Source organism: Macaca nemestrina, chromosome 8 (genome assembly GCF_043159975.1).
Source record: "Macaca nemestrina isolate mMacNem1 chromosome 8, mMacNem.hap1, whole genome shotgun sequence".
Lineage (NCBI taxonomy): Eukaryota > Metazoa > Chordata > Mammalia > Primates > Cercopithecidae > Macaca > Macaca nemestrina.
Window position 1 is genome coordinate 50,846,800 of NC_092132.1, and position 288,358 is coordinate 51,135,157.

A 288,358-nucleotide genomic window follows, 5' to 3' on the forward strand; every position below is an offset into this window, starting at 1 on the left:
TCGGCCCAGACAGCTTTGTTGAGCCTGGTATCAATGCGCACATCTGGAACTCTCATATCCTTCATGGCAAATTTCTGGATCTCTTTGAGTGGAGGGGCATGCTTCTTTTTTTCTTTCTTTTTTTTTGAGACGGAGTCTCGCTCTGTCGCCTAGGCTGGAGTGCAGTGGCCCGATCTCAGCTCACTGCAACCTCTGCCTCCTGGGTTCAAGCGATTCTCCTGCTTCAGCCTCCCGAGTAGCTGGGATTACAGGCCCTCAGCACTACGCCCGGCTAATTTTTGTATTTTTAGTAGAGACGGGTTTTCACCATGTTGGCCAGGCTGGTCTCGAACTCCTGACCTTCTGATCCGCCTGCCTCAGCCTCCCAAAGTGTTGGGATTATAGGCGTGAGCCACCGCGCCCGGCCGAGGGGCACGCTTCTTGAAGTCCACTCCATGGATGTGTTTGTGAATGCTGATGGTGTATTCTCGGGTCACCACCTCGTTGATGGCAGACCTGCCCTTTTTCTTCTTGCCACCCTTCTTTGCAGGAGCCATTCTGCCAGGTCCAAACTGGAAAGGAAGGCAACAAAAGTTTTTTGAAAAGTTATTTATACAACTTTTCTCTACTCCTCGGTTCTTATTTACCCGTAAAAATTCTATTTTTGCTGGGTGCGGTTGGCTCACACATCTAATTCCAGCACTTTGGGATGTCAAAGCGGGTGGATCATGAGGTCAGGAGATTGAGACCATCCTGGCTAACACGGTGAAACCTCCTCTCTACTGAAAATACAAAAAATTAGCCAGGCATGGTGGTGGGCACTGTCTGAGGTCAGGAGTTCAAGATCAGCCTGGCTAAAATTGAAACCCCATCTCTACTAAAAATACAAAAATTAGCTGGGCATGGTAGTGCACGACTGTAGTCCCAGCTACTCAAGAGGCTGAGTCAGGAAAATTGCTTCAACCAGGGAGGCAGAGGGTGCATTGAGCACCCTCATTGCTCAGGTGGTGGGTGCACCAAAACCTCAGAAATCACCACTAAAGAACTTTTCCATGCAACCAAACACCACCTGTTCCCTCAAAACTATTGAAATAAAAATAAAAATAAAAATGTAAAAACAAAAGGGTATCAAAGCTAAGAAAATCAGACTGTAAAATGACAACAATAAAAGCACTATATAGTACATTGGTTAAGGCAGAGCTTAGGGGAAAATTCATATACATAAATACATATAGTAATAAATAAAAATATGAATAAAAATAAACATCAGTGGTAGAAATTAGAAAGAGAACAGCATATAAGCCTAAACACAGAAGAAGGGGTGGGGCAGGGTAGCTCACGCCTATAATTGCAGCACTTTGGGAGGCTGAGGCAGGAGGATTGCTTGAAGCCAAGAGTTTGAGACCAGCCTGGGCAACAAAGCAAGACCCTGTTTCTAAAGAAAAAAAAAGCAAGAATCAGAAAACAGAAAAATATTAGAAACAACAAATATCAATGCAAAAACAAATAATAAAAGATAAACTATAGCTAGCTAATAGAGGAAACTGGATGGCTGAGGAAGGATGTGGATAGGAGATTTACTTTAGAAACTCATTTATTATTAAATATTTCAGACATACCAGAAGGTACAAACAATAATGTAAGGCATGCTTGTGAAATGAACACTAACCTAAATAATAAAACATTACCAAGGCATGTGAAGCCTTTCTGTTCTTCTCCATTACATCTCCCTCCAGTTCACCACTACCTTGAAATTTTAGTCATTCCAATGCATAACTTTATAATTTCATGACATATGTACACTCCTAAACATTTATATTCTTTCCCACGTTAATTATATAAATGTTATTTTACATTATATATTTTTTATTTCTTTTTCTAAGAGATGGGTGTCCCCACTGGCTGCCAACTCCTGGGCTTAAGAGATTCTCCTGTCTCAGCTTCCCCGAGAAGTTGGGACCACAGGAACACGCCACCGCACCCGGCTTGCGATGAGGTGTGTTAAAGTTGTTTTGTTTAGGTTTTTGTCTTTTTTTTTTTCCTTTTTGTGAAGAACGGGGACTCGCTATATTGCCAGTTCTCCAGCTCCTGGGCTCAAGCGATCCTCCCGCCTCATCCTCCCTAAGTGCTGGGATTACAGGCGTGAGCCAACGCGCCCGCTAACCCTGTTTTTTGGGATTTTTCATGCGAGTAAATATAGTACTAGTTCATTCTTCGTACCTGCTATATACTATTATATAAATACGCCACTGTTTAGTTATTACTTCTGTCAATGGCACTTATGTTTCCTGTTCTTTTGCAACTTACGAAGTTTGCTATGAATATTCTTGTATTTGTAGATACGTGGGCGAGAATTTTCCTAGAAGAGGGGTAGGCACGTGTAATTTTACAAGCTATTTCCTAGTTGCTCTGCTAAGGGTTTGTGCCATTTAGACTACCAAACCGCCGTGTTTATCTCGTTACTCAAAAGCTCAACACCCGACACGAGAGGCTTACTTTTCACTCTGCCTCCTGTTTTATTGTTCCTGGTACTTCACGTTATACAATTCCTCGATTTTTATTTCAATTACTCCTCACAATCAGCCTGTGGGTTAAGTACGATTTTTCACATTTTACAGATAAGAAAACAAAGAATCTCTTCATTTGTTGAGACAACAGTTTTTCTTCTATTTAAATCAATGTCTTACTTTTCAACCTCGCTCACTGTTATCTTTTTGCTCCCAGCGCTGGAAAAAGTGGGACATCCCCTTCGGTGGGTGTACGGGGTTGGTATCCAAAGTTGGCAGCTTTCCCTCCCCTTCCTCCACCCTCTCCAAAACCCCGTCTCCGCGCTTCGCCACCCGGGGACAGCTGTGGCTCTGTAAAGCGGCGGAACGACAGGGTTTGAACCACTGGAGACCCCGTAGTTTCCATCTCGCTTCCCTCTGCCCCCCTCTGCGTCTGGGGGCGCCCTCCGCCGCGCTGGAAAAGGCGGGGCCGGCAACTTTGGGCAACAAGATGCGTTGGGATAGGCCGAGGTTTGCGGCGCTAGTGCTCTGGTCACCGGAAGTGCCGCTGTTTCTCCCTCTCCTGAGCCGCTGTGGCCGAGGCTGGAGCGCTGCCCCGGAAGTTCTCCCCCCTGTTCCCCGCCCGCGGCAAACATGGCGGTGGACTCGGCGATGGAGCTGCTATTTTTAGATACTTTTAAACACCCGAGCGCTGAGGTAAGGCTTGGCGACTTGATTCTGACGCTGCTTCTCGACTTGGGACCTTTACAAAAAAACCGTTGGGCGTCCTCGACTTTTCCCTCTGCAGATTACTTCTTTAATTTCTCGCTTACACACAGACACCCTCCCCCGAGCGGTGTGAGCATCGCGTCTGAGGGAGGGCTGCAGCAGCCTCTTCATTTCCTTGCTTTAACTTGGACCTTCCGTGTCTTTGGTCGAGTTGGCTTTTCTGCTTGCATGGCTTTATTTTTTGTTTTTCCTATCAGGTTTGGGCCGTGAGAAGGATCAGGGTTCTCAGGTTTACCTCAGATGGCATTTGGGAGGGGTCTTGATTTGACAGTAGTGTTTGACAGTAGTGCCGGAGTCTGAGCAGCTTACGTTGGCTTCGTGGTTTCCGAATCACGATGTTTCTAAACCCTTTCTCTTTGGCTCCTTTTCTGTCGGGAGTTATGTTCCCCAGTTGTGACACTCATTCGGTTTAGGATTACGGTGCTCTCTAATTTGGCCTGAAACTTTAATACTTGTCTCTCGGAAAGATTTCACACATTAGGAATGAGATGCATTCACGGAGAATACTTGCGAAGAGGGGAGCATTGAGAGAAGTATAGTTAAACTCATCAGCAGACATGTCTTTTGAGGGCGGGGGCGGAATGTTGTGGAGTAATATTTCTGTACAAAATTATTTGAACGCCCCTGAATGTACAATTGACCCAGCAATATGTAAATTAAACATAGCTGGTTAACTAAAGATTCCTGAAAGCAGACCAAAAATGAACTCGAATGAAGTCTACGGAGAAATTGTTCCCCCCCCCCCAAAAAAAAAGTGGACTTCACATTTCTCTGTCTTAATGTAAGCTTAATCAATTTACAGAACTGTTCTTTCTTTGGATATTATTTTTTTCCTTTTATTTGTGTCAAGTGTGTTCTTGTATCAAGCTTTTTGAGGATACATATAATTTCTTTTCTTCTCAGTTGTATCTCCAGTGCCTCTGTTAGCAAAACGTAGGTGCTCAATAAATATTTGAATGGAAAATGTTTAAAATGTTCTTTCTTTTGCAAGATAGTAATGATAGTGGGTAGTGGTTGTATCATAATGCTTTACCTGGCAAAATAGAAAGTTGACAGCTGTGATCTAATTTAACGAATGGTTTATAGGTTTATAAAAGTCAAAATTTGGAGAACTTCGAGTTAGCATTTCTTACTGACAATTAATTTATGGTCTCACATTTCATGTGGGTCAGTGTCAGTTAGCACTGTTTGTTCAATGACTATATCTCTCTGACATTCCAGCCAAGATTTAGAAAACCCTCAATGGAGACAGTAGTTGGATCAGATCAAACTTATCATGTGTATAGAAATAGAGGACAGTTAAATTTGAAGGAGCCTGGCGCAGTGGCTCATGCCTGTAATCTCAGCGTTTTGGGAGGCGGAAGCAGAAGGATTGTTTGAGTCCAGGAGTTTGAGACCACCCTGGGCAACATAGTGGAACCCCTGTCTCTACAAAAGAAAATTAACTAGCTGTGGTGGCTTGATGCTGTTGCCCCAACTACTCAGAAGGCTGAAGTGGAAGGATCACTTGAGCCTGGGAGGTCGAGGCTGCCGTGAGCTAAGATCACACCACTGTGCTCCAGCCGGAGCAACAGAGTGAGACCCTGTTTCGAAAGAAAGAAAGAGAAAGAGAAAGAGAAAAAAAAGAGAAAGACGCATATGATGAATTAGTTTAGTACTATTCTAGTTTAGGAAAATTGGCCTTCATTAGTTTATCATATATTTAATCTATTCTTTTATTCATTCTTAGGTAAACATTGAGTACCTTGAGCGCATAGGGCAGATGGTAAATGCCTTCTTCTGGGGTGATTGGGGAAGGCTTAGTAGAGATCACATTTGAATCAAGTCTTGAAGGAGGAAGTAGGGGTTTGTGGGTGATATGAAATATTGAAATGTTTGTTTTCAAGAAGTTATAACCCAGTGTTGGAGATTAGATCCACAAAATTGTGATTTGAGTTAGAATGTGATGATCGCATAAAGAAACACAGTGTGAATTCATTGGGGTTTATCATCTTTGTTTACAAAATGCCCATCAGTAGCTGACATATTAGAACTAGCTGTCTTTGTGGGTATAAATAAAGGATACATGATTTCAGAGGAGGCAGAGATAACTTTTCATTTGAGAGTATCAGGAAAGACTTCATCAAGGTGTTTGGCTTATGAACTTGGTCTTTGGTGAAAGGGGCAATATTTCACGGTTGTAGTTAGGAAAGGAGGGCATTCTACTGGAGTAGTCAGTCATCTGTTAGGATATGCTTGAAGTAGCAGTGTGAAGTGGCACCCAAGGCAGTTCAGAGACAGATCATGGAGCTCCTTGAATGCTCAACAAAAAATTACGGACTTCAGGCCAGGCGCGTTGGCTCAAGCTTGTAATCCTAGCACTTTGGGAGGCTGAGGCGGGTGGATTGCCTGACGTCAGGAGTTTGAGACCAGCCTGGGTAACACGGTGATACCCGTCTCTACTAAAATACAAAAAATTAGCCGGGCATGGCGGTGTGCGTCTGTAGTCCCAGCTACTCAGGAGGCTGAGGCAGGAGAATTGCTAGAACCCGGGAGATGGAGGTTGCTGTGAGCCAAGATCGCGCCACTGCACTCCAGCCTGCACGACAGAGCAAGACTCTGTCTCTTAAAAAAAAAAAAAAAAAAAGGACTTTTTTTTGTAGGAAATGGGTAGTTTTTGAGCAGGCAAATCATACAATTAGTAAGATACATTGGGTAGATTACTTGATCAATAATGCTTAAAATGGTTCAGAGAAAATAGACGTAAGGTGACAAAATCAGGGAGAAAAAGTGAGATGTTATGAAAACCTGAGTTAGCCAATGGGCAGCAATCATTGTTTAAAATTTATTGAATGCCTAATTTGTGCCAGACACAGTGGGCTTTGATAACTTAGGTAAATCATCTCTGGTCCTTCCATCAGTTTTTCTTCTTTTTTTTTTTTTTTTGAGACTAGGTCTTGCTCTGTCACCCAAACTGGAGTGCAGTGCTGCGATCACGGCTTACTGCAATTTCTGCCACCGGGGCTCAATCGATCCTTCCATCTCTGCCTCCCGAGTAGCTGGGACTACAGTTGTGCACCAACACGCCTGGCTAATTTTTTAGTTTTTTTGTGGAGGTGGTGTTTTGCCATGTTGCCCAGGCTGGTCTTGAATTCCTGAGCTCAAGCGATTCTCCCACCTCAGCCTCCCAAAGTGCAAAGATTACAGGCGTGAGCCACTGCAGGGCCCACGCTGAGTTTTCAAAGGTAGTCATCTATATTTTGTAGATAAGGAAACTGAGCTTGAGAGATTAGGTGACTTTACTAAAATAACATAGCTAGATTAAGATCCACCATCACACATTTTTCTGGCTCTAAATCAGTGCTATGCTATGTCCCAGTGGAACTACATAGGAGAGGATTTATACATGTTTTGGATATATACAGATTTCGAGTATAGAATTGACAGGATGGCAACTGATTGTGTGAAGGAGATAGGGTGGTTAAAAATGGTAGAATTCTAGTTTTAGAGACAGGAGAACTAGTGGGACTAATGATGGTAAGAGTGTGGAAGTGAGTTTGATGGGAATGGGATAATTAGCCAGATTACTTTGCCCCATAGGAAGCTGAGAATCTGTTTAACAATTATTTATGAAAAACACTTTTGGAGGTGAGGGTATGGCTTTAGGAGGGGCAATACAAGTCAGAACAAAACCCATTGCCCTTGATTTCAAAGGAATTTGTAATACGGTAGAGAAGAGACATTTATTAGTTTCACACAGGGAGTCCTTATTGCCAGCTACCATTAACAGCTCTTTTTTTGGTATTGTACTTATTTTACCAATAATTTCCTCTTCCCCACGTAAAGAACTGATACACATTTATAAGGCCAATCTACTGAGTTCAGAAGACAAGCAGTTAAACTTATTAAAAGACAATTTCATTGTGAGGGAATAGTGTTCCTGTGAATGAAAAAACACTTAACATTACAAATCAAGAATGCAAGATAAGCCAGGTGTCGTGACATGTGTGCCTGTAGCCCCAGCCTGAGAGGCTGAAGTGGGAGGATCGCTTGAGCCCAGGAGTTGGAGGACAGCCTGGGCAACATAGCAAACGCGGTGGCTCATGCCTGTAATCCCAGCAATTTGGGAGGCCGAGGTGGGTGGATTACAAGGTCAGGAGATCGAGACCATCCTGGCTAACCTGGTGAATTCCTGTCTCTACTAAAAATACAAAAAAATTGGCTGGGTGTGGTGGCACGCCCCTGTAGTCCTAGCTCCTTGGGAGGCTGAGGCAGAAGAATGGCGTGAACCTGGGAGATGGGGCTTGCAGTGAGCCTAGATTGCGCCACTGCACTCCAGCCTGGGCGACAGGGCGAGACTGTGTCTCAAAAATAAAGTAAAATAAAATAAAAAAGCAAAATATCTCTCCAATGTTAGCATATACAATATTAGAAAAAATTGTTTAAGTTAAAATCAGATTTAAGCAAGATTATTTGATAAACAAGTATATGAGTGGAAAGCTATTGTATTTGTATATTCCTGTTGATAAATGAATTAATTTCCTTTCTGTATGTCTCCCTATTGTAATCAGCTTTTTCTTTGTATTTTGTAGCTGTAATTCACAACTGTCTTTATATTAACGTTTTTCCAAATCCTCTAGTGATTATTATACTTAAATGTATACACCCATTGCCCACGTTAATATTACAATACTGTAATACTGTTTTGTGGTTTCTTTTTTCACCTAACAATGTGTTGTACGTCTTTGTGAATCAAGAAGTAGTATACTTATATAATATTTTTAAAGTAAGCTTATTTTTAAAAATTTTCTCTTTTTTTTTTTGACTAGGTAATACATGTATGAGGTACAAATACAAAAGGTACAAAAGGGTATATGGTAAAAAGTAAGTCTCTCTCCTCACTGTCCCCTAACCATCTTGTTTCTCTCCTTAGATATTCTATATAATACTCTTTTTAATTGGCTGTGTAATATTCTTTAAGTGGTAATGCTATATGTATTTTTTGAAACAGGGTCTTGCTGTGTTGCCCAGGTTGGAGTGCAGTGGTGTGCTTATGGCTTACTACAACTTCTTCCTGGGCTTAAGTGATCCTCCTGCCTCAGCCTCCTGATTAGCTAGGACTATAGGTGCACACCACCATGCCCGTCTAGTTTTTAAAGTTTTTTTTTTGTGGAGATGGGGTGTTACTGTGTTGCCAGGCTGGTCTTGTACTCTTGGCCTCAGGTGATCCTCCTGTCTCGGCCTCCCAAAGTGCTAGGATGTTAATGCTACTATTTATATATATTCTCATACATTTGATAATATACATATATTTCATACATCTCATACATCTCATACATATATTTAGGTTTCTGACTTTACAGTGGTGTGTAATATTCTTGAAGCTAAATTGTTTTATACATTTTTAGTTAATTTTTAAATATTACTTTCAAGTGTGGAAGTGCTGGGTTAAAATAGAGTCCTAGGAGAGTAGGTCAGTATTAGAAAGTCCTGTATTTTAGAGGTCATTTAAAAATGACTGTAGGAAACCAATTAGGAACTCATCTGCAGAAATGGAAAAGGAAGTGGTAGCAGTAGATGTGACAGCTAAAGGAGAGGGTAGAAAGAGAAGATAATTGCAGGGATAGAAGAATAAGGAAGGGAAACAGTTATGCTGTGACCTTTAAACATGCAGGTAAATGACTCCTTCCAAAGATAATTGTGGCTCAGAGTTGTGGAATCTGACCAGTCTTCATATTCCTGTTACATTCCTGATCATGAACCTTCCATGATTTCCCATTGTCAACCTGTTTTCCTAGGCTTTGTTTTTATTTCTCTGAAAACACAATTCAATAACCATTAATCAAGTGCCTATTAAAAATTCGTTTATTAAATGAATATGCTAGGCACTATGAATATGCAGTAAACTAAGACATAGGTCTGTCTTCTTTAAACACATAGTCTAATGGGAGAGATAAGAGGCAGTTACAATTCAGCTAGATAAAGGACTTTAGGCACTAGGAGGAGAGGCACCTATCTAGATTTGATCTGGCTCAGCTTTCAAGAGAAAGTTTACTTGTACAAGGAGTTGGGGCAGAGGGATGTGATGGATTTCGAGCAGAGAGAACATCATGAGTGAGGGCATGAAAATGATAAAAAGCATGATAGGCTAGGGATGTAAGTTTGGAGTGATAAAGAAGCCAGTCTTGTTTTAAGACCTAGGAATTTTGCTTGGCGGCAGTAAGGATCAGGGGAGTGGTACATGTATAGTTTAGAAAGACCATACTTCAATAGGAGAATGGGTTGATGGGAGACAAGAAAGAAGCACAGGATGCAAAGTCATAAGAATGATATACTAGACTTTGGGGACTCGGAGAGGGAAGGTTGGGATGGGGGTGAGGGATAAAGACTACATATTGGGTACAGTGCACACTGCTTGGGAGACAGGTACACTAAAATCTCAGAAATCACCATTAAAGAACTTATCCATGTAAACAACCACCTGTATCCTAAAAACTATTGAAATAAAAATTTAAGAAACAAAACTTAAAAAAGAAGCACAAAATCAGTTAGGTTCCTATTGCTGTAATTCATATTGGAGTGGTGTAGTATATGGAACTAAAGGAGTGACAGCCAGAATGGAGGAGAGCTTTAATCAATAGGATTTGGTGTTTGAATAGATAGATGATATAGATGAGAGAGGATGAGAAGTCCAGGATGATAATGTCTTGGGCAATATGTGGATGGTGATGCCATCACTGATGTAGGAGAAATTCAGTTTGGATTTGTTGAGTTTAGTGCACGAGGGACATTGAAATGGAGAGGCCGAGTGGGCAGTTGGATATAGTAGCCTGGGGCTCAGGATAGAGGTCCTAGTTGGAGATACAGGTTTGGAATTGTCTTCTGACTGTGGATGAAAATCTTGGTTTTGTAATTCTGTTGGTTGTCCTTAGCTACTCTTCTCTGCTTTCCTCCCCTATTTTGCTATTCTGCCCTCTAGCTATGATGAACTATATTTGCAATTTCTTTCTTTCCTTTTTTTTTTTTTGACAGAATCTCGCTTTGTTGCTTAGGATGGGGTGCAGTGGTGCTATCACGACTCACTGCAGCCTCAACCTCCTGGGCATAAGTGATCCTCCCACCTCAGTCTCCTGAGTAGCTGGGACTACAGGCATGTGCTACCATGCCCAACTGATTTTTAAACTTTTTATAGACACAGCATCTTCCTATATTGCCCAGACTAATCTTCTCGAACCCTGCCCTCAAGTGATCCTCCTGCCCCAACCTCCAAAGTGTTGGGATTAAAGGTGTGAGCCATGGCTCCTGGCCTGCACTTTTGTGAACCTTCCAAGTTCTTATTTGCATTCCTTTTGTGCATGCTTTCTCCTTGTTTGCCTACAACCTGGGCTGGGGACCTAAATACCCCTCTGAATTTTCATAGCGTCCTTTGTGAGTCTGTATCATGGCAATTCACTTGTCTACCACAATAGATTGTCTGTTCGATAATGGCAGAGATTGTGTCTTGTCTTTGTAGCCTCAGAACTAGCATACTTTGGAACATAGTCGACATTTAATACATATTTAGAAATAAATATTTAATAGAACTGGTAGCAACAAATACAGAAACTCTTTTATATACAAATAAAATAGATTTTGAATGGCTATTTGTAAATCCTTAAATTCATTGTTGTTAAGCATGATATTTTTTATGGAGAGACTCAGTCTTTCTAGATGCAAATAATGTGAGCCATTCTTCTCATGATGAACTTTGACCACTAGGTAATGACAATTGACTGAAGTACTAGGAAAAGTTGACATAAAATTGTCCAAAAACAATGTGAAAACTCTCTTTTTAATTATTGAAAATAAGAATTATATTTGCCTAATCCTGTGTCAAATGATAGAGGTAAGTGTATACTAGATATAATTTATGCTGTTTCTTTTTTTGTTTGTTTTTCTTTTTTCCCCAGAGATGGAGTCTTACTTTGTCACCCAGGCTGGAGTGCAGTGAGGCAATCATATCATAACTCAACTGTAGCCTCAAACTCCTGGGCTCAAGTGATCCTCCTACCTCAACCTCCTGAGTAGTTAGGGCTACAGGCATGCACCTCTACTTCTATTTTTTTTTTTATAATAAACTCTTAGTTTGTGATTTATTTTTTTAAATTTTAGGAGGGGTTTATTTCAACTATTCAGTACCTAAATGCTTTCCCTGATCCCTTGATATTGGTTGGTATATAAGTTTAACAAAGTAAGCTGATCTATGTACAGATTTACAGTTTCTTATCTATAATTCAGAAACTCAAAAATGGCAAAAAAACACCTCCACCAAAAACAAAAAAACCCTGCCCTGAATTCATTTGGCCATATGCAGTCTAATCTGAACTGATATGGTGCTTGTTATAATCTTTATTTAGTGTGAATGTTGATACGTGTGGCTGCAGAAATATTGGTGTTTTGATTACAGGGTGCTGCTGCAGAAGCCACTGGGGGGTCTAAAGTAATATGCAGTATTTGGATTATATTATCTTTCTAGAAATCTAAAAGTCAGGATTCTAAAAGGCATTTGGCTCCAGAGATTTCAGATAAGGGACTCTGGGTCTGTATTAGTCTAAGCAAAACATCAGCAGGGAGGTAAATGCATGGCAGAAAATGTTATGCAAATCGAGAAACTTAAGTAGGTCCATCTTACCAGCTATTTATACAACACTGTAAATAATATAATATATTTAATGAGATTTAATGATATGGAATATTAAGGTTATATGTGACATTGTGAATGAATAAAATTTGAATAGAGAAACTGTTTTACAGAATGTTCCGCACCCTTCCCCCTCCGGCCTTTTTTTTGTTACAGCAAAGTTCTCATATAGATGTGGTTCGTTTTCCATGTGTGGTTTATATCAATGAAGTCCGAGTCATACCCCCAGGAGTAAGAGCCCATAGCGGTCTGCCAGACAATAGAGCATATGGGTAAGTCAACTCTCTTTTTAAAAGCATTTTTTGGTAAAAGATTTCTTAGAAACATATTCTTAAATGCAAAAATGTAAGGGAATATTTTACAAGTAATAAAATCCTGAAACTATTCAGTTATGGTTATGCTGCATTGTAATTAGGTCTATATTTTCTGTATAATGCATATATCATCTTAAACCTGAAAACAGTAATTATTTGACCTGTGTACTAGGTAAGATTTTTCTTTATTCATTTTTTTTTAACTGATGGTGTTAGGTTTACATTTTCTAAAATATTCTGGGATGGTATAACCAGGTAGATGAAGTATTTTTAACCTGATTTTTCTCTTGAAAATAAGTGGGAATTAGTTGAAATATTTACAAGTGTATTTTACTATTATTACCGTTATTGCTACCTTTTTTTTTTTTGAGATGGAGTTTTGCTCTTGTTGTCCCGTCTGGAATGCAATGGCGTGATCTTGGCTGACTGCACCCTCTGCCTCCCGGGTTCAAACGAGTCTCCTGCCTCAGCCTCCTGAGTAGCTGGGATTACCCCGCTACCATACCTGGCTAATTTTTTGTATTTTTAGTAGAAACGGGGTTTCACAATATTGGTCAGACTGGTCTGACCTAGCACTTTGGGACTGGTAATCCCAGCACTTTGGGAGGCCGAGGTGGGAGGATCACCTGAGGTCGGGAATTCGAAACTAGCCTGGCTAACATGGAGAAACCCTGTCTCTACTAAAAATACAAAATTAGCCAGACATGGTGGTACATGCCTGTAATTCCAGCTACTCGGGAGGCTGAGGCAGGAGAATTGCTTGAATGTGGGAGGTGTAGGTTGTGGTGAACTCAGATTGTGTCATTACACTCCAGCCTGGGCAACAAGATGAAACTGTGTGTCAAAAAAAAAAGAGTTAAACTAGCTACTTTGTGTTAAACTAGCTACTCTTTAAAAGAGTTAAACTAACTACTACGTGTTATGGGACAGATTCAAAGTTAAGGGCTTGTTTCTTCATAATTGTGGAAAATAGTTCATTGTTTGTAGAAATAGGTATAAAGTCTTCATAGGTGCCATTCAAAAATTAAAAGATACACAACAAGAAAAATCTTTAATGTTTATAGTGGAGGATCATTATAATTGACTCATATATTTTTTTCCATGTTTAAGAAAATTGACTCATGTTTTCCTATATGTTTCTTCCTGATTTTCCTATAAAGGGAGCTTTGTGTAGAATGAGAAAGATTGGATAATGATAGTATATCCAACAGTCTTCTCTAATTGTACTGCTTTTGGCCAAAGAAAGTTTGTCATTTATTGCTCCATAACAAAGTATAGCAAATTTAGCAGCTTAAAACTTCACATTTATTATCTCACATTGTTTCTGAGGGTCAGGATTCTGGGAGTTGCTTAGCTGGCTCAGGTTCTTTTGTGAAATTGTAGTCAAGATATAGACTGGGGCTGAAGAATTTGCTTGGTAGCTCACTCACGGGGCTGCTGGCAGGAGGCTTCACTTCTTTGCCAGGAGATCCTCTCCATGGGCTTGTTCATGTCATGACGCGGCTTCTTCCAGAGTGAGTGATCTAAGAGTGAGAGAGCATGCCCAAGAAAGAAGCCACAGGCAGTGTGTTTTATAACTTAACATCAGAAGGTGACGTATTATCATCTTTACCATATTCTGTAGGTTACATATTCTGCTGCTACAGTGTGGGAGGGGCCTACATAGGGTGTACACCCTACCACATAGGGTGTGAATACCAGGAAGCAAGTGTCATTGGGGCCATCTTAGAGGCTGGCTACCATAGCAGACAAGTTGGATTTCAGCAATTAGCTGCCATTGGTAGGATTATTTGTTTCATTTTCTGTTACCCTAATCCTCTTCCTTTTTCTTAGCTGGAGATGTGTGGTTTTTCATGTTGTAATAACTCTAAACATAAAGTATCAGAAACAAATTTATACATGAATAGTATGCTATGGAACAGTAAAATAAAGTATTAATGCAATAAAACAAATGTAAGAGTGAGGCCCGGGCATGGTGGCTTATGCCTGTAATCCTAGCACTATGGGAGGCTGAGGCAGGTAGATCATTTGATGTCACTAGTTTGAGACCAGCCTAGTCAACATGGTGAAACCATGTCTCTATTAAAAACACAAAAATTAGCCAGCTATGGTGGTGCGCACCTGTAATCCCAGCTACTCAGGAGGCTGAGATAGGAGAATCGTCAGAACCTGGGGGGTGGAGGTTGCAGTGATCTGAGATCGCAACACTGCACTCCAGTCTGGGCAACAGAGCAAGACTCCATCTTAAAAAAAAGAAAGAAAAAAGAGCCAGGAAGACCAGAATCTGAAAGTTGAAAGCAGTGTTAGAGATCAAGTAATATTTGTGGGCATACTTTATAATAGTGTTTTTTCTCATTATAAAATTTAGAAATGCTTAGATAAAATTAAAATCCCTTTAATCTCTTTATTCTGGTAGGGTGGGTGGCTCAGGCCGCTAATCCCAGCACTTTGGGAGGCCGAGGCAGGAGGATCACTTGAGACCAAGAGTTTGGAGACCTCATCTCTACAAAAAATTTAAAAATTAGTTGGGCGTGGTGGCTCATGTCTGTAGTCCTCACTACTTGGGAGTCTGAGGTGGGAGGATTGCTTGAACCCAGGAGTTCAAAGTTGCAGTGAGCTGTGATTGTGCCATTGCCCTCCAGCTTGGGTGACAAAGCAAGACTGTGTTTCAAAAAAAAAAAAAAAGTAATAATAATAATTTTAATTCCTCTGTTCCAAGAGTATCTTAACATTTGATGTATATTTTTAATGTGTGTTTGTGTGTGTGTGTGTGTTCATACATATATATATGTATGCTTGTATATCTATTTTATTATTACTTTTTGCAAATATGATACTTTACATGAGGTTAGGTTTTTTAGAGTCGCCGAGTTGTAAGATGACTGTTTAGTGCAGTCAGATTTCCTTTGATTCTTTAAATCGTTTTTCAGTGACCAGGACCTGAGCCTTTGGGGTCTCAAAAGTAAAGAAAGAGTTTGTATTTTAGCTCTTTTTCCTTTTCTGGAGATACTGAAGTCCAGGGTCTAGTTTAAAGAAGGGCCAAGAGGGATCAGGTGCAGTGGCTCATGCCTGTAATCCCAGCACTTTGGGAGGGTGAGATGGGTGGATCAGCCGAGGTCAGGAGTTCGAGACCAACCTGGGCAACATGGTAAAACCCCATCTCTATTAAAAATACAAAAATCAGCCGGACCTGAAGGCACGTGTCTGTAGTCTCAGCTACTTGGGTTGCTGAGGTAGGAGGAGCGCTTGAACCTGAGAGGCGGAGGTTGTGGTGAGCCGAGATCGTACCACTGCACCCCAGCCTAGGTGACAAGAGCAAGAATCCTCTCAAAAAAAAAAAGAAAGAAAAGAAAAAGTAGTAAAGAAGGGTAAGAGGAAGAGACTAGAGTTGTTGGGCGCTTGTGATTGAATTTGGGTAAGGCAAATGTATGTTGTTATTTTGCTGTTACTTTTTAGTGTTTTATGTATTCCTTTATTTCATTTATAAGATATCAGGAGTACTTTTACATCATTAAATATTATTTGATTTTATGATTTCTAATAGCTACATAGTCTAATGAATGACTATACTATAAATATATTTGATTAGTCTCCTATGTGGGGATCATTAGATGGTTTTTAGTTTTCAAATTACAAGTAATAGTATGATGAATATCCTCTTGAAAAAATCTGTTCAAATATCAAGGTTTTCTGTAGAAACGCTTTCTAGAAAAAAGTACATCAAGTGGTGTGTCTTTGTCCATTTTGTGTTACTTTAACAGACTACCACAGACTGGATAATTTATAAAGAAATTTTTATCTCAAAGTTCTGGAGACTGGGAAGGCCAGTATCAAGGTGCCAGCAATCTGGCAAGAACGTTCTTGCAGCTTCATCTCATGGTGGAAGGCAAGAGCCAGAGAGCCCAAGAGAGCAAAAGGGAGCAGAACTTGTTTTGTTAACAAGCATACTGTCACAGTAACTAATCCACTCCCCAGATAACAGCATTCATTCATTCATGAGGGCAGAGTCCTCATGACCTAGTTGCCTCTTGTTAGGCTTGCCTCCCAACACTGTTGCATTGGGGATTAAATTTCCAGTACATGGAATTTGTGGGATACTTTCAAATAGTAGCTTGATGTGAACATTTTCTTAGTCTACTGAATTTTATTGCCACGTTGCTTTTCAGAACGATTATGCCTGTTTGTGTTTCTACCAGAAGTGCATACAGGAAACTCTTTGATAGTACTCTAGACATTATAGTTACTAACATTTGGATTTTTATATAAGTGAACAAGAATAAAGCATATGGTGTTCAAAGTCAAGATTTTAGTTGAATTTGAGGAATTTCAACCAAGGGTGCTATGGTATAATATCTTTTACATAAAGGGTAGCAAGATTTTAGTCTAATGCAAATTAAATAAGCTCTGATATTAACCAAATCTATTTTTAGAAACCCTGAAATATTTTTGTAAATTGCTGCTGTACAAATATCAATTGGCTTTAAGTCACAACTTAGGGCTCTGATGCTAACATTACTATTATAGTCTTGTATTAATGTGGATTAAGTTGAAATTGTAATTATACAACTGGAAGTTAGCTAATCCCTGATTCTTTTGTTAATGAAAGGTCACAGGCATGGTGCAGCAGCTTGTGCCTGAATCCCAGCACTTTGGGAGGCTGACGTGGGAGGATCACTTGAGTTTAGGAGCTTGATTCGAGACCAGCCTGGGCAACATAGTAATACCTTGTCTCTACTTAAAAAAAAAAAAAAATTAGAGCAGTGTAGTGGCATATACCTGTAGTCCCAGCTACTTGGGAGGCTGAAGCAGGAGGATTGTTTGAGTCTGGGAGCTGGAGGTTACAGTGAGCTATAGTCACACCACTGCACTCCAGCCTGGCAAGAAAGCAAGACTGTCTCTAAAAGGAAGGGGAGGCCAGACACAGTGGCTCACGCCTATAATCCCAGCACTTTGGGAGGCCGAGGCGGGTGAGTCACCTCAGGTCAGGAGTTTGAGACCAGCCTGGCTAACATGGCGAAACCCCATCTCTACTAAAAGTACAAAAAAATCAGCTGGGCGTGGTGGTGCGTGCCTGTAATCCCAGCTGTTCAGGAAGCTGAGGCAGGAGAATTGCTTGAACCCAAGAGCAGAGGTTGCCATGAGCCGAGATCGTGAAATCGTGCCTGCCATTGCACTGCAGCTTGGGTAACAAGAGCGAAACACTGTAACTCCGTCTCAAAAAAAAATAGGAATAGTGATAGCATGCAAAATATACTTGATTAAAATTTGATATTCAATAATACTTAAAAGGAGCTGTTGGCTACTTGAGATTGGATGTAAATAAAATTACATACAATATCATAGTTAACTATATTTTTGTTATTTAAATCTTAGGAATATCATATTCTAATTCTAGAATTGCTCTTAACTTTGTACTTACTGTGTTATTTGTTTTAATTTAGGAAGTATTTGTTACAAAGGCTGATGTTTCAACTTTGTTTCATTCACAGAGAGACATCTCCGCATACATTTCAATTAGACTTATTCTTCAACAATGTAAGCAAACCAAGTGCCCCTGTTTTCGATAGGTTGGGAAGGTATGTACCTGCTAGATAATTTCACCAGAACTCATGAGTTAGTAAGCAACACCTTTTAATTGATTCTTTAGATAGAAGAAAAGGATGTATCTGCTGGTAGACCCAAGAACACAGGGTTTAATTGTGTCAAGGCTGTAGTAAAGAAATGTCGAACTCCTAAGGAGATGTTGAGTTTATAAAGTAAAAATTTAAATGTGTGAAACAGACATTGTTTGTTAACTTGTTACTCATGCATGCCTTTCTTATATACATGATACTTTCACACATGATAGTAACCTTCTAATTTGGAAAATATTTTTGATTCTAATATAGACACATTGAGAACTAATATTTTATATGTGTCTTTCACATCACACTACTGTGCAATTTACAATTCCATAGCCACATTTTGTAAAATGAAACTTTTGTAAGTAGATAACCCCTTTTTTGATTATTTAGTACGTGCTACGTAGTTTTTTTTCAGGTTAGGTATTATTAAACCTGTTGTTATGATGTCTGCAAACAAATGGGTTTAGTTAGAACTCATAAAATAAAAAAAAATTAAAGGCAGCTTAAAAATGAGAAAATGTCTATTCCTGTCAGGAATTAACAGTTTCTTAGACATCACTCATTCTGTTATTGATCCTTCTCATTTATTATTAAATTATGTTAATAATTTAACTCTTTTTTTAAGTGAAGGGAAACCTTAGATAATTTGAAGCAGGTAATTTTTAGTATTTGGAGGTGTTTTTATGTCAGTACCTACTTAATAAAAACAGGTGCTTTTCTTAAATTTTGGTTGTAGTCTACATTTTTGTATGACTGTAATGCAAAGTGGTTCTTTACTCTGGCTGTACATTAGAATTACCTGGTGTGCTTTTAAAAATTTACTGATGTCCATACTAACCCCAAAGCAATTAATTCAGAATCTGGGATTGATTTATTTTTTTCTTTATCACATTTTGGGGGGCAGTACATTAACCTCAAACTTTGGTTTATTGAATCAAAACAAAAATCTAGCATTTGATTATATTAAAATATTTGAATCTAGAAAGACATCTTTGTGAACTGTGATGTTCAGTGTTTGAGCTTACATATTTATTTCTACTCTGTTGACAGCCTGGAATATGATGAGAATACTTCCATCATCTTTAGACCTAACTCAAAGGTAATTATGGAAGTCAGTTTTCAACTTGTCATTACTATTTGCTCTCAACTCCATTTAAAGTTTTTGATCCATATAAATCAGTGTTGCAGAATGTCATCTCTTATCTGATTCTTCTAGCGTCTAGACACTATTTTATAATGCAGTAAAGACGTCGTAATGTTTTTTACCTATAAAGCTCTTTCTTCCTCTTTCGAGTCAAGAAGAGGCCAGCATTTGTGCTTTACCATCTTTCATTTAGATAGGCAAGTTCAGAAGATGACAGGCAGGCAAATTGTTATTAGACACTACTGTGCCTTAATTAAAGTTTCTTTTAAAAGTACGTATTTCATATTTTTCCTTTCCTATAAAATGTATGCCTTTTTTCTTCATATGCCAGATGCCATGCTGGAAGCATTTAGTGGCAGATTTGGAATGCAAACATAATTATGACCTGGTATGGTGCTACTCAGCTTGCTGTTTGGTTTTGGGGGGGTTGGGTATTAAATCATTTGTATCCTGTTTAGACTGCAAATTGTCTTTGTTATCTGTTTATCTTCCTTCCAGTGGGATTTCTGTTCAGTCTGTCAATCCTTGACTGGTCTTCGAACCCTTCTTCTGGTCCACAGTTTCCCTGTATAGTCTAACAAAGAAATATTAATTTCTTTTTTTCCTTATTGTGCCTCCAGAAGGGGCCCTGGTAACACTTATAACTTCATCTTTACCCAACATGGTGGGGTGGAAACAGAACTCTGAAGTCAGGGCCTTTGGTTTCTATTGCAGGCTCTTCTTCACGTGCTCTGGTTTTCTTATTTCCTAAAAGGGAATGACAATATCTGTCTCTTAATTATGAAGATCTAGCTATTAATGTAGGTAAACTCTAAAAAGCATAAAGTTATTTTTATCTTATAGGGAAATACTGAAGGTTAATGGCATTGGCAAAAGTCTTTAATCTTTTTAGGAGAAAGTTTGTTTGCAAAAACCATTTGTATAATGCCTCTGGGTTCCCTTACTTTTTTTTTTTTTTGAGACCGAGTCTTGCTCTGTCGCCCAGGCTAGAGTGTGCAGTGGTGTGATCTTGGCTCACTGCAACCTCCACCTTCTGGGTTCAAGCAATTCTCTGCCTCAGTCTCCCGATTATCTGGGATTACAAGTGCCTTCCACCAGGCCCGGCTAATTTTTGTAATTTTAGTAGGCACGGGGTTTCACCGTCTTGGTCAGGCTGGTCTTCAACTCCTGACCTTGTGATCCACCCACCTCAGCCTCCCAAAGTGCTGAGATTACAGGCATGAGCCACTGCACCTGGCCAGTTCACTTACTTTTTAACGTACAATGTGGGTACATAAAATATACCTGCATGTATGAATTTGGCTTATGAGAAGAATGCTATGCAGTTTTATGGACTTTATCATTCTTGAGACTGAGCATCATTTGTGCTTTTGGTCCCTTCTACCACCCCTGTACCTATTGGGGTTTAATTTATTAATTAGCAATAACTCCTACTTAATTTTATTCTTATTTCTTTTCTCCTGGATTGGAGTCTGGTTATACTTTTGAACAAGGTTGACGTAAAGCATAGGACTGGGAGATACAATCTTAGGACAGGTGTGGGTGTAGTTATGGTAACTCTGGAGAGTCACATTAAAAGCTGTGCCTGGGTGAATTTCACTTTGTGTTGACTTTGCATTTTCAGCATACTTTTAAAGACTTTAGTTGAACCACAATCTAATTTGATATCAGCTAACTTCTAGCATTTTAAAACATGACTTTGAAAGATTTTTTTTTTCCCTCCCTAAAAATCAGGTGAATACTGATGGTCTGGTGCTAAGAGGCTGGTATAACTGTTTGACACTGGCAATATATGGATCAGTGGATAGAGTGATAAGCCATGACAGAGACTCTCCACCACCACCACCTCCACCTCCACCACCTCCCCAGCCACAACCAAGTTTGAAAAGGAATCCAAAACATGGTGAGAATTTTAAATTTGCTTTTGCAAGTGAAACTTATATCCGTGGTGTAAAAAAAAAAATGATTCGAAGAGTGCTTTTCTACCTTTTGTTCTTGTTTTGTTTTATTTTTTGAGAGGGAGAGAGGAAGAAGAGAGGGGGAAAGTGGGGAGAGGGAGAGAGGAGGTGAGAGGGAGAAGCAGAGGGGCAGAGGGGGAGAGAGGGAGGAAGAGGGGGTGATAGGAGGAAGAGAAGGAAAGAAGAGGAGGCAAGAGAGAGAAGGGGAGGGAGAGAGAGGGAGGGAAAGTGAGGGACTGGCGGGAGAGAGTGAGCAAGCACACCTCTTTCACCTTTTGAACCTTGCTTAAGACTTGACAAGATAGCTATCTGTTAGTCTCCCATTCTTGTCTATAAGAGTTTCTTTTTACGTTGAAGTGGCGACATTTTATTTTCTTCCTCTGTTTTCCTAGAGAGCTTTTAAAACTGACCCAAGGGAATTTTTTCCCATTTAAAATATCTTAATGACAATGCAATCCAGTGACTATTCATGGTTTACTATTAAAATTATTTGTAAATGAATTGAAAAATAGGCAGGGAGTTTGTGTATTCCCGGAGTACTTATATAAATGACATTTTTTTTCAAGAGTGCATATAAAATTTGATTAGGTATATACATCTTAACTAATGTAGATTTCTTCCACTTTTGAGAACCTTTTGCTCCTTAACTAGAAACAAGAAAAATAAGAACTTCAGTGGCTTTCTTTCAGAAGGTAGGCAGCTGGACTCATGTTTCTTAGAATCTCTTCTCACTCCAGTGTTAATTACTATGAGAAGTTGACCACAAGGCTGGGTGCAGTGGCTCATGGCTGTAATCCTAGCACTTTGGGAGGCTGAAGTGGGAGGATTGCTTGGGGTCAGGAATTCAAGACCAGCCTGGCCAACATGGCGAGACCCTATGTCTATTAAAAAAAAAAGCAGTTGACACAGTGAGATTCATAGCCAGCTGCAGTGGTATGCATCTGTGGTCCCAGCTACTCAAGAGGCTGAGGCAAAAGGATCGATTGAGCCCAGGAGTTCGAGTCCATTCTGGGCAACATAGTGAGACTCCCATCTGTAGAAATAAATAAATAGGCTGGGCATGGTGGCTTATGCTTGTAATCTTCACACTTTGGGAGGCTGAGATGGGAGGATTGCTTGAACCTATAGGAGTGTGAGACCAGCCTGGGCAACATAGGGAGAACCTGCCCCTATGAAAAAAAACAAAAGAAAGAATTAGCTGGGCATGATGGCATGTGCCTGCGGTCCAGCTACTCTGGAGGCCGAGGTGGGAGGACCCCTTGAGCCTGGGAAGTTGAGACTGCAATGAGTCATGATTGTGCCACTGTACTCCAGCCTAGGCAACAGAGCAAATCCCTGTCTCAAAAACAAAAACTAAAACCCACACACAAGATGAATAAATAAAAGGAGTTTCAAGAATGCATTTTGAAATTGTAATTAAAGTCACAAAGGAATAATATTTTGCTTTATAATTAGCATTTTTGTGACTATAAATGACCTTTGTTTCTCTGAATCCTGATATAGTAATGTGGTGTGAGCTCTTTTTTTTCTGATGGTGGTCATATACTGTACTTTTCTTACATCTTACCTGCTAAGCATAGCTACTCTTTCAGTTTTCTTTTTCTTTTAGTCCTTCATTTTTCTGTGCTTGTTTTTTTTTTTTTTTTTTTTTTACCAAACTGTGAGCTCCTTGTGGATAGAAAGTATGTTTTACATATATTTGTGTTTTCAGTCTTATCATAGTGTCTGACGTATGTAGTGGTTACTCTAAAAATTTGTTCAATTTACTGATTTGTTTTAAAATTGACACTTAAGTACATATATACATGTGTTTTTAACTTTTTATTTAAATTTTTTTTTAATTTCGTTTTTTTGTTTTTAGAAACAGGATTTTGTTCTGTCTTCCAGGCTGGAGTGCAGTGGCCTGATCATAGCTCAATATAACCTCGTAATCCTGGACTCAAGCAGTCCTTCCACCCCACCCTGTGGAGTAGCTAGGACTACAGACGTGTGCCACCCTCCGTCCCAATTCATTTTTTTGTAGAGATTGGGTCTCACTATGTTGCCCAAGTTGGTCTCAAACACCTAGCCTCGAGTGATCCTCCCAACGCAGCCCTTCAAAGTGCTGGGTTGATAGGTGTGAGCCACCACACCTGGCCCCTTAACTTTTTACTTTGAGATAATTATAGATTGACTGGAGGTTGCAAAGAAATATACAGGGAAGTCCTGTACACTCTTTAACCTCCCCCAGTGATAACATCTTTTATAAATATAGTATAATATCAAAACCAGAAAACTGGTGTTGGTGAATCTGTGGAGCTTATTCAGATTTCACTAGTTAGACATGCACTTGTTTGTGTACGTGTAACTCTGCATTTTTACGTCATGTGTACAGCCTTGCATAACCAACACCATGATCAAAATACTTAACTGGGCTGGGTGCCGTGGCTCACGCTTGTAATCCCAGCACTTTGGGAGGCTGAGGAGGGCGGATGACTTGAGGTCAGGAGTTTGAGACCAGCCTGGTCAACATGGTGAAACCCCATCTCTGCTAAAAATACAAAAATTTGCTGGGCGTGGTGGTGCATACCTGTAGTCCCAGCTACTTGGGAGGCTAAGGCAGGAGAATCACTTGAACCCTGGTGGTGGAGGCTGCAGTGAGCCGAGATCGTGCCATTGCACTCCAGCCTGGGCAACAGAGCAAGACTCCATCTCAAAACAAAACAAAACAAAAAAACAAAGAAAACCCCAAACTTCACTACACCATTGCCCCAAGATTGCCTATTACCCCGTTATAGCCATATTCATCCCACCCATCGCTAGCCTTTGGCAGCCACTGGTCTGTTCACCATCTCTATAGTTATATTATTTTACACATTTTACATCAATGGAATCGTGCAGTATCTTTGTGAGATTTACTTTTTTCATTCAGCATAATTTCATTGAAGTTCAACTTATTATATATGAATAGTTTGTTCTTTTTTATTGCTGAGTGGTATTACACAGTATAGATGTACCAAAATTTATTTAACTGCTCCCCTGTTGAAGGACATTTGGGTAGTCTCTATTTTTTGGCTATCACAAATAAAGCTGAACATTCCCATATTTTTTTTGCATGAAAATAAAAGCTTGGGATTATGTCCAAGCCTAAGAGTGTATACATTATATTTTGGTATGTGAGAAGTCAGAAATTCTAATGTTACCAGTATAGATTAATTAGCAAAATTTCTGTTAAGATGCCAGGAAGGAAGAGTTTATCATCAGTTAATTCTTAAGATAGAAGTCTCAAATGATGAAAAGTATTTTTTCAGTATGTGGGAAGTCAGAAATTCTAATGTTGTTAATATAGATTAATTAGCAAAATTTCTAAGACACCAGGAAGAAAAAGTTTATTATCAGTTATTTCTGAACATGAAAATCTCAAGTGATGAAAGGTATTTTTTCACCCATTCATTTCCTTATACTTTAACATGGTTATCTTTGTTCTACTTGGGGATTGATTTGTTCTAGGTCTATCTGTGTATACCTAAATCTGTGCATACTCAAGTCCTGAAATTGGCCTTGAGGAACCTGCATATACAGAAAGTCAGCCCTTTATATATATGCAGATTTTGCATCCTCAAATACCATATTTTAGATCTCTGTTTGCTTTAAAAAAAATCACATGTAACTGGTTTGAAACACAGTTCAAAGCCATGTTGTTTGGGGGCCATCTGTAATTTGAAAGTTCTTTTTCTGTCTCCCATAAAACACTAGCTGATGGGGAGAAAGAAGATCAGTTTAATGGAAGCCCTCCAAGACCGCAGCCAAGGGGACCAAGAACTCCTCCAGGACCCCCTCCACCTGATGATGATGAAGATGATCCTGTGCCTCTGCCAGGTATAAATAAAACCAGTGCTAAGGTTTTCCCCCCTAGTTAATAGTACGTTTTTGTTTTTGTTTTGAGATGGTCTCACTCTGTCGCCCAGGCTGAAGTACAGTGGCTCACTGCAGTCTTGGCCACCTGGGCTTAAGTGATCCTCTCACCTTAGCCTCCTAATAGCTGGGACTACAGGTGTGCATCACCACGCCTTGCTAATTTTTAAAATATATGTGGAGATGGGGTCTCACTATTTTGCCCAGGCTGGAACTCCTGAGCTAAAGTGATCCATCTGCCTTAGCTTCACAAGGTGTTAGGATTATAGGCATAAGCCACTGTGCCTGGCTAATAGTGCTTTTTGATTAAAGAAAAGAAATTAGGTGCTAGTAATCAAATCTTGATGCAGTCTCTCCCCATGCTGTGCAGTATTTCCTTGTGTTTTTCTTTTTCTTTTTTCTTTTTTTTTTTTTGAGACAGGTTTTTGCTCTGTGACCCAGGCTAGGGTGCAGTGGTGCCATCCCAGCTCACTCCAGCCTTGACTTCCCGGGTTCAAGAAATGCTCCCACCTCACTACTCTGCTGTAGTGACATGTACAAAAGAGTGCCAGTTAAAAAGCAGTAGTAGTGGGCTGGGTGTGGTGGCTCATGCCTGTAATCCTAGCACTTTGGAAGGCTGACGCAGGAGGACCTCTTGGGCCCAGGAGTGTGAGACCAGCCTGGGCAACATACGGAGACCATTTCTCTATTAAAAATAAAAGTAAAATAAAATAAAAATAGGCCGAGCGTGGTGGCTCACACCTGTAATCCCAGCACTTTGGGAGGCCGAGGTGGGTGGATTACTTGAAGTCAGGAGTTCAAGACCAGCCTGGCCAACATGGTGAAACCCCATCTCTATTAAAAATACAAAAATTAGCCAGGTGTAGTGGCACACACCTGTAATCCCAGCTACTTGGGAGACTGAGGCAGGAGAATTGCTTGAGCCCAGGAGGCAGAGGTTGCAGTGAGCTGAGGTCATGCCACTACACTCCAGCCTGGCCGACAGAGTGAGACTCAATAAAATAAAATAAAAATAAGTAGTATGTATTGGAAAAGATAAAAATCTGTATAGCTGCTTAAAAGCTAAAAACAAAAGGAATGGCTTAATAGTATACTTTATTATTGCTCATTGTAGAAGTTGTACAATGTATACTCAATATTTTTGAAATGGTGAGTAATTCTTTTTTTTTTAGGGTGTTTATAAGCTACATCATCCAAAATATCATTAAGTAGTTGCCATATCCAGTCTTACTGCCTTGTGTCATTTAAACCATTAAAATAATCTGTACCTTCATATACACCATGGAATACTACGCAGCCATAAAAAAGGATGAGTTCATGTCCTTTGTAGGGACATGGATGAAGCTGGAAACCATCATTCTCAGCAAACTATTGCAAAAACAAAAAGCCAAACACTGTATGTTCTCACTCATAGGTGGGAATTGAACAGTGAGAACACTTGGACACAGGAAGGGGAACATCATACACCGGGGCCTGTTGTGGGGTGGGGGGAGCGGGGAGGGATAGCATTAGGAGATATACCTAATGTAAATGACAAGTTAATGGGTGCAGCACACCAGCATGGCACATGTGTACATATGTAACAAACCTGCACGTTGTGCACATGTACTCTAGAACTTAAAAGTATAATAATAAAAAAAATCTGTTCCTTAAATCTCAATTTTTCAGTGTCTGGTGACAAGGAAGAGGATGCTCCTCATAGAGAAGATTACTTTGAGCCCATTTCTCCTGATCGGAATTCTGTTCCCCAGGAAGGGCAATATTCTGATGAAGGAGAAGTAGAAGAGGAACAACAAGAAGAAGGAGAAGATGATGAAGATGATGTGGATGTAGAGGAAGAAGAGGATGAGGATGAGGATGATCGACATACAGTAGACAGTATCCCTGAGGAGGAAGAGGAAGATGAAGAGGAAGAAGGTGAAGAGGATGAAGAAGGTGAAGGTGGGTTATGTTAGCTAGGACTTTGGGGTTTATGTACTAGAAACTAACTCGATGCAGCTTTGAAAAATGCAAAAGAATTTCTAGCAAAGATAAATGGGTTCCAAGAAACCCACGGGTCAGAATGTAGCTAGGCCTCAAGGCATGACTAGAAATGAGATTTCCCTCTCTCCTCTGCTTTGTGTGTTTACTTTAATCTCCCCTGTTTAACCAACTAGCCTAAACTGCCTGACTGTATCTCAGTTTTCTGTTTGACTTGCTACAATATGAGTTTCCCCTTGACAGCATCAGCTTTTGCCAGGAAAACAGGGTCATGTAGCAAATACATGTTGGTTAGGGATTTGGTGGCTGTTTTCAGAGTAAGGAGTTGTAAAGCTAGGTGGAATTCCTAAAGATGTCTACCACTTAGATTTTTTAGCAAATGCTACAATCTTTTTAACAATTCAAGGGAAAAATCTCAGTTGCACAAGTACATGTGGCAGTATGATACAGTCCTTTAATTAGGCTTTATTTTTCCTTTGAAAGCAAAAAGTGAAAGATATTCAAGCTAACTGGCTCCTAATTTGCCCAAGAAATGGCATGTAATGTTAAAGCATTTATGCAAAATAACAGATAATCTGCCTTGGCTATTTTCTGCAGATAGTGAAAATGAGTGTCATTTGAGAATCACAAGGGCTCTTTTACAAAGTAACAACTAGATTATCATGTGATACTTTTTTTTTAGCTTTTCCCATTCCCAGATTATCAAATAATTCTTTTTAGATTTACTGTATTTGGCAAAAGAGTTAAATTTTAGGCAGGCAGTTTTCTTTCTTTTTTTTTGATACAGTGTCTCATTCCGTCAGACCCAGACTGGAGCACAGTGATGCGATCTTGGTTCACAGCAACCTTCACCTCCAGGGTTCAAGTGATTCATCCCTCAGCCTTCCGAGTAGCTGGGCTTACAGGCGCCCGCCACTATGCTCGGGTTATTTTTGTATTTTTAGTAGAGACTGGGGTTTCACCATGTTGGCTAGGCTGGTCTCGGACTCCTGACCTCAAGTGATCTGCCCGCCTTGGCCTCCCAAAGTGCTGGGATTACAGGCATGAGCCACTGTGCCCAGCCATATTTTAAATTAACAAATTTTCCATCAAAATATAATGGAGATCTACAAAACTGTGTGATAGGTAAATGCAGAGAAATAAAAATTCAGGAATGTGAAATTAATGTTATAAAAAGAATCTACAATGGTTTTGCTGAAAATATTTGGTTTAACCTTATGATATTAGTTCTTATTTAACTTTAATATAACCAATTTTTTTTGTCTTAAAAATAATCTCTCAAGAGGACAAGCATAATTTCTTTCCTCCTGAGATATTTTTGTTACTTTGAGGCATTTCTAATTTTATTTCTGTGAGGAAAAAGTATCTGTTACAGAGTTAGTTGTAAAACTGAACAGATACGGAGGAATTTGCTTAAAATGTTTGTTCAGTTTTCAGGTCTCACCCTTTTCAGGAAGAAAGAAAGTTTGTCCATAATTATTTTATTAGAAATTATAAAATGTTATAAAATTGTGGATAAGATGTTGGGGCAGAAGTTCGTTTTGTTGAGGAAATAATTTTTAATGTTTTATTAAAACTTTTGATCAATCAGAATTTATGCGTTAGATAAAGATGATGTAATACTTAAATATTATTCATACTAATTTTCAGGGGATGATGGTTATGAACAAATTTCCAGTGATGAAGATGGAATTGCTGACTTGGAACGTGAAACGTTTAAGTATCCAAACTTTGATGTTGAATACACTGCTGAAGACTTAGCTTCAGTTCCTCCTATGACATATGATCCATATGACAGGGAGCTTGTACCACTCTTATACTTCAGTTGTCCATACAAGACTACTTTTGAAATTGAAATCAGTAGAATGAAGGATCAAGGTCCAGATAAAGAAAATTCAGGGGCAATCGAAGCCTCAGTGAAGTTAACAGAACTCTTAGATTTGTATAGAGAAGACAGAGGTGCAAAATGGGTAACAGCTTTAGAAGAAATTCCAAGTTTAATAATAAAAGGGTTAAGCTATTTGCAATTGAAAAACACAAAACAAGACTCCCTTGGCCAGTTGGTAGACTGGACCATGCAAGCTTTAAATTTACAAGTAGCGCTTCGCCAACCTATTGCCTTAAATGTTCGACAGCTCAAAGCTGGGACCAAATTAGTGACCTCACTAGCAGAATGTGGGGCTCAAGGAGTTACGGAACTGCTACAAGCAGGAGTGATCAATGGATTATTTGAGCTTCTGTTTGCTGATCATGTATCATCTTCTCTTAAGTTAAATGCTTTTAAAGCTTTGGACAGTGTCATTAGTATGACAGAAGGAATGGAAGCTTTTTTAAGAGGTAGGCAAAATGAAAAAAGTGGTTATCAAAAGCTTCTGGAACTCATACTTTTAGATCAGACTGTGAGGGTTGTTACTGCTGGTTCAGCTATTCTCCAAAAATGCCATTTCTATGAAATCTTGTCAGAGATTAAAAAACTTGGTGACCATTTAGCAGAGAAGACATCATCTGTTCCTAACCACAGTGAACCTGATCACGACACAGATGCTGGACTTGAGAGAACAAACCCAGAATATGAAAATGAGGTGGAAGCTTCTATGGATATGGATCTTTTGGAATCCTCAAATATAAGTGAAGTGGAAATAGAAAGGCTTATTAACCTCCTAGAAGAAGTTTTTCATTTAATGGAAACTGCCCCTCATACAATGATCCAACCTCCTGTTAAGTCTTTCCCAACGATGGCACGAATTACTGGACCTCCAGAGAGGGATGATCCATACCCTGTTCTCTTTAGGTAAGACATGTTTGTCTTTTGGGAAATAAATGTCACAAATCATTGGAGACAATTTTATGTGGTTGATTTTGCTGTTTATCTGATTGTAGGTAACTTATTTATGTGTAAGGATACTTGATATTTCAAAACAGTTATTCAGTAGTAATAACTGAGAAGTATGTTACTGTGGGTGAGCTTATATTGTGTTAGTTCTTTTTTTTTTTTTTTTTTTTTTTTTGTATTTTTAGCAGAGACGGGGTTTCACAATATTGGTCAGGCTGGTCTCAAACTCCTGACCTCATGGTCCGCCCGCCTCGGCGTGTGCCACCACGCCCAGCTAAGTTTTTTTTTTTTTTTTTTTTTTTTTTTTTTTTTTGTATTTTTAGTAGAGACGGGGTTTCACCATATTGGTCAGGCTGGTCTCGATCTCCTGACCTCATGATCTCCCAAAGTGCTGGGATTACAGGCATGAGCCACTGCGCCCGGCCTGTGTTAGTTCTTAAAGCAAAATTGGGAACTTAGTGAAAGAGTTTAATAATTAACAATGATGCTTGTATAAGCATGTCTATGAGCAAGAATAAATGAGAAACTGCTGACTTGCTTCTGGGAAGGTGGTACAAAGGGATGGTGTAGGAAGGAGAGCTTTTCTATGTGGACCTGTCTGTACTTATTACTCTTAATACATTGTAAGTTAAAATTATATTTTACTAACTTAATTTTATTGTCCTGGTTAAAGATGTCTTTAAGGTTCTGTTACTACTTGTTTTTGCCGTCTACCTCTCTTGTTATCTGTTGATACAGTTTTGCCATTGTTAGGACCACTATCCATAGTAGATTTTTTATTTTGTTTTGAGACTTTCTTTCTTCCCATTTGCCTGTAAATAATTTCCTAACATAAAAATGGAAAAATGGCATTTGAGTTATTTTATTACTTATTTTTGTGATTAATATTTTCATTGATTTGAAGCATAGTGCATTACCAGGAGATGGGATATGTGTCCACTCTAAAACCTCCACTTATCCAAATTCCTGTTTTTAGCTGAAACTGTCAGACCTTGTCTTAGTTTGCGTTCCCTAAAAGGATAACTTGAGTCGAAGTCTTAGGTGCAGGTTCTTTGTTTGAAAGATTATCCTACAAAGCAGAAATGCATGAAGAGAGTAAGATAAGAAGAGGAGAAAAACCAGTAAAGGAAGTGTTATTATGCTTATTATTGCTGTGGACAGCTGGGGCTCATCCTGCTGGGGACCCTCTGAAGAACTGGTTAAAGTGTATCTCCTGCTTATCCTCCTAAAACATTCAGCCTGGGGCATTTATCTACCAACTCTCCCCTTTGATTCAAGGATGCCCACAAGAAACTTTAACTCTTATGCTTCTGAGCTGTTCTTGCTTGTGGTTTGAGCACCCTTTAATGGCTTTGGGAGAAACCTTGAGGAAGAAAGGTAGAGAGGCCCAAAGTGAACACTCGAGGCTGGATACTGGCAACCCTCACAGATTGTGTACTGGGAAATCAGTGGGGCAGTGATGGGAGGTTGGGGAGCAGTAATATGTAAGAGGTGGGCAGAGTATGCATTTAGGCAGGACACTTAGAAGGAATAGAAAGACAAAATGACAAGTAGGAGAGAATAGAAACCCAGGAAGCAAATAGTTTTGGGAACCAGTGAATGGTTTGTTGTGATACTGTGCAGAGGTTCAGAAAAGATAAGGATAGGAAATCATGTATTTTGTAACATAGATTGCAACTGGGGCTATGGCAAAAGTAGTTTGATGTAGCAGTGGGAGAGGAAGTGTGGATGAAAAGCCATTGGCCAATAAGGATTTGAAACAGTGTAGGCCACTGTTTTAAGAAATTTGGATGGATCACCTGAGGTCAGGAGTTCGAGACCAGCCTGGCCAACATGGCAAAACCCCATCTCTACTAAAAATAAAAAACTAGAGCTGGGTGTGGTGGCTCATGCCTGTAATCCCAGCACTTTGGGAGGCTGAGGCAGGCAGATTAGCTAAGGTCAGGAGTTCAAGACCAGCCTGGCCAACATGGTAAACCCCGTTTCTACTGAAAATACAATCATTAGCCGGGTGTGGTGGTGGGTGCTTGTAATCCCAGCTACCCGGGAGACTGAGGCAGGAGAATCATTTGAACCTGGAGGTTAGAGCATGCGGTGAGCCAAGATCTGGCCACTGCACTCTAGCCTAGGCTACAGAGTGAGACTCTGTCTCAAAAAAAAAAAACCACAAAAACAAAAACAAAACAGGCCGAGCACGGTGGCTCACACCTGTAATCCCAGCACTTTGGGAGGCCGAGGCAGGTGGATCACCTGAAGTTGAGAGTTCAAGACCAGCTTGAGCAGCATGGAGAAACGCCATCTCTACTAAAGATACAAAATCAGTGGGGCATGGTGGCTCATGGGTGTAATCCCAGCTACTTGGGAGGCTGAGGCAGAGAATTGCTTGAACCTGGGAGGCAGAGGTTGCGGTGAGCTGAGATCGCACCATTGCACTCCAGCCTGAGCAACAAGAGTGAAACTCTGTCTCAGAAAAAAAAAAAAAAGTAACAAAAAAGACACACGCACACAAATTAGCCAGGCTTGGTGGAACGTGCCTGTAAACCCAGCTACTTGGGAGACTGAGGCAGGAGAATCCTTTGAATCTGGGAGGTTGGAGGTTCTGGTGAGCCGAGATCGGGCCACTGCACTCCAGCCTGGGCAACAGAGTGAGATGCTGTCTCAAAAAAAGAAAACAAAAACTAGCCAGGCATGGTGGCGCACGCCTGTAATCCCAGCTAACTCAGGAGGCTGAGGCAGGAGAATCGCTTGAACCCAGGAGGCAGTGGTTGCAGTGAGCCGAGATTGTGCCACTGTACTCCTGCTTGGGCGACAAGAGCGAAACTCCATCTCAAAAAAAAGACATTTGGCCAGCCTAGGCAACATAGGGAGATCTCATCTCTACAGAAAATAAAAAATTAAAAAAAAAATTAACTGGGAATAGTAGCGTGCACTTGTGGTCCCAGCTGCTCAGGACCGTGAGGTGGGAGGATTGCTTGAGCCTGAGAGGTTAAGGGTGCATTGAGCTGTGGTTGTGCCACTGCACTCCAGTCTGGGCAGCAGAGTGAGACTGTGTCTCAAAACAAGAAATTTGGCTAAGAGAAAAAGTGAGAAACAAGGCAGCAGCTAGAAGGAGATGTTGGGGTCAAAAAGGAAGGTTTTTGCACTCCAGTTCGGGCAGCAGAGTGAGACCGTGTCTCAGAACAAGAAATTCGGCTAAAAGGAAAAGTAAGAAACAAGGCAGCAGCTAGAGGGAGATGTTGGGGTCAAAAAGGAGAAGCTTGAGCATATTTGTAGGCTGGGAATAATGACTCATTTACAAAGTCAGTGGAGAGGGAGATGTTTATGATGTAGGAGTAAACAATAACAATTGCTGGAGCAAGGCTTGGTGGGAGATGAGGACAAGAGTACTAGTGTAGGAGTTTGGTTTTGGGCAGGAGAAAGGAAGTCTTCTAAGTATGCAAATATAGATACATTTGTAGTCTTGGAGATTGTAGAGAAATTTAGATACTTCTTACTAACAACTTTATTTTTAGTAGAATAGGTGATGCTTTCAGTCACTGAGAAGAAGCTAGTTATTAAATACTTACTAAGTGTTTTTTTCCCCACCATATGGAGGAGGTACATTTGGGTATCAGACAAGAGGAAATAAAGGGCCCAGAATCGTTGTGCTAAGGAATTTGAATTTTATTTTTAGAATATGGAAAGGTATTGAATATTTTGGAGTAGCAGATCTGATGTGATCAGAGTAATATTCTCAGATGTTGCAAGATGTATTGCAATGGAAAAGAAATTAGAGTTGTTAGGAAAATAAGATAGTCTGAGGTTTCTAGGTGCTAGGTTTTAGGTACTTTGCCCTTAACAGGTAATGGAAAGGCAAATATTGTACTTATATTGACAGAGATTGTGAGATAGCCGTTGTATTGTATAATAGTACTGGCACTTGGCAACAGGACCTAGTAGGCGAAGGAAAGTGAGAAGGAGCTAGAGATTTCTAGCCAGGGTAGCAATTGGAGCTGTGGTTTTATTGACAGAAACTGGTGAATTAGGAAGGAGAGTGAATTTTGAAAGGGAAAATAATTGTACTTTGGAGGGTCTTTTTTTTGAAGTGTTGGCGAGGACTGTTGTCCTATGTCAGGTCCCCAAGAGCACCAAGATTCTCTAGGAGGACTCACAAAACTCAGCATATAATACTCAGCAAAGGAAAAAGGTACATGGGAGGAAGTCTGGGAAAACCAGGTGCAAGCTTCCAGAATCCTTTCACAGTGGAGTCACATAGTGCCTGCCTAATTCTCCCAGCAACAGGTTGTGACAACATGTGTGAAGTGTTGCCTGTTGAGGAATTCTTTAGAAACTCGGCACCCAGGCTTTTTTATTTTTTATTTTTAAATAGCAACGATGACATGTTTTGATACATGTATACATTGTGGAATAATTATATCAAGCTAATTGGCATGCAAATTTTTTTTATTGTGAGTAGTCAGGTGGGCACTCACTGCCTATCTTCTACCAGAATTCCAGACTCCTAGAAGGAATGCAGGTGTTCAGCATAACCATATTGTTTGCATAAATAATTTAGGCACAAGGAACCATTCTTATCAGTTAGGGGCACAGGAACCCTCTCGAAATCTAAGTTCCCAGAAGTTAGCCAGTGGCCAACCTTGCAAGCAGACCTCTAAGGATGTGCAGTCTGAGGCCTGCTATTTTAACCATTCTCCGAATGGTCCATAAGGAGAATGTTCTTAGAGCATAGTAATTCTGGAGTTTTGTCTTCTTGAGGGTTCTGTTTGCCTTTGTAGTAAGCAGTTACTGGTGAGTATTTATTGTTGTGAAGTAGAAGCCTGGGTTTAAATAGTAATAGGACTGAAGAGGCAGTTTCAGCTTTTGAGAAAATTAAGTTCTGGCCTGTCATTTACTTTTTAGTTGTATTTTGACAGGGGTTTATGAAAGCTATTGTGTTGCCATTTGCAGTGACTAAAATGGAAGAGAATGAGTCAGAATTATAAATAATTTTTATTCTTTTTAACATTCAGAAAAAATGATATCTTACTAATTAAAAATTAAGTTTTCATTAAGCTGGTTCTATCTTGTAGTCAAGAGATATTTTGACAGATTTTTAACCCATTTTTGAGTATATGAACAAATACAATGTTTTGGTTCTTTTTTCTTTAAAGTCTGGTTAAGTTTCATTTTTTAAAAGTTGAGGAATGAGATCATGTCCTTTGCAGGGACATAGATTAATTTGGAAGCCGTTATCCTCAGCAAACTAATGCAGGAACAGAAAACCAAATACTTCATGTTCTCACTTATAAGTAGGAGCTGAACAGTGAGAACACATGGACACAAAAAGGGCAGCAACACACACTGGGCTCTGTTAAGGGGGAACAGGGGATTGGGGGAGAACATCAGGAAAAGTAGCTAATACATGCTGGACTTCATACCTAGGTGATGGGTTGATAGGTGTAGCAAACCACCATGGCACATGTTTACCTGTGTAACAAGCCTGCACATTCTGTACACGTACTCCAGAACCAAAAAATTAAAAAGAAAAGAGAGATAAAATTTGGAAAAGAGTTTAGGGAGGATGAGGCAAAAGGATCACTTGAGTCCAGAGAATCACTTAAGGCCAGGAGTTTGAGTCCAGCCTGGGCAACATAGCTAGATCTCGTCTCATAAAAAAATTAAAGGGTTTACATCTGGCATGGCCTATAGGCAAGGAAGAAAATCCATACAGATAAGGATGCCCAAAGAAGTTGTCAGTAGCATTTGTGTCTATTTTGAAGTGTTGAGTAAATTCGGTCTTTTCCCCTTAGGACTATGTATGCTAAAGAATAATTCTTAGATTTGATAAAAGAGTGCTATGTGTGGTAATACTAATACTTAAATGTTAAAAATTGATAATTTGAAAGTTTTTTCCCTGGAGATACTAATTCAGATCTACTGTAGTAAATCTGAGTATACTATATTTTTCTATAGTATAGTCATCCCTCACTGTCTGTGAAATTATTCTCAGACCTCCCTTGGAAACCAAAATCCAAGGATGCTCCAGTCTCTGATATAAAATATAAAATGATGTAGTATTTGCATATAACCTATGCATATCCTCTTGTATACTTGAAGTCATGTCTAGGTTACTTATAATACATAGTACAATATAAATGCTCTGTAAATGGTTGTTATACTACTGTTGTGTAGGGAATGATGTAAAGAGAGAAGTCTGTACACGGTCAGTACTGATACATTTTTTTTCTTTTCGAGTCTTGCTCTTTCACCTAGCCCAGGCTGGAGTGCAGTGGCATGGTCTTGGCTTTCTGCAGTCTCAACCTCTTGGGCTTAAGCAATCCTCCCACCTCAGCCTCCCCAGTAGCTGAGACTACAGAAATGTGCCACCACGCCTGGCTAATTTTTGTATTTTTTGTAGAGACAGGGTTTTGCCATGTTGCCCAGTCTGGTCTTGAGCTCCTGGCCTCAAGTGATCTGCCTGCTTCAGCTCCCAAAGTGCTTGGGATTGTAAGTGTGAGCAACTGCACCTGGCGCCAGATGCACTTTTAAAAAATGTTTTCAATTTGCAGTTGGCTTAATCCACAAATGCAGATGCGGAGTGCTGACTGTGTATATACTGTATTTTTCCTAGATGCACGAATTTGCATATACCGATATGCCATGAATAAAGTGGGACCATGGTGAAAAAGGAGCATTTGATAAGTATCCTGGAAAGAAGGCCCAAAATTTAAAGGAAAAACTTGTCAATAATTATTTATTTAATGTCTGTTGAGTGCTAACTAGGACAAAGCCTCACAGAACATTCACTTTTGTTTGGCCTCATCTAGAGAAGACTTGCCAGTCACATTATGTTTTCAGTTAAAGCAGTGTATTACTAAGGATAAGGATTATGGTCATTACAATTTTTTATCGGTGTCTTGTCTGAATATAGAATAAACGAAGAGTGCTTTGCACTGACTTGACATATATCAATTAACTCTTCCGCAGATATCTTCACAGTCATCACTTCTTGGAGTTGGTTACCTTGCTTCTGTCAATTCCAGTAACAAGTGCTCACCCTGGTGTGCTGCAAGCCACAAAAGATGTTTTGAAGTTTCTTGCACAGTCGCAGAAGGGTCTTCTTTTTTTTATGTCGGAATATGAAGCAACAAATTTATTGATCCGAGCTCTGTGTCACCTTTATGATCAAGATGAGGAGGAAGGTCTCCAGTCTGATGGTGTTATTGATGATGCATTTGCCTTGTGGCTACAGGACTCAACACAGACATTGCAATGTATTACAGAACTGTTCAGCCATTTTCAGCGTTGTACAGCCAGTGAAGAAACTGACCATTCGGATCTCTTGGGAACCCTGCACAATCTTTATTTGATTACTTTTAATCCTGTGGGAAGATCAGCTGTTGGCCATGTTTTTAGTCTGGAGAAAAATCTCCAAAGTCTTATTACTTTAATGGAGTACTATTCCAAAGAAGCCTTAGGGTAATTTCCTACTTACTCCTTAAATTTTCTGTGATGTTAGAAAATCAGATTAACTAATGGTCTAGTTTCTTAAAAGAAAGTGTTGTTTTGAGAGGGAAAAAACTATAGTTTTGATGTAACGTATAACTTGTTAATTAAAGGTTAGAGTGACAGAAATCTCTAAAATAAAAGATGTGGCTATAAAGTAATAACAATGGACTCTTTAGCACCTTCCTTCAGTTAACCCATGGTGTTAAAGATTGCAACTGTAGTACCCTCTGCTGTTTTATGTAGAGGGGAATTCTAAGGCACAGGAATATGTACCTTAAGGTATATATTCCTTTTATTCCTCTTACACTCTCTTGCTGGCTCCTGTCCTTGCATTCTAAACCATGCTCTGGATTCAGAATTGCTTTGACTAGGTGGGTAAATTGAGAATTATAATGGTTTGAAGAGCCTTCTTGGTAGGGCAGAGGGTTTTAGTGTATGAGAAGAGAGACGTGCCTTATTTCTGGTTCATGTCGCACAAGGCAAATGGCATCCAGATAACTGCCCTCACGGTGAGGACTTGGTATATAATTCCTTGAGTGATGGATCTTTTGTGGGGTGCTTACAAAAAGCAAACAGCAGTGACTTCCATGCCTAGCTATATCTTAACAGGTTTATAGTGGAATACTGAGTATTGAAGGCAGGTAATCATACTCCTTCCTATTTATCCAGATTGGACAAATATTTTGAAGGAGACTAATGAAGTATACTTCCTAATCTTTCATTGCTAATGAAGTATACTTGTTAATATTTCATTGTTTTTTGATCTTATTTCTTAATAGAATTTTACTTTCCATAGTGATATGTATGCTTTTTTATATACTTTTAAGTAATGGTTTCAAGTGCATTGGATATGAACTGTAAAATCTGATTTCTTGTCTTCAGTCATGTTTTATTGTAAATTTCTTTGATCTCTTTAAAGCCAAGTAGAAGAAAATATTTTAAAAATTGTTCCTAAAAAATTGTTTTTGTATCCAAAACTTAAAAACCTTATTTTGTTTCAGTGATTCCAAATCTAAGAAGTCAGTAGCTTATAATTATGCATGTATACTTATTTTGGTGGTGGTTCAGTCTTCCAGTGATGTTCAAATGCTAGAACAACATGCAGCATCTCTCTTGAAGCTTTGTAAAGCAGATGAAAATAATGCTAAATTGCAAGGTATGGTATCTAAGTTATTTTAAGCATTTGTAATATGTGAAGGAACAAACCTTTGAATATCTGTGATTAGTCCTTCATCATGTTTTGATAATATACATAGTAATACTGTTTTTAACTTCCTGAAATTACTTTTTATGAAGATAGTTTTTACAAACTAAAGATTGATAAAATGTTTTAGTATATAAACAAAGTAGTTTTTACAACTACCTTTTCTGGAAAGTCATGAAAATTGGTAGTTTGTTGAAATTTCTTATCAAAATGGAAGAGGTAGTTTAAAGACAAACTCAAGGCCAGGTATGGTGGCTCATGCCTGTAATCCCAGGACTTTGGGAGGCCAAGGCAGGTGGATCACCTGAGGTCAGGAGTTCAAGACCAGCGTGGCCAACATGGTGAAACCCCATCTCTACTAAGAATACAAAAATTAGCTGGGCGTGGTGGCACACGCCTGTGGTTCCAGCTACTCGGGAGGCTGAGGCAAGAGAATTGCTTGAACCTGGGAGGCGGAGGTTGCAGTGAACTGAGATCACACCACTGCACTCCAGCCTGGGCAACAGAGCAAGACTCCATCTCAAAAAAAAAAAAAAAAAAGACTCAAGTTCAGTTTTTGGGTATAGTTTTCCTCTGTGTGTTTTGCTGTGTATGTATTTCTACATAAAACACAAACTGCAACTTAGAAATCTAATTGTGGAGTAACACATTTGTGCTATCCTCAGAAGTAAAGAATAGTAAATATGACTATTATTTTTTTAAGTATATAAATGTATATTGAATGACATTTATGGGAAACCTTATGTGGGCAGCCTTGAAAAGTTTAATATACCTAATAATAAGTTTTAAATTATTTTATTTTGGTTCCTCATTTTCTGACCTTATCAAGTAGAAAATTTGATAACATTGAGTAAATACTGTAAAAAAGGTTTAAAATAGCATGTGGCCTCTTCTTTTCTTTTTAATCCTAAATTTTACTTGTGATATCTCCAGTAAAAGTTGGATAGTAAATTCAACTTCCCATTCTGGGAATAGCTTTTTTCCTTGAAGAATGCATTTATAAAAGGAGGGCACGGGCACACAGTGTCTTCAAAGGTATTATTAGTGCTTTAGTACTTTTTCAGGGTGTTGGGTATTCTGGTATTTGTTTTATTATTATTTCTTGTATCTTTGAGCAATATATTCTATATATGAGAAAGAGTTAATTTTAAAATGCATGGGGAAAATTGTGTACAGCTGTAATTCTTGTGGAGGAGTGTAGAACCAAGGAAAGACCTGGCTACTATTTTCTATTTCCTATATGGCATCTGGAACTGGTATTTCACTTTTTACATTAGAGTGCTTTTCTAGAAACATTTTTTGGTGATAGAATATAGGAGTTATGGCATAGCTTCTGGGAGAGTTTTGAGTTTGTTTGCAGTAAATGGTAGATTTTATTTGTGTTTATTCTATAAACAAAGTTTGCTGTCATTCTTTTGGGGTGATAGTAATTTTATAAGGGCAAATTTGGAAGTTGACAAAATTAAAACTTCCTCTTAGAGGAAAAGGCACTCAGCAAAATATCTCCCCTTGGGTTTGATTCCTTTAGAAATTAATAAATTTTGTTTATACTTTTTTTGGGTGGGTGTGAGAGGCAGTGGCAAAGATAGGTGAATAAACACTATGTTACATTAATTTATAAGCAGTCTATTTTGTATATATATACATTTTTTTGAGACAGAGTCTCGCTCTGTCACCAGGCTGGAGTGCAGTGGCGTGATCTCGGCTCACTGCAACTTCCTCCTCCCAGGTTCAAGCGATTCTCCTGCCTCAGCGTCCCTAGTATCTGGGACCACAGGTGCGTGCCGCCACGCCCAGCTAATTTTTGTATTTTTAGTAGGGACTAAAGTAGGGATGGGGTTTCACCATGCTGGCCAGAATGATCTCAATCTCTTGATCCTGTGATCCACCTGCCTCAGCCTCCCAAAGTGCTGGGATTATAGGCGTGAGCCACCATGCCCGACCCTATTTTGTAATTTTTTAATGTTGTAAATTGTAAAAATTAATTTTAATTATATAGACTATTTAAGCATTTAAACATCTAAATTTGCAGAAATCAGATAACTAAGAGTAGGCACTTCTTTCATTTTAAAACTAAATTGTTTAAGCCGGGCGCGGTGGCTCGTGCTTGTAATTCCAACAGTTTGGGAGGCTGAGGTAGGTGGATCACTTGAACCCAGGAGTTTGAGACCAGTCTGGGCAACATGGTGAAACCCCATCTCTACAAAAAGTACAAAAATTAGCCAGGTGTGGTGATGCACACCTGTAGTCCTAGCTACTTTGGAGGTTAAGGCAGGAGGATTGATTGAGTCCAGGAGGGTGAGACTGCAGTGAGCCATGATCACACTGCTGCACTTCAGCCTGGGCAACAGAATGAAAAACTTGTCTAAAGAATTAGATACAAGTTGTAATCCCAGCACTTTGGGAGGCCAAGGCGGGCGGATCATGAGGTCAGAAGTTCGAGACTAGCCTGGCCAACATGGTGAATGAAACCCCATCTCTGCTAAAAATACAAAAATTAGCCCGGTGTGGTGGCAGGTGCCTGTAATCCCAGATACTCGGGAGGCTGAGGCAGGAAAATTGCTTGCAACCAGAAGGCAGAGGTTGCAGTGAGCCCAGATTGCGCCACTGCACTCCAGCCTGGGCAACAAGAGTGAAACTCTGTCTCAAAAAAAAAAAAAAAAAAAAAAAAAAGAAAAAGAATTAAGTACAAGTCCATCCCTGTATGAAATTTAGATGATTGAAATCAACATGGACCTAATAATGTTTTTCTTTGGAAGAAATACTTTCCTTGTTATAAAGCCTTCTATTTTTAAATATTATAAATTATTATTTTTCTTTTTAAGAACTTGGCAAGTGGCTTGAACCTCTGAAAAACCTTAGATTTGAAATTAACTGCATCCCAAACTTAATTGAGTATGTTAAGCAGGTAAGTGTAAAACTTAAAAGTGCTTTGACTTTTTGAAACTGTGTGGTAGTATATGGTGATACTGCATTGAATCACTTGTGTAGATAATGTAGACATTGTTAAGTGTCCTTGACTGATTTATTAGACTTTGTAGGTACAGATTGGTATATGCATATAGATGGATGTGTGATTATATGCATATGTGAATACACGTGCACATAACCCTGTGTACTGTACTACTTTTCACTACTGGATTCTGTCCTATTTTTTCCCTCTGAAATGGAAATAGTATCACCTACAATCTTGATGACATTTATAAGTGTTTTAAATGCTGTAGTCACGTAACATATAACTGTTTCAGCTAAACGTTATTTCTGAAAAAGAATTTCACTCAAAATATTTACGTAAAAATTGATAGGGCCCATTCCAGATAATTGCAGTGGAGGCTGGTTCTCTTTGTTAATTTGGGATAGTTAAATCTGCAGTTGAGATAATTCATAACAGTTAAAATTCATAAAACTCATAATGCAGTTTTAAAATTTTACATTCAAAATTTTCATCTCTGTTCCTTAGTTGAATCATTGTGTAGCATAGCAAGGAAAGTTAAAAGCACTCATATATGCATAAAACGTTTCAAGTTAGAAGAGCAGAACGGATCTTAAATTCTCTCTCTCATTTAGCAGGTGAAATCTGTGCATGTGTGTGCACATGCATGCATATACATGTGTGTTTGTGTGTGTGTGTATGAGAGAGAGTATGTAAGCCATCTTGGTTTTGGAATTGCAGTGTATATTATTAAAATAATTTTCGTATATTTAATTTGTTGCTGTTGGGACCCACAGCAAAGTGTTGTTGGGGTTTATCTGCTTCAGATTTTTCTTTACTGATTTCTCTGTCTTTGTCTTCTTGTACTCCAACTCTCCTAAGAGTACTTTTACTTCCTGTGGTGCCGTCATATTCTTCCGTGTTCTTAATCTGAACCTCAAATGACATCTAGAACTTTTCATTACATTTTCTTTTATTCAGGAGAAGTACAATTAATATCCTGTAAATTTAGATGGTCAGGTATTCTGGGTACTTGTGCATGGTTGAGTGAATATTAACAAGATGTTCAATAAATGGCGATGGTTTGAGTAAAACTGTTTAATCAGTAAGAAATTTAGATGTAGAAATGTGAATTACATGCTGCAGTTAAGAGTTGATTTTTAGGCCGGGCGCGGTGGCTCACGCCTGTAATCCCAGCACTTTGGGAGGCCGAGGCGGGCGGATCACAAGGTCAGGAGATCGAGACCACGGTGAAACCCCGTCTCTACTAAAAATACAAAAAATTAGCCGGGCGCGGTTGTGGGCGCCTGTAGTCCCAGCTACTCGGGAGGCTGAGGCAGGAGAATGGCGTGAACCCGGGAGGCGGAGCTTGCAGTGAGCCGAGATCGCGCCACTGCACTCCAGCCTGGGCTGGGCGACAGAGCGAGACTCCGTCTCAAAAAAAAAAAAAAAAAAAAAAAAAAAGAGTTGATTTTTATGTAAACCTTCATCCCATTAATTATGATTATCATAAGTGGCTCTCATCCCAACATGGACTATAAAAAGTTGATGCAAGACTGAAACTTCACTCTATGTCTTCCTGCTGCTTTATGTAATTTGTGGAATTATAAGGAAAAGGATTAGAATAAAAGAAAAGCTAAATTGAGATAGTAACCTTTTTTTTTTTTTTTTTGGTCTAGACTCTACTATGAGCTAAGAGATAGTAATGTTTTTTGAATGTTATTTCTTCCAAGGTTTTTTGTTTGTTTGTTTTTATTTTTGTTTTTGTTTTTGAGATGATGTCTTGCTCTGTCACCCAGGCTGGAGTGCAGTGGCTCAATCTCGGCTCACTGTAGCTTCCACCTTTCAGCTTCAAGCAATTCTCCTGCCTCAGCCTCCCGAGTAGCTGGGATTACAGGCGCGTGCTACCACGCCTGGCTAATTTTTGTATTTTTAGTAGAGACGAGGTTTCACCATGTTGGCCAGGCTATTCTCAAACTCCCAACCTCAGGTGATCCACCCGTCTCAGCCTCCCAAAGTGCTGGGATTACAGGCATGAGCCACCACACCCAGCCCCAAGTTTTTAAACGATTGATAATACTGTTCTGTGAAAGCTAAGAAAACTGAAACCTAACTATTTGTTACCTAGAAACATAGCATAGGCAGGTGCTAAGGACATAGGCAATTGTATTTGTTTTTCCTTTAACCTGTGCCCCACCTGGCTACAGTATATTAGACTCCCCTGGTATCTGCATTTAAAAAAATGCATGCCATGTAGGCCAAAAACATTCCCTGCTGCTTCCTCACTTTTGAAGGAAGTTGAGTACTCACAGGGCTTTTTGTTTTTATTTTTTTAGAGACAAGGTTTCACTCTGTTGCCCAGGCTGGAGTGCAATGGCATGATCACGGTTTACTCTACTCTTGACCTTCCAGGCTAAAGTGATCCCTTCCACCTCAGCCTCCTGAGTAGCTGGGACAATAGGCATGCACCACTACCCCTGGATGATTTTTTAATATTTTGTAGAGGCAGGGTGTCACTGTGTTGCCCAGGCTGGTCTCGAACTCCTGGGCTCAAGCAATCCTTCCATCTCACCCTGTCAGAGTGCTGGGATTACAGGTGTGAGCCACTGCACTCAGCCTCCACAGGACTTTTTAAATATAGTTATTGCTTCATTTTTGGCAGAGAAGATGTATGAAAAGAGTATATAGAAAGTAGCCATTGTAAACTCTTAATACAGGGAGTTTCATACATTTCTTTATGTTATCTTTGTTCTAGTTGGTTCTTTTCAATGAACTTGTGCATTACAGTTCTTTTTATTTACATAATATTGCATATAGTACAACATGTGCCAGAGATCAAATAATCTTGATAAATTAACTCTAGGGCCTTATTCATGTTTTAAATTTACTTAATAAATATAAAATATTGTATGTTCTTAACTTGAAGCTCATATTTTTAAGTAATTCCTTGTCTGGAATTTTCTGTTGATCTCATGGGTACTAAGAAATGTAATATTCTGTTCATTTTTATTTTTAAAGAATATTGATAACTTGATGACCCCAGAAGGAGTTGGCCTTACCACTGCCTTACGTGTTCTCTGTAATGTTGCATGCCCACCACCTCCTGTTGAAGGTAATGTGGCTACTGTATTTTAAAAACTATGATTCTTAAGCCTAGAATAAATATCATTTATTAAATATTTAGTTTAATAATTATTAAACATCAGATAAATATCATTTTAATTAAATATAAGTAAATATTTATCATAATCATTTATTATAAATGTAATAAAATCATTTATCATAAATATTAAATATTTAGTTTAATAATAATTCTTAATCAGTTATTAACATATATGTAATTAGTTTTGTTTCTTTTCCTTATCCTATATAAAGGTCAACAGAAAGATCTGAAATGGAATCTTGCCGTTATTCAGCTTTTTTCTGCTGAAGGAATGGACACGTTTATTCGAGTTCTGCAAAAATTGAACAGTATTCTGACTCAGCCTTGGAGGCTCCATGTCAACATGGGGACTACCCTTCACAGAGTTACTACTATTTCAATGGCTCGCTGCACACTCACTCTTCTTAAAACTATGTTAACAGAACTCCTGAGAGGTGGATCCTTTGAGTTTAAGGACATGCGTGTTCCTTCAGCGCTTGTTACTTTACATATGCTCCTGTGCTCTATCCCCCTCTCAGGTCGTTTGGATAGTGATGAACAGAAAATTCAGAATGATATCATTGATATTTTACTGACTTTTACACAAGGAGTTAATGAAAAACTCACAATCTCAGAAGAGACTCTGGCCAATAATACTTGGTCTTTAATGTTAAAAGAAGTTCTTTCTTCAATCTTGAAGGTTCCTGAAGGATTTTTTTCTGGACTCATACTCCTTTCAGAGCTGCTGCCTCTTCCATTGCCCATGCAAACAACTCAGGTATCACTTCCATATAACATGCATCTTATAAATGACTGCAGTAACACTTTTTAAAAAGCCAGTGATTTTGTTAAAAAACAAAAACCCTCATCTCCCTTCCTCCCAAAAAGACATAAAATAACCGGATGAGGGGGAGATAAAACTGCAACAAGTTGGTCATTGAGGAAATATGGGGGTAACATTTTAAATAAATTTTTGTTAAAGTGAGTTTTATTATGCTGTTATGTATGTTTGTACTTACATATTTCTGTTATTTTACATCCTTTTCCCCCTCCTTACCATGTGTTAGAATTTGCCAATAACTAGGTTGCTTCACCAATGGACTCTACTCAACTAACTGCTAACCTGAGAACAATAAGATTTTTTAGACTCATTGAATTCAAGCAAATGTTTAACTGTATAATAGAAGATTAAATGTTTTAAGCATGCAGTAAAAATGTTCTTTTCATAACATTTCTTCCTGAACAGTTTTTGTGACTATAAATAAATATTAAAAAATCTACGTACACACACATTATACTTTTTTAACAGGTTATTGAGCCACATGATATATCAGTGGCACTCAACACCCGAAAATTGTGGAGCATGCACCTTCATGTTCAAGCAAAGTTGCTCCAAGAAATAGTTCGCTCTTTCTCTGGCACAACCTGCCAGCCCATTCAACATATGTTACGGCGTATTTGTGTTCAATTGTGTGACCTTGCCTCACCAACTGCACTTCTGATTATGAGAACTGTGTTGGATTTGATTGTAGAAGACTTGCAAAGGTATTTTCATTTTGCATTAAAAATTTTTTCCTCAAGTTATTTTTGACACATGTATTTTTTCCCTTACAATTTGGAAACTAGGGTTTATAATGCCCAGATAACATATATACATGTAAATATACACATATTCCTACATATGCACACATATGTATATATGAATAGTTAACAGACTTTTAAAATGAGAAAGCTTTATTTCATCATTTCATGTGGACGATATCTTGAAGGTCTTGATTTGGGGTTTTCAAATGGTAAATCCTAAAGAAGTATTCTGATTTAAGAAAATATATTATTGGAAACCTGAATTTATAAAATTTTTGCAGTCATTGTAAAATTCCAGAGAATTTGTCATTATACCCAAGGAATTAAATGTTTTATGCAAAATTTGTGTAAGTTGATGTGTATTGAGAAATAAATATTAAACAATGCCTTAAGATCAAGAACTTTGTTTACTAAATGTATTGATTTTATTTCAGCACTTCAGAAGATAAAGAAAAACAGTATACTAGCCAAACCACCAGGTTGCTTGCTCTTCTTGATGCTCTGGCTTCAAACAAAGCTTGTAAATTAGCTATTTTGCATCTAATTAATGGAACTATTAAAGGTGATGAAAGATACGCAGAGATATTCCAGGATCTTTTAGCTTTGGTGCGGTCTCCTGGAGACAGTGTTATTCGCCAACAGTGTGTTGAATATGTCACATCCATTTTGCAGTCTCTCTGTGATCAGGTATTTATAGTTATTTTATAAAGTTTCTGTGTGTGTGTGTGTATTTAAGCATCTTATGTAAATTTTGGCCGTGAATGAACAGCTCTCACCTATGTTTTATTATTCCTGCTATTGTTCATGGGTTTCTCTGAAGAGCTTTTTTCTTTCCTTTATAAGATCATAACCTTGGGTAATTGCTTTATGTGCCACTGTTTCGGTATTTTTTAGGGTCTAATTCATTTTCCTTCCAATTACATTACACAGGTCATTCTTTTTTTTGAGATGGAGTCTCATTCTGTCGCCCAGGCTGGAGTGCAATGGTGCGATCTCAGCTCACTGCAGCCTCTGCCCCTCCAGGTTCAAGTGATTCTCCTGCCTCAGCCTCCCGAGTAGCTGGGATTACAGGCACATACCACCATGCCTGGCTAATTTTTGTATTTTTAGTAGAGACAGGGTTTCACCATGTTTGTCGGGCTGGTCTTGAACTCCTGATCTCAGGTGATCCATCTGCCTCAGCCTCCCAAAGTGCTGGGATTACAGACGAGAGCCACCATGCCTGGCTACGCCAAGTCATTCTTAAATTTCATAGCTTGATTGAATTAATGTGTTCTCTTGTTAGGGCAACATTTGAAGGCTACTACACTTTTAGTGTGTTTCAGACTACTTTGCTTATAGATGTTGGCTAACAGTAGTACTATTTTTTCCCTGTTGTCTATATTATTGACTTGTCTATATTATTTATAGTTTCATGGGTTAATGAGAATTGTTTTAACTTTTTTTTTTTTTTTTTTTGAGACGGAGTCTCGCTCTGTCACCCAGGGAGTGCAGTGGCGCGATCTCGGCTCACTGCAAGCTCCGCCTCCCGGGTTTACACCATTCTCCTGCCTCAGCCTCCCGAGTAGATGGAATACAGGCGCCCGCCACCACGCCCAGCTAGTTTTTTGTATTTTTTTTTTTTTTTAGTGGAGACGAGGTTTCACCGTGTTAGCCAGGATGGTCTCGATCTCCTGACCTCGTGATCTGCCCGTCTTGGCCTCCCAGAGTGCTGGGATTACAGGCTTGAGCCACTGCGCCTGGCCTGTTTTAACTTTTAAAGCCCATTATGATTGAGATCTTTGGAGATTTCTATGCCTAATACCGTTTTAGCTTGTCAGAATGCTCTTGCTAAGTGGTCATCAAATGTGATTTTTTATTTCAGGCAGAATAGAGTCCCACGTTGGAAGACTATTTTTCTAGCTTAACAGATTCTCAGTTTGGTTACCTTTAAGACCCAGGTCAAGAAAGAACTTTTTTGTGTGCGTGTGTGTGACTTGTTTTCACAAAGAAGGGGACCTGGTAGAAAGGGTATTCTAAGTGCTTGTACCTCAAAGTGTCCACTTGATTGGTATTTCTTATGTAATCCACTTTGGGTTGCATGACTACATTGAACAGTGCTATGGCATCCTAGCTGCCTTGGTCACACGAATCTCATTGATGGCCTCACTTTGCCATGTTTTCCTTCTGATTCAAGCCTTGTTTTATAGTTTTAAGCCAAGTTGAATATGAGTTTGCAGTATGTTGAAGTAATTAAAGATGATAAAACATAATCCAAAATGCTCTTGTAAAATTCAGTTTACTTTTGGCTGGGCATGGTGGCTCACGCCTGTAATCCCAGCACTTTGGGAGGCCGAGGTGGGTGGATTACAAGGTCAGGAGTTTGAGACCAGTCTGGCCAATATGGTGAAACCCCATCTCTACTACAAAAAAACTAGCTGGGCGTGGTGGCGCGCATCTGTAGTCCCAGCTTGAACCCAGGAGGCGGAGGTTACAATGAGCCAAGATTGCGCCACTGCACTCCTGGGCAATAGAGGGAGACTTCATCTCAAAAAAAAATTCAGTTTACTTCTATAAAGAGTAGTGAGAGTTTTTAGAGTTATCATTAGCTAAACTTGCTTAGCATTGGAAAACTTGAATTTAGAAGTATATACATATATATAAAAAGTAGAGGGAACTATTTGATTGAAAGACTGTGGTTAAATGTTCATCTCCTCTATCCATCCAACTTTCTGATATTTTAAATTGTAGGGGGCTTTTTTTGTTTTTTTGTTTGCTTGTTTTTGAGATGGAGTCTGGTTCTGTTGTCCAGACTGGAGTGCAGTGGCACGATCTTGGCTCAATGCAACCTCCGTCTCCTGGGTTCAAGTGATTCTCTTGCCTCAGCTTCCCAGTAGCTGGGATTGCATGCATGCACCACCATGCTTGGCTAATTTTTGTATTTTTGGTAGAGAAGGGTGTTTCACCATGTTGGCCAGGCTCGTCTTGAACTCCTTGCCTCAAGTAATCCACTTGCCTTGGCCTCCGAAAGTACAGGGATTACAGGTGTGAACCACTGTGCCGAGCCTTAAATTGCAGTATTAATGTATACTAAACTTTATTTCTGGCCAGGTGTGGTAGCTCATGCCTGTAATCCTAGCACTTAGGGAGGCTGAGGCAGGTGAATCACCTGAGGTCGGGAGTTCGAGACCAGCCTGACCAACATGGAGAAACCCTGTCTCTACTAAAAATACAAAATTAGCTGGGTGTGGCACCGCATGCCTGTAATCCCAGCTACTTGGGAGGCTGAGGCAGGAGAATTGCCTGAACCTTGGAGGCAGAGGTTGCGGTGAGCCGAGATTGTGCTATTGCGCTCCAGCCTGGGCAACAAGAGTGAAACTCCGTCTCAAAAAAAAAAAAAAAAGCTTTATTTCTCTGAAAAGTTTCTTTATAAACCAAAAAAGATACAAATGAATAAATAATACAGTACGTTAATTATTTTAGTACAAAATACTTTTTACCTTTAACCTTTTGAAAACAGAAACTATATTTACTGCAATACCGAAAGAAAAAAAATTTTTAAAGATGTCGTTTAAAAGTAAATCAAAATATTTAAATATTTATTCCTTTAGGTGTATATCCTTGTATTAACTTTTTTAAAAGGGAAAAGTAATTTCATTATTCTTTTTTTTTTTTTTTTGAGATGGAGTCTCGCTCTGTGGCCCAGGCTGGAGTGCAGTGGCTGGATCTCAGCTCACTGCAAGCTCCGCCTCCTGGGTTCATGCCCTTCTCCTGCCTCAGCCTCCCGAGTAGCTGGGACTACAGGCGCCCGCCACCTCGCCCGGCTAGTTTTTTGTATTTTTTAGTAGAGACGGGGTTTCACCATGTTAGCCAGGATGGTCTCGATCTCCTGACCTCGTGATCCACCCGTTTTGGCCTCCCAAAGTGCTGGGATTACAGGCTTGAGCCACTGCGCCCGGCAATTTCATTATTCTTAATGTGTTTAAGTATATGTTTGGTATGGAACAGTAGCAACAATATTTTAATGAGATAGTTACTGAATATTAATTGCTATGTATTTCTCAAAAGTGCTAAGTGATGGTGATAATCATTTAAAAAATTGATTTTTTTCCCCTTGCTCCCCACAGGACATTGCACTTATTTTACCAAGCTCTTCTGAAGGTTCTATTTCTGAACTGGAGCAGCTCTCCAACTCTCTACCAAATAAAGAATTGATGGCCTCAATCTGTGACTGTCTGTTGGCTACGCTGGCTAACTCTGAGAGCAGTTACAACTGTTTACTGACGTGTGTCAGAACAATGATGTTTCTTGCAGAGCATGATTATGGATTATTTCATTTAAAAAGGTAATGATTTGTCTAATTTAATATACTCTTAGATTTAATTTTTTCATTCTGTCACTGCCCACCCACCCCACATTAATTCATACCTATTGTAGAAAGTTGAAGAAATGATTTCTTTCATGGGAGAAATTTTGTGTGTATGGAAAAGATTAATTAGCAATGAAAGGTCATGCTAATAATAGAATCTTTGGGATTAAAGATAATAAAATGAATAGATACACAAATTACTGTGGGCATGGTACGGTATTTGGAAGGAAATCTCACTGTTCCAGGGATGGTAATTCATGCCTTAAGGTCTTTGTTTCGTTGTTGTATCCTCAGAGGTGATGGATGCTAGAGGGATTTTATAGACCTTAAAGCTAAAATGCAGATTCTGTGTACAGTTCCTCAGTATCCATGGGGAATTGGATACCAAAATCTATAGATGCCCAAGTCCCTTATGTAAAACGGTACAGTATTTCTCTTATATACTTGAAATCACCTTAGGTTACTTATAATACAGTGTGAATGTTATGTAAATAATTTACGTAAATAATTTGCTCTATCTTAAAATTTGTATTATTTTTTATTCATATTGTTGTTTATTTATTTATAATATTTTCATTCCATGGTTGGTGGAATCTGTGGATGCAGAATCCATGGGTATGGAGAGCTGACCATATTTTGTTTTCTAGAGGAGTGGCTGGGACAAAATTAATCTGAACTTACATAAATAGCTGAGCATGGTGGCTCATATCTATAATTTCAGCACTTCAAGAGACTGAGGTGGGAGAATCGCTTGAGCCTGGTAGTTCGAGACTAGCCTGGGCAACATAGGGAGACCTATCTCTATAAAAAAAATTTACAAAATTGGTTGGGCATGGTGGCACACACCTGTAGTCCCAACTACTTGGGAAGCTGAGGTGGGAGGATTGCTTGAGCCTGGGAGGTCAAGGCTGCAGTGAGCATGCCACTGCATTCTAGTCGGGGCAACAGAGCGAGACCTTGTCTCAAAAAAAAAGAAAAAGAAATGATATAAACCTCAGACTGCTCACTGTCAAGTATAATTTCTACTCTACTCTAATTTTTCTGTCCATGCCCTGATGTTTTTCTTTGCTAGGAGAAGGAAGAGGGAAGATACCTGGCTAGTACTTAGATTTATTAAACTACATGGGATTATGAGATAGTAAGGATGAGGAAACATACTTTTGCCTCTTTCTCATTAATTCTTGTAGCACTGGTTGAAAACTTACATTGCAGGTACTGTGTTTGGTGCTGGCTCTTCCTTTCTCCATCTCCTTGTCCTGACATACCTGTGTCTTCTGTATTTGCTCTCAGTTGATGGCACCTGCTTCACATCCATTCCTCATGCTCTGCCCCCATCCAATCTCTCACCAAAGCCTTTAACCTTTTTCCTATTGCCTAGATACTTACTCCATGTCCTTTGAAACTCACCTCATACACTGCACTTCCACAAAAGCCAAAAAGCTTTCCTAGTTGGGTTAGGTACTCCCACAAATTTTCTTCGTATACCTGTGCTGTTGTATTATTTATGATTTTGTTGGGTTTCCTAGACTTAATGTTTCTGGTCCTTTTTTCTTATCTGTAACCTTGTCCTAAGTCCTCTTAACCTATTCCCTTTTTCCCTTTTAACCTTTATCTCTCTGCTAAGCTCCAAGTAACCCATTAATCTACTTGATATTTCTACTTGACTATCTAATGGCATCTCATTAAGTCCTGTGGATTATTTCTCCAAAATACATCCTGAATCTGATCCCTCTTCTCTACCTCTGTAGCTATTACTTTTATCCAGGCCACTATCATTTCTAGCATAGCCCATTGCAGTAGCCTCCTAATTGGTATCCTTGCTTCCACCATTTGGCTTTCTAAAATTCATTCTCTCAGAAGCCAGAGTAATCTTTTAAAACTTAAAACACGATTTCTGCTGAAATCCTTCTAATGGTTTCCTATTGTACCTCAATTAAAATGCAAACTCTCTATAATGATCTGTAAGGCTTTATAAAGTCTGGCCCTGAGTCGTCTTATAGCCCTTTTATCCTCACTTTTTGTTCACTTGTCAGGCTTATTCCTATCTCCAGGCTTGTTTGTTTTGTCCTAAAACGTTTTTCCCCTAGATTCTTTGATGACTTATTTTATCACTTCATTCTGGTATCTGTATGAATATATTTCCTGTCTAAATAGCCTGCCCTTTATGTCCCTGCTCATATTTTCCACTGCATTATATGGATTTATACATCACATTATATGGATTCATTTCTTGTTTGCTTGTCTCCCTCACTAGAATATAAGCTACATTGACCACACTCCCCAGCACCTAGAAACCTGGTACCTAGTAGGCACTATGAAGGAATGAAAATACACACTAGATTCGTCTAGTCCACAGACATTTATTGAATGCCTTCTTTGGACCAGGCACTGATTTTAGGTACTGGGAATTCAGTTAAAAAAAAAAAAAAAATCCATGCCGCCTTGGTGCTTTCACTCTACTGTGGGTTGACAGACAATAAATAAGTAAATAAAATACATAGTATGTTACAGAAAAAACATAGAATACGGAAGAAGGATAGTAAGGATCAGAGGTGAGGATGGCAGTTGCCATTTGAAATATGGGAACTTCATCAGGGAGCCCCTTGCACTTGCTAAAAAGGTGACCCTTGAACAAAGATGAAGACCTGAAAGAGGTGAGGAACAAAACATGCTAATATCCTGGAGAGAACAGTTGCAAAAAGCATGTCCTCATATGTCTGAGAAACAATTTAAAACAATAAATGTGTTAATTTATATATGTTTTTGAGGAAGTGAATTAATACTAATATTTGGTGGGTTTTTTTGTCTGTCTCTTTGTTTTGAGATAGGTTCTAATGCTGTTACCCAGGCTGGAGTGTAGTGGCGTGATCTCAGCTCACTGCAGCCTCCGCTTCCTGGGCTCAAGCACTTCTCCTGATCCTCCTTCATTTGCATGAAAAAGACATTTCATGCAAGTTAAAAAAGTTAAAAAAAGACAAAGAAGGGTATTATATAATAATAGAAGGCCTTGCCCAATGGGAAAATAATATAATCCTAAACATATATGCACCTAACACTGGGCTTTGAAATTTATAAAACAATTAATAATAGACCTAAGAAATAAGATAGACAGCAACGCAATAATAGTGGGGGGGACCTTAATACTCCACTGAAAGCATTAGAGAGGTCATCAAGACAGAAAGTCAACAAAGAAACAATAGATTTGAATTATACCTGGAACAAATGGACTTAACAGATAGATACAGAACATTCCATCCAAAAACCACAGAATATACATTCTACTGAATAGTGTGTGGAAATTTTATGCACTACCTCAGCCTTCCAAGTACTACTACAGGCACAAGCCACCATGCCTGGCTAATTTTTGTATTTTTTGTAGAGCCAGGGTTTCAACTGGTGCCCAGGCTGGTCGTGAACTCCTGGGCTCAAGTGATCCACCTGTCTCTGCCTTCCAAAGTGCTGGGATTATAGGCGTGAGCCACCACACCTGGCCCATACTAATACTTTAACTTTGATCCAGTACCAGAAGTGAATTCTAGCATTTTCCCTTTCTTGATTATTTTATTCTCTAACAGTGAGAAATTCAGCTCTCATTATCTATATTTGCTTATTTGTTTAGCCCTAGTTTACAAATGAAGTAGCAGTCTCAAACTCATTACTAAACCATACTCCTGTGGGAAACAAATTGAGCAACAGGAGTACAGTGTTTGTATATGGTTCTTTTTGTCTGTAGCCTTTGTATATCCAGTCAAAAAGCTGTTTTTCAAAGTTATTTATGTCAGCTTCTTTCTTCTCTGTCTCTTTCAGTTTCGTTATATGGTTCATTTGTAATACAGTTGGATTCATTGGTCATAGTCTGCATTCTTTTTTTTTTTTTTTTTTTTTTTTTTTGAGATGGAGTCTTGCACTGTCACCTGGGCTGGAGTGCAATCGTGCCATCTCGGCTCACTGCAACCTCCGCCTCCCGTGTTCAAGTGATTCTCCTGCCTCAGCCTCCTGAGTAGCTGGGATTACAGGTGCCCGCCACCACACCCAGCTAATTTTTTGTATTTTTTTTTCTTTTAGTAGAGACAGGGTTTCAGTGTGTTGGCCAGGCTGGTCTCGAACTCCTGACCTCGTGATCCGCCTGCCTCAGCCTCCCAAAGTGCTGGGATTACAGGCATTACAGATATAAAAAAATTATATCTAGTCAAATTTATATTTTATGGTGTACAGTTCTATGTGTTTTGACAGATGCTTAGAGTCATATAATTTGTTCTTATTGGTGACTAATTTTCTAGCAATCTGGATTGTTTTCAAATTTTGGTGGTTATGAATAAAGCTTTGCATACAGGTTTTTGTGTGAATCTCAGTTTTCATTTCTCTTGGGTAGACACTTAGGAGTGGGGTTACTGGGTTGTAAGATAGGTGTATGTTTAACCTTAAAAGAAACTACCAAACTGTTTTCCAAAGGAGAGATACCATTTTTCATTCCCACCAGCAGGGTATTAGAGCTCCAGTTGCTCCTCATCCTCACCAGAAGTTGGTATTGCAAGTTTTAAAATGTTAGGCATTCTAATAGGGCCCTAGTTTTTGATAGACCATGGAAGTAGGACTCACTTAAAGATTGTGTGTAGTGGTTAGTAATTGGTATAGTTCGATTTTGAACCCATGCTTTTTCCATTAACATTTTTATTTTTGAATTTAATCTATTTCTCTTTGTTGTCGCCCAGGCTGTAGTGCAGTGGCGCAATCTCGGCTCACTGCAACCTCCGTCTTCTGGGTTCAAGCAATTCTCCTGCCTCAGCCTCCACAGTAGCTGGGATTACAGGAATGCACCACCACACCTGGCTAATTTTTTGTATTTTTAGTAGAGACGGAGTTTTACTGTGTTAGCCAGTAACACAGTAGGTTGGGATCTCCTAACCTCGTGATCTTCCCGCCTTGGACTCCCAAAGTGCTGGGATTACAGGTGTGAGCCACCGTGCCCGGTCAAAAGGTTTATAAATAGGGAACTGGCAAGTTTTCTGTGTTAAGTTTTTCTTTTTTTTTGAGATGAAGCCTCGCTCTGTCCTTCAAGCTGGAGTGCAGTGGCATGATTTTGGCTCACTGCAACTTCTGCCTCCCAGTCATTTAAGTGATTCTTCTGCCTCAGCCTCCCCTGAGTAGCTGGGATTGCAGGCATGTGCCACCACTCCCTGTTAATTTTTGTATTTTTGTTTTTTTTAATAGACACCAGGTTTCACTATGTTGGCCAGGCTGCTCTGAAACTCCTGACCTCAAGTGATCACACCCTTCGGCCTCCCAAAGCACCGGGATTACAGGCATGAGCCACCACACCCAGCCTCTTGTGTTAAATTTTATAAATGTATTATTTGGGGGAAATTTTTTTTTTTTAAGAACTTGAAGCTTAGCTTTAAAAGGAGTTGGTAACTATTGATGCTTCTTTGTTATATTTGTGTACAAAGACACACCAAAGTACTTCTTAACATTTTAAAAAATGATGGAGTAAGTTTTATTCTGTCTGAACCGAGTTCATTTCTCATACCAGTTTTATACGCTCATATTTTAAGATAATATCTTCTCTTTATTTTCTTTATTTACAGTTCTTTAAGGAAAAACAGTAGTGCTCTGCATAGTTTACTGAAACGAGTGGTCAGCACATTTAGTAAGGACACAGGAGAGCTTGCATCTTCATTTTTAGAATTTATGAGACAAATTCTTAACTCTGACACAATTGTAAGTATGTGTGTGTTTGTGTATATATGTATGTATGTATTTGGTGTTTCTTAAATTTGAAATCTTTGGCTAGGTACGGTGGCTCACACCTGTAATCTCAGCACGTTGGTGGGCTGAGGTGGGAGGATCTCTTGGGGCCAGGAGTTTGAGACCAGCCTGGGCAAAATAGTGAGACCCTGTCTTGAAAAAAAGAGAAATACTTTGCCATAAGTTAAATCACTTTATATATCAAATATCCAACGTAAAAAAGATCACTTTAGTTCATTTTATTTTATTTTATTTTAGATGGAGTCTTGCTCTGTCACCCAGACTGGAGTGCAGTAGCGTGATCTCGGCTTCCTGCAACCTCCACATACTGGGTTCAAGTGATTCTCCTGCCTCAGCCTCCTGAGTAGCTGGGATTACAGACACCCACCACCATGCCTAGCTAATTTTCTGTACTCTTTCAGTAGAGATGGGATTTCACCACATTGACCAGTCTGGTTTTGGACTCCCGATCTTAGGTGATCTGCCCACCTCGGCCTCCCAAAGTGCTGGGATTACAGGCATGAGCTACCGCACCTGGCCAAGTGCGTTCATTTTAAAATAATTCTTAGATGAGTGTGGTTGCGCATGCCTCTAATCCCATCACTTTGGGAGGCTGTGGTAGGAGGATTGCTTGAGCCCAAAAGTTTGAGGTCAACCTGTACAACACAGCAAAACTCTGTCTCTAGAAACAACAAAAATTAGCCAGATGTGGTGTGTCTACCAGTAGTCCCATCTATTTGAGAGACTGAGATTGGAGGATAGCTTGAGCCCAGGAGTTGGAGGCTGAAGTTAGCTATGATTGTGTCACTGCAGTCTAGTCTGGGTGACAGAGCAAGACACTGTCTCAAAAAAAAAAAAAAAAAAAAAAATTTATGACTTTGAGTTACCTTGCTAGGGCAACTCAGAATAATGAAATTTTGTTAGTCTCTTAGTTATTTAATTTTTGTTACTTAATTTACTGATTGTTTTGGATGTTGTGATTTTGGGGTAACTGTAAAGTTGATTATGCTTTAGTATTTTTGGTCTATCATACAAACATGAATTAAAGATTATTGTCTCCACTCTAAAATATTATTGTTAAAATAAAGATTTCTCTTATTAATATTTTCCAAAGTCATGGTATATTATGAGCACAATTCCAGAAGCCATTAATATGCCTGCCCTACTTAGTTTGGTGGCATGTGCCTCTGGCTGCTCAGGAGGCGGGGTCGGGGAAATCACTTGAACCTATGAATTCAAGGTTGCAGTGAGCTATGATTGTGCCAGTGTACTTCAGCCTGGGTGAAAGAGTGAGACACTCTCTCTCTGTTTTTTTTCTGAGATGAGGTCTCCATCTGACGCCCAGGCTGGAGTGCAGTAGCATGATCATGGCTCACTGCAGCCTTGACTTCCTTAGGCTCAGGTGATCCTTCCACCTCAGCCTCTTGAGTAGCTGGGACTTTAGATGTGCACCATCACACCTAGCTAATTTTTGTATTTTTAGTAGAGATGGGATTTTGCCATGTTGCCCAGCCTGGTCTTGAGCTCCTGGGCTCAAGCAATCCACCTGCCTCAGCCTCCAAAAGTGCTGGGATTACAGGCATGAGCCACCATGCCTGGCCAACACTGTTTCTTAAAATAAGAAAAACAGGCTGGGCACGGTGGCTCACGCCTGTAATCTTAGCACTTTGGGAGGCCAAGGTAGGTGTGGATCACTTGAGGTCAGGAGTTCAAAAGCAGCCTGGCCGACATGGTGAAACCTCGTCTCTACTAAAAATACAAAAAATTAGCTGGGCTTGGGGGTGGACGTCTGTAATCCCAGCTGCTTGGGAGGCTGAAACAGGTGAATCGTTCGAACCCAGGAGGCAGAGGTTGCAGTGAGCTGAGATTGCGCTGTTGCACTCCAGCCTGGGCAACAGTGTGTGACTCCATCTCAAAAAAAAAAAAAGAAAGAGAGAGAGAGAAAGAAAGAAAGATGGAAAGAAAGGAAGAAAGAAAGAAAGAAAAGAAAAGAAAGAAAGGCAGACAGGTTAGGCAAGGTGGCTCACACTTGTAATCTCAGCATTTTGGGAGGTTGAGGTGGGAAGATTGCTTGAGCCCAGGATTTGAGATCAGCCTAGGTAACATAGTGAGACCCCATCTGTATGAAAAATTTTAAAATTAGCTGGGCATGGTGGCACGTGCTTGTAGTCAGTCCCAGGTACTTGGGAGGATGAGATGAAAGGATCACTTGAACCTGAAGAGGTCGAGGCTGCGGTGAACTATGATTGTGCCACTGCACTGCAGCCTGGGTGACATAGTGAGACCCTGTCTCGACAACAAAAAAACAAGGTTAAAGATTTTATACAATGTTTAGGTAGGCATACGGCTCTCTACCATAAGTGTATGTGACAATATGGATGGTTTTCCTATCATGAAGCAAGATTTATTTTCCTAGAAGGATTTTCTGGTATTGAAATGTTATCACTCCAGAATTCACTTTATTATGTAGCATACTTTTTTTTTTTTTTTTTTTTTTTTTTGAGACGGAGTCTCGCTCTGCCGCCCAGGCTGGAGTGCAGTGGCCGGATCTCAGCTCACTGCAAGCTCCGCCTCCCGGGTTCATGCCATTCTCCTGCCTCAGCCTCCCGAGTAGCTGGGACTATAGGCGCCCGCCACCTCGCCCGGCTAGTTTTTTGTATTTTTTAGTAGAGACGGGGTTTCACCGTGTCAGCCAGGATGGTCTCGATCTCCTGACCTCGTGATCCGCCCGTCTCGGCCTCCCAAAGTGCTGGGATTACAGGCTTGAGCCACCGCGCCCGGCCTGTAGCATACTTTTAAAGCAGAAAATATTAACTTTTCTATGTGACAGAATATAGTCTTAAATATGATAGTTCTTTAGTTAAATATGATAGTTCTTTACTTGTCTGTGTTATCTTCAGAAAGATAATTTCAGGTTTCATCAGTTCTTTGTTATAGCAAGCATTTTATTAATTCTTGAGCATCAATCAGTGTGTCACATGTCCTGCAACTGCCAGTGTATTTGCCATTGGGTATTTTGTTGAAAAATCTTGATGCCAGTAAAATATATGTTTACCAATTTAAATATTTTGTGAGTCTTACTCAAAGAAAGCATACTTCACCTTTGATCTAAATCATTCTTAAAACTAGCCATTTGTACTGATGTAAAAATCAAAACATTGAAAGAAAGATTGCAGCATATGGCTTAGATAATATGAGTAAGTGTGGATGCATCTTTGTAAATTTCTCTGCTCTCAAATTTAACTTATGTGTGACATTTACAGGGATGTTGTGGAGATGATAATGGTCTCATGGAAGTAGAGGGAGCTCATCCATCTCGGACGATGAGTATTAATGCTGCAGAGTTAAAACAGCTTCTACAAAGCAAAGAAGAAAGTCCAGAAAATTTGTTCCTTGAACTAGAGAAGCTTGTTTTGGTAAAAAAGAAAAACAAAAACAGCATTCCTAAGGCTTATTTTCCTCTCAGTTTGACTAGTACAAATATTTCATAGTGACATTTTTTAAAATAGTGAACCTTTAGTTGGGTATTTATACCATTTCAGATAACTCTTTGAATTAACAATTTGAAGTGAAGTCCTCCATCCTGTTATGAATTTTAAGGAGTACATGAAGACAGTAGTTTTTGAATTGTCTGTTCTTTGGATGCAGGGTACCCTCTTGCTGCTGTTGTTTAGAAATAAAATGACAAGTGTTTTGGTGTTTGTTTTATTTTAATATGTTTAATGTTAATAATTTCTGGACAGTGTTCCAGATTTCTTAGTAATAAAACATACAGCCTTTTCTACTAAAGAGTCGGTAGGTTTACAGATATAAGTTTTACCTGCACCTTCTTATTCTGCTTTTTTTTGTATATAGGAACATTCAAAAGATGATGACAATCTGGATTCTTTGTTGGACAATGTAGTTGGACTTAAGCAGATGCTGGAGTCATCAGGTGACCCTTTACCTCTCAGTGACCAGGATGTAGAACCAGTACTTTCAGCTCCAGAATCTCTTCAGAATTTGTTTAACAATAGGTAAAATAAACAATGTTTTATAATTGAGTAGATGTTGGTTTTATAATGGCTATAGGCTAGGGAGGGCCAGCAAACTTTTTTTTTTCTATAAAGGGCCAAATAGTAAGAATTCTAGGCTTTGCAGGCCACATATAGCCTCTGTTGTGTATTCTTCTGTAGTTTTTTTTTTTTTTAATTTATACAAATCATGCTAGCTTGCAGGCTGTACAGAAACAAGCTAGCAGATAAAATCAGGGCTTTGTTTTATTTTACTGAAAGGTCAAAACTTGTTACAGCAGAATTAGTTTTCAAGTTATTTGTTTTTAAGGATACTTAGTTTTTAATTGCCGTTTGGAGTTTCTTTTTTAGGTGCTACTTTTAATACTTCAGAAAGTAATAATTTTAATTGTACCTTCCACAGATTTTACTTGAAGATAAGCTAAAAGACTGGGCGTGTTGGCTCACGATATAATCCCAGCACTTTGGAAGGCTGAGGCAGGAAGATAGCTTGAGCTCAGGAGTTTGAGACTAGCCTGGGCAACATGGAGACCCTATCTCTACAAAAAAATTTTTAAAAATTAGCTGGGTGTGGTGGTGCACACCTGTGGTCCCAGCTACTAGGGAGGCTAAGGTGGGAGGATCACTTGAGCCCAGGAGATCACGACTGCAGTGAGCTGTGATTGTGCCACTGCACTTCAGCTGGGTAACAGAGCAAGACCCTGTCTCAAAAAAAAAAAAAAAAAAAAAAAAGGGTTAGGCGCGGTGGCTTACGCTTGTAATCCCAGCACTTTGGGACTTTGGGAGGCCAAGGCGGGCAGATCATGAGGTCGGGAGATCGAGATGATCCTGGCTAACACAGTGAAACCCTGTCTCTACTAAAAATACAAAAAATTAGCCTAGAGTGGTGGCGGGTACCTGTAGTCTCAGCTACTCAGGAGGCTGAGGTAGGAGAATGGCGTGAACCTGGGAGGCGGAGCTTGCAGGGAGCCGAGATTGCACCACTGCACTCCAGCCTGGGTGACAGAGTGAGACTCCGTCAAAAAAAAAAAAAAAAAAATTTGAAATTTGATTTTGGAATTCTGCTTTTCACCAGATACTTTTCTTGTTCCAGGACTGCCTATGTGCTTGCTGATGTCATGGATGATCAGTTGAAATCTATGTGGTTCACTCCATTTCAGGCTGAAGAGATTGATACAGATCTGGATTTGGTATATAAATTATTTTATTACTAAATATTTAGAAAAATTTTAGTTTTTTCTGTTTCTTTGTATATTGTTAGCATTATAGTAGTTTCTATATTTTATGGCTGTTAAAATCTACTTGGAGGCCAGTTCTACATTATTTTTATGCCACTTGCCCACTTTATGGCATCCAGAAAGTTTTTTCTGCTTCTTTTTTGCTTCTTTCTAGTTAGTGATCTGTATTTTGAGGTTGCGACTTTTTTGTTTATTTTTTATTTTTATTTTTATTTTTTTGAGACAATCTCATTCTGTCACCCAGGCTGGAGTGCGGTGGTGCGATCTCAGCTCACTGCAACCTCTGCCTCCTGGGTTCAAGCAATTCTCCTGCCTCAGCCTCCTGAGTAGCTGGGATTACAGGCGTGTGCCATCACACCTGGCTAATTTTTTTGTATTTTTAGTAGAGATGGGGTTTCACCATGTTGGTCAGGCTGGTTTCAAACTCCTGACCTTGTGATCCGCCTGCCTTGGCCTCCTAGAGTGCTGAGATTACAGGTGTGAGCCACCACACCCAGCCAAAAAAAATTTTTTTTTTACTAAAGTCTCACTATGTTACCCAGGTTGGTCTCAAACTCCTAGCCTCAAACAATCCTCTCTCTTTGGCCTCCCAAAGTGATGGGATTACAGGCATGAACCAGATTACAATCATTTGGCCAGAGAATGTGACTTACTAAGGGAAAAATCACACTTTTTCATAAGTTCTATGAAGCACTTTGTTTTCTTACATTGACAGGGTATAGAATAGAGAAAAGTATCCCACAAAACAACAGTTTATTCTTGCATTTGGGTTTAAGATGAGGAACGGTTGTGCTATGGTGTGGCTCTCAGTTTGGAAATTTGTAAAGAGTATATTTGTTATGATATAGTATGAATGGGAATTGACATTCTTAAACATAATGCTGAATAGGTAACAGTATAATTAACTACTTAAAATTTAATACAGTCTGTTTTATGCTTCTCAGAGATGTCGTAGGGAGAATTATTTTAGCCACATCTTAATATACTGCATATTGTTCCTTTATCAAAGAAACATACTGGTGTTCATCATGTACAATAAAACTAAAAGAATGATGTGCTTCACATTTGTATTCAGTGTGTTGAGAGCTGCTTTTCCTTTTTTAAAAAAACCACATACAATTCAATTAGAAGTGCATTAAAATTAATTTCTTTTTAGTGCAAGCTGTTCAGTGATTCTTTAAAACTGTCCTTTCCAGTAGAATTTTATGCAAGAATGCAAATATTTTGTAGTCTGCCCTGTCCAAAACAGTAGCCTCATGTGCATGTTGTACAGTGGAAATGTGGATGACTAGGGAACTGAATTTTATTTTGATTTAATTTTGATTAATTTAAATTTAGATAGGCACATGTGGTTAGTGGCTACCATGTTGGGCAGCACAGGTATAAAATATTTGTTAAAAGTTACTAATTTCATAACTTTAAGTTGAATCACAACTGTCTTGTGATGATAATTGTAACCCTCTGGATTAGAGAAATTTTAGGTATCTTACATTTGATAAATTTGAATAAAACCTAAGTAAACTGAATGTTGATTTCCCTGAAAGTAAACTTAGATGGGAACCTCGTTAAATGCATAGAGCTTTTGGGAATCTGGCATAGAATTTTTTTGTGACAGAAATGTTGACTATATAAGACTGGCAGAGTATGTTATTTTCAGATTCTTTTTTTGGAAAAGTTCAGGAGATAGTACAGTGTTAATTTATATAAACAAATACTGAGTTTCCTGCTCAGGCATCAAAAGTCTCCTAGATTAATAGCCCTGCTTTGAAGAATGCCACACACAAAAAAAGTAGCATTACTATGACGTGTGTGTGTGTTTTTAAACTACCAATGCCATTTGCTTTTTAAAAAGATGAGGGAAAGAGGTAGATCTTTAATTTATTTCTTATGAGAGGCAAATATAATTTATAGGTAATAAGAATTTCTGTAGTCAAATATTATGCCAATAATTACATTTAATATATATTTTGTTTCATTATTATGACTGCAGGTAAAGGTCGACTTAATTGAACTCTCTGAAAAATGCTGTAGTGACTTTGATTTGCACTCAGAATTAGAGCGCTCATTTTTGTCAGAACCATCATCTCCAGGAAGAACCAAGACTACTAAAGGATTCAAACTTGGGAAGCACAAGCATGAGACCTTTATAACTTCAAGGTAAAATTTATTCCACTGAAGAGCTCAATTTTGGTCATATAAACTTATGTATTTTAGTGTATTTTAAGATAGACACATGCGGCCGAGCATGGTGGCTCACGCCTGTAATCCCAGCACTTTGGGAGGCTGAGGCGGTTGGACCACGAGGTCAGGAGATTGAGACCATCCTGGCTAACACGTTGAAACCCCGTCTCTACTAAAAATACAAAAAAAAAAATTAGCTGGTTGTGGTAGTGGGCACCTGTAGTTCCAGCTGCTCAGGAGGCTGAGGCAGGAGAATGGCGTGAACCCAGGAGGTGGAGCTTGCAGTGAGCTGAGATTGTGCCACTACACTCCAGCCTGGGTGACAGAGCAAGATTCTGTCTCCAAAAAAAAAAAAAAAGATACGCACGTGCTGTTAAACTGGAAAGGAAGTTAACATAACATTCGAATCATGAACATTGTTTGGATTTTTTTATTTAAACATAATTTGGCCAGTATATACCCAGTACATTTGTTATATTGTTTTTTTACAAGACTTTGGAAGGTTTGAATAAGAAGTAAACTGGATTATTTTAAAACATTGTTATTCATAACAATGAAATGTGAGTACCTTTCTTAGCTAGTTTGTTGTATTATCCCAGAAGTGTGATAGATCCTTGCAAAGTTAACAGAATTGGAGTACAAAAAAATTGAAATATAATTTTGAGTATTATAAAGATTGTTTTTGCAGAAATCTGAAAGAAAAATGTTTTATGGTATGTTTTTGTTTTAATAGTGGAAAATCTGAATACATCGAACCTGCCAAACGAGCTCATGTTGTGCCACCACCAAGAGGAAGGGGCAGGGGAGGATTTGGACAGGGTATACGACCTCATGATATTTTTCGTCAGAGAAAACAGAACACAAGTAGACCACCATCTATGCATGTGGATGACTTTGTTGCTGCTGAAAGTAAAGAAGTGGTTCCTCAAGATGGAATACCCCCACCAAAACGGCCACTCAAAGTTTCACAGAAGATTTCATCCCGTGGTGGGTTTTCAGGCAATAGAGGAGGACGGGGTGCTTTCCACAGTCAGAATAGGTTTTTCACACCACCTGCTTCAAAAGGTAACTAATTAGTATGTATTCTCTAATGGGTTAGAATATTGGAATGTTAAAATATTGAATGAAAGTGATTTAGATGGAAGAGATTCAGATAAACTGTTTTCCTGTTGCTACAGTTGAGCCACCTCTGGACTAGTGGTACTGTTTGCAGAGTACTCTATTGGACAGAAGAAAGAAACTTTTTTTTTCAATGAACCTTTCATACATTGTACTTCTAAGAATGAATTTAGAAGTCTTGGCTAATTATTTTCCCTTTTTTTTTTTTTTTTTTCCTGAGACATGAGTCTTGCTCTGTCGCCCAGGCTGGGGTGCAGTGGTGTGATCTCATCTCACTACCAACTCTGCCTCCCTGGTTCAAATGATTCTCCTGCTTCAGTCTCCCAAGTATCTGGGACTACAGGCATGCCCCACCGTGCCCAACTAATTTTTGTATTTTTAGTAGAGACGGGGTTTTGTCATGTTTGCCAGGCTAGTCTCAAACTCCTGACCTCAAGTGATCCACCCACCTTGGCTTCCCAAAGTGCTGAGATTACAGGTGTGAGCTACCGTGCTTGGCCTTATTTTCCTTTTTACATTGAGAATTATACATTTTCTGAGTAATACCCTTACATTATTTTCACAATTATACTTAACAGTTTTCTTAAGATTGTTCTGTGCAGTTCACCATTGATCTGCCTAATCTGCTTGCTTTCTTATGCTACATTTAGTTTGTTTGAAATTATTACAGGATTTTTTTTTTTTTTTGAAACAGAGTTTCGCTCTTATTGCCCAGGCTGGAGTGCAGTGGCACAATCTCAGCTCACTGCAACCTCTGCTTCTTGGGTTCAAGCGATTCTCCTGCTTCAACTTCCTGAGTACGCATGTGCCAGCACACCCGGCTAATTTTTATATTATTAGTAGAGATGGAATTTCACCATGTTGGCCAGGCTGGTCTCGAACTCCTGATCTCAGGTGATCCACCCGCCTTGGCCTCCCAAAGTGCAGGGATTACAGGCATGAGCCACTGCACCTGGCCTTACAAGATTTTAGAAACTAGGGATACTTACAGAAATTATACTTTAGTAGTGGATTGATAACCATATTTTCATACCTGCTGAGTTAGGAGGGTGAGAGTGAAAGAGAATCTGTGTTTATATTAATAACAAACACTTAGATTAGGTGTGTCAGGAACTTTTATAAGCATTTTACATATTATAACCTCACGTCAACCCCATTTGGCAAGTTCTCTTAGTACCCCTAATTTGCGGAAGAGAAAATTGTCAGTCAGCTGACCAGGGCACATAAATACAAGTGGCAGAACCAGTATTTGATCCCTGGCAGTTTGGCTCTAGAGTCTCTGCTCTTAACCACTGTGATGCTGCCACTATATATATAGTACAGTCAATTTACAAAATTTCAGTTTCTTTTCCATTCTTTTGAAGATTAAGAAAAATCTGTCATTTAAAAGAATCCAACTGAAGTTGTGAAAAAAGTGATTTTGATTGTGCTGTTTGTGTTTAGGAAACTACAGTCGTCGGGAAGGAACAAGAGGCTCCAGTTGGAGTGCTCAGAATACTCCTCGAGGAAATTACAATGAAAGTCGTGGAGGCCAGAGCAATTTTAACAGAGGCCCTCTTCCACCATTACGACCCCTTAGTTCTACAGGTATACATCCTTGCTACTTGATATTGCTGAGAGAAGGGAAGTGAATTCTTCCTTTTTAAATTGTTGATATATACAGAGGGGGCTAGGGGTGCTAAACTCCCCATCCCCTTGCCCCACGCAGTCAAAAATCTAAGTATAACTTTTGACTTCCCCAGAACCTAACTACTGATAGTATGCTGTTGACTGGCAGCCTTACAGATAACATAAACAGTTGATTGACACATATTTTATATATTATATATTATATAATGTATTACAATTAAATAAGCTGGAGAAAAGAAAATGTTATTAAGAAAATCTTAAGGAAAAGAAAATACATTTACTATTAAGTGGAAGTGGATCTTCGTAAAGGTCATCACATTCCATAGGCTGAGGAAGAGGAGGAGAGGTCTTACTTTCTTAGGAGTAGCAGAGGTGAAAGAAAATCCACATATAACTGGACCCAGGCAGTTGAAACCCATGTTGTTCAAGGGTCAGCTGTACTCTCATTCTGGGAGAGAATATTTTAGAGTATAGACTTAAAGTTCTAACATTTATATCCTTGAATAAATGCCCAATATACATCTTCTATAAAAATAATCAAGTTTTTAGTTTCTGAACTGTTTGTATAATCTGAACAGTTTCATGGTGCTGTGCTCTTATTTTTATGTTTCAGTAATGAAAGTCAATGCTTAAGGTACCTTTCTGACCACAAAGTATTTTAATAACAGAGATACCTTTATATAGCATATTTTTTTTTGCTTATTGTCTTAGGCGTGTAAGCACATAACTTTTTTTTTTTTAAAACATTACCATATCTAGTCCAGAATGTTGCTCATCAGAAGTAGCTTTTGGTTTCAAATGCACATTTAAAAAAAATAACAAGTTTTATTTGGGATATAATTCTTATATACCATATAGTTTACCTGTTTAAAATGTATAATTCAACAATCTTCACCCCGTTCACAGTGCTTGCCCATGAGTTTTAAAAGAGAAAAGAGTAATTCTTGGTTTGAGCTCAGTGACGTAGATTAGTATTTACATGCTTGGAAAAGAAAGGACGTTGGAACTAAAAACTGTATTTTTTCTTTTACAGGTTACCGCCCAAGTCCTCGGGACCGTGCTTCTAGAGGTCGTGGGGGACTTGGACCTTCCTGGGCTAGTGCAAATAGCGGCAGTGGAGGCTCAAGAGGAAAGTTTGTTAGTGGAGGAAGTGGTAGAGGTCGTCACGTACGCTCCTTTACACGATAAGAATCCTTTTGGGAACATCTTAACTGTATATGAACATTTTGTGAGGACAATAAAAATAAGACATTGAAGGACCAATTTAGACTTAGCAGTTATCTGGAGACATCTGAGAGAATATTTTTATCTGAAGAAAGCAGATTTTGTTTGATACCTAACAAGATTTCAATAAAAATCCAAACTTTGTATGTACGTTTCTATATATTTTCCCTTTTTTTGTATGACTATTTATTTAGAAAATTTCTAGGTAGAAAAACTGAATGACGTTTTGTATTTTTCTTGCCTATAGCACAGATGTTCTCAAACTTTCTCAGCTCATGACACTATTTAGTGCCTCAGTACTTTTTTCACAGCATACCTGGTCCAAAAGAATTATCTAATACTTGTGTTTATTAAGCAGTTAGGTACAACGGCTTAATAAGAATGTACATCATCACCACTAGTAACTGTGGACACTGCATGTCTCAAACCTTGGAATCAGTGTCATTTTCTTTTCCTCTCTGCTTCTTGCACAGTACTTTTTATCAAACTGCTGAAAACCCAGTTTTGTAAAGATATGTTGTTATAGAAAGGAATATAATGCTATTTAATGTTGAAAATGTAAACTACCTCGAAGTAGTAGTTTATGTTATGTCCAACAGGTGTTGCTATGTTTTTCTCAAAAATTTAAAAATATTGTGTGGCACCCATGTTAATTTGCTAAGGTGCCCTGGTACACAGTTTGGGAACCATGGCTGTACCAAAAGAAACAAAATACTCCTCTCCTTTGTATTAGAAATCTGAACTTTGCATTTCAGCTTTGGACCTACTGACACTATTTTATTATACAAATTATTTAAAGCTTAAAATAAGGAATGTCCTAATACTCTTATTTTGGGAATCAGAAACATCTAATAAAAGCTGAACTTTATATATATAGAAATAAAGCTTACAACTTTGAGAAAGTAGCCATATTTTCCCCAAGATAATGTCTTAACACACTGAGTCTATGTAAGTGGCATAAAATACAGAGTTCTCTTAATCAGAAAAGGAGTGTATGAGTCTCATCCATCCTTTTATCAATCTGTTTTGGGGAATTATTTGTGACTGAATACAATCTTCATGAAGAAAACACCTTGAAGCAAAGCTTAGCTGTAAAGAATCAGATGTTTAGGTGAAAGGTTATGGCAATCTTTTCATAACTAGTGGCCTTGAAAAACCCAAGTGTCTTGAGCTGCTATAAGAAAATACCATAGACTGGGTGGCTTAAACAATAGAAATTTATTTCTCACAGTTCTGGAGGCTTGGAAGCCCAAGATCAGGGTGTCAGCATGGTTGGGTTCCAGTGAGGGCCCTCTTCCTGGCTTGTATGCAGCTACCTTTTTAAGTGCTCACATAGTCTTTCCTTGGTGCTTGCTTAAAGAGAGAGAGAGCTCTTGTGTCTTTTTCTTCTTATAAAGGCACTATTCCCATCATGAACATCTCATCCTCATGATCTAATCTAAATCACAGTACCTCCCAAAGGTCCCACCCTTTCTAGTACTACCACATTGGGGGTTAGGAGTTCAACATATGAATTTGGGGAAACACAACACTCAGCTCATTGTGTCAAGATAACTTAAATCCCCTTTGATCCTTAAACCTAATAGGCTCATTTTCCCCAAAGATATAGTTTACACATTAGGTAAAGTTCGAAATTTGCCCCAATATCTGACACAAATACATGTAAAAAATAGTTAATTTTTCTTAAGTAACTATCTTTCTAAAGTTACTTTCTTAAGTAACTTTCTAAATAAGAACATGGCCATATATAGAAACGTAATTTCTTGGTTTGTTTTTTAGCATTAAGCGGGATATAATCTTTGAGAAATATCAGAAAGCTGTTTTTGCTGTTTAAGTTAATACCCAGTAATTCAGACCAATGAAGGTAATAAATTATTAGTGTAGAAACAAATTAATGCCAGGCAAATTTAAAATGTCTTGAGTGACTACAAGTCCCAGATAAATGAGAAGGGAAGGAATCCACCATGTTGAGCAGCCCTTACATGCAAAAATCACTTAGTCCTTGTAACAATCCAGCATAGGTGGTATTATCTAATTTTACAGATGGAAAAAGCTGAAGAGCTTGACTCAAGCATGGTAGAAACAGGATTTAAAATCAGGTTGGGTGGTTCATGCCTGTAATCCCAGCACTTTGGGAGGCTAAGGCAAGAGGATCACTTAAACCCAGGAGTTTGAGACTAGCCCTGGCAATATAGTGAGACCCTGCCACTACAGAAAATTTAAAAATTAGCTGAGTGAGGCCAGGCATGGTGGCTCATGCCTGTAATCCCACCACTTTGGGAGGCCTAGGCGGGCAGATCACCTGAGGTTGGGAGTTTGAGATCAGCCTTACCAACATAGTGAAACCCTGTCTCTACTAAAAATACAAAAATTAGCTGGACACGGTGGCATGCACCTGTAATCCCAGCTACTCAGGAGGCTGAGTCAGGAGAATTGCTTGAACCCAGGAAGTGGAGGTTGCAGTGAGCAGAGATCGAGCCACTACACTCCAGCTTGGGGTACAGAGCAAGACTCTGTCTCAAAAAATGATAATAATAAATTAGCTAGGTGTGGTGGTGCATGCCTGTAGTGTCAGCTACTTGGGAGACTGAGGCAGGAGGATCACTTAAGCCCAGGAGGTCAAGGCTGCAGTGAGCCATGATTGCGCCACTGTACTCCAGTCTGAATGACAGGGTGGGAAAAAAAAATCAGATTGGAGCAGGGCACAGTAGTGGGGCACCTGTGATCCCAGCTACTCAGGAGGCTGAGGTGGGAGGATTGCTTAGGCCCAGGAGTTCAAGTTCATCCTGGGCAACAAGAGCAAGACTCCCATCTCTAAGAAATAATAACAAAATCAGGTTGGCTAGCTCCTAATTCCTTACCTCTCCATCTTGGAGAAGAAGCTACTTTTCAGGTTAAGTGTGTTAGAGATCAAAATTAGTAATTCATCCTAAGGCAATGGAGTTTCAGAGACCCAACACTGTATTTTAGTTATTTCAGAAGTGAGCCTCAAACAAGACATTTCAGGGAAAGTGTTTGTTTGTTTGTTTGAAACAGAGTCTCACTCTGTCACCTAGGCTGGGGTGCAGTGGTGCTTTCCTGGCTCACTGCAACCTCTGCCTCCTGGGTTCACATGATTCTCCTGCCTCAGCCTCCCGAGTAGCTGGCATTACAGGCACCCACCACCATGCCCAGCTAATTTTTGTATTTTTAGTACAGACTGGGTTTCACCATGTTAGCCAGGCTGGTCTTGAACTCTTGACCTCAAGTGATCCACCTGCCTCTGCCTCCCAAAGTGCTGGGATTACAGGCATGAACCACTACATCCGGCCTATTTCAGGGAAAGTTTTGAGTGGCATTTAGAAATTAATGAAAGATGCAGAATTCCTTTGAGGACAAGTTTAATCTGTAGAAAAGGAGTTGATAGAATGATTTGTGTTTATTTCCTAAGAAGAAAAAAGAAATACTATGAAATATTGTTATCCTTTATTTAAAAAGAATGTTGCAGGTAGTATTCTGTGTGAAGGAGTAGTAGGCACAGTTAGATTAGCTTTATTGCTTTTTTAAAAAGTAATTGCAAAAACCTGCAGGATGAGAATGTAGGAACTAAAGTATGTCTCCTACGCATCTTCTGTGTTCCATATACCCTAGTACAGTGTGGGGAATATAAGGGTGACTAAGATGTATTTTTTGCCCTCAGGAAACTCACAATCTAATAAAGGAAACAATTATGTAAACATCTTTTTTTTTTTTTTTTTGAGACGGAGTCTCGCTCTCACCCAGGCTGGAGTGTAGCGGTGTGATCTCGGCTCACTGCAACCTTCACCTCCTGGGTTCAAGCGATTCTTCTGCCTCAGCCTCCTGAGTAGCTGGGACTACAGGTGGGTGCCACCGGGCCCGGCTAATTTTTTCTATTTTTAGTAGAGACGGGAGTTTCATCATGTTAGCCAGGATGGTCTCGATCTCCTGACCTTGTGATCTGCCCTCCTCAGCCTCTCAAAGTGCTGCGATTACAGGCATGAGCCACCATGCCTGGCCACATCATTTTTTAAAACAAAAGTTAATGAGATCTTAAGTGTATGCAGTGTATATGGAACAATTCATAATTCTTGAATAATCCAATCATTACATTTCCAACTGATTTTATTGTGGGTTTTTAAAAGTAACTATTTTTAAAATAGTATTTTAAGAAAAGGTAATCTTGGCATCACAATTGTATAAAATCTTTTTGGAATTGCTTTTGTATGAAGACTAGTTTTTGGGGGACTTTTTTTGTTTTGTTTTGTTTTTTTGAGATGGAATCTCACTCTGTCACCCAGGCTGGAGTGCAGTGGCCTGATCTCGGCTCACTGCAACCTCTGCCTTTCAGGTTCAAGTGATTCTTGTGCCTCAGCCTCCCAAGTAACTGGGACTACACTACAGGCACAAGCCACCATGACTGGCTAGTTTTTTGTATTTTTAGTAGAGACAAGGTTTTGCCATGTTGGCCAGGCTGGTTTCGAACTCTTGAGCTCAAGTGATCTGCCCTCCTCGGCCTCCTAAAGTGCTAGGATTTCAAGCGTGAGCCACTGTGCCTGGCCTAAAGACTAGTTAAGCAGAAAAGATTATCTATGCAATTTTAATTTTTATTATTTTAAATTCATAGGACAGTTAGGAGTTAATGAGTAGGATCTTTTAAGGGTCATATAACTTCATAATCTAGAGAAGGGGTTGCAAACTAAAGTACTAGCAATACACATTATTGTATTAACCAATCTCCAGAACTCATTTTTTTTTTTTTGAGACAGAGTCTTGCTCTGTTGTCCCGGCTGGAGTGCATGGGCATGATCTTGACTCACTGCAACCTCCACCTCCCGGGTTCAAGTGATTCTCCTTCCTCAGCCTCCTGAGTAGCTGCAATTACAGGAGCACGCCACCAGGCCCGGCTAAGTTTTGTATTTTCAGTAGAGATGAGTTTTCACCATGTTGACCAGGCTGGTCTCGAATTCCTGCTCAAACTCCTGACCTCAAGTGATCTACCACCTCGGCCTCCCACAGTGCTGGGATTACAGGCGTGAGCCACTGTGCCCGACCAGAACTTTTTCATCTTTCAAAACTGAAATTCTATACCCATTAAACAACTCTCACTTCCCTGTCCTCCCAGCCCCTGGCAACCGCCATTCTCCTTTTCTGTCTATAAATTTGAGTACTCTAAATACCACATGTAAGTAGAACCGTATAAATTTGTCTTTTGCGGCTGGCTTTTTTCACTCAGCATAATATCCTCAAGGTTTATTCATGTTGTAGCCTGTGTCAGAATTTTTTTAAAAGACTGAATAATATTCCATTACATGGATATGCCACATTTTGTTTATTCATCACTGGTTGATGGACATATGCGTTGCTTCCACATTTTGGCTACTGTGAATAATGCTGCTATGAACATGAGTGTACAAATATCTTTTCAAGACCCTACTTAGAATTTTGGGGGGTATATATCCAGAAGTGGAATTGCCTAATGATATGGTAATTCTGTTATTTTTAATTTTTGAGGAACCATCATACTGCTTTCCACAGCAGCTGCACCATTTTACATTCCCATCAGCAGTGCAAAGGGGTTCCAATTTCTCCACATCCTTGCCAATGCTTGTTATTTTCTGTTTTGTTTTGGTTTTCATAATAGCTCTCTTAATGGTTGTGCTTCTGACTTTTAGGGAGAAGCCAAAAATCTGGATTACTGTGTAATCAGTTTTCAAATATGCAATTAATTCAATTTAAAAATTAAAAACATTTTGTGAGCAAAACAAAAAATTATGCAGGACAAAATGTGCCCACAGAGTTTCAACCTGAAGAATTTGATGATAGCGTCTGTTTTAGAAATCACAATGGAATTTCTATAAAGAGTTATTTTTATTTGGGAAGGTGAAATTTACCAGGTATATTTGTGATAGGACATGATGTTGTGGAGAAGTTCTTTGTGACCAAAAAGCCTGGTTTTGAGAACCAGTTCTCTGCTCTACTAACTAGCTGTGCAACTTTCAATCACTCCTCTTATCCCAAATTTCTTTTCCTTTCTTTCTTTCTTTCTTTCTTTTTTTTTTTTTTTTTTTTTGAGACAGAGTATCGTTCTGTCACCCAGCCTGGAATGCATTGGCACAATCTTGGCTCACTGCAACCTCCCCCTCCTGGGTACAAATGATTCTCCTGCCTCAGCCTCCCGAGTAGCTGGGATTACAGGTGCTCACCACCATGCCCGGCTAAATTTTATATTTTTAGTAGAGACGGGGTTTCACCATGTTGGTCAGGCTGGTCTTGACCTCCTGACCTCAAGTGATCCATCTGCCTTGGCCTCCCGAAGTGCTGGGATTACAGGCATGAGCCACCGCTCCTGGCCTATCCTAAATTTCTTTATCTGCTCTCCCTACATCAGTAGGTTATGGGGATTAAATAAGATTTGTATTTGATTTTTTTTTTTACATGTAGAGCATTATTACTTTAAATTAGATCCTCCACTACCTACACAAAAATATACTTAATATGCCTTACTTGCTAAGTTATTTCTGAAGCCAGAAATTAGTGCCTGCTTGATAAATAAGTGGAAATTATGTAAGTAGAATTATACTAATGTTTAATAGCTCTACTGAACAATATTGATGTGGTTTTAGGGAGACTATTAGTTTGGGGACACTTTTACAATGGTTTTTTGGACATAGATTCTAAGTGAGGATAGTCCAGTTTCTGTCTAAGCAGAATTTCCAGGATACTCAGGGCATATGGTAATATTTTTTAAATGTAAGGAGGTGGTAATTACAGGGAACAGTGAGTAGTCTACTTTGGCCAGTGTAGGAATGTAGGGACAGTGTAGAGGGGATGGAGGGGAAGGTATATTTGGAGACTGGGGTCAAATTATCAAAGGTCTTATTTGCTATGCTAAGCCTTAGGGAGTAACTGAACTTTTTAAATGTGAGTGGCATTTTCAGATTTGGTACACTTTTATGAGCTTCTATCAGTCAGTCACTATGAAAAATGTTTTCATGTAACTCCCAATCAGAAGTATTCTTTTAAAAAGGGAACTGGTAGGGGCACTGGCTGACGCCTGTAAATCCCACCACTTTGGGAGGCCGAGGCAGGAGGACCACTTGAGCCCAGGAGTCAGAGACCAGCCTGGGCAACATAGTGAGACCCCTATCTCTTCAAAAAAAAAAGTAAAAATAGCCCAGGTGTGGTGGTGCACATCTGTAGTCCCAGCTACTCAGGAGGCTGCGGTGGGAGGGTTGCTTGGGCCTGGAAGGTCAAGGCTGCAGTAAACTGTGATTGTGCCACTCCACTCCAGCCTGGGTGACACAGCAAGACCTTGTATCAAAAACTAAATAAATAAAAATTGAAAAAATACAAAGATTAAAAGATAATTACTTTGGTGCAGCAGAGAGGAAGGATTAGAGAGGGAAGAGCCTGAAGGCAGACCAATAAAGAAGTTACAGCAAAGTTCTTTATGAGCAATTCTCAAAGAGCAGTCCCTAGACCAGCAGCTCAGCATCACCTGCGGATTTGTTAGAAATGCATATTCCTCCAGCCTGGGCAACATAGCAAGATCCTATCTTTACAAAATATATATTAAAAAATTAACCAGGTGTAGTGGCATGTGCCTGTAGTCCCAGCTACTGGAGAGGCTGAGGCAAGAGGAGTCCTTGAACTCAGTAAGCTATGATCATGTGACACTGCACTTGAACCTGGGCAACATAGGGAGACCTTGTCTCAAAAAAAAAAAAAAGAATATTCTTAAACACGACCCCAGGTCCAAGAGGGGAGGGGCTGACAATGTGTGTGTGCTTTAACAAGTCCTGGAAACAATTCTGTTAAAGTTTGATGCACCCTAAGGTTTCAGAACCACTGATCTATATCAATGGTTTTCTTTTCTTTTTTCACTTTCTTTTTTTTTTTTTTTTTGTTGTTGTTGTTGTTGAGACGGAGTCTCGCTGTGTCGCTAGGCTGGAATGCGGTGGCGTGATCTCGGCTCCCTGCAACTTCTGCCTCCCGAATTCAAGTGATTCTCCTGTCTCAGCCTCCTAAGTAGCTGGGACTACAGGCGCCTGCCAACATGCCCAGCTAATTTTTCTATTTTTAGTAGAGATGGGGTCTCACCGTGTTAGCCAGGATGGTCTCAATCTCTTGACCTCGTGATCCGCCCACCTCGGCCTCCCAAAGTGCTGTGATTACAAGTCAATGGTTTTAAAATTTAGGAATCATCTGGGGAGGTCTTTAAAAATGCAAGTTTTGGGGGCCTACAAATCTCTCTTTAAAAAGCTTCTCAGGAGATTCTAATAATTCTTCTAAGGAGATTCACTGTTTGGATACAGTGACCTAAATGAAAGTAATGTCCTCAGCTAGGATAGTGGTAATGGAAATGAAGGGATTACATAGAACAGATATTTGTCAGATACTGTAATACTGCTAGAATTATATTAGGCCATGATGGCATAAAACTCAATAAAGCAGTTACTGTTCTGAAAGAACTTTCTAGTGGGAGAAGAGAGGGGCAGGTGCTTGGGAGCAGAATGAGGAAAACGTAGGTAGCATTTTGGAACAGCAGAATTGAAGTTCAAACGTCTGGAGGTTTCCGGATGTGGTAAGTAGTGTCACAGGCTCCAAATGGATCACAGAGGGTGAAGATGAAGATGAAATGACAACTAGATTTGGCAGTTTGGAAGATTTTATAACCTTTGTGATGGCAACTTTATTGGAATGAGAATTTGAAGGTAAGGTAAGCAGAATCCGTAATGCTATTTGTTGGCATGACTGAGAAATGAAAGTATAGGTGATGGGTACTTTTTCAATTTGATGGCGAACTGAAGAGAGATTGCTAAAAACTATATGTATCAAAGCCATCTGCTCCTCAACTGTTTACATATAATGATTGACTTTGAATATGTGGCCTTAGACTGTATCTGCAGAGTCTAGTTATGTTTTTTGGGCTTCCACACTTTTGACTACAGACTTCTTTGAAATTCCATTTCTTATTATTGTGTTCTAAGTTCTTATGTCTAATTTCACATCTGAGATGTTCTGTCGCCAGGCTGGAGTGCAGTGGCACAACCTCGGCTCACTGCAACCTCTGCCTCCCGGGTTCAAGCGATTCTCCTGTCTCAGCCTCCTGAGTAGCTGGGATTACAGGTGCCCGCCACCATGTCTGGCTAATTTTTGTATTTTTAGTAGGGACGAAGTTTCACCATGTTGACCAGGCTGGTCTCAAACTCCTGACCTCAGATGATGCACCTGCCTCGGCCTCCCAAAGTGCTGGGAGCCACTGCGCCCAGCCACATATTCTTGAGTTTAAAATGGAATAAGGTTTTGAGGTATTCATTTAAAAAAAAAAAAGCCGAATTACATGATTTTCATTTTAAAGCAATAGACAAAACAAAAATATTAGTTAAATAAAAATTCTTAAACTTTTTTTCAAGTTAATAAATCTCAACAAGTTATTTGAGTTGACAAACTGTGTAGTATTCCCCACGGAAAGTCTCTTGGTTTGCTAAGAGATACTTTGGACATATTTTGGTAAAGCTTTGGTCCTCTTTAAGTCTGCAGCTGCTTTCAGTTTCCTCTAGGAAGGATGCTTTTAGATGTTCTGGTAATCCTGGAATGGTAGAATTGCTACTTACTCTGATGAAACATTTCACCTGGCCCTTCCAGAACAAGTTAGGGTCCTCTGGAATCACTGTTCTCTTTAAGCTACATAAGGAATCAAAAATAATTCACCTGAAAGCCCAAGTCATATAAAATAAATATTATCCACAACTGCTCTATTACCATGTGAAACTTATTAATTTATTTTTTTACTGAAGCGAAGTCTCACTATGTTGCTCAGGCTGGTCCTGAACTCAAGCTATCCTACTGCCTCAGCCTGCCAAGTAGCTGGGATTACAGGCACGCACAAGCACACCCAGCTACCATGTGAAACTTTAAAAAACTGTTCAATAATTTTCCCTCCAAAACTTATTTGGATGAAAAAGTAAGAAATTAGTAACGAATAGAGCTAGGTACTAATCCTGCCTTTGCCATTCATTAACTTCTGTGTGATATGAACAAATCACTAGTGGGCATTATTTTCTCATATTCTGAAACATGAAATAGAAGTAGGAATGTGTGTAGTGGGGGAGGTGAATATGAATCAAAAGAGAAATGTACTACAGATACTTATTATAAAGTAAAAAATAACAGTCCAAAATTGATCAAGTGTAATGGCTAGGAGACAAGTGGGATCACAACTGAAAAAGAAGGGTAATCAGACTAAAAGGAGGTGTCCAAATTATTTTTCTCCTCCCCACTCCTCCCACCCCAGCTATAATGTTGATGCTGCTTAACCAATTAACTAACATTACCAATAAGTAATAACCAATTAATGTGTTAGTTCAACATTAAAAGTCTCTGTAACTAACACATTAATGTGTTATTACAACCAATAAGTAATAACCAATTAATGTGTTAGTTACAGAGACTTTTACCTCCAATATTTGTTACTGTTAACCCCAAGGCACACTATAATGTCCTTATAAAAATGTTTAGGGTGATATACTTGGCATTTAATGATTGAAGAAGGAAATGAAATGAATACCAATATATTGGTGTATACCAATATATTCATTTCCAAAGATATATGTATCCACATAATTGGACAAAGACTGATTTTTTCTTTTGAGACAGGGTTTCATTCATGTTGCCCAGGCTGGTTTTGGACTCCTAGACTCAAGCATTTCTCCCCACTCGGCCTCCCAAAGTGCTAGCATTACAGGCATGAGCTGCCACACCTAGGCCTAAATTGCATTTTATTAGTTTCCTTTAGAGATAATCCAAAATCAGACTATACACTTCTGCAGAAAAGTACTTTTGAACTACACATTATGGTGTCCCTTGCATTACCAAGTACTTCATGTTTAGTATTTGTTGAATAACGGAAATCTTGTTTTTTAAACTTCTTTTTCTTTTTTTTTTTGAGATGGAGTCTCGCTCTGTTGCCCAGGTTGGAGAGTGCAATGGCACGATCTTGCCTCACTGCAACCTCCGCCTCCTGGGTTCAAGCAATTCTTCTGCCTCAGCCTGCCCGGTATCTGGGATTACAGGCACCTACCACCATGCTCAGCTAATTTTTGTATTTTTAGTAGAGACAGGGTTTCACCATGTTCACCAGGCTAGTCTTGAACTCCTGACCTCAAGTGATCTGTCCGCCTTGGCCTCCCAAACTGCTGGGATTACAGGCGTGAGCCACCATGCCTGGTCTTTTTAAACTTTTTACTTGAACTAATGTTTGACTTGCAGAACACTTGCAAAAACAGAACAGAGAGTTCATGTGTACACTTCTTATAGCTTTCTTTCTTTTCTTAAGAGGCAGTGTCTCACTATGTTGCCCAGGCTGGTCTTTTCTCAAACTCCTGGCCTCAAGCAATCCTCCTGCCTTGGCCTCCAAATAAATATAAACAAATATTTATTGAGTGCAGTCTGTAAGACTAGTACTGTTCTGGCTGGGCGCAGTGGCTCACGCCTGTAATCTCAGCACTTTGGGAGGCTGAGGTGGGTGGATCATGAGGTCAGGAGTTTGAGACCAGCCTGGCCAATATGGTGAAACCCCGTCTCTACCAAAAATACAAAAAAATTAGCCGGGCATGGAGGTTCATGCCTGTAGTCCTAGCTGCTCGGGAGGCTGAGGCAGAAGAATCACTTTAACCCAGGAGGCAGAGGTTGCAGTGAGTCAAGATCATGCCACTGCACTCCAGTTGGGTGACAGAGTGAGACTCCGTCTCAAAAAACAAAACAAAACAAAGCAAAAAAGACTAGTACTGTTCTAAACACATGGGTACAGCAGAGAATAAAGCAAAGATCTTGCCCTCATGTAGCTTATATTCTGAGAGTAGTTGAAAAACAATAAACAAGTAAGTGTATGTTAGGGAATGGAAAGTGTGATGAAAATCTATAAAACAGGGTAAGGGAGATAGAAGATGAGACAAGAGAGTAACACACTGTCAGATAAGGCCCTTTGACTACTTGATATGTGAGTAATGATCTGAAGTGAACAAGCAAACCAGACGCAAATCTGCAAGAGGAATGTCCCGGCTACCTTTAGCCAATCTGTTTTAGATTTTCTGAACTTCCCAGATGATATTAAGGTAGGCTGCAGACACTACGAGAGCTAGCTTGTTTTCTGGTTACCCTTACTCTTTACGTGTCCCAGTCCAAAGACGAGGGGGATGCAGTTTACCAAGGTGCCCAACCTTGGTAGGTCCCCATTTCAAATTCTTGTAACCCTGGCTCCGGGAGCTGCCAAAAGCACAACTCAACCTATGAGGTGCTCTTTATGACTGGAAAAAGTCCCCAGGATAAAAGCTCCTTAAGGAGCACATTCTTCTTTTTCTTTTGAAACAGGGTCTCTCTCTGCCACCCAGGCTGGAGTGCAGTGGCGCCATCTCAGTTCACTGCAGCCTCCACCTCCCAGGTTCAAGCGATTCTCCCGCTTTAGTCTGCTGAGTAGCTGGGACTACAGGCGCGCCCCACCAAAACCAGCTATATTTTTAGTAGAGACCGGGTTTCACCATGTTGGCCTGGCTAGTCTCGAACTCCTGACCTCAAGTGATCCGCCCCCCTCGGCCTCCCAAAATTCTGGGATTACAGGCTTGAGCCACCGCTCCCAGCCTCAAATTACTCTTTTAAATAGCTGTACCTATTTACACTCCTACCAGCAGCCCAAGAGTTCTCACTGTTTCACATCTTCATTTCACCCTTGATATTTTTTAGCTTTTACTTTTTGTCAAACTGTTGGATAAAACTCAGTAAACAACCTTTAGCCATTCTCTATCCTTTCAGATTAGCCTTTCTAATACAATTTTTCAGGGATAGCTGACTGTGTCATCGCCTAGCACTTAGAAGGTGCTAAGCAAATACTCATTGAATGATGTAACTTTCCTATTTAATATCCTTTAATGCTTTTCCAAGTCCGGGGGCGGCTTCCCTTTTCTGAGAGCCTAATAATCAAGTATTCATTTCTATATTCCCAGAACCTAACAAAGTTTGAAAATTATCCTGCAGGCAACACTAGGTCAATGTTTTTTCGGATTAATTAATAACCAATAGGATATCGTATACCTCTGCGATGCACGCATTTCTATTATCGCACACACCGAATCATACCTTATTTATTACTTATCCACGCAGATGGTGAGATCTGTAGCCTCGGCATCTACACTGTGTCTGAAAGTAGGCACGAAACCGGTATTTTTTTAATTGAACCGTAAACTTGAATCAAACTTGGAAGCCTTTAAAGGGAAACGCAAAGGTACATGCGCAGTGATGCAATAGGGTCGTCCAATCAGAGTAGGGCAGGACTGGACAGTGCAGCGGCTAGGTAGTGCGCACGCGCACCGGGCTCGTCCGCGATTGGCTTCGCCGAGGCGGGAGCCTTGAGCTTCTCCGGTGGCGAGGGGACCGCTGGTTACCAGAAGTGCTTCTTTGCAGGGCCAGTGGTTTCTGTCAGATTTTCGCCGGTGCGTCCTGGAGGGGGAAGCTCGGGAGGCCGCGACAGCCTGTAGGCTCGTGCGGGACAAAGCAGGGAGTGGCGCCGGGGCAGGCCTCCGAGGGAGGAGGGAGGGAAGGAGGCAGGAGCGACCGAAGTGGCCTCCTGCGGGCCTGCAACTTTGGTCTGAAGTGCGAGGGACGCCCTGGCTGCTGGCCCCGGGGGGCTAGGAGCGAAGGGCGGGTGGTGGGGGTGTAGAGGTGTGCGTTTGTGTGCGAGGGATGGTTCTGGGCTGTGGCCCCTGGGGCCGCCCCTGCTGTCGCTTTGCTCAGGCTTCTGTGGCGTTTGGGTCTCTCCCTCACTCCTGTACTGGGAAGCCCCTTCCCCAGCAACAGGGGGTGAAGGCTCCGCGAACGCCCTGGAGAGTGTCGGTACGCCTTCTTTAGGGACTTTTACCTCCTCGCTGGTCAGGTTTTTCTTGTATTTCCTTAAAATCTTTTAATCGATTACCTTATGAAAGATTTTCTAGGTAGGTACAGATGCTTCTCGACTTACTACGGAGTTGAAAATATCCTAAGTCGAAAATGGATTTAAAACAGCTAACCTACTGAGTATTAAAGCTTGGCCTAGCCTAGTTTTGTTATCAAAAAAATTAATTTTCAGCGGTTTATTTTAGATTTGGGAGTACATGTGCAGGTTTGTTGCATCGGTATATTACGTGGTGCTGAGGTTTGGATACGATTGATCCTGTCACCCAGGTAGTGAGCATAGTACCCAATAGTTTTTGAACCCTTGCTCCTCCTTTCCTCCCCCTTCTAGTTGTCGCCACTGTCTATTATTGCCATCTTTATGTTCATGAATGCCCAGTGTTTAGCTCCCATTTATAAGTGAGAACATGCAATATTTGATTTTCTGTTTCTGCTTTAATTCGCTTTGGGTAATAGCCTCCAGCTGCACCCATGTTGCTGTAAAGGACATGATTTCATGCCTACCTTAAACATACTCAGAACACTTACCTTAATCTACAGTTGGGCAAAATCATGACCACAGACAGTTATGTGGTTACTTGCACAGTTTCTACTAAATGCTTATGGCTTTCTTAAAAGTTGAAGAATTCTAAGTGAAACCGTCCTAAATTAGGAACCATCTGTATAGCCGGAGTCTCAAAGGAGCAACTTAAGGCATGAAGTGAGATAATTACTACTTAATGTAGTTGGAAGTCGAAAAGCAGAAACAGCAGGGAAAGACTGTTGCTGGTTCTTGGTAGAGTTGGTTTACTTACATTCATGCATCCCAGACGTTTGATGGTTGCACATACCTCTCTTTAAAGCCCAGACGAACCCAAAGATTCTGGATTCTGGTCATTGTCCTGTATGTTGAACTACCCCTTTTCTATCTCCCCCACAGGACCTTCGTCATTTCTATTCTCCAATAATACTAATTATAGATAGTAATATTACAGATAACATTGAGTGCTTATGTGTCAAGTTTTGTTTTAAGTGCTTTACATATTTCATTTAATCCTCCCAACAGTCTGGTGTGTAAGTATGATTATGGTACCCCCTCTTAAAGATGAGGAAACTGAGACACATGGAGCCTAAGTAAACTGTGCAAGACCATTGGGAAGTGTCAGTATTTATATTCAGGCATTTGCTTTCAAAGTTGTGTTCTTATTTACCACAGTGTAGTGCCAAGTACTTGTGGCTATCTGGTGTATTGCAGTTGTCAGCCTGGCCTTACCATTTTACTTGGAAGGACTGAAGCTAATAGGTGTTACAGAAGTTGTAGCATCACATCAGGGCTACCAAATGGCTTTATTTCTAGGACCTGGGAAAAGGGCTCAGACAGCACTAATTAATTAATTAATTTATTATGGACAGGACAACATGAACATACAGAACTAGTTTAAAAAGCTATAAGGGTGCGGTACTCTTTTGGGGGGAAATGTACTGATTTCTGCATTTTACTTTGAAATGCATCAACAAATTAAATGTCTTGATGGGTGCCTAAGGTCATATGTAAATAGCACAGTTTGGATTCTAGCCAGGCAGCCTGGCTGGCTCCAGAGTCAGTCTGTTTTCTTAATCACTGCTCTGTGATGATGCTTGTATGCTTGCATTATCATTTTTATTAGTTTACAAAATAGGAAGGTTGAAAAATCAGAAATCATGTATTAGATGTAGAAGGGTTTAGGGTAGTAATTCTTCACATTTAGTGTTGAAAGAAATTTTAGCATCTAGTTCATTCTTTATTTTATAAATGAGAAAATTGGTGTCTAGAGAGTTAAATAGCTTCCCCAAAGTTAAGCATCCCTGAAATAGCAGAATCTGAACTACTCTGGTTTCCTTCATTTCTACTGTTGATGTTTCTAACTACTGTATTTTTTTAAGTGTTCCTTTTGAAAAAGTGTCAGAATTTTCACAGTATTAAAGGGGAGTCTGATTAATGTAGAGAACAGAATGATGTGGACATCATATTTTTATTAATGCTATCTAGAATTTATTAGTTTAAGAAGGCTCATTATCTTATTTCAGTTGAACTATAGTCACAAAATCTTTAGTTTTAAATTTCAGCTTCTATTGTTCTATTTCATTTGACCATTAAGTAACTGAGTCTAAATGCAAGGCCTAACATCCATGTCCTCTTGTGACAGTTGCCATTAATCAATTTCAAACTTGTGTCAATTATATATTTAGAGACCTGTAGTATTCTGCTTACCCATTATAAAAAGGAAATTAGTTTAATGAAGTTATTTTGGCATGACTTGTTTGGCCAGAATTTGTATTTACTTCTGGCATTGGCAAATACTGCTTCTAAAGCAGTCAAAAACCATCTGTTTCATAATTTGCTCTAAGATTAAAGATTATACTAATAGAGATCTATTTTGTTGTTGAATAAGAAATGGAAGAGAGTGACCTCTACTACTCATTCCTCAAACTATGTAAAGGCTGGTTATATATCAAATATTTACATGTTTCATCATTTTAACATTGATGAAATTAGGAAATGTCTAACCATCAATGATAGTGTATCATAGTTTAATTGGCTACACTTTTTTTCTTGGATACATAAAATAATGGTACATCTTACAACTAAAAAAATTTTTATTTTTAAAATATTTACTTTTAAACATTTCTTTTATATGGACTAACAACCAAGAGTATATCTTACAATTGATGGCATTTTAGATTTGATGAAATATGGTAATTTAAAAAATCTAATTCATGATACTTTTCCCTATTACAAAGGTAATATTTTCATTGTAAAAAATTTGAAATATACAGAAAATAACTCAGAATAGAATAAAAATTACTGGTTATTCTAACCAGACCTAGAAATAATTATGGTTAATATTGTGGCATGTGTTTTTCTAGTTTTTAAAAAACAATTGTATATTTTAATATATGACATATATATCTACTTTATAGCAGTATAATTTACAGTGTGCAGTTAGATGTGTACATTTTGATGTTTTGATATACAGATGTATATATACTCCTGTAACCACACTACAATCTTATATAGATTATTTCTGTCACTTCAAACAAGTTCTCTCATGCTCGTTTGCTTTCTAGTCTTTTAAATGCACATATACGCGTTATCCTTTTTCTTTTTCTTTTCTTTTTAAAAATTAGAATGAGACTGGACATGTTTTGTCGCCATTTTTCCTTTGATTTATCAAAAAGTATTTCTCATGTCATTAAACATTTTTTTAAAGTGTTGTTCCCTGCCCCCTCCCCGCCCCAATTAATGGTATCGTTCACATAACAAATACTGAACTCCTTCTGCGTATTTGGTACTGGCAATATAGTGATGAATTGTATGTAAGATTTCATGCCTGAGTTAATAGCTCAGGGGGAATGATAGGGCAAATTTCATTGCAGTATGAAAAGTGCTTGGGTAGTGCATATGCAGAAAGGTCCTCCAGTCCAGTCTTTGGGAGGAGATGAAGAGGGCTCATGGTTAAGACTTCTAGAGGATAAGGTAGAATTAATCAGGCAAAGAAAAGTCGGAAAAAGCATTCCCAACATTATATAAGAGAAAGTTTGTTCAAAGCCTAGAGAAAAAGAGAACATGGCTAGCTTGGGGAATAGTACTGACTCAATTTTGGTGGTATATGAAGACAGTGTGTTCTGTTGTGTGGGTGTACCATAATTTATCTTGTACTTCATTATAGACATTCTTTTTCCTTTTTCCCCCTACTGTAATTAATACTAGCAGGATTATTGTTTTTTCTTTCTTTGTTTTCTTTGAGACAGAGTCTCGCTCTGTCACCCAGGCTGGAGTACAGTGGTGCAATCTCGGCTCACTGCAACCTCTGCCTCCCAGGTTCAAGCGATGCTCATGCTTCAGCCTTCTGAGTAGCTGAGATAACAGGCATGTACCACCACACTTGGCTAATTTTTTTTTTTAGACGAAGTTTCGCTCTAGTTGCCCAGGCTGGAGTGCAATGGCGCTATCTCAGCTCACCACAACCTCTACCTCCTGGGTTCAAGTGATTCTCCTGCCTCAGCCTCCCGAGTAGCTGGGATTACAGGCACTCACCACCACGCCTGGCTAATTTTGTATTTTTAATAGAAACAGGGTTTCTCCATGTTGGTCAGTTGGTCTTGAACTCCTCACCTCACGTGATCTGCTCAGCTTAGCCTCCCAAAGTACTGGGATTACAGGTGTGAGCCACTGCACGCGGCCTCAAATTTTTATATTTTTAGTAGAGACGGGGTTTCGCCATGTTGGCCTGACTGGTCTCAAACTCCCGACCTCAGGTGATCCACCTGCCTTGGCCTCCTGAAGTGCTGGGATTACACTCGAGCCACTGTGTCCTGCCCAGCTGATTATTCTTATATATGGTTACTTAGTATTATCTCTGATAGTTCCTTAGGTTAAGTTGCCAGAATTGGAATTTCTGGGTGAAACAGATAACGTTGGTAGTCATGTTCATCCTTGCTGATGGCTTATGTTAAATAGTGTTTTGTGGTATTGTTTTGAATTGGAGTACTTGCTACTATCCATTGCAGAAACATGATGTATGTATGTAATGTCCTTGTTTTCTATCTGTTCCCCTATCCAGTCCTCATAGAAATAAGATTGAGCAAAAGTTGGGAAACCTGGTTCTAGTCTCTTGATTTATATTTTTAAAAATTCCACTGTTTTCAAATGAAATAGGATAGTAAAAACAAATTGAATTATAAAAATATCTTTTAAATTATCAGATTTCATTCATTCAAAATATTTGTTAGTGATGGTAATGTATCTGTCACTGTTGCCAGACACATTATAGTGATTACTGGTGGAGAAAACAAGCATGAGATTGCTACCCTCATGTGGTTTATGGATTAGTGGAATAGAAAAAAAGCAACATGTTTGATATTTGTATGTGAATTGTATTTCCTTATATTTTGAAATTTTTATTTAAATTGCTTTAAAGAAGATACCATGATTATACTTAAATTTTTGATAAATTGACATATACTTAAATTTACACCATTTGTATTAGTCTGTTCTCACACTGCTAATAAAAACATACTTGAGACTGGGTAATTTAAGGAAAGAGGTTTAATGGACTCACAGTTCCACATGACTGGGGAGGCCTCACAATTATGGCAGAAGGCAAAGGAGAAGCAAGCCACATCTTACATGGGAGCAGGCAAGAGAGTCTGTGCAGGGGAACTCCCATTTATAAAATCATAGGATCCCGTGAGACTTACTCACTACCATGAGAATAGGCCCTGGCCTTGACGTGGGGATTATTACAGTTCAAGGTGAGATTGGGGTAGGGTTACAGCCAAACCATATCACCGTTCAATTTAAATCTTAAATTATTTTCAATAGCCCTTGATGAAAACTAAAATCTTACTAGCTATTGAACTTGTTTTCTTTTTCTTTAGAACAAAAAAAAACAAGAGATGGGCTCTTTTGGGCTCAAGCGATCCTCCCACTTTGGCCTCCCAAGATGCTGGGATTAAGGATGTGGGCCACTTTGCCCAGCCTGAAGTTGTTTTCTCAGGCTTATTCTCTTATGTTTTATTTTTGTTTTTTTCAGTTGAAGTCTTGCCGCTATGTTGCCCAGACTGGTTTTGAACTCCTGACCTCAAGGGATCCCCTCACCTCAGCCTCCCGAGTAGCTGAGACTACAGGCATGCACCACCAAGCTCCTCTTATCTTTTTTCTTTTAATTTTTATTTTTAATAGAGACAAAGCTCCTAGGTTCAAGGGATCTTCCCGCCTCATCCTCCTGCCTCATCCTCCCAAAGTGCTGGGATTACATGCATGAGACACCACGTCGGCCCCTTTTACCTTTTTACATATGTCATGGCTGTATTACCACACCAAACTTGAGTCTACCTGCCTGGCACAGCAAAGCTGTCTGCAGACATTGGGATTTGCAGCAAGAGAAAGTGAGACATTTATTGCAGGGTGCCAAGCGAGGAGAAGTGGGCAACTAATGGTTAAGACTCAAACTCTGTGATGGCTTACATGCAAGCATTTTTAAAGATGGAGAGGCAGAGGTTACAGGCAAAGTCATAAATCAGTGCATCATTGATTTGGCCTAAAAAGGCGAGACATCTTGAAGTGGGGGCTTACGAGTCATAGGTGTATTAAAAGATTCTCTGATTTGGGATTGGTTAAGGAAGTGAAGCTTTGTCTAAAAACTTGGGGTCAGCAGAAAGGAATGTTGAGCTCTGGCCTGTGGGTATGACTTCCTCCAGGCCTCTGAATAAGAAATTTAGAAAAAAGAATAGCAGAGTTCAGTCCTCTTTCCCCTAATGTGAGGTGTGTGTGTCAGTAGACACATTTGGTGGGGGTCTGGATTTCTGAAAAACAACTCAAGGACATATGTTAAGATGTTACCTTTAGTTTCTATAGGGAACCAAACGTTTTGTTACTCTAACTTCCCTCACCATTATTTTAAGCTATTACCTTCTTGCTAATCATATTGCTCATATACTTCTCAGGGCTAGCTAGGTGCCTGGAATTTCCTTTGAAGGAACTGAAGATTTTCCTTTGTTTCTATGCTTGGGGGGCCAGGCATGCCCCTAAGAGGGGTTCCTGCTGCATCTCAGTTGTAGTTTTGAGCTATTTTTATATTTGGGGGTGATTGTAATTAGATTCATAGATAGTTACTGTTTTGGGTATTTTTCAGGTCACCACTGCTGAATATGAGACGATCTGCAGCGCCAAGTCAGTTGCAGGGAAATTCCTTCAAAAAACCAAAATTTATACCTCCAGGAAGAAGTAATCCAGGTCTGAATGAAGAGATTACAAAACTGAATCCAGATATAAAACTATTTGAGGTAAGACAAAACAGGGCTTATAATATAGATAATATAGAAAAGCATGTATGTTTTTTTTTTTGTTTTTTTTTTTTAAGCTCCGCCTCCCGGGTTTACGCTATTCTCCTGCCTCAGCCTCCCGAGTAGCTGGGACTACAGGCGCCCGCCACCTCGCCCGGCTAGTTTTTTTTTTGTATTTTTTAGTAGAGATGGGGTTTCACCATGTTAGCCAGGATGGTCTCGATCTCCTGACCTCGTGATCCGCCCGTCTCGGCCTCCCAAAGTGCTGGGATTACAGGCTTGAGCCACGGCGCCCAGCCGAAAAGCATGTATGTTTAAGAAAATGCCATTTAAAGAGTTAACAGTATTTTCTGCCTGTTGGAATTTTCAGTATCTCTGAACACATCTTCTGAAAACCTTGGAAATGAAGATTACATAATTTTTTTTTAAAAGGAATAACAGGATGGGCACAGTGGCTCATGCCTGTAATCCCAGCACCTTGGGAGGCAGAGGCAGGAGGATCACTTGAGCTAAGGACGTCAAGACCTGCCTGGGTAACATAGTGAGACGCCGTCTCTACAAAAAATAAAAATTTAGCGGGGTGTGGTGGTGTGCACCTGGAGTATCAGCTACTCAGGAGGCTGAGGTGGAAGGATCACTTGAGCCTGGGAGGTCAAGGCTGCAGTGAGCTGTGATTGTGCCACTGCACTGCAGCCTGGACAACACAGCAAGACCCTGTCTCATTCAATCAGTCAGTGGAATAACATGTACTTGGGTCTATAAAATAAACTTTTGGTGATGGTAAGTACCTCTTTGAGGGAAGGGGTGGAGATTCTAATCGGTGTTCTTTTTAAAGTTAGTACATAAGTAAGTGAAAACTTCTTTAAGGTGATTTAAAGAGAAAAGACACATAATGATTTGTATCACTATTCCAAACATTTGTTCTCATTTTTATCTATAAAAAGTGAATACTGGCTGGGTGCGGTGGCTCACGCCTGTAATCGCAGCACTTTGGGAGGCCAAGACAGGCAGCTCATCTGAGGTCAGGAGTTTGAGACCAGCCTGGTTAACATGGTGAAACTCCGTCTCTACTAAAAATACAAAAACTAGCCGGGCATGGTGGTGCACGCCTGTAATCCCAGCTACTCCAGAGGCTGAGGCAGGAGAATTGCTGGAACCCAGGAGGTGGAGGTTACAGTGAGCTGAGATCATGCCACTGTACTCCAACCTGGGTGACAGAGCAAGATTCCATCCTCCCTTAAAAAAAAAAAGAGTGAATACTGGAAGCAGTTTTAATGTGTCTCATTTACTATTAAGAAAAAGGATTGTTTTGGTCTTAGGTCTAAGATCAAAGGTGTTAGTATATATGAGAGGTATATAAAGTATAAAGAAGGCGTATAAAATGGAGAATTCACGCTACCTACTACTCTGCAATTCCCTGATCCTTTTATGCTATAGGGATTAAAGTCTATTAATTTTTTCCCTCTTCTTTTTTATTGTGGTTAAGCATATATAACGTAAAATTTGCTATCTTACCATTTTTAAGTGTACAATTAAGTGGCATTAATAACTTTCACACTGTTGTGTAACCATCACCACAATCTGTTTCCAAAACTTTTTCATTACCCCAAACAGAAACTCTGTACCCATTAAACATTAACTCCCTGTTCTCTCCACTCAGCTCCTGGTAGCCACTATTGTACTTTCTGTCTCTATAAATCTGACTGCCCTAAGTACCTCATGGAAGTGGAATCATACAATATTTGTCCTTTTGTGTCTGGCTTATTTCCATTAGCGTAATGTTTTCAAGGTTCATCCATGTTGTAGCGTGTATCAGAACTTAAATTTGTTTGTGTGGTTGAATAATCATTATGTGGTTTTACCACATTTTGTTTATCCATCCATTAATCTATCTGATGCATGCTTGGGCAGTTTCTACCTTTTGGCTATGGTGAATAATGCTGCTGTGAACATTGGCATCCAAGTTTCTGTTTGTGTTCCTGTTTTAGTTCTTTTGGGTTATAACTAGAAATGAATTTGCTAGGTAATGTGGTAATTCTGTGTTTAGCTGTCTGATGAACCATCAAACAGTTTTTCATAGCTGTACCATTTTACATCTCCACCAGGAATGTGTGATGGTTGTAGTATCTACATCCCCAGGAGTACTTGTTATTTTCCATTTAAAAAATTGTTTTATTATTGGCATCTCAGTAGGTGCGAAGTGGTATTTCACTGTGGTTCTGATTTGTAGTTCCTTAATTACTAGTGGTGCTGAGCATCTTTTCATGTGCTTATTGGCCATTTATATATCTTTGGAAAAATGTCTATTTAAGGCCTTTGCCTGGTTTTTAATGGTATCTTTTTTTGTTGAAAAAACCTTCTAATTTTTGACTCTGCTTTTTTTGGTCTGTATGTGTTTGTTTCATCCTATATTTCTTTACCAAGTAGATTGTTTAGCACTTACCAATGTAAAAATTCTGGCACACTGTAAGGAGAAAACATAGGCTTTTTTTTCTTAATAAGGTTTTTCTTTCTTTCCTTTTTAAAATACAGCTTTATTTAGGTATTGATAGAGTTTGGATATTTGTCCCTTCAGAATCTCATGTTGAAATATGACCTCCAGTGTTTGAGGTTGTCCTAATGGGAGATATTTGGGTCATACGGGATGGTTCCTTCATAAATGGCTTTGTGTTGTTTTCATGGTAATGAGTGAGTTCTCGCTGAGCTCACATGATACAAAAGAGTGTGGCATCTCCCCACTCCCTCTCTTGCTCTCCCTCTTGCCATTGAGACACAGGTTCCCCCCACTTTTTTTTTTTTTGAGACAGAGTCTCACGCTGTTGCCCAGGCTGGAGTGCAGTGGCCGGCCACCACGCCCGGCTAGTTTTTTGTATTTTTTAGTAGAGATGGGGTTTCACCGTGTTAGCCAGGATGGTCTCGATCTCCTGACCTCGTGATCCGCCCGTCTCGGCCTCTCAGAATGCTGGGATTACAGGCGTGAGCCACTGCGCCCGGCCTTCAGGTTCCCCCTTTACCTTCTACCCTGATTATAAGCTTCTGGAGGCCCTCATCAGAAGCAGAAGCTGGCACCATGCTTCCTGTACAGCCTGCAGAACTGTGAGCCAAAATAAACCTCTTTTCTTTATAAATTACCCAGCCTCAGATATTCCTTTATAGCAATGCAAACTGACTAATACAGATATAACTTAAATACCATACTTACTACAACTCAGTGGTTTCTAGTATATTCACAGAATTGTGCAACCATCTCCACAGTCAATTTTAGAACATTTTCATGACACCAAAAGAAACTTTTTATCAGTAATTTATTTCTTATTGCCGAAATATCAGTTTTCTCTTACCACTGAAACAAATTACCACAAATCTAATGGCTTAAAACAACACAAATGAATTATCTTATAGTTCTGTAGGTCAAAAGTTCAACACAGATCTAAGATCAAGGTGATGGCAAGGGGCCTACATTCATTTCTGGAGATTTTAGAGGAAATCTGTTCCCTAGCCTTTTCCAGCTTCTGCAGATCACCACATTCCTTGGCTCGTGGCGCCCTTCTTCCTTTTTCACAGTCAGGGAAGCATGTTTGAGTTCTCATGTTTTCTTCTCTTTGGTTTTCTGCAGCTGGAACTCATTTGATTAGGTTAGGCCCAACTGCGTAATCCAGGATCATCTCTCCATTTCAAGGTCCTGGTCCTTAATCACATCTGCAAAGTCCTTTTTACCACATAACAATACATTCACAGATTCTGGGGATTAGGGCGTGGACATCTTTGGGAGCCATTATTCTGCCTACCACACTGAATAATCTTGTTTTAATATACCACATTTTATTCATTCTTTAGTTAATGGTCATTTGGGTTGTTTCCACTTTTTAGCAATTATGAATAATGCTCATGAACGTTTGTGTATAAATTTTTGTGTGGATATGTGTTTTCATTTCTCCCTCCTTCCCCCCTTCCCCCCTTCCCCCCTTCCTTCCTTCCTTCCTTCCTTCCTTCCTTCCTTCCTTCCTTCCTTCCTTCCTTCCTTCCTTCCTTCCTTCCTTCCTTCCCTCCCTCCTCTTCCTCTCCTCTCCCTCTCCTCTCCCTCTCCTCTCCCTGTCCTTTCCCTCTCCTCTCCCTGTCCTCTCCCCTCCTTTCTATAGGGTCTTGCCCTGTTGCCTAGGCTGGGGTGCGGTGGCACCATCATGGCTCACTGCAGCCTCCACCTACTAGGCTCAAGTGATCCTCCCACCTCTGTCTCCCTTAGTAGCTGGGACCACAGGCATGTGCCATCATACCTGGCTAATTTTCAATTTTTTTATAGAGATGGGTTCTGCCTTTGTTGCCCAGGCTGGTCTCTAAGTCCTGAACTCAAGCAGTCCTCTCCTCAGCCTCCCAAAGTGTTGGGATTACAGACGTGAGCCACCATACTTGGCCATGTTTTCATTTCTCTTGAGTGTACTCCTAGGAGTAGAATTGCTGGATCATATGATAATTCTATGTTTAACCTCTTAATGAACTGACAGACTCTTTTCCAAGCTGACTGCACCATTCATTCTTACCATCAGTATATGAAGGTTTTAATTTTTCCAAATCCCTACCAACACTTACTATCTTTTTGATGACGGCCATACTAGTGAGTGAAGTAGTACCTCACTGTAGTTTTGCTTTGCATTTCTCTGATAGCTGATATGGAGCACTTTTATGTGTCCTTATTACCCATTTGTGTATCTCTTTGGAGAACTCTCTTTTTTTTTTTTTTTAAGGCGAAGTCTCGCTCTCTCGCCCACACTAGAGCCCAGCCAATATTTATTTATTTATTCATTTATTATTTTTGAGATGGAGTCTTGCTCTGTCACTCAGGCTGGAGTGCAGTGGCACGATCCTGGCTCACTGCAACCTCTGCCTCCTGGGTTCAAGCGGTTCTCCTGTTTCGGCCTCTGGAGTAGCTGGGACTAAAGGCGCCCGCTGCCACACCTGTATCTACTGAAAATACAAAAATTGCCACCCAATTTTTGTATTTTCAGTAGAGTTGGGGTTTCACTATGTTGGCCAGGCTGGTCATGAACTCCTGATCTCAGGTTATCCGCCTGCCTTGGTGTCCCAAAGTGTTGGAATTCCAGGCGTGAGCCACCATGCCCAGCCAAGATTTGTTTTTTGATGTAGCGTCTGAGGACTAATTCCAGACAAAAACTCTGATTTACTCTTTTTTCTTTTAATTCTATAAATAAATTAAACATTTTAATTTTTAAAACTGAAGTGGGCATTTTTGAAGTTATACAGCAATTTTAAGCAAGGTAACATGAGAAGCCTAAAAGTATTAGGCTTAGCAGTCAACTCTGCCATCTTTTTACTTTGTCTGTTACATTCTAAACTTTTTGTACTTAAATTATTTCTTATCTTAGATTGAATTAACCTATAGTGAGAAAGTATTGCTTTGGTGACTTCAGTGGTTTTTACTTGATTGGTCTGATAAATACAAAATCTGGGACAAATTGAACATCAAAGAAATATACTAATGGATTATAACCCATTGAATAATATAGGAGTTGGAATCCATACTAATATATGAAAATAAATGAATAAATAAATAAATGAAGAGTAAGCTTCTCCTTATAGTGGAATGCTGAAGCATAGAAATGGAAGTAATGATGGTGTTAGAGAGTCTCAGTGGATGCTGAAACTAGTGGGTAAATGTTCAATGAGGAAATAGGATATTTGAATATACTCAAGTATCTCCTCACAACATACTTTAAAAAATGACAAAGGGAAAAATACTTTGGCGGACACCACCTTAATCAGCGATCAAAGTTAATACCCCTAGTAATGGAACAAACTGATATTATGTGCCTCCTAATATGATGAACTATTGTATTCTTGCCCCAAATTCACCATCTGAAACTAATCATAGGGAAACATCAGAGAAATCCAGATTGAGGGATATTCAGCAAAATAACTGGCCTGTAATTTTGAAATTTCAAGACCAGAAACGATAAATAAAGTTAGAGATTAAAGGAAACTAAAGGAACGTAGTGACTAGATGTAATGTGTGATCTAGGATTGGATCCTGATTTGGGGAAAAATCTATAACAGACATTATTGGGATAAGTGACCAAATTTGAACATAGACTGCGGATTAGATACTAGTATTATACCAGTATTAAATGATCAATTTTGGTAATTTTTCTGTGATTATGGAAGAGAGTCTTTGGAAACACACCTTGAAGTATTTAGAGGCAAGGGAGCATAGTGTCTGCAGTTTACTCTCACGTGTGTGTGTACACATATACACAGAAAGAGCGAAGGGGGAGAGAGGGAAATGGAAGAAAATGTAAACAAGTGGTTAATGTGGGTAAAGGTGTATGGGAATACTATTTTTGGAATGTTTCCATGAATTTGAGATTATGTCAAAATAAAATGTTGCAAAAAAGAAAATTCATGACCTTCATTAGTTGACTTACTTTAAAATCTGATCAGATATAAAAAATAAAAAAAAGATTTTATCAGATAGGTTTTTTTTGGAATGTGTGTTTACTAGCCATGAAGTTTATTAAGATGAGTATTTATAATAACATGACAACTTTGCCTGTTGTGAGTTTCTATTATTTTTAAAAAATTCTGTCTACTGTGGTAGATAGAAAAAATGGCCCTTTAAACATGTTCATGTCCTAATCATTGGAATCTGTGTTACCTTACATGGCAAAAGAGACTTTGCTGATGTGATTAATGTTAAGGACCTTGAGATGGGGAGGTTACCCTGGATGATCTGAGTGGGCCCAATATAATCATAAGGGTCCTTGGAAGTGGAAGAGGGAGAGGGAAGAGGATCAGAGAAAGAGATGGTGATTAGGGAAGCAGGGGCAGAGAGATGTAACATAGCTGACTTTGAATATGGAGGAAGAGGGCTAAGTCAAAGAATTTGGGTGGCTTCTAGAATTTTAAAAGACAAGGAAATATATTCTCTTCTGGAGCCTCCAGAAAGGAATGCAGCCTTGGTGATAACTTTGATTTTAATGCAGTAAGACCTAAGCCTGAGTTCTAACTTACGAAACTATAAAATGATAAATTTGTGTTGTTCTGTGCCACCAAATTTTTGGTAATTTGAGACAGCAGCAATAGAAAACCCATACATATACAAAAAAAGAGAAAATAGCATATAATGAACTTCCTTGTCCATATTACCTGACTTCAACAATTGAAAATGCATGACTGATCTTTTTTTTTATTTTTATTTTTTGAGACAGGGTCTGGCTCTATTGCCCAGGCTAAAGTACAGTAGTGTGATCTCAGCTCGCTGCAACCTTGGCCTCCTGGCCTCAAGCCATCCTCCCACCTCAGCTTTCAAAGTAGCTGGGACTACAGGAACACCTCACCGTGCCTGGCTAATTGTTGTATTTTTTGTAGAGAGTGAGTTTCACTATGTTGCCTAGGCTGGTCTCAAACTCCTGTGCTCAAGGAATCTGCTTGCCTTGGCCTCCCCAAGTGCTGGGATTACAGGTGTGAGCCACCACACTTGGCCGTGACTGATCTTGTTTCATCTGTTTTTTTTTTGTTGAGACAGAGTCTCGCTCTGTCGCCCAGACTGGAGTGCAGTGGCACGATCTCGGCTCACTGCAGGCTCTGCCTCCCGGGTTCACGCCATTCTCCTGCCTCAGCCTCTAGAGTAGCTGGGACTACAGGCACCCGCCATCACGCCCAGCTAATTTTTTGTATTTGTAGTAGAGATGGGGTTTCACCGTGTTAGCCAGGTTGGTCTCGATCTCCTGACCTCGTGATCCACCCCCCTCGGCCTCCCAAAGTGCTGGGATTACAGGCGTGAGCCACTGCGCCCGGCCTAATTTTTTATTTTTTTGAGACAGGGTCTTGTTCTGTCACCCAGGCTGGAGTACACTGGTGCATTCTTGGCTCACTGAAATCTCTGTCTCCTGGGTTCAAGTGATTCTCCTGCCTCAGCCTCCTGAGCAGCTGGGATTATAGGCGTGCACCACTGTGTCTGGCTAATTTTTGTATTTTTAGTAGAGATGGGGTTTCACCATGTTGGCCGGGCTGGTCTTGAACTCCCGACCTTAAGTGATACGCCCACCTCGGCCTCCCAAAGTGTTGGGATTACAGGCGTGAGCCCCTGCGCCCGCCCGGCCTCTTGTTTCATCTTTATTTTTCCACTCCAGCTCGAGTCCCTCCCTACTTATTTTGATGCAAATTCCAGGAATATGTTTTCATTTGTAAATTTTTAGAATATGTCTCTAAAATATAAGAGCTTTTTAAGGCCGGCTGCAGTGTCTCACCCCTGTAATCTTAGCACTTTGGGAAGCCTAGGCAGGAAGATCGCTTAAGGCCAGGAGTTCAAGGCCAGCCTGGGCAACATAGTGAGACCCCATCTCTACAAAAAGTAAAAAACATTAGCTGGGTATGGTGGCACATGCTTGTAGTTCCAGCTACTAGGGAGGCTGAGGTGGAAGGGTCCCTTGGGCCCAGGAGTTGAGAAGGCTGCAATGATCTATGGTTGTGCCACTGCACTCTTCAGCCTGGGTACCAGACTGAGACCCCATCTCTTAAAAAAAGGGGTAGGGGCTCGTTAACAAAACCCAACATAGTGACATTACCATTATCTCACCTAAAAATATTTGAGTATTGATTTTAGTATTGAGAAATTTAACAAGAAAAAGAGTATTTTACTATGAGAATGGCATGTTATGATTTAGAAACTTCTGATATGTTGTTTAAAATACACTATAAGCATAATTTTTCATTCTGTCATATCTTTCAGTTTTTAGTAGCGTAATTTAAAATAGTTCTAAAAACAAGCAATAAAAATTAGACTTTATAATTAATTAATTATTATTTTTTTTGAGATGGAGTCTTGCTCTGTCTCCCAGGCTAGAATGCAGTGGTACAATCTTGGCTCATTGCAACCTCCGCCTCCTGAGTTCAAGTGATTCTCCTGCCTCAATTTCCCGAGTAGCTGGGATAACAGGCACTTGCTATGACGCCAGGCTAATTTTTATATTTTTAGTAGACAGTGTTTCACCATGTTGGCCAGGCTGATCTCAAACTCCTGACCTCAAGTGATTCACCCGCCTCGGCTTCCCAAAGTGCTGGGATTACAGGCGTGACCCACCATGTCCAGCAGATATTAATTTATTTTTAAATATCTAGTTCTAATTTTTTTTAATATATATATGTATGTATATATATGTATGTATGTAACTGGTAGCTCGTATTTTAAATTAGAATCTTTTATGTAAAAATACAGAAAATACAGAAAATTAGGTTTGATTTCTGATTTAAATATATATTTGTTTCTTTTAGGGTGCTGCAAATAATAACACCTTTCTCCCATCACAAAGGGATCCTAGAATATGCAGTTTAAATCTGCCTAATGAAGAAAGTACTAGAGAAATTAATTACACAGATAATTGCAGTGGAAAATACTGTTTTGAAGCACCTACACTGGCAACATTAGATCCACCTCATACAGGTAAGACTGCTTTTTATTGATAAGGTTTATGCTTAACCAATAGTATTATAGTATTCTTTAAATGATGATTTAAGAATGAATATGTTATATTAGAAAATTGTTGATGTCATACCACTAGATTGTTGGTAGTTCAGGTTTTTTGTTTTCGTAATTTATCTTTAGTGATTGGATTAATAACTGTGTGATTGAAGTGGACTTTATAGTAGATGTATGCTTAAGACTGTTTATTATAAGCTTGGTCAAATGTGATCTTTTCCTCAGGCACCAAGATTGTGTTTAAAGATAGTATTAAAAAATTTTTTTTCTAAAAAACACGTTAATAGGACTAAAATTGGAGAGTTGAACTTGAAATTAGTTAATTGTTAACTCATTAGAGTCTGGAGTACTTCAAATAAGAGTTGAATTATTAACACACATACTTGCATGAAAAGCAAGCATTTAACAAATGCTCCATCCCTATATTGCTGAACTGAGTTAAAATAATGATTATGGTTCTTTTTGTATCTGTGAGAGATCACTATTTGTTAGATAACTAAAAAAAATAATAAAGATGGTTCATAGATGTTTATTTGGTCTTGTGAAAGCCATCATTGGACTGTGTTTTTCCAAATTACATTTTATTCATATTTTGGTTGAATGAACAGATTCAGCCAGCTGGCCCCATCTGTTGGGCTACAGAATAGTAACTGCCATCCTTTTGGTACCAGTGCAAATCAACAAAGTGCCCTAAGCACTTAACCATTTTGAAGGAAGTTCTTGGACTTTCTGATGATTAATGAATTTTACCGTGAATGGGTTTGTATCTTGTTGGGACAGAAAGGAATTCTGTATTTACCTAACTGACCACTATATTGGTGCCATTTATGTGCTCCTCATAACTTTTCAAAAGCTGTAACTAGTGTCAGAACAAGGTGGAGAAAGACTTACGTTGAGAAATAGGGTCGAGAAAGCTGCTCCTAGGAAGATCCCTAGGAACAGCTCTGGGCATGGCAGTTTAGCTGCTGCTTTGTGTTACTGACTTGCTCTCCCTTCTTTCCTCCCTGTTTTCCCCACTTATTCTTTCCTTGCTTCTATCCTTGTTAGGTGGCTATTCTGTTTTCCCAGGTTTTCTTTTCTACTTTAAGCCCGAGGTAGATAATGATCCATGTATGCCCAGTTCTTTTCTAATTTCTTCATCAGAAAATGACATTTAGACTCTGGAATATAATACCTTTTATATTACTAATCTTGGGCTTTATTTGTGTTCTACTGTAGTTTCTCATTCTCTTCCCTGCTAAATTTGAGAAGGGAGTTAAGAGTTAAGATAAAATAAAGAGGGAGTTAATTTACTCGACTCCTAATCCCTTAATCCTTTCTCTGATTAGTACATTTAGTGAACTGGGGAACCTGTGCCAACTTCCTGATACCCTCCTATTTCTTGTTCAGAGAGAGGTTAAATTGGGGAAAAGAGCTTTGTTTGAAATGTTTTGTTCTCTATGGTGGATTGTTGGAGAGGGATGTAGTATATAGAAAAGCATAGAGATGAGAGACCTGTTTAGTATCTACTCACCCTTTCACATCTTTTTCATTCTAGATCTAATCCACCTTGAAATGAACTACAAATCTGTATGTCCCAGTTCAATAAAATGTCTTTTTCCCCATCACCTTTTTATTTTGAAATATGCCTACATACTCTCAAGTTGAAAGAATGATCCAATTAACATCCTAAACTCACCAGTTACTGACATTTTTCCTCATTTGTGTGCTTTCTTTCTCTCTGTGTAGATGCACTCCCCTCAACCTTTTGAAAATAAGTTGCATATATCATGCCACTTAACCTCTAGCCACTTAAGCATGTATTTCTTGAAATAAATGTTTTCTCCTGCATAACCACACATTGTTATTATACCAAACAGGATTAATAGTAATTCATAATATTTAGTTCATTGTTAATATCATTTTTGCTTAAGCTAGTTTGAGTTTGGTTTCTCTTTCAACTGAAAGAGCCCTGATAAATACATTTTCACTTTCTTGAATTCACTGGACACTTTGAGTCTCTTCATAATGCTATGTGTTTGCAGATAATATTCTTTGTGTGAAAATGAAGATGTAGGTCTACCACTAATGACTGCCCCCAAAGCTTAGGGAATGTGATTTCTTTGGGGTTTGTGGTAGAATGGCCATAGGGCCCACTTCTATCTTTTTTGATCCAAGCTCCACAGGTCTTTCTTTTCATGAACAATCTAGTTTTTGAGCCTGGGCTTTCAAAAACCAAATTCTGGGAGAGGGGAAATGTAGTGGCTTGAATTGTGTCTCCTAAAGATATATGTTAAAGTCCTAAGCCTTGGCACCTATGAATGTGACCTCATTTGGAAATAGGGTCTTTGCAGATATAATCAGGATAAAGTCATACTGGGTTAAGGTAGATCCTAAATTTAATGACTGGTGTCCTCATGAAGAAAGAGATAGAAACACGGAGGGAAAAAGGCCATGTGATGATGGAGGCAGAGATTGGAATAACCACCCCTGATTGCTGGCAACCACCAGAGGCTAGAAAGAAGCAAAGAAATATTCTCTCTTAGAACTTTCAGAGAGAGCATGGCCCTGCTGACACCTTGATTTTGGACTTCTGGTTTCCAGACTGTGAGAAAATAAATTCTGTTGTTTAAAACCACCCAGTTTGTTACAGGAGTCTCTGAAATGAATACAGGAAGCCCCAGATCTCTTGGATATTCAGAGCTATATAGTTTCTTTAGAAGAAGAGAAAGTTTTTTTATTCTTTCTGATTCTTTCTCATTCTGAAGAACTATGAGAGGAGACTATGCCATCTTCTGTTACCCGTTTACCTGAATCTCCTTCACAAAACTGTGACATACAAAGGCAGGAATGTTCTTTTGTTAAGGTTTTAAATCAAACTGCATGGATTCAAAAACATTTTGTGACTGAATGAAGAGATCCTGAGAAACTTATAGTTTTCTGTAGTTGAGTCCCTTGGCTGTCTTTGGCTTCACAGTGCTTCAGGGAAGTCAAGTAGCCACAAAGAGGCTATTGGAACATTATAGTTTAATGTTCCAATACAATAAATAACATTTATGTTGTTTTATAACATAAAATTCACCATTTTAATCATTTTAAAGTATACAATTAAGTGGCATTTAGCGTATTTACAGTGTTGTACAACTGTCAATTCTATCCAGTTCCAGAACATTTTTCTCTAAAAAGAAACCCCAGATCAATTAAACAGTCACTCTCCTTTATTTGCTTTCTGTCTCTATGGATATACCTATTCTGGATATACTATGTAAAGAGAATCATACAAGGTGTAATCCATTGTGACTTTTTTTTTTTTTAAAAAAGGTAATGCATGCACATGGTAAAAAAACTTAGAAGGCATTAAGAATATAGTAAAAAGTCAGCTGGGTGTGGTGGCTCACACCTGTAATCCCGGCACTTTGGGAGGCTGAGGCAGGAGGATGACCTGAGGTCAGGAGTTTGAGACCAGCCTGGCCAACATGGTGAAACCATACAAAATTAGCTAGGTGTGGTGGTGCAGGCCTGTAATCCCAGCTACTCGGGAGGCTGAGGCCGGAGAATTACTTGAACCCAGGAGACAGAGGTTGCAGTGAGCCGAGATTGCACCATTGCACTCCAGCCTGGGCAAAAAAGAGCAACACTCCATCTCAGACAAACAAACAAAAAAAGAATATAGTAAAAAGTCTCCCTTCTCTGTTACCTAGCTATCTACTTCCCTTCCCCAGAGGTAACCAGTTACTAGTTTTTTCTATGTCTTTTTTAAAGTATTCTACATATTTGGAAACATATGTGTATATATATATTTTTTTCTCCTCCTAAATAATTGTTCACTAGCTTCCTTGCTCTATACATTGTGTTTTTACTGCAACAGTATATCACTGAAATCTTTTTGTCAATACATTTAGAACTACCTTATTTATTTATTTGGGATGGAGTCTTGTTCTGTCACCCAGGCTGGAGTGCAGTGGCATGATCTCGGCTCACTGCAACCTCCACCTCCGGGTTCAAGTGATTCTTCTGCCTCGACCTCCTGAGTAGCTGGGATTACAGGTATCTGCCACCATACTTGGCTAATTTTTTTGTACTTTTAGTAGAGACAGGGGTTCACCATGTTGGCCAGGCTGGTTTTGAACTCCTGACCTCAAGTGATCTGCCCACCTCAGCCTCCCAAAATGCTAGGATTACAGGCGTGAGCCACTGCACCCGGCCAGAACTATCTTATTTTTAAAACTAATTCCATTGTGTGGATGTGCCAAATGTACTTAACCGATGTCTTAATAATGGATATTTAGTTTGTTTGGGATCTTTTGTTATTACGAACAAAGCTACAATAAATATCTATATAATATATACATATAGGAGACTATATTCATAAATACCTTGGAGTAGGATACTCATCACAAGGTATGTGCCTTTACCTTTTTGATGGATAATGATAAATTGCCTTCTACAGAGGTTAGTACAGGTTTATACTCTCATCAGCAATGCATGAGGAATGCATTTATTATGTATTGTGATGCTCAATCTATATGTAAGTATGTATTTATATTTATGATATTTGACAATCTAAGTTAAACAATCTTATTTTGATGTGCTTTCAATTTAAACTTTTTGATGTTAAAGATTATTTAAAAATTACAGAAAAAATTAAGGTTAGTAGGCCGGGTGTCGTGGCTCACACCTGTAATCCCAGCATTTTGGGAGACCGAAGCGAGTGGATCATGAGGTCAGGTGTTTGAGACCATCCTGGCTAACATGGTGAAACCCCATCTCTACTAAAAATGCAAAAAATTGGCTGGGCATGGTGGCAGGTGCCTGTAGTCCCAACCACTCAGGAGGCTGAGGCAGGAGAATGGTGTGAACTCAGGAGGCAGAACTTGTGGTGAGCCGAGATCGTGCCATTGCACTCCAGCGTGGGTGACAGAGCGAGACTCAAAAAAAAAAAAAAAAAAAAAATACATAGCAAAAATTAAGGATAGTATAAAAAACTTCCACAAATTTAACATTTTTGTGTGTATTGTATGTATATGTATAATGTTTCAGAACTAGTTAAGAATAAGATGCTGTCATGATGCCCCATCACCTGAAATTTTTCAGTATGTATTTCCTAAACAAGGACAGGCTACTGTATAATAAAGTATAGAAGTACAACAGTCAAAATCAGGATATTAACACTGATACAATACTATGGTCTGAATGTTTCTGTTTCCCCAAAATTCATATGTAGAAACCTAAGCACTAATGCGATGGTATTAATATTAGGAGGTGAGGGCTTTGGGAGGTGACAGGGCCAGGAGGGTGAAGCCCTCATGAATGAGATTAATTCCTCTGTGAAACAGGCCCCAGAGAGTTGCCTTTCCTCTTTCACCATGTGAGGATACAGGAGACAGTGCCATCTATGAACTAGAAAGGAGGCCCTTACCAAACACTGAATCTGCCAGGACCTTAATCTTGGACTTCCCAGCCTTTAGATCTGTGAGAAATACATTTCTATTGTTTATAAGCTACCCAGTTTATGGTATTTTGTTTTAGCGGCCTGAATGGACTAAGACAATATCCTTTATGGCAGAAACGAATTTAAAAATGAATAAACTTTTTTTTTCCTGCTAGACCAGGATATGTGTTGTATTCAGTCATCATGTCTTTTAGTTGCCTTCGATCTGGAACATTTTCTTAGTCTTTGCTTATATTTTGTGACTTTTTAAATTAAGGAGTTCAGGCCAGTCATTTGTTGAATGCTTATCAGTTTGGGTTTGTTTGATATTTCCTTTTAATTTGATTTAGTTTACACATTTTTGGCAGAAATATCACAGAAATAGTTCTTAGTATATCATCAGAAGGCACATGATGTCAGTTTATCTCATTACTGGTGATAATAAGTTTGATTATTTGGATAAATTGGTGGCAGCAGGGTTTCTTCACTGTAAAATTATTTTTACCTTTGAAATTAGTAAGTATCTATGGAGAGTTACTTTGAAACTGCTGATTCTTACCTGAAATTTAGTACTATAATTGTTGCCAAATGTTAGTTTTCTCATTCCATCTATATTTATTAGTTGGCATTCTGTTGCAAGGAAGAGCTTTCCCTTCTTCCCCATTTATTTATTAATTAATTTTTATGGATTCATAGATGTCTGTTTTATTCAGGGGGTTATAATCTGTTATTTATTATGATGCTCAGATTGTCTCAGATTTGGCCAATGGAGTCCCTTTACCAGGGCTCCTGTGTCCTTTTGAGAATCCCCATCAATTTTTGAGCGTTTTTGTGCTTCTGGCACAATAAGATCTTTCCTGTCCCAGGTCTAGAAATCATTCAAGAGCCCTAGTTCTTTTTTGGTGGAGAAGTGTATTTAAAAACCAGGAACTGACCACTAGGTGTATTCACTGATACTGCAGTGTTGTTGCTTTTATCTCTTCTTTTTTTTTTTTTTTTTTTTTTTGAGACGGAGTCTGGCTCTGTCACCCAGGCTGGAGTGCAGTGGCGCGATCTCGGCTCACTGCAAGCTCCGCCTCCCGGGTTTACGCCATTCTCCTACCTCAGCCTCCCGAGTAGCTGGGACTACAGGCGCCCGCCACCTCGCCCGGCTAGTTTTTTGTATTTTTTAGTAGAGACGGGGTTTCACCGTGTTAGCCAGGATGGTCTCGATCTCCTGACCTCGTGATCCGCCCGTCTCGGCCTCCCAAAGTGCTGGGATTACAGGCTTGAGCCACCGCGCCCGGCCTGCTTTCATCTCTTCTAGCAGTCAAAACTAGGAAATCTATATATGATTACATCTATATTTATCTATAAATATTAAAAACCACCAGCTCATACCAATACCTCCAATTCTGATATAGTACCACAGGATTCATTTTAGTTTGCAGCCCCTTCTTTCATAGTGAAAAATTTGGTTATTGTTATCTTAAATATATTTACCTATTAATTTCATTTCTGTTTAACCAGTCTTTCAAAAAGGGACCACATTTAATAGTAAATTTTTTTTTTTTTTTTTTTTTTTTTTGAGACAGTCTTATTCTGGATTCAAGCAATTCTTGTTCCTCAAGCTCCCATGTAGCTGAGACTACAGGCGTGCACCACTACACTCGGCTAATTTTTGTATTTTTACTAGAGATGGGGTTTCACCATGTTGACCAGGTTGGTCTCGAACTCCTGACTTCAAGTGATTTGCCCACCTTGGCCTCCGAAAGTGCTGGGATTATAGGCACGAGCCTGGCTGAGATTTTATATCCTTATTAAAAGTGCTTATTTGAATAAAAGTTATACTTTTTCTCACAGAAACTATGACATGATAAAACTTCTTTTGTTTATATCTGACTTCTTTAGCACCATCATAAATAGGGTTTTTGCAAAATATTTGTGGATTGCTTAACTTTTCCTAAGGACCTAAAATTCTTTGATATTCAAGTCAGTCTCTTTCCAAGTACCTATCATGTCAACCTTTTGCAAAATTTGCTATTTCATTTTGTAGTTGATTGTCATGCAGTCTCAAAGAGACTTTGATATTATGGTTGAGGTTTAAGGGACATTTGAGTAGAAACTGATTTTTAAAAACTTGTGACCAGTTGATTGGTGAATATGTTTTCTTTTCTAGTGACTCTTACTTCCTTATATAACAACCTAGACATAACTGCAAGGAATCAGATATTGAATATTCAGAGCCACTGTATCTTTTTCCCCACAGAAAATTTTCCACAGACAATTGAGTATTGAGAAGATCATCCTTTGTCCTTTAGGGCTCTTTTATGATGATTTGGGTTAGGGAATAAATAGGTTTTATGGCTTTTGAGTGTATGAGCATTGTTTCTGATCCACACTATTGGACAGTCAGTTAGCAGTCCAGTCTTCTGAAGAGGGGGAAACATGATAGGTGTATCTTTTTCCCTTTCAAAAATACACCATTGAAGATAATTCTCCCCTAACTAATTTGCCTTCTAGTTCTTATCCTAGTTGTCAGGATAAAGAAGGGCTTTTGAGGAAACCTATACACTGGGACTGTTCTTTTGAATTCCTGCCTTGGATGGAAGTGAATAAGAATCAGGCTACTAAAAAAAGGTCCTGGTCACTTGAATATTGATTCTCTCATATACATCCTTCCAAATCATCCTGAAGGATGTTTGAAACTATTGAGGTGTTACCAGGGCTATTTCTAGGAGGTTGGATTATCAAATTCTCTCCAGCGTATAGAGCATTTCCTTTTTTTTTTTGGAGACAGAGTCTCACTCTGTCACCTAGGCTGGAGTGAGTGATGCGATCCTGGCTCACTGCAACGTCTACCTCCTGGGTTCAAGCAATTCTCCTGCCTCAGGCTCCTGAGTAGCTGGGATTACAGGTGCCCGCCACCACGCCTGGCTAATTTTTGTGTTTTTTTAGTAGAAACAGGGTTTCACCGTGTTGGCCAGTTGGTCTTGAACTCCCGAACTCAGGTGGTCCGCCTGTCTCTGCCTCCCAAAGTGCCGGGATTACAGGTGTGAGCCACTGCGCCTGGCCGCCAGAATATAGAGCATTTATTTTTTAGATGGATCACTCAAGGGAAGAGGCAACAACCTGATGATACGGATATTGAGCAGTAGTTAATCAACATGGGTTCTAGAGGGTTGTCTGTGTGGGGGGGGCGCGGGGGGGAAGGGTGTGGTATAAGACCTAATATTAAAGCTCAATTTAAAACATTTTAAAAATAAATTTTATTCTGCATAACTGAGGTTTACAACATGATGTTATGGGAGATATATATATATATGTGTCTGTGTGTGTATATGCATGTGCACACACATACATATATATATAGACAGTAAAATGGTAATTATAGTGAGGCAAATTAGTAGCCATCACATATACTGTTTTTTGTGTGTGACCAGAGTACCTAAAATCTACTTAACAAAATGCCTAATACAATTTTATTAACTATAGCCTTCATGTTGTACATTAGATCCCTAGACTTGTTCATCCTACATATCCACTACTTTGTATCCTCTGATGCATATCTCCCAATTTCCTCTCCCTCCTCCCCCACCACCCCACCTCTCTGTTCTGGTAACCACTGTTTTATTTTTTATCTCTATATGTTTGGCCTTTTTTTTTTTTTTTTTTAAATAACATTCCACATATAAGGTGAGATGCAGTATTTTTCTTTCTGTGTCTGGCTTAATTCATTTAGCATAATGTCATCCACATCCTTCCATGTTGTGGCAAATGACAGGGTCTCCTTTTTTAAGGCTGAATGATATTCTATTTTGTGTATGTGTACGTGTGTGTATATATATACACACACACACCATCTCACATTTTTTATTCCATTTATCTGCCAATGGATGCATTTATCTGGAGTGGACACTCCCATGATGCAGTGAACACAGGAGTGCAGATTTTTGAGATGGTGATTTCATCTCCTTTGGGTGTGTGCCCAGAAGAAGGATTGCTGGGTCATATGGTAGTTCTATTTTTAATTTCCTTAAGAACCTCCATAATGACTGCACCAATCTTCATTCCCACTAACAGTGTACAGGGTTCCCTGTTCTCCACACCCTTGCCAACATTTGTTATCTCCTGTTTCTTCTGGTGGGCGAGTGGGGCGGAGGAGACAGGATCTTACTCTGTTACCCAGGCTGGAGTGCAGTGGTACAATCATAGCTCAATGGAAAGACAAAAAAAATAACCAAAACTGTAGAATGGTTGAAATAATAATGACATTCAGCCTCTACTTTTTGGAGAATAAACTGTCTTCCTATCTTGTCTTTCATTTGAATCCTCATTTAAAAACAAAATGTCAGAGAAGTGGTAATTTGAGCAAGGTAACATAGGCAAAGAAGAAAACACAAGGGAAAGAAAGAAAAAATAACCAAAAAGAATATATTTTTTATATCAGCTAATATGCTTTTGGTTCAAGTATCAATAAAAATACTAGCTTATATAATTGAAGGTTTTTATTGGCATGTATAACTGGAAATTCCAGGCTTCAGGGCTGACTGGTTTAGCAGTTTAAAGGATATCATCATGAACCCAATTTCTTTCTATTTATTCCATCTGTCATCTGTAGGACTGGTTGCATTCTTAGACTGGCTCCACTCATGTTAAATGATGGATCCCAGCAACTACTGTGGCCACACACATTTTCTTTCTCATCCATCTGATGACAGGCAGATGGTTCCTACTCAGAATCACTACATAAGATTTCCTAACTTTGTGCTGTTACTGACCACTTTCCTGTGACCAGGGTTTTTTTCTAATCCCAGTCTTAGTTTGCCATCTTGAAGAGGAATCCTTACTAGTTTCTGAGAATCCTCAGTGTACCAAACAGTCACATACTTTTCATGTCCTTCCCTAGAAGTGAGAGTTATTTCACCCAAATTTTCTGGCTGCTACACAATGAGTGAGCAGTGTAGTGAATATTGTGAGATGCCACCAGCAAACATAATGTTAACTATACTGATAAAATGATTAAGTGAAAGAATGGCTAAAATAAATAAGAGTAGCTTAGCAATGTTTTCAGTATACAAAATTCATCTAAAGGGCAGGCCAGCTTCTGAGACAGGGAGGCTCCTTTAGCTCAACATATTTTTACACCAAGGACAAGACTTGGCCAAACAGAGATCCTTAATAGACAGCTGGGAGCTATTTTGTGAAGATATATGTAAATTTAGATTATATAGAGTAGTTCTGTGATTCATATAGCATGGGTGGAGTAAATTTTATAATTTGACTCCTTTGGTTTTGTGAGGGTTTTCAAGGTTCTTAAATACCAGGTTTTGATTGTCTTGACTGCTTAACATCACAGAATATCACCACCAAAGCACAGTGATGAAGTGTGAGATATTTAAATGCTGTAACTGAGAATAACTCTTAGGGGTTGGATTTACCCTAGTTTTTGCCCTATTTTTATGTGGCAGATTTTTTTTTTTTTTTTTGTCTTATCTTCCTCTCACGTTGCATTGTGATTATATCAAACATAATCTTATATGCCTCTTCAGAGTCCCTTGGCACCATCTGCCTCATAGAATTTTCTGCTGCCACTGGAGGCTAGCCAGTTGCTTCATCTGAGGAATGAGGGCCCTATGCCTTGGGGACCACCATCTAGCTAAGTTTATGAACCATACGCTGGGAGGGTCTGGCTCCTGCCACTTCCAATCTTGGGTATAACACCACACCACATCCTTGTAGGTAGCACCCTAAGCATCTGTGAAGGCAAGATGACACAAAATGGAAGTGCAGTGTACTTCAGGGTGGACTTTGACCAGTGGGAAATAGGAGACAGGAGGGAACCTGCCAGACAAATTTCTTTTTCCACATGGACTACTCTGAGGTATGGTTTCTTTTTGTAGTCTGTCAGGAGACATTCCACAAAGAGTACTCCAAGTGGATGCATTTGTTAAGTGACCTACTATATATTTTTATAGCTTGTTGTAAAATGGTAGCCAGCACTTTCCCTTGCTTTATATATTTTCTTGCCTTAGTTTACCTTCTCTTCACCCTTGATGCCCTGTGTATGCACGTCTCAAGTGAAACATCAGCATTTTAATCAGGCTCTGTTTGCCAGAGAACTGGACGAAGACAAAGATTAATAAGGCATCTAATTCTTATCTGGACTTTTTTGGACTACCTCCCAAAATATAGAAAAAATTTTCTGTAATCACTGTACTTTTTGTGCCTTGAAAAAAGTTTGTGGAAAAACTACCCCACAATTATTCTTTACTATTACATCTAATTATCTAAGTTTTATTTTATAAATTTAACTTTGTTCAAACTTTGCACATTTTTGATGGCTAGAGTTTAAAATATACTACTTGCTGTGTTTTTAATGATAATTTTTGAACATTTTATTATGATACTTTAAAAAATCTTATATAGAAGTTGAAAGAATTTTTTATTGAACACCCATAAACCTACCATCTCAAGTCTACAATTAAAATTTTACTATATGTGCTTTATTATATATTTATCCATCAGTCTATATTAATTTTAAAAAAGGATTCTTAAGTTTCAGATATCAGTACGTTTTCCTCAAAATAATTCATGCAGTTCATTAAGATTAATGTACTGTGTGTACATTAAGATTAATGCCTATGTGTGGTGGCTCATGCCTGTGATCCCAGAGCTTTGGGAGGCTGAGGTGGGAGGATCGCTTGAGGCCAGGAGTTCAAGACCAGCCTGGGCAACATAATGAGGCCCTATCTCTTAAAATACATTCTCTTCAGAAAAATATCTAAAATATTGCACATACAACTCAGCTGTTATTGTGGGTGCAATGCTTCAAATAAATGGTGTTATTCAGTATATACCTACAGCTTTATCTTTGACACTCGTGAATAAAAAAATCAAGACACATTAAAGTGGTAAAAACAAAATTTATTCAGTAACTACTGGCAATAGAGGAAAGAGCTGAGCTCCATGATTTGTGCAGTCGTGACTGGGCCTTTTAAAGGGAGAATGAGCGAGTATGGAAAGTGGAGCAACTGAGGGCTCAAGTAGAGTCAGGAAAGTGAAAATTACAAAGGGTTGGTGCTGTGGTTTGAATGTTTGTGTTTCCCCCACATTTATATGTTGAAATCCTAACCCCAAAGGTGGTGATATTAGGAGGTAGGGCCTTTTGGGAGGTAATTAGGTCATGAGAGTGGAGCCCTGATGAATGCGATTAGTACCCTTTAAAATAGGCCCAAGAGATCTCATTTGCTTCTTTTACCTTGTGATGACATACTGAGATGGCACCATCTGAGAACCAGGAAATGGGCCCTTACCAGACACCAAATCTGCTGGTGTTTTTATCTTGGGCTTCCTAGCTTCCAGAACCATGAGAAATAAACTTGTGTTGTTTATAAGCCACTCAGTTTATGATACTTTGTTATAGCAGCTCCAGGCTAAGATATTGGTCACTGTAAATGTGAGTGGGTCAGGTGTGCCTGCTACCTGACAGTTATTAAAATTAGGATTCTGTCCTCCCACAGAGAATGGGACACAGAGATCCAAACCTTCCTGATGATTACATTTCAAAGGAGTGGCTTTCTGGTTCTTGAGAAAGACACTGCTGAGTTGTAGGAGATTCATACACATCTCAAAGGGACAGAGGAAGAATTCCCAATTATAAACTCTTCTTAGTTAGTGCTCTAAGAAAGGAAAGTCAGGGGCCTATAGTCAGGTGTTGGCTAGAATAAAGAGTAAACTTCTTTTGATAGCCCTGAACTTCTCCAGCTCAAAAGAAGACTGGAGCTTAAAAGAAGGCTGGGTATTCCAGGGCTGAGTGGAGGTGGGCTAGGCTACTAGAAGCCATGCTAGAGTTGGTCAAGGCTCTTAGAGCAAGAATTTGGATGGAGTTGTTGTTTGCCAAGAATTATTTACAGTTCTCATTAGTTTGCCTTGGATGTTTTTTGTTTTCATTTTAGAACCTTATTCTTTTTAATTGCTGCAAAGTATACAATGGTATGAATACATCATAGTTAATTTAGGTTGTTTTTAGTGTTCTTTTGACTATTAAAACCTCTGCAGTGAACGTCCTTGTGCATGTGGTCTTGTGAACATATGCATGTATTTCTCAGGAGTTGTCAGATCATAATGTGTTTGCATTACACTTTAATATGGTCTGCCAAGTTGCCTTCCAAAATGATTGCCATCATTAGTGTATGAGAGAATTTATTTTCCCAACTTCTTCAACCCATGTTACTAAACTTTTTTAACTTTTGCCAATTGAGTGAGGAGAACCTACTGTTATCTTTTAATTTGTGTTTCCCTGTTTACTTGTGAAGTTGAGTTCTTTGTATGTTGGACATTTATGTTTTATTCATTAAGTTATCTGTATTCTACATCCATTTTTCTATGGTATTTCATAAGCATAAAATTTATTTAATATACATTTTATATGATACAGGAGCCTTCATAAGTAAATGAAGACCCAAAAAATGGGTAAACTTTTTTTTTATTTTTATAGTTTATTATTTATTAATGCATAATAGTTGTACATATTTTGGGGGTGCATGTGATATTTTGATATATGCATACAATGTGTAATGATCAAATCAGTGTGTATTAACCAAAAATGTGACTCAATCAGTAGAGGTTTATTAAGCCAAAGTTTAAGGATGCACCTGGGAAAAACACAAGTCACAGGAGCGTCTGTTAACCTGTGCTTTCCAAAAGAGGGTTTCTGGAACTCAGTATTGAAGAATAAAGAGCAAGCAGAAGGGACAAAGGAAGGTAAGAGAGGCAGTGAGACAAATGGTTACATTTTTGTGAGGCTCTCATTAGTGCTCAGTAAATCTGTGTTTTACACAAGGTAAGGTAAACATTTGAAAAGATGAAGTAAAGAGTCAGTTATGCATCCATCTCGGGGGAGCCAAAGGAGTGAATTTTTTTTTTTTTTTAATAATTTCATTTTATTCCCTTGGGTTATTACTATTATTATTTTTCTTAAACTTTTATTTCAAGTTCAGGGGTACACGTGCAGGATATGCAGGTTTGTTAACATAGGTAAATGTGTGCTCTGGTGGTTTGCTGCAGAGATCATCCCATCACCTAGGTATTAAGCCAACATCCATTAGTTATTCTTCCTGATGCTCTCCCGACCATCCCTATAGGCCCCAGTGTGTGTTGTTCCCCACAACGTGTCCATGCGTTCTCATCATTCAGCTCCCACTTATTAGTGAGAACATGCGATATTTGGTCTTCTGTTCCTGAATTAGTTTGCTGAGGATAATGGCTTCCAACTCCATCCTTGTCCCTGCAAAAGACATGATCGAAGGAGTGATTTTTTGTCTTGTCTCTGTTCTGTACCTAAGAAGGTAAGCTTTTAATTGACATTGTCAGTGTGAGATTTAACAGAACTCAGTTTTAAGAGTTAAACTTAGGTTGCACACCCAAGGTTACAATTGGCATGTGCTGGTTTTATAGGTGGATATGTACCCTGAAAGGTTTAGTGACTAGGAAGGGATTTTCTTGTGAGAAATTTGTGAGGGAGGTATATGTCCTTTTCCCGTTGTGGGACCCTGACTTAACATGTAATGCTGTGACACAGGGTTGTGAAATTATAGCTCTGGGGGGAAGAGGAGGAAGGAAACGCATTGCATGACTAATTTTCTAGGTTTAACTTTCTCTTTAGTATAATGAGTTTAGGGTCTTAAGATTTTGATTTTCTTTTACAAGAGTAGTTAGGACAGCCATCACCTCAAACATTTTTTATGTTAGGAACATCCCAATTCTTCTATTTTGAACTATACAGTAAATTGTTGTTAACTGTAGTCACCGTATTATATTATTGAACACTAGATCTTATTCTTTCTATTTAACTGTCCTTTTTTTTTTTTTTGATACAGAGTCTTGCTCTGTTGCCCAGGCTGGAGTGTGGTAGTGCGATCTCGGCTCACTGCAAGCTCTGCCTCCCTGGTTCACACCATTCTCCTGCCTCAGCCTCCTGAGTAGTTGGGACTACAGGCGCCTGCCACCACGCCTGGCTAATTTTTTGTATTTTTAGTAGTAGAGACGGGGTTTCACCATGTTAGCCAGGATAGTCTTGATCTCCTGACCTCGTGATCTGCCCACCTTGGCCTCCCAAAGTGCTGGGATTACAGGCGTGAGCCACTGCGCCCGGCTTAACTGTACTCTTGTACCCATTAACCAACCTCTCTTAATCCCCACCTCTCCTTCTCAGCCTCTGGCCACCACTAATCAAGTCTCTACTTCATGAGATTCACCCTTTTAGCTCCCACATGTGAAAGAGAACATACGGTATTTGTCTTTCTGTGCTTGGCTTATTTCACTTAACATAATGTCCTCCAGTTCCATCCATGTTGCTGTAAATGACAGGATTTCATTTTTTATAACTAAATAATATTCCATTGTGTATATGCGTTGATGGACACTTAGGCTGTTTTTTTTTGCCTTTGTTTATTGACTGTTTTGTAAGCATTTTGTTTCACAAAAATCACCAACTGAAGTTAATAATATGTGATATTGTGGAATATATATTTGGCCTTTGACCCCATTTCCCTGGTATACAACTCCTAAAATCCTTAGGACCTCCAAAGTAATGTCTGTTTGTGTGCTAGTGATTGATTGATGGCTGACAGCCCCTAGGTAGTTTCAGGATGTGAGTTGGTTACCTGAAAGACCAAGGCACCATTAGAGAGGTGGAATGTTCAGCCTCATCCCTATCTCTGGGGAGAGGAGAGATACTGAGCGTTAAATTGATCACCAGTGGCCAATGATTTAACCACTCATGCCTATATAATGAAGCTTTCATAAAAAGCCCAAAAGCCCTGTGTTTGTAGAGCTTCGAGATAGCTGAACAAGTGGAGGTTTCTGGGGGTTGTGCCTGGGGTGGGCATGGAAACTTTGTGTCCCTTCCACCATAACTCGCCCTGTGCATCTCTTATATCTGGCTGTTCATTTGTATCCTTTGTAATATCCTTTATAATAAACTGGTAAGCATGTTTCTGGAGTTCTGTGACCACTCTAGCAAACTAATAGAACCCAGAGGGGATTGTGGGAACCCCAACTTGAAGCTTTTTGGTGAGATGTTCTGGAGGCCCAGACTTGTGACTGGTGGGGCCGTGGGGTTTGTGGTACTGAGCTCTTAATCTTTGAGATTTAACACTATCTCCTGGTAGATAGTGTTGGAGTTGAATTAGAGGACACCTGGCTACTCTCCACTGCAGAACTTATTTCTTGCTTGGTATGTGGGGAGAAACTCCCATACATTTGGTCACACAAGTCTTCCATGTTGATTGTTGTGGTGTAAGAGCAGAGGATAAACAGTTTGAGTTTTTTACTCTTAGACAGCACAATGATTCTTTATAAAACTCTATGACTACACCAACGAGCATTGGCAAAGAACAAAGAAATTATTCAGTTTCTTTCACCAGTTCCATAAACTGGCAGTGATTCATAGCATTTACACACATATTCGTAATGTTTTTAACAACTATATCCATGTCACCTTTTCATAGTCTGCTTTAGAAAGTCCTGCACAGTATTTTCCACTCAATTCTGCAGTAGTATAGCTTCTTTTTAAATTAAAAACTTGTCCATTCTATTTTCAAACTGGAAGATAATTTTATTGTAATATGATCAAAACAGTAATAAATATTTCAGATTAATCATCAATTACAGTTTACATAGGTTATCACTAATTTGTGCTGTCTGCATTGAGGACTAAGCTCTGATTTTTTTTTTTTTTTTTTTAAATCTTGCCCAAATTCCTATCTAAGGGGTCTGAGGAATCATGCTCTATAAACCATACATTCTCATCAGATGGGTTTTATTTAACCCTGTATATCATGACTTACTTTCCAGTCTGACTCTGGCGTAACATGGAAGAAAATAAAAATATTTTACCCCAAAACATGTTTCTCTGCCGTATCTTGAAATGGTCCTGCAAAGCCATACTTTGTGGGAAAAATCCACATTCTATAGATAATCTACTTTCCCCTTGTTTTCCTTCCTTCCTTTCTAGATCCAGGAGATAATCAGCTAAGAGCCAGGCACCCTTTTAGGTCTGATAATAAACAGTATAAAACCTGCTCTCTCTGAAGTCTGCTATCTGAGAGCGTCCTCTGCACAATAAAACTTGGTGCCTACAATCCTTTATCTTAACCTGAACATACATTTCCTTTCTATTGATCCCAGGTCTTCAGATAAACCAGAAAACGTTTGTAGCCTGGAACCCTACCCCACCCCCACCCCGCCTTGAGTTGTCCCGCTTTTCTGAACCAAACCAATGTATTTCTTAAATGTATTTGGTTGATGTCTCATGCCTCCCTAAAATATGTAAAACTAAGCTGTATCCCGACCACCTTGGCACATGTTCTCAGGGCCACCTGAGGGCTGTATCTTGGGCCATGGTCACTCATATTTGGCTCAGAATAAATCTCTAAACATATTTTATACAGAGTTTGACTCTTTTCGTTAATAGCATGATATATTCAAATACACTATGATCTGCTTCTTTCATTTTAATGCTGCCTGGAGTAGACCATGATATGGATGTATTGTATGCTTTTAACTCCAACTGATGTGCTTTTAGATTGCTTCCACTCTATGCAACTACATAGAATGCTTCATTGCTCTCGTGTGCATTTTGAGTATTTTTCTAAGGTAGATTCTGAGACATAAAATTACCACAATTTTAGAAGATTTCCTACTCATGTAAAATATTAGTAGATACTCCCAGATCACTATCCAAAATGTCATTTTACACTCCCTTCAGCGGTACAGAAGAGTACTCTTTCCCTTCTATCCTTATCCACTCCTGGAGTTTCCTTTTTTTATTTTTTTGAGGCAGGGTCTCACTCTGTCACCCAGGCTAGAGTGCAGTGGCATGATCATGGCTTACTGCAGCCTTAACCTCTTGGGCTCAAGTGATCCTTCCGCCTCAGGTTCCCAAATAGCTGGAACTATAGGCACATGCCACCACACCTGGATGATTTTTGTATTTTTTGTAGTCACAGGGTTTCTCCATGTTGCCCAGTCTGGTCTTGAACTCCTGTGCTCAAGCGATCCTTGGCCTCTCAAAACTGTGGGATTACCCATGTGCCACTGAGCCCGGCCTCACTCTTGGCATTTTAAGTCTTAAAAAATGTTGCCAATCTATGAATGAAAATCATTTTTAGTATATATTTCCCTGATAACTAGTGAGATTGAACATTTTCTCATATTTTAGTAGTATTTTATTCTTAACATAATACCTGTATTTCTTCTGAAAATAACAAAAATAATTATCTGAAGTATATACCCTGTGTTCTGTAATACCTGTATTTCTTCTGAAAATAACAAAATAATTATCTAAATAAAGTATATACCCTGTGTTCTTTCTTTGGTTCTCTTTTAATATTCTAAAAGCTCAGAAAAGGCTAGAATGATTTTGAGTACCTGTGGTCCAGTCGTTGTTGGGGCAGGTCGATTTTCTTTTTGCATCTCTATGGACAAGAATCATTTGCATTACTGATTTCTACAATTTACAGAGCTGTAAAACTGCTCAAAGACAGTGAAAGGGTAGAACTATTATGGAATCAAATTACTCAGTAGGGTATACCAGACAACACCTAGCATTCCATAGAACATCCAGCAATCTTTCACTGTTTTCTGAAAGATAATACATTTAAAGCTTTTAACACATTGGCTCGCAATGAGAGCTCAGGAAATTTAATTTGCTTCTCCGTTGTTAAAAGAATGAAAAACAAGATAATTGAGAATTTATAGCATTTCTGTGGAAATACAGTTCCCTGGGTAGGTGCTATATTTAGATTCACTTTTGATTTCATTGGGTCTTGCACAGTGCCTGGGAGCATTTATATATGTGGTCAGTAATTAAAAAAAATTATTTTTCCCACCTCTTAATACTTTGCAGTTGTTCAGTAATAGTTTGATTGGATAGAACTGTGTTCAAGTATGTTCTGATTTATTCCCCTATCTGGAAAAACATGTATATTGTGAGAAAATAGGTTTGTCTTGCTTACATTATTATGTATCATATATTTTCATACTGGGGTTAACAAATATATTCTAAGTACTGAAACTGGTGGCCTTGAAAATGGCTATACTAGCTGTTTCCTTTCATAGTCCAAACTGTGTGAATATAGCTAAATAAAAAATCTGGCTGTATTATAATAGCAAATGCGATTTCGTGTGTGGAGTCTTAAGGCGTGATTATACTGTTTCTCACCATGAATAGTGATTTTTTACACATGATAAGGCAGGCTAGCATATTCACATACATTACGGCTAGAATAATCCATTGCTCTAAAAACATGATTTTTAGATTGAGTGTTCTATAAAAATTTTTTCTTAACTGAAAAAAATATGCAGAGGCTAATGTAGACTGTAAAATGAAGGAGAAGCTTAGCTTTACCGTGGAGTCTGGGTCTGGGTGTAACCTAACTAGCTAGGGGATATGCAATTCCTGATTGACAGCAGGTCCAGCATTATGCAGATTTTGTAAGGGAGAACACTCAGCTCAGAAACAGTGATGAGAGGCTCTGTTAGGAATTACTGCATTCACCACTCATATCTTTTAGTTTTCTGTCTACTGGATTTGCAAACAAATAGCACAAAACAGTTCCTCTTTTGTTTTTATTAAAGTGATACTGCAATGCAGTTCAGTCTGTCAGCTAGGCATACGTGTGAAATTTGATATTCTCACTAAATTAGCTAATTTTTAGCTGTGTTCCATGCTTATCTCTAGACCTTTGTGTATTAAATCCTGTCTCGAGCTGTTCCTTTTATACACAAGTGTGTTTTGCTTGTGCCTTCCTGTCTTCTTCAGTGAGAAGCTTTATGTAGGTCAGGCTTGGCTTAAGCAGATTTCCTGAACCTGCGTCAGCTTAAGCTGGAGGAATTTTAATAAACCCTCCCCTGTAGGCGTGGGCCTAAATGAGGCTAGCCTAGTTAAGCCTGATCTTTTTCTGTTTGTGAAAAGAGCTGAGCAGAGCTGAAGGCTGCATGGTGGTTTCAGAAACTGCCTACTTAATTTGAAAAGAACAATGGTAGGAAAGGCTAGATCTTCCAATTTTACCTTATCCGAAAAGCTTGATTTGCTAAAGCTTGTGAAGCCATATGTGAAAATTCTCGAAGAACACACTAATAAACATTCAGTAATAGTGGAAAAGAATAGATGTTGGGATATCATAGCAGTTAACTATAATGCAATTGGAGTAGACCGCCCTCCTCGAACAGCACAGGGCCTACGCACCCTTTACAAAAGGCTCAAAGAATATGCCAAACAGGAGCTATTGCAGCAAAAAGATACCCAATCAGATTTTAAAAGCAATATTTCTGAGCCAACCAAGAAAGTTATGGAGATGATTCCCCAGATTTCCAGTTTTTGCCTGGTAAGAGACAGGAACCACACACAAAGGTAAGCTTTATTTTGTTTTGTTATGGAAAATTATGGCGCCTCCTATCTATTGGGCTTTGGCTTAGTCGTGATAGAGATATGCATAGTAAGCATCCCCACAACGGGAGCAATGAATAGTGTCTTTGTTTTGCATTTTTTAAAAAGAGAAAAGTGAGGCTATGAGGAATTTTTCTGTTGCATTTAAGCTACTTTTTACTGTCTTCCCCTCCCCCTTCCCTCCTGTAGTTTCTAAAAGTAAAGGTTAGGGAGGAATAAGTGGGATGAAATTTGTGACATAACTTCATAAACTTTTGAAGCTTTAAAATTAAATTATTTTGTTTGCTTCTGAGAGATACTTTTTTTCTCTTTTAGTATTACATTTCACTGGAATTTTCAATTTTATATAAAATTTATATAAAGTTAGCAGTTTCTAGAGAAATGGAACCTTTGCTTTTTTATGAATTGTCATTGTCTACACTTACTGAATATGTGTTAACTAACAAATATAACTTAAATCAATAAGTAAACTTGTTAATGGCATGATTGTGTATATGAAGACAGTTTAAATTATTTTTCTAACACATTTAAAATAAAGATGAACGCAACTAAAGGGAGTTAATGCCTAATTAGGGATTCAGTTTACTTAATAAAATTAAAAGTTTTTTTTTGTTTTTATTCCTTAATGGTCTAGTTTCACTTTGATCTTGGATCATATAGGAAAGAGTAAACTTTCTCTTACTGCTTTGCAAGGATATCAAATTATGAATTTTAAAATACCCCTAAGAGCAACTGGGTTATTTTAGAGTTAGAAGCAATTTTTTGGTTAAACTTGTGTTCTATGTAACTGTTTGCCTTGGAATTTTCAAAAGTATTATCTTGCCACTAATTCAGATTGTAACCTCTGGCAAAATATAAAGATGGCAGCTACATTCTTATTCTGAACCATTTAGATTAAACAAATTGTAAACTCCTTGTTAGTTTGAGGAGCCTTTCACACAAAGCTTTACACAATGTGCTTTTCTATTGGTGGAAGAGGCATTATATAAGCAAATTATTGATTACTGTGAAATCCCTTTGAAATTAGAAGAGAAACAGAAAAAAACCACTTTGTAGCCAAGTGCATATGTTATTTTCGTAATTTACTAGGAAAGTATTTTTGAGCCTAGCTTCTTACCAGATATTGCTTATTTCTACTTGATAGCACAGTAAAAAAATACCACCAGTGGGAATCCAGGACGTGAATGCACAGTGGATTAATTCTTGGGGCCACTGGTTAAAATGTTCACTGTGATGACAAAAGATGAAATCCCAATAGCTGGATATCCAGAAAACTACACAGTAAAATTGTTTTATACTATGCTACTTATGCAGAATTTTGTCCCCCTTGAACCCTGGAGAAAAATGCTTTTTGCATTGCAGGTATAAAACTGTACCCTGTGGTTAGTAGGTAAAGGTTTTTATAATTTGAAAACTACATGTAGAAACTGTGATTTTAATTAGTTGCGTATTTTAAAAATACAATGAGTATAGAAGAGAAACAATATATAAATATACAAGTATCTGGTTATATTTTGACCATTTGTGTGTGTATGTTTACAATATTCACACACACAAAAATCTTTTGGGATATCAACATTTCTCTGATAAAAATGAGTTGATTTGTGCGTTTCTATACCTATGACTTAAATAATATCAATTTGTTAGGTTTTAAAGGGAAGAATGTGAGAAACATCCCTCTTAAATTCTTGTGTTACTGTGTCTACATTGACATTTTCTCTGTGTTAGCTTATTTCTTTAATCTATATATTTAATGTGCTTACATTTATTTGATTGACATCATCCTTGAATCTTAATAATCTCAGAAGTTTATAATTATTCTATAATCTTAACTATACTTCTACATAAATATGCCTGTTAATCTTACCAAACTCTTCCTTTTTAATAAGGAAAATACAAGTGTTTGCGTTGTTTAAAATACTTAAAAATATATACCTGTTTTGTAAGGCTATTTATTTCGGTAACTCACATTGACTTATGTCTTTATTTTTACCTCTTCCTAATATCAGTTTTTATTTTGTGTTTTTGTAAACTGATCTTCAAAGTTCTGATTCTCAAGTCCTTCTCTGTCATTTTTGTGACCTGCTCTAAAGCTTTTTTTCTCCCTTTTTACATTGTTATGCCTTGGTTGTAATGTTTTAGCTAAAATGGAATGGAATGTTCCAGATATAAGGCATATTTTTAATTTACTTGGGAGTATAATGTCTATGTTTATACTCTTATTTTACCTACTAATTTGAAATAGTAATTATGTGATTTTAAAAACTTAATTTTCATATGCAATTTTAACCTTTTCCCATTCCAGGTTTTAGCAGAGCTATTAATAGAAGCAGAGCTTACACTTTGAATTAGATTTATAATTAATTGTTTTGTTTTTGGAAATCATAAAATGACACAAAGAGAGACAAGAACAAAAATGAATTTATATAATCTACAAATAGTTTTTTTATTATATACTATGTATATGTTTCATTTTGTCTCTTAGATAAATATCTGATATTTCTGGCAATTTAGTGCCATTAATAAGTAATGTATGAGTAGTTTTAATCTTTTTCTATGCATTCTACTTGAACTTGTTCCAGCATTTTCATCATCCATGTAGAATGTATTCCTTTAATTACGTTTCTTATATGTAAAATCTTCTCTAAATAATATTAAATAAAGTATTTCCATTAATGTTCAATAATCTAATTTCCCTTTATAACTTTTATTTTTAAATTAGGCAGAAGCATAAATTTAAAAAAAAAAACCTCAAGGAGCAGATATTCTTAATTCACAGCTTCACGTTATACATAAAATTATGTTTATAAAACATAATTTTAAGGTTTATTGCCTTAATAGTATCATAACTTGTCATATTAAAGTTTAAATTATGCTAAAGCTGTAGTTGTCTCCATTAGGAATGCATAGTTGGTGGAAATTATGTGTAAATTTAATAAACCTTTAATATATCTGTATAGGCCATTAAAAATGTTTCATTAAAAAATCATTTAGTTTGTTCTTTTCAGTCATTCAACACATAATGAGCACCTCCTAGGTTCTAAGTACAGTACCTACTAGGTACTGAGTATGCAGTTGTGGATTAAAACCGTTGCTCTTGTGAACTTTACCTGACCAGTGATTGAAAGACTTAAAGAGCAACTGAGTCATGCGGTTCAGGATAGGTAAAAGGGAAGTTTTTCCTATCAGATAAAAGCATCTGAAATAAGAAAGGATAACCTCCAGTAGTTGAGCATATCCCAAAGCCATATACAATCTTTATGTTTTATTTTTTGGGCAAATGCAGAAATAGTACCTCCCATAGTTGGCCTGTCACTGTCCTCTTAGAAGTTATGGGCCTTGGTGGTTTTAAGATCAGTCCAGGAGAGCAGAAGCAGGAAGTCTAGGGCTAAGGTATGGGGATAGTAAGACTGAGAATGCATTAAATGGCTCTTTACACCATTTGAAAACCTTAGGGTTGTGGGAAAGATTGTTGTCTGTTTGACAACATTAAAACTGACTTTTCTTTGTTATTTTCTTCATTGGCCTTCTATAATATTTGTAATTTCCTGCCCCTTAAAAGTACAATTTTAAAGTTAAGGATGGGGGAGATCTTTAAGTATATATTATTGAAATCCCAATCTTAGTCACTTTAATGTATTTCAAGTGTTAAGATTTTTTTTGTTTTGTAACTTTATAGTTTTAAAGCTTCATAATTTAATGTATATTAAATATAAAATTATGCTATAAATATACTCTTTTTTTCATTTGATTTACATATTATAATGCTTTTTTGTGTGCTATAGTGCAAACTTGGATGAGGAGGCACAGGCTGGTACCAGTTCACTACAGGTAATGTTGGATCACCATCCTGTTGCTATTACAGTGGAGGTGAAGCAAGAAGAAGACATTAAACCACCTCCTCCACTGGTTTTAAATTCTCAACAGAGTGATACTTTAGAGCAAAGAGAAGAACATGAATTAGTACATGTTATGGAAAGATCCTTGTCGCCTTCACTTTCCTCTGTTGATATGAGAATGACATCGTCTCCATCTTCTATTCCAAGGAGAGATGATTTTTTTCGGCATGAGAGTGGTGAACACTTTAGGTCACTATTAGGGTATGATCCTCAGATCCTGCAAATGTTGAAAGAGGAGCATCAGATAATTTTAGAAAATCAAAAAAATTTTGGATTGTATGTTCAGGAGAAGAGGGATGGATTGAAAAGAAGGCAGCAGCTAGAGGAAGAGCTACTAAGAGCAAAAATTGAAGTGGAGAAGCTGAAAGCAATTCGCTTACGGCATGATCTACCTGAATATAACAGTCTCTAAGTTTTTTTTTCAATCTTGCAATTTGATAATTTTGATTTTGGCCAAATTACTTTAATTTGGGAATATCCTGAAACAAAATACACGTTCTTGAAAAATGTTAATCTCTATTATGGAAAAACTTTTTTGATATAATTTTCTAATTATTTTCTTTTGAGATATTAAAATTTACTGGTTGGTTGGCATGGTTATAGTTTTTATTGTCTTCTTTTTTTTTTCCCGTAAGTTTAATTGTTGACCTTACAAAAGATGTTTTATTCTGATCACTAATATATACACAAATACATAAACAAACACATATTCTTTCAAAGTTCTGAGTCTTTTTTTTTTTTTTTTTTTAACATTTTTAGTTAGAACTTTGAAAGCGGTAATTAGAGATTTTTAAGTCAGTCTAATTTAGGAGCTATACTAACCTAATACCAAGAAGCTTGTCTGTATGACATTGGTTTTTATGCTTTTATCTTTTGAAGGAGTAAATCCTAGGATTTTAGAGATGGAAGATATTTGGAGAACACTTTTTTCCATCTCTGCAGTTTAGGGGTAATGAAACAGGTCCAGGGAGAACTCAATGACTTACTTAGGGTAACAAAGCTATTTATGGCAGAGCAGAGACCAGCACTCAGTTTTTCTTTGTGTAATTTCCCTCCCTCTATTTGATAGAAGTAAATATCCACCAAAATATTCTCTAGATTTAAATATTAGAAGCATTTGTTTCATAAAATTGCCTTTAAAGATTGTTAGGTTGTGAAATCAGAATAATTATATAAATTACCCCATTCTCTCTCTCTTTTTGTTCCAGCAAAATAGATAAGGTATTCCATTGAAGCTATTATATATTTTGGCTGTGTGATTTAAAGACATCTCTTAATTCATTTTAAATGTCCTGTTCTGGAAAAAATTTCTTTCACAGTAAAAATCAGAATGAACAAAATTAAAATGTTATGTTTTTTATGAGTATTATTTTAGTATTCGTGGAAATAAAACCTCAATTCTTAAAGCATACATATTGAATTTATATTAAATCTCTAATATGTATGTTACTTAAGAATTTCTATTTTTGCTGGGGCTTTGTTGAGAAATGATTTTTAAGCCAAGGTTTAGAATGGAGTGGGTGGAATTTCAGCAGTGAAGGGGACCATGGATGTTTGAAGCCAGAGTGAGAAGCTGGAAAAAAGAGGGATGGGAAAAAGTGGATTGAATGTATAAACACAAATGCAGTGGTGAGCCAGTAATTTTAAGTGAATGTAGAGAGAGTCAGTTTGGGCTATGGTATCCTGGACTAGGAAGGACATCTCCCTGGACTAGGTAGGGCAGCTGCTGTTTAGCTCCAGCAGAATTTTCACATGCGGGAATAAACCAGAAATCTGCATTTTTAATGCAGAATTTTCCAATTTAAAAATGTTTGCAAATAACACAAAATGCTTTTAAAACATTATACAGACAACATGTGAGTGGGCCTCATTGAGCCATTGGGCTTCCAGTTTGTGGCCTTTGGAGTAGAGCAATGGTTTTCCAAGTATGGGTCCTGACCTGCTGCATCAGCATCACTTGAGAGCTTGTTAGAAATGTAAATCCAATTTCAACTGAATTAGAAACCCTGGGGATGGGGTCAGCAATCTCTTTTAATAAACCCTCTAGAGATTCTGATGCATGCTAAAGTTTGAGAACCAGTGAAACAGAGTATTTTGGAATCTCGCTTGGTGCCCAAATCATGCTAGTCTCAAAATTTTTGTTAAAGAGTAGTTTAAAGTGAACTGAGGGATATAAATTTGGGTGATAGTTGGTACCAGATTATGAATTACATTAAATATAATTTTTTTTTTTTTTTTTTTTTTTTTTTTTTGAGATAGAGTCTTGCTTTGTCGCCTAGGTTGGAGTGCAGTGGCACGATCTTGGCTCACTGCAATCTCCGTCTCCCAGGTTCAAGCGATTCTCCTCCCTCAGCTTCCCAAGTAGCTGGGACTACAGGCGCCCCATTATGCCCAGCTAATTTTTTTGTGTTTTTAGTAGAGACAGGGTTTCACCGTGTCAGCCAGGATGTTCTGGATCTCCTGACCTCGTGATCTGCCCGCCTCCCAAAGTGCTGGGATTACAGGCGTGAGCCACCATGCCCAGCCTAAATACTATTTTTAATGAGTCAGACTTAATGTACAATGGGAAGCCATTGAATGCTTTGAATTAAGGGGGTAATTTCATTATAGTTGTGATTTAGGAGGAGTGGCATTTAGGGACAGGCATTGTATTGAGAAGAACTTAAATCAGAAATTTAAGTTATGGCTATAGAAATAGAAAAAAATGAACTCTTTAAGGTACTATTTTAGTATGTTGACTGCTTAATTTCATTGGTTGGATTAAAAAGAGTGTTTTATAGCTGGTAGAGTTAACTTTTTTAATTATAAAGATGCCCTGAATATATAATATATTATATCCTTTTGACAATGTTACCTTTTCTCTTTAATCTGTGCTATGACTTTTCTTTGAGTCTAATCAATCTTGTAATTCTTAATTTGAGGTAATGTTTCCCAGTATAATTCTACTAAATACATCTTGGCAGTAGTAAGCTTTATTTTTTTAAATTATTGAAAGCGCATATATGAGATGTAATTCACTTTACAGTTTCAGCATGCTACTAAGAATTGATAATGAATGTTCAATTTGAATGTTGGCTTTTACAGCAAATCAGAGTTTTCCCAAGTGTGTTCTGTGGAACGTTAATTCTGTGAGATGTTTCTAGAAAAGAGATCTGTGTTCAAAAAAGATTTTTTTTTGGTGGTTAGGTTCTAAAATAATTGTGGAAGGAAAAAATTATGTATATACAAGGTAGCCCTTGAAAATTCCTTTGCTGCCCATAAAATAGCGTAAACATAGTCTGCTACAGTCGTATTTTTCTCCAGCATTGTTTAAGATTGCTTTTTCTTTAGTGTGTTAGGTGACACAATTCATTAGCATTTAGGGGCTGTACACAATAAGAAACTTATTTTAAGGTATTTTTAAACACCAGAATCACACTCTGAGTTTACTGCAGCAACTTTTCCAAGTCAATCTTGTTTTTCTCCAAGTCAATCTTGCTTTTAATTTGCAGAAGTTTAAATGCATATAATATGCTCATTGTCTACCTCCTCTTGTACAACCATGATTAACATAGTATAGTTTATGAGAATTCCTGAATAAAGAAAATTATTTATTTGACCATAGAATCCTTTTTGGAGGCTGTTTATTATCTTACAGAGTATCTTAGGGTAATTTGGAACCAAACCTTTTTTTTCTTCTTTTTTATATTGAGAGTTTTTTGAGTTTGGGGACTGCTTACCAACTAACATTAGCAGTTTTTGTTGAGGACAAGTTTCATTAAGGAGAATATATAGGGGCAAGTTTGCTAGTACAATGGAATATACACTTGGCTCTCTATCTGCAGGTTTCACATCTGCACATTGAACCACTGTGGATTGAAAATATTAGGCAAAAAAATAAATAACAATACAACAATAAAAGTAATACGAAATTTAAAAATACAGTATAACTGAGGTAGGAGTTGGGCTAAGCCCCAGTTTTGGGGCTCACTTGTCCTATATCCTAACAACTATTTACATAGTAGTTACATTTGTTTTAGGCATTGTAAGTAATCTAGAGATGATTTCAAGTATATGGAAGGATGTGTGTAAATTGTATGTGAATACAAACATTTTATATAAGGGACTTGAGTATCTGTGGATCTTGATGGGGTAGGGGGTGTCCTGAAACCATTCCCCCTTGGATACTGAGGGATGACTATACACTTAAGCCACCAAACATCCTGCATACCATAGACAATTGTTTGGGGGCCATGAGTTTTCATTACAAAATGTAATGCTGGGAGAACATAGAGAAGAGTGATTTTGTTTTTTAAATGTAGACTTGATTCTGTAGAAATATACTACATTTGAGAAATATACTAAGTAAATAGATTATTTCATCCAATACATTAGTAATTTAGATAGTGGATAGCCACTTTCCTATCTTTCTCTTATCCATATGAATGTAAATGGATATGTTGTTACAACTTATGATTTTCTAAACTAGCTGTGATTTATAATGACATCCTGAGAAAAGTCAATGAAACTCATTTCCAATGAATACCAGATTTCTTAAAATAGTCAAATATTTTTCTTTTTTGTATGATGAGATATCAACTTGGTGTTATTTCATTTTTTTTTTAAGGAGTCACTCTACCCTGTTCTATGTTTACTTATGTGAAAATGTTTAAAATACGAGTTTTTTTTTAATGTGCCTTCTTTTAGAGTAATGTCAACTTTTAAATACACATGTTTAAATAACTTAGAGTGTAATAAATTGTGTTTAATATATACTGTAGATAATGATGGTTAAATGCTTTGTTAACACATGTTCTTTTAAATACAAGATAATGCTTTGTACTGATTTGTGTACTTTTTTTTGTGTGCCGTTAAGACAAATAATTCGGTACTGTAGAGGTAAAATTTTTCGATGAGGTATAATTGAAATACATTATTTAGATGATTATGTTGTAATAGATGGCCAATGTACCATATCTAAATACCACATTTCATTTTTTTTTCAAATGTTAAGAGCCACAACTTCTCAAAATCACATATTTGACAGTGAATTTGATTGTTAACACTTAAAAATAATTAGATGAAATATGGTTGCCTACTTAAACAAGAGTAAGTTCTTAGAATATGCTACCTAATTAAACATTAACAGTCAAGCAAAATCTTTGTATACGATTTTGAGAAATTGTTCAATATATTTTTATATATCTTTTATATTGATTAAAGCTAGTAGTTATAATTTGAACATATTATTTATTTTTAGTTTCCATTTGCTTTGTAATAGTGGAAAGCAAAATAAATGAGTAAATAAAAATAAAAATAAAAATATCGCTCATATCAGTCCAGACAACTTAAACTAAAAGGATATATCATTATAATTCCACTTTGCTAGCAGGTCTTTTTTGTTTTAAAATTTATGTGTGAATTCACCTCTGTTACAAATTTTTTTTTTCCCTAATATTTTATTAAGAAACCCTTTAGACATACAGAAAAATTTAAAAGATAGTTACAATAAGTATCCATATACCTACCACATAGATTCTGCAATGAATGTTTTGCTATACTTGCTTCATCACATATTTATCCATCAGTTCTTTTTTTTCTTTTTTTTTTTTGAGACGGAGTCTCGCTCTGTCGCCCAGGCTGGAGTGCAGTGGCCGGATCTCAGCTCACTGCAAGCTCCGCCTCCCGGGTTTACGCCATTCTCCTGCCTCAGCCTCCCGAGTAGCTGGGACTACAGGCGCCCGCCACCTCGCCCGGCTAGTTTTTTGTATTTTTAGTAGAGATGGGGTTTCACCATGTTAGCCAGGATGGTCTCGATCTCCTGACCTTGTGATCCGCCCGTCTCGGCCTCCCAAAGTGCTGGGATTACAGGCTTGAGCCACTGCGCCCGGCCCATCAGTTCTTTTTTTTAAAGGAAAAATATGACTTCAAAACAAGTTGTAGAATTAGAATAATTTACCGTTAAGTACTTCAGCATGAGTATTACTAGAGTTCATTATTTATTTGGGCATGTGTGTTTTTTAGGTAAGATTTGCATACAGTGAAATGCACAAATTTAAAATACACCATTTGGTGAGTTTTGATCCACAACTGTGTAGCTCAAACCTCTGTCAAGATTTAGAACATTATCACCTCTGAAAGTTCTCTCTTGCCTGCTTCTAATCAGTCTTCTTGCACGTCAGGCAACCGTTGTCCTAATTTAAAAAAAATTATAGATTAAGTTTTGCCCATTCTAGAACTTCATATAATTAGAATCGTACAATATGCATACTTTGTTTCTGTTTTTTTCATCTATCTTAGTGTTTTTAATATTCATTCATGTTTATCCATCCTCCTATTTGTAGCGCATTGCTTTCTGTTGCTGAGCAGTATTCCATTATATACATATACCACACTTTGTTTATCTATTATCTTTTGATGGACTTCTTGGCAATTTCCATGTTTTTTGGCTATTATGTATAAAGATTCTATGAATATTCTTGTGCAAGTTTTTCATGGGCATAATACTAGATTAGGGAACCATATAGATTTAAGCTTTAAGAAATTGCCAGACATTTTCTAAAGTGATTATATAATTTTACACTTCCATCAACAGGGTATGAGGTTTTTTTTTTTTTTTTTTTTTTTTGTAATCTTTGCAAAAGGCTAGGCATAGTGGCTCACACCTGTCATCCCAGCAATTTGGGAGGCTCCAGTGGGTGGATCGCTTGAGGTCAGGAGTTCGAAACCAGCCTGGCCACCATGGTGAAACCCTGTCTCTACTAAAAATACAAAAATCAGCTGGGTGTGGTGACAGGCGCCTGGAATCCCAGCTACTCAGGAGGCTGAGGCAGGAGAATTGCTTGAATCTGGGAGGCAGAGGTTGCAGTGAGCCCTGATCACACCACTGTACTCCAGCCTGGGCAACAGAGTAAGACCCTGTCTCAAAAACCAAACAAACAAAAAAAACCCCTTTGCATGTTCAGTGATTGGAATGTCAGAATTGAAATTGACAAATAATTTTTGTAATATTTAAGTGTATTCAAAATGCTGGGCAGGTAATTTAGATACCTGGGAATATTGTAGTTTATTGGTTTTTTGTTTTTTCATTTTAGTACTAGTTGCATATATGCTTTGACATGAGGTATTGAAGAAATACGAAATGTGTAGTCTCTGCTATGCTTATAAAACAATTCTGAAAATGATCTTTAATGCAAAGAAATATCTTCTAGGTTTACTTTATACTTAATTGATACTTACATTTAGTTACATTCAATCTCTTATTAGATAAAGAAAACTGAGTATCAGTTTGAAGGGATTTGTATATTAATGTTTGTATGCTTTTTAGTGTAATAAAAACTTTCAATCTTAAATTTATATTGAAGTTATATGTTAATGCATATTAAACATTGTGGTAGGTTTTGGTAATTTTAAAACTCAAAACATGAGCTGCAAGAGTATTTACATTCTTTATTGAATTTGATTATATGAGACATTTTAAATTTCATTTGTGCCATTGAAAACAATGTATTTAGAATTGTTAAACAAAAGAGTATTAGGCTGGATGCGGTGGCTCATGTCTGTATTTCTAACACTTTGTGAGGCTGAGGCAGGAGGATTGCTTGAGTCCAGGAGTTCGAGAGCAACCTGAAGACCTCATTTCAATTAAAAAAAAACAAAAAGAATATTAAAGGCTTAGGTTTATGAGATGTACAATTAAGTCATTCAACTCTAGAGTGGCTAAGCTTAGGAACTGTTCATTAAGATGATAATGCCCACTATTAATATTAAATGACATTATTTCCCTTGATCAAAACATGGTTTTAAGCATCCTGCCCTTATGATTTTTTTTTTTTTTTTTTGAGATGGTGTCTCGCTGTGCCACCCAGGCTGGAGTACAGTGGCACAGTCACAGCTCACAGGAGCCTCAGCCTACTGGGCTCAAGCAATCTACCTGCCTCAACTTCCTGAGTAGCTGGAACCACAGGTGTGCACCACCATGCCCAGCTAATTTTTGTATTTTTTATAGAGACAGAGTTTCGCCATGTTGTCCAGACTGGTCTTGAGCTCCTGGGCTTGAGTGATTCTCTCACCTTGGCCTCCCAAAGTGCTGGGATTATAGGTGTGAGCCACTGTGCCCAGCCGCCTTATGAATCTTGCAGATAGGCCTTCAAGTCTCTTGTTTATGCTGACCACTTTTTGGTATTGATTTGGCAAGCACATTACAGGGTCAAGGGGAAAATAGATCAGAACCCAGTTTACAGTTAAGAAATTACAGAGTGGGATTGTTAGGGGTGGTTATTCTGGGACATAGCAAATTAGTCAGTATTTTCTGTAATACAAGTTGTCTAGATATAGGAGGTTATGTTCTACTATTCCATGTTCCCAACCATCTCGTTTTTACCTTTTGGAATTATTCACCCTCTCTATTCCCTGCTGTATGGCCTACATAGTTTTAAAAATGGGAGTAATTGGGAAAGGGACAAGGGCAAACGTCGATGGTGTAAACATTAAGGGAGCACTTACTGTGTGGCAAATACTGTTGTAAGTGTTTTACATGTATTCACTAATCCTTGCTCACAGTAGGTTTGTGAGGTGTTAGTATTATATTCATTTGATAGATTTATAAACTGGCACAAAGGGGTTAAGTAACTTATCCAGGGTCACAGAGCTAGTAAGAGGCAGACTTAAGACTCTAACCCAGCCAGTCTGTCTCCATAGTTCATGCCCTTCTACTGTTCTGCAAAAGAAAAGTGTATATCTGAGAATCTTATGGTATTTCAAAGTTACTTGTAAGTAATTTCTGAATTATCAGAATTTAGTTATCTCATTCATCATTTTTTCTGGGAGCTGGTGGGATAGTGGCAGGGAGGGTCTTAGACATAACAGCTATTCTCTTAGACCCTGGGAATACAATACAGTATTTTACTCCAGGATGTTTTTCCCAGCCTTTTGATGAAGACATTCTTTTTACCCGCTCTTTAGGGCAAAAGGGGAAGTATGTTTTTCTCTTAGATAACCTAATTAAAAAACAGAGAAATTTTAACTGTGCAGAAATATTTTGTCAGTTTTTAATTCAATGCACAGTGACTGCTCCTGGTAGAAATAATGCAAAAAGAGAAGTAATTAAAATTGACTAAAATTGCACACAGCAAAATTTTTTAGAGTTCAAAAACTAATGGAAGCATTCTGTCTTTTGTTAATGCTAAAAACCTCAAAACTTTATCTGGGAAGATTGGGCTTGGTAAAACAACAAAGATTAACCCATGAAAGCTACAAATTTATCTAAAAACTGGTAAGTTTTCTTGACTAAAACTTGTTGGATTAATACCATCCTGATAATATTTAGCTGTGCAAAATTTGACTCAGTAAAACTGCATTTGGTAGAAATTATGGTTATAAAAGAACATGTTCATAAAAGTTTTCACTGATCAATGAAATAATATGGTACATAAACAAGTGACTGAAACTTTGTTATAAATTTACTTCAAAAATGATCCTGATGGTAACAAGTTTTTTTTTTTTTTTGAGATGGAGTCTGACTCTGTTGCCCAGTCTGGAGTGCAGTGGCACCATCTTGGCACACTGCAACTCTGCCTTCTGGGTTCAAGCAATTCTCCTGCCTCAGCCTCCTGAGTAGCTGGGACTACAGGCGCCCACCACCACGCCTGGCTAATTTTTTGTATTTTTAGTACAGATGGCGTTTCACCATGTTAGCCAGAATGTTCTTGATCTCCTGACCTCGTGATTAGCCGGCCTCAGCCTCCCAAAGTGTTGGGATTACAGGGGTGAGCCACTGTACCTGGCCGGTAATAAGTCTTTGTCAATGAAAATGAAAAATTAGGTAATAATGGAAATGAGGACAGAGTTACATTCTAACGCAACTCTTAATGAAAATGAATTTTAAGATAAATACATATATATGTATATTGATACATATTCTTTTTCCCAATTAGTCCCATTTTTAAAATTATGTAGGCCATAAAGCAGGGAATGGAGAGGGTGAATAACTCCAAAAGGTAAAAACAAGATCATTGGCAACATAGGATAGTGGAACATAGCCTCCTATATCTAGACTACTTGTATTATGAAAATATTGACTAATTTGCTATGTCCCAGAATAACCACCCCTAACAATTATATATATATAATTTTTTGTGTATGAGGGGGCTTTCTAGAAAATTCTGAAACTGGATTTAGAATTGGCGAAAATTGGAAAATTCTAAAAGAGCTATAACACTAAAAGATAATTATATACATATATTTATATATGTGTGTGTGTATATATATATGTATTTTTCTTTTTTTTTTTGAGACGAAGTCTCGCTCTGTTGCCCAGGCTGGAGTGCCAGTGGAACGTTCTTGGCTCACTGCAACCTCCGCCTCCCGGATTCAAGCGATTCTCGTGTCTCAGCTACCCAAGTAGCTGGCACTACAGGCATGTACCACCATGCCTGGCTAATTTTTGTTTTTTTAGTAGAGACGGAGTTTCGCCACTTTGGCCAGGCTGGTCTCAAACTCCTGACCTCAGGTAATCCGCCTGCCTCAGCCTCCCAAAGTGCTGGGATTACAGGCGTGAACCAGTGCGCCCAGTTGATAATTGTATTTTAATTAGATGTTTTTATAAACATTTAGTCAAAATGTACCTAGAGTCAAAATAGCAGTTTTTGAAAAGTATCTTGTTCTGTGAGTATGGTGATGAACAAATCGAAACAGACTCTCAGGACTTTATAAATTACTGGGGAAGGCTGACATTAAATAATTTGTTACATAACTAATTATTGAGATAATGTTGAGGTAATAGGGTGGCTAGGTCTAATTTGGCAATTGGAAATTTAAGTTGTACAGAGAGTGGAAGTTAATTTAGATAAGGGCATTAGAAGAAGACAGGAAAAAGTCTCTATAGCTGGAAATAGCATACTTCCTTCAAGATTACTAAGACTCATAGATTTTAAGCAAGAGGGATACATTATCAGATTTACATTTAAAAATAGATAACTACAATTTGGAAAACGTCTTTAGAGAATAGAGGTGGCAAAAGAAGCTCTCAGTAGACTTGTTGGGAAGCCCCTGCCGTAATACCGAAATTCAGATCAGAGATGAGTTGAAAAAAGTGGAGGCAATGGAGAAGGATACAATACATAACTCTGAAAACCTGGTGGGGGGCAGAAATATCTGAATTTTGTGGTTGATTGTCTGTGGGACTGAAAAAGTAGAGAGTGTCAAGGATGATTTCCAGTTTTCTGGCTTGAATAAGGACGAGACATGGGGAAACCAAAGGAGGAACAATTTTTGGAGAAAAGATACGTGGACATGATGAGTTTGAGATGTTTATGAGATGTGTGGACATGTCTGGGAGGCAACTGGATATGCAGATCAAGAGTTGTAATCTGGGCTGGAGAAAAAAAAGGTTGTTAGTACCTAGGCAGCATTGAAGCCACTGAAGTGGATGGGCTACTTAAAGAGAAGAGGTGCACAGTGAGAGAACATGGCCTAGAAGCCAGTTCTGAAGAACTCCAATAAATAAAAGGTAGATGAAGTACGAACTGGCAAAGATGTCTAAGAAGAAGCAAGCAAAGAGGTAAGAGGAAAATTTGAAGGATGTTAGAGAAGCTACAAAAGTATAGTTCAGTATTTCTAGGAGGAAGTAGTCAATATTGTCTAATGCTTTTGAGAACTTTGATTAGGACTAAAAACAACCTGTGGGTTTATAGACGAAGAGCTGCTAGTAACCTTTAACAGGGCAGTTTCAGGGGAATGACGACTGGAAGCCAGATTGGAGCAGTTGAGGAATGATTGGGAATTTGAAGAAGCAGAGGCGGTGTGGGGGTGGGAGTGTTTGGATACTTGAAGTTGAAACAATGGGGTAGACAGCTTCTTATGGTATGAAAACATCTCTTGTTTTTTTGAGACCATGTCTCGCTTTATTGCCGAGGCTGGAGTGCAGTGGTGTGATCTCGGCTTACTGCAACCTCCGCCTCCAGGGTTCAGGTGATAGCTGGGATTACAGACACCCACTACCACGTCTGGCTAATTTTTGTATTTTTAGTAGAGGCGGGGTTTCATCATGTTGGCCAAGCTCGTCTCGAACTCCTGACCTCAGGTGATCTGCCCGCCTTAGCCTCCCAAAGTACTGGGATTACAGGCCTGAGCCACCGCGCACGGCCAAAAACTTCTCTTTTTATGTATGTGTTTCTTCCTGCAATACATGTTTCTCCCTGAAATATATCACATAATAATCTTGACCTTATTTTTCCATGCTATGTTTTTTTCCCATGATTTACTGTGGAGAAAGGAGTTTTATTAAGTAGGAAGTCAAAGAGTGACCCTGTTAAGAGCTCTTTGGGAGGCTGAGGCAGACCAGTCGCTAAGCTCATGAGTTTGACACCAGCCTGGGCAAAATGGTGAAACCCCGTCTCTACTGAAAATATGAAAAAAACAAACAAACAAACAAACAAACAAACAAAAACTAGCCGGGCTTGGTGGTGCATGCCTGTAGTCCCAGCTACTCAGGATGCTGAGGTGGGAGGATCGCTTGAGCCTGGGAAGTGGAAGTTGCTGTGAACCAAGATCACACCACTGCACTCCAACCCGGGTGACAGAGTAAGACTCTGTCTTTAAAAAAAAAAAAAAAAAAATCAAGTTGTCTTTGGCCCTTTTACTACAGCATGTTGATATATTGATGTAGAGTACAATCATCTTGCTTAATGACAGGGATATGTTCTGAGAAATGCATTGCTAGGTGATTTCGTTGTGCGAACATCGTGGAGTGTACTTCCTCAAACCTAGATGGTATAGCCTGCTACACACCTAGGCTATGTGGTATATAGCCTATGGTTCCTAGACTGTAAACCTGTACTGCATGTTGCTATACTGAATACTGTAGACAGTTGTAACACAGTGGTATTTGTGTATCTAAACATATCTAGAAATAGAAAATATACAGTAAAAATATGGTATTAAAATCTTACAGGACCACCAACATATATGTGGTCTGTGGTTGATCAAAACCTTGTGTGGTACATGACTGTATAGTAAAGTGTTTAATAATTTCTAGTAAGTGAGTGGGCTTATTTCAACCTCTTTTATTTCACTCTGTTAAATTGTTCATGTTGCTGTTGTTTTTTGTTTTTTGTTTTGGTGGGGGCCAGGCTGAGAGAGAAGAGGGAGGAGTTTTTAAATGAGGTGGGTTTATTTAAAATATTGTAACAGCCCCATAACTTAGTCAATACCTCCTATTAAAGAAAATATTAAATGGATTCTTAATTCTTCCAGCACAGTCAACACTTATGTTCCATGTATTTTATTAGCATTTTACATATTAAAATTCAGTAGATTTATTTTTTGCTTTAATTTTATTTTTATTTATTTATTTTTTTGAGACGGAGTTTCGCTCTTGTTGCCCAGGCTAGAGTGCAGTGGCACGATCTTGGCTCACTGCAACCTCCGCCTTCCGGTTTTAAGCAATTCTCCTGCCTCAGCCTTCCGAGTAGCTGGCATTGCAGGCACCTGCCACCACACCCGGCTAATGTTTATATTTTTAGTAGAGACAGGGTTTCACCATGTTGGTCAGGCTGGTCTCGAACTGCTGACCTTGTGATCTACCCGCCTTGGCCTCCGAAAGTGCTGGGATTACAGGCGTGAGCCACCATGCCCGACCTTTTTGCTTTAACAGTTCTTACTAATTGAAATTCTTTTATGCCTATTTTTTACTTAAATATTTTAAGTAAAATTCAGGGTTTAGATTCTACATATTGGCAATATGTTGACTGAATGTTGAGGGTTTTCTGGTCAGATTAAAACTTTAAAGAGATGAGAATCTTTTCTTTTTTTCTCAGGTACCTTCTTTACGTGTAATGTGAAATTAGGAGCGTCTTGCAAAGAGGAAATGAAGATACATTTAAAAATGTCCTATCACTAATCAAATTCAAATTGCAGCATTAAGGAGATACCATTTCTACCAACTAAATTGATAAAGATGAATTCACAGAAAAAGTTCAAAGAAGCTTTATGATAGTCAAAGCTATCAAAATTAAGCTGAAAACTCAACTGTCTGTCACTATCCTATATAATAATAAGGAACAAATTGTTGATACAGGCAACAATTTGGGATGAATCCTAAAGATATGCTGAATGGGAGAAATCATTTTTGAAACGGTTGTATACTGTATGATTCCATTTATTTGACATTCTCAAAAAGAAAACAATATTCATGGAAAACATGTCAGTAATTGCAGGGGTTTTGGGTAGGGAGAGGGTGTGAGTATAAAAGAATAGCATGAGGAAGTCTTTTGGGATGATGGAACAATTCTATATCCTGATTGTGGTCATGGTGGTTCTGTGAATCTATACATGTGTTAAAATTTGTAGAGCTGTACACCAAAAGTCTATTTTACTGTATGAAAATTTAAAAAATAAAATAGTTAAAAATGGATAAAGGTGAAGTTTTGTGCTAACGCAGGTGTAATGAAGTGGACACCCTTGCTTGGTGGGAATATCACTGATACAACCTTTCGTGGAGAAAAATTTGTCAGTCTAAATCAGGAATTGAAAATCTTTAAATTCATTGGACTGGTAATTTCATTTCTTGGACTTTGTCTTCTACAAATAACCAGAGATGCGCAGATTGAGTATAATAGAGCTTAAAAAAAAAAGCCCAGTAATAAGGGACTAATAATATGTAGAAATATATCCACAATAACATATGAAAAGAGGAGAGTAAAAACCTATCCACTACATTTTCTGGAACATTAGAAGCACATTTCCCCCAAAAAAGTATCTGAAAAATGACCTGTTACCCATGCACCCTCATTAGGGAAGGAAAGTCAGAAAACTGGAGGAGCTGCACTTAAGTCTTTTGTCTTCTTGGTTCCTGCTCAGGGTTCTAGCAGTCTGAATCCTTTCAGGAACTGATCAGAGTTCACTGGGTCATGCCAGACAGAGGTGACTCAAACTGGCTGTGAATCATTTGTTTTCTCAGAAAAAAACTTTGTTGGTTCTGAGTATAATTTACTGGTTGAAGATAGCCAAGATTCACTTTGTAAATCCATGAATGCCAGTAATGAAGGTACCATTTATCTGAATTCTAGTAGTGATAGATTTTTCAGGCTTTTGGCGGGTTGATTTACCTGGCTTGGAGATGTACAAATTTTTTTTTTCCAAGACATATGTCTTCTTTTTTCTTCTTCTTTCTTCTTCTTTTTTTTTTTTTTCTTTTTTTTTTTTTTGGTGAATACTCAGCAGTGTAAATGGCTGGTTATAGTAGGTGTATGTTTAACTTTTAAAGAGTCTGCCAAACCGTTTTCCAAACTGGTTGTACTGTTTGACATTCCTTCCAGCAGGATATGATATTTTCAGTTGCTCTATATCTTTACTAGCACTTACTGTGGTCAGTTTTTTTTTTTTTTAAATTTTAGTCAATCTAATCAATGTGTGGTGTTACTTCATTGTGTGTGTGTATTTTAAACAACTTTATTGAGATACAGCTAACATACCATATGATTCAGTTATGTAAAGTGTACAATTCATTGTTTTTTAATATAGTCCCATGTGCAACCATCAGAACAGCCAATTGCAGAATATTTTCAATACCTGAGAAAGAAACTTTGTACCTTTAGCTACCACCCTCTTGCTTCCTAACCCCATCCTTACCCTCCAGCCTAAGCAACCATTAATCTATTTTCTGTCTCTGTAAGATTTTGCTGTTCTATACATTTTATATGAATGGAATCCTAAAATATATAGCCTTTGTGACTGGCTTCTTTCACTTAGCATAAGTGTTTTCAGGGTTCATCCGTGTTTTAGCATGTATTAGTACTTTATTCTGTGATGGAATTATATTCCATTGTATGCATATGCCATATTTTGTTTAATCATTTGTCAGTTGCATGCACATTTGGTTTGTTTCTACCTGTCGGCTATTATTAATAATCCTAGCTATAAACATTCATATGCAAGTTTTTTTGTGGACATATGTTATTATTCTTTTGGGCATATACTTAGGAGTATAATTGCTGTGTCATTTGGTAACTTGTTTAATTGTTTGAGCAGCTGTCATGCTGGTTTCCAAAGTGCTGCACCATTTTATACTCCTGCCAGCAGAGTATGAGGGTTTTGATTTATCCACATCCTCATCACACTTGTTTATTATCTGACTTTGTGATCCCAGCCATCCTAATGGTTGTGAAGTGGTGTTTCAGGTTTTCAATATGTATTTTCTGGGTAACTAATGATGTTAAATATTGTTTTATGTGCTTATTGGTTGTTTGTATATATCATTTTCTGAATTGTCTAAGACTTTTGCCTATTTTCTGTTGATTTGTTTGTTGTCTTATTTTGAAACTATAAGAATTACTAGGCCGGGCGCAGTGGCTCACGCCTGTAATCCCAGCACTTTGGGAGGCTGAGGTGGGTGGATCACTTGAGGTCAGGAATTCAAGACCCACCTGGCCAACCTGGTGAAACCCCATCTCTACTAAAAATACAAAAAGTAGCTGAGCGTGGTAGTGGGCACCTGTAATCCCAGCTACGCGGGACGCTGAGGCAGGAGAATAGCTTGAACCCAGGAGGCAGAGGTTGCAGTGAGCCGAGATCACACCACTGCATTCCAGCCTGGGCTACAGAACAAAACTCTGTCTCAAAAAAAAAAAGAAAAAAAAAAGAAAAAAAAAAGAATAATTATTCCAGACACAAGACCTTTGTCTTATTCATATGTTGTGAATATTGTACCCCAGCCATTGGCTTCCCTTTTGTTTTTTTAATGGCATCTTTCAAAAAGGAAAAGTTTTAAATTCTGATAAAAGTTGATTTATAATTTTTGATTTTTATATTTTTTGCTTTTGTATTCTAAGAAAGCTTTGTATATCCCGAGGTTACAAATATTTTATCCTGTGTTTTCTATTAGAGATTTTTTGTTTTAGGTTTTACATTTAGGTTTTTCATTCATTTTGAGTTGAATTTTGTATATGGGGTGACTTAATGGTTGATGTTTATCTTTTCCAAATGTATATCCAGTCGGTTTAGCAATGTTTGTTGAAAATACTTTCTTTTCCTCATTGAATTTGCTTCCCCACCTTTGTTGAAAATAATTTCACCGTATATGTGTGAGTGGGTCTATTTCTTGCTACTCTTCCAATGCATTGGAATGTCTATATGTCTTTTTTGGAGAGCAGGGGCAGTACCAAACTATCTTGATTATTGTAGCGTTATTGTAAACATCCAACTTTGTTCTTTTCAAAAATTGCTTTGGTTACTCTATGTTATTTTTCTTTTCATATGAATTTTTAAATCAGCTTGCCAATTTTACTAGAAGTGTCTTGGGATTTTGATTGGTATTGTGTTAAATATATTGATCATTTTGGGGAAAATTGCTGTCTTAACAAAATTGAATGTTCCAATTCATGAAATAGGAGCTGTACTTATTTATAAGAGCTTTGTTAATTTTTTTTCAACAAAGCTTTTAAATTTTAATGTAGAGATCTGGGTTATCTTTTGTTAGATATTTTCCCAAGTATTTCATATGTCTGTTTTTTGGAGCTACTGTGAATGGAATTTAAAAAATTTTATTTTTGATTATTTCTTGCTAGTCTATAAGAATGCAGTTGATTTTTGCATATGAACCTTGATCTTGTGACTTTGCTAAATTTATTCTTCTTTATTTTTAGATTCTCTGGGGATTTCTATGTAAATAGTTACAACATCTGTAAATGCTCCCGTTTTCTTTCTTTCTTTCTGATCTTTATACTTTGTATGCTTTTACTGCCTTATTCCTATTTAAGTAAATAGGAAAATAGTAAAAAGGAAAAAAATTGCTTCGTTTTGTTTTTTGAATTTTATTGTTTTAACAGTTTCCATGGTTAAAGTGTATATGAGATAAAAGACATAGGGAAGAGCTCTTCAGTAATGGGGGGAATGAGATTTTGCTGTCTTCAGCTAAACCACCTTTTATCCAACCACTGAAAATCTAGTGTGTACAAGTTAGGTGTAAGAAGCAGGAGACAATAATTTTAATAATATTTATTCTCATTTCTACTTTGTTGTTTTGTACTTGTTCTTATTTGAAAAAGTAACATATCATATGATCCAACACTTTCACTTCTGGGTATATAGACAAAAAGAATCAAATTAGTATGTCAAATAGCTATCTGCATTCCCATGTTCCTTGGAGTATTTTTCACAATAGCCAAGATGTGAAGTCAGCCTAAGTGTCCATCAATGGATGAATGGATTAAAAACTTCTTGGTATAGATACACAGTGGAACACTACTCAGCCTTAAAAAACGGCAATCCTGTCACTTGTGACAACATGGATAAACCTGGAGGACCTTATGCTCAGTGAAATAAGCCAGACACAGAAAGACAATTATTTTGTGATCTCACTTATATGTGGAATTCAAAAAAGTTAAACTCTTAGAACAGAAAGTAGAATGATGGTTACCTAGAGTTGGATAGAGGTGGAGCACTGGGGAGATGTTGGTCAAAGGATCCGAAATTTCAGTTAAGGAGGAGTAAGTTCAAGAAATCTATTGTATAACATGGTGGCTATAGTTAATAACAATATATACTTGAAAAATGCTAAGAAAGTAGCATTTTAGGCCGGGCGCGGTGGCTCAAGCCTGTAATCCCAGCACTTTGGGAGGCCGAGACGGGCGGATCACGAGGTCAGGAGATCGAGACCATCCTGGCTAACACCGTGAAACCCCGTCTCTACTAAAAATACAAAAAACTAGCCGGGCGAGGTGGCGGGCGCCTGTAGTCCCAGCTACTCCGGAGGCTGAGGCAGGAGAATGGCGTAAACCCGGGAGGCAGAGCTTGCAGTGAGCTGAGATCCGGCCACTGCACTCCAGCCCGGGCTACAGAGCAAGACTCCGTCTCAAAAAAAAAAAAAAAAAAAAAAAAAAAAAAAAAAAAAAAAAAAAAGAAAGTAGCATTTTAAAAAATGTTCTCACCACAGAAAATATGTGAGGTAATGGATAATATTAATTAGTTTGATTTAGCCATCCCACAGTGTATACATATATCAAAACAGAATGTTGTGCACCTACATATATATAATTTTTATTTATCAATTAAAATAAAAATTTCAGGTTTTACTTTCAGAGAACTCTGTAATCTTTGCCTTTCCTCAGCTTGTCATGTCAGTTAATTAAATCAGTTTTGTCAAAATTTGATTTTTAGATATTTTTCCATGCTATAGACATTGAAACAATATCTTAATTTTTAGTTTTAAAATGTTTACAGTGATTATTATGTTATTCTACTTCAATTGAGTTTATTTCATTTTGGAACAGTAAGATATTTACAGTCATTGTACTTGTGGTAATATTAACACCTGATATTTGGATTTCTTAGTTTATAAAATGCTAACATGAGTATGATTGAGTATTATCATACTATAATATGATACATATACTATATATATAGTATATATTATACTATAGTATGAAATAGTATGATTCATACTATTTCTTAATATAATCTAATTTTCTTGTGCTTTTTGTGTTTGAATGACCTTACTACTTAGACATTAAAGTCATTTTTAATAATTTTTTTTTAATTGTAGTTCATTTGACTCCTAAAGAAGTAGCAGTGTCCAAGGAACAAGAAGAGACATCTGATAGCCTAGTTAAATATTTCAGTGTTGTTTGGTGTAAGCCTTCAAAGAAAAAACATAAAAAATGGGAAGGTGATGCTGTTCTTATTGTAAAAGGAAAGTCATTTATACTAAAGAATTTGGAAGGCAAAGACATTGGAAGAGGTATTGTGATACTACCTAATGTTTACAGTTTGGACTGAAATTAGTATGTATCTCTGGTTACCTAAATGAAATATAATTAGGTTTTATAAAGAGATGATGAGGTATTCTTTAATGGATGTTCATGCTTCAACTGTGTATAATACATAAAATAATCTCATAATGATTAGTGAGCCTGCTAATCTTATGGCTTATGCTAGCTCAGTGAAGCATATCCTATCCTATGGTTTCATTTTCTCCAAAAATGGCCAGCCAGCTATATACAGTTATTTTGGTACTTTTCTGAGCTTAAACACTAAATTTGACTTGGTATACTTTCTCTCTCTCCCTCTTTTTTTTTTTTTTTTTTTTTGAAGAATGCTAAGTGGTTAAAATTGAAAAATATGTTGATATTGAGTTGAATGATATGTAATTTCAGCACTACTCAATAATGTTTTGAAAAACAGAGCAAGGAGATAATGGTTAAGCCTGACCTAGATTAACATATGGAAATTGGAGGTTGCCATTGTTTCTGTTACAAAGTGTTGCCAGCATAATTTGTAGTAATACAAGTTAGGCTACAAATTAAGAATGGCTAACACCAACTACAGTGTCTTTGCATTGTCTCAGTTCAATTTTAAGTGTGACCTGTAACTATAAAATCTGTTCTATATGTTTATTTACTTAAAAATATATAGTTTTTAATAACTGTTATGTGCCAGGCAGTATGCTAGGAATACCAAAGATGATTATAATTTATAATTTAGTGGGAACAAAGCAAAGTAATTGATGATTAGGAAGCAATAATACAGTTGTTTCAATGAGAATTTTTACTAAATGCAGTGGGAGCATTAAAAAACCATTTAATCTGCCCAGGAGGCTAGGGGTAAGCTTGATAGGAGTTACCGTTTAAGGTACTATTTGAAGGATGAATAGTTTTGGAGGTTATAGGTAAGGGCCATGTGCAAGAGAGAATAGCACATATAAAGGCACAAAAGCAGGAGGGAATTCAAACTAGTTCAGTGTTTCAGGAATGTAGTGTATGAAAGGCTGTGACAGTGTTAAGAGTTGAAACAAACTAAATTATCTACAATAGAATGTTTTATTTATTATGAAAGTATGGAACAACTGTGTATAGTGATTAGAGGAAGTAAAAAGAAAAACATAGTACACATTCTATGTTGGTTAAGGTAGATTGGGGCTAGATTTTTGGAGAATTTGTTCATGCATTGGTATTGCTCTTTAGTGAAATTCTAAAGTCAATGAGAGACAAAAAATTATCACAATTACTTTGGAATATCTTTTACCCCTAAGGTATAGTATGCATGGTTTTGTATATGTGTAGTTTATAATAAAATGATCTTTCAGTTGCAAGTAACAAAAAATGAAAATTAGGCTTAAAACAGTGGGTTTTTACCCTGACCATGCCAGTAGAATCACCTGAGTTGCTTTTAAGGGTGTAGTGGCTCACGCCTGTAATCTCAGCACTTTGGGAGGCTGAGGGGGAAGGATTGCTTGAGGCTAAAAGTTCGAGACCAACCCGGGCAACTTAGCAAGACCTTGTCTATACAAAAAAATAAATTAACCAGGTGTGGTGGCATGCATCTGTAATTCTAACTACTTGGGAGACTGAGGTAGGAAGATTGCTTGAACCCAGGAGATCAAGGCTGCAGTGAGCCTTGATCATGCCACTGCACTCCAGCCTGGGCTGGAGAGACCCTGTCTCTTAAAAAAAAAAAAAAAAAAAAAGAAAAAGAAAAAGAAAAAGAAATGCCGATGCCCAGACTCTGACCTTTCTTTGAGACTCTGATTTATTTGACCTGTATGGTAGGGAGAGGGACTGAAGATAGGTATATTTTAGTGTTTTCAAAATGAAAATATCCAAACATAGGACTTGGTTGTTTAATTATAACATTAATAAATGTATGAACCTGAAGTTAATTTTGCAAGTTACTGTCTATAAGCAGTTTTTCTTTTAAATAACTGGGATATACAATATGTAAATTTGTTAATGTAAAGATAGAGGTGCTAAGAAAACTGAAAGCTGGAATGCTAAAATTGCTAATAGTTTGTGATAATGCATCAGGCTCAGTTGGCCATCGTTGCATAATACCTAAAAACAAACAAACAAAAAAAAAAACCAGTATGAGAAGCAAAGTTTAAGAGTAAAGGAAAATCTTCTAGCGACTGAGATGTTTGAAAGAGTCATCTTTGGATCAAGATCATCTATGGATCTAAATGAAATGAGAGATCTTGGAATTAGAGCTACTTTAAAGGTACCTCAAAGTTAAAAGGTTATTCTTGTCTTCCATTTCCATGTAAAACTGAGATTAACAGTAATTGGATTTTATGTGAAGATAAGACTATAATCTTCATTAATTTGGGTAAGTGAAGACCAATACTGAATTGGGATGGAGTGATGGGTCTTTGACATTGAGCTAAGTAATTTCTTCCTATATCAGAGCATTAAAATTAAAAAGTATTCCACCATAAATAATTTAAGACTATATATTAAATACAGATTGGCACAGATTATAAATTTTAGGCCAGTTTCAGTAGAGAAAATTTAGTAATTTTCAACTACTTGAAAAGGGTCATCGTATTTTCTAAATTGCGACAGTCTTTTATTATTGTTTTTAGAGACTTAAAACTTTCTGGTATGCACAGCTCCTGCGCTTGGTAATGGCACAGTAACTACACATTTAATAGTTTAATGCATTTAATAGACCAGCATGGAAGTCTAAAATTCCATCTATGTGGTTAATGAACTCATTTTAAGCAGCCTATGACTGACTTATTCATACTTATATTTCATCAGCACCTTTACATAGCAACACTAAATAAATGTTCATCAAATTAATAATTCAAACAAGCTTAATATTACAAAATATTCCATGTTTTATTAAAGAGTTAGAGCATGGAATATCTATGACCTCTTGCCACAACTGTATTTTAACTTTGCTATCTCATGTGGAACAGTCAGTACTAGTTGTGGTAACAGATGCTTTTATTGCTAGTTCTCCTTCACATTTCTAGCTATTTCTGAGTGAAAATAGAGGTGAAAATAGAGAAAAAAACCCATGGTGTTTCTGTACAAGAAAGGAGGATACATATAGCCTGTCAAACTATTTTCTTGGCTTAATTTTTCCAGACAAGACATGGCAAAACTATAGGGTACAATAATCTATATTTTCAATAGTAAAAATATTCTTGCTTTCTCTAAAGCATGGCGAATTTTATAGCTGTATTATTTCTTTTGATTTTTAGTGTTTTTTTTTTTTTTTAACCGAAGTGTTAAATTATGCTTCCATTTTGGCTAATGCATTATACAAGACTATTTACATTCAAAGTGCAGTTTTTCTGTACAGTTATGGGAAGGTGACCATGGTATCATCTTAGAGTGTCAATTAATTTTTTTCTTTCTTAACTTAAAGGCATTGGTTATAAATTCAAAGAGCTTGAAAAGATTGAAGAGGGCCAAACACTGATGATTTGTGGGAAAGAAATAGAAGTCATGGGCGTCGTCTCTCCAGATGACTTCAGCAGTGGCAGGTGTTTTCAGCTTGGAGGAGGAAGCACTGCTATCTCGCGTTCTTCTCAGGCTGCCAGGAAGTGTTTCTCTAACCCTTTCAAAAGTGTTTGTAAACCAAGTTCAAAGGAAAATAGACAGAATGATTTCCAAAATTGCAAACCACGCCATGACCCGTATACGCCAAGTAAGATTTTAAAAATAATTTGAATTTTCTGTTTTTACTGTCAAAATGTTTTTTGTGTGTGAATTTGAAGTTTAAATTTTGTTTTAAAAGTTTTAGGTGAAAGTATACATTATTCTTGAGATATGTAATCTGACATAAGGGATAATGTTGAAGTCAAATAACAATATAGTTTGGGAATTATTTCATATGTAAATGAATAATCCCAAGAATATGGTAATAAAAATACTGTACCTGTGTATATACATACATGTATATGTATTACACATACATGTGTATAATTTTGAATAAAATCTGACTTTTTAGTAAGGAGAGAAATTAGTAAATGTATGAATCTGGACTACGATTATACTTCTAGTTTGAGGACAGTATGCCTTGATCACAAGCATTAGTGTATAAAAATATTGAATGGTAAGATTTCATGCAAAGTCCAAATTTTGCTAGTGAAAGTTCCATTCAATCAGTTAATTTTCACACTGCTGAATCCAATTTTAAAAATCGCATTTAAAAAAAAAGAAACCTAGATTGTATCTGATTGTTCTTTTATTTGACTGTTCACTCAGCAGGTATTTCTTGATTGCCTTTTATGGGTTGGGCCTAAAGATAAAACTGTCATCACAGAGCTTCTTATTTGGTGAGGGGAAGGACAAGTAATCTGACCGAAAGTGTAGTGTAGTAGATGTGAAAGTTGAGAGATAGAGGTGACTTCTTTCCTAACAACAGCAAGTATATAAAGTAATGATTATTTTTCCCCATTGCAAGTATTATGGAAACATAAATTTCGAAGAGGCCTTTGAGATCATTTCGATTAGTCTTTTCACTTTGCATTGGAGGAAACTGAGGCCTAGGAAGATGAACCGACTTACCTAAATACAGATAATCAACGGCATTGTTGGAACAAAACCCCATAATTAAAAATTCCTAGTTCTATATTAGCTTATCACAAAGACTTAGTTGAAATATAGGGAGTGGAAGCTGATGCAGCTGAATTTTCTCTTTTTGTCCAAATATATTGTCTGTCCCACTAGCTCTTTTAACAATCCCTCTCCTCTTTATTCTCCTTTCTCTTTGTACTTTTACTATTACACAATACAGGGCTGTGGGGAACTGAAAAGAATACTGTGCTTATTCAAAGATCTGAGTTAGAATCATGGTTTTGCCACTGAACTAACTGGTTCTTTGACCTCTTGGGGGTAGTCACTGACCTTCCTAATGTTTTGCCTACTCATGTGTAAAATGTGGGTCCTAATAACCACTATAGAGATTTAGAGTGTCTAGTATATACTCTTTCCAGGAAATACTTGTTGAGTGAGTGAATGAAACATTTTATTGTGGCATTTCTGTGTTGTGTGTATGTGATGTAAATGTATATATTATATATATGTAAATGTAAATTTATTGTGGCATTTATGTGTTGTATGTGATGTAAATGAATTATATTTGTGTGTGTGTGTGTATAAAAGCACTTTGGGTAAATAGTAAATGGTTAATTATTCTCATGTATTTATCTTATGCAAAGGATATAATTAGGTTGTAGACTTTAATGCCTGAGACATGTTGTTAATGTTAAATGATCATCTTTATCGTTGTGAAGATAAAGAAGCATCTTAAAATTTGAACTAGTGTTCTATTATTTTGACTGTTTAGGGTTCTCTTTCTTGAAGATGGGCCTTTTATTAGGTGATTTATAATCCTATAGTCCTTTTTGCTTGGGCAGTATGTGATTTTTCGCCTCTATCTTCTCTTTTTCCTTGTTGTCCTTTGTAAAAGATAGAAAAATAATGGGGCCATTTCTTGATTGGAAATCCACAAGGAGTACACTCTTTGCTACAGTGATATAGAGGAAAGCCAAGGACTAAATTTCCCGTTTTTACTTCGTCCCCTACCTAACAGGAATTGACCTTAAAGATGAAAGTTCCTTTCAGTTACTCAGAACCCTAGGAAAATCCACAGAAAACTTATTCTCTAGGTATTTGTTGATGGTAAACATGACCAAGCTCTTATTCCTGTGACAATATAGTTCCACACTGATGAATATTTACATAGTCGACTGGAATCTATTTCTTTTTATCTCCTCTTCTCCTCATTCTTCTTTCTTTTTTTATCTAATTCAATTTTTATAACCATGATGTAGGCATGCAAATATATCCCCAAAATAATTTTGGTGGGTTTATTATCTAATTTCAGATTTATCAGTTGAGACCTGCCTTCTAGTTATATTTGATTTTGCCTTTTTGGGTGGTATTTTAGTAAATCTTTTAAATTGTGTAGCACAGTTTTGAAGAATTACATTGTTATTCTATGATGACTTTGTGCTGCTTTAAAGAGGTTCATGAGGCCAGATACAGTGGCTCATGTCTTTAATCCCAGCACTTTGGGAGGTTGAAGTGGGAAGATCACTTGAGGTTAGGAGTTCGTGACCAGCCTGGCTAACATGGTGAAACACAAAAATTAGCCGGGTTTGGTGGCACGAACCTGTAATCCCAGCTACTCAGGAGGCTGAGGCACGAGAATTGCTTGAACCTGGGAGGTAGAGGTTGCAGTGAGCTGAGATCACACCACTGCACTGCACCCTGGGCAACAGAGTGAGACTCTGTCTCAAACAAACAAACAAAAAAAGATTTATGAACTTGATATTCATGAATGTAGTAATTAACTTCAAGCAAATAATGGTGCATAGTCAATGGAAAATGTATCATTTTTTGTCAGTTCCAATTAATAGGAGTAATGATCATTGTTAGTGTGTTTAGGACTGAAAAGATAGAAACCCTGTATGTTAAATTTGGGGAGCCTTTTCAGAATGAGAAGCTGTGAACATTGGCAAATGCATCTTGGCAAAATTCCAGCCTGTGCTTTCAGCTGGAAATAGTTCTCTTTGCTCTGAATACTGAACTATTTGAATGTTATGGCTTACTGAATTCCTTACTAGACAATAGTGAATTTCAGTGCTTTTGAAGCACTTTTGGGTATGTGAAGTTTGGAAGGCTCTTCATAATTCTTTGCATGAAATCGTATATCAATAAGGCATGAGATTTTCTTTTTAAATTTTGTGCCCTTGGGTAACATTACTGTGACTAAATTTTGGACTTGTTTTTGGCCACAAATGGTGGCAAACAGTTCTATCTTAGGGTAATGAAAACAAGATAATGTTGGTTGCTGAAAAAGTGAAATTACAATACTTGTACTTTTACCATTTTTAAAGATTCCCTCGTTATGCCACGACCAGATAAGAATCACCAGTGGGTATTCAATAAGAACTGTTTCCCTCTTGTGGATGTAGTGATTGATCCTTACCTTGTATATCATCTTCGACCACATCAGAAAGAAGGAATCATATTCCTTTATGAATGTGTAATGGGAATGAGGTAGGAAAATAAATCATTTGTTTAATCTAATCTTAATTTTGATTTAACCTGTAACACAATAATGGTTTTCTAAGAAGATCCTGATAAAACGAGTCCTGAGGGTATACTATGAATTTCAATTGGTAGGAAAGGTGAATAGTGCTTAATGTGTGCATTTATTTCAAAAGTAGTTATTGATAGATGCCATGTGCCAAACATACTGCTAGGAGGTGGGCATACAGGAATCAGGACCACGGTCCTTACTTTTAAGGGACTTTTAAAGTATTTGAGTAAACAGATAAATGCAATTGGCCTTAATGTGGTATAATAAAAGCTCATTACTGTTATGGTAAAGGGTCATGAGAACAAGTGAAAGAGGCTTTTAATTCTGGTTCTGAGAATTTTTTTTTTTTTTTTTTTTTTTTTTTTTTTTGGGGAGATGGAGTCTTGCCGTATTGCCCAGACTGGAGTGCAGTGGCATAATCTTGGCTCACTGCAACCTCCATCTCTCAAGTTCAAGTGATTCTTGCATCTCAGCCTCCTGAGTAGCTAGGATTACAAGTGTGCTTCACCATGCCTGGCTAATGTTTTTATTTTTAGTAGAGATGGGGTTTCACCATGTTGGCCAGGCTGGTCTTGAACTCCTGATCTCAAGTGATCCACCCACCTCAGCCTCCCAAAGTGCTGGGATTACAAGCATGAGCCACTGCACCTGGCTTGGTTATGATAATTTTGGAAAAAGATTTTCTTCTATCTCTACATCTGAAAATAGAAGAAAGTTTCTTCTTCCTTTTTGCATTTTCTGATTAAAGAATAGTAGTATCATCTTTTAAAGATATTCTAGAGGACACAAAAAAAACAGGAGAAAAAAGAATCAAAGGCCCCTGCTAACATTTCTTCCAGTCTTTTTTGTTTGTTTTGGTTTTGTTTTGCCTTGTTTTTAAATGCCAAGACCCTTGATTTTAAAATTTGTCATTTAAAGGCAGTTGGAAATGAAATTCTCCCCAATTCTAAGAACTCTTTGCCTGATGACAAGTTAAGGGAATACTGTCTTCCAGAAACTATTAACTAGACTCACATTTTCTCCCAAATCTGCTTTTTCTTTCGAAGGTCTTATCCCAATTGGTCTCAGAATCATCTTTGATTTCTTTTCTCTCACATTCTGAATCTAGTCAAACCTGAACTTTTAATTATTTTAACCTACTAAATATTGTTTCCTAATCTTTTCTGTCTTCCACTGCAGCATCTCTAGTAACTGATGTCATAAAAATATCATATTTTATCTAGACTATTGCAATGGCTTCTAACTTATATATTTGCTTCTGATGCTTCTCAGATGTATTCTACTTAAAGCCACCATCTTCAGTTTTCTCTGAAAAACAGTTTTGAACATGGCATTCCCTTATTTAAAATCATTCAGAGACTCTCAGAAGTTAGAACAGGGTTTCCCAAACTGTGATCCCTACTCCACTGGCAGTATATGGGACTATTTTGGGGTGGCAAGTGGACAAGCCTTTTAAAAAAATTTGAATAGTAGCATATTTAGTTAATTATTAGAAAAATAGTCTGGGCATGGTGACTCACACCTGTAATCCCAGCACTTTCAGAGGCCAAGGCAGGTGGATCACTTGAGGTCAGGAGTTCAAGACTAGCCTGGCCAACATGGTGAAATCCCTTCTCTACTAAAAATACAAAAATTAGCTGGGCGTGGTGGTGGACACCTATATCCCAGCTACTCAGGATGCTGAGACAGGAGAACCACTTGAATTCAGGGGGCGGAGTTTGCAGTGAGCCAAGATCACGCCACTGCACTCCAGCCTGGGTAACAGAACAAGACTCTGTCTCGAGAAAAAAAAAAAAAAAGAAAGAAAAATAGCATATTAAACTTTTGGTTTCACAGATAAATTATGCTTAGAATGAGTTTTCTTTTCAAATTTAAGTTAAAAATGAGTTGATTTGAAGAAAAATAATAACATATAGTATCACAGATATGGCAACAAATCATGATAGTAGTCATGAAATCCTAGTGTTTGGGAGATGCTGATCTATAAGATACAGTCTAAACTCTCAAGGATAAGTATACTCATCTTTTGTCTTCTACCTACCATGGTAGCTTCATATTTTTCAGTTCAAGCTCCAACTATATTCAACTGCCTCATTAGTGTAGCAATTATTTACCCTTTACAATTTTGCTCAAGATACATCTTCTCCATAAAGGCTTCCTATTTGCTCCCTTCTCTTTACCATGAAAAGATGAATCTGTATTTTCTCTTTGCTATTCACTGTATCTCATTTGGCTGACATTTGGTCCTTTGTTACCAAATTATTGATCTAAAACAGCTACCTAAATAGTAGCTGTAATTTATGTTGGTAATATTTTTCTCTATACCTTGAAATGGAACACAAATACAAAATTACATATTGGTTCTTAATTTCTACTAAGAAGAAATTACAATTAGCTAACAAACTACAGCTGACTCTTGAACAACTCAGGAATTCGGGGTGCTGACCCACTGTGTAGTCAAAAATCTGCATATAACTTTGGGAGAAACTTAACTAATAAACTACTGTTGACTGGAAGCCTTACTGATAACATAAACACTCATTTTACACATAATTTCATATACTATATGTATTATATACTGTATTTTTACAGTAAAGTAAGCCAGTAAAAAGAATGCATGATGGAAACCATAAGGAAGATAAAATGTATTTACTATTCATTAATAGGAAATGGATCATCACAAAGGTCTTCATCCTTATCATGTTGAGTAGACTGAGTAAGAGGAGGAAGAGGAAGGGTTGGTTTGGTTGTTTCAGGAGTGGCAGAGGTGGCGGAAGAGGTGGAGGAGATAGAAGGGAGGCAAGAGAGGTAGGCACACTCACTTATAACTTTTATTGAAAAAAACCCATATATAAGTGGACTTTCACAGTTCAAACTCTTCTTGTTCAGTGGTCAACTGTATACTTATGCATTTTTGTAATATCCTTAATTCCCTTGGACTTTCTTAACTTTAAAAATATAAAACATACACTGCTAAGGTCTTTAGGAATATAAAGTGGCATAAAAATACATGATCTTACTAATAATATCCCTAATAACATTTAATTTTAAATTATATAACATAGTAGGTCTGTAGGATAACAACTTTTACTAAATTATGTGTATTATATCAAGTGTTTAGTGTTTAATTTTTTTATGATGCAGGGAGCTATTTTTGTTGAGGACTTCATTTACTGACAGAATCATAAAATACAGCTCAGTAGGTCTTGCTGATTAAATATAATACAACAATATATTTTAAACTGTTTTGATATCTGAAACCAATAAAAATCACTCAACTCTTAGCGATGAGAAACACAGTTATAGTTAAATTATCCATATGCAGATATAAAATTGGAATTCATTTCTAGCCTCTAAATATGTACATGTAATAGTAGCAGATGATTTAGATTCAACTCTCTAATTTCAGATTTATGTTTTGGTAATTTAGTTGACAATATGTAATGGATATAATTATCAAAGATGCAAAAGATGTGTTGTAAATCAGCTAATAAAGTACTAAAAGAGTCTTCAGTGTCATTAAAAAATACCAGTTTCTGGTTCTTGATGATTTTAAGGGCATAAAATATTTTTCTATTGTGATTAAAGGAAGTAAAATTATTTCTAACAGAATGAATGGCAGATGTGGAGCTATTCTTGCTGATGAAATGGGTTTAGGGAAAACATTGCAATGTATTTCTCTCATCTGGACCCTGCAGTGTCAGGGACCCTATGGAGGCAAGCCAGTAATAAAGAAGACACTAATTGTCACACCTGGAAGCTTGGTGAATAATTGGAAGAAAGAATTTCAAAAGTGGCTAGGAAGTGAAAGGATCAAGATATTTACTGTTGATCAGGTAAGAAACTTGAAAATTTAGCCTTAGTCATTTAAAAAAAAATCTAGTTTTTCAAATCAGTAATTCAGTTTTTACTTGTTAACTCCCTAACCCTTTTGCACAAAAATGGAGTCTTAGCTTACATTTTGGTTTTGAGTTGTTATGAACTGAATGTTTGTGTCCCCCAGATTCATATGTTGAAACTCTAACTTTCAGTATAACAGTATTAGGAGGTGGGCTTGGGAGGTAATTAGGTTTAGATGAGGTGGTGAGGGTAGAGCCATGTGATGAGATTAGTGCCTCTGTAACAAGAGCAAGAGACACCAGAACTTCCTTTCTCTACCACGTGAGGATACAGTAAGAAAGCATTCTTCTGCAAGCCAGGAAGAGGGCTCTCACCAGAACCCAACCATGCTAGCACCCTGATCTTAGACTTTCCACCAGAACTGTGAGAAATAAGTGTCTGTTGTTTAATCCACCCAATCTATGGTATTTTGTTTATAGCAGCCTCAGTTGACTAAGACAGAAAGAGTTAACATATTCCAGTTCTTAATAAGTGACTGTCAGGAATAGGCTGCTTAAATTTGATTTCATATCATTTCTCTTCCTGATTTTTAAAATACTATCTTTTTTCCTCAGGACCACAAAGTTGAAGAATTCATCAAGTCTATATTTTATTCTGTTCTTATTATCAGTTATGAAATGTTACTTCGTTCCCTGGATCAAATTAAGAATATAAAATTTGATCTTCTAATCTGTGATGAGGGGCATCGTTTGAAGAACAGTGCCATTAAGACAACTGCAGCCCTCATTAGCCTTTCTTGTGAGAAAAGAATAATTCTAACTGGTCAGTATTCAGTTTGGGGAAGATATTTTGGAATTTTTGCCTAGTGAACATACAGCCTTGTACTATGATGCTTAACATTCAAATAACTGGTGGTATTGGATGGAATTTATACTAATAAACCTGTGTTAATTGACTCTTAGTAGGATTCTGAATCTTCAAATCCGTGTGTAATTTTTTGTAGCCCAGACTTGGGGGTTTTTTAGGAATAAACACAATGATATCATGATAAGGAATTTAGGAGATCAGACTGGATTGCTTGTGCTTGGTTCCCGAGTCTGACATAGCTGTAACAACTTGGAAGCAAATTATATAGTGTCTCTGTGCCTCAGTTTTTTAAAATCTCTAAAATAGGGATGATAATACCATCTAACTTAAGTTCTCATGAGGGTCAGAGGAGTTAATCCATGTAAAGTTCTTGGAAAACCACCTGACAGGTGGTGAGTGTTTAATATAAATATCAGTTATTTTTATATGTATGTGCTACATATGCATGGTTGATTGTTGGCCAAAGCTTCTGGACCCAACTGTCTGGAAAGGTGGGATGGATGGTAAATACAAGAATCCTCTTCTACCTTGTTATTTAAGGCCTAGACTAGCGCAATGTAGCTTTTCTCCCATATCTCATCTTGGTTTTATATGGCCCTTCCAATCTGCCATTGTGTCAGCAGAAGAAAGAAGAGAATTGTAGTCATTACTAATATTTAAAATTCCCCTATTTTCTACTTGGGGCTTCATTTTCCCTACCATCTTCAACCCTTTTGGAAGGAATGGTCAGGATATAATTATTCTTACTGTGTCATCATCATTTTTTCCTTCATGTGTTGTTTATGCATGTCACAGCTCTCCTCTGAAGTTAAATGAGGAGAGAGAAGGAGTGTGACCAACAACTTGTACCTCTTTCCTATATAGATAGGTGGAAATATGTCCCAAAACAACAGAGAGGAGAAAACTCCTCCTCTTCTGTTCTTACTGTGTTGGGGTGGGGAAGATTATCCACCTTTAAGAAATTCCTCTTCATTTGACTTCCAATTTGTACAGGAGGATTGTATTAACCATTATCAAAAGTGATTTTTAAAATGATCTATACTTTAAAAAAATGATTTTGGGAAATGCTAAATGACCTTTTTTTTTTTTTGAGTTTAATCACGATGATAAAGACAAAAGGACTAGGGTCAAATCTCATAGTTATACCCCCAGGATTTACTAGATGCTCAACAAATGTTTGTCAATAATAGTGAAGTGGAAACCAAAGAATAGGAAAACTGGTGTTGAATATTTACAAAATGCCATGTTTAAAGGAAAAAATGAGTCAGGGAAATAGGAACCATAATCTGAATGATTTTCATATCTTTGGCTGTTTGAGAAGCTGAGTGGATTCTTTATACTTGATTTCCAATGTGCAGTTCAGATTTCTTTACTGGCCTTCGATCTTGAGATCCTTGGAGCCAGAAAAGTAATGGAAAAAAAAATGAGTTAGCTGAATTTAGTAACACTGAGTTAGAAGAGAAAAAGACTGTTTCTTCTTACTGCTTAAGATGGGGGTCAGTATTACTTATTTAAATAATAGTTGCAGATATAAAGTAAAAATGGTTAGCACTAGAAGGGGAGGAGAAAAAGAAAGAAAAAAGAGTGAGAAATAAAATTTACTGAAAAGTACTGAAAAAATAAAAGTAGTTTCCTTCCTCACTTGAAAATCAGATAATTTTCTGTAGCAAAAATATATAATTTTATTGATATTCTCAATGATAAGCAAATACTAATTTAACTAACATTCCAAATTAAATTTAATCTGCAGTAGAAAATTGATCTAGGATTTCATTCAACAAGAATGTCTCGAAAGCGACCAGTGAGATAGTTTCATTTGAGATATTAGTATTGTCCTCTGTATCCTTTGTCAATCTTAGCTTGTTTCTGTTTTGCTGTCCATATCACTCTTGCCCCCTGAACTATGAATTTAGGTAAAAACTAGCCCTAACTAACCTTTTTAATTTAGAAATACTCATAGTTGGTTTCTATCTTCTTAGAATTGCCTGAATGAAGTCTTTGCTTTTATGCGTGGGATATTTTACCCCAAGATGATTTGTTCCTTATTATGAAAGTACATGTTTGTATAGGAGTTATGTACAGTGACATATAATTGATAGGTGCTCAATAACTAAGAATCAAATGAAAATGATTTTGATTTTGTTTCCTTGTATTATCTAGCCCAGTGCTTTGGAGTTAATGTTTACTGGAAAATGGTTAGGATTCAGTTTGATTGATAGAGGGGCATTAGTCTTCTAGCACTGCCATAGCAAAAGACCACAGACTAAACAACAGACATTTATTTTCTCGCAGTTCTGGAGACTGGAAGTCCAATATCAAGATGTTGGCTGTTTCTATTGAGGTCTCCATACTTGGCTTGCAGACAGCTTCCTTCCTCCTATGTCCTCATGTACTCTATCCTTTGTGCAAATGTATTCGTGGAGTATCTCCCTCTCTTCTTATAAGGACACCAGTCATATTGGATTAAGGCCCCACTCTTATGACCTCATTTAACCTTAATTACCTTCTTAAAGGTCCTGTCTCCAAAAACCGTCACATTGGGGGTTAGAGCTTCAACATAGGAATTTTAGGGAGACACAGTTCAGCCCACAATAGGAGCTGAATGATTATTATAAGATCTTAGATGCCCTTTCATTATATCATAGAAAAGATAAATCTGAGATTTGAAGCAAAATTCTTTTTACAGACTGAAAATTTAAAAACACACATACTGCTATCGAATGTTTAGAAACTGGAGAACAGAAATCATCCTCCAACCTCACCTCCTTAATTGTTAACACCTGACATATTTTATTATTCGTACATACACACAGAGAGCATACATGCAAATTATAAAATTCTTTATACGTACATACAAAACACATCTTTTTGCACATACACGTGCACATCAAAATATCTTTCATGTAAACATTTTTCTATAATGCATAATCTTGAGAACTATTCTTACAGTTTAACATTAGGTTGTTTTTAATTCTTTACTGTTATAAATAATGTGGTGATGAATATCTACAAGCATATACTCTTTCTGTATAGATTTGTATAAGTGGGCTTATAGGATTAAAAGAAAAATATAAATGTGTATAAAAAGCTCTCAGAACTTTCTGTGGAGGTTACAGGAGGATATAGGCGTAGGTTATTGACAGTGTTGGGTTGGGTGGTAGATTTCTTTCTTTTTTTAAAAAAAAAAAACCAACCAAAAAACAGAGAAAAAGCTTTTTTTTTTTTTTTTTTTTTTTTTTTTTTTTTTGGTAGGGATAGGGTAGAGGTAGGGAAGATAAAGAATCCTTTCATTTTCTCAGAAGTTTCTTTTCCATACTCTTGAACATAGTCTTAGTAAGTACACCAACTTGACTTGAAAAATCTTTAGTTTTTTCTATTTTTCTTCTACAGGTTTTACCTAGTCTAGAATTAGAGCACTGAAATAGCAAATGGGGATCTAAATTATCACTAGAAAGCAATGTGACAGACTCTTATAATGATGCTATACTATACTATTGGTTCTGTCTTGTAGCCATATTTCCCTTCTCATCTTTTTTGCCCCCTTCCTTATTCTTTTCTCTTCTTCTTTTCTGCCCTAAATCCTTTTTCCTGTTCCCTTCTTGTGTTCTGCTTTTCTTCTTTTGTCCAGTTTTGCTTTTGCCTCTTCCCCTCATATATCAGTTGGGATGATTTCAGATGCTGGTAACAGATGATCTGAATCAGATGTGCTTATTCCCCCGTATAACTGGAAGTCTAAAGGTAGGGCAGGCTACAGCAACCCAACATTGTCATCAAGGATTCTGGTTCTTTATATCTTCTGCTCTGCCATATTTGGTGTTGGCTTCATCCTCAGGCTGGTAGCAAGTGACTGCAGCCGTTCCAGACATCACAGCTAGATGTGATGATATCCAAAGGAGAACAGGACTGGCTCTTCTTGTTTCTCTATGTTTAAGAGTGTTTCTTTATGTTTAAAAGCCCCTCTGTGATGACTTCTCATGTCTCATTGGCCAGGACGGGTCACATGCTACTGATGAAACCTCTTGGTGCCCTTTCTAGCTCTCCTTTTCTGGGCTGTTGTATCCATTCTTTAGCTGCTGGTACTATTGATTAAACAAATGAGAGGAGCCCCTTCCCTTTCTGGAGAATTATCTTTGATTGAATGAGAGCTGTATTCTCTATAGTTTGCTATCAATGATTGACTGATTTAGGGGTAAGCAGCAAATGGCAGCTCCCTTGCCTTAGAGTAATTTCAGGACCAACGTTATGGTGCAGTTTATGCTCTAGAGCTCCCTGTAATTTAGCTGAAGCTGAGGCCATTCTTGCTTAGTTTCTTCCCCTACCATTTTCTGATTCCATTATTCCCTTTCTCCTGAGAGCTCTCCCTCTGTAAATCACATGCAAACAAATCACTGTCTTAGGCTCTGCTTCCAGTGAACCCAGTATGAGACAAGAACCCTTGTGTATGTCAGTCATTTGCAAAGGAGGGGACAGAATTACTATGATTGACTTAATCATTTGGGGTTTGATGAATATCTGAAAGCCAACCACAGTGATCCTTCTACCGTTCTTTCTCTTCTTTCCTATACTCCCCAATCTTTGTTTATCATCATCATGCATATTCTTTTAGAGGCTTAACTGAATATATACCAACATAAATGTATTTTTCCCAACTCTTTCAACGATGTGTCTAAAAATTTAAAACTGACTAGATGTGTTAAATTTTTAAAAATTAGCAATTGCTGGTCCAACCTGGGGGTACGGGACCCATTAAGCTTTAGGGAAGTGATTATTAAATTCCTTGACATTAAAAAATTTATGTCATCCATCTTAGTGAAATAAATGCATTTTTATTTACTTTTCACATTATTTATATTTTTGGACAACATTTTCTAATCTGTTATTTGAAAGCCAGCTGAAATTACATTGTTTGTGCTGATTTATATATTCTTTTGGCACTATTATAATTATTGAAACATGCTAATGTTTCTTTGAAAATTAGCCAAAAGCTATTGCATACTATATGTAATATATAGAGGGTATATTAATCCATTATAGTCTGTATTAACCCTTTGGGCAGTGAAGATCTTAATTTGATCTGATAACTTTGAAAGGTAGTAATAATAGGTGCCATTCAATGAGTGTCTCCTGAGTGTCAGGCATTTTGCTGGGTACTTCATATCCATTGTCTCTACTTTTCATTATAATTATTCTGGGAATTTATTATCTTCATACTTTTATAAATGAAAAAAACCCCTGAGTTTAAAGGACTTAGGCAGTTTGTCCAAAGTCACATAGCTATAATAACAGTAACAATTACTAAAGTTATAGAACATTTATTGTGCTCTAGGCACCATTCAAAGTATATTATATGGATTGACTACTTTGATCCTCACAACCCTAGAAAGACTATTATTATCTGCATTTTACAGATAATAAATTGGTGTAAATAACTTTCTCAGGGTCACTCAGGGAGTAAATGGTGCAGTTAGGATTTGAACCTAAGTCAGACTCCAGTGAGCCTGCACTCAATCATTATGCTATACTATTATGTAAGAATTTAGTATGCAACTAAAACTAGAGTTAAAAATTTATGTGGTGATTAATATTTTTTTAACTTGCTTTGACTGCTCTTTCTTAGTTTTAGGCCATTTGCTTGTATTTATTCCTTTTAGGGAATAAATTTCTCCAAACTTCCATTGTGGTTTTGTTATAAACCTGAGATTGTGATTGTAAAACACAAACTTGACCTTTTCCTCATTTTTGTCTCTCTTTAGGTACTCCAGTTCAGAATGATCTGCAAGAATTTTTTGCATTAATTGATTTTGTAAATCCAGGAATATTAGGCTCTTTGTCATCTTATAGGAAAATATATGAAGAACCCATCATTTTATCGAGAGAACCTTCTGCTTCTGAGGTATAATTTACTCTAATAAATAAGTTTTTAAAAAGCCATATGTCTGAGGAAATTATCCATAACTTCATATTATTTTGATTTAGAAAAATCAGTAGTGTGAACTCTTTCTTTTTCTCCACAATCCTTCATTTCCTGCATTCCTTATTTTAGAATATGACATCACTTGTCTAAAATTCATGAATAGAAACTTCACAAAGAATTATGACAATAAACATATAAAAATGTTCATCCTTACTAGTTTTGAAAAAAGTAGAACAAAATAACCAAAGTGATTTTGTAATTTTCTATTGGTGTGTGTTTGTTTATTTAGAGATGGTGTCACTCTGTGTTGCCCAGGCTGGCCTTGAACTCCTGGAGTTCAAGTGATCCTTTTGCCTCTGCCTCCCGAGTAGCTGGAACTGCAGGGGTACACCACCTCCCCAACTTGGATTTACTAGTAGTAGCAATTGTAGACAAGAGTCTCCTATTTGGAATGTAAATAGTTGGTTGGAATGTACATTGGCACAACATGGGGAAAGTTTGGCAATGTATATCAAAAGCATTAAAATTGTCTATATCTTGTGGCCTGACAATACTCCTTTTAGGAATTTATTATAAAGAAATAATGGTAGGTTTATTTAAAAACTTAGCTGGCCGGGTGTGTTGGCTCATTCCTGTAAACCCAGCACTTTGGGAGGCTGAGGTGGATCGCGAGGTCAAGAGATCGAGACCATCCTGGCCAACATGGTGAAAACCCTGTCTCTACTGAAAATACAAAAATTAGCTGGGCATGGTGGCGGGTGCCTGTAGTCCCAGCTACTCAGGAGAATCACTTGAACCTGGGCGGCAGAGGTTGCAATGAGCTGAGATCATGCCACTGTACCCTAGCCTGGCGACAAAGTGAAACTCCATCTCAAAAAACAAATAAACAAAAAACCAAAAACTAAAAACTTAGCTATAAGGTATAGGGTGACCTTATGTCTACAGAAAAAAAAAAAAAAGCCAGATGTGGTGGCATGTACCTGTGGTCCCAGCTACTGGGGAGGCTGAGGTGGGCGGATTGCTTGAGTCTGGGAGGTGGAGATTGTAGTGAGCTGAGATCACATCACTGCACCCCAGCCCTGGGTGACAGAGTGAGACTCTGTTTCAAAAAAAAAAAAAAAAAAATGAAATAAAAACTTAGCTGTAAGGATAAAATATTAGAAACCGGCTGGGCACAGTGGCTCATGCCTATAGTCCTAGCACTTTGAGAGGCCAAGGCAGGTGGATCACTTGATGTCAGGAGTTCAAGATCAGCCTGGCCAACATCATGAAACACTGTCTTTACTAAAAATATAAAAATTAGCCAGATGTGGTGGTGTGCACTGTAATCCCAGCTACTGAGGAGGCTGAGGCAGGAGGTTCCCTTGAACCCGGGAGGTGGAGGTTGCAGTGAGCCGAGATTGTGCCACTGCACTCCAGCCTGGGTGATAGAGTGGGACTCTGTCTCAAAAAAAAAAAAAAAGAAGCAAACTAAGGGAAACACAAATGGGAAACAAACATTTTTAAAGGTAGGACAATGGTTAAATTATGGTTTACATGTTGTATACAGACTATATTTCATTGAATCTAAGATTCTACCAATTATATATCATTATTTTATGTTATTTAGGAGACTGTGACTTCACTTAATTAAATGGTTATGCTAAACATATAAATAGATCATGGTTGGTTTTTCTGTCCCTATACTCATATTTTATTTCTTCTTTTAAAATTTGTTGGGAAGCAATTAGTAAATGGTTTATCATTATGAAATCTTTAATGTTCATTTTAAGTGTATTTTTGTCTATAACACTTTCATTTAAGTCTGCTATTTTTCCACAGGAAGAAAAGGAGTTAGGAGAAAGAAGAGCAACTGAACTTGCTTGCCTCACTGGACTCTTTATCCTTAGAAGAACCCAAGAAATTATAAATAAATATCTCCCACCTAAAATAGAGAATGTTATCTTTTGCCGACCAGGAGCACTACAGATTGAGCTTTATCGAAAGCTGTTAAATTCTCAGGTTGTCAGGTTCTGTCTTCAAGGGTTGTTGGAAAATAGTCCCCATCTAATATGTATAGGAGCTCTTAAAAAACTGTGCAATCACCCCTGCCTTTTGTTCAACTCTATAAAGGTAAGTGCGTAGTGTCTGAAACTATGTCAGGAATATGGTTCTATAGTATATGAATCTAAGAGGGCAGATAGGGCTAATTTCTGAGGTTGCATTTGTGGGTTTTCAAAAAGCTCTGCAGGCTATCTAGCATGGTTCTGCTGTAGGCTTGTCCAGCCTTTCACTTGTTCTTCAGAGCATGTCTACTTTCGTAGAGCTGAAGTAGGGTTTGAGGTACCACCTTCTACAGTTTGTGGCCAATCCCCTTTGGTACCTTATCTAATGCTTGGCCATGGTCTCCCTTCCTATTTTATGTTAATATAGTCTGTCAGTTTTGTTTGTTTGGTGCTAACAAATGCAAAATTTGCCATTAAAAATAATTTTTTTCCCTTATTTTGAAAGTGGTACATGATTGTTGCATAAAATTTAGAAAATTCAGAAAATCACAAAGAAAATAAAAATCATCTTAAGCTCAAACCATGGAAAAATCACATTTTGGTATTAATAATATTAGTTAACAGTTATTAAGCACTCATTATACACAGGTTGAGCATTCCTAATCTGGAAATTAGAAACTCAAAGTGCTCCAAAATTCAAAACTTTTTGAGTGCCAACATGACATCACAGGTGGGCAATTCCATACCTGATATCTTTGCTTTCTGATGTTAAGTGTGCACAGACTTTGTTTCATGTACAAAGTTATTAAAAATACTGTATAAAATTACCTTCAGAGTATGTGTATAAGGTATATATGAAATATAAATGAATTTCATGTTTAGACTTGTGTCCCATGCCCTATATATATATATATATATGCAAATATTCCAAGATCTGAAAAAATCTGAAATCTGAACCACTTCTGTTCCCACGTATTTTGGATAAAGGAGGGTCAGCCTGTACCAATCACTAAGTACTTTATTAGTGTTATTTTATTTATTATTTACAAAACTCTATGGAATAAGTAATATTATTACCATCCCCATGTTTTTGGTGGGGAAATAGAGGCTCAGAGATAGATATATATAATCTTATTCTAGAGAAACTTGATGCTATTTATTTATTTATTTATTTATCGAGATGAAGTCTTGTTCTTGTCCCCCAGGCTAGAGTGCAATGGCACGATCTCAGCTCACTGCAACCTCCACCTCCCGCATTCAAGCGATTCTCCTGCCTCAACCTCCCAAGCAGCTGGGATTACCGGTGCCTGCCACCACGCCTGGCTAATTTTTGTATTTTTGGTAGAGACGGGGTTTCACCATGTTGGCCAGGCTGGTCTCGAACTCCTGACCTCAGGTGATCCGCCTACCTCGGCCTCCCAAAGTGCTGGGATTACAGGTGTGAGCCACTGCGCCCAGCCACCACTTTAAAAAAAACTAATTCTATATACAGTGATAAAAATTAAACGATTTGGGCATGAAGCCCAGTAAAAATAGCCAAAAATTTCTTCATTAAAAGGAAGACCTTATAATGGCTCAGAATATACCAGTTAATTTAGAATATGTTTGTAGATTCTTGAAGAAAGCAGCAGGGGGCTCTGAGTGTTTCTCCATTGTTGCCATGCAGTCACTAATAATAGGCATAGGATACTTCAAATAGGTTACATAATTTATAGTCTGACATTTATTCAGAAAAGCCTTTTCTCTAACTTCATAGCAAATAAGAATTGATATAAAAGGGCAGAAATGAGCCTTCTACATGTATAAGTAACCTTTAAGCAATGGCTTGTAAGTGTTTCTATTGAAACTAGATTGTTTCCCTAGTTCAATTAAGATGTTAGGTCTTTCTTTAGGAAATATGAGTGGAGCGTAACCAGTAACAATATCATAACTCATAACCGAAGTGTATTGGGTTACATGGAGTCAGAAGAGACAGTGTCCTGATTAGCTTGATATGGGAAGTTGAACTGGTAAATCTCTATGATGGAGATGCTGCATCAGGCTGTCACAGTATAAAGATATTATCTATTAGTCAATTATTAGTTAGTGGTACATATTATAATATCCTGGGAAGCTCTTACAATTACATTAGTCCAGGCCTCAACACATATGGATTAATTCAGTTTTGTTTGAGAGTAGGACCCAGGCATGAGCATTTAAAAAAAAGCCTTCTCAAGTCATTCTAATACGTGTTCTTTGTTAAGAACTTGTGCATTAAGATCGCCCATCTTGGCCAGGGCAGTGGCTCACGCCTGTAATCCCAGCACTTTGAGAGGCTGAGGCGGAAGGATGCACTTGAGGCCAAGAGTTCGAGACCAGTCTGGGCAACACTGTGAGGCCCTGTCTCTTTAAAAAAAAAAAGATCACCCATCTTCCTGTACTCTGATTTAATATTCACCAGGCACCTTCTGTTAGCGATTTGACTTTCCCTGGGGACATTCTTTCATAGGACAGAATGCATGTGCATAGACTAATTGGTCTAAATAGGCAGGTCTCATAGGTCAATAAATTTTCTTTCTGACTTATTCAGTCTCTTAATTTGGTTAATATGAATAATTTCCCTACAGTTTAATCATATTCAAGTTTCTGAAGATGAAAAACTGTGTACTAGACCCTGGGCCTGTGGTCCTTTGATGATCTTTCCAAGTTGTAGGCAGAGCTAACCTAAAGCAACCAGCAACTACTTCTTTCTCCTCATATGTCCCAGTGATAGAAATATTTTAAAGTTCCTAGTATTTTTAATCAAATGACTACACCTAAATATTGCTGTATTTTGACAGTAAGCCAAATTAAAATTAGTACTCTGTGCCCAGCATTTTTATACATTTCACATAGGATTCACTGCCCTTAAGGTGTTTCTAGTATTACTAAAGAGGGGGTGCAACACACAGGAAAACATTTGTGAAGTATAAAAAAGTCATTTGATCTTGAACAACCCTGGGATTAGGGGTGCTGACCCCTGTGTGCACTGTTGAAAATCCCTTTATAACTTGTATGACTTTTGACTCCCCCAAAACTGAACTACGAATAGCCTACTGTTGACCAGAAGCCTTACCAGTAACATAAAGTCAGTTCACACATATTTTGTATATTATATACTGTATTTTTACACTAAAGTAAGCTATAAAAAGAAAATGTTATTAAGAAAATCATGAAGAAGAGACAATATATTATTCAATGAATGGAAGTAGATCCTCACAAAGCTCTTCACATTGAGTAGGCTAAGAGGAGAGGAGGCAGAAGAGGGGTTGGCCTTGCTGTCTCAGGGGTGGTAGCAGAGATGGGAGAAAATCTGCATACAAGTAGACTTGCGTAGTTCAAACCCATGTGTTCAAGGGTCAACTGCATATAATTAACTGCTCAATTAGATAAGGTCAAAGCTGAAGTGTACTGTGTAACCTTAAAGGTTAAAACTCAGTGCAAACAAAGGCTATGAATAATCAGGTAGAATTTGCACTGGGTCTTTATTTAGGATTTATAGGATTGGGATAATTGAGCAGCAATTTATAGGATTGGAATAATTGAGCAGCAAAATGAAAAGTATTCCAGACAAGGGGTATAGGTTGAACAAAGTTTCAGAAACAGTGATAAATCTGGTAAATATGGGAGAGAGTTAAGAGACCTGCCAATCCTAGGAATTTAACCGAAAAAGTGATTTAATCATTAATATCTCTGATCTCTAGTTATATGATCACATATCAGCTAGGCAGTTTTGGAGGGGGAATTTCACAGGTGCTGATAATCACCTTGGAATAAATTTATTCTACAACTACTGGTGAAATAAACAAAAAGTATTGTTATAAGTAAGAATAAATTTCTCTGTTAATTTATTGGTGAACTTCTTCCTTCTTACAGAAGAAACTGGTAAGGTTAAGTAAACAATCATGCTTGTTTTTGGATATAAAGGTGTTGTATGAAGCCCACGATTCAGGAGAGAATACTAATAAGGAGGGAAGGAGAGAGAGGAAAAGAGAAAAAGATTTATCAAAGATGCAAAATGTTAGCGTTTGGAGAGAATGGATTTTGTATCACCATTTGCCCTTTATTTCCCTCTCCTTTCTTCGTCTGCTCCTACTTCCTGTAGTTACATGTGGGAAATATTAATACTACACTTGCAGGGTGAAGGTAGCAGGCATCATGAGATTGCGTTAGAACTGCTCTGTAACTAACTCAGTAGAATGCATGTTACTTTTTTCAAAAATGATCAAATCATGACCTATAAAGATTTCCTAATAGTTTCTTGGACTTTTCAGATAGCTGTTAATCTTCACCTTTTTCCCTCTATAATTTTAGCGTTTTCCCCTCCTAATTAAAAAAACAAACATGAGCCAGCATTAATAATCGTCATTTTGAATAGGAAAAAGAATGCTCAACTTGTGATAAAAATGAAGAAAAGAGTCTATACAAAGGCTTGCTAAGTGTGTTTCCTGCTGACTATAACCCTCTCCTGTTTACTGAAAAGGAGTCAGGAAAACTACAGGTGCTGTCCAAGCTCTTAGCGGTTATCCACGAACTTCGACCTACTGAAAAGTAAGATCAATTTAACAAACTTCTAAGTGCTCAGAGAGTTTTAGTTTGCAGTATGTCTTTACTTCCTACTTCCCTTTTAAAATAAGAAAACATAAAAAATAAGTTGTTTTCTTCTTTGGGAATATGGTTAGCTTCTAGTATTTCGTAAACTTGTAATTAACAATGTGTCTATAAGTTTTAAGAAAAACTAAACATATGTAGTTTAAAAACCTAGTGATATTTTCCGATATGTAATGCTTGTTTCTCAATTTTCTTCAGAATCCTTTCTTCTTTTACTGTTTCTTAAATATTGATACACCTTAGGATTTTCTCTTTAACTTTCTCACTCTTAACCTATTTCCTGAGTGCTCTACTCCCTGTACTTTCAACTATTGCACACACACATACACACGACTATCCCATGTGGTCCTGTGTGTGTGTGTGTGTGTGTGTGTATTTTTTTTAGAATGACTATGTATTTTATATCTTCTTGTATACCAAATGCATATAATATTGAAGGAAATTTATATCACTTCAGTCCTCTCTTCTAATTTCTACATCTTTAAGTGTTGAATGGACATCTAAATCTATCTTGATGTCCTATAGTACTTCACACTTCCCATGTCCAAACCATGTGACAAAACCATCATTATTGCAAGCCTGATCTTGTCCCATTATTCCTTGGTACCATAATGCAAACAAAAACCCTGGAAATTATTATAAACTCACTTTTCTTCTTCATTTATCCCACAATGTCAGTCACTAAATTCTGTTGATTTTATTTTTTAATTTAAAGAATCCATCCTCATTTTTCTGGTACCAAGATTTTTGTTTTGATTCTTAAAATTACTGATTTGGGTTACGATAGTCTCTTATAAGCTACTTCCTGTTACTCTCAGCCCCCTGACATACTCAACATTGCCCTGAATTGTATTTCTAAAATATAAATATAAACATGTCACTCCTTTTCTTAAAAGATCATTTGAAGACTCCCACTTGTCTTCCAGAAATTTCTAAATTCTTTACCACATTAGGCAAGACTCTTCATGATATGGTTAATGCCTCCTTTTCCAGCCTCATCTCTCATCACTCCTTCACACGTACCATGTGGTCCAGTCATACCAAACCCCCTGCAGAACCTGTGAGTTTGCCCACTTCTGCTCTGCTCTTACATGTTGCAGGTTTCTGTGTCTAGCTTACCTCTGCTTCTCATTCTTCTGGCCAACTTTTTCTCCTTCTTAAGACTTAGCTCAACAGACGAAGTGCGATTGCTTATACCTATAATCCCAGCATTTTGGGAGGCTAACGTGGGAGGATTGCTCGAGGCCAGGCATTGGAGGCCAGCCTGGGTGACAGAGTGAGACCCCTTTTCTACAAAACAATAACAACAACAACAACAACAACAACAACAAGACTCAGCTCACATGCTTTCTCCTGTCTCAGATTTAGATTCCCCTCCTCTGTACTCTCATAGCATGCTGTACCTACCTCTAATGGAGCTCTTCTCACATGTTTTATTAGATAATATTTGATATGTGCAAAAGGACATGTGAGATGTATATATGCAGATTGTGACCCAGTTTAAGAGTGCAAACTTTCACTTCAGCTTCTATTTATATCTTTTTATTATCTTATTATTATTTTTTTAACTGGATTTTTTTTTTCTCTTCTCTGAAGGGTGGGAGGGATAGTTGGTTGTTATTGGACAAAGGATAATGAGTGAAAAGAGTTTTAGAGGAAATGAGAAGAGATACAGTTTGAATATAGGTGTGAGAATGTATCTTTGAAGATGTCATAGGGGAAAGTTCCCTCTTGTGGCAAGAAGGAAGAAAGGAATAAAGAAAAATATAATGATTAAGAAAAATAAAAATAATATTCGGGGATTGAAGTTGGGGTGGTATTTTCTCTTTATCTTGAGACAGGGTCTCACTCTGGGGCACAGGCTGGAGTGCAGTGGTGCGATCTTGGCCCACTGCAGCCTTGACCTCCCAGGCCCAAGCGATCCTCCCACCTCAGCTTCCCAAATAGCTGGGATTACAGGAATGTGCTATCACTCCCTGCTAATTTTTGTATTTTTGTAGAGATGGGGTCACCATGTTGCCCAGGCTGGTCTCTTAACTCCTGAGCTCAAGCAATCTGCCTACCTCGGCCTCCCAAAGTGTTGGGATTATAGGTGTGATGGTCATTTTGACTCCTTGTGGGTCCCTAAGAAACTTAAATCCTATCATGTTTCATTGGAGGAGAAGCTACACTTTCATAAGTGGCATAGGCTGGATCTTTGTTCTGTTGCTTCACGTTATCTGAAGAGATGGCCCTTTCTTTAAAAAAAATTGTGGTAAAAGAGACATAACATAGACTTACCATCTTAACCATTTTTGTATGTATAATTCTGTAGTGTTAAGTACATTCACATTCTGGTGCAACCAATGTTCAGAACTCTTTGCATCTTGCAAACAAAACTGAAATGCTGTATCTGTTAAATACCAACTCCTTACTTTCCCCTCCCTTAACACCTGAACTACCCTTCTACTCTCTGACTCTGACTGTTCTAGATACCTCATGTAAGTGGATTCATATAGTTTTTTTTCTTTATGTTACTGACCAATTTCACTTAATATAATGTCCTCCAGGTGTATCCATGTTGTAGCATGTGTCAGAATTTCCTTTTTAAGGCTAAACAATGTCCCATTGTGTGTATATACCACGTTTTGTTTATCCATTCATCTATTGATGAACACTTGGGTTGCTTCCACTTTTTGGCTGTTGTGAATAATGTTGCTGTGAACATGGGTGTACAAATAACTTTTCAAAACCCCATTTTAAATTCTTTTAGGTATAAATCCAGAAGTGGAATTGTTGGGTCATATGGTAATTCTATTTTTAATATTTGGAAGTACTGCCATACTGTTTTTCATAGTGGACTGCACCATTTTCATTTCCACTAACAGTGCACAGGGTTCAAATTTCTCTATCTCCTTACCATCTTTGCTACTTTCTATTTTTTTGATAATAGTCATCCTAGTGGGTGGGAGGTGGTATATCATTGTTGTTTTGATTTGCATTTCTCTAATGATTAGTGATATTGAGCGTCTTTTAATGTGCTTTTTGGCCATCTTATCCTTGGGAATCCCCATCTTATCCTCGGGAATACATTCCAAGACCCGGAAGGCATACCTGAAACCACAGATACTACCAAGCCCTATATGGATTGTTTTTTCATGTACATACATACCAGTGATAAAGTTATAAATTAGGCACAGTAAGAGATTAACAACAATAATAATAAAATAGAACAATCATAACAGTATACTGCAGTGAAAGTTATGTGAATGTGCATTCTCTCTTTCTCTCAAAATACCTTACTGTGTGTAATATTTTTGAACCAAGGTTGACTGCAGGTAACTGAAACAGTGGAAAGCAGATCTGCAGATAACAGGGTACCACTGTGGTCTCTAGGTGCCTCTGTATTTTCTTTGTCTTTCCTCTGTGAGTCCTCTGTCTTCCTGCTACAATTTGAACTGATCTCTAATATTGCTACACAGCTGTCATCCTGGACTTATTTATTTATTTGAGATGGAGTCTTGCTCTGTTGCCCAGGCTGTAGTGCAGTGGCGCAATGTCAGCTCACTGCAAGCTCCGCCTTCGGGTTCATGCCATTCTCCTGCCTCAGCCTCCTGAGTAGCTGGGACTACAGGCACCCGCCACCACACCCGGCTAATTTTTTGTATTTTTAGTTGAGACAGGATTTCACCATGTTAGCCAGGATGGTCTCCTGACCTTGGAGTGCAGTGGCGTGATCTCGGCTTACTCCAACCTCTGCTTCCTGGGTTCAAGTGATTCTCGTGCTTCGGCCTCCCGAGTAGTTGGGATTACAGGCAGATGCCACCATACCTGGCTAATTTTTTTTATTTTTAGTAGAGATGGGGTTTCACCATGTTGCCCAGGCTGGTCTCAAACTCCTGACCTCAGGTGATCCACCCACCTCAGCCTCCCAAAGTGCTGGGATTACAGGCGTGAGCCACCACGCCCGGCATCCTGGGACTTTTAAAAAGCCATCACCTATGCATTAGTCCGTTTTCACACTGCTATAAAGAAATACCTGAGACTGGGTAATTTATAAAGGAAAGAGGTTTAATTGACTCACAGTTCCATATGGCTGGGGAGGCCTCACGAAACTTAATAATCATGGCAGAAGGCAAAGAGAAAGCAAAGACCTTCGTCACAGACTGGCAGGAAAGAGAGAGCTAGCAAGAGCAGGGAAAACTGCCTTATAAAACCATCAGCTCTGGTGAGAACTCACTCGCTATCACGAGAACAGCATGGGGGAAACTGCCCCCATGATTTAGTCACCTCCCACCTGGTCCCTCGCTGAACTCATGGGGATTACGGAGATTATAATTCAAGATGAGATTTGGGTGGAGACACAGAGCCAAATCATATTAACTTATAAATTCACTTTTTTCCTCTTCTGTGTTGGTTTTCTATTTTCTGAATTTCACATTTTGCTGGAGCACATCTCACAGTAGTTTCCTAAGAAAGAAAGATGGAAGATTAATCTTTTTGACTTCTTGCACATCTGAAACTGTCTTTATTCTACCCTAGCACTTGACTGACAACTTCCCTTGTCATAAACTTCTAGATCAAAATAGTATTCCCTTAGAATTTTGAAGACATTGCTTTACATGTTGTCTTCTAGTTTTTAGAGTTGCTTTTGAGAATTCTGATGATTTTCAAATTTCGATTCTTTTACATATGACCTATTTTTCTTCATCAAACATTGAGCAACTTTTATTCATTCTTCATACTTTGAGTTATAATCTTGATATGCCTTAATATGAGTCTTCATTTTGTTAATTGAGCTGGGAACTTTTTAGTAGGTCCTTTTTATCTGAAGGCTCCATGTCTAGGAAGTATCCTTTCTCTCTCTTAAAAGAATTTCGTGTTTTCTTTGGAATTCCTGTCAGTCAGATATTGAACCTCATGAGTTGATTCTCTAATTCTTTTTTTCTCTCCTACTGGTCATCACTTTTTCTTCTTAATGTATTTCCTGGCAAACTCTCATATTATTATCTTAAAGCTCTCGTGTTAAAACTTTATTTTGTCTATCATTTTACATTTCTAAGATATTTTTCTAATTCTTGATTGTTCCTTTTGAAAAATTGCATCCTCTTCCATTGAACGATAGATAGCTCTTGTTTGAGGACGTTAATTATTTTCAGAGAGTTATCTTCTGTTTTTTTCATTGTTCTGTTTAATTCAGGTGTCTTGTTTATTTTTATTTTTCCTTTTCATGTTGAAGCTCACTTCAAATAGCTGATGTTCCTTGGTGTCCACAGTTAACAGTGAAGCAGTAAAACATTAACTGAACACTGTGTGGATAGGCAGGGCTCGTTGACTAATAACCATCATTGGGTAATCAGGCAGCAAGCTGGCTTTTTAATTTGGGGACTCCCTATCTGTGGATCTTTTCTGTGGAATCATTTAAGTATTTCCATAGATGAATCCTTTAGTAATGTCTTCCTTGGACTGGCATGTGGGGTGCCTGGCTGTTGGTATTCTGAGAGTTGACAGGAAAAGGGTAGAGGGATCTTATTCAGTATCTAGTCTTTCATTAACACATTTTGTTGTTGTTGTTGTTGTTGTTAAAGACAGGGTCTTGCTCTATTGTCCAGGCTGGACTGAAACTCTTGGATTCAAGTGATCTTCCTGTTTTAGCCTCCTGAGCAGCAGGGGCTACGGGCATAAGCCACTACATTGGCTCTCCTGCCTTCTACAGTCAGTTCCCTGGTCTAAGTTTCTTTGGTTTATTTTCTCCAGATAATAAATACTTTATTTGAGAAAGAAAAGTCAACTGATCACATAGGAGCAGGGCCTGGGTTCTATGTACCAATGTTTTAATAGTTCAGTCTAAACTCCTTCCTTCTAAGGTACCTTGGTAAGATTCTGTGGTGCAAATGAACTTTCATTTGTTTCTTATTGGAATCTCCCTCTTTGAGCATGTAGGCATCACCTGTATACTCCTAAGCAGGTGACTGCTTCATTATGCTTTTTGTTTTCAAATATCTTCAGAGTTAGTTTCTGTTCATTTTTGTATTTTACTCATTCTCTTGCAGTTTTTAGAGTGAACCTCAGAGAGATGAAGAAGGCAGAAAGGTCTTTGCCACACTATCTTAAAACTGGAAGTTTAGATATTGACTTTAAATGGAATATGCAGGAGTACCTGTGTTTTAATTGTACTAGGTCATTGTTGCATGTTCTCTCAATGTCAGTGATAATATTGTGGTATTTTCTTTCAACTAAGAAAATCTAATGCTGCCTTTAAATTTATCTAAAGAATTTTTCTTTTTGATTGACAGGGTGGTGTTGGTATCCAACTATACACAAACCTTGAATATTTTACAAGAAGTATGTAAGCGTCATGGATATGCTTATACAAGACTTGATGGACAAACACCAATCTCTCAAAGGCAGCAGATTGTTGATGGCTTTAATAGTCAACACTCTTCTGTTTTTATTTTTTTGTTAAGTTCAAAAGCTGGTGGTGTAGGACTTAACCTTATTGGAGGATCTCACTTAATTCTCTATGACATTGATTGGAATCCAGCCACTGATATTCAGGTAGGAATATTTATGCATTAAATAGATATTATTGAATGCCTGAGGATACAATGCCTATTGAGGATACAAAGATGATGATGATATATAATAACCACTATATAAAGAGCCCTTATTTTGTATGAGGCACTCTGCTAAGTGCTTTCCATCTATTTAATCTTCCTAACAAGCCTACAAGGATGGATATTAGTAGTCCCATTTTACAGATGAAGATATGGAAGCTTATTCTAGATCCCACAGCTTGTAAGATGCAGAGCCAGGATTCAGACCTAAACCTGTATGCCTCCAGGTTCTAGTTTACTGCAGAGTTGGGCCTTTAGGATGTTCATGACCATCAGGTGAAGACAATAAATGTTATGGATGCTATGATTAGTGTTTATGCAGGCTACAGTGAGGGTATAAAAGTGACGTATTTAGGAAAATATTTGAGAAGCCTTTGGTTTTCTTTAGAGTACAGTCCATCTTTTTGTACCTTGAGTTTTCTACCTGTAGGTTTGCACCTCAGTCGATATGTGCATTAGGGGATCCCAAGACAACCCTCAGGTTTAATGATTCACTAGAAGGACTCAATTGAGAAAAGCAGCTATACTCACAGTTATGTTACGTTATAGTAAGCGATACTCAAATCGGTAAGGAAAAGATACTGAGTCCAGGGCAGAGTCCAAGAGAGACCAGGCACAAGCTTCCAGTTGTTTTCTCCCAGTGGAGTTTTATGGACAACACTTAATTCTGTCAGCATGGGTGAGTGTCAGTGCATATAGAATATTGTCAACCAGGGAAGTTCACCCAAGTCTTGGTGTCCAGAATTTTGTTTGGGATTAGTCCTGTAGACATGGAACACCTGCATGACTGACCTTAGTTAATCAGTCTTTAGCCTCCAGAAATCGAACTACATGGCCTAAGGCCCCACCATATCACATTGCTAGCATAAACTATCTAGTGTGGCCCAAGGCTTCCGGTAAACAGACACTCATATCAGACAGGACAATCCAAAGGCCTAGAGATGATCTCTTAGAAGTTGGTTGAAGGCCAGATTTTTATTTGAAATGTGCAGAGTTTGAACATCAACACTTTATTGCACAGTATCATTGATAAATCTTTAAACCACAGGAATCCACCTAGAGCCTTAGCTGATTACTTGTATCCTAGGTACTTTTCAGGGGCAAATCTTTAGCTATTTGGACTGAGAATGAACCACCAAGCCCATGCTACACTTGGTTCTTTCCATTCTTGCTGTCCATACTCACTGTCCCATTGATGAAGATATATTCTCTCACTGTTGCATGATACCCCTGTAGTTATTTTACAGTATCATAGTAAGTGTTCACTCATCCCTTTCTTTCTGCTAAGAAAAAGCTATGAAGTAGGGCATACTTGGCACACCTGGGATGTTTTTTGAAGCTATATGTAAAATACAGAATTCCTTATTTAAAACATATTTCTGCAAATTGCATATGTGGAAAGGGCCATCAGTTTCTACTGTACTCTCAGAATTCTCACTTATTTTCTATAGGCAATGTCTAGAGTATGGAGAGACGGTCAGAAATATCCTGTACATATTTACAGACTCCTCACCACAGGTAACAACCCTTCAGTGTGACAAAAAATGTATACCCTTTGAATAATTAAAATTATTTTTTGTTAGCCTGTGCTTCAGTGTCAGGAATATATTGTTATTTTGTTAACTAGTATGTTAATAAACATTTTACCCAACAAAAACAATGAACATAAAGATCTGAAGGAAATCTGATGAATGTTTTCTCTTTAGGTACAATAGAAGAAAAGATCTATCAAAGGCAGATCAGTAAGCAAGGTCTTTGTGGGGCAGTTGTCGACTTCACCAAGACATCTGAACATATTCAGTTTTCAGTAGAAGAACTTAAAAATTTGTTCACATTACATGAAAGTTCAGATTGTGTTACTCATGACCTGCTTGACTGTGAGTGTACAGGAGAAGTTCATACAGGTTAGTTATATTTTAATTCTGTAACTATGTAGTAAAGTTAATTTATTTCTCATTAGCAGTTGAAAATATTTAAAGAATAACTTTATAATATTTACCATTTGCATATGTTAGTTTTATTTTTTTCTCAGCTCATAGGGCAGCTGCCAGATAGAGATATTTGTGAAAATATTCAGTAGAACCTTAGTCTCTCAATTTTAGCTTTTTATTTCTGACTCACTTGTGAAAAATTGAACTTATTTAGGAAAATCTTTCAAATCCTGATGTAATGGCTTTGGAGTTAGAATTTTTTTTTTTTCGAGACAAGGTCTGGCTCTGTTGCTCTGTCACCCAGGCTGGAGTACAGTGGCGCAATCATGGCTCACTGCAACGTCCGCCTCCTGGGTTCAAGCAATCTTCCAGCTTCAGTCTCCTGAGTAGCTGGGACTACAAGTGTACACCACCACACGTGGCTAATTTTTGTATTTTTTGTAGAGACAAGATTTCTTCATGTTGCTCACACTAGTCTCGAACTCCTGGGCTCCAGCAATCTGCCCACCTCAGCCTCTCAAAGTGCTGGGATTACAGGTGTGAGCTACCGCTTCCAGCCAGAAAAATGGTTTTAATCCCTATTTCTCTTCCACAAAAAAAATACAGTTGACAGAATAATCTTGTTGTTTATGTTGTACAGAATTTATTCATAATGGGGTCATATTTTCTGAGGCACTCAGAAGCATGGGCCACCGTACTTCTCAGTACTTCATGTAACTGCTAGTGCTGCTTAAGTAAAGCTGAAAATTTACCCTCCAGAATAGACACCATTCAAAAAGAAACTAAATCAGGAGTAGGACTTGAGCAATCAATGTCTAGTAGTTGAAAGTTACTTGATAAATTATATTAAGATAGGTTGAAGAAGTTAGACTATATAAGACTAAGATGGAAGAATTTAGATTTTATGTAAACATAAAATATATTTTATATAGATGTTTCTTTTTTATGTAAATGTTTCTTTATATAAATGTTTCTCTTTAGGTACAATAGAAGCTTATTAGTTTATTAGTTATTTGTCATATAAATTATATATGATTATATTTATTAGTTATGTGTCATATTTATATATAAATATATAACTAATAACTAAATATAATAAATATAATCATGCACAATATATAATTATAACAATATACAATATTTATAGTAGCTAAAATATGTATATATTTTTATTTTTTAGTGGGTAGAATTTAAACTTCAGAGAAATGTTTTCAGATTTTCTCTTTCTTCATAACCATTTTGGTAATTAAAAGTATTAACACTTTATCCTCCCTATTAAATTTTTTCCTGTTTTAATAATTTCTCTTTTCCTTTTTCCTTGTATTTACTCTAATGTTCTTTTTCTAATAATTAAGGTTAATACTTAGCTTAATGATTTTTCAGTCTTCTCTTCAAAGAAGTGGATATTTAAGACTATACATTTTTCTCTAAGCTGCCCATAATTTTGATATACAGTCTTTCATTATTCATTTCTAAATATTTTGTTTTTTCATTATGATTTCTTCTTTGACTTATGAGTTATTTAAAAGTATGCTTTAAAATGTATTTTAGTTTTTGTTACCAAATTCTTGCTAATGCTCTGTAGTCAGAAATAGAATCCATGATACGGATTCTTTGGTAATTATAGAGACTTGGGGTATGGTCTAGTATGTGGTCATTTTTTGTAAATATTTCTTTTGTGCAGGGAAATCATGTATATCCTCTCAATTGCCTAGTGCAGAATTCTGTCATATTAGCCAGATTTTGTTATATAATCCATTTTTTCTTTTATAGATTTCAAAAATGACTAATTTAACTTTTGAATTGGTAATACATTTACATGACTCAATTATTTAAAAATATAAAATGTACATGGTGAAAACTCTTCCTACCACTCTACCCTTATCTCCCTAATTTTTAGCCTTCTACATCAAAAGAAACCACCACTATTAGTTTTTTTGTGTATCCTTCCAGATATATATGTATGCATATATAAGCCACTCTACATATATATTCTTGCCCAGTTTTCCTCCCAATAAATTATAGCATGTTATACGTATATTTCTGTACCTTTTTTCACTCAATAGCGTATCTTGAGATCTTTCCGTATTGTTACAGAGTTTCCTCATTCTTTTTTTTCCTCAGCTATATAATCTTCCAGTGTATAGATATATCATAATTTATCTATCCCCCACTATATTAGTCTGTTTTCACACTGCTGATAAAGACATGCCTGAGACTGGGCAGTTTACAAAAAAAAAGAGGTTTAATTGGACTCAGAGTTCCACATAGCTGGGGAGGCCTCACAATCATGGCAGAAGGCAAGGAGGAGCAAGTCACATCTTACATGGATGGTGGCAGGCAAAAAGAGAGCTTGTGCAGGGCAACTCCCATTTTTAAAACCTTCAGATCTTATGAGACCCATTCATTATCACAAGAACAGCACAGGAAAGACCTGCCCCCATGATTCAATCATCTCCCACTGGGTCCCTCCCACAACACGTGGGAGTTATGGGAGCTACAAGATGAGATTTGGGTGGGGACACAGAGCCAAACCATATCATCCACAGATGTACAATTAGGTTATTTCCCATAGGTGTGTATTTTATTCATGTATCATTTTGAATATCTTCAAGTATACCTATAAGGTAAATTTTTAGTATTGCTGAGTCAGAGAATATGTACATTTGTAATTTTGATAGATACTGCCAAAATGCCCTTTGTTGGATGTTGTGTCAATTTACACACCCCCAGAAATACACTAGAATGTCTATTTTCCCATAGCCTTGCCAGGTTAGTGGATTATCAAATGCTTGTATTTTTGCCAATCTGATAGTAAGAAAATAATATACTGGTATAGTTTTAATATGCTATTCTCTTATTATGAATGAAGCTGAGCTTTTCCTAAGTTTAAGAACCATACTTCCTTTATGTGAACCATCTCTTTATATTGTTTGCCCATTTAAAACATTAACAACCTAATTTTTTGTTAGGTATATCTATTATTCAAATAAATATATTAAAATATGAAACTATGATGGTGGATTAGACAAAACTATTGTTATTTTTATAATTTTCTGCTTCATATATTTTATATCTTCCTTGTGAAATTTGTTTTTCATTATGGTTTCTCTATTTTATTGTTATGTAGTGATTGCCTTATCCCTAATGCCTTTTGTTTCATTTTGTCTTAACATATGAAACTAGCTTTCTTATCGTTGGGATTTGTCTGGTCTATTTTTTCCCATCTGTTTACCTTAAATCTGTCTATGTTCTTATATTTTAGGTATCTATTGTCAACAGCATAAAGCTAGATTTTATTTTTTGTCCAGTCTGATATTTTGTTTTAGTGAGAATATTTAGTTTGTTTGCATTTATAATTATTAAGGTATTTTTATTTATTTCTACTGTCTTTTCATTTTTTATTTTTAACAAGGGCCTAATACTGGCTCTTAGTTAGCCAGAGGTTTTTTTGGTCAGTACTTTGCAGGTGTTATTCTATTATCTTCTAATTTTTGAAGCAATCTCGTTGTCTCTTTTCTTAAAACCTCAATGATTATGAATACTGACAAGGATTTGATGATATTAAGGAATGACTTGAGGCTTTTCTTTTAGGTGTGATAAAATTTCAAAGAAGTGTTTATCTTTTAGAAATGTAGAATGAAATGTTTATTAGTGAAATGATACATGCTATATATATATTATATTTATTTGAAATTTCCCATAATTAAAAGGTTAAAAAAATAAAACCTCCAATAGCTTCCTGTTGCTCTTAGGATAGATACTAAGTTAGGGCAGTCTAAATGCTGTAACAAACTAAAAAAGCACAATGGTCTAACACAATAGAAATATGTTTCTCATTTGTGTAACAGGTCATTGTGGGCATTTAGTGGACAGCCTTTCATAAAGTAATTTTGTGATCCAGGGTTCTTCCACTTGGAGCTCTTCCATCCCTTTGGACCTTAGAGTCCTCTGCTGGGTTCCCCTGCATCTGCCAGCCAGCAATGAGAGAAGAGATAAAGTAGAAAATTGTTCAGTTTGAAGTATATTTATAGTTCAGATCTGGAAGTGACATAGCTGCATTCCATAGGCCAGACACAGTGGCAGTTTCTAACTGTAAGGGAGGCTGGGAAAGGTGACTAAGTGCCCTGGAGGAAAGAGAAATGGATTTGGTGAATAACGGCTGGCCTCTGCCATTCATATTTTGCATAATCCAGCCCTTGAATACTTGCATCACCTTGCATTACTTAACTTCTCTTGCATTATTCTTTGCTTTTACTCGATAGGCTCTAATTGCATAGGCTCCTATCAATTGCTTGATTATGCCAGTGCCCCTTCCTTTTCATAGCTTTTTAATGTGCTTATCGTGGAATGCTTTATCTTTCTTCTCCATCTAGTTCTTTCCTCCTCATCTTTCAGATCTTAATAGAACATTTCTTCAGGGTGCCCTTCACTTACCTTCCAGACCAAGTCAACTTCTCTTGTCATATGTAAGGTAGTTCCCTGTATCTTTCCTTCATACCCTTACCTCTGTTTGTAATTCAGCTCCACAGTCCCTTATCTTCAATTCTGAAATCTAGAAAGCTCAAAAGATTTTTTTTTTCTTCATAAATTTGTGACAAAATTATTTGTGGCAAAACCTTACCTAAATTGATGTGAGTTTATCGATAGTTTTTATTTAACTCATTTTGTAAGACTGTGACTTGCTACAGAATGTTGATGAGTTTCATTATGGAATGCTGACCCAGATTGTTCGAATTATATTCTGAATTTGGAAACATATCTGGCCCCACAGGTTTTAGGCAAGGGATTTTGAACTTGTAATACATTTTTTTGATGATTATTTATTTAATATATATCTCTCCCACTAGACTGTAAGGTCCTTTAAGTCAGAGACCATGCCTGTGTTTCTTCATCATTTTACCTTTACTGTTTAACTCAGTACATAGTAAATAATTTATAAATGTTTGTAAAAAGAATGAATGAATTTGTCTTAACTTGAACCATGGTGATCAAATGTAATAAATCACATAAACGAAGTATCATGAAACAAAAAAGTATTGTATTTAGTAGGATATTGGCTTGCCTAAGGATTTTCTCATTGTTTTACTTATTGCAGGTGATTCGTTGGAAAAATTCATTGTCTCTAGAGATTGTCAACTTGGTCCACATCACCAGAAATCTAACTCCCTGAAACCTCTTTCTATGTCCCAGCTGAAGCAATGGAAACATTTTTCTGGAGATCATTTAAAAATTACAGATCCTTTTCTTGAAAGAATAACAGAAAATGTGTCATTCATTTTTCAGAATATAACCACTCAAGCTACTGGCACATAATGAAAGATTACTTCATGACATTCCATTGCTCTTCTTTTGAAAATTAGTATGGTAATTAAATGTACTATTTGAAAATTAATAGAATTATTTAAATTACAATATGTGTTGCAAAATATATTACTTTTGATACAACAGTCCAAATTGAGTGGTTTAAGTTTTTGTAAATATTAAACGTTTAAATGAAAAATTAAAGATGTGCTTTTATCATTGTATAATTGTTAATAATTCCTTGATTAATATGCTTTCATTAAGTATTTACTGAGAAATTGTTATGAGGAATATAAAAAGGTAAAAATACTTAGTCTCTGTCTTTGGGAATCTGATTAGAAATATTAGATGTTTGAAACAACTGAAAAACTTGGTAAGTTTAAAATGTAGCTCAAAGGAGGAAGAGAATGAGAGGCTAGGATTGCAAATGCTAAAGATGTTGGATGTAATAGTTGCTGCAGGGCAGTTTGAGCAAGAAAAGTCAGTAGGTTAGTGCAGGAGATGAAGGGTTTGGGAACACTTTAGAGCACTAGTTCCTAGTTTGGGACCTCAGACTTAGGCAGTTTGTAAAGCCATGTCCACCAAATACTGCTTATGCACTGCATAAACGTTCAAATACCATCATTTAAGGGTTATCTGGAGTAATTTTTGACATTGAAAAGAGTGTTTTTTAGCTGTGCACAGTGGCTCCAGTTTGTAATCCTAGTTACTTAGTAGGTAGAGGCAGGAGGATTGCTTGGGACCAATAGTTTGAGACTAGCCTGAGCAACATAGTGAGGCTCTGTCTCTAAAAAATAAACTTAGCCAGGTATGGTGGCACATGCCTGTAGTTCCAGCTACTTGGGAGGCTGAGGCAGGAGGATTGCTTGAGCCTAGGAGTTTGAGTTTGCAGTAAACTATGATTGGATATGATCCAATATCCATCGGGTGACAGAGTGAGACCCCATCTTAAAAGAAAAAAAAAAGGGGTTTAATGTGCAAAGCAAGCTTTAGAAGACTGAAGCTTGCAAAGAGAAAGGAGTTACTAATTTAATTTCCAAGTGGGGCTTCTGTAATTAGCTTTTGTTTCCATTTAGGAAAATTTCCTTTAGATGGAAAATACAGGTATACCCTGGAGATATTGCAGGTTTGGCTACAGACCACTGCAATAAAATGAATATCACAATAAAGCGAGTAACACATTTTTTTGGTTTTCCAGTGCATATGAAAGTTATGTTTATGCTATAGTCTACTAAGTATGCAACAGTATCATGTCTGAAAAATGATGTATTTTCCTTAATTTAAAAATAATTTGCTAGAAAATGCTAACGGTCATCTGAGACTTTAGTGAGTTGATGTCTTTTTTTTTGTTTTTTGAGACGGAGTCTTGCTCTGTCACCCAGGCTGGAGTGCAGTGGCACGATCTTGGCTCACTGCAACCTCTGCCTCCTGGGTTCAAGCAATTCTTCCTGCCTCAGCCTCCCAAGTAGATGGGATTACAGACATCCGCCACCATGCCCAGCTAATTTTTGTATTTTTAGTGGAGACAGGGTTTCACCCTGTTGGTTAGGCTGGTCTTGGACTCCTGACTTCAGGTGATCCACCTGCTTTGGCCTCCCAAAGTGCTGGGATTACAGGCATGAGCCACCATGCCCGGCCTGATATTTTTTTGCTGGTAGAGGGTCTTACACTGATGTCAATGACTGCTGACTGATCAGGAACCTGGTGAAGGTTGCTGAAGGCTGGGGTGGCTGTGACAATTTCTGAAAACAAGACAGCAACGTTTGCCACATCAATTGACTCTTCCTTTCACAAAAGCTTTCTCTGTAGCATGCGATGCTATTTGATAGTATTTTTCCCACAGTAAAAACTTTCAAAATTGGAGCCAGTCCTCTTGAAACCTGCCACTGCTTTATCAACTAAGTTTATGAATATTCTAAATCCTTTGTGGTAGTTTCAACAATGTTCACAGCACCTTCACCAGGAGTAGATTCCATCTGAAGAAACTACTTTCTTTGCTCCCCTATAAGAAGTAACTCCTCATCTGCTCAAGTTTGGTCATGAGATTATAGCAATTCAGTCAAATCTTCAGACTCCACTTTTAATTCTAGTTCTCTTCCTGATTCCACCACATCTTCAGTTACTTCCTCCACTGCAATCTTGAACTCCTCAAAGTCAGTTATGAGGATTGGAATTAAGTTCTTCCAAACTCCTGTTAATGTTGTTATATTGCTATCCTACCATGAATTGCAAATGGTGTTTCTTTTCCAGAAGGTTTTCCGTTGATTTTGCTCAGATCCATCAGAGGAATCACTGTCTATATGGTCATAGCTAGCTTTACACAATGCAATCCTTACATAATATGACTTGAAAGTTGAAATTACTGCTTAACCCATGTACTGCAAAATGGATGGTGTGTTCACAGGCATGAAAACAACATTGATCTCCTTGTACATCTCCATCAGCGCCATTGGATTACCAGGTGCCTTGCCAATGAATAGTAATATTTTAAAAGAAATATTTCATTCTGAGCAGTAGGTTGCAACTGTGGGCTTAAAATATTTAGTAACCCAGACTTTAAACAGATGTGCTGTCACCCAGGCTTTGTTGTTTCATTTCTAGAGTAGAGGGAGAGTAGATTTAGCATAATTCTTAAGAGCCCTGGGATTTTTGGAAGGTGGCTTCAGCTTAAAGTTACTAGCTGCTTTAGTCCCAAACAGAGTCAGCCTGTCCTTTAAAGCTTTGATGTCAGACATTGACTTATGTTCTCCAGCTATGAAAGTCCTAGCTGGCATCATCTTTCAATAGCAGGCTGTTTCTTCTACATTGAAAATCTGTTGTTTAGTGTAGCCACCTTCATCAATGATCTTAGCTAGATCATTGATGGATAACTTCTGGATAACTTGCTGCAGCTTATCCATCAGCACTTGCTGTTCACCTTACACTTACATGATGTGGAGACAGCTTCTTTCCTTAAATATTACACTAGCTTCAAACTCTTCTGCAGCTTCCTCACCTCTCTCAGCCTTCATGGAACTGAAGAGATTTAGGTCCTTGCTCTGGATTAGGCTTTGGGAATATTGTGGCTGGTTTGAACTTCTTTCCAGGCCATTAACACTTTCTCCATATCAGCAATAAAGCTGCTTCACTTATCATTTGTGTGTTCACTTGCAATTTCCTTTAAGAGCTTTTTCTTTGCATTCAGAACTTGGCTAACTGCAAGAGTCCTAGCTTCTAGCCTGTCTTGACTTTCAACATGCTTTCCTCACTAAGCTTAATTCTGTGTAGCTTTTGACTTAAGGTGAAAAATATATGACCTTTCCTTTCACTTGCACACTTAGTGGCCATTTCAGGATTATTAATTAGCTGAATTTCAATATCGTTATGTCTCAGGGAATAGGGAGGCCCAAGGAGAGGGAGAGAGATGGGGTAACCAACAGTTGGTGGAGCAGTCAGAACACACACAACATTTCTTGATTAAGATTGCTGTCTTACATGGGCATAAGTTATGGTGCATCAAAACAATTACAACAGTAATATCAGAGATAACTGATCACAGATAACCCTAACAGATATAATAATAATGTCAAAATTTGAAATATTGCAAGAATTACTAAAATGTGACAAAGACATGAAATGAGCACGTTTTGGGGAAAAGTGTCACTCATTTGCTTGATGCAGGGTTGTCAGAAACCTTCAATTTAAAAAAATCCTGGGAACCACAATAAAATGGGTTATACCTGTGTTGTCTTGAGGTGTGAAATACTCAATTATGTATAATCAAGGATGAATTCTTTTAATTTGTAGTGCCATACCTGGGTAGCTAGCTGTACATCTAGGATTCATGAACAGGCAGTTTGGGACCAAATTTGTCAGTGAGGAAGTAGCCAACTAATAATAAGTAAAAATGGTGTTTCTTGGCCCCATGTGTAGAATTCATGTATAGGCTTTACATATAACTTTTTTTTTTTTTTTTTTTTTTTTTTTTTTTAAAGAGAGAGGGTTTCACTATGTTGCTGGACTGAACTAAACTTTCAATATCTATCTTGCATCATATTCTTTTCAGGCATAAAGTACTTAAAAAACATTGATAAAGGACAGGTAATTCTGCTTATCTTTTTTTTTTTTTTTAACTTTATTTATTTATTTATTTATTTAATTCACATAGTTCCAGCCACTCTGCAACTGCTGCCTGTCTTAACTGTGGTGGATGCAAGGGTGTGCTGCCCAGATTGCCCCTTTCAGAATCAAGGAGCGTGTTTCCCCAGTTGCCAGAAGAAGCATCACCTGTGGACCACCTATAACCAAAATCTTCCCCAAGAATAGCCCTCAGCTGAGAGGATCTGCCTCACCCAAGATTATGCTCCTCCCCTGGTTGGCTGACATTTGGTGACTGGTGGATGCTGGGTAGAAAGACCCAGCACCCTTATCTCAATTGAAGACAAATCTGTCAAAGGACCATTTCAGCTCCTTAGGTAAGGGTGCTGGGCCCTATTTTTATAGTAGATAGCTGTTGTTCTCCATAAAGTTGTTTGCCAAGTAATGTGGGAAGTAACCTTCCATCCATCTCTCTGCCTTACTCTGAAATCTTCCAGTATCCTGCATGAGAGTGATTTTGCAGTAGAAATTTCAGAAGAGGCTGAATTTCATGGGAGAACCCATGTCACATGGAATAAAGGTAGCATATGTGGCATGGGATCTCAGAGGCTGAGAAGTATAGAAGACAGCCCTCTGGGAATTGAGGAAGACTTTGGACTTCGACAAGCCAGGGATTTGTGGGGGTTTAGACTCATTTTATCCACATGTTAAAGGACCTTAACACCTGGTTTGCACATATAAAGCAACTTTTCTGTGAGAGGTGCTGTTCATAAGAATTTTCCCTTTTTCCCTTTCTCTATGCTCCCAGTCCATACACTCATGCGCTCGCACGCTCTCCCTCTCTCTCTCGGTGGAATCCTTTGAGGATGGGGATTTAATCTTATCCTAATATTTTCAGGACCTTGTATGGGACCTGGCATAGAATAGCTAATTAGTAATTGAATGAATGAATGAGGTACTTTACCTCTTTTACTTCTTTAACCACCATGATCATGTTCCTTGCTCATAGATCTCAGCTTCAAGGTATTTATTCAGGCCAACTGCTGAGCATGGAGCTGTGCTCAACACTGAAGAAAGCAGAGCCAGCAGTTTTTTCTTGCATCTGACAGCATCCAGACTTCCCTTTTTGCTTCTGCGATCTGTCAATCTGCTGCATGAGCTGACAGAAGCTGTCACTGCAATGGGTAATAATGTAAGTCACATACATAATTCATTTCTAATTACACAAATACACCTTTCACACAGCTTTATGTCATAATGTTCTGGCTCTAAACGACAATGTAAATACATTTCAATCACATTCTCATTAGGATTGAATTACTAAAGGTGAATTTAAACATGAGCAGCTCTGATCTGCAGAATTAAACTTCTAGACAGTCTATCCATCCATTTAAAATGGTGTATGACAAAGGAGCAAGTGAAAAAAATCTGGCTGGCATTTCATTTGAGTGGCTCAATTATGGCCTACAGTCACATTGCCTGAGCAACTGTGTCTTAATATTATGTTGGCAAGATTAAAATTTTGACTGTGACTCACAGCAAACAACATGTATAATTAGCATATGGCTTTGTTTTTCTGACTTGTTCCCAAATTAATATATTGTATCCTAGAGGGATTTGTAGATATGCTATTTTGGTATTCAAGGAAGGCTTCAACATGACTTGGTAGAAAGGGATATTATTTTGTCTTACCTTGTATGATATAAATGTTTTTGGTTTAGACCAGTTTCCTATGGCACTTTTCTATAGCTAACCTGTGATCTTTGTTTCAAACCATTACAAACTTCTATCCCTAAGATATTCTGTTGTTCACAAAACCATTACTAATTCAGAATATAGCTTTTATGATGTAAAAATTGTAAAAAAAGAAAAAAAAAGTGCCTTGACAGACAATAGTTTGTTGGAGTTTGTTACACTTACTTGAAAACCTGAAGTGTTTGGTGTAATTTAATCTTTACAATTTTTTTAAGATTTATTAAAAAATTATTTTTTTGAGTAAGAAGGTAATAAAATTCCAAAGCAGACCAAAATTAACAATTCCTTTATTTTTGTTTTTTGAGGAAATGTAAACAAAATACTGAAGACTTATTTTTGAGTAGTTAAAAAAAATATAACATCATAGATATCTACAGCATAAAAATTCCGGCCGGGCATGGTAGCTCACACCTGTAATCCCAGCACTTTGGGAGGCCAAGGTGGGCAGATCACAAGGTCAAGAGATCAAGACCATCCTGGCCAACATGGTGAAACCCCATCTCTACTAAGAATACAAAAATAAGCTGGACATGGTGATATGTGCCTGTAGTCCCAGCAACTTGGGAGGCTGAGGCAGGAGAATTGCTTGACCCAGGAGGCAGAGGTTGCAGTGAGCCGAGATCATGCCACTGCACTCCGGCCTGGGCTACAGAGCAAGACTCTGTCTGAAAAATAAATAAACAAATAAAAAATAAATCCTTTGTACCTGCAACATATTTATTTTCACGTATTCCTTTTTTTTTCTTTTGAAGTAGAGATAGGATCATGCTATGTTGTCCAGATTGGTTTCAAACTCCTGGCCTCAAGCAGTCTTCCTGCCTCTGTCTCCCAAAATATTGGGATTACAGGTGTGAGCCACTGTACCCATTCCCTGTTTTATTATTAAAAATTTCATCTCTGGGGGTATGCATAGTTTATGTAGTAATTATAGATGAAGTTAGAATTTGAAATTGGGAGTCAAAATCCTTCCTGAGTATTTCTGGATGTGTCTGCGAGAGTGTTTCCAGGAGAGATTAGCCTTTACCTCTAGAAGAGATTTGCTTTACCAGCGATGTTTGTATCATCCAATCTTTTGAGGACCTGAATAGAATGAAAAGGCAGGGAGGGTAAAAGCACTTTCTGTTTGAGCTGGAACATCCATCTTCTCCTATCCTCTGACATCAGAGCTCCTAGTTCTCGGGCCTTTGGACTCAGACTGGGACTTAAACTATCACCCATGTCTTTGTTCATTTGAGGTGCTACAGCAAAATACCATAAACTGGATAGCTCATAAACAACAGAAATTTGTTTCTTACAGTTCTGAAGGGTGGGGAGTCCACGAACAAGGCACCAGCAGAGCCAGTGTCTGGTGAGGGCCTGCTCTCTGTTTCATAGATAGCACCGTGTAGCTGTGACCTCACATGGTGGAAGGGACAAGGAGTCTCTCTTGGGCCTCTTTTATAAAGGATTAATTCTGTTCATGAGACTCTGCCCTCATGACCTGATCACCTCCCCAAGACCCCACCTCCTAATATCACATTGGTAATGTGGTTTCAACATATGAATTTGGGAATGACACAAACATTCAGACTATAGCAACCCCTTACCCCCTTTTCAGGCCTTCAGACTGAGGCTGAGACAGCAGATTTTTGGGACTTCCTGCCTTCTATAATTATGTGAGTTGATTCCCAGAATAACTCTCTCTATATATCTATATATCTCTTTCTATTTATCTTCTATTGGTTCTGTTTCTCTGGACAATTCTGACCAATACAGATGTATACTGCTGTTTAGCATCTGAGTGGAACAAAATTACAACTGCTACATTTGTTTAAAGAAAACCTATAGGAATGTCAATCTAATGCTTCCATCTCTTACATAAATATAATGGTGCTAAGTAAAAGTTTAGTATTTATAAACCTCTGTTTATTATGTATGTAGTATAGCCATTATGGACTAATATAAATAAATGAGATAAGATAGGATCAAAGGTTTTCTGAAACAGACCAAAATGAACGTGTGAAAATCAGGTGCTTGAAACATGTGATAACCTACATTTATTTATCTCTTTAAAGTTAAGTGGTTTGCTTCTCACAACAATGCTGAGAGTTGAACAGAGCAAATACTCTATTATCTCTGTTTTACAGATTTAAGGCTTACAGAGATTAAATAATTATTCAAGATCATTCAGTGACAGAGCTGAAATTTGAACACCAGCCTCTCTTTTACCTCAAAATCTGAAGCTCTTTCCAGTGCACTGTCCTGCCTTTTCTGTGATTTCACCATGCCAGGTTCCTGAGACAGATTGTAAATGCAAGAAAAAAATGAACTAATGTGAGTGTTTCATATCATGTTCTCTTTTCAAGTGAATTAATTAAAGAATTGGGTTTTGGATTAAAGTGTGTGAATTTCATGAGATCTGAATCTTATGTTTATCCTTTCACAGAACAATAGACATGGTATTTTAACATTGAAGCAGTTGATTTGATTGACTACCCTTTCTGCTCAGATTGCTCAAACCGACAACTCACAAGACAAAAACACAAGGTCACAAGACACTGTGGGCTGCATCCAGCTTTAGGTTTACTCATCTTTAAGAAAGCATACACACCAAGCAACGAGAAAGCAAGGATTGCAAAAGCAGAGTGGAAGTCTTACGAGTCCAGGCTAGGCTTCCAAATATCTCAGTCTCTCCGTACCAAGGATACATGTGGTCATGTGAGACAAGACTGAATGTGTGTGGAAAACCACCATTAGTGGGAGCTATCAGCTCTGGGATTCTTTCAGCTTTCATACTTTGTTAAGGTGGGAAACAAAAAGTATACATGGAGGTCAAAATATCCCTTTCATTTTTTATAATAGCTTACTTGATTGACTTGACTTTACATCTGTTACCCAAGTGGGTTGTTAATACTGAGCTCTGTCCTACCCACGAGGAAATGCTTCCCAGGTAAGCTTCAGGGTTTGGAGGCACAGAAGAAGCTTGTGTTTTTTGTTTTCTTGTAGTTGCTGTTTTTGAGATAGGATCTTGCTCTGTTGCCCCAGCTGGAGTTCAGTGGCACTATCATAGCTCACTGCAGCCTCAAACTTCTGGGCTCAAGGTGACTTCCTACCTTAGTCTACCTAGTAGCTGGGACTATAGGCATGTGCCACCATGCCTGACTAATTTTATTTTACTTTTTGTAGAGATAGGCTCTCGCTATGTTTCCAGGGCTGGTCTTGAACTCCTAGCCTCAAGCAGTCCAGCCACCTTGGTGTCCCAGAATGCTGGGATTACAGGCAAGAATCACTGCACCCTGCCTTGAGAGCTTGTGTTTTCTACAAGCAAACTCATTTCCAGGAGGAAGAAGGTGGAGATATTTCCCTTTTTTTAAAAATTTTTTTATCTTGCAGTTTTTTAAAATTGAGGTAAAATTCACATATTATAAATAATAATTAAAAATTTATTGAAGTGAAGTTTATGTAGCATAAAATTGATTATTTTTTTTCAGAGTTTTAAAATGAATTTATTAAAGAAGGTTCTTAGGAAGGCAACAACTTTTGTCATTAAAAAAAGTTGTTTTTTTCATGCTGTATAATAAAGGTAATGTAAGAGGCTACAGAGTTACAAGTTTCTTTCTACTGGAATTCTCTGGTATAGCACAGTGTAGTCATTTCTGCAGTTCTAGAATAAATAAAAAGTCTCTTCTATGCTTCTCTTCAAAAGCAATGAATAACAGAAGATGGCATAAAAAAGCCATATTTTTTCTATTCATTCTGTAGTATTGGAGCCAGTATTTTTACCATCACAGGCTACAATTTTCACTTTATCCACTTTAGTAAGTTCTGTCATCTCTGAATTCAACATCATTCAATACAAAAGTGCACACATTATCGCAGAATCTGTATGTATTTAGAGAGCCCCTGAAATTGACTCTGTTCCTGACCCTCTGAGCCAATGCAGAATTTATAGCCTCATCAAACTGAAGTAGAACTTGAAGGGCAAGTTGGGGAGTGATCTGTTGAGACTGTATGAGCTCATCTAGGCTGTCCTGAAGACTGTTTCTCAAAGTGGTATTTCTGTATAACTGATATGCCATGGCTTAGGAGGAAGAATTTGTTTTTCTTATTCAAGCTTGCATTGATGTTCTGTGGGGAAGGCGCTTCCCGCCGCGGAGCGAAAAGAAGCCGCCATGAGCCTGGCAGGAGGTTCCTACTTCCCCGACCACCTCTCCAGCCACCGCAGAAAACCCTAAAATTGATTATTTTAAAGTGAACAATTCAGTAGAATTTAGTACATTCACAGTGTTGTTTAGCCAACACCACTGTCTTATTCCAGAACATTTTCATCACCCCCAAAAGAAACCCCATACCTGTAAGCATTTACTGCTAGTTCTGGGATGAACTGTGACCATCGTGGTCCCTTTCATCTTCTGCTCTAAAACGGCAGCAAGGGAAGGAGGGTGACTGAACTTTTGAGGTTCTGTAGAGGTTGTTCCTCAGGGCCATGAAAGTAGGGTTGGGACGGGAAGTGATGGTGCACTGAGCAAGGTTCTAGTGGGTCCTTTATCCCACCTGCTGGTTGTCAACAAAGAGTTCCAGTGACTTCTACAGCAGGCCTGTTTTCACTTTCCGTTTGTATTAGTCAGAGTTCTTCAGAGAAACAGAAACAATATGAGATCTCTCTCTATATATCTATATCTATATCTCTATATCTATCTATATACTTAGGAATTTATTGGTTTTAAGAAATTGGCTAAAGGAACTGTAGGGGCTGGCAAATTGAAAATCTGTAGGGTAAGCCAGCAGGCTGGAAACTCAGGCAGAATTTCCATGTTGCAGTTTTGAGGAATTCCTTCTTTTGGGAACCTCAGTCTTTGCTTTTATTACTTTCAGCTGGTTGAATGAGGGCTACTCACATTATAGAGGGTAATCTGCTTTACTTAAAGACAACTTAGTGTAAATGTTAACCACATCCACAAATACCTGCATGGCAACCTCTAGACTAGTGTTTGACCAAACAACTGGGCACCATAGTCTAGCTAGGTTGACATAAAATTAACCATCACATCATTTACTCTTACTTATTTTATTTTAAATTAATAGCAGCTGTGTAATACTCATTGCGTGCCAGGGACTCTTCTAAGTGATTTATGAATATTCATTTAATATATATATATGCTTATTAACAAGGACCCATTATATGTACTTGAATACAAATCTTAGGGTATAAATACAAGTTCATGACTTGTTAGTATGGTTCACCAAATACTTGTTTTTTCCTCTTATTTATATACCTTTTGTTCATGCTTAATCTCAGTCACTAAACTTTTTATTTGGACTTATTTCCCTGGGTATCCTCTAATGACTTTTTCCTGGGCTGTTCCCTTTCCCCTAGCATTCTTGGACTCCCTGCTCCTATTTTGTGGCTGTAAGTGTCAGAAAACCTGTAATACGGGGGCTTAAGTGAGGTAGAAGTTTATTTCTCAGGTGAAAGTCTGGGACGGCAGTCTGGGCTGGTGTGGTAATTTCAGTCGCTGGGGACCCCAGCTCCTAGCTTGTTGTGGCTCCCCAGTCCCTATTATGCAGCTTCCACCTTGTGTTATGCACTGGCTCCAGCAATCACATTTGCATTTCAGCCAACAAAAAAGAGAAGGAGAAGACTTCCTCTTAAGGGCTTATTCTCAAAATTGCATACTACACTTTCATTTACATCCCATTGATCAAATTAACCACATGGCAAGGTGGAGATATTCTTGATAAATTTACCAGTCAGAGAAATCACTATCTCCCAAGGGCAAGGGTGAAACAGGTTGCAAAGGGAGGCCAGGAGTTAAATAAACTGAGCTCCCTTCACCAGAAAGGTGAAGAAGCACTTCCCTCTGACAATGGACAGTCAGCACAATTTTAATGACACCAATGGATGTAAAGCCATTCACTAGATACTGGGTATGGTGGGGAGCGTGGTACCTAATAAGCTTTGAAAAAGTAGTTTATAAGAGCTTTGCAAAGAACATTGGTGTACCTATAGGCTATGGTTTTGGTTTTTGTTTTTGGCATTGTCGAATTTGTTATCAAGTTTTGGACTGAGTGATTATTTATATGATTGTTATTTAATCTGTCATAATGAGAGCAGCAGTAGTGCTGATAGCCTGTGGCTTATATCAGCGCTTTAGAAATGTTAACAAGTAATGACTATTTTCTACTGTTAGCAATAACCGTAGCAATAGTGTGTCACATTAACCTTTATCCTCTGAATCCTATTCATATTTTAAATTTCAATCACTAGCAAAGCATACGCTGCTAGCTTTATTATCTGAAACCAGCTCCTCTAATCTTTCTTCCTTTATTCAAACCTCTACCTTAGGAGGCAACCATCAAGGAGAAGCCTTGTGTTTTCATCATGAGGCCTCATTAAACACGATAAGGTTGGAATGTAGCCAGATTCCCCCCGAATGGTTGGCCTTGGAAATCAGTTTCTAATTCAGGGGGCATCAAACAAAGTGGCTCTAAGGCAGCTGTGAGTGATGCTTTTTTTTTTTTTCCTTCCTGGCCTTCATGTTCTCTTCTACTCAGTGGCTAAACTAACTTAAGCTGGCTCACGCATTACACCAGAGTCCAGAGGCAGTTAGGAGGGGCCACAGCTCTGGCCAAGTCAAGGGCATGCCAGCTGGAATAAGGGACTTGGTTTATCACACAGAGCAGCCACTATCCTGCTCAGTCTAGTGATTAAGGAGAAGTTCCTGGGGCAGAGATTAGGGAAATTAGGAGTGGGCAAGTGTAAGAAAGCAAGAGGAAGGTGAATGGGGTGGCCAAAGCCCCTGTTCAGACCCCAGTTCATGGGCTGATTTATGAAACCAGGTTATGGGCCTCTCTGAACTTCTGGCTCAATCCTGAGGTGCCTGGGTGTGTGTGTGGAAGGCCCTCTGGCAATGCCTAGGGTGATGGAAACATGGTACCTAATACTAGAGTATCTACTTCTGATTATTTGGTAATTTTGCTCTTAATTACCAAAGGAAAAAATTATTTATTACCTTTTCCCTTCAGTCTTCTCTCGCTCAGAGTCTAAGTTAAAAATTTCACAGTGGCCTCCAGGCCTAACATGATCTGGCTCTATTATCTTTCTGACCTCATCTCCCCTTTGCTAACAACACTTCATTCCCACTGTCCCCCTTGCTATACCTTAAATGCTGAGTGTGCTCCTGCCTCAGTTTTTCCCATGGTGTCCTAGAGCCTGACCCATGGTGAGTACCTGCTTAGCAAGTTGTTGAGGGCTTGAAGAATGATCTGTGGTGTCCAACCTTTCTATGGAAACAAAGGGAAATGTGGGACAGGGAAAGACCATTGGATGAGTACAAACACTTTCTCTGTAGTGGAGGCACTAAAAAGTGGCTTTGAGATCAGTTAGTTATATTGTCATATTGTCTTTGGTGATAAGATTCTTAGAAGTGGTTACGCCCTTAAAAGATGGGAAAGAGCTACATGATTCAGAGGGTTGACCAAATGCCAAAGAGCATTGCTGTCCATTTGTTTCCCATACACTGTGAACCACCATTGACTATGCAGAACTAGAGCCTTAAAAAATATAATAGGCAATAAAGAAGGCTCTGGTGCCTGTGTATTGAGATGGGATTGAGATCAATAAATTTTTCTATCACTTGTTAACAATCCATACCCTTTATAAAACTTTCTAGTCCCTTTAATAAAGCTAATTTGGGATGCAAACACTGTAAATTCCCCCTTTAATCTTGGAACTCAGTAACCTCCAGTATTTAGTTTCCATGCAATAAGTTAACCTCCAAAGGGTGGAAAAATTTTTAGAAATCCTTGTTTAGAAAGCATTGCAGACATAGGAATAATTAATATATATTTTAACATTTGATGAGACAGCAAGTCCAGAATGATTACTCATTCAAGTTGAAAGGGAGATATAAGAATCTATAGGACAATATTTTAAAGGTACCTATGCGAGACTTACCATTGAGACATGGTCACTTCACTTATTTTCTCTGTAGCAAAGTAGACCTTTGGCATTTCTGGTCTTCCCCAGCTCCTGATCCACAAAACTTAGCCACAGGCTAGACGGGAATTCACACTGCCTTGTCTGATGCTGCATGGCAGCTTTCTCAGTAAGACATCAAAGGAACCTGCCTTTGGTTACCACTTTCAAGTAGACTAGAAATTATTTCCACTAACTGCTGGAGAGCGCCCCTCATGACTGTGCTCCACCATGAACATATTGAATAGCATTGCCAGACAGAAACACATAATAGAGAGCTGCTTTATTTATGAGAAGCTCTGCAAAAGAAAAATTTCAGAGCTTAGAGAGGAATCTCATGTACTTGCTTCTTATGAGAATATTACCATAAAAATACCACTTCTGTCATCCAAGGGGGAGAAAGCTGTTTTCAGATGTAGGAGAGGTGTCCAGTGGAACCTAATGGTTTGTATAATTCTGGGCTTAAAAAGGACTTCATATTTGAAAAGTGATGTTTGCAGCAATTTTGGCCTATCCCAAAAGAACCACAGTCTTCATCTTAATTAGATAAATAGAAAGTCAGCATCATTGCAATACGATGTTCAAAGCCCGTGGCTTGGAATCAGCAGATTTGGAGGTTCTAGTCAGAACTCTGCCATTGATTTGGCTTCTGATTATACGGAATTCTTAATTTTTACACTTTAATAATAGTAATAATGAGTCATTCATTGATGGCTTACTATGTGCCAGACATTTTGCTAAATGCTTTATATGCATTATTTCATTTATTCCTCTTGTCAATCCTAAGACATGGGTATTATTTATTATCCTCATTTTACAGGGAGGATAGTAATGCCTAGAAAGGTTAAATGCTTCCCAAGAGCACAATGCTAAGAGCTGGATCTGATCCCGGGTTGATGTGGCTATAGAACTTGTTTGTATGCACCAGGCTTAAATTCACAAGCTAAATGAAAATTTAAGGAATATCTTTTTTTTTTTTTTTTTTTTTTTTTTGAGACAGAGTCTCACTCTGTCGCCCAGGCTGGAGTGCAGTGGCCGGATCTCGACTCACTGCAAGCTCCGCCTCCCAGGTTCACGCCATTCTCCTGCCTCAGCCTCCCAAGTAGCTGGGACTACAGGTACCCGCCGCCTCGCCCAGCTAGTTTTTTGTATTTTTTAGTAGAGACGAGTTTCACCGTGTTAGCCAGGATGGTCTCGATCTCCTGACCTCGTGATCCGCCTGTCTCGGCCTCCCAAAGTGCTGGGATTACAGGCTTGAGCCACCGCGCCCGGCAGAATATCTTATAGCAGTCATCAGTGTGAGGAACTGTGGGCTTCTACCTTTTATGCCAGGATCACTTGTTCTCATATTAAGATATATTTACCAGGAACCTGATTTAGAAAATGCAAGGATTTAGGAGCTTTTGAAAAAAAAAAAAAAAAGAATAAAAGATAAGCAGAAAGATTAGGCCTGTTTGTTAAAAAAGGTTATATATGGTAGATTTTAAAGAAGTGATTGTTACTGAGGATACTCATGAAAAAGATTTGTTATTTTATCTAATTATCCTGATTAAAGAATGTGGTGGTCAAGAAATATCGGTAGATAAGTTGGAAACAAAACAAAAAGCAAAGGGGAAAATACCATTTTGTGAGAATGGCCTGCTGGTGGCAGCAACAGATCACAACAATTGTCTCCCATCATATCAGGAATTCTAGGCATGTCTTTAAGTACACAGCTTCCTGTTTTTATAAGATTTCAAATCACAGGCTGCTGTTATGATGGCTATAAAAACTGGCAAATCATTCTAGCTATCAATATGACTGACAGGATTATTTTCTACAGCATTTTATATTGTCAGAGCTTTACACTTATTTTCTCCCCATGGGTTGTGTTGGTAGAGGGGGGTGGGTATTAAATTATTAATTAAATGAAAAATGAGCAAACTTTAAAGTTTGATGGAAATAGTCTGTTGAAATCAGTGACACCTTAGTTATTAACTTCTGATTTTGTTGTAAGATGAATATAGGTTTAATAAACAGACTTTTGCACAGAATTATTTGTTTTTTCACTGTGAATTTTTTTACGAGAGCTCAGGTAACAATTTTTCAGTTCTCCATAAACATTATTAAAGGATTTTTTTTGACTTACATAGCTTTGAAAACACAAAACATTAATGTTTATTCCATAAGTAGTAGAAAATGAAAACGTATGTTTTAGTTGCATTATTTATGCCTGAGGAAATACCCATAAAGAGAAATTCTCAACTGCTGCAGTGCCTGAGCCTTTGATGAAGGCCAGACTCTGGTCACTAGGTGGAGCTGTTGACTCCTAGCAGTGCCTTGGGAACCCAAGTGTAGAAGGGTCATGTGGTCAGACAGTGATGCTTTGACCTGGATGTTGCTTTCTGTCTGGGTAGCCTAGTACTGGAGGCTTCCATACATCTCAGCCTGGTTTCTGATCCTAGGGTGGGAAGAGTTTGTGCTGCTAAGGAAGATGAGTTAGAAGACCCACTCTTTTTGTTAGTACTGTGTCAGCAAACCACATCTGGGTTCCTCTAATGGATGGAACAATACTGAGGCTTCCAGAATGCTAAGTACCTTTTAGGTAAAAGGGGATCTGCTTGAAAATTGGATCTGGGTGGAGCCCTTTATTGTGAAAAATATGATCGACCTTCCTGGACACGTTGAGACTTCAGTCATTCCTATACCTTGAGATGTTGATGGCACCAAGTGGGTGTTCGATATAGGTGAATTAAATGGATAAACAAGTGAATTAAACAAATAACAAAATGCAGGATGACTCCTTTCATTTCCTCGGTAAGAAGCTCTATGTCTCATCTCATTCATTTATTAATTCATTTGCCATACAGTGTTTGAGAACTTACGATGTTCTAGGTTTTTTACAAAACGCTGAAATTCAGAGATGCTTACTTTCATTTCTGCAGGTTCTGTCATCTATAATTTTGGTGTGAGGAATGAGTTAGGAATGTAAATTTTAGAAAACAGTTGCCCAATTGTAATAACACTTAAATAATCCATTCTTTCCCTATTGATTTTTCTGTTCTTGAACAGTATTTTAATATGGATTTCAAGATTTATTATTATTTAGGAGATCAAATTCCTCTGTAGTATCCTTCTTTTTCAGTATTTTATTGGTTACTCTATATCAGTTATTTTTCTGGATTAATCTTAGAATTATTTTGTCAATTAATTTAGAGAAAAAATGAGATAATTTAGAGTATTCATCCAGGAATATGGAATGTCTGTCTAGATATTCATATCTTCTTTTATGTTTCTAGGAAATGTGTTATTTTCATGTAGAAGAGAACATTCCTAAACATTACTGGCTTCCTTAATTAGTTTACATCTAGCTGCTCAGTCATCACCTCCTCAGAGTAGCCTTCCTAACCGTTAACCATACTATTTGTTTTTTTTGTGTTTTGTTTGTTTGTTTGTTTGTTTCTTTAAGAAACAGGGTCTCACTTTGTTGCCCAGGTTGGTCTCCAACTTTTGGGCCCAAGCAATCCTCCCACCTCGGCCTCCTGAAGTGCTGAGATTACAGGCATGAGTCAATATGCTGGGCTGAATCCATGCTATTTGAATGGCATACTGCCCACCCCTGCATAAATATTTTCCTCCATTTTTTTTCTAGGCAAGGTCTCACTCTTGTTGCCCAGGCTGGAGTGCAGTGGCGTGCTCATAGCTCACTGCAGTCTCGTACTCCTGGGCTCAAGTGATCCTCCCAGAGTGCTAGGATTACAGGCATGAGCCACCATACCTGTAATTTTTTATCGTGTTAAAATACACATAACACACCTCCATTTTTTTGTGTTAAAATACACATAACAATTATAATCTTAACCATTTTAAGTGTACAGTTCTGTGGTATTAAGTATGTTCATAATGTTGTGTAACCATCAACCACCATCCATTTCTTTAATTCTTAAAATTTTTTTAAAAATTCATTTAATTCTCATTTGTTGAGACAGGGCCTTGCTTTGTCACCCAGGCTGGGGTGCAATGGCATGATCTTGGCTCACTGAGGCCACAACCTCCTGGGCTCAAGCGATCCTCCCGTCTCAGCCTCCCAAGTAGCTGGGATTACAGGCTTGCAACACTATGTCCAGCTAATTTTTGTGTTTTTTTGTGGAGACATGGTTTTGCCCTGTTGCCCAGGCTGGTCTACTGGGCTGAAGCAATCTGCCTGCCTCGACCTTCCGAAGTGCTGGGATTATAGGCATGACCCACCACACCCAGGCTAAAATTTATTTTAAAAATTTAAAACTTTTAAAAGAGATAGAGTTTCATATTGCTTAAGCTGGAGTGTAGTGGCTGTTTGCAGGTGCAATCATAGTGCACTAAATCCTCCAACTCCTGAGCTCAAGCGATCCTCCCGCCTTAGCCTCCCAAGTTGTTGAGACTACAGGCACACGACACCACACCTGGCTTCCATAACTCTTTTTATCTTGTAAACCTGAAACTGTACCCATGAAATAACAACTCCCCACTTCTCCCTCCCCTCGGCTTCTGGCAACCACCACTCTACTGTCTGTCTCTATAATTTTGACTGCTCTAAGTACCTCATATAAGTGGACTTATACGGTATTTGTCTTTTTGTGACTGGCTTATTTCACTTAGCATAATGTTGTCAAGGTTCATCTCTGTTTTGTCAGAATTTCTTTCCTTTATAAGGCTAAATATTATTCCATTGTAGTGTATACCACATTTTGTTTATCCATTTATCTGTTGATGGACACTTGGATTGCTTCCATGTTTTAACTATTGTGAGTAACTGCTATGAACATGGGTTTACACATATCTCAAGACCCTGTTTTTAATGATTTTGGGCATATACCCAGAAGTAGAATTGCTGGATTATATGATAGTTCTATTTTTAATTTCTTGAGGAACTGCTGTGCTGTTTTTCACAGTGGCTGTACCATTTTACATTCTTACTAGCAGTGCACAAGGGTTCCAATTTCTCTACATCCTCACCAACATTGTTATTTTCTGTTTTCTTTTTAAGTAGTAGCCATTCTAATGGGTGTGAAGTAGTATATCATTGCAGTTTTGATGTGCATTTCTCTAATGATTAGTGATGTTGAGCATCTTTTCATTTGCTTATTGGCCATTTATATATCTCTGTTGGGAGAAATGTCTATTCAAGTTCTTTGCCCATTTTTTAATTGAATCTTTTGTTGTTGAGCTTTAGGAGTTCTTTATATATTCTGGATATTAATCCCTGTCAGATATATAGTTTGCAAGTATTTCCTCCTATTCTGTAGGTTGCCTTTTTACTCTTTGTCTTTTCATGCACAAAGTTTAAAATTTTTCTTGAAGTCCAATTTGTCTTATTTTTTTTCTTTTGTTGCCTGTGCCTTTGGTATCATGTCCAAGAAATCATTGTGAAATCCAGTGTCATGAAGCTTTTGCCCTTCTAAAAGTTTTATAATCTTAGGTCTTACACTTAGGTATTTGATACATTTTGAGTTACTTTTTGTAAGTAATATAAGGTAAGGGTCCAAATTCCTTCATTTGTATGTGGATATCCAGTTATCTCAGCACTATTTGTTGAAGAGATTATTCTTTACCCACTGAATGGTCTTGGTACCCAGTTAAAAATCAATTTACTATATATGTGAAAGTTTACTTTTGGACTCTTAATTCTAGTCCATTGATCTATACACCTATCCTATGGCATCACCACATGTTATAATTACTGTAGCTTTGTAGTACATGTTGAAATCAGGAAGTGTGAGTCTCCCAGATTTGGTCTTTTTTTTTGATATTGTTTTGACCATTCAGGACCCGTGAGCCTCCATTTGAATTTTAGGATGGGGTTTTCTTTCTTTTTTTTTTCATGCTGTATTATCTTTAATTAAGTACAAAGACCTTTCTAACATGTAACTTAGAGATCATTTCACCCACTGATTTGGCTGCCAGTCTCTTCAGCAGTGGCTGCCCTTGCCAATGTCAAAACTGTTGGAGAGCCTGGTGATAAAGTTGTTGCCATTGGCATCTTTCACATGAACCACATCAAAAGATCCAAGATGTCTTTTCTCTGTTGGTGATCACACCAGTTTGTCTCAGATTAGCACCTCCAGTAACCATACATACACTACCAGCGTCAAACTTGAGGAAATCAGTAATCTTGCCGGTCTCCAAGTCAATCTAAATGGGGTCATTCACCTTGATGAGGGAATCAGGGTAGCAGATGGTGAAAGCGTCATGAGTCACCAGATGGGGGATTCCTTTTGTGCTCACAAAGATTTTTCTCTCTTTGCACAACTTGTACTTTGTCTCCTGGGGTGTAATAGGATGAACAGCGAAGTGACCCTTAGTATCATAGATTAGATGGAAATGCCCTCTGGTCTTGTCAATGCTGATGACATTCATGAAACCAGCAGGGTAGGTTAAATCAGTTCGGACCTTGCCATTAATCTTAATGAACCGCTGTGTGCAGATCTTTTCATCTCCTGTCAGGGTATACAGTTCCTTAGGAAAATGATGAGAGACTCTCAGCTTGTAGGGACCAGTGGATGTACAAGGAGCAAACTTACTGGCTAATTCATCCAACTTCCAATGCTTATTTCTTTTGGGGTTGGAGGATGTTTGGCCAGGTCAGAGATAAAGTGCTTCCTGCCAGCAGCACCAGATCTGCCCCCACCCACCCCCCACCCTAGCCCAGCATTTACTTTTTTCCCTAGAGCCTGGCCTGGCCAACTGCAGAGGCTGCAATCCCTTTGCCTCTGCCCGTCAGTCCCCTGCCAGAGTCCCAAGACCTGAGACAGCCCCAGCCTAGGGAGGATAGAGGAAAATATGTTCCCGGATGGGTTTTTCTATTTCTGCCAAAAAAGTCATTGGATAATAGGGATTGCACTGGATCTGTAGATCACTTTGGATAGTATTGTGACATCTTATTAAGTCTTCTAATCCATGAATATGAGGTGTGTTTTATTATGTCTCCTTTAATTTATTTTAGCAATGTTTTGTAATTTTTGTTGCATAAGTTTTTTATCTCCTTGGTTGATTCATAAGTATTTTATTCTTTTTGATGCAGTTTTAAATAGAATTGTTTTTGTAATTTCCTTTTCCAAAAGGAACTAACTAGTTCATTGTTAGTATATAGAAATGCAACTGATTTTTGTCTGTTGATTTTGTTTCCTGCTACTTTGTTAAATTCATTTATTAGTTCTAACAGTGTTTTTGTGGAATCTTCAGGATTTTCTACAGATAAAATCATATCATCTGGAAACAGGGATCATTTTACTTCTTGTTTCCAATTTTGATCTCTCTCTCTCTCTCTCTCTCTCTCTCTCTTTACCTAATTGTCTGGCTAGAACTCCAGTACTATGTTACTATTTGAATAAATGTGGTGAAAGCAAGCATCCTTTCTTTCTTTCTTTTTTTTTTTTTTGAGATGGAGTCTCACTCTGTCGCCCATGCTGGAGTGCAGTGATGCGATCTTGGCTCACTGCAACCTCCCCTCCCGGATTCAAGCAATTCTTCTGCCTCAGCCTCTTAAGTAGCTGGAATTACAGGCATCTGCCAACATGCCCAGCTAATTTTTGTATTTTTAGTAGAGACGGGGTTTCACCATGTTGACCAGGCTGGTCTCAATCTCCTGCCCTTGTGATCTGCCTGCCTCAGCCTCCCAAAATGCTGCGATTACAGCATGAGCCACCATGCTCAGCCTCTTTGTTTTCTTCGAGAAAAAGATTTTAGTCTTTCATCATTGAATATTATATTCACTGTAGGTTTTTCATATATGGTTTTTATTATATTGACATAGTTTCCATCTATTCCTAGTTTTCTTCAGTGTGTGTGTTTTTTTTTAATCATGAAATGGTGTTGAATTTTGTCAAATGCTTTTTCTGCATCAACTGAGATAATCATGTGTTGTTTTTCTTTCATTCTGTTAATGTGTTATATTACATTGACCAATATTTGTATGTTGAACCATTCTTGTATTCCAAGAATAAATCCCACTTAGTCATGTCGTATAATACTTTTAAGATGCTGCTGAATTTGGTTTGCCAATATTTTATGGAATATTTTTATATCAGTGTTCATAAGGAATATTGGTCTGTAGTTTTCTTTTAGTGTCCTTGTCTGGGTTTTGGCATCAGAGTAATGCTGACCTCATAGACTGAATTAGAAAGTGTTCCTTTCGTTTTAATTTCCTTCTCAAATCTTTCTTTAAAAATTAAAGAAAATTTTTTAAAATTAAAGAATTGAGAAAGGTTGGCTTTAGTTCTTTAAATGTTTGATAGAATACACCCCTGAAGCCATCAGGTCCAGGGCTATACTTTGTTGGGAGATTTTTGATTACTGATTGTCTCCTTACTTGTTATAGGTCTATTCAGATTTTCCATTTATTCATGATTTAGTCTTGGTATGTTTTGTGTTTCTAGGAGTTTGTCCATTTCATATAAGGTTATTCAATTTATTGGTGTACAATTGTTCACAGTATTCTCTTTCAGTCTTTTTAAATTTCTATAGAATCAGTAGTAATGTCCTTACATTTCTGATTTTTATAATTTGAGTCTTCTCCTTTTTTCTTTCTTAGTCCATTTGGCTAAAGATTTGTCGTTTTTGTTCATCTTTTTGAAGAACCAACTTTTAGTTTCATTGATTTTTCTCTTTTGTTTTTCTCTTCTCTATTTATGTCTGCTTTGATCTTTATTGTTTTCTTCCTTCTGCCAGCTTTGGGTTTAGTTTGTTCTTTTTTATTTTTTGAGACAGACTCTTGCTCTGTCGCCCAGGCTAGAGTGCAGTGGCGCGATCTCGGCTCACTGCAACCTCTGCCTCCCAGGTTCAAGCGATTCTCCTGCCTCAGCCTCCTGAGTAGCTGGGATTACAGGCGACCACCACTGTGTCTGGCTAATTTTTATATTTTTAGTAGAGACAGGGGTTCACCATCTTAGCCAGGCTGGTCTTGAACTCCTGACCTCGTGATCCACCCACCTTGGCCTCCAAAAGTGCTGGAATTACAGGCTTGAGCCACCGCACCCGGCCTCTAGTTCTTTAATTTGTAAAGTTAGGTTGTCAGTTTGAGATGTTTCTTGTTTTTTAATGTAAGTGTTTAAAGCTATAAATTTCTCCCTTAGCACTGCTGTCATTGCATCCCATAAATTTTGGTATATTGTGTTTTTATTTTCTTTCTTCTGTAAATATTTTCTAATTTCCCTTGTTATTTCTTCTTTGACCCATTGGTGATTTAAGGGTGTGTTGTTTAATTTCTGCAAATTTATGAATTTATGTTATTGATTTCTAACTTCTTGTTGTAGTCAGAGTAGGTACTTAGTATGATGTCTATCTTTTTAAATATGAGACTTAATTTGTGGCCTAACATATGGTCTATTCTGGAAATGTCCTATGTGCACTTGAGAAGAATGCGTATGCTGTTGTTACATAGAATATTTTGCATACATCTGTTAGATCTATTGGTTTATTGATCTAATAGATAATATATTATGTATAATACAACATATATATAGTGTGCGTGATATGGTTTGGATTTATTTCCCCACCCAAATCTCATGTTGAATTGTAATCACCAATGCTGGAGGAGGGGCCTGGTGGGATGTGGTTGGATCATGGTGTTGACTTGCCCTTTGCTGTTCTCATGAGACTAAATGAGTTCTCATGATATCTGGTTGTTTTTAAAAGTGTGTAGCACCTCCCACTTCACTCTTCCTCTTGCTCCTGCCAAGCAGACGTGCCTGCTTCCCCTTTGCCTTCTGCCATGATTGTGAGTTTTCTGAGGCCTCCCCAGTCATGCTTCCTGTGTAGCCTGTGAAACCATGAACCAATTAAACCTCTTTTCTTTATAAACTACCCAGTCTCAGGTCATTATTTATAGTAATGTGAGAATTGACTAATACTCTGTGTGTGTGTGTGTGTGTGTGTGTGTGTATACATATATATATATATATTCAATAGATTGGTTTTTTTGTGTTGTCTAAGTCCTCTATTTCCTTACTTATCTTCTGCCTGATTGTTCTATTCAATATTAAAAGTAGAGTATTGAAGTTCCAACTATTATTGTAGAAGTTTTCTCCCTTTAATTCTGTCAGTTTTTGCTTCATATTTTGATGGTCTGTTATTAGGTGTGTAAATGCTTATAATTGTATTGAAGCTTTGTGAATATATACATACATGTATATATTTCTCTCTTGTAAACTTTTTTGACTTAGAGTCTCTTTTGCCTGACATCAACATAGCCCCCTCTGCTCTCTTTGGTAACTATTTGCATAAACTATCTTTTTCCATACTTTAGCTTTCAACTTATTTGTGCCTTTGGATTGAAAGTGAATCTCTTGTAGATAGCATATATTTGGAGCATGTGTTTTGATCCATTTTGCTAATATCTGTCTTTTGATTGGAGAGTTTAATACATTTACATTTAAAGTAATTATTATTAATTACTTCTGTAATTTTGCTACTTCTTTTCAATTTTCCTGTAGCATTTTTATCTCTCATTTCTGTCATTGCTGTCTTCTTTTGTAATTACTTGTTTTTTTAGTAGTAAAAATTTTGAATTCCTTTCTAATGTCCTTTTGTGTACAATCTATAGCTATTTTCTTTGTGGTTACCATGGGGATTACATTTAACATATTAAAGTTATAACACTATTTTGAATTTTTATAGTTTAACTTCAACAAGACATAAAAACTCTGCTTCTTTATAGCTCCATTCTTGCCCCTTTCAGTTGTTGATGTTACAAAATTACGTTCTTATACATTTTGTGCCCCAAAGCATAAACTAATAATTATTTTAAATGCTTTAGTCTCTTAAATAATACATTAAAAAAGTTACAAACCATTGATGAAAAATGCTAGCTTTTCTAATTACCTGTGTATTTACCTTAGTTGAGATCTTTATTTCTTCATATGTCTTTGATTTACTGTACAGAACTATTTAATTTCACCGTGCAGGACTTACTTGAGCATTTCTTGTATGGCAGATCTAGCAGTAACTAACTCTCATAACTTTTGTTTATCTAGGAATGTCTTATTAGGTTGGTGCAAAAGTAATTATGGTTTTTGCCATTTTAAAAGTAATTGTTATTCTTTTTGAAGAATAACAAAAACCGCAATTACTTTTGCACCAACCTAATAATTTCTAACTTTTTTAAAGGGCAGTTTTGCTGAATATAGGATTCTTGATTAACAGGTTGTTTTCTTTTAGCACTTTGACTATATTGGCGCACTACCTCTGGCCTCCAAAGTCACAGATGAGAAATCTGCTGATAGTCTTATTAAGGATCCATTTTATGTGATGAGTTACTTTTGCTGCTTCCAAGATTCTCTCTGTCTTGAAATCATCTTTCTTGGAATTAATTGAGCTTACTAGATGCTTATATTCATACCTTTTATCAAATTTGGGAAGTTTTCAGCCATTATTTCTCCAAATATTCTCTTTGCTCCTTTTTCTCTTTCTTCTTAATTCTGACAATGTGTATATTAATCCACTTGATGGTGTCCAACATGTCCCTTAGGCTCTGTTCACTTTTCTTCAAACTTTTTTTTTCCTTTCTGTTTCTCAGACTGGATAATTTCCATTGTCCTATCTTCAAGTTCACAGATTCTTTTTTCTGCATGCTCAAATCTGCCTTTGAATCCCTTCGGTGAACTTTTTATTTCAGTTATTGTACTTTTCAGCTTCAGCACTTCTTTTTGGTATCTTTTTAGGTTTTCTATCTCTATTGATATTTCTATTTTGTTTATCATCATTTTTTTTTTACTTTCTCCACATCTTCCTTTAGTTTTTTGAGCATCTTTGAGACAATTGTTTTAATCATTGTCTAGTAGCTCTTCCATCAGGTCATTTTCAGGAACAATTTCTGTTGATGTATTTTTTTCTTTTAATGTGCTAAACTTTCCTGTTTCTTTCTATTCCTTGTGATATTTTTGTTGAAAACTGGACATTTGAATCTAATAATAGGGTAACTCTGGAAATCAGATTCTCTGGAAAACTGCTTTTGCCACGGTTTGCTCTTTCTGTTATTGTTGATTTATTTTTTTATTGTGGTAGGTCATCTCTTTACCAACGATCATCCTGAATATCAGACTTAAGGTTTTCTCAGGTCTTTTCTGAGCTTCTACCTTTCCCTGGACATGTGTGGTCACTTTATCATTTTTCTCATGCAGTTGTTTTTGAAAGTCATAGTCTTTAAAGTCTGGATCCAAAAAAAGACAAAAAAGAAAAGTGAAGGAAGGAGGAAAAAATGGTGCTGGCCTTTTAAATCCAGTGAAAGTCACCTCAGCTGGGGGGGGGGGTGGGCTCACAACAATGAGAAAGGGTGAAATAGCAATGGTCACCTGCCCTTTGTCTGCACATCTGTGATCAGAAGCAGATATCAGAAATCTGAACACAGATCCCCAGGGTTTGGAGAACAAGGCTTGTTTTGCCCATTCTGGCTTCAACAAGCTGTGTGTAAGCTGCTCCAGCAACACGTACACAGCTCTCAGCTATGGTTAAACCAGACACATTCTGCCAGTATAATTGTTGTGTAGGTGGGGAGACAAATTTCTGATGCTCCCTACTCTGCCATTTTTCCAGAATCCTCCCCCTCAATCACTTTTTTTTTTTTTGCTTTATTTTTCTTCATAGCACTTACTATCTGTCATAGAAATTTGTTTTATTTTTATGTGGTCCATCTCCCCAATACAATGTGAGCTTTGTGTGGTTGGAGACTTTCATGTCCTAGTCATTGCTGTATCCCCAGCCTGGAACAGTGTCCGACACATTCTAGTGAGTATTTGTTGAATAAATTATACCCACTACTCATATCTTTCAAATGTTAACATTTTGCCATATTTGTTATAGATTTTTGGAGAGAAAGAAAATGATACAGATAGAGTTGAAGCCTGCTCTGTATTTATCTCCAATCCTATTACCCTTTTTTCTTCTCTGAGTGAATTACTGTTAGAGGTTTAATGTTTAACAGCTTTATAAATGTTCATATGCTTTTATTTCACATTTATGTAATATAATAACTATCTAGAACTATTTGCTTTTATTTTTAAATTTCATGGTAAATGTGTATATAAAAATAAGTGATACATATATGTGTTTGCAAATTGTCTTTTAAAGAAATTTTTATTTGACAAATAATAATTATATATATTTATAGGGCATAATGTGACATTTTGATACATTATGGAAGGATCACATCAGGGTAGTTCACATATCCATTACTTCAAATGTTTATCACTTCTTTGTGGTGAGAAGATTTAAAATCCCCTCTTGTAGCTATTTTGAAAGGTACATTATTACAAACTCTAGTCCTTTTGCCATGCAATAGAATACCAGAACTTATTTCTCTTAACTATAACTTTGTATCCACTGACCAATGTCTTTCCTTTCCTTGTGTTCCTTCCCACCTCTTTTTCACATATGTAGCTCTAGTTCTTTTTTTTTTTTTTTTTTTTTTTTTGAGACAGAGTCTCTCTCTGTTGCCCAGGCTGGAGTGCAATGTACCGATCTCGGCTCACTGCAACCTCCGCCTCCCGGATTCAAGCAATTCTCTGTGTCAGCCTCCCGAGTAGCTGGGATTCCAGGCACCCGCCCTCACACCTGGCTAATTTTTGTATTTTTAGTAGAGATGGGGTTTTACCATCTTGGCTAGGCTGGTCTTGAATTCCTGACCTTGTGATCTACCCGCCTTGGCCTCCCCAAGTGCTGGGATCACAGGTGTGAGCCACTGCAGCCTGCCCAGCTCTAGTTCTTTCATTTTGACATTGGGCTAATAAACCACAATTCATTTATTCATTCTCTTGTTTGTGGACATGTAGATTGTTTCCTATTCTTCCGCTATTAAATACAATGCTGCACTGAAAATACTAGTACATATCAGAAGTGAATTGATTGTGCATCTTCATTTTTATCAAATGTTGCCAAATTGCTCTGTGAAGTAGGTGCCTCCCAGAAAGATGTGAGAACTGTTGTTGCTCCACGTGAATCCAACACTTAACTCTGAGAGACTTTGCAGTTTCCAGTCTGATGGGTGTGAAAGGAAACCTTATTTTTGAATTTTCCTGATTACCAATTAGGATAAGTATATTTTTCTGTTGTCATTTGGATTTCCTGTTCTGTGAATTGCCTGTTCATTTATGTTATCCATTTCCTTGTTGTTTTCTTTCTCTGATTGATATATAAATTCAAAGTTTTTGTTAATTTTAATATTTAATGTTAATATTAATTTAATATTTTGTATTTCATTACTGATACAGAAATTATATATTCTTCCAGAAGTCTGTTTTTTATGTATGTCTTAAATTTTAATATAGTCATTTTTTTGTGTATATTTTTAGAGTATGGGATTTTTTTGTTTATATATTTGTTCATTTATTGAATAAATCTTTTCTTGCTCTGAAGTCATAAAGAGATTATTCTATAGTTTCTTTGAAAACTTAAGTTTTATATTTCATACTTAGTTCTTTACCTGGAATTTATTGTTCCAAGTGACATAAAATGGGAATCTGGATTTTTTTCCTGCTTGAATGATGAATTGACCTAATAATATTTATTTATTTTGAGACGGAGTCTTGCTCTGTCTCCCAGGCTGGAGTGCAGTGGCGCAGGCTCAGCTCACTGCAGGCTCCGCCCCCTAGGTTCACGCCATTCTTCTGCCTCAGCCTCCCTATTAGCTGGGACCACAGGCGCCCGCCAACACGCCGGGCTAATTTTTTGTATTTTTTTAGTAGAGACGGGGTTTCACCGTGTTAGCCAGGATGGTCTCCATCTCCTGACCTCGTGATCCTCCCACCTCAGCCTCCCAAAGTGCTGGGATTACAGGCGTGAGCCACTGCGCCCGGCCGAATTGTCCTAATAATATTTACTGAATAAATGTATCCCTTCCCCCAGACTGGAATGCAATGCTACCTCTGTCGTATTTCAATTTTCTGCAGTTGGACAAATAAATTCCACATTTTGTATTTTTAAAATAGTGATTTATTAGTCTAATTCTGACAAAATACCACACTCTTTTAATTAGCATTACTTTATAATAAGCCTTGATATTTGAGTGGAAGGCCTTAGTTGTTTGACTTATAATTTGTACTCACTTGTTCTTGGTCTTTGGCTTTTTTTTTTCCCCCTTCTCTTGAGACGGAGTCTCACTCTGTCACCAGGCTGAAGCACAGTGAATTTCAACTGTGAAACTAACAAGAATCATTGACATTGTTTTTCGGCTACTTGTTCTCTATTTTAGTCAGTTTTAATGGTAATAAAAATGTAGTAAGAGCACATTTGAAAAGATGATCTTATCACCCCAAAAGGTATTATGTGTTTGTGTGTTTTCTTAGATTCCGTTTTCCATCCTGAATTTTAATTTTTACTAGTAAGCATGGTTGGTTCCTCCTGGCTAGGACAGTTTCTTACTCCTGTCCTCCTCTGTCCTGCACTGTTGTCCCTGACCCCTTAATTTTCTTCTTTCTGCTTCAGTAAATCTTTGAACATTTTTTTAACAGCTCAACCCCACCAAGTGTTCTGAATTATATCAAGAAATCTTTGTTTGCCGCTATTTAATTATAGATTTTCTAAAAATGGCCCACATCAGCCTTTCTCCCAAATCGTAGTGGATGAAACCATGTTATAATGTTTTGTTTGATCTTTTGAGCTGACATAATCTTTAGACTTAATATCGTGCCAACATCTTTCCCAAATCTTGAGTAAAACAGTATCACTGATTCTGAGAGACATTACATCTTTGATGAGTGTTTTTTCTGTACAATGAGGTAAGTTTCTTTTTACCCTGAGATGCCATAATTCTCAGGGTAATTGTCTTACCCTATAATTACCCTATAATTGTCTCTTTGGGCCATTAGTAGGCCTGCTAGCTGTACAGATCCACAAAATACTACAAAAATAAAATACTACAAAAAAGCTTAAAACTTCTACCTTCCTTCCAAGTGCCGATGAGGTTACCTTGTGTCTTAGGATTTGTTTGTTTGTTTTTAGTTACTTCTTAGAAGTCAAGTGTTCCAGGATTTTCTGTATAGGTCAGCATTGGTATCTTCTACCTCCATTAAATAAAAAATGTAATTTTAGCTGATGCTTGGAACACACTTTATAATGTGGATAACATTCACAGAAGTCTGGAAATATAAACAAGTCCTGGCAAGATGTTGCTAGCCAATACCAAACTTGTATTTTTGGGGGGTGCTGCACTGGAAATGAGCTCTCCTTCTGGGACTCAGCTTTACTTGCCTCTACTGAAAAGGCCAAGTGTTCTGATAATCAGATTGGCTCAGGTTCATTCCCTCTGAGAGGATTTCCGTGTCTCCCTTGGAACGAACCCAGAAGAACGGAATCTAATTTTCTCCTCACAGCATTGCCACAATGTGCTCCTTCACCACTGACTCAGGTTGGAAATCTCAGGCTGCTGCACCATTAACCACAATTTTAGGAGCACTGCCATGCCCTGTGGCCATGAGCAGAGATGTCAACACAGATCTTTTTATTTGGGCCCCAAGCTAGCAAAGTTGATTAACTGATGCCTATGTAAAGACTTTTGATGGTTCCTGGGCTTCAGAAACTTCTGTAAATGAAAAGAATGGTGTTTAAATTTATTGTTGATACCAGGCTGCCGGCTCCTTTTTCCATCCAGACCCTGTGAAGCACATGCCATTAGACGATGGTGCCAGATAGCCCTCTTTGTTGCTGCCCTCTACTCTTCCTAGTTCATACCTCCTCATTCACTGAGGACTTGATCACTTGGGTCATTGTCTATTTCCCCACACTACTTCATTGCCAGACAAGTATTCAGTGTCTGTTTATGCAAGTTTTTCTCTTTTTGAAATTATGAAATGCATTAAACATACAAGAAGTGTATAGTACAATGTCATAGTAACTACTGAAGGAATTAACAACCTGCCACCCCAAAATATGTTGTCCTGGTACATTGACCATTTTGAGTTAAAGGCACATGAAAAACAGCAGATGTAAGATCACTCTGACCTTCCCCACTCAACTTTTCTTTAGAGAAGGGGTCTGCTTTGTCACCTAGGCTGGGGTGCAGTGGTGCAATCATAGCTCACTGCAGCCTTAAATTCCTGGGACCAAGCAATCCTCCAACCTCAGCCTCCCGAGTAGCTGGATTTTTTTTTTATTTTTATTTTTTGTAGAGATGGGGGTTGTGCTGTGTGGGCTAGGCTTGTCTCAAACTCCTGGCCTCAAGGGATCCTCCCGCCTTGGGCTCCCAAAGTGTTGAGATTACAGGTGTGAGCTATCACACCCAGCCCTTCCTTCTGTTTCTTTAAAGGAAGAGACACAATTCCCATGTGAAAGATGTTCTCTCCACATAAGAAGGAAAATATTCTTATCATCAAGGACGGTCTTCTCTACCCAATTAACTACCCTGCCCAAGCCTCTTTGCCTTGTCTCAGTTTCATAATTTACTATTTTTTGTCCAGTTCAGTATATAAGTGTTCATTCAACTCTAACTAACTGCTTCTTTGAGTCTTTATTCCTCATTAAAGCTCCCGTGCCATGTAAAATTTATATTAAATACATTTGAGCTCGGTGTGGTGGCAAGTGCCTGTAGTCCCAGCTACTGGGTGGCCTGGGGGCAGGGGGTGGCATGCTGAGTCAGAAGGCTGAGGCTGCATTAAGCCATGATCATGCTACTGCACTCCAGCCTGAGCAACAGAGCAAGACCCTGTCTCAAAATAAAATAAAATAAAATTTAAAAATTGAATGCTTTCTCTTGTTGATCTGTCTTATGTTAATTTAATTCTCAGGCTCAGCAGGAAAACCCTGCAAGTAGTGATAAAATTTTGCCTCCCCTACACTACCTGTGTACCTATCACACAACTTTACACAATCATAACATCTTGTGTTTGTTTTGCATCTTCTTTCATTAAGAAATGAAAGCTAACAAATGTGGTGAACCTCACTCTGATTTCATTTCTCTACCCAGGAATCATTAATGTTCCAAATTTTGGTATTTATCATCCCCATGCATGTACAGTAATAGGATAACTATTACTGTACATGTTTCTGTCCATAAAGTTTTTATAATATTGTTTTGCAGGCTGTAAAACTTTATGTGTTATAATTCTGTAGTCTTTCAACCTGCTCCTACACTACATATATTTTTAAAAGTATCCATGCTGACACTTGTAGCTCTAATTTTTCTTTTCTTTTTTTTTGAAATGGAGTCTCGCTGTCTTACTCTGTTGCCCAGGCTGGAGTGCAGTGGCGTGATCTCGGCTCACTGCAACCTCCGACTCCCTAGTTCAAGTGATTCTCCTGCCTCAGCCTCCTGAGTAGCTGGGATTACAGGCATGCGCCACAATGCCCAGCTAATTTTTGTATTTTTAGTAGAGATGGGGTTTCACCGTGTTGGCCAGGATGGTCTCCATCTCCTGACCTCGTGATCCACCCGCCTCGGCCTCCCAAAGTGCTGGGATTACAGGCATGAGCCACCATGCCTATGTCTGGCCCATAGCTCTAATTTTTCATTCAATTCTATGAACATTTATTGAACATTATTCAATTGTATGAGCCACAATTTATTCATTTTTTTCTTCTGTTGATGGACATTTAGGTTGTTTTCCATTTTTTTGCTTTTACAAACAATCCTCCCAAATTTATTCTTACGCAGGTCTCTGTACACACGGGCAAAACTTTCTCTGGAAGTGGAATTGCTTGGCCATATGGTATGCTCATGTTTATGGGAAAATTACTCTCCAAAGTGGTTTTGCCAATTTATGTAAGTGTGAAATTGTATCTTAATTTTTTTTGCATTCTCTTAACTATAAGCACAACTGAGTATACAGTCATATTTTTATTTACTGTTCAGACTTTTTCCTCTGAGAATTATCCACTTTAAACATTGGACTTTCTCCTGCTCTTATTTTTTTGGCATATATTCTGAATACTAATCTTTTGTCAGTTTCATGGCAAGTATCTTTTTTCAAGTGACTAATATTTTCATTTTTTAACAGTGTCTTTTGGTACAGCGTTTTAAAATTTGGCCTTTCCTTGTGGTTTTCATTTATGTTTTGGTTAAAACTTTCTTCCCTACCCTAAAGTCATAAATATACTTTTCTATATTTTAATCTAAAAGACTTAATGTTTTGCTTTTCTCTTTTGATTTGTAATCTGAAATTTATTTTCATTTATGCTGTTTAATGTAATTCTAATTTTACTTTTTTCATTAAGAATAACCACTTATTCCAATATAATTTACTGACTAGTTGAGTCTTTCCCCATGATATTTAGTGCAATGTCTGACAACTATCTAGTTTTTTATATTATTCTTCAGTTTCTAGGCTCTGTTATCTCTATCCCTGCACCAGTACTAAGCTGTATTAAATCACTGTAGCTTAATATCCAAATATGTTCTTCTTCAACAACCTTTGGCTATTTTTTGCTTTTTCTTTTCCATATGAATTTGAGAATCAGCTTGTCAAGTTGCACAAGTAGTTTGAGTGGATTTACACTGCCTTTATAGATTTACTTTGAGAGACTTGATCTCTTAACGATATTGAGTATTCTCATCTGTGAACAGCAGTGCATCTCTATTTATTCAGGTCTTCTATACTGTCCTTCAGCAAGGTTTTGTGACTTTTACCACAAAAAAATTTGCAGATAAATTATAGATTTAGTCCTCGGTACCATATAGTATTTATTATTTGTGAAAGCATGATATTAAAATTTACTGTTGCTACTTGCTTGTTCCAGGTATATGGAAAAATAATTGATTTTTGCCTATTGGTCTTGTATTCCAATAACTTGTTGAACTCTAAGAGTTTGTCTGTAAATTTTCCCGGATTTTCTGTGTTCACAATCGTATCATCTATTAATGATAACAATTCTGTTATTTATTTGAAACCCTTATGTAATTTTTTTCTTATTTTTTCTGCACTGGTCAGTGACAATGAACATCCTTTACTTTTCCTACTTTAAAGGGAATGTGTAGAACATTTACCATTAAACAAAATGTTTGATTTAGGAATTTGGCTGGTTCCCATTCTCAGATTAAGGACATTCCTTTCTATTATTATTTTGCTACAACTAAAAAATTTATGGATGGGTTTTGAGTTATATCAAATGTATTTTCTCCAACTGTTGAATCGCATAACTTTATTTGCTTTGTTAATGTGGTAAATTACATTAATTTTTTCTAATATACTGTTCTAATTTCTATTTCTCAGATAAATGCAGTTTAGAGAAGAGGAATTTTTTATATACTCAGATTTTAAGAAACATTTTATTTAGTTATGACTTTCACATTTATGTTCATAAGTGATATTGGCCTATAAGCTTCCTTTTACGTAGTCTTATTTAGTTTTGGTATAACAGTTAACGTTAGTTTCATTAAATGAACTATTAGCTTCATTAAACTGATGGAATTTTTTTTTTTTTTTTTAGTGCTTTGGAACATAAGATTGAGATTCTGTTCCTTCAGTTTTTGCTAGAACTTTTTCATGAAACCCTTTCGATTTGGTATTTGTGGTACCTGTGTGCATGCTGTGCACACCTGTGTGTATGTGTACAAGGAGGTGGATTTTTAAACACAAACACTTTCATGGTTATTGGCTTATTATTATTATTTTTATAACTTCTCCTTATAGGTAATATTTTTCTAAAATTGTCATTTAAAAATATATTGGCATAAAGTTATTTATTTCTTATGATTTTAATATATGTATTTTCTCTGTAGTTGTGTCCCCTTTTGTATTCCTAGCACATTTATTTTTGCTTTTCTTCTTTTTTCTTGATAAATTTTACTGGAATGTATTTTATCAGTCTTTTTAAAAAAATCAACATTTGATTTTGTTGGTTGCACTAGTTATTTCTTGTTTTCGGATTCATTAATTTTTGTTCTCTTTTGTTTGTTTGTTTCGAGACAAGGTCTCTATCACCCAGGCTGGAGTGCAGCGATGCGATCATGGCTCCCTGTAAGCTCAAAATCCTGGGCTCAAGTGATACTGCCACCTCGGCCTCCTGAGTAGCTGAGACTACAGGTGTGTGCCACCATTCCTGGCTAATTAAAACAATTTTTCTTTGTAGCAGTGAATTCCTGTTATGTTGCCCAGGCTGGTCTTGACTTCCTGGCCTCAAGTGATTCTCCTGACTTGGCCTCCCAAAGTGCTGGGATTACAGGCTACTGTGTCTGGTCTCTCATTTTTATTTTCTCATTCTTTACACTTCTTTGGGGTTGCTCTGTTGTTCTCTTCTGAAGCCTTTAAGTTGGACACCTTCCCCATTCATTTTGAGTATTTCTTCTTTTTAAGGTAAACATTTAAAGGGCTTCTCAAAGGGAGAAATGACCCCAAATGCCAGGTTCACCTCTCTGGGATTCCTTTTCTCCTGGATTTTGGCTATGTCATTCTTTAGTGCCTTTTTAGGCTCTCCAAAACTTTCAAGTAGACTTTTTTTGTTGAGATATATGATTGAAGTCATTATTATATATATTGCTGAGGTAATGATTACAGTGTAATCCACATACAGTGTACATATATAAATTGTACAATTTGATGAGTTTGACAGGTATTTAACCATGAAATCTTTACTACAATCAAAATAATGTACATATCCACCACCCCTCCAAAAGTGTCCTCATGGCCCTTGGTCATCTCTCCTTCCCTACCCTCTGCCCCATCACAAGTCTCCATCCCCATGCAACCACTGACTTACCTTCTGTTATGATAAACTAGTTTGCATTTTCTAGAATTTTATGTAAATGAAAGCATACAGTGTTTACTCTTTTTTGTATGGCTTCTTTCCCTCAAAATAATTAAGATTCATCTGTGTTGTTGCATATATCAGTAGTTCCCTCCTTTTTAATACTGAGTAGTAGTCTGTTGTATAGCTATACCCACAATTTGTTTATCTGTTTACCAGTTGATGGGCATTTGGATTGTTTCCAGTTTGGGCTCTTACAAATGAAATTTCTATGAATATTTGTATAAAAGTCTTTGTGTGGAGGAAATACATTTTTATTTTTTTGGGGGGTAAATACCTGAGAATGGAATAGTTGTATCATATATGGCAGGTACATGTTTTAAAATATCCTTCCTTGTTCTAAACAGGATAGTTGGTTGAATTGCCTAATCTAATATTGCAAGAAGTAGAAGTCCCTTGTATTTTCTTCTTGCACTTTTATTGTTTCTTTTTTTCTATTTAAGTTTCTTATTCTTCTGGATTTTTTTTTTTTTTTTTTTTTTGTATCTAACATCTTTTGCAGATGGCCAGTCAATTGTTCCAGTTCTATTAACCCCATACATTTGACAGCAATATAAATAAATTGATACTGCAGGTACACTCTTAAAACTCAACAGAAGACTGAATGAAGCTTTGGAAATCTTGTTAACCAAAGTAAACAGAAACAGAGGCTTGTTTCTTCTTTCCAAGATGGATGCTTGGAAAGTCAACAGGGAAGTGAACCATTACCAAATGAAACATTAACTATGGTTATATTGAGGACTTTTTTTTTTTTTTTTGCCATACTCAGAAGAACTGAAAACAAAATATGTTTTAACCTCAAATATTTATCTCAGGCAATAACTTTATGTAGTTTGTATTTTTCCTCAAAAACAATTATGTAACTTTAAGGAAACAAAACTGTACTATTTTGAATTTTAATCAAGTTCATTAAATGTAAAATGAGGACAATAAATGAAATAGTGTTTCAAGTAGGCCAATGTGAAAAAAATAAAAAAAATAAAACAGAGTTAGTACAATTCTGTCCTATGATTCATAGCCTAGAAACAAACATTTCTCCTGTTTGATTTCCCAGTGGTTTCTTAAGTTAAGATAAATAATCCATGAAGGGACAAAATTTACATTTCTGTAAATATAAAGAAACTACCACTGGAAAAAAGAAGTTACTGTATTTTAGATGACTGTTGATTCCCAAAGCATGTGGGGTGTGACTTTTTGATTACTATGCTAATAAAGATAATTCTTGAGTATTTTTATTTTAGGTTGTAACCTTATTATGGTTGCTATAAGCAAAAGTTAATAACTCTTGCTGAAGAACTATTCATTCATTGCACTGGGGGTTCGAAATATTGAACGTTTTAATAAGAAAACAAGCTAAATATAATGCATGGTTTGTACAAAATGTAAATTTGCTTCAAAGAAGATTCCACTGGGAGTGTGAGGTGGGTGGATCACCTGAGGTCAGGAGTTTGAGACCAGCCTGACCAACCGGTGAAACTCCATCTCTACTAAATACAAAAAATTAGCCAGGCATAGTGGCACACACCTGTAATCCAGCTACTTGGGAGGCTGAAGCAGGAATCACTTGAACCCAGTAGGTGGAGGTTGCCATGAGCCAAGATTGCATCATTGCACTCTAGCCTGGGCAACAAGAGTGAAACTCTGTCTCAAAAAATAAGAAAAATAAAAAATAATAAAAAAAGAAGATTACATGAACTCATTGTTTCTAATACTGTAAACTCTGGCTGGGCATGGTGGCTCACACCTGTAATCCCAGCACTTTGGGAGGCTGAGGTGGGAAGATCACTTGAGTCCAAGACCAGCCTGGGAAACATAGTGAGAACCCATCTCTACAAAAGTTAAAAAAAAAAAAATTAGCTGGGCCTGGTGGCATGCCTGTGTAGTCCTGGCTATGCAGGAGGCTGAGGTGAGAGGATAACTTGTGCCTAGGAGGTCAAGGCTGCAGTGAACTATGATTCTGCCACTGCACTCCAGCCTGGGTGGACAGAGTAAGACCCTGCCTCAAAACAAAATCAAATACTATAAACTCTGTTATTAAAGCTTTTTCTGTTATGAATTCCCTAAGTTTTGATCTATCTTAAACCAAAAGCATTTTAATGTATTCCTTTAGCCAATATTTATTTCATTTATTCAACAGAACTTCATTGATACTGTGAATTAGGCTTAGGCACTGTTTACATGTTGAGGATACGATGAGGAACAAAGGTTGATAAGGTCCCTGATCTCATGGAGTTTGAGAGAAACAGACAATAAACATGCAAGTAAGATAATTGTAGGTAATATTAGACATTATGAAGAAAATTAAGTGTATGGCATGAGAGAGAGTGAAGAAGGTGGACAGCATACAGAGGCACAGCTCCCTAATATGTGCTGAACACTGTACCAGGCCCTTGGGAAGAGGTGCCTGAGATCTAGGCTTTGGAAAAGGCCAAATCCCTTCTCTGCTCAGAGGTCAACTTACTATGAGCTAATGCTGCTTCAGCCTCAGAACCCAGCTTACCATGAGCTAATGCTGCTTCAGCCTCATTTGCATGTTACAGAATGTTCTTGATGGAAGCCAAGTGGCAACCAGGGAGTGTTTTCTATGTAAATATTTTAGGGGAATTGTCCAAAGCCCTCTTAGAAGAAAGGGACTTGCATATCTAAGGCTCAAGTAATTAGTTGTTTCTGTTCTCCTGAATATTCGCTTTCTTACCTAATTTTATATATGTATACTTGAGATCTTTTTCTTTAAAAGAGCCTACTTACCCCAACTTGTATAAGTTTCAAGTCTTGTGTAACCTGGTTTTGTTCTTGGCTTAGCCATTTTCTATCTGTGTGACTCTAGGCAAGCTATTTAAACTCTTTATGCCTCAGTTTTCTCGTTTGTAAAATGGAAATATTACCTCAATCATCAGATTGTGTGAGCATTAACTGAAATTAAATAGTATTTCAAGTGTTATACATAACACCTGGCACACAGTATGTACTTCATAAGTGGTAACTATTATTAATATATTCTAATTATTAATATTATGATTATAAACCCTCAAAAGTTTTATAATTCTTTTGGGGAAAAAAATAAACGAATGTAGATCCATGGGATACTAACACAGAACAGTCTCAAAAAACAGAACAAAACAAAAACAAAAAAGCACAACATGAACAGGATATGTACAAATTTGTGATAAGTAGTTGTCAATGCCTAGAAAGGGAGAATAATGGGCGTAGGAATAAAGAAGATTTCCAGTAAACCTGTAACATTGTATTTCTAATTCAATCTGAAATAAATATGATAAATATTATAACATCCTTATACTTTTAAAAAATTAGGTATTTCAATAAATGGTAGCTATTAATAATAGATAGGGAGGTTTGATTAATAACCCAATAATCTGGTATGTTTTGTTTCTAGGAACATTGTGCTTTTCTCATATGAAGCTTCCTCTGGGCATGGCAGCACAGTTTCTCTAATCAACAGAAACTAGCAACCTCAGTGTCACAGTTCCAATATGTGATTAAATGTAACTTCATAAATACCTAGTATGATATTGAATGTCGGGTTTGGTGGAATGGTCAAAGCAAATATGCTCACAATATTAAACTCTTCCAAGATTTCTGTGTCATTGGAGAGTGGCACAAAGTAGCGTAAATTGACTGGGGCTGTCCATGAAACTATTACAAATATGAAGAGAAAGGGGAAATCAATGTGTGCTGCAAACATCAATGAGAGCTTCAAAGACGTGTAATGTGAATTGGACCTTGGTGTTGGGGTAGCTTTGGATAGGTGGGCCAGATGGCTTAGTATTCTAGGTGTCAGAGGAGAAGAGAAATGTCTGGGAAGAATAAAAATCCAATGTAAGGTTGGGTCGGGGGAGACATGGAGGACCTTAAGAAGAGCCTTAATGAAGTGTTGAAGAGTTATAAAAGCCTATAAGCAATAACAATTTGAAATTTCATTTAAATGAAAAATTGGATCAGTATTGAAAATATATGTACAATTTGTCTCTGTCAGTAGTTCACTTCATATTCCAGTTGGCTAAGCCTTTGGTTCTGGTATGATTTGGATCTGTGTCCCCACCAAATCTCATGCTTCATTGTAATCCTCAGTGTTAGAGGTGGGGCCTGGTGGGAAGTGATTGGAGATCATGGGGGCAATTTCTCATGGTTTAACACCATCCCCCTTGGTGCTGCTGTCACAATAGTGAGTTCTTGTGAGATTTGTTTGTTTAAAAGTGTGTGGCACCTCCCCCGTCTTTCTCTTGCTCCTCCTCTGGCCATGTGAGATGTGCTTGCTTCCCTTTCACCTTCTGCCATAAGTGAAAGTTTCCAGAAGCCAAGCAGATGCCAGCATCATGCTTCCTGTACAGCCTGCGGAACTGTGAGCCAATTAAACCTCCTTTCTTTATTAACTACCCAGTCTCAGGTATTCTTTGTAGCAATGTGAGAATGGACTAATGCAGGTTCTAAAGCCACAAAGAAGAGAAAATATTTCTTCCACCTTGGCACTGAATCGTTGGGTCACAAATATGAGAAGTGACTTGGTCAGTCATGACTTGCCCAAACAATTAAGACTAGGGCTAATTCATTAATGGTCTGTTTTATTAATAATGGTTATTCAGCTAACAGAAAGGGAATACTTCCCAGACAATGGGGATGTCTAGAAACCAGCTTTAATGGGGCGTGGGTAACCCTGAATATCGGGACAAGGACTGCCCATTGGAGTGGGGGTATCCATCACATTCTAGGCAATTGTAGACAATAGATATTGCACCTAAATACATGTCTGTATGGTTAGACAGGGGAATAAGAAGCCTCAATAGTGAAGTGGAGGACGTTTTTAAAATATTTAACAAAAAGCATTCCACTAAGAAGAGGGTCTTGTGTAACTACCCTAACCATTTAGGCAATTTGAGTTAATGTCCTACTGCCTAATATAGTCCTGAGCAGCCTGTCATGATTTCACACCTCTTTAAAGAATGGACAAGCAGAGAGCAGCAGGAGAGATAATTACAAATAACTTCCTGGTGGTGGGCCAAGGATCACTTTGTAGGGAGTCAAGGTCCAGAAAAGATCTACAGGTGAAGACAGCAGCAAATCAGATATCCAGCCAGGGACACACTGAGCTTTGTGTTACTGTTGGAGAAAACTGGTCTCTGTTAACTCAGTTTAGACTGTGTATTGTTCCACATTAGCTAACAAAAATGGGCGTTAGATATGTTTCACACATTTCACACATGTAGAAATGTTAGCAGGATGCATGCGATGATTTGATTGTTATACTCTTGAGATTTAAAAAATTTCAATCTCCTCTACCTCTCTCCTCTCCTCTTCTTCCACCTTCTGTCTTTCCTCCCTCCCCCACTCTAATAAGTGCAATAAAAACACTGGACCTTTAAAATTCATATATACTGCTTTTAAATGGGTAACTGTAAATAACAAAGTTAAAATGTCATGATAATTTTTGGATATAAGTGTTAAAAGAAAAACTTCACACAAATTTAAGTTTAATTGGGCAAAGAACAATTCATGAATCAGGCTGGCCCCAGAATTAGAACAGGTTCAGAGAAACTCTGGGGCTGTCACATGGTCATAAACCATTTTTGGACAGAAAAAATAAAGTGATGTGCTGGGTGTGGTGGCTCTGTAATCCCAGTACTTTGGGAGGCCGAGGTGGGCAGATCACCTGAAGTCAGGAGTTCGAGACCAGCCTGGCCAACATGGTGAAACCTCGTCTCTACTAAAAATACAAAAATTAGCCAGGCGTGGTGGTGCATGCCTGTAATCCCAGCTACTCAGGAGGCTGAGGCAGGAGAATCATGTGAACCCAGTAAGCGGAGGTTGCAGTGAGCTGAGACCACGCCACTGCCCTTCAGTGTGGTGACAGAGTGAGCCTCTGTCTCAAAAAAAAAAAAAAAAAAGAAAAGAAAAAAAAAAGTGAGGTATGAAAAATGGAAGTGAGGTATAGAAACAGCTGGCTTGGTTACACGTTGGCATTTGCTTATTTCAACGTGGTTTGAAGAGTTGGCCACCTGTGATTGACTAAAGTCAAACTGCTGTGATTGGCTGAGACACAGCTATTTGTTACAGAAGAATATTCCTAAATGAGGCTTTCAGTTTATTTACATACAAAGTTAGGTTGCAGTTTGTTACATAAGGACTCAAGCATGCAAGTACAGAGGCTTTGTCTGAGACCAAACTTAGATTGATTTAACAGTTCTCTCCTTTTGGTCAACATCTCCATTTTGAGAGATTGACTCAAACTTTGGGCACTGATGCCACCCTCTGTCACTATCATAGGTGGACTTGTTTAGTCTCAGTGTGGAATTCATAAGTCTTATTTGTTCACAGTATGAAATTCATAAGTCACAGTGTCACATCAGTTGAATAATTATGTTCTTACTGAATTAATCAAAGTGAGACCATTCAACACTCAATGAATGGCTGCATACAAAATTTTTAAGACTTAAGAGGATATACCATACCAGCAGAACTAATATGATGACAATCAAGAAAATAATACCAAAAGACCAAAGCATACTTCTTAAGAGTCCTTATGAAATGAATCAAATCAAATCAAACAAGTCGAAATTCAGGCAACAGAGGCAGCTCTACAGTATTTGTGTCTAATTGGTTATAGTCCTTTTTTGGTGTGTTATGGTAATTAAGGACCATAGTTTGATGTAAAATGGCCTGATTTAAAGAGGGATTGACTTTAGTTGTTAGCCTGGTAACACAAGTCATAACAACTTGGAGACCCACTAGAAGAAATACGAAGATTAGAAAACCTTGGGAAACCCAAGCCTATTATCGGCCATTTAGAATGCCTGCAAACCAAATGTTAGTTGCTCTTGTAAACATATCCTATATTTCTTTCTCTTGAAAAATTTCCTTAATGTATTTGGTGGCAGTGTCTATGGAAACAGCAGTATCAACCACCTTTTAAATTAAGCTTTCTGTAATAACAAAATCAGAGAGATGGTTACAGCATACATTTTTATTCAATACCAATCATAAGCCCCAAATTGAGGGAAAAAGGAGATTTAAAGCTTTATGATATTTTATTAAGTGGCGTTTATTGAACATGTATGTTATTATTCACCTTTTAGAGAGTGGCTTCTACTTGTCTGAAACCCTGGTAGATGTGATTGACCACAAAATTGAAGAGTTTCCCCAATTTACAGATTAGCTTCAAATTCCATACAATTAGTACTCTGCTACCACCAAGAGTGAGCCCCCAGAGATCCCACTAGAATCTTTCCTCAGTGGAAACTACCTTAACTTTGTCTGTTTGAAGGTTGATGGTAATTTCGGTTATTGACCATTTTAGCCTCTGATTATAAGAGCTATTGTGGAGACTTCTAGGGGAACGAATTTGAAAGGTAGGAGTGAGCTACGCCAAATAGCAAGATCCAAACAAGCAAGGAGACAGAACAGAATAAGCAGATTTTCTGAAGATCTGATATAGGTCTTTGGGGGTTGGAGAAAAGGCCACCTAATTGTGTTTGAGCAGGGGTCAGTTAAATTTGATAGCTTCCAAACAAGGTCTAGTGGAAAATTTACTTTTTGGTGTCCCCATTATAACATACTGTAAGGGAATATAATCACATTTAATGATAAAAGACCCTATTGAATTTAATCTAGGGACATTATACAAACAATTACTTGTACCCACAAAGGTAATTCCAAGGTCTTAAGTGCACGATGTCTGGAAGCACAGTATATCTTTTGCATGCACCATTCAGATAGGTTTTCTACATTTGGTAACCATCAGGTTAATTGGAAAGGCTAGAGTGTTGGTTCTATTGAGTGTAGGAAAGCAAGTCACAGTGATGTTTAGAACATCAAAGATAGCTTTCCACACTTCCTGTGGAATTTCAGCATTACTCTCATTGGGAAGATGGAGAGGTACTGGCACTGATGGAATTGTTTCCTGCTTTTTTTTTTTTTTGGTTGTTGTTGTTGTTTGTTTGTTTTGACAATAGCCCACAAACCCATCGATTGCTCTGTATTTTGTACTATAGCATAAACTATAGCTAAAGCCATTCACTGATTATGGCTCTATGGATTTTCCTGTAAGGAAAAGGAAAGGATTAGGACAGCAGGAAATGAGAAAGAAAAGAAAAAAGGATAAGGCTTTTTTAATCACAGAGAATTCTTGGTCCATAATCTTGGGAAAGCTGTCCACATCGAGGGTACTATTTGCCTCTGGGAAATTTTTCTGGCCAGCTTTACCTTAAATTTTCCAACAGACATACAGTTCCAAAAGTCCGAAGATACCTTTTTGAGTTGTGATATGTAGTTCCAAAGTTTGAGACCTTGATGTCTTATTTCAAGTAAATAAATACTTCAAGTAAGTAGTGAGAATAACTTGGTATAACCCCTTCCAGTGGGGTTCAAAGGTAGTCTTCCTCTGATGTGGTTTCCAGAAGACCCAACCTCTGGTTTCTAGACCATAAAAAGTTTGATCGTCCTTAGTCAGTGGAGCACAGAAAACTTCTTTTACCTGATGAAAATACACTCTGGCATAATGCATTAGAGCCTTGCAGTATTTAGTCATAGCAGGAGATGCATCAAGTTCTATTATTAGGATCATAGGCCTTCCAGTGACTATTTCAAAAAGGGTCAACTTATGTTTTCCAGTGAGAGTAGGTCTCATTGCCATTAAAGCCAATGTTAATGCCTTTGGCCAAGGCAGCCCAATTGATTCTGTTAACTTTGCCAGTTTCAGGTTTAAGATGCCATTTTTCTTTCAGTCTTTTCAGAAGGTTGAGGTTGATCATGCCATTGTGCCCATAACACCTTATTTAACTGCTCTATAACTTGCCCAGTAAAATGAGTTCCCCCATCACTGGAGAGTTCTCCAGCAATGCTCCATAAAGGAAACATATTTTCTCATAATTTCTTAGCTGCTATCACAGCATCAACTTTCCTACATGGGAAAGCTTCAACCCAACCAGAAAGTATACAAACTTACAAGAAAATACTGACACGCCATTGATGGTGGCAATCGAAAGATGTCCATCTGTATGTGTTCAAATGGTCCACCAGGTGGTGGAAATACACTGCCTGAAGTTTTTATTTTCCCAGAATTATGGGTTTAACAAACCAAACATTGGTTATAAACTATTTTAGCAGTTTTGGAACAGTCACTTCGCTAATATTCTTTTTATAATTTGGATCATTTTTCTGTTCCATGATGATCTGTGGAAGGCAGAGCTTTTAACAATGAAGACTTCAGAGACTCAGGAAAAACCAGGTGGCCATCCAGGCCCTCTGTGTATTCACACTTAAGATTCAATTTACACACTTTTAGATACCAATTTTTTTCCCCAAAATGCACTGTTTATTAAATAGGCCATCACAAGGGAGTTGACTTGGCTCAACCTCATGAAATTTGTTCAAATTGCATATTCTAACAGTTTCAGTACTAGCTGATTTAGCATAAAAATCTGTTAGGGCTTTCTCTTTATATTCAGGTTCAATTTTACAGGTATGGGCTTCAATCTTAATAATGGGCAATCTGTGATGGTAGCAAAATAGCAGAAAGTTCATCTACTTGGAGTATATTTTTGTCAGGGGTCCCTCTAGAAATGAAAAGCCATTGTTGTTTTCATAACATGACAAAATTGTGGACTACTCCAAAAGCATATAGTGTAAATATTTACTAATTTGTCCTTAGCTATATGACAAGCCTAGGTGAGAGCAAAAAGCCCTGTGGGTTGAGCTGACTTAATCCCTTCACCATTAGCTCATTTTGAGTTGTAACAGCATAACCCTCCTGATATTTTTTTCCCTTCTGAGTTTTTGGCATAGAACCCATCAATAAAAAGTTTAACTCAGGATTAGCCAATGGAGTATTTTGTAAATCAACATGAGGGGCCACTATCTCTGATATTATACTTAACAATTGTGGTCTTCACCACCATCAGGCAGAGGTGGTAGAGTAGCAGGGTTAAATAGGTTGCAGCATTTTAGATGAAGATTAGGAGACAGGAGAAGAATTCAGTAAGATGTTAATTTACTTGCTGAAAAATGCTGAGTTTTGTTGGAATTTAATAGATTTTCCACAGTATGTGAGACTTAGAAGTTAAGTGCATTTCCTAAAACTAGCTCAGAGGAAACTTCTACCAACTTGGTTGCTGCTGTTACTACTTTTAAACAATCAGGATATGCCTTAGCTACTGAGTCTAAGTGCAAGCTATAATATGCAAAGGGCTTCTACTTCCTTCTGTGTTCTTGGGTAAGAACTCCTAATGCCTGATTGTTACATTCATGAATGAACAAGGTAAAAGGCTTAATGTAATTTGAAAGTTCTAAAGCTGGAGGCTGTTGTAAGGCCAATTTTATTTGGCTAAAGGCTTGCTGATGACTGTCTTCCCAAGGTAAAGGTTCTGGTCCTGCATTTCTAGTGAGCTCATACAAATGTGAGGCCATGTGAGGTAAGAACACATTCAGGACCCAGGATCTTCAGTATCCTGCAAGTCCAAGAAAACTTCTTAATTGTCTTTTGGTTGCAGGCCAAGGAAAACTGAATAATTTTTATTCTCCCAGGCAAGAGGGAAATCCCTTAAGCACTCAAGTCATGTCCCAAATAGTAAACTCTTTCTCTTGAAAACAGAAGTTTTTCCATTGAAGCCTGTGACCTTTTTGTGTGAGTTGCTGTAAAAGGTAAATTGAGACAATTTCAAAGCATTTTTTAGTGGGAGAGCATGACAGCAGATCATCTACATACTGAATAAGAGTATAATTCTGAGGAAGCTATAGGGTTATTAAGTCTTGATGTAATGCCTGGGAAAAATAGAAAGGGGCTTCAGTAAGCCCTTGCAGCATTTCAGTTCAGGCGTACTGCTGATTTTTCCAAGTAAAAGCAAAAAATGTATTGACTGTCTTTGTGAACTGGAATGCTAAAGAAGACTGAGCAGAGATTTATTACTGAGAATCATTCTGAATCAGTGGGCATGTTAGATAATAAAGTATTAGAGGTCGGGACTATAGGAAACCTTGGTATTACAGTTTTAATTGCCCATAAATCTTGAACAAATCTCCAACATTATTCATTTGGTTTTTTAACTGGTAGGATTGGAATGTTACAAGGACTGGTACATGGAATTATAAATCCTTATTTAATTAAATCTACAATTAGTAAGAACTCTTGAATTGCTTGGGGTTCTAGTGGATATTGGGGTAGTTTAGGCAAATGTTTAGAATGATCAGTTTGGACTCTTATAGCTTCCACACTTTTAATCCTTCCTATATCACTTGAAGAAGAAGCTCATAAACATTCAGGTATTTTAGAAAGGTCAGGGTTATTACAGGCCTGAGTTGCAATCTTATCAATTTCAGTCTGTAGACAGCATAATAGCTCTGGTTCAGGAATCAGGAAACTAAGATTATTTCTCCCTCTGGAGAGAATTATATGCCCTTTTAGCTTTGAAAGTAAGTATCACCCTAGCAAGTTTACTGGAGCACTACCACATATTTGAAAGGTATGTTTTTCTGAAAATGACTTCAACATCAACTGGATAGGTTCAGATATGGGGACCTGTTGAACTTGATTTGAAACCCCCACCACAGAAATGACCTTTTTTTAAAAAAATTTCTTCTTAAAAAAAAGTGATACATGTGCAGAACGTGCAGGTTTGTTACATAGGTATATGTGTGCTATGGTGATTTGCTGCACCTATTGACCTGTCCTCTAAGTTCCTTCCCCTAACCCCACTCCTCAGTAGGCCCTGGTGTGTGTTGTTCCCCTCTCTGTGTCCATGGGTTCTCATGATTCACTCCCATTTATGAGTGAGAACATGCAGTATTTGGTTTTCTGTTCCTGTGTTAGTTTGCTGAGGATGATGGCTTCCAGCTTCATCCATGTGCCTGCAAAGGACATGATCTCACCCCTTTTTATGGCTGCATAGTATTCCATGGTATATATGTACCACATTTTCTTTATCTGGTCTATCATTGATGGGCCTTTGGGTTGGTTCCATGTCTTTGTTAGTGTAAATAGTGCTGCAATAAACATATGTGTGCATGTGTTTTTATAGTAGAATGATTTATATTCCTTTGGGTATATACCCAGTAATGGGATTGCTGGGTCAAATGGTATTTCTGGTTCTAGATCCTTGAGGAATTGCCATACTGTCTTCCACAATGGTTGAACTAATTTACATTCCCACCGACAGTGTAAAAGTGTTACTATTTCTCCACATCCTCACCAGCATCTATTGTTTCCTGACTTTTTAATAACTGCCATTCTGACTGGCATAAGGTGGTATCTCATTGTGGTTTTGATTTGCAAGAAATGACCTTTTTTACTCTGAGGGATTTCTTGACTTCCTAAGGTGGGGCTTATGGTAGATAGATAAGGTGGCTCTGGTATCCACCAGGATTGTACAAAGTTACCCATTTTTTTCAACTCTTATTTCTTCAGGTTTATTTAAGGGTATTAGGAGGAGTGATTTACTGTAGAATCTATTGGAGTCTCCTTAATGTTGACTGACTTCACAAGAGCTAAAATCTTTTGGACTCCTTCTAGTGAGAAATCAATCTTGCCTAAAGGGAGGAGGTTTATGGTGGGCTGACATAAAAGTAGAAAATCTCTTTTCCAGTGTTGTGGTTGTATTCAATGAAGGGAAGCACCTGGGGTAAATGGTTTCTTGTTTTAGGACTTCTTGGTTGTGATGTGAAATAAAAACAAGAAGGTCGCTTTGGTCTATGTTCTTGTAATTGGAAAAACATACGCTTGTTAGCCTTCTGGGAGTTTTTCTTGCTGTAGAGTTCTCTCTAATGTTCAGTTAAGGCCAGCAATTCAATCATATCTGTAACTTCCCGTCCTGGTTTATGTTTTTTAAATTAGGCTACTAAGTTTAAGATGAAGTCCTTTTATAAAACAGTTAATGCATTTTCAGTCTTTGTTAGTAAGGAGTATTTGCAGGAAATACTCCTTATTGTAATTTAAGCCTAGAATATTTTACAAATAGTATTTCTAAAAGGGCTTTGTAATCTGAAGCTGCTTCATCCTTTTTTTTTTTTTTTTTTTTGTAAGATTGTATAGTGGACCAATTTTTGTGGAAAAATCTTAGGAATTTAACTTCAAATGTTTTCAGCAATGTTTCTAGCTCTGTTTGGTTCATCTCATGAGGAGGTTTTAGAGGGGTCTTTAATATCCTTCCAAGGTTTGTCCCATTCTGCTTCTGCCATCCATTTGTGAGCTTCACCAAGCCCCAATATCATGTGAATAAGTTGGTAAAGGTCAGGGATTCCTGCATTGTATGCTCCTATGAGGATTCTAAATTCCTCCATAAATTTTTGAGAATTTTCTCTTGTGTTATTAGATTCCTTTACAATGTCTCTAATCTCAGTTTTAGACTATGGTGTACAGGTGGTTATAGCAGGCAAGCCTGGCTGATCAGAGGGACTCACTTTGTAAGGAACCTAACTCCTCTTTAAAAAAAATCATCTTCAGAGTGAAAGGGAAATTTAGAAAAAAGTTAGAAGACTCAAAGAGTAGGTAGAGGCCAGGTGCAGTGGCTCATGCCTGTAATCCCAGCACTTTGGGAGGCTGAGATGGGCGAAGCACCTGAGGTTAGAAGTTCAAGACTAGCCTGGCCAACATGGTGAAACCCCGTCTCTACAAAAAACACAAAAATTAGCTGGGCATGGTGGCACATCCCAGTAATCCCAGCTATGTGGGAGGCTGAGTGGGGCAGGAGAATCACTTGAACCCAGGAGGTGGAGGTTGCAGTGAGCTGAGATCATACCACTTCACTCTAGCCTGGGTGACAGAGCGAGACTCTCAAAAACTAAAATGAAATGAAATAAAATAAAATAAAATAAAGAGTATTTAGGTAGAAACAGATAAAAAGAAGGAATAGTCACAGTTAATTCAGGCACAATATAGTCCTTTTTTGTCATGTCGTCAGTTTGTTGAATATGCTTTTCATTTGCCTTTTGTAAGAAATCATTTATGGAGGCAATTTTTAATTTATTTAATATTTTAAAGGCCTCTGCATACCAATTGAAAAATTCATTCCATTGCTTTTGTGGAGTCCTTGAGCCCTCCCTTTATAATGTGCCTGCAAGTAAACAATTCTATCTAAATTAAATCTTCCCCATTATGACCATCTTAATTCTAAGCTGTCTCTAATAAGGTTAACCCATTTTTTCTGAAAATGCACCCATTCTAGGCCCATAATTCTTGTACATAAAATTAGCTGGAATCCCAGAAGGTGGAGCCCCAGATTGAAACAAACCCATTAACAAAAAGTACCTCCTCAAGGCCTCTAACTGAATCTAATTCAGTTAATTATCAAATCCAGTTAGGTCCTGGACCCAATCCAGTCTAATTATGTCTCAAACTCAGAAAGCTCAGAACACAAATGAGTAAAGCTCAAAATCTGAGAGAAAACTCACACATAACCTCCAGTTTCTAACAAGAGTATAGTGAGCACAATGGGCTTGATGGGTACCTCACCTGGTTGCCTGGTGTTCCTGGCAGGGGGGTCACAGGACTCTTACTTGGGGTTCTCACTTCTGACACCAAATCTGCTAAGATAAGAACTTTAGACAGATTAAATTCAACAGAGTTTAATTGAGCAAAGAGTGAGTCACAAATCAGACAGACCCATGAACAAGAACCAGTTCAAAGAAACTCCAGTGCTGCACATGATTGGATAAAGTTTATAGACATAAAAAAGAAACTGACATACTGTATTGGTCCATTTGTACATTGCTATAAAGATACTACCTGAGACTGGGTAGTTTATAAAGGAAAGAGGTTTAATTCACTCACAGTTCTGCATGGCTGAGGAGGCCTCAGGAAACTTACAGTCATGGTGGAAGGTGAAGGGGAAGCAGGCACCTTCTTCACAAGCTAACATCATAATGACAGGATCAAATTCACACATAACATATTAACCTTAAATGTAAATGGGTTAAATTCTCCAATTAAAAGGCACAGACTGGCAAATTGGATAAAGAGTCAAGACCCATCAGTGTGCTATATTCAGGAGACCCATCTCACAAGCAGAGACACACATAAGCTCAAAATAAAGGGATGGCAGAAGATCTACCAAGCATGGGAAACAAAAAAGGCAGGGGTTGCAATCCTAGTCTCTGATAAAACAGACTTTAAACCAACAAAGATGAAAAGAGACAAAGAAGGCCATTACATAATGGTAAAGGGATCAATTCAACAAGAAGACCTAACTATCCTAAATATATATGCACGCAATACAGGAGCACCCAGATTCATAAAGCAAGTCCTTAGAGAGTTACAAAGAGACTTAGACTCCCACACAATAATAATGGGAGATTTTAAAACCCCACTGTCAACATTAGACAGATCAACGAGACAGAAAGTTAACAAGGATATCCAGGACTTGAACTCAGCTCTGCACCAAGTGGACCTAATAGACATCTACAGAACTCTCCACCCCAAATCAATGGAACATACATTCTTCTCAGCACCACATCACACTTATTCCAAAATTGACCACATAGTTGGAAGTAAAGCACTCCTCAGCAAATGTAAAATAATGGAAATTATAACAAACTGTCTCTCAGACCATAGTGCAATCAAACTAGAACTCAGGATTAAGAAACTCACTCAAAACCGCTCAACTACCTGGAAACTGAACAACCTGCTCCTGAATGACTACTGGGTACATAACGAAATGAAGACAGAAATAAAGATGTTCCTTGAAACCAATGAGAACAAAGACACAATGTACCAGAATCTCTGGGACACATTTAAAGCAGTGTGTAGAGGGAAATTTATAGCACTAAATGCCCACAAGAGAAAGCAAGAAAGATCTAAAACTGACACCCTAACATCACAATTAAAAGAACTAGAGAAGCAAGAGCAAACACATTCAAAAGCTAGCAGAAGGCAACAAATAACTAAGATGAGAGCAGAACTGAAGGAGATAGAGACACAAAAAGTCCTTCAAAAAAATCAATGAATCCAGGAGCTGGTTTTTGGAAAAGATCAACAAAATTGATAGACTGCTAGCAAGACTAATAAAGAAGAGAGAAGAATCAAATAGATGCAATAAAAAATGATAAAGGGGATATCACCACCGATCCCACAGAAATACAAACTATCATCAGAGAATACTATAAACACCTCTATGGAAATAAACTAGAAAATCTAGAAGAAATGATTAAATTTCTAGACACATACACTCTCCCAAGACTAAACCAGGAAGAAGTTGAATCCCTGAATAGACCAAGAACAGGCTCTGAAATTGAGGCAATAATTAATGCCTACCAACCAAAAAAAGTCCAGGACCAGACGGATTCACAGCCGAATTCTATCAGAGGTACAAGGATGAGATGGTACCACTCCTTCTGAAACTATTCAATCAATAGATAAAGAGAGAATCGTCCCTAACTCATTTTATGAGGCCAACATCATCCTGATACCAAAGCCTGGCAGAGACACAACAAAAAAAGAGAATTTTAGACCAATATCCCTGATGAACATTGATGCAAAAATCCTCAATAAATACTGACAAACTGAATCCAGCAGCACATCAAAAAGCTTATCCATCATGTCAAGTGGGCTTCATCCCTGGGATGCAAGGCTGGTTCAATATACACAAATCAATAAACATAATCCAGCTTATAAACAGAACCAAAGACAAAAACCACATGATTATCTCAATCGATGCAGAAAAGGCCTTTGACAAAATTCAACAGCCCTTCATGCTAAAAACTCTCAATAAATTCGGTATTGATGGAATATATTTCAAAATAATAAGAGCTATTTATGACAAACCCACTACCAGTATCATACTGAATGGGCAAAAACTGGAAGCATTCCCCTTGAAAACTGGCATAAGACAAGGATGCCCTCTCTCACCACTCCTATTCAACAAAGTGTTGGAAGTTCTGGCCAGGGCAATCAGGCAGGAGAAAGAAATAAAGGGTATTCAATTAGGAAAAGAGGAAGTCAAATTGTTCCTGTTTGCAGATGACATGATTCTGTATTTAGAAAACCCCATCTCTCTGCCCAAAATCTCCTTAAGCTGATAAGCAACTTCAGCAAAGTCTCAGGATACAAAATCAATGTGCAAAAATCACAAGCATTCTTATACACCAATAACAGACAAACAGAGAGCCAAATCATGAGTGAACTCCCATTCACAATTGCTTCAGAGAGAATAAAATACCTAGGAATCCAACTTACAAGGGATGTGAAGGACTTCTTCAAGGAGAGCTACACACCACAGCTCAATGAAATAAAACAGGACACAAACAAATGGAAGAACATTCCATGCTCATGGATAGGAAGAATCAATATCGTGAAAATGGCCATACTGCCCAAGGTAATTTATAGATTCAATGCCATCCCCATCAAGATACTAATGACTTTCTTCACAGAATTGGGAAAAAAAGACTTTAAAGTTCATACAGAACCAAAAAAGAGCCCGCATTGCCAAAAGAATCCTAAGCAAAAAGAACAAAGCTGGAGGCATCATGCTACCTGACTTTGAACTACACTACAAGGCTACAGTAACCAAAACAGCATGGTACTGGTACCAAAACAGAGCTATAGACCAATGGAACAGAACAGAGCCTTCGGAAATAATACCACACATCTACAACCATCTGATCTTTGACAAACCTGACAAAAACAAGAAATGGGGAAAGGATTCCCTATTTAATAAATGGTGCTGGGAAAACTGGCTAGCCATACATAGAAAGCTGAAACTGGATCCCTTCCTTACACCTTATACAAAAATTAATTCAAGATGGATTAAAGACTTAAATGTTAGACCTAAAACCATAAAACCCTGGAAGAAAAACCTATGTAATACCATTCAGGACATAGCCATGGGCAAGGACTTCATGTCTACAATACCAAAAGCAGTGGCAACAAAAGCCATAATTGACAAATGGGATCTAATTAAATTAAGGAACTTCTCCACAGCAAAAGAAACTACCAGCAGAGTGAACGGGCAACCTACAGAATGGGAGAAAATTTTTGTAACCTACTCATCTGACAAAGGGCTAATTTCCAGAATCTACAAAGAACTCAAGTTTACAAGAAAAAACCAAACAACCCCATCAAAAAGTGGGCAAAGGATATGAACAGACACTTATTAAAAGAAGACATTTATGCAGCCAACAGACACATGAAAAAATGCTCATCATCACTGGTCATCAGAGAAACGCAAATCAAACCACAATGAGATACCATGTCACACCAGTTAGAATGGTGATCATTAAAAAGTCAGGAAACAACAAGTGCTGGAAAGGATGTGGAGAAATAGGAACACTTTTACACTGTTGGTGGGACTGTAAAGAAGTTCAACTATTGTGGAAGACAGTGTGGCGATTCCTCAAGGATCTAGAACTAGAAATACCATCTGACCCAGACATCCCATTACTGGGTATATACCCAGAGGATTATAAATCATGCTGCTATAAAGACACATGCACACATATGTTTATTGTGGCACTATTTACAATAGCAAAGACTTGGAACCAACCCAAATGTCCATCAATGATAGACTGGATTAAGAAAATGTGGCACATATACACCATGGAATATTATACAGCCATAAAAAAGGACGAGTTCATTTCCTTTGTAGGTACATGGATGAAGCTGGAAACCATCATTCTGAGCGAACTATCGCAAGGACAGAAAACCAAACACCGCATGTTCTCACTCACAGGGAATTGAACAATGAGAACACTTGGACACAGGAAGGGGAACATCACACACTAGGGCCTGTCATGGGGTGGGGGAAGGGAGGAGGTATAGCATTAGGAGATATACCTAATGTAAATGACAAGTTAATGGGTGCAGCACACACCAACATGGCACATGTATACATATGTAACAAACCTGCACGTTATGCACATGTACCCTACAACTTAAAAGTATAATAATAAAAGAAAAAAAGAAACAAATAACATACAATGGAGATCCAGTAAGCCTGGCAGCAGCAGACTTCTCAGTGGAAACCTTAAGGACAGGAGAGAGTGGCATGACATATCTAAAGTGCAGAAAGAAAAAAAAAAAAACTTTTATTCTAGATTAGTATATTTAGTGAAAATATCCTTCAATCATTAATGAGACATACTTTCCCAGATGAACAAAAGCTGAAGGATTTCACCAACACCACATGTATTCTACAAGAATGCATTTCTTTGTTGACCACTGGTCATTCAGGAGCATATTGTTTAACTTACATGTGTTGTGTAGTTTCCAAAATTCCTCTTGTTATTGATTTCTAATTTTATTCCCTTGTGATCTGAGAAGATACCTGAATTTAATATAATTTCAATTTTTAAAAAAATTTTTAAGACTTGTTTTGTGGCCTAACATATGGTCAGTCCTTGAGAGTAATCCATGTGCTGAGGGGAAGAATGTGTATTCTGCAGCTATCGGATGAAGTGTTCTTCAATCTGAAAGAAAAGGACGTTAATGAGCAATAAGAAATCATCTGGAGGTGCAGAACTCATTGGTAATGGTAAGAACACAGAAAACTACAGAATATTATAAGACTACAATTGTGCATAAACTACTCATATCTTGAGTAGAAAGACTAATGAACAGATCAAAAATAATAACTACAACAACTTTTCAAGACACAGTACAATAAGATATAAATAGAAACAATAAAAAGTTAATAAGCATGGGACAAAGTTAAAGTGTATGGTTTTTCTTAGTTTTCTCTTTGCTTGTTGTAGTTTATGCAACCAGTGGCAAGTTATCATCAGTTTAAAATTATAGGTTATAAGATATTATTTGCAAGGTTCTTGATAACCTCAAACCAAAAAGATATACACAGATACACAAAAAATAAAAAGCAAGAAATTAAAACATATTACCAGAGGAAATCACTTTCACTAAAAGGAAGACAGAAATGAAGGAAGGAAGGAAGAGCAGACCACAAAACAATCAGAAAACAAACAACAAAATGGGAGGAGTAAGTCCTTACTAATAGCATTTAATGTAAATATACTAAACTTTCCAATCGAAAGATGTAGAATGGCTGAATGGATTAAAAAGTAAGACCCACTGATCTGTTGCCTACAGAAACACACTTCATCTATAAAAAACACATAGCCTGAAAGTAAAGGGATGGAAAAAGATATTCCATGCCAATGAATACCAAAAAAAAAAAAAAAAAAAAAAAAAAAAAAAAAAAAAAAAAAAAGGAGGAGTGGCTACACTTATATCAGACAAAACAGATTTCAAGGCAGAAACTATAAAAAGAGACAGGTCATTATATAATGATAAAGGGGTCAGTGTGGCAAGAGGATACAACAATTATAAATATATATGCACCCAACACTAGAGCACCAAGATATATAAAACGAATATTATTAGAGCTAAAAAGAGAGATAGACACCAATATAAAAAAAGCTGGAGACTTCAATGCTCCACTTTCAGCAATGGACAGATCAAAGAGAAAATCAAGAGAAAAAAAAAAAAAGAATTAACCTGCACTATAGGCTAAATGGAAATAACAGATATTTACAGAACACTTCATCTGACAGCTGCAGAATACACATTCTTCTCCTCAGCACATAGATTACTGTCAAGGATTGACCATACATTAGGCCACAAAACAAGTCTTTAAAAAATTCAAAAAATGTTGAAATTATCTTAAATTCAGGTATCTTCTCAGATCACAATGGAATAAAATTAGGAATCAATAATGAGGAATTTTGAAATTGTACAAACACATGTAAGTTAAACAATATGCTCTTGAATGACCAGTGGTCAATAAAGAAATAGAGAAATAAATTACCAAATTTCTTGAAACAAATGATAATGGAAACACAACATACCAAAACCTATGGGATACAGCAAAAGAGGAAAGTTTATAGCTATAAGCACCTGTATATCAAAAAATACAAAAATTTCAAATAAACCTAATGATGCATTTTAAGAACTAGAAAAGCAAGAGCAAACCAAACCCAAAATTAGTAGAAGAAAAGAAAGAATAAAGATCAGAGCAGATATAAGTGAAATTGAAATGAAGAAAACAATACAAAAGATAAATGAAACTAAAAGTTGGTTTTTTGAAAAGGTAAACAAAATGACAAACCTTCGCCAAGACTAGGAAAAGAGAGAAAAGATAAAAATAAATAAATGAGAGATGAAAAAGGAGACATTACAACCAATATTACAGAAATTCAAAGGATCATTATAGGCTACTATGAGCAACTATATGCCAATAAACTGGTAAACCTAGAAGAAATAAATTCCTAGACACATACAACCTACCAAGATTGAACCATGGAGAAATCCAAAACCTGAACAGACCAATAACAAGTTATTAGACTGAAGCCATAATAAAAGCCTCCCAGCAATGAAAAATCCAGGATTCAATGACTTCACTGCTGAATTTTACCAAACATTTAAACAAGAACTAATAACAATCCTACTCAAACTATTCCAAAAAATAGAGAAGGGAATACTTCCAAACTCATCGTTTGAGGACTGTGTTTACCCTGATACCTAAACCAGACAAAGACTCATTAAAAAGGAGAAGGAGGAGAAGAGGAAAGAGAAGAGAAGGAGAAGGAGAAGAAGAAAAAGAAAAAGAAAAAGAAGACCTCAGGCCAATAACCCTGATGAACATTGGTTCAAAAATCTTCAATAAAATACTAGCAAACCAAATTCAACAATACATTTAAAAGAATATTCATCATGACCAAGTGGATTTTATCCAGGGAGGGAAGGATGGCTCAACATACACAAATTAATCAATGTGATACATCATGTCAACATAATTGTAGGACAAAAACCATATGATCATTCAATTGATGCTGAAAAAGCATTTGATAAAATTCAATATCCCTTCATGACTAAAAATCCCTAATAAAACTGGGTATAGAAGGAATATACTTCAAACAATAAAAGCCATATATAACACGATTAGTACGATTAGTATCATACAGAATGGGGGAAAACTGAAAGCCTTTCCTCTAAGACCTGGAGCACAACAAGGATGCCTACTTTCATCACTGGTATTCAACATAGTACTGGAAGTCCTAGCTAGAGCAATCAGACAAGAGAAAGAAACAAAGGCATTTAAATTGGAAAGGAAGAAGTCAAATTATCCTTGTTTGTACATGATATGATCTTATAGTTTTAAAAACCTAAGCCTCCTCCAAAAAATAATTAGGACTCATAAAAAAAATTCAGTAAAGTTGGAGGATACAAACTCAACATACAAAAATCAGTAGCATTTCTATATGCAGAGAACAATCTGTAAAAGAAGTCAAGAAAGTAATCTTGTTTACAATAGCTACAAATAAAATACTAGGAATTAACTGAAGAAGCGAAATACCTGTGCAATGAAAACTATAACACACTGATGAAAGAAATTGAAGCAGACCCCAAAATATGTAAAGACATTTCATGTTCTGGATTGAATCAATATTGTTAAAATGTCCATACTATCTAAAGCAATGTGCAGATTCAATGCAATCCTTATCAAAATAAAAATGACATTCTTCACAGAAATGGAAAAAAATCCTAAAATTTATTTGGAACTATAAAAGACCCAAATAGCCAAAACTATCCTGGGCAAAATAGCCAAAAATCCTGAGCAAAAAGAAAAAGACTGGAGGAGTCACGTTACCTGAATTCAAATTATACTACAGAGCTATAGTAACCAAAAGAGCATAGTACTGGCATAAAAACAGACACATAGCCAATAGAACAGAAGAGAGAAGCCGGAATCAAATCCATACATCTACGGTGAACTCATTTTTTGCAAAAGTGCCAGAACATGCAGTGCGGGAAAGGACAGTCTCTTCAATAAAGGGTGCTGGAAAAACTGGATATCCTTATGCAAAAGAATGAAACTAGACCCCTTTCTCTTGCCATATAAAAAAGTCAAATGTAAATAGATTAAAGACCAAAATCTAAGACTTCAAACTATGAAACTCCTCAAAGAAAACATTGAGGACACTCTCTAGGATGTTGAAGTGGGCAAAGATTTCTTGAGTAATACCCCATAAACACAGGCAACCAAAACAAAAATGGACAAATGGGATCACATCAAGTTAAAAAACTTCTGCACAGCAAAGGAAACAATCAACAAAGTGAAGAGACAACACACAGAATGGGGGAAAATATTTGCAAACTATCTAATAAGGGATTAAAACCCAGCAAAATAAGGAGCTCAAACAGCCATACAGGAAAAAAAATCTAATAATCTAATTTAAAAATGGGCAAAAGATACGATTAGACATTTTTCAAAAGAAGATATACAAATGGCAAATAGGTGTATGAAAAGGTGCTCAACATCATTGATCATCAGAGAAATGCAAATCAAAACTACAATAAGATATCATCTGACCCCAGTTAAAATGGCTTTTATCCAAAAGATGGGCAATAACAAATGCTGACGAGGATGTGGAGAAAATTGAGCCCTTGTATACTGTTGGTGGAATGGAAATTAGTACAACTACTATGGAGAATTATAGTACAACTACTATGGAGACTCCTCAAAAAGCTATATGATAAACTATAATCCAGCAGTCCCACTGCTAGGTATATACCCAAAAGAAAGGAAATCAGGATATCAAAGAGCTATCTCCACTTTCATGTTTAATGCAGTACTATTTACAGTAGCCAAGATTTGGAAGTGATCTAAGTGTCCATCAACAGACAAATGGTTAAAGAAAATGTGGTACTTATACACAATGGAGTACTATTCAGCCATAAAAAAGAATGAGGTCCAATCATTTGCAACAACATGGGTGGAACTGTAGGTCATTAAGTGAAAGTAGCCAGACACAGAAAGACAAAGTTTGTATGTTCTCACTTTGTGTGAAAGCTGAAAATTAAAACAACTGGACTCATGGAGATAGAAAGTAGAAGGATGGTTACTAGAGGCAGGGAAGAGTAGTGGGGCATCAGGAGGAAGCGAGTATGGTTAAGAGGTACAAAAGAATGGAAAAAAATGAATAAGACCTAGTATTTGATAACACAACAGGGTAATTATAGTAAATAATGACTTAATTGTACATTTAAAAATAACTTAAAAAATATAACTAGATTGTTTGCAATACAAAGGATAAATGCTTGAAGGGATGGATACCCCATTTACCATGATGTGATTATTAATGCCTGCATGAAAATATCTCAGGTACCCCATCAATAAATATATCTACTATGTACCCACAAAAACTAAAATTTAAAACAAAAAAAAAAGATTTTCAAGAAACAGCATGAGGTGGAGCAGAAAGCTGTTGGGAGCTGGTGCAGGGCAAGAAATCAGGGAAGAGGATACATTTTTTAAAATTCAATTTTATTTTGCATCTGTTGTGTCATAGGCACAAGGTACATCAAGCTGTAGAAGAGATTATCTCTCTCTCTCCTTATTTTTAAAAATCATAGTAACTTAGAGAAATTCGTCTTTTTAGGAGGAAAGAACCAGATATCCCTAATTATCCAACCATTAGCTTAACCCACCTAAGAGAGACAATGGGTAGAAACAGTAAAGTTGTTCCCACTAGTTAATGACTACCAATTGAATACCCATTCTGTGTCATATTAATTTCTATATATTATCTCATTTAATACCCTCAAGAATTTCTCATAAGATAGGCATTGTTATCACTGTTGTACATAGAAGAAAATGGAAGCTCGGATACGTAAATTAGTTTGTACAAAGTCAACAGCTGATAAGTGGTCTAGCTGGGATTCCAACCCAATGCAAAGTAGTTACTATTGACTGAGTGTTTCTTATGGGCCAGGCAGTGATAGTATCTCACAGTATCTGATAAATTTCAAGAACAACCCTCTGAAGTACCATTATTTTGTGCAAATTATTGATCCGGAATCTGGGACTCTGAGAGTTGCTAATGGCACACAACTGCCAAGTGATAGGCTGTTTGACCCCTTTACTTGATTGTGCTTCCCCTGGAGGTGGGACAAGGAAATGTTAGGGCAAAGAAGAGACAGACCACGACTCTGAGGAACAGCCTGTCAGGGGAAGTTATGAAGCGATGGTGGATTCCAGTGGCCTAAATGGGAATCGCTTGCTTATAGACTCATTTGTATCCATAATAACATAGGCTATCTGTAAATAGTTGGGTACGCTTTAGCTAAATGTTTAGTAAATTTGCTTCTATCTCATTCATACAGCATAAGCATTCCATTCTTCCCAGGAAACTTCTAGACATAAAGGCTCAATTTAAGAACAATGGCAAGGGATTGACTGTGTCTAACATTAATTCTACTGACTTTACTGACCATCTTGGACTTTATACTGGTGCCCAGGCTGACAAAGACCCCTCAGACTGGATCTTTCCACTTCATTGGAAGAAAATAATAGAATTTATTTTCAGCCTATTCTTGAAACTTGCTGTTCCCATTAATCCTCATTATCCTCCTTTAGGCTTCTGAGTCATCTCACCTGAAGGTCTTAGAGCTCTGCTTCATTTTAGGAACCACAGGCAACCAGGTAGGTAAATAAAGTTTTATTATTTCCTGATCTCATAAAAGTAGAGTTGTGACTCAGTTATATTCTCCAGCGAGCCAAAGTTATACTCTTATGTGTTCAGGCAAGGGGTTAGTCATACAAACAGAGCGGGGTTGCTAAGCAATATAATACACATTTCATTAATTACAACAATGGCACTTTTGCTCTCGGTGCCCTTGATTATGGGGGATTCCCAGTTGAAGCCCTGAGGACATAGGAACAGTGAGGTCCAGAAGGGCCCATATGTGATATCTTTCGGTTTCAACCCCATATTCTTGTATTTCCTTGTCAAGTCTCTTTGGATGATTTCACACTTTGTGGTCAGGAGTAAAACAATAAGACATGAAAATGGGAGCCGGGGCTGATGAGCGGGTCAGTCAGCTGAGATATTAACATATTAGGGCTTTATTTGGGTGCAGGCATGTGAAATAATTCAACCCTAAAACACCCACAGCTGACTTCCACTGTTTTTTTTTAAGGTTCCAGCTTGCATATCAATTTTTTCCAAAAGCCACCCCAAAAGAATTAGGTGTCTTCTGGTATGGATATTTGTTATTTCTGGTTATATTATTGTTATTTCTTGTTGTTAACATCTAAAACCCTATCAAGTTTGGGGAAGAATTGTCTTATAATAGTATTTGTGGGATCCTTTACTCCTTGTACCACTGAGGAAACTGTAGGGGGGACATTCTTTCCCTCCCAACCCCTAACAATCTAGGTCTCACCCAATCTGACCCTACTTTTTGGAATTTTGGATCACGAGTGAGTGAAACAAAGATAAAAGAGATGGCCAGAATTCATTTCCTGTTACCAGGGGCAGGGGTAACTGCCTCATGAAAGAATTGTTCTTTCCGGCCGGGCGCGGTGGCTCAAGCCTGTAATCCCAGCACTTTGGGAGGCCGAGATGGGCGGATCACGGGGTCAGGAGATCGAGACCATCCTGGGTAACACAGTGAAACCCCGTCTCTACTAAAAATACAAAAACTTAGCTGGGCGAGGTGGCAGGCGCCTGTAGTCCCAGCTACTCGGGAGGCTGAGGCAGGAGAATGGCGTGAACCCGGGAGGCGGAGCTTGCAGTGAGCTGAGATCCGGCCACTGCACTCCAGCCTGGGTGACAGAGCGAGACTCCGTCTCAAAAAAAAAAAAAAAAAAAAAAGAATTGTTCTTTCCATTTGGTGTTTGGAGCCTACTGGGGTCTTCCTGGTATAATAGCAGCTAGTCAGGTATAAGCAGGGCAGGAGAGGGCTTCCCGAACACACACAAGGAGTATTGGGCAACCATCAGTGATACTCAGGTGATTGTTAGCTGTCCCTCTAAAGTAATAATTGGTCACAGCCGGCACCAGGGAAAGGCAGTCTCCTAATAGATAAAACACACCTGAAACTGGTGATCAGTGGCTTCCCAATAAGATCTCAGGAGTGGGGAGAAGTAATGGAAGACCCTGGAAGTATGTCCACATATAAAACCCCGAGTCAAGCAGTAAAGCCATGCACTTGGTCTCTCAAGTTGTCCACTTGACCATCTTCCAAGTGTGCTTTCCTTCCTTTCATTACTGCTCTAATAAGTTAACTTAGTTTTAATAAACTAATTTCTGCTCTAAAACTTGCCTTGGTCTCTCTTTCTGCTTTATGCCCCTCAAATTCTTTCTTCTGAGGAGGCAAGAATTGAGGTTGCTGCAGACCTGTACGGATAACTACTGCCGTTAACATATTTTGGTGCCATGTGTCTCGGAAACTTCCCTGATAACACTCTCACCTTCTGAGCTTGCTCTTCCAGCCCTTCTAGATCCATGAGCCACATATTGAAGTCCCTCTCCCCATAGCCTTCCAGAGAGTCTTGTCTAAATTAGCAGGAATCATTTCCCAAACTTGACCCAGGAACCCTGATTATGAGCCACTTTCCCATGAGCTCTCAAGAGCATCTGTATTAGTTTCTGATGGTTGTTGTAACAAATTATTGCAAATATTATGGATTCAAGTAACACAAATGTATTCTGTAACACTGCTAGAGGCTGGAAATCTGAACTCAGTATCACTGGACTGAAATTACATATTGGCAAGACCGTGCTTCCTCCAGAGACTCTAAGGGAGAATTTGTTCCTTGCCTCTTCCAGCTTCCAGTTTCTGGTGGTTGCCAGAATTCCATGGTTTATGGTTTGTGGTTTGTGGTTGCATCACTCCATTCTCTGCCCCAGTGTTCACATTGCCTTATCATCTTCTGTCTGTGTCAAACCCTTGCTCCCTTTTATAAGGACATATGTGATTGTTTTGAGGGCCTACCCTGATAATCCAGGATAATCTCCCATCTCAAGATCCTTAACTTAATCACACCCACAAAGACCCTTTTTTGCCATATAGGGGAACATTCACAGATTCTAAGGATCGGGATGTGGATATCTTGGGGGGCCATTTTTCACCTACCCCAGTATCCTCAACTGTATGCTGAAGAGCTCTGCAGCTCTTGTGGTTTGTTTACTTGCCTGTCTCCTGTACTAGACTGTGAATTCTTGGAGCTCAGAAGCAATTTGTCATGCCGATCATTTATCCCTGGTGCTACCCTTCTAGCAGGCACACAAAAATATTTGAATGAATCAATAAACAAGTTAAATTCAAGATACAATTCTTATTGCATCTGTTTTTTAGCACAAGTTTTGAAATGTAAAAATTTAGGAGGAAATGTATCTCTTGTAGTAGGCACATAGGTTTCAACACTATTTCTATGTTTAATAGAGTTAGTTTGCTTTTGAACTCCTAGTGGCTCTTCTCTACGATACCCTAAGTCAGAAGACGTGAAGCATGCAGATGCCATCCAGCTCCCAGGGCAGATATGGTTAATCTTTTCTGAAAAGCACAAACACAGCCTCAGAATCTTTGACACGGTGTTCCAGGCAGCCACCTCAAGGCAGCTGAGTGAAGTTGAACTGCAAGATAAAACTTTTCACGTCATTATACTCAGAAGATAAAAAAACAAAACTGTTTAGTCTGGTCCCACTTTGCTCAGAGACTGTCACTATTTCCTTTCTTTTTGTTTGAGACAGGATCTCACTCTGTTGCCCAGGCTGGAGGGCAGTGGCGCAATCTTGGCTCACTGAAACCTCTGCCTCCTGGGTTCAAGTGATTCTCTTGCCTCAGCCTCCTCAGTAGCTGGGCCTACAGGTGCCCACTACCACACCTGCCTTATTTTTGTATTTTTGGTAGACGGGGTTTTGCCATTTTGGTCAGGCTGGTCTCGAACTTCTGAGCTCAGGCAATCCACCTGCCTTGGCCTCCCAAAATGCTGGGATTACAGGCATGAGCCACCACGCCTGGCCTCTCTCATTATTTCTAACATAGACTATACTTCAACTAGGATCAAACATACTACATTCATTCTCCTTAAGTTCATAACGTTCCTCTCCCCTATCTTCTATCTAGGCAGTAACCCCCTTTAGGTTCCAAAGCAACTCCCCACTTCAAACAGAAGAGATTTTTCTTTAACCCTGACACATAAAATCATTTATTTTCATGCTGCCAAATGCAATTTGTTTTCTCTCCAGGTCTCCAATTATAATTAGCACCTACTTGCCCCAGGAAGGCTCCTTTTCTTCCTCCATCATACTGACATTTAATTTATGATCTCTCCTCAAAATACGAAATGTTAAGCACTTCATTTCTTTTCCGGGTTTCTCAGAGGAGGCCCTCATGACCTGCCAAATGCTTCCATTAATTGCCAATTGGTGCTGATGTGCCCCTGCCCCACACCTTCATGTCTGGTTGAGGGGACTGCTCCAGGTATACCTGGTCCTGACAGTGGTAACATGAACTCGATCTCTGGGCCAATTAGAGGGATCCACAAGCCTCTGACCTTTTCCTTCTGGACAGGGTAATTTCAATGGTACAGTGAATAACACTTCCAATACAAACAACTTAGTCACTGTTTACAGTTTCAGAGTAAAAATTGCAAAGAAAAGTCTCTGTTATGTAGGTATTTGAGGTTACTGTTCAGTGCCAGTATCTTCTGGGAATGGGATAGTTGTTAGCTTTGGCAATTAACAGTTCCCAGAGCAGCTTCTAAAATACAATTTCTGTTTGTCCACCAGGCCAGAATTAGACCTATTAGAAACAAGGCGTCTGCTGTATTATTCACTTTGAAGCATCAGAATATGGCAGTGTTGCTCATGTCTAGGTTATTTTCCAGTGCACAATGCCAACCATCTGATATTTGTGCTGTGTGATTACTGAAAGAAATAGTAGTGAGGGCAGCTTACCAAAAGGACAGATTGCAGCCTCTCAGCTACAGTAAATGGGATTTTGGATTTGGATTCTTCAATGTCCATCTAGAAAGCGGGGTGAGGGCTGCACTCCTTAAATGTCTGGTATTTCGCTCTTGGTTTCAGCCACACATAAACATTTGGGCAAGGCTTTGAGTCACACAGTCAACACTGATTAGTGTTGCTTATAACAAATAACTATTGACCTTAATTTGAAAAGAAGCTTTTTTTTTATATATATAATAATTGCTTTATGTCTTTTTATGCTATTCTATAATTTCTTTTTTTTTTTAATTATTATTATACTTTAAGTTCTAGGGTACATGTGTATAACGTGCAGGTTTGTTACATATGTATACTTGTGCCATGTTGCTGTGCTGCACCCATCAACTCGTCAGCACCCAACTACTCGTCATTTACATCAGGTATAACTCCCAATGCAATTCCTCCCCCCTCGACCCTCTCCATAATAGGCCCCGGTGTGTGATGTCCCCCTTCCCGAGTCCAAGTGATCTCATTGTTCAGTTCCCACCTATGAGTGAGAACATGCGGTGTTTGGTTTTCTGTTCTTGTGATAGTTTGCTAAGAATGATGGTTTCCAGCTGCATCCATGTCCCTACAAAGGACACAAACTCATCCTTTTTTATGGCTGCATAGTATTCCATGGTGTATATGTGCCACATTTTCTTAATCCAGTCTGTCACTGATGGACATTTGGGTTGATTCCAAGTCTTTGCTATTGTGAATAGTGCCGCAATGAACATACGTGTGCATGTGTCTTTATAGCAGCATGATTTATAATCCTTTGGGTATATACCCAGTAATGCGATGGCTGGGTCATATGGTACATCTAGTTCTAGATCCTTGAGGAATCGCCATACTGTTTTCCATAATGGTTGAACTAGTTTACAATCCCACCAACAGTGTAAAAGTGTTCCTATTTCTCCACATCCTCTCCAGCGCCTGTTGTTTCCTGACTTTTTAATGATTGCCATTCTAACTGGTGTGAGATGGTATCTCATTGTGGTTTTGATTTGCATTTCTCTGATGGCCAGTGATGATGAGCATTTTTTCATGTGTCTGTTGGCTGTATGAATGTCTTCTTTTGAGAAATGTCTGTTCATATCCTTTGCCCACTTTTCGATGGGGTTGTTTGTTTTTTTCTTGTAAATTTGTTTGAGTTCTTTGTAGGTTCTGGATATTAGCCCTTTGTCAGATGAGTAGATTGCAAAAATTTTCTCCCATTCTGTAGGTTGCCTGTTCACTCTGATGGTAGTTTCTTTTGCTGTGCAGAAGCTTTTTAGTTTAATGAGATCCCATTTGTCAATTTTGGCTTTTGCTGCCATTGCTTTTGGTGTTTTAGACATGAAGTCTTTGCCCATGCCTATGTCCTGAATGGTACTACCTAGGTTTTCCTCTAGGGTGAAAAGAAGCTTTTTAAAAAAAATTTTTCCCCCTATTGTCCGGTTTCAGGAAGGCAAGCATGTTCTCAGAGAAAGGACTCCTCCTGTCAAATGTTGGATTCTTAAAGAATGAGGGCATGACAAGAGCAAAGACCTTAGGAAAGCTGGTCTGTCATTGTTTGCAGAAGGTTCTAGAGCAGTGCTTCCAAAACTTGAATGTGCTCACCAACTTCAAGCCACAAATCACAGTTCTGCACTGGGGCCTCGGAGTCTGGATTTCCAGTAAGTTCCCAGGGGATGGCTAATGCTCCTGGCCCGTGGACCACTCTTTGAGGAACAAGGGCTTGTATCAGTGTTTCTTAAGTGGGGGCAGAGAAGGCATGTATAAGAACTGAAGGAAATTCTTTCAGAATACACATCCCCTGCTTTTCCCACAAGGGCTATCAAATTGAGGGAAATGAGAGCACATGTATTTATTGAAAGCTTTATTGAGGCATAATTTACTACCATAAAATTCACCCATTTTAAGTGAACAATTAAATGATTATTTGTATTAGTTGTGCAACCATCATCACCACGATCTTATTTTAAATAATTTCCATCATCCCAAAAAGAAAACTTGCTGTTTGCCATCATTCCCCATTCCCACCCCTAGCTCTAGAAAACTATTAATCTATGATCTGTCTCTGTAGATTTACCTTTTCTGGACCTTTCATATAAATGGAATCATTTAATATGTGGATTTTTGTGCCTGCCTTCTTTCACTTAGTGTGGTGTTTTTGAGATTCATCCACACAGTAGCACGTATGTAATACTTCATTCCTTGTTATGGGCACATGGGCTTTTAAAAGCATTTCATGGTGATTCAGTGGCCTCCTGGTTGAGGACCACCATATATATATATGTGTGTATATATATATATAAAAGTGTATATATGTGTATATATGTACCTACCATATCAATTTAGAAATTAAAAATTAGGAAGCAGAGAGGCTAAACAACTCCTTCAAGCAATTATGATTGAAGCCAGTATCTTTTGACTTCAAACCCAAAGCCTTTTTCCCTGATACATACTCTTTATAAATGCAGCAGATAGCAGGTCTGAGGTCATCTCAGGCACACTGTGCTCTTCCAGAGCTCACCAGAATGCAACCAGAGTCAGACTTTGCATCAGTCTTAACAAAGGGTAGCATTCAAAAGAAGTACACTTCCAACTTCAATAAAACCTTGTAAAAGGATTTCAGTCTTTATGGATATTCATGGACAAGGCACAGAAGAGGGGCATTACACTGCATGATATAGAGCAAACTAACAATCAACCTTACTTGCCACCTATTCCCCAAATTGCACCAAGTCTAGCAGCTGTCTCCTCCTCTAGGCCATAGTTTCTATCTTTGCTCTCCCTTAGCCCTTTTCCCTCAAACTCCAGCTTCTGCTGGCTGGCTTGTCTTCTGCTACCTCCTTCAGGGAGCTGTGATTTTCTTTGCTCTGGGAGTACCTGGCCCTCTTAATGAAAATCACCTTAGTCTTTCTCAGCATTCTCTCCCTTCTCCATTTGTATCTTTGTCCATTTCTCAGAGTGGCACTCCAAGAATTTGTAAGAGTAGAGAAGGCCATGACTAATTTTTAACTTTTTCTGTCCTGTTCACAAGCATTGGAGATAGGCCGTGTTTTGGGCTACCATAGCCACCTTTTGAAGGGGCTTCCAGGGGCCAGGAATGAATGCTGACTAGCTGAAGTCCAGTCTGAGGAAGGATAAAATCCATCCCTCTTCTTGCCTGGTCTTCCTTGGCTCACTGCCATCCCAGGGCTCCTATCCTCAATATCAGGCTAGATTTAACCTTTTTGGTAAACACATAGTAACAAAATAATTGCTTAAGGAAACTTGTCTGTTTGAAATGATGTAGTTTTCACCTCATCCCAATCTAATAGTTTTCCTCTTGTTCTGGACACAGATAAGCATCTGTTCATAGCATCTCTTGTTATTATTAATTTATTAATTATAAAGATATTCAAGTATATAATTATAAAATTATAATTAAACAATTAAACCGTATACAATAAAACAGCAATTATTAATGATTATTAATTATTAATTCAGATTATTCCATGCTGGGTGCATTATGGAGCAGTGCATTATGGCCCATCAACAGTTTGAGTTTCTCTGATCTCTACTTTGTCCATGACCTGGGCGCTTCTCCCTGCCTTGAGCTTCCTTGCCTTATTTAAAAACGAAGATCTGGCTACTTAGAACCTCAGGATCTCAGAAGGACAGAGGTGGAAGGGTCCTCGGAGCTTCTCTTCAACATTCTTCATTTCTCGGGTGAAGAAACCAGGATCCCCAGGGGTGAAGAGTCTTGCAATTATTGGCAGCATTTTAGCTGCGCTTGTGTGTGAGGTTGTAGGAGAAACAGATGGGAAAAAGTAAAGAGAACAGATTCTATAGAAAGCCAAGAGCGAAGTGTGATATAGAAAAAGCTGGAAAACAGTAACATTTGAAATGGAAGTAAATTCCCAAACTGTCTCTCTCTCACCCGTTGTCTGGGTCAGAGGAGTGTTGAGAATATTAAGTGTAGTGCAAGAGGTAGATGGGTGACATGTTATGGTTTTAAGAGACAAAAAGATTCTGAATAGCTTCTGGAAATGACATGTCTAATATGGCACACTGCAGGTGCTGAATAAATATTTGTTGGTTGATTCAGGTAAGATGACAAAAGGTAGACATGCTCTATAGTGTGTGCAAAATTAACAGGTTGCGGTTCCTGCATTTGGCTTGCAGGTCTCTTGGGTACTGGTTTGCAGGTCTCCTTGTAATGGTCTTTAAAGCTTCCCATTAGTGAAGAGACTGTCTACCTGCAGCAGATTCAGCTGAGTTCAATTTCATAGTCAAGACATTCAGAGTGCTCCCTCCTCCTTAATCTAGAAAGGATTGCCTAGAAAATGGAGCTCAAAGGGAATAGAAAGGAGAGGCAGGGAATGTTACATCTCATGGGTCTGATGTCTAATTTTTGTTTAGTAGTAACAATGCTTTATAGCTTGCAGAACAATCTCACATACATTTTCTTATTCAGTTCCCTCAGCAACTCTGTCAAGCCTGGGCTCCCGAGAACAAACGTCAGGCTGCCTGATCTCAGGTCAGTGCCTGTTTTCTGCCTGCTCTGAGTTCTTTTGGGCCTGGCCATCCCATGAGGTTTCCATGGCACCCTGAATAACATCCCAGCATCTCAGGCAGGGCCTTTCCTGAGTGCTGCCTCCTAGTCAGTGCATCCTCTGGCAGAGCTTCCCTTGAGGTTTGGGGCTCCTCGCAGCTCGTTTCCCTCGGGAGATGTTCTGTGTTCAGAGACCATGACTCATGAGCTCCAGGAAATTCTTGGTATGCTCCCTGCATGCTGAAAGAAAATTAATGGCTCAGCGGTCGTGTTTGGTGAAGGAGAAGGGTGCAGGCAATGGCAGCAAAGTTCCCAGTTGGAAAACACCTGCTGGTCCATGGGGAGGTTGTCCCTGGATTGGCAGAACTGGTGAGTCCTACATGGAATTGTGGGCCGACACAGTTTATGTTGGAGTCTCAGGTTGTGATAGTTAATACTTAATGTCAACTTGATTGGATTGAAGAATCCTGGGTATGTCTGTGAGGGTGTTGCCAAAGGAGATTAACATTTGGTTCAGTGGGCTGGGAAAGGCAGACCTACCCTTAATCTGGGTGGACACCATCTAATCAGCTGCCAGCACGGCTAGAATAAAGCAGGCAGAAAAACATGAAAATACTAGACTGGCCTAGCCTCTCAGTCTACCTGTTTCTTCTGTGCTGAATGCTTGCTGCCCTTGAACACTGGACTCCAACTCCTTTGGTTTTGGGACTTGGACTGGCTCTCCTTGCTCCTGAGCTTACAGATGGCCTATTTTGGGACCTTGTGATCATGTGAGTTAATACTTAATAAACTCCCTTACATATATATATATATATATATATAAATAAAATTATCCAATTAGTTCTGTCTCTCTAGAGAACCCTGACTAATACAGATTTTGGTACCAGGAGTGGTTCTAGAGGAACAGAATATTAAGGATGGAGTTCTTTCATTGATTTTGGGTTTCTGGAGTTGGCTGCTTAATATGATTAGACCCAAAAATGCTAAGGATTCTACTTCTAATAGTATGGAGAACACTGATAGTCCTTGGCATGAACTGTTCAGAGAGTTATGCAAAATAAATGCATTTGATGTTCCTGATTCACTGCTCATGAGAGGCAAGGAGCCTAGTGACTCTGTACATAATACCTTTGACCATATGTGGAGAACAAAAGAACATAATGAAGCTGTTTGATTGTTCCTAAGTTCAGTGGACAAAGTGATGAATTTTGTCATTACTTTGTTAGAGTCAGGGATTCTAACTCCCGGCTTCAGAAGCAGAAACTGAGCCTCAAATCTGCTAAGATTTCCCTGAGTGAGAGTCTTATCTCCTACAGAAAAAGAGCAGAAATTGTGGGAAAAAAGGCACAAGCTCTTATCATGTAAGGGGCTGACCTGCAATGAAAGGTGCATGCACTGCCTTGCAAGGTGTCTACTGCTAAAGTGAGGGCATTGATTGGAAAAGAATGGGACCCTGCAACTTGGAATGGGGACATGTGGGAGGACCCTGATGAAGCTAGGGACACTGAGCTTGTAAACTCTGATGAAACTTTTTTTTCCAGAAGAAACAGCTTCCCCATCCTCAGTAGTGGCAACATCCCCTCCCTGACCCATGCTGCCATCAGCCTTTCCCCCTTTGTCTAAGGAGATAAACCCTGCACTGCCTGAGGCAACAGTGATGGCATTCCTACTTAATTTATATAAGCAGAAAACTTCTAGGTTGAATGGGTAAAAAACTAATTTGAATTATAAAAACAGAAAATCACAACCCCTCAATCAATTTCCAGACTTGAGTCAGTTTACAGACCTACAACACCTTGAATGAAGGGGAGGCTGGGTCCCTTGAGGAAGGACCCCACTGCACTACTGACAATTTATGCTGTTAATCTTTCTCCCATCCATCCCCAAGGAGACCTCTGGTCTTTTACCAGGGTAACTGAGCACTGGGGAAAGGGAAATGATCAGACATTTCAGGGACTATCTGACAATGGCTCTTCGCTGATGTTGATTCCAGGGGACCCAAAATGTCATTGTGGTCTTCCAGTTAAAGTAGAGGCTTATGGAGGTCAGGTAATTAATAGAGTTTTAGCTCAGGTCCAACTTACAGTGAGTCCAGTGGGTCCCTGGACTCATCCTGTGGTCATTTCCCCAGTGCCAGAATGCATAATTGGCATAGACATACTTAGCAGCTGGCAGAACTCCCACATTGGCTTCCTATCTGGTAGGGTGAGGGTTATTATGGTGGGAAAGGCCAAATGCAAGTCATTAGGGCTGCCTGTACCTAGAACAGTAGTAAATCAGAAACATTATCTCATCCCTGGAGGGATTGCAGAGATTAGTGCCACCATCAAGGACTTGAAAGATGCAGGGTGGTGATTCCCATCACATCCCCATTCAACTCTCCCATTTGGCATCTGCAGAAGACAGATGGATCTTGGAGAGTGACAGTAGATTATTGTAAGCTTAACCAAGTGGTGACTCCAATTGCAGCTGCTGTACCAGATGTGGTTTCATTGCTTGAGCAAATTAACACATCTCCTGGTACCTGGTATACAGCCATTGACTTGGCAAATGCCCTTTTCTCCATTCCTGTCCATAAGGCCCACCAGAAGCAATTTGCCTTCAGCTGGCAAGATCAGCAATATACCTTTACTGTCCTACCTCAGGGGTGTATCAACTCTCCAGCTTTGTGTTAAAATCTTATTCAGAGAGAACTTGATAAGTTTTCACTTCCACAAGATATCACACTGATCATTTACATTGATGACATTAGGCTGATTGGATCCAGTGAGCAAGAAGTAGCAAACAGTGGACTTACTGGTGAGACATTTGTGCGACAGAAGAGGGGAAACAAATCCATCTAAAATTCAGGGAACTTCTACCTCAGTAAAATTTCTAGTGGGGAAGAGAAGACTAGGGCCTGATACACAGATGGTTCTGCATGGTATGCAGGCACCACCAAAAAGTGGACAGCTGCAGCACTACAGCCCCTTTCTAGGACATCCCTGAAGGACAGCAGTGAAGGGAATTCTTCCCAGGGGGTAGAGCATTGAGCAGTGCACCTATTTGTGCACTTTACATGGAAGGAGAAATGGCCATATGTGTGACTATATACTAATTCATGGGCTGTAGCCAATGGTTTAGCTGGATGGTCAGGGACTTGGAAAAAGCATGATTGGAAAATTGGTGACAAAGAAATTTGGAGGAGAGGTATGTGGATGGACCTTTCTGAGTGGTCAAAAACTGAAGATATTTGTATCCCATGTGAGTGCTCACCAACAGGTGACCTCAGCAGAGGAGGATTTTAATAATCAAGTGGACAGGATGACTCACTCTGTGGACACCACTCAGCCTCTTTCCCCAGCTACTCCTGTCATCGCCCAATGGGCCCATGAACAAAGTGGCCATGGTGGCAGGGATGGAGGTTACACATGGGTTCAGCAACATGGACTTCCACTCACCAGGGCTGACCTGACTATGGCCACTGCTGAGTGCCCCATTTGCCAACAGTGGAGACCCACACTGAGCCCTCGATACGGCACCATTTCTCAGGGTGATCAGCCAGCTACTTGGTGGCAGATTGATTATACTGGATCTTTTCCAACATGGAAAGGGCAGAGTTTTGTCCTCATGCAATAGACACTAGTCTGGATATGGGCTTGCCTATCTTGTATACAATGCTTCTGCCAAGGCTACCATCTGTGGACTCACAGAATACCTTATCCACCATCATGATATTCCACACAGCATTTGCCTTTGACCGAAGCCCTCACTTTACAGCTAAAGAAGTGTGGCAGTGGGCTTATGCTCATGGAATTCACTGGTTTTACCATGTTCCCCATCATTCTGAAGCAGCTGAATTGATAGAATGGTGGAATGGCCTTTTGAAGTCACAATTACAATGCCAAATAGATGACAATACTTTGCAGGGCTGGGACAAAGCTCTCCAGAGGGCCGTGTATGCTCTGAATCAGCGTTCAGTATATGGTACTGTTTCCCTCATAGCCAGGATTCATGGGTCCAGGAATCAAGGGGTGGAAGTAGAAGTGGCACCTCTCACTAGTGATCCACTAGCAAAAATTTTGCTTCCTGTTCCCACGACATTACGTTCTGCTGGCCTAGCGATCCTAGTTCCTGAGGGAAGAATGCTGCCACCAGGAGACACAAGAACTATCCCATCAAACTGGAAGTTAAGATTGCCACCTGTACACTTTGGGCTCCCCCTACCTTTAAGTCAACAGGTTAAGAAGGGAGTTGCAGTGCTGGCTGGGGTGACTGACCCAGACTATCAAGATAAGATCAGTCTACTACTCTACAATGGAGGTAAGGAAAAGTATGCATGCAATACAGGGGATCCATGAGGGTGTCTCTTAGTATTATCATGTCCTGTGATTAAGGTCAATGAGAAACTGCAACAGCCCAATCCAGGCAGGACCACAAGGGGCCCGGACCCTTCAGGAATGGAAGTTTGGGTCACACCACCAGGAAGAAACCACAACCTGCTGATGTCCTTGCTAAAGGCAAAGGGAATACAGAATGGGTAGTAGAAGAAGGTAGTCATCAATACCAGCTACGACCACGTGACCAGCTGCAGAAAGGATGATTGTAATTGTCATAAGTATTTCGTCCTTCTTTTGTTAAAAACACGTTTGGGCATGTATACACTTGTACTAAGAAAATACCTTCATTTTATTTCCTTTTTCCTTTATCATGTGATGTAAGATTTATGGACTTCATATCAGCATTTAGGTATTGTTAACTTTATGTAATAGTATTCGGGTTGGGGATTCGTGCCTTTCCAGTTGTATGAAGGATAGTTGTATTATGTTAGGTGTAATTATGAGCTCATTATTGTCTTTATTTTTTAATTTTAATTTTTTTTGAGACGGAGTCTCACTCTGTCCCCTGGTCAGGCTGGAATGCAGTGGCACAATCTCGGCTCACTGCAACCTCCGCCTCCTGGGTTCAAGTGATTCTCCTGCCTCAGCCTCCCGAGTAGCTGGGACTACAGGCATGCGCTACCATACCTGGCTAACTTTTGTATTTGCCCTTGGAGCCCTCTGGCCAGCATTAGATTCCAGGCCAGTGCTTGCTCTCCAGGAGGCTGTGACAGTGTCTGGTAACTTCAGCTGCTGCTCTGGGGTAGGAGCATCACTGGTGCAAGCAATGAGCCTTGTCTGCTTTGCTGTCATTCGGGTGGCCTTGGTCCAGACTTCTCTTACATCAGCATTCCAACTCCATCCCTCCATGTCTTTTCCACTGCAAACCCATGTTTCTTTTTAGTGTAAAATGTAGGTTGGTGCAAAAGTAATTGCGGTTTTTGCCATTACTTTTAACAGTGAAAACTGCAATTACTTTTTAAATTTTTTCTTAAGTTCTGGGATGCAGGTTTGTCACACAGGTATACATGTGCAATGGTGGTTTGCTGCACCTATCAACCCATCATCTATGTTTTAAGTCCCACATGCATTAGGCATTTGCCCTAATGCTCTCCCTCCCCTTGCCCCCCACCCCTGACAGGTCCTGGTGTGTGATGTTCCCCGACCTATGTCCATGTGTTCTTATTGTTCAACTCCCACTTATGAGTGAGAACATGCAGTGTTTGGTTTTATGTTCCTGTGTTAGTTTGCTGAGAATGATGGCTTCCAGCTTATCTATGTCCCTGCAAAGGACATGAATTCATTCTTTTTTATGGCTGCATAGTATTCCATGGTGTATATGTGCCACATTTTCTTTATCCAGTCTATCATTAATGGGCATTTGGGTTGGTTCCAAGTCTTTGCTATTGTAAATAGTGCTGCAATAAACAGTGTCTTTATAGCAGAATGATTTATAATCCTTTGGGTATATACCCAGTAATGGGATTGCTGGGTCAAATGGTCTTTCAGGTTCTATATCCTTGAGGAATAACCACACTGTCTTCCACAATAGTTGAATTAATTTACACTCCCACCAACAGTGTAAAAGCGTTCCTACTTCTCCAGAGCCTCACCAGGATCTGTTGTTTCCTGACTTTTTAATAATTGCCATTCTAATTGGTGTGAGATGGTATCTCATCGTGATTTTGATTTGCATTTCTGTAAGGATCAGTGATGATGAGCTTTTTTTCATATATTTCTTGGCTGCATAAATGTCTCCTTTCGAGAATTGTCTGTTCATACCCTTCACTCGCTTTTTTATGGAGTTTTTTTTCTTGTAAATTCGTTTAAGTTCCTTGTAGTTCTGGATATTCGACTTTTGTCAGATGGGCAGCCTACAAAAATTTTCTCCCATTCTGTAGGTTGCCTATTCACTCTAATGATAGTTTCTTTTGCTATGCCAAAGCTCTTTAGGTTGATTAGATCCCATTCGCAATTTTGGCTTTCATTGCAATTGCTTTTGGTGTTTTAGTCATGAAGTCTTTGCCCATGCCTATGTCCTGAATGGTACTGCCTAGGTTTTCTTCTAAGGTTTCTATGGTTTTGGGTTTTACATTTAAGTCTTTAATCCATCTTGAGTTAATTTTTGTATGAGGTGTAAGGAAGGGGTCCAGTTTCTGTTTTCTGCATATGGTTAGCCAGTTTTCCCAGGACCATTTATTAAACAGGGAATCCTTTCCCCATTGCTTGTTTTTGTCAGGTTTGTTGAAGATCAGATGGTTGTAGATGTGTAGTGTTATGTCTGAGGTCTCTGTTCTGTTCCATCGGTGTACATATTTGTTTTGGTAGCAGTACCATAATGTTTTGGTTACTGTAGCCTTGTAGTATAGTTTGAAGACAGGCAGCATGATGCCTCCAGCTTTGTCCTTTTTGCTTAGGATTTTCTTGGCCAAACAGGCTCTTTTTTGGTTCCATAGGAAATTTAAAGTAGTTTTTTTTCCCAATTCTGTGAAGAAAGTCAGTGGTAGCTTGATGGGAATAGCATTGAATCTATAAATTACTTTGGGCAGTATGGCCATTTTCATGATGTTGACTCTTCCTATTCATGAGCATGGAATGTTTTTCCATTTGTTTGTGTCCTCTCTTATTTCTTTGAGCAGTGGTTTGTAGTTCTCTTTGAAGCGGTCCTTCATGTCCCTTGTAAGTTATATTCCTAGGTATTTTATTCTCTTTGTAGCAATTGTGAATGGGAGTTCTGCTTGTCTATTATTGGTGTATAGGAATGCTTGTGATTTTTGCATACTGATTTTGTATCCTGAGACTTTGCAGAAGTTGCTTATCAGCTTAAGGAGTTTTTGGACTGAGATGATGCAGTTTTCTAAATATATGCCACCTGCAAACAGAGACAATTCGACTTCCTTTTTTCCTATTTGAATACTCTTTATTTCTTTCTAAATTTTTATTTAATTGTGCTGGGAAAACCACAATTGCTTTTAATGGCAAAAACTGCAATTACTTTTGCACCAACCTAAATATTAAATTAATACAGCCCAGAGAAATAGATGCTTGGGGAAGACACGCCTCATGTAGCCTGCGGCATCCATGACAGTGGCATAGAAACTCAGAACAGGTGCTCAGTAAGTCTTGGTTAAAATACATCACAGCATTCACTGAAAAGCTTTTTGAAAGTGGAGGCACTGCAGCAGAAAGCTGTGAATCCCAGATTTTAGGTGCCAGGCTCCTTGGGTCGAGGTGGTGGTGGTAGCTGTGGTCATAGGGCCATGGTCTTTATCAGATGCAGAGAGTGACGGGCATTGAATGTCCTTGACTGTGGTGTGGTGACCAGAAAACAACCATCCCTTGCCCCTGTTCGCTGCTCCCTGCTGTCTGCCCCAGGTGAGGAGCAGAGATGATTCCTTCCTGCAGCCTCTGGGGAAGAGGACTCATGCCTTGAAGGCTACTTGGTAGCCATCTTGTGACGAAGTCATCCGAGGGAGATGAAAAATCACTCTTTTACTGAGCCCTTGCCACACCCAAAGTTCTGTACTGAGCACTCTTCATACTCTTGATCCCCACAACAGCCCTGTGAGATGGTATTAACAAGATTCAATTCCCTGATTTTATGTGAGGAGAATATCCAAAGCTAACTGAGACAGGCAACCTGACCCAGTCACTCAGCTCATTAGAGGCAGAGCTAGAACTGGACTCCAGGGTCCTCTCATCCATGAGGCAGATGGATGATGCGGGCCCTGTGCCCCGACTCCAACAACCTCCCACTCTTCCTCACCTTCCTCACAGTGGTGCCGCAGCCTCCGAGTTGAAACGGCCACTGCGTGGTTTCTCCTGATTTGGTTACAAACGCACACACACGGGACAACCTGTGGGAGCACTCTCATTTCACAAAAGAATCAAGAGACCCTGTACAAGGCCTTTCCCACTTGGGAGCAGGGGGAGAGGTGTGCACTGCTCCCCCGCAGCACTCCTGCTGTCTCTGAGTGTACCTGGCTCTCCTTTTTGCCAAACCCTAGAGAGAGAAGGGAGGAGAGTGAGGGCTCCAACTCTGCAGCACCTTGTGTGCAAAACCTCAGGCTCCAGTAGCCCCCATCAATACATTTGCTACCACTGGTTTTCAGTAATATGGCTTAGGAAAAAAAAAGGAGTTTTCCAGGCAAGTGTCAGGTGCCGATTTGTCAGGATTGTGCGCTGAGCCAGCTCTTCTCAGAAATGCCCATGACTGTGGGGTGATCACTTTAAAGTGACAGAATGAGCACCTTGTGATGCACAGCCCCAGATCCTGTGGTAGCCTGTGTGTGGTGGCTCCAAGGCCAGCCCTGGAAGTGGGGATGTGCTGGGCATGGCTGGGAAGGCCTGTTTGTTTTTTTGCTGACCAGAGAAGGCTGCAATGCACACCTGGATTTAATCAGCTGTCAGTTGGTTACCAAATACTAAAATACCAACAGAAGATGCCTTTGGCTTGCCAGTTTACAGCAGGGTTAGAGGTGCACGTGTTTTGCCACCCTGAGGCATGGCATTTAATCAGAAGGGGTTTTCTTTTCATTCCAGAAGTTGGCTGGAAGTTGCCAGAGGATAACATTTTTTTGACTTTGAATCAATGGGTTCTTTTCAGATAAGTTCCTCCTCATGGGCAGGATTTATCTTCCTTTGCCAAGGGACCAACTCTTCCTGGGGTTCTGGCAGGCCCCTCATGTAAGTGCTGGTGCTGAGTCATGTGGTGGGTCAGGCTGCAGGGTCAGGCTGCAGGGTGGGGAGTTAGGGTGTGGGGGCAAGGGAGCTGGGCTCTCAGGCTGCAGGCAGGTTTCACCCTCCATGCTTCTGAGAATGGCCTCTGTCCTGCTCTTTATAGATGCACTTCTTTTGTGTGGTAGAGAGGGGCCTGGTTGCCTAGGAATGACTATTTCTTGCTTGCCTTGGGCTGGGCAATCTCCCTGTCAGTGTTTATTGGGGTGTGTACTAGGTCTTATGCTGCATGCTATGGTGATATTGAGAGGTAAAGGCAGAATCCTGCCCTCCAGAAGGGAATACTCCAGGTAGGAAGACATGACAGACATTTATGGTGAAATGACAAAACAACAGAGCAAGAGTCATCCTCAGTTGGAACTCACTGAACTGCTAGAGGAGAGGCAGGAGACTTTAGCAAGGAAGCTGAGCTTTCTGTGGTTGGTAGGTGGCATGGGGAGGGAAGCAATGGTTTCCACAAAGGGGGTAAACCATGCAGGATTTAAAGAATTGTGGAATTTGGACAGCTGGATACTACTACTAATAACGATGGCAGCCATGTGGTGAGCATTTGCAAGGCATAAGCACTCTGCTAGGCATTGTATGAATATTTCAATCTATCCCAACTTTATGGTGGGTGCTATTATACCAATATTACAGATGAGAAAATGTGTTCAGAGAAATTAAGAAACATGTCCAAAAATCATACAGCTAGAGAGAGAGGATCTGGAAATTGAACAGAAGTGAGTCCAACTCCAGTCTTTACTTTTGTCTTCTGGAGGTGGTTGGGAGATGTCTTTCCAAGGGCCTCTGCCTTTCTGCATGTCTTATGAGTGGGTACTGGTTGTTATTTCTTAAGTACCATCTTTTCAAAGATGTTTGTGTACTGAACAGTCTTGGAAGACAGCAATAGCATTTCCTTCCAGAACAAGGGACAGGCACACTCACTGCTCACTGTACAAGATTCAGGCTCCCTAAGCATTGAGGTCCTCTCCTGTAATGCAACCCCACCACATGACCAAGGGTCAGCTGACTCTCTTCACATTGCTTGGTGGGAACTGGAGCTTGGGGAGCCAGTGCCAAATATGGTGACACTTATGCTGCTTGCTGTGCCTGACATGAATAATACAATCCTTTGTTTCTGACTAAGGAGACTTGTGTCTTTGGCCAGCATCCATGAAATGGATGTTCATTTGTAAGCAGGGCAAAATCTCAGTTGTCAGTTTGTAAGTAGGGCAAAAGCTCAGACCTTTCATAGTTCTTGACAGTGGGGTGTGTGCATGGATGTGTGTGTACTTTTGCACATGGAAGCCAGATGGTGTCAGAGTAAGGAAAGGGACTGGGTGAGGAGTGAAACTTTGCAGGTTGTGATTGGGAGGCAGGAATGGAAGCCCTTGTGGAAGATCAGTGTGTACATGGATTTGCCCAGCATGGAGAGCTTGTGTGAGGAGAAATGAGAGAGAAGGCTGAATGAGTAAATTACAATTACAGCCAGCTCGTGAACTTCTTCAAATTTGAAACAAGAGCATTATGACGAACATCTCCAAGAGACAAGATTGGTGCCTGGAGGGGTTCTTGGGTATCATATAGGAATGAATTTTAATGTAGTTCAGCAGCAGGTACTGATGACGTACCCTGAGCACTTGGCTACAAGGGCACCAGCAGCCCACACCTCAGTCCTGCCATGCCTAGCTGCCTCATGGTTTGTGGACCAGCTATCGCCCTGATTTTCCCACTTTATACCAGCCCGTTTCTCTGTTCCCAGACAAATATCTGGGCTTCAGTAGAAAGCACTTAAGCAGCCTCAGCTTTCCAGGGCCTAGCACAGAGCTGGTGTTTGTAATACTTTACTTTGTCTGGGCTAGTGGTTTGCCTGAAGTGTGGCTCAGGATGGTGGGCTGCCTGCACCTTGTCCAGCTTTTAACTTTCCCCACTCTGGATTGCAGGTCCAAACACTTCCTAGATGTTGTCTTTGCCTGTCCAGTTTGGGATGTAACCTGATGAGCTTCACTGACCAATATAGGATGGACAGTGACAAAGATGAAGAAGCCTTTGGGTGGCTGATCACTCAACAGGAGTGGAAGACAGTGAGGCTTGTTTATACAAAGTAGTTTACCCTTAGGAATGTCTCCTTCTTCTTTTTCTTCCTGGTTTGTAGATGTATTCCTTCCTGCCCCAAACTCTTTATTTTTTCTTTCTTTATTTTTTAAGAGACAGGATCTCATTTTGTCACCCAGGCTAGAGTGCAGTGGCATGACCTCCAACTCCTGGGCTCACACGATCCTCTTGCTTCAGCCTCCTGACTAGCTGAGACTATAGGCACTCACCATTGTGCAGCTCTACCCCAAACTTTTTCTGGTCATGATTCCTTACCTTGGTGTGGAGATGCACTTGGAATCTCAACCATTTGTGAAGTTGATGCAGAAGCTGAGGTGGGACCTGGAGCTAGGGAAGGGCGGGGTGGAGACAAGAGTGGTTGGTGGTGCTCTCCCTGTGTTCCCCGGCCCTCACCATCTCCATTCATGCCTGCCTTACTCCCAGCTGCAAGCACTGCATCTGCTTGCCCCAGGAATTGCTTTGGCTCCCAAGGCTCCCTCTTCCTGTGTTCCAGGCAGGCTAGAAGTGCAAAGGCATTAACGCCTTTAGGAAACACAGAGAAAGAGAGAAAAAACAAAAACCAAAAAAACTGCGTATCAGTGAATTACATGACCTATAATATACAACATGATCTATAATATATCTATAATATAACTATAATTGGAGTACCTTAATGGGGTTGGAAGACACAGAAAAGCACGTGAAGAAATGGCTGCATCCTATTTCATTGTATTAATAACTATAATTTATTTAATCATTCCCTATTGTTGGGCATTTAGGTTATTTCCAATTTTATAGCATTAGAAATAGCATTCTAATGAACATTCTTATACATTAAAAAATATTTTTTTTCTTTTTCTTTTTTTTTGAGACAGAGTTTCGCTCTTTTTGCCCAGGCTAGAGTGCAATGGCACAATCTCGGCTCACCGCAACCTCCACCTCCCGGATTCAAGCGATTCTCCTGCCTCAGCCTCCCGAGTAGCTGGGATTACAGGCATGCGCCAACACCCCGGCTAATTTTGTATTTTTAGTAGAGATGGGGTTTCTCCATGTTGGTCAGGCTGGTCTTGAACTCCTGACCTCAGGTGATCCACCTGCGTCGGCCTCCCAAAGTGCTGGAATTACAGGCATGAGCCACCACGCCCAGCCTAAAAAATATTTTTGTATGTTTCTGTTTCTTTGGGATAAATGCCTATAAGCATGGATATTGGGCCAGAGGATATAAACATTTTTTGAAACTTTGGAGATTTATTTTCAAATGGTCCTGCAGAAATATTGACCCAAATTACACTTTTATAAGCAGCCCTTGAGGTGCCTGTTACCCTATACCCACACACATTGGTCAATCTTCACCCATTTTATGGGCAGGATGGTGTCTTCATTATTGCAAAATTGACTGTCACTTTCTTTCTTTCCTTTTTTTTTTTTTTTTTTTTTGAGGTGGAGTCTTGCTCTGTCACCCAGGCTGGAGTGCAGTGGCACAATCTTGGCTCACTGCAGTCTCTGCCTCCTGGATTCTAGCAATTCTCTTGCCGCAGCCTCCTGAGCATCTGGGATCACAGGCATGTGCCACCATGCCCAGCTAATTTTTGTATTTTTAATAGAGATGGGGTTTTGCCATGTTGGCCAGGCTGATCTCAAACTCTTGACCTCAAGTGATCCGCCTGCCATAACCTCTCAAAGTGCTGGGATTACAGGGGTGAGCCACTGTGCCCGGCCAGAAGGTTTGAAAGTGATCTGAAAAAAGAACTTCATTTTCTCTCTCTGATTTTAATTTAATCATTTGAATTGCAAAGCCTAAAACATCTGCTGTGGTCTCAATGTTTTTGTACCCCCCTCCCTCTTCATACATTGAAATATAATCTCCAATGTGATGGTATTAGGAGCTGGAGCTTTGGGAATTGATGAAATTACGAAGACAGAATCCTCATGAATGAAATTGCTGCCCTTATAAAAGAGGCCCCAGGGAGACCCCTTCCACCTTCCGCCATGTGAGGACACAGCAAGAAGGTGCCCGTCTATGAATCAGGAAGTGAGCCCTTACTAGACACTGAACCTGCCGGTGCCTTGATCTTGGAATTCCCAGCCTCCAGAACTGTGAGAAATATTTGTCATTCACCACGTGATGTTGTTCACCACCTGATCTACGGTATTTTGCTATAGCAGCCTGAATGGACTATAACAACATCTTTTGTACCACTTAATTCTCACATGTTAGAAAAAGCTGTCATCTTATATGTTAAAACTCACAGCCAGAAGCAAGAGGCAGGGAATGGAGTAGATTAACATCTTGGGTCTGCAGAGAGAAAGACAGGCATATAACCTTCCCTGTGTGACCCGGGATCAGATACTGCCTTCCTCTCCATCTACATCTATCTATACACTCATGTTCATACGATCTACAGAAAACTATTTTTATTCATCTTTGTATTTCCAGTACTTAGCATGCGTGGTGAACAACAATTATTGAATGAATGAATGAATGAATGAACAGTGATTCATTGAAAATGCTCAGACACTTTGGGTGCTTGAACTAGGATTAGAATTTACATCCCCTGAATTCAAGCCCCATATGTTTTTGTCTGGATTGGTCAACATCTGGGTTTACAGAGACAACCATCTCTCCTAGGAGTTAAAGGCTGGTCATTCTGGAAGGCAAAGGTTGACCAGTCCGCCCCAGGGATTCTCCTAGTCTTGGGGCTGATTCCTTACTTAACTGACTCCAGACACAAGCCAGACTCTGCTTCCACTGTTTGGGGGTTGTTTACAAAGCCAAGAATTATTCCTTAAACAATCTCTTCTTTAAAAACCTCTGAATAATGGTGAGAAGCCACTGCTGGATTTCCTTTGGGGGAAGAACAAAAATTCTAGAGGGCTATGTTTTAACTTGTCTGCCCTAGAGCCTCATGGAATGCCAGAAGAATGTTGCTAAGACCTGGGACCAAAATCAAAGTAATTAAATACAATTTTCCTAAGGAACAAAAAACTTTTCATAAGGGACCAGTTGTTGGGAAATTCTTAGGTATTTTAGGAAATTTTTAGTCTTAGTAGCTGGTTCATATTAGCTGGGATTATTTTCCTTAATTGTTTTCCTTTAAACATATTGACTGTTTTTACTTAGGTCTGCCCCTGTCCCCTTTTTTTCTCTACAGTAGCTACAGCAGATTCAATTCACTAAGATTTTTTACTGAGTCTACTGAATACTAAGCCCCTTGTAGGGACATGAAATATAAGTTGTGGTCTCACCCTCAATGTAAGAGGAGATAACTTATATAGTGTTCCAGGTGGTATGCTAAGCATTTTACATGTTTTATTTAATTTCCTTCTCACAATCACCTTAGGAAGTAGAACTTATTTTTTCCACCTTACAGATGGGAAAATTGGGTACAGACTTTTAGTAACTTGCCTAGGTTACATAGCCAAGATTCAAACCCATATGTATCTGGCCTCAAGGACTGACGTCTTACCTGCTGCCCTGTATTCCCCGCTCATGGTCTACTTGGTGATTCATACAATGAAAACTCTCAGCTACGAAATGTTTAGAACACAAAGAAATACATTAATACTTACATATAAAACTATTAATAAAGGATACACTTTTACAATCATGCATGAATATAGGTGTAGAAGGTTTTTCATTTTCATTTTTAACTTATTAGTATTTTAAGAGTATTTCCAGCATATTATAACTTTATTTTTAAAGGGTAATATGATCAAAAATGACAAAACATCTCATGTAGCCCATAAATACATACACGTACTATGTACCCACAAAAATTTTTTAAAAATGGAAAAAAGATGAAAAATGAAAGTCTTCCACTTATATTTGTATATTTGCTCTATTATTTGAGAATTTTCAATTCTGCTATAAAAAAGAAAACAAATAGAATAGATAAAACTTAGAAGGGTTAGATATAGATACCAAATAAGCAAGTAGATTGTGAGATGTAGGCAAAATTCGTAAGATGTGTTCATGTGATAGTAAGTTCATAACCCATAAGACATAGTTTATGGTAAAAAGAATGGAACAAACAGAAGTGACACCCATGTAATCCCAGCACTTTGGGAGGCCGAGACGGGCGGATCACGAGGTCAGGAGATCAAGACCATCCTGGCTAACACGGTGAAACCCCGTCTCTACTAAAAAAATACAAAAACTAGCCGGGCGAGGTGGCGGGCACCTGTAGTCCCAGCTACTCGGGAGCCTGAGGCAGGAGAATGGCGTAAACCTGGGAGGCGGAGCTTGCAGTGAGCTGAGCTCGGGCCGCTGCACTCCAGTCTGGGCGACAGAGTGAGACTCCGTCTCAAAAAAAAAAAAGAAAGAAAAAAGAAGTGACACCCATTGGAAACACCCAGTATGCTGCCTTTCTGGCTCCAGATGTGCTATATGTAGAAATGCCAATAAAACGCTGGTCAGCGGGCTGGGTGGTGAGCTCCAGCCATGGCCAGGCATCCATGTGCCTGCATTGCTCCATTTGAACAAGAGTGTGTGCTGGCTCCAGACACTTCTGTCTGTTGGGTTCCCTTCCTCCAACCTCAGTTCTGGTCCTCATAGCTACCTCATACTGCAGAGAGGGAGACAGTACCTGATCTCCGGCCACACAGGGAAGGTTTTAGGCCTGTCTTTCTCTCTGCAGAGCCAAGGTGTTAACCTACTCCATTCCCTGCCCCTTGCTTCTGGCTGTGAGTTTTCAGCTGTTTTAGTTCGCTCTGTCAGTCTTTCTGTTCCATGACCTCTCGTATAGCTTGCCTGGTAGTGTTCTTGGAAGCTACCAAAATTGCATTAAGGTAATTTTTTAAATGATACAACCCTACTCCTTCCTACCTCTGGCTTCCTTAGTAGAATAATTCCTTTTAATTTTTCCTGTTTTTCTGCATATATTGTTCTATTTCTCTATATATCCACTTTAACTCCCAGCTGATACCTCATTATAAAAGACAAGATATCAATTATTTATATTCTCCTTCATCTCCTTCGCTCCTCCACCTCTTAAGTTATTATCGAAAACTTATTATATTAGATTTTCTGTTGAGTACTATTATAACTTAAAAAATGAACTTAATCTTTGATTTATGAGCTTCCTTTTGTTAATACTTTTTTGTCATTGAAAAAGTAATAAGTGCACAGAGTAAAACATATAAATAGTATGAAAGGGAGCAAAATGAAAAGAAATTCTCCTTCTTAGCCTGGTATCCTGCTTAAAGGCAGATACTGTAATCACTTATTAAAAATTCATCTATACAATTTATTTATAATTAGAAGCACACATATGTATATATTCCCTTTATTTTTTACTCTCAGAATTTCTTAGATTTTCCTCTAGAACTTTTATGAACCCATTTTTAAACAAACTTTATTGAGATACAATTTATATATAATAAAATACACTCATTTTAAGTGTCCAATCTGATGAGTTTGACAAATGTAACAGCCACCCAATCAAGATATAAGATCTTTCCACCACCTCTAAGAGGTCGTGCTCCTCGGCCTCCCACCCCGGCCCCAGGCAACCACTGAGCTGCTTTCTGACAGAAAGAATATCAAGACTTGAGCCTTAAGAGAGATCAAATTTTTAAAATGATTGAGATTAAACTCTAACAGCTAAGGATGCATACTTGAGTGATAAAATATCCAAGGAAACGATTAGTGTAAAACCCAGGAGGGTTGAGACGGGGATAGTGAAAATGGAGATTTTAAAAAGTTGAACCCATTTTAAAATCTTTGCTTTACCTAGAATTTATTTTATTGTAAGGAAAGAAGAGGGTTGAGCTTTGTTTCTTCCAGATAACCAATGGACCCAACTTTCCTTATTGAATCATCTACCTTCTCCCGTTGTTTTAAAATGCTGTCTCTCTCATATATAAAATTCCTATATGTATCTGAATAGTATTTGCATTGATATGTCTTTCTCTTCCTGTGCACATCCCAAAGTGTTTCAATAACTGTAGTTTTATATTATTTTAAAATATGTGACAGGGCAATGCTCCCCACCCTACTGTGGCCATTCTTTTAAATAATTTTTCATGGCTTATCTTGCAAGTTTATATCCCAGATACCACCCATACATTTTTCCTTTAGAAGCAATGTGCCTAGTCCTCCTAATAATCCTGTTTTTTTAAAAATCGAGATCAGATTAAATTTAGAGATAATTGAACAAATCAGAGGTAATTTAAATAAAAATTTGGAGATAACTGACTTGATATTTTTATATTAATCATTTGCCCTGTTTAAGACTAAGTATATAATTTCATTTGTTTGAGTCTTATATTTCTACACAGAGATTCAAAGCTTTCTTCATGTAGGACTGCACATTTCTTGTATAATTCTTAAATATTTTGTCTTTTTTGTGCTTTGATCAATGAGATGTGTCCTTTTACTATATTTTTTAATAGGAGCAGTGGTATAATGGCATAGTAGCTAAGCATAGGGCTTTGGTGACAGATCCCCTTATTTAAATCTAATCTTTAGCTCTGTGAACTAGGGCAAGTTACTGCGTCTTTCTGTGTGACTTGGTGTCCTTCCTTGGTTTCCTCGGAGTCCCACTGGCCAAAGATAGTATAAACTGAGCTTGAAAAAGAATGATAGTTGGAACTAATAAAAATCTATCAAATATGCTTAAATCCATGACTTTTACATTTATATATATGTATATATTGTATATATACTGGAAAACAATATTGTAAAAGAGTGGAAATACTCTTTAGGTAAATATTTAGGCTAACAAATGTGAAATAAATGATAAAATTAGAATATCACCATTTTACAATCCCTGATTAGCTCTACACATTGAGCTTCAACATCCTTTAATATGAAAAAAGAGTGAAGACTGGACATTTTGTGCCTCCTAATGAAACAATATATAACCCTCTTGAAAATATTATTGAGGAAAGAAGCCAGTCACAGAAACCAAATATTATATAGTTCCATTTATATGAAATGTCCAGAATAGGCAATTCAGTAGAGGCAGAAAGTAGATTAGTGGTTGCCTAAAGCTGATGGGGAGGAATATGGATTTAAAAGGATGATGGCCAGAGGGCATGGGGTTTCTTTTTGAGTTGATTAAAATGTTGTAAAATTGACTCAATACTACAGCTAATTTTACTACGTTTTTATCATCTATGAATATACTAAAAACCACTGAATTGCACACATTAAGTGGTTGAATTGTATAGGATATAAATTTTATGTCAATAAAACTGAAACAACAACAAAACTTAACAACAAAAAGAAAAAAAAACAAGATAAAACAAAGGAACATATTACCACCTATTATCCTGTGAGAAGAATAGAACCTGAGTCCAATCTCAGCTCTGAATCTAGATGCCCATTTTTAGGAATACAGAGAAGATGAACATGCTGAACTGCACTGTGAGTATGCACTCAGCAGTGTCCAGACTATGTGTTTTTCAATACATAAAATGTAAGAAAAAAAGAGGGATAGAGGGGAAACCTACACATTAAAAAAAGCCTTAAGAGACATCAAATTTTTAAAATGATTGAGATTAAACTCTAACAGCTAAGGATGCATACTTGAGTGATAAAATATCCAAGGAAATGATTAGTGTAAAACTCAGGAGGGTTGAGACGGGGATAGTGAAAATGGGGGGGATTCTGGGTGGGTAGCAAAGTTCTCTTCCTGGAGCTGAGCAGTAGTTAAATGGATGCTCTCCTAATAGTAATTCATTAAATTATATGTTTGGTTTGTGCCTCTCTTATATCTTTATTTTACTTTACAATAAAAATGGAACAGCAATAAAAAGTTTACAATAACATGAATCATGTAAATATTATTTTGTGTAGAACATGCAGTTGGAAGGAAATGTAGTCATATACCACAGAACTGAACTACACAAAATAAAATATTCCAAGCATCAAGGTCAAATGAATTACCTTTTCTTTTCACTCTCAGTGGCTCAGAGTCATACTACACTTTGGCTTTGTTCTGAATTTGGTTGTGGTTTCCTTATTTTTGTATGCTTCTTCAAATAGAATTTCTATTTGTCTTTTTTTTCTTTTTATTGTGGACAAAAGAAGCACATAACTTCATATTATCACCAAGACCACCCAGCTGCTTAATTTGTTAATGTGATTTCACTTCTTGAAGACTTATTCTCTGAGTTCTCTGATTTATTGTTTTAATTTAGATTGGTTACTTCCTAAGCGCTGTACAACTGTTATCCCAGGCTATTTTAAAAAATTTATTTTATTTTATTTTATTTACATCGAGCTATTTGATTGGGTCCCCTGTGTATTAGAGTGCATGCTTTTCTTTTTTCTTGGATTCCACATTTTCTTTTGACTTGCTGGATACTTTTAAAGGAATTTATTTTCCACTGTGTGGGAGGTCATTTTTTTGAGTTCTTGTGAGACAATTTCATCATTTTCACCTCATACATCATTGAGATTTTGTCTATTTACAGAATATTAGGTTCAAAATAAATTTTCTCTTAGAACGTTGAGACTATTTTTCAACATCCATTGTTGCTTATTCATGTGACACCAATCTAATTTTTATTCCTTTATAGTTAATCTTCATTTTTTAAAATCTAAGGACAAATAGATCTTCCCTTTGTCTGTGGTATTCAGAAGTTTCAGTGATGTATCCTTGAATGGGTCTTTTTTATTTCTCTGCTCTGTACTTGGTAAGCCCTTGTAATCTATAAAGCACATATCTTTCTTTAGCTCTGGGAAATTTTCTTCTGTTATTTATTTCCTGTTTTTCTCCCCTGTATTTTCTCTTTCTGAAATTCATATGGGGGCCACTACTGGATAAGTCCTCTATATGAATCTTGACATTTTGCTTATATTTTTTAATTTCTTTGGCTTTTGCTATATATTCTAGGAGATCTCCTTGACTTTTTTTTCTAGATTTCTAATAATTTAAAAATATTTGGTTATATTTTGTATTGTTCCTTTTTTTACCTACCATAGGTTTTTTAGGCATCATTGTCTCAAATCTCTTTAAGTATACTAATTAGAATCATTTTTAAGTTGCCGTCTCATCACTTAATTAACTGTTTCCTTTGATGACAGATATTTAGTTTGATTATCTAGGTCTCTCTATTTTGTGCCATTGGTTTCCACTATTGCATAAGTCTTTGAATGGAAGCTCTCATAGTTAGCCCAGAACTAGTGGGTGTGGACTGGCAGCCTTTGCTATAGGATAGATGGCAAGGAGGGAAATGCTATACAATAAGGGATCTACTCTGGGTTTATGTATCAGTTATGGTTCTTTGGATGCAAGGGAAACTTACGGGGAAGATATGGGGTAGTATACAAAGTCAGGGGTAAAGTAGAAGAACCAGGTTCAGGGCAGGACAGGAGCCAGGGTCCACAGAAAGCAGAACATCTCTGGGAATTTACCTCTAGGCAACATCTCCACGGAAGGTAAAACATCTCTACTGGAAGGTGAAAAAACTCGCTCTGTTTTCAGTGTTTGTGTCGGTCTGTTTGAGAGATGATCTGATTGGCCTCTCTTGGGTCAGGGAGCTTCCCCTTAGCCAAGAGCAGAAGGCACCTTGGCTCACAGTTTCTTGATTGAGCAAACTGTAGGCAGTGAAAGATAAGTGGTTCCCCAAAGCAAAATTGGAGTTCTAAAAGAAACAGAGAATGAATGCAAGGCAGGCCAAATGATGGGTGCCCATTGCAGGGGCCAGCACATGAACCAACAGATGTGGTCCTCCCCAAGGAGAGTTTTTACTCTCTCTAGCAGGCATAGTTTTGGTTTCTTCCCAGGTGTCATCCTCCAGCTGATAGTTCTCCAAATACAAAGGTGGACACGCAGCCTGACTCGCCTCTCTGTTCCAGCAGCAGGCCTTCCATTCATCCTCCTGATTTCTGCTCCTCTTCCCACTCCCACTCTGTTCCTGCTGACTTTGAACTCAGACCCCTCAAAATGGCTCCAGCCTTAGCTACAGCTTTCTGTGGTGTACATTCTGAGCTGTTGCTGCTTCCTCTCTGTTTTATCTGCCAATGCAATCTCATCTTCTCTCTTTATTCCCAGAAATCTGCCAAATTTCTGACTTGCTGAAGGCTTCTTTTATGTGATTTATTCTTTTTTTTTACTGGCATGTCAATGTGATTTTAGGAAGGAGGGGAGGTCAAGGCTTGTTAACTCTGCCATCTTGGACCAGAGGCCCTTATAGACAGATTAATCTCTTGGTTTCTCTGAATGTTTCCATGGATGGTTGATTTTAAGGACTTCTTTGTTCTGGGCAAATAGTCCAGATTTGTGAAAGTTAGATGGGAAGCCCCTGGCATATCTAGCTTTTTCTTGCTCAAGATGGAAGGAAGACTCACTGTTTATTTAAAACTAAGCTTAGGTTTTATCAGTGGGCACTTCATAGATCCAGGCACAAGGTGCCAAAGTATCTCAGATATCCTCTGCCATCCGGACTGAACTCCCTGCTGACAGACCTCGCCTCATTCATCTCCCTTGACTTTTGTGCTTGCCTGGATGCTAAGTTTTATGGAAAACTCCCTTCTCCCAAAAGAAACTAAAATGAAGATCTGTTGGATTTTCAAAGGCTTAAGTTCCCTCTATTCTGCTAATCTATCAGCAGAATAAGACTTTATCTTTAGGGAAGGGAGGGAGCTTGGAACAGTGTTTTAAAAGTAAAAACCAGAAGACCTAAGATTTTAGCCCTTTCCTTGTCACTTACCTTTGAAAGGCCTCTGAGCCTTGGTTTCATCATCTGATAAATGGGGCTAGGAAGACTGCCTTATTTTCTTCACCTGGATGTCATAAAGATAATATTTTAAAAAGCATTTTGCAAACTATATATAAATGAAAGCTATTGTTCAGAGGGGTCAGCACTATTGAAGCAACCCTTACAATTGCCTGTGGGCTCTAAGAAAAGTGCCAATAGGCTCTAGAAAAGTCTTTGCTGGGGAGGGCTCAGAAGAATCATCTTAGAGAATACCTAAATGGTCGTGAATGGACTATTAATAGAAATCTAAATTTTAAGGACAATTCTGGTGAGAATTCAGAAGGAAATGAGAAACATGTTATTGGAAACTGGAGGAAAGTGGATCCTCAGACACTTAGCAGAATTATGACTTGCACTTATGTGGAAAGTAAAGTTTGTGAACGATGAGCTTGGATATCAAGGTGAGGAGGTTTCCAGGCAAAGTGTTAAAGGTATGGCCTGGATCTTCTTGCTGCTCACAGTCAAATGCAAGAGGAGCTACGTAACTCTTAAAAAAAAATCCAAGACTTCGTGTTTTGGAAAATGCTTAGCTTATTCAGATTGCAAAAGATGCTAAAATGGAAAGATCTCTTGTTAGGAAAGCGTCCTCTTAAAAAAAAAAAACAAAACACTGAGGGTATGGCTGTACAATTGATAGAGGTAGAAGGCAGAGATATTCTAGGCAGACAGGGGCAGCTCCCTGGCAAAACCCCACCTTCAAGCCAAAGTAGCCTGAAACCCATGGCCCAAAGTGAGAACTTCTATTCCTGTTTGCCTGCTCTTCCCTGATTGGGTCTTTCTGAATAATATCTTTTTACCAGTCAAATGTTGTCTTTTCCAAAACTACCTAAGGCCTGTCCTGCCCCCATCCTGTGCCTATAAAGACCCCAGACTCAGTCAATAGAATGGGAGACAGCTGGACTTCAGGGAAGAGATGGCCAGACTATGGAAGAGACAACCAGACTTTGGGGTAAGACAGCCTGCCCATCTGGCCTCCTCTCCAGCTTCCCTCTCTGCTGAGAGTCGTTTTTAATGCGTAATAAAATTATCTGCCCTTCAATTGTCTGAGCAACCTCATTATTCCTGGATGCTGGACAAGAGCTTGGGACCACTGAGTGTGGGTATGCAGAAAGGGCGTCACACTGGCCCTATGCCCTCCTAAGCAACAAGGAAAGGGGCCAACTGAACTGCTAATACATCACTGTCCACAGACAGCAAAACTAAAAGAACACTGTAACACCCTCTCGGGTCTTGGGGTCATGGGCACCCTCACCCAAGTGCCACTGCAAGGGGTCAACTGAGCTGCTAACACACTGCTGCCTATGGACAGCAGAACTAAGAGAGCACTGTAACACCCACCCCCTGCCCCGGAGCTTCAGGGTCACAGGCACCCCCACCTGGGTACCACCACGAGCCCTCCATGGTGCTTGCTTCTGCTGGCGCCTGGAGCACCTGGCCGGATCTCACACTTGCTCACTCATGTGTTCCCTCCCACCAGGGGTTCAGCACAGTGGGCCAAGTAGATAGGACACCCCCGCTGCGAGTGGAGCAAAGGGGCCAAGAAAAATCCTCCATCACTGCCTTTTGCTATTATTTCAGAAAGATCAAAAGATCAGAGCATTCAGTCACACAAAAGCCTCCTTGAAGGGTGTGGCACACAGATATCTTAATCAAACCAGAGAGCATCTAAGAAGCTCAAGGGCATTGTCCCTCAGCCATCTCAGCAAAAGCAAAAATGTAAATAAATTATCTAGCAAAGATCTGTGGACAAGACTCTTGCTTAATGGAATCAATTCCTGTGACATACACAGAGGACTCACAAGGTTTTTAATAATTTTATACAAAAAAGGTTGCCAACTTAGCGAAACAGACAGAGCATGAGATGAAGGAAGGCTATCAGACCTCCCCTACCTCCCCAAATTCTACAGGTGGGAAACAGGTTGACAAAACTACTGAGCAGCAAACACGCTAACATTCATGAAAAGAGAAGGGCCTGTGGATGGAAAAGGAAAAAAGGAGAACTTAAAAGGTGGACATTTCTGGGTGCCCTTCCTAGGTAGACTTTGAAATGGGCCCCCAGTTTGTTTGTGATGAGCTATGAATAAGCCTGCATTCCTGTCACCATGGATTGTGGCTGTGTATGCTTTTGGATGTTGTGGGACAGAACATTGGGGTTATATTTATAAGCAGATTATACAATTATATCTGGTATGGCTCATGTTATTTTGATGATAATAGATGCTAGATTAGAGAACTAGCACAAATTTTCAAGGAGATGTCAAAATTAGCCTCATCTCAGCTTAGTTATTTGCAGAAAACAAATTTTCATGCAAATGTAAGAGAAAGAGTAAGGATAGTGGCATAAGACTAGAGTTGATAAAGATATTAATACCCTAATTTTAAAAAAGCACTGGCAGTTTTAATTTTGAAATTTCTCTTATCAGCAATGGATTAACTATATTTCTAAAGACTTATGTGTTCATTTAACAACAGACTTAAAATATTGTCTATGTGTACCAAACCTTATATTAGGTGCTAGGGAGAATAGAGCTTATTAGGATGTGTTTCTTTGCTTGTATAGGTTGCAATAAATGGCCATAGATTCCTCCTTTCCCCGTAATGGATGCTCTGAGCAATGTACTTTGCCTCTCTTCCCATCAATAGGTGAAGTCTATTTCACATCTTGAATATGGGCTGACCTTGTGACTTGCTTTGTCCAATAGAATGGAGGAAGTGACACATCATGGGAGTTTTAGCTGTGGGAGTTCAGGCCTTGCAACTTCTAGTCTCACTCTCTTGGAATGCTACTGCTGCCATGGGAAGAACCAAGGCTAATCTTGTTGGAGATGAGAGACCACATGGAGAGAGAGGCCCAACCAACAGCCAGTCAGATGAGCAAGGCTATTTTGCATCATCTAGTCCCTGCTAGACTGCTAGCTGATAGTTGCCACATAAATAAGCCCAGATGAGAAACACTCATCTGCCTCTAGCCCACGCTGATGATGCATAGTGTCATGAACTAATAAATTATTGTTGTTTTTAAGCTACGAAGTTTTGGTATGGTTTAGTATCACCACAATATACAACTGCTATCGAGGGGCTCATGCCTAATCAGTGTGTTTTCATGGCTTTTTCATTCTAAAAGATTTACCTAGGAATTCTATATTTACATTTGCAGTAATGAAACTCATTGTGTTTTTCACATTTGCATATTCTCTTTTGGCTTTTAATCCTTGTAGCCCAGATTTTTTGGATATCATGTGCTACTTTTGAACTTTGCTAATAAGGGTTTATTCCATTTTAGATCTGGTTTCTCAAGAGAAATCACCATTGGTTTTATGTTGGACTTCTACTTGGGAAGAGCTGTTTTATACCACAAGATGTGAGAGAGGGACCTGTAGCAGGGGCAGGCCATCTACCCCAGATTTGAATTCATTTCAAGAAGCAGGGATATAGCTCTCTTAGACAGGTTACTTCTCCTCCTGTCTTCTGAGCCTGGGTATCCTGACCATGAGGGTAATTCTGACCAGTGTCCCTCCTTATGGAAAGAGTTGTACAAAGCTACACAAGGCCTTTGGGCTCCCCTACCATTTAAAATAATATGTTACATTTCAGTTTTGTAAATGAGCCCCAAAAGGATATCTTTATTGAGTGGCATGACAGAAAGACTGCTCATCTGTGGCCATCAATTAGATAAAACTCACCATACCCCTAATGAAGTTTTCCCTAGCTGAGAAACCCCATCTGGTCTGGCAGCAAGGATGGGTATGTGACTATTCTTGAGTGAAACAACTTTCTGCAGCAGAGGATCCGCATCTTCAGTATAGGGATGTGCTCACTAGTAACTGGATGTTTTAGGTCATAAATGAATTGGAAGCTGGGCTTGTATCTAGGAGATCAAAATATTTAGGATCTTATGTGTAGCGTAATGTATCTGCCTTTTTCTAAAACTCCCATGGTTCTCAGTGATACGTTCTTTTGTTCTCAGTGATATATTCTTTCCTCTTACTTTGTGTGTTACATTTCTCCTTAATTCATAGTGAGAATTGAGGCACTGTAACATTTCATATTAATTAGCTCATATTTCTCAGTGAGGAGCAGGACAGAGAGCAGATACTTGTATACTGCTTGCTTCTAGTTGCTTAAATAAGTAATTTACAGAGGATTTTACAAAAAGAACCACAATATTACCACCAGGATTGTAAGGCCTTAGTCACCAAGAAGTTATGTAGCAGTCAACGATTTTGTGATGTGTAGGAGTTTTTTCCTTTAATCTATCAATTGCTTGCCCTATTTTACTTTAAGACTCTTGGAAGTAGGTATTTGAGAAGGACAAGGTTTATTAAGGTTTAGCAAAATACCAGCTGAGGGTACAATAGTACACTGAGTAGTACAGTAGTAATTTTATTTTATTAAATGTATTAATTATATTAAATGTACATGAAATGCTAAACTAGTTATTGTTTGAGAATTTAAAAAGCATAGAGATTCCTAAGGAACTTATTTTGTTAATATGTCCAGAGAGTATTTGGAGACATGACAGGTCTTTTGTAATGTGTTACATAGGAAAACTGCCAGACCCTTAGCTCTTTTCTGGGAAAAGCAGAAGCAGATGGATTGTTTATTTTTTACCCTCCATCTCTATTCTATACCCTGGTAACCCCACTACCATGGCTGGCCATAACCCCATGGCCATAGCTGATGGGACCATAGATGGATTGATGACTGACCCAAAGACAGCTACAGGTCAGTTGAGGTTGACAGGCCCATCCAACCCAATCTACTTTTTGGGAGAATTAATTCTGTTGACTCAGAGAGATGCTGTCAGTCAAGAGGCACGGAAGTCAAGAGACATGGAGACAGGCAGTAAGTAGAAGGCGTGAAATAACAGCAACTATAGGTAAGAAGAAGTCATGAGACAGGGAATGGGAGAGGGGAGAAACTTAGTGAGTAGAGACTACCAGTATCTGGGTCACCATAAAGCAGAACCCCGGGACAGGGAGCAAGGGAAGCCCTCTGAGGGGAGATGACAGAATAGCCAAAGATTAGCAGATACCTTTTGTGACCTTAGCTCAGTTCACAGCAATCCCTTTCTTTAGAGAGCCTTCTCCTTTCACACTCAAGGCTTCTGTGTGGCAGCCATGTTTGTGCTACAGTTCCAGGCTCTGCCTTCCAGGCTTCAGTTCATTGGACCAAGGTTGACTGTTTCATCCAAGCTTAGCCAATCAGATGCTCTTTCCTGGGACTTTGGAATTGGGTCTGCGAGATTGTCTGTTCCTGCTTGTGGTTGGAACAAAGGGACTAGAGCTATGGGGTGAGAAGAAGCAAAGCTAGTATGTGGAGAGAAAAGAAACATATGTGGCAAAAAGCAGACATGGACAGGCCATATTGAAAGAGGGCATGAGACATTGTGTGAGTCTTGGCTTCTGATAGATTTCTATTTCCTGTCTCTGACCCCTCGAAGAAGTCCCTTAGGACCTGAAGATACCTGCATTTTAATAATATCCACCAGTATGTTAAAAAATTGTCCAGGCATGGTGGCTCACGCCTGTAATCCCAGCACTTCAGGAAGCCGAAGTGGGAGGATTGCTTGAGCCCAGGAGTTTGAGACCAGCCAGGGAACATGGCGAAACCTCATCTCTACAAAAAAAATCCAAAAATTAGCTGGGGGTGGTGGTGCGCCTGTGGTCCTAGCTACTCAGGGAAATGAGATGGGAGGATCGCCTGAGCTCGGGAGTTTGAGGTTGCAGTGAGCTGTGATGGCGCCATTACACTCCAGCCTGGGCGACAGAGTAAGACCCTGTCTAAAACAGAAAAGTGACTTGAGACAGTTTCCAATTTTTGCAACGAAGATTTTCAATGAGAAAGCAGAGGTTGTGTGGTCACCTGTATGAAATTTGTGTTTTCCATGAAACTCAGCAGGGCAGTGGTCAACATAGTTTCTTGCCTCTCTTACAATAAGTCTGCAGCTGGGAATGTCTCAGTTTCTCGCAATCTGGAAAGGACTAAGAAACAAATGTACTTGGAGAATCTGACATAATAATGAAATCATCCCATAATAATGGATAAAGGAACTAATGGAGTTTGATTTTTAAGCACTAAATACCAATTGCTATTTGAGTATGCTTCTGCTGCTTTCTCTTCTGGTTACCTTTTGTTTTATACACATCTTTGTGTCCTTGGAGGGCAGGAGCACTTTTGGCACATTAGGATTGGGGGAAGTGCGTGCCCTTTTTCTCAGGCTCAGTGGTTCCTCTTTCCCCAGTTGAAGTCTCACTATGATCTTATCCACGTGTGATGATAGGGCTTGGTCTCTGAGGTGAACAGACATTTCAGTACTGAATGTGGGTTCAGTGATTATGATTTTATTAAGGGGAAGGATTGTGTTGTTTTAATTTGTGCATCCCAGAGACAGCTTAGCATCTGGCCCAATACCTAGTGGACTCTTCAAAATTTATGCAGTGAAAGACTGAATAAATAGTTTTTCTCATTGGCAATTTGAAGGTACAAAAAACAACAAAAAACCTGACATCAAACCACATATTAAATTATATAATCTGAGCATACAAATGGATGGATGCCTAATAAAATTCTTTAGGGTAATAATTATGATGATGGTGTTTTTGCTATACAATTTCTTAACCCAAGGAGAGAATTCCCTAGTGTGAGAAACATAGCCAAGGATATTGGTTCTATGTGTCATTTGCAAGGGGCTTGCTTTTCTCCACCCAGATTGTGTTTTAATTTAGAAAGAAAAATGGCAAGCCCTGTTGCCACTGGGTCATGCATCACTCCTGCTGAATTTCCGAAGGGTGATGACTTTACAATTTCTCAAAGGTTTCTACTTATTTCATTTGTCAGAGGAACCTTTATAGTTTTCATATAAATTTTAATGGGCAGAAACATCTATTCCCCATCCAACCATGATGTTTCACATTGAGTATAGATGGAAATCCCTTGGCTGAGCACAAACCATATTTGCTGTGTATTGGATGCTCAAAAAAAAAATAACATAGATCCAGGACGAAGAAGCGGAGAGGAGAGAAGGGGTATGGGAGGAGAAAGTGGAAGAGGTAAATAGAAAGTGGGTGTTTGGGCAGGAAACGCCTCCCTGAGCCAGCTGGTGGCGCTGTGCACGGGCACATCTCTCTCAGGTGCTCTGGCTGGTCCTGGCAGATCTCAGGTTCCGCCTGGAGGGGTGCAGCCAGCGGGCCTCGTGTGAGCCTCTTAGTTCCATTTTATGGAGCTGCTCCCTTATAGAAACTGTGGGTACCTCCTGGCCCTTGGATGTGTACCCACATGTCATGGTTTCTGCACCCATTCAGACCTCAAGGCTGAGGAGCTGGCTTCTCCTTGTTTGCTTCTGGACCTTGAGAGTTTTCTCCTTACCTCTTGTCACCTGAGTTCCTGCTGGAACTTTGAGTTCCTGGAGAAGGAGTAAACAGAGCATTGGCCTTTTCTTCCACAGCTCAGAATTTTTTTGAGGACCCATGACTACCTTTCTGGCTCTATCTTATCTTGCATTTTCCCCACAGCTACATTGTTCTCCAGCCATCTCAGATAGCCTTTGCAGATGCTATTTTTGCGTATGCATATCCTGTCCACATGTTGGTGTGTGCGCATGCACGGAACACACAAATACACACACCCTCCCCTGACATGTGCACACACAAATACACATGCCCTCCCCCAACATGTGCACACACAAATACACACGCCCTCCCCCCACAACACATGCACACAAGTAGACACTCCCCTGCCAATTTCTCTCCGTAATTCAAAACATGTGGATGGCTGAAAACTGTTTTGTAAAGTTTTCTCTGGTCCACTCAAGCACAGTTTATCACCCCAACTCCTTTGCTGCCCCCACCATTACACACTTCTGTGATCGGGTCTGTCATGTCACTTTGCAATGATGGTTTTGCTCTGAAGTACAGTTGCTTGGATACAAGTCACAGTTCTGTCACTGGGCTGTGTGATCCTGGATAAGTTACTTAATATCTCTGCCTCGGTTCCCTAATTTGCAAATTGAGGATAGTGTTAATAATGACCACATAGGATTGTTGAAAATATTAAATGACACGATACATGTAAATCAGTTGACAAAATACCTGGCTCAATAATGGGAAGCTATTAATATTGTTAATTACTTGGTTTTTCTTCCTGACCATCTTGTACAGGGACTGTCATTTATTTGTATTCCTAGAAGCTGCCATCTAATAAGTATTTTACATGGTTGTTGAGTTGAATTGTTGAATTTATGGTTCCCAGTGGCCTACTGGATTAAGTCCGTGTTCTCTGAAATCAGAAGTTGGGGTTGAAATCTTTAGCTTTACCATTTTCTGGCTGTGGGACCTTGGGCAAGTTAATCAAACTTTCTACATTTCAGTTTCTTGTTATTCTCATTAACGTTACAAGTATTATTACATTTAAAGGCTCATCTTAATATCACTATATAAAGCCTTCTCAATCACTCTAGCTGGAAGTAATCACCTTCTGTATTCAACCAGTCAATATAATTATTAAATGCCACCTATGAGCCAGGCACTATGCTAGATACTGACTGTGCAGTGCTAAATACATCAGATATGATCCCCACCTCCGTGTAAGTTGAGGTTTAAAGGAGCGATAAACCTCAAAAGTTTTCAGATCGTAGATTTGGGAGACAGGAAGAGGTGGTTTGGCAAAGGAGGGATTTCTTTTTATTTCTTTCCCAAGAGCTTTCATTCTTTTGCATCTTATTGACCACAATGAGATCAAATGCCCATATTTAGACCAATCCGTGATAAAGGAGATGAGCTTACTTGACCAAGTTAGACCAATTATGATCCATCCTCTGAGAGGGAAAGCTGTTGGAGGGCCGTCCACTAGGATTGCCATATTGTTCATGCAGAGAGCAACTGCAAACCTTGTGCCACCTGAAGGAAGAGGAAGAGGAAAAGAAATGCCCCATCCTGCAGGCAGCCTTGCTCCAGTGAACAAGTAAGGAGACCTGATTGCACATGCTCAGTTTCTTCCCTGATTCCGCCAATCAGGGAGGTCAATCCTTCTCCATGGAAGGAGAAGGACCTGAGGAGGGGACCAGAGGAGATGGTTTCCAATGTTGTTCTTCCCAAGGGAGAGGATATTGCAATTACAAGAGTGTGCTTCATGGGCCCAGGCAGGCATGCTGAGGGCCGGGGAGGCTCTCTCGCAAGGGAGGAGACCCTGTGGTCTGCGTCCTCATCTCATTCATTGTGTTACATCTAGCATTGCATCTCACCACATTCTGCATCCGATCACACCCTATGTGTGGACATCTTTCTTTCCTTCTGGGTCCTGATCCCTCAAGTGTGGGGCCTTGTCATACCTTGGCACATCGTGAGAGCCTAGCACCTGACTGTTGAATCACTCTGTTCCACTGCCTGGGATGAAAGCCTGTCCTTCTGCAGAGTTACCGTGCAATGATGAAATTAGGGGCTTTTAAATAACTGACCAGATAAGGTGATGGTGCATGTCGTTCCTTTATTCAGTTTTTCAACGGACACATACTGAGTTGCCGCTGTGTGCCAGGTTTGCTCCTAGGAGCTGGGACACAGAGAGGGACAGGAATAGTCCTCCCTTCCAGCAGCTCCCAGTCTTGTGAAGGAGGCTGACCTATGCTGCATACAGCCACCTCTGTACTAATATAACATTGCCCAATTTTTTTCACTTACTTACCACTACCCAGTGCTGGTGTCTGCACTTCAGAGTTGAGGAGAGTCTCACTGCACGGACCAGAGTGGTAGATAAGAGTTAGATGGTGGCCAGGCATGGTGGCTCATGCCTATAATCCCAGCATTTTGGGAGGCCAAGGTGGGCAGATTTCTTGAGTCCAGGAGTTTGAGACCAGCCTGAGCAACATGGTGAAACCATGTATTGCAAAATACAAAAATATTAGCTGGGTATGGTGGTGTATGTCTATAGTCCCAGCTACTTAGGAAGCTAAGATGGGAGAATCACTTGAGCCTGGGGAGACTGAGGCTGCAGTGAGCCATGAGTGCACCACTGCACTCCAGTGTGGGTGACAGAGAACCTGTCTCAAAACAAAACAAAACAAAACAAAAAAAGAGTTAGATGAAGTCTGCCAGTTCCTAGCTGTGTTACCTGATCTCAGTCTCTGTATATGTAAGAGGATAATAATAATAGTACTTGCTTCATTGAGTTGTTGTGAAGATTAAGTTAGATAATGCACATCAGTGCCTGGCATATATGCTAGCCACTATAATCATTATTTCATCTATTAACTTCACCAACTCCAGTAAATGCACTATTCTGGGTTAAAAATGATACCTTGCTTATGTAGAGAACACAGGGTAACAGTTTGTTACTCAAAGATTTTAAAAGGAGTATGAAGGAATCTTTACAAAATCACAGAAACTTAGACATACAACTTTTCATCAGTAAAGGGCTTCATTCATTTTTATTGTTTTAAAACATTCTGGATGATGTTCATTGCAGGAGTGAGCTACTTGCACCCTACCAAAGCTAAAGAGTCTTGCTGCCTTTTAAGTGTTGGAGAAACCATCCACCTGTTTCAATAAAGACCTGGAAATCAGGAAGATAGTGAGATTAAGCAAACAAAGCAGGCAGATGGGAATACTTATAACCACGTATGGAAGGTGTTAATTGCCCATGTCTTCAACCCAGCTGTTTCTTCCTTTGGCCTTTCTAAATTTATCATTGAAGAATCCCCATGTTATTATAATTGGCTAAATCAAGGACTGCATTATTCTTGTTTTTGACTCCTTGGGTCAAAATAATCTCATTAATCATTCTGTTGCTGAGGGAGGGAACTCTAGGAAAAATGTTGCGTTGGTTGGGAAACCAAATATGCACTGGGCTAAAGCTTTTATGTAGCTCCTAGATGATCTTCTCATGGATTTGGTACTTTCTGGGGAAAGGAATATCAGACTTTAAGCTCCTTGAGGACAGAAACCTAGACTTATATAAATCTGTGTCTCTGCAGCTTAGGATATTGCTTAGTAATAACAAGTACTCAATAAATATTTGTTAGGCTCACATTGGGGTTTTATTTTTATTTACTTATTTATTTATTTGAGACAGAGTCTCTCTGTCACCCAGGCTGGAGTGCAGTGGTGTGATCTCAGCTCACTGCAACCTCTGCAAAGTGATTCTCCTGCCCCAGCCTCCCGAGTAGCTGGGATTACAGGTGCCTGCCACCATGTCTGGCTAATTTTTGTATTTTTTTGTGGAGATAGAGTTTCACCATATTGGCCAGGCTGGTTTTGAACTCCTGACCTCAAGTGATCCACCCGCCTTGGCTCCCAAAGTTCTGGGATTATAGGTGTGAGCCACTGCATTCGATCTGTTTAGCTCACATTGTTCAACTACAATTTAGTTGGGCATAAAATTCCACATTAACAATTATTTTCACTGAGCACTTTGATCTTATTATGCAAGTATTTCCTGGCTTCTTGGTTGTTTTTGAGAAGTCTTCTGTGCATCTAATTGTCTTTCCCCTCCATCACTTGAGATAATTCTATTCTGAAGTTGATGTCTATTTTTCTCATCCTCATTGCTATCCTTTTACTAACTGTGTATTTAACCATAAAATACTAGTGTGGTATTTAAAAATTATATAAAGTATTACCCTGTTGATATCCTGCAATTTGCTTCTTCAAGTTACCATATGGTCTCAATATTTACTTCTGTTGATACAAGTAGATCTACTTCATCCATTTTCAGTGCTGTATACTATTTCATTGTGTAAATATACCACAATGCATTTATTCATTGATGGCCATTAGTTGGTTTCTGATTGTTGCTGTTGCAAACAGTGTTTTCATGAGCATCTTTGTGTTTGCTTTTTATGTAACATATAAGATGCACATTTAGAAGTGGAATTGCCGGATCTCAAAGGATATGCACATCTTAGGTGTTGATGGTTGATTTCCAAAGTGGCCTTATGAACTTACACTCCCACCTGCGGGGCATGAGAGCTCCCATTCTTTACATTTTCACTGACCTGGGTGTTGTCAGACCTCTGAATGGGTATGCCCTTAATCCCTACTTTATACTTCCTTTCAGTGTTATCATTCCGTATTTGCAGAAGACAAAATGGAGGTTAAAGGGTAGCATGCTCAGAGAAAGAATGAATGCATGAATGACTGAACATGGTGATACTTTATTTCTTTATTATTTCTCCTACCAGAGTAAAAAGTTCTGTGAATGTAAGGATCATATTCTTAACCCTTGGAACAGGTCTTTACATAAAGTAGATTCTCAATAGTTATCTGTCGTTTAATGAATGAATGTGGATGGATTGAGGAAGCCTGGGAAGAAAATGTTTGCTTTCTTTAGGAGGCTCCTCCCAGCCTACTGAGATACATTCTGCACTTACTCTGCAAGCTTTTAGAAGGAAGGGCTCTAGCTACCTCTGCCACTGGTGCTCTCCAGGCCTGCAGCAGGCTGGGCCATTGGAGGGAAGAAAGGGTGATAACTAAGAATTTTTTCAATGGAAAATTCAATCTGCTCAGCATGCGTCTAATGAGAAGCTGGGGGCTGGTCTGAGGAGGATGCAGCTGGAGGATCCATCTGGATCTCGCAGGCCTCTGGATGCTGACAGGTTATTCTTAGCCATCTTCTCTTCCGTCTTTATTTTCTTATAATCAGGGCTCTCTTGATTTTGCAACTGAAGCCTTTTTTTCCCCCTTCTCTAAAGCAATGATTTTCCATATAGTAATTCTTTCCTTCTTTAGACTTCCCAAAGTGAGTGGGTGGTTCTTTTTGTGCTCAGACACTTTGCAAATTGCCTCCCACCCAGCTCCTCCTCTGAATGTTTTGTGGCTGGTGGAGACCTGTGATGTGTGCTGGGTATTTGGCCCCCATCTTCTTGTTTACAACAACCTCCTCGCTAATGATATTTTCCTAGTAACATCTATGAGCACATTTCTCGCCCATCCTCCCTCTACCCCATGTGTCTTGAATTCTGCTGGATTAATTTAGCTGGAGCCTTAAGAGGCAGCAAAACCGAGGGCAGGTGGCTGAGCTTCAATCCTTGGCTCCTGCGTCATAATCGTAATCACTCTCATTGACATAGTGCTCCGTGGTTAACAAGCACTTTCACATTCTGTAACTCTTTAGTTCTCAGAACAGCAGAAGCCAAGGCCTCTGGGGCTTGGTGACATCCCCAGCATCACATGCATAAGAGGAAGGGCCTGGATTTGAACCTCCTTTTCTGATGTTAAATCCCCTACCATTTCTTTCAGCCCAGGCAAAGATCACAAAGTCAAATGCCTTTAGGGGCCAGGTAGATAGTATAAATGAGAGAAACTGCTTGAAGTAGAATATATTGAGGATGAGTAAGGATTGTGGGAAACTGGCCAGCATGCTTTGCCTAAAGGCATTAAAATGCAAAACAGACTCCAGCAACTATAGTCCCAGCAACTCAGGAGGCTGAAGCTGGAGGATCACTTGAGCCTGTGAGTGGTGAGGCCAGCCTGGGCAACATAGCTAGATTCCATCTCTCAAAAAACATACAAAAAAAGAAAAAAGAAAAAAGAAAAAAAAATTTAAAAAACAGTAGGAAAAAATCCATTTAATTTGTCACCTACTCAGTGTTCAGTCTATAATCTACCTCCTTGTTGTTGGGACAGGGAGAATGTTTGCATGGCGTCTCCTTTACCACTAAGTAGCATTTACTTGATGGCTTGGGCAGGCATGACCTTGGTTGTAGTAAGTCTATAGTATAGATGATTCTGTTGTTTTCCAAATAGAATTACAGCTTTTAGAATAGAATGATGGACTCAGGCATGTACAGATCCTGAGCCTACCCATCATCTCTCCCTCTTAGAGTTTTCAAGACATGGTATTCAAAGTAATATTATCTTAATGTCTGTGCAAGTCCCGGATGCCCTGATTTACAACCCTGGTCAAAGGTTCTATTCTTTCCCTAACTCTTTCCTTCCTTTCTCATCCCATTTGAAATCATGGGACCTGGTTGCTCAAGTCTACATGCTAAGTGACAGTGACAGTGGCAGAGTAGTGGGCAGAGTCCCCAAACGGACCCCAAGGTCACCTTCTCCCGTACGGCAGCGATGTGGAGGAAAGAGAGAGGAGAGGATGGCTCATGCCTTTAAGTAGAGTAACCCTGCCCACTAGGAACAGGTGGCCCAGTGAAGGTCATGGGCTAATCAGACAAAAACTTCTCTTTTGAGGGTTTTAGGAAGGTGGTAGACCAAGGTGGGGCTAGTATGGAAACGAGGAGTGACATATATCCCCTACTGTAATTAGAACAGCAGTTAAGGCTTTGGCCCCAGAGAGTGCAGATCTGCCACCTAACCGCTCTGTGACCCTGGGCTGGTTATTTAACCTCATTCCTCAGCATGTTTCTCTGTAGAATATGGGTAACTGCAGGGGTGATGCAGGTTAGCTGAGATAGGCATGTATTTTGGCCAGTAAATGTGAGTTATTTTTGTTGCTTTGAATTCTGCCTCTTTGCTATACTCTTGAGCTACTCATTGTAGCTAGAAACTGAGGAAGCCTTCAAATGCTGGCAGAAAGAATATGGAGAGAATAATTCATAGAACAAGAAACAACATTCTGCCAATTTTTCCTCTTCAAAACTTGCCACTTACCCAAATGCCCTGATTCTACTTTTTCTCTCCAGTTCCACACCCTCAAGATGATCCCAGTGAGCTGGAATCTTGGTTGAGGGATCTGGGACTTGGCTAGATGAGATTTGGCTCTCAGATGTGCTTTTTGTGAAGTATAACTAAGATTTTTCTCTAAATAGTTACTCCAACTTAACTGTTATTCAGTCAAGACTCTTAGTTTTCTTGTTTGTGTTCATGTAGCTTCTTGTGAGACAAACAATTTAAGAAATTTAAAAATTGTTCTATTATCCAAACACAACATTGCTATGTGCCCCCTTCCCCTTCCCCAGTCCTGGGAGTTCATTTTCTTTTGTATGTTTCACATATACCAATGACAAATATTTCATAGTAGATATTGCCTAGGCATAGAATTAGCTTTTTGTTTGAAATGGAGTCTTGCTCTGTTGCCCAAGCTGGAGTGCAATGGCATGATTTTGGCTCACTGCAACCTCCACCTCCCAAGTTCAAGTGATTCTCCTGCCTCAACCTCCTGGGTAGCTGGGATTACAGGCTTCCGCCATCACGCCCGGCTATTTTTTTGTGTTTTTAGTAGAGACAGGGTTTCACTATGTTGGCCAGGCTGGTCTCGAACTCCTGACCTTGTGATCCACCCTTCTCAGCCTCCCGAAGCGCTGGGATAACAGGCATGAGCCACCGCGCCTGGGCAGAATTAGGTTCTTATGAGTGTGAAGTATCAGGTTCTTATCAATGGGCACAAGTAGAACTAAGAAACTATATCATATGCTTATAAACTGATTTCTTCTTAGTTTTTACTCCTATAATGTTTCTGTTGAGACCAGTTGACAGAGTAGGAGTGTCAGTATGGAAAAAGCATGGAACATTTTGAAACGCAGATTATTCATCAACTACATGTGTTTTAGAATGGAGTCAGTGATATACCCTTGGAGATGATCTCTCCTCACCCCCATCTCCTCCTTTTTCCCTTTCCCCACATCTGTAGCCACTCCCTGTCAGCTAAACCCAGAAGAAAAACTTGACAGAAGCAAAGGGCATCCAGAGAATTATGATCCCCAGGTTGTAGTTCCAGCTCTGCCATGTCCTAAGCGGTCATCATCTCTCTAGGTCTCAGGTTTCTTATGTATAAGATAAGTAGGAGATTGGGGCCACAAACCTGAGACTAAAGGAATTCTAAGTTTTCATTACTCTGTGTATTCCACCTTTGCTAGCTTGGGACCTAGCAGGTCTCAGCAGCTGGTCATGTAGCTAATTTCCAAAGCAGATAAATGCCTGCAGGATAACTGTGAATCGACTCTAATCACAGCAGAGTCCACTGCTTCAATAGATGCTGGTGCCTTTGGCTGCTTCCCGGAGCCACCAGCCAACCCAGAGATGAAGCTGGCTGAAAAAGCGGACGAGTATGTTGGAGAGGCCAGCATCATCTCTAAACACAGCATCTGGGAAATACCCATGTCCCCGGAAAGAGGTCATTGAAATCCTTCACTTAGTGGTGCAGTGCAGAGACTCAGGCAAACCAGGCTTTGAGTCCTGACCCTGCCACTTACACCAGCAGTATGACCTTGGGCAAGTTGTCTGGCCCTATGTCATCTTCCTCCTCCATACAATGAGGGTAGCAATTGAGTCACCTTGCAGGAGTGTAGTAAGGATTAAGGTCCCAGGAGGCCTAACAGTACCTACTAAGCAGAGGTCCTCAGAGGTACATAGTAAATGGTAGTAGTAGTTATTATCCTGTGCCCTTTGTTCACAGGAGTCTCTCATAGGGGCCGTGGGCTCAGTGCTCCTCCCCATGGCCAGGCT

The 288,358-nt window shown here is 38.4% G+C and overlaps 3 protein-coding genes and 2 pseudogenes across 7 annotated transcripts; 3 read left to right on the plus strand and 2 right to left on the minus strand.

Moving 5' to 3' along the window:
- The first annotated feature begins 2,988 nt into the window (after positions 1 to 2,988).
- Positions 2,989 to 67,657, plus strand: VIRMA (vir like m6A methyltransferase associated). The gene is made up of 24 exons (XM_011768212.3): positions 2,989 to 3,182; positions 12,070 to 12,185; positions 17,717 to 17,803; positions 18,902 to 18,950; positions 20,730 to 20,898; positions 24,689 to 24,811; positions 26,516 to 26,788; positions 28,478 to 29,618; positions 36,627 to 37,118; positions 38,150 to 38,304; positions 41,178 to 41,260; positions 44,303 to 44,396; positions 44,660 to 45,204; positions 45,736 to 45,971; positions 46,445 to 46,697; positions 50,117 to 50,334; positions 55,944 to 56,076; positions 59,367 to 59,519; positions 59,959 to 60,119; positions 61,210 to 61,306; positions 63,345 to 63,511; positions 64,269 to 64,600; positions 66,098 to 66,241; positions 67,317 to 67,657. Exons 1-24 carry the CDS (start codon positions 3,120 to 3,122, stop codon positions 67,469 to 67,471), a joined length of 5,439 nt encoding a protein of 1,812 aa, XP_011766514.2. The 5' UTR covers positions 2,989 to 3,119; the 3' UTR covers positions 67,472 to 67,657.
- Positions 67,658 to 80,852: 13,195 nt separating this feature from the next.
- LOC105497240 (RAD54 homolog B) lies at positions 80,853 to 195,586 on the plus strand. 5 transcript variants are annotated; one of them, XR_011606874.1, is made up of 17 exons: positions 80,856 to 80,994; positions 88,108 to 88,258; positions 97,544 to 97,712; positions 142,010 to 142,204; positions 145,615 to 145,896; positions 149,096 to 149,258; positions 152,912 to 153,137; positions 153,756 to 153,963; positions 159,762 to 159,901; positions 161,744 to 162,034; positions 166,304 to 166,476; positions 172,812 to 173,073; positions 174,584 to 174,650; positions 174,839 to 175,036; positions 184,515 to 184,821; positions 185,454 to 188,512; positions 188,625 to 195,586. XR_011606874.1 is itself a non-coding variant. In XM_011768213.2 (15 exons), exons 2-15 carry the CDS (start codon positions 88,124 to 88,126, stop codon positions 180,377 to 180,379), a joined length of 2,727 nt encoding a protein of 908 aa, XP_011766515.2. In that variant the 5' UTR covers positions 80,857 to 80,994; positions 88,108 to 88,123; the 3' UTR covers positions 180,380 to 180,662. The 5 variants fall into 5 exon arrangements, 2 of the variants coding, with proteins under 2 accessions (XP_011766516.2, XP_011766515.2); XR_011606875.1 differs by having other exon boundaries at positions 185,454 to 185,636; positions 188,326 to 195,586; XR_011606873.1 differs by having other exon boundaries at positions 185,454 to 195,586.
- FSB (fibrinogen silencer binding protein) lies at positions 116,424 to 122,902 on the plus strand. Its single transcript, XM_011768215.3, has 2 exons — positions 116,424 to 118,555; positions 122,377 to 122,902. Exons 1-2 carry the CDS (start codon positions 118,182 to 118,184, stop codon positions 122,900 to 122,902), a joined length of 900 nt encoding a protein of 299 aa, XP_011766517.2. The 5' UTR covers positions 116,424 to 118,181.
- On the minus strand, positions 189,930 to 190,257 carry LOC139355806 (transcription initiation factor IIA subunit 2 pseudogene; annotated as a pseudogene).
- Positions 195,587 to 200,083: 4,497 nt separating the features above from the next.
- LOC105497243 (small ribosomal subunit protein eS4, X isoform-like) lies at positions 200,084 to 203,885 on the minus strand (annotated as a pseudogene).
- Positions 203,886 to 288,358: the final 84,473 nt, after the last annotated feature.

What these genes read in the sequence shown, in the direction of transcription:
- LOC105497240 (XM_011768213.2), top strand. Translation starts at nt 88,124, where the DNA reads ATGAGACGATCTGCAGCGCCAAGTCAGTTGCAGGGAAATTCCTTCAAA. An exon ending in ATTAGATCCACCTCATACAG is followed by an intron (nt 97,713 to 142,009) that starts GTAAGACTGCTT and finishes TTTTAATTGTAG; the next exon opens with TTCATTTGACTCCTAAAGAA. An exon ending in TTACAGACTCCTCACCACAG is followed by an intron (nt 174,651 to 174,838) that starts GTAACAACCCTT and finishes TTTTCTCTTTAG; the next exon opens with GTACAATAGAAGAAAAGATC.
- VIRMA (XM_011768212.3), top strand. Translation starts at nt 3,120, where the DNA reads ATGGCGGTGGACTCGGCGATGGAGCTGCTATTTTTAGATACTTTTAAA. An exon ending in ATTGTAGAAGACTTGCAAAG is followed by an intron (nt 45,972 to 46,444) that starts GTATTTTCATTT and finishes ATTTTATTTCAG; the next exon opens with CACTTCAGAAGATAAAGAAA. An exon ending in CAGAATTTGTTTAACAATAG is followed by an intron (nt 60,120 to 61,209) that starts GTAAAATAAACA and finishes TTCTTGTTCCAG; the next exon opens with GACTGCCTATGTGCTTGCTG.
- FSB (XM_011768215.3), top strand. Translation starts at nt 118,182, where the DNA reads ATGGTAGGAAAGGCTAGATCTTCCAATTTTACCTTATCCGAAAAGCTT. An exon ending in GACAGGAACCACACACAAAG is followed by an intron (nt 118,556 to 122,376) that starts GTAAGCTTTATT and finishes TGTGTGCTATAG; the next exon opens with TGCAAACTTGGATGAGGAGG.